The sequence below is a fragment of the Bombina bombina genome, chromosome 4 (genome assembly GCF_027579735.1).
Source record: "Bombina bombina isolate aBomBom1 chromosome 4, aBomBom1.pri, whole genome shotgun sequence".
NCBI lineage: Eukaryota > Metazoa > Chordata > Amphibia > Anura > Bombinatoridae > Bombina > Bombina bombina.
This window is the reverse complement of record NC_069502.1, coordinates 729077690-729366047: the sequence shown is the minus strand read 5'-3', so window position 1 is coordinate 729366047 and position 288358 is coordinate 729077690.

Genomic DNA, 288358 nt, shown 5'->3' with positions numbered 1-288358 from the left:
AAAAAGAATCCTCCAATTTACCTCCCCATAGGGTATATGACTGTCCTATTGATCTACTACCCGGGGTTGATATCCCCTACGGTCATATATTCCCTTTATCAGAACCAGAACTTGAACATCTTAAAAACTATATCAATGAGAACTTACAGAAGGGTTTTATCCGCCCTTCCACCTCCCCTGCTGGGGCAGGCATTTTCTTCGTTAAAAATAAAGATCAGTCCCTAAGACCCATAATAGATTATAGGGAACTAAATAAACGTACTATAAAAAACCGTTATCCTCTACCCCTAATACCACAGCTAATTGATAGACTCCGTGGTGCCTCCATTTACACTAAACTCGATCTTAGAGGTGCCTACAACTTGGTACGTATTAAACAAGGACATGAGTGGCTAACCGCTTTTTGTACTAGATACGGGTTGTTCGAATACACAGTGATGCCTTTTGGTTTGTGTAATGCACCAGCTACATTCCAATATTTCATTAACGATATTTTCAAGGATTATTTAGACATATTTTTGGTCATATATCTGGATGACATCCTCATATACTCCACAAATCTCCACGAACACATCAAACATGTAACCTTAGTTTTAAAGAGATTAAGAGATAATTCCCTATATGTAAAGCTGGAAAAATGTACCTTTCATACACAACAGATAAAGTTCTTAGGATATTCTATATCACCTACCGGCATTCAGATGGAGGATGACAAGGTTTCAGCCATACTGAATTGGCCTGTACCGAAAAACAAGAGGGATATCCAGAGGTTTATGGGTTTCGCGAACTTCTATAGGAAGTTCATTAAGAACTTCGCTGAACTATCTAGACCACTGACTAACCTAACTAAATCGACTCAACGATTCCGCTGGAATGAAGATTCACAACGAATCTTCGACTTTCTAAAAAAAGCTTTCACAACAGCTCCCATCCTCCGTTATCCTGACCCTTCCCTACAATATGTATTGGAAGTAGACGCCTCAAACTTCGCACTTGGCGCAATCCTCTCCCAGAGAATTGAGCTAACTCAGCCCTTACACCCAGTAGCTTATTATTCTCGCATCCTCACTCCCGCTGAAATCAACTATCCGATTGGAGATAAGGAGTTATTAGCCATCAAAAGCTCCCTGGAACAATGGAGACACTTATTGGAAGGAACCTCACTCCCAATACTGATTTACACAGACCATAAAAATTTGGAATATTTAAAAACAAACCGGACACTAAGCTCACGTCAAGTACGGTGGAACTTATTTCTCTCCAGATTTAATTATCTTATTACATACAGACCTGCTCAAAAAAATAAGAAGGCTGATGCTCTATCCAGACAAATTATAGACCCCATGATACCTCTCATTGAAGCACCTCTAATACCAGCAGATAAGATTTTAGGCCTGACTACAGAACAGACTGCTCATTTCAAGTCCGAACAATTATCTGACATTCAAAAACCCCTTCATAATCTCACCTTACATGATGACAAACTCTACTATTACCAAGAACGAGTTTATGTACCCCCTTCACTCAGAACAACTGTACTCAACACCTTACATGATTCCCATTTGGTGGGACATCTGGGTATAAACAAGACCCAAGAACTGGTACAAAGGTTCTTCTAGTGGCCAAGTCTCCTCCCGGACACAGTTGAATATGTACAAACTTGTAAAACTTGTACTACAACTAAGACTGGGAAATCCTCCCCGTTCGGACAATTGATACCATTACCAACTCCACACCGGCCATGGACCGATATAGCTATGGATTTCATTGTTGACCTCCCTGAATCACAGAAATGTAATACCATACTCGTTGTAGTGGATCTATTCAGCAAGATGGCTCATTTCCTTCCTTACCATAAATTACCTACCACTACAGACACCGTAACCCTAATGTTTAACCATATCTTCAAATTACATGGACTTCCAAATACTATAACATCTGACAGGGGTACACAGTTCACCAGTAAATTCTGGAAACAGCTTTGCCAGTCACTCAATATTACCAGACGTCTCAGCACCTCTTTCCATCCTCAAACTAATGGACAAACTGAGAGGACAAATCAATGGTTGGAACAATACTTAAGATGTTTTGTCTCTGCGAGACAGGATAATTGGGTTTCACTCCTGCCCTATGCCGAATTCGCTTTTAATAACTCAGTTCATACCTCCACAAAGTCAACCCCATTCTAAATCAACTACGGTTTTCATCCTACCTTCGAATGGGATTCCTCATCCACTACTATGTCCCCCGTAGTGAATGATCTACTTAATACCATATCTGACACATTTACTTTGGTGAAACAGAACATCAACATAGCAAAATCTAGATATAAACTTCATTATGATAAAAGGAGGGTACCATCTCCAACCTATGCTATCGGGGATTATGTCTGGTTATCAACCCGTAACCTGCATCTACCAGTACCCTCCAGGAAATTGACTTCCAAGTTTGTTGGACCATTCCCTGTTGTTAAAGTTGTCAACGCCAATGCAGTCACTCTTGGATTGCCTCCATCTATGAAATCTCACCCCACATTCCATGTCTCCCTCTTGAAGCCTTATAGACAACTACGGCAACATTCTCCTTTGAAACCGATCATCCCTATTCTGCCGGATCCTTCCTTAGAATATGAGGTTCAAGATGTGCTGGATTCCCGACGAGTACTTGGTAGGCTACAATATCTAGTTCACTGGAAGGGATACCCATCCTCTGAGGACTCTTGGGAACCAGCTGCCAACCTCTCTGCCCAGAGATTGGTTCCATAATAGGCATCCTGATCGTCCCTCACCTGATCCTCGGTGTTGATCCTTGGGGGGGGGGGGATCCTGTCATATCTCATATGTCTGCCTACTTCACCTAAACAGTTAAGTACCGCACTCTTCACTTTTGACTCTGACAACTCCTTTAGAAATTCTATAAAAGACCTCTACATCATGCAATCACTGCTTGGAAATTTCTTCTCACGCTGTATCTCTGACAGCCACTCTACGCTACAAGCTTACAACTCACGCTGTATCTCTGACAGCCACTCTACGCTACAAGCTTGCTACTCAGCTGCGCTCCAATTACAGCTCCTTGCTCTCCCGGACCTAGCGGTGACGTCACACGCCGACATTCGCGGCCGCGCCGACACAGTCTCCTCTCTGCTCAGTAACAAGAAGCAGCACCTTTCGCCTAAAGTTTTCTTTAGAACTGATTCCACCAGAATTAATTCCGGAGCGTCTCTGTACAAACTAACGTAAGTTAACTTACTCTTACCTACAAAATAGTAATTACATGATCATGTTCTATCGTTCCAAATGCAATGAAGACAATTACTATTCAATCTCTCATTAACAGACAGCAGTTAAACCGCTCAGCACTGCTACTATTTATTCAGACAAACCTAAAGTATTAAATCGTTAATTCACTTCTTAACTAAAGTCTATACCATACTATAGATATTTAAGTACAAAGTCAGTATTCCAAAATTGTATACAGATTGGAATTGATATCATAACTAATCAGGTGAACATGACAAATACTGAGCTGGACATAAAGTTCAAATATCTCAGCAATTTGTACTGTAGAACCTAATATCAAACTTAAGTGCATTGGCTCACTGCAACACTGTTGCGCCCTTCACTAATTGTAGTTTGCCACATACACTTAAAACAAAACCACTAGGCTGCAGTTGTGGTCCTCATATTAATTATACCTTTTTCTGACTTACAGAAAAAATCTGACAGTAACCTGACAATACCTTACCTAAGGTCCATAAAGATCCGGTGCGACCTCCAGGACGTCCAATTGTATCAGCAAGGGGATCGATACTACAAACATTGGCTGTATACGTCGACGATATCCTGCAACCATTAGTCAGGCAGATGGACTCTTTCCTTCTGGATTCCATTGAGATGGTGAAATTACTACAGGGTATCGAAAACCTGACTGGGGATGATGTGCTGGTTACCCTGGACGTAACCAGCCTCTATACGGTTATACCGCACGAGGACGGTATGGCAGCGATCAAATCTACTCTTCTTAAATATCCCTATGTTGGTCCACCTGTTGATGCGGTACTACAATTATTGGAGTACTGTCTCAAGATGAATTACTTCAAGTTCGAGGCAGGATTCTATTTACAGATATCGGGCACAGCGATGGGGTCCAATGTGGCCCCATCCTATGCCAATCTGTACATGGCGGAGTTTGAGACCCTGGGTACGATGCTATTCAAGGATCCATGAGTAATATGTTTCCGCAGATACATAGACGACCTATTCTTGATCTGGCAGGGTGAGCAACAAGACCTGATGACTTGGTTTGATGAACTGAACCAATCTAATACTAACCTAAAATTCAAGATGACTCACAATAAACAAACAGTGGATTTCTTAGACCTAAGGATATACAAATCTGGTGAAGGCTTGAAGACCACGCTATATCAAAAACCAACCGACAGGAATTCAATCCTCCAAGGTACAAGCTGCAATCCACCTTTTTTGAAAAAAGCGCTGCCCAAATCCCAATTCAAGAGGGTCACACGGAATAATAGTGACCTGGAGAACAAAGTTATACAACTTGATGAGATGAGGATGAAGTTTGAGCTGCGGGGATATAATAAAGAACATCTGGATGTGGCTTTCAGTGAAGCCCATACCATTTCACAAAATGAGGCTCTAAAGAAAACAGTACCTGTGACACCATCCAGGGAACGGCTGATAATGACGACCACCTTTACGCCTGAGAAGGTCGCTCTACCTAACATTCTACGAGAAAATTGGGACATCATTTCTACTGACAAAAAACTGCCTTACGAGTCTATGGACTTACCTATGGTTGGTTATAGGAGGGCGGCCTCTTTAAGAGACTTTCTGATGCGACCCGACAACAGACTTAGTTATAAGTCTAAAACATGGTTAGACACCACCAAAAATGGGTGCTTCCGATGCAGTGGATGCACTACATGTAGTGGGATGACCCAGAGTAAATTTTTCACACATCCGTGGACCAACAGAAAATTTACTATCAGACATAGAGTCACATGCACCACATGTTACATTATATACATGATCCACTGCCCATGTGGCAAGTTCTATGTCGGTAAGACACAGGACGATGCCCGCACCAGGATGGCCAACCATAGGTCGGCCATTAGGGCAGCACTTGAGAATGGTAAATCCGACCAACCAGTTGCCAGACATTTCTTGCAGGCAAGACATAGGAACACAGACTTACGTTTTATTATTATTGACCACGTCCCACCCCTAGTGAGGGGTGGTGACAGAGGTAGGGTGCTCTTGCAGAGGGAAAGTCGCTGGATTTTCACACTCGACACTTTGGTCCCTAAGGGGCTAAATGTCCATTTTGATATGCAGTGCTTCTTGTAAGGACTAAGATCCATTATTTGGTGTTGTTACCTGTCTAATTGTTCTTGAACTCCCCATCTGATTTGGGCTCTTAGGTTCTATTCTACATATTTTATCCCACTGGTTTAGTAACAGTATCATCTTAGATGTTTGATATCTATTGTTTGTTGCTTGAATGAATATTATGATGTTTGACAACACATGTGACAATAATGTGTAAGAGATAGATTATGATTGGTTGACCCACTTTGAGTATTGAAACTGTTCGGTTTTTGTTTCTGCCTACAATTTGATGTCTATACATAGGGTCTGTATATTAAGATTGAAGTCTTGTTCCCCTTCTAGTACTGATAGTATTGTTTGCTGGGTCAGTGTACTAATGATAGCTAGCGTTATATGGCCGGCTTTTTGGTGTCTATATCAACCACTGCATATTAGGAGTAGTTATATTTACATTATTGGGCATTTCGCATTTATACATTTTTTATATGTGATATAACAGGTGATAGATTACAAAATTTTATCTAATATGGTTTACCATTTGATAGGATTACTGAGGGGCTGGTGAGTTACCTTGATCGCTTTACACGCTGAGTTTCGTTATAACTGACGTGTCTAACGTTGGGAGGCACATATATGGTTGCCTAGCAGCAATTTTTATTCCTGTTGCGCTGATGTTTAAATACTTGTTTTTTTTCCCCTTTCACTGTGTGTGCAGTAGATTGTGGATATACACTTTATAGCACGTTTGATTTTCTGATTGACTACGTATGTTAAGTTTATTTGCGACCGATCTGTTAGATTTTGAGAAGTTGTGTACATGGTTGCTTAGCAACATTAGACATTTTTGTTTTGCTGATGTATATACTTATCTACTTGTGTGCTAACCATCGGAGTACTGTCACCTTGTTTCAAAGTGTTGAGTGTTATTCTGATACATCCTCTGTAAGACATCCAAGCCGTTTTTTCATATAGAATTCTTAGGTAGTCTATACCATTATCATTAACACCATGTCTATACAGTTTTTCACATCACACCTACAAGTTATTAGTCACCAACTCTACGTTACTGTGTTCTGTGTACTTATGATTTTAAATTCACATGTTGATATTGCTGTTTTTATGTTTTTTGTGGTATCACAATTTTTTGCCTTGGTGACTCTTTTGAACCTCCAGGGCTTCTGTACTGACTCTTGCGCATGCGCAGTTGCGCTAGGAGGACGCCACAGACTCTGGCAGGATCGTCACCAGGTAAGCACTTAAATAGTTCACTGTTAAGTTGTTTTGTAAGGTCTGAGGAAGGGGGTGACCCCGAAAACGTTCACCTAAGTAAAGTCATTTCACTACTTAATACGGAGAGTGCCTTTCTTATTTCTTCTGGTATATATATATATATATATATATATATATATCCCACAAATGCAATTTATTAGATACATTATACACTTACCTGTATAATAACTCTAGTCTGCATTATTATTTGCCCATGCTCAAAGTTTTATGTGGGGAAAACAAATGGAACTTGTAAGGCCAATCCTCAAACTTCTGTTCGGCATGGATTATCAAAAGGGCAATCTGAGCAACCAGTGTCGATTGGTATTTTGTACAGTATCGACACACACTGGCATCTTTAAAGACCATCATTTCTTTCACATTTCTAAACCAAGGATAGGGTCAATCTATTGTATTAAAAAGCCAACTAGATTTTTAGATTGAGAACAACTGCCCTACAGAGATTAAAACTCCATGCCAGCCATACAATATTGACTTTGAGGGAGTTGAGGGTATAAGGCACAAGGGGGTTGTTCTCCTTTTGGTTATATTATGGTCACACTTGGAATATAAGGGTGATTGAGAATAAGTAATATTACGCATCCTTATAGGGGATATCAAATATGTGAGACTTTTAAGATCCTTATCATCATGTCTAGGATTCTAGAATCCCTTTTGATGTATATAAATATGCCTGATAATAAGAGATCACAGGATATTGTATATATACAAAACACGGAAGGGGACAGTGCTCTCAGGCCGGACCAGGTACACATCACATGACCCTGTAACATGCACAGCCCTGGGTGCACATAAATAGCACTCTCAGGAAGCTGCACTGTCCACAGAGTCACAGGAAGCTAACCCCAGACAGGTCTGGGTGCATGTCCCAAAAGGGAAAATTACAAAACAAACAAATAAATATAACACACAGAGAAAGTCCAGCACTCACTTACAAGCTCACAACTAAGGTAAAAAGTAAAAATGGAAGCGTTAGTTACCGCATCTAGCCAAATGGGACAAGCCCCGGTACCATGTCAAGGTCCCTTCCAAAAACCTGGGTCCCTAAACAGCCACACAATGCAGGCTCACAATCCAGCAAACTGAGAAAAAATGAAGGGTGCACAGGCTTATGTAATCTCCCCAGACATATACAAAACACGGAAGGGGACAGCATTCTCAGGCCGGACCGGGTACACATCCCATGACCCTGTAACATGCCCAGCCCTGGGTGCACAATAGCACTCTCAGGAAGCTGCACTGTCCACAGAGTCACAGGCAGTTAACCCCAGACAAGTCTGGATGCAAGTCCCAAAAAGGAAAATTACAAAGCAAACAAATAAATATAACACACAGAGAAAGTCCAGTACTCACTTACAAGCTCACAACTAAGGTAAAAAGTAAAAATTGAATCGTTAGTTACCACATCTAGCCAAATGGGACAAGCCCAGGTACCATGTCAAGGTCCCTTCCAAAAACCTGGGTCCCTAAACAGCCACACAATGCAGGCTCACAATTCAGCAAACTGGGGAAAATGAAGGGCGCACAGGCTTATGTAATCTCCCCAGACATATACAAAACACGGAAGGGGACAGCATTCTCAGGCCGGACCGGGTACACATCCCATGACCCTGTAACATGCCCAGCCCTGGGTGCACAATAGCACTCTCAGGAAGCTGCACTGTCCACAGAGTCACAGGCAGTTAACCCCAGACAAGTCTGGATGCAAGTCCCAAAAAGGAAAATTACAAAGCAAACAAATAAATATAACACACAGAGAAAGTCCAGTACTCACTTACAAGCTCACAACTAAGGTAAAAAGTAAAAATTGAATCGTTAGTTACCACATCTAGCCAAATGGGACAAGCCCAGGTACCATGTCAAGGTCCCTTCCAAAAACCTGGGTCCCTAAACAGCCACACAATGCAGGCTCACAATCCAGCAAACTGGGAAAAAATGAAGGGCGCACAGGCTTATGTAATCTCCCCAGACATATACAAAACACGGAAGGGGACAGCATTCTCAGGCCAGACCGGGTACATATCCCATGACCCTGTAACATTCACAGCCCTGGGTGCACAATAGCACTCTCAGGAAGCTGCACTGTCCACAGAGTCACAGGCAGTTAACCCCAGACAAGTCTAGGTGCAAGTCCCAAAAGGGAAAATTACAAAGCAAACAAATAAATATAACACACAGAGAAAGCCCATCACTCACTTACAAGCTCACAACTAAGGTAAAAAGTAAAAATGGGATAGTTAGTTACCACATCTGGCCGAATGGGACAAGCCCAGGTACCACGTCAAGGTCTCTTCCAAAAACCTGGGTCCCTAAACAGCCACACAATGCAGGCTCACAATTCAGCAAACTGGGGAAAATGAAGGGTGCACAGGCTTATGTAATCTCCCCAGACATATACAAAACACGGAAGGGGACAGCACTCTCAGGCCGGACCGAGTACACATCCCATGACCCTGTAACATGCACAGCCCTGGGTGCACAATAGCACTCTCAGGAAGCTGCACTGTCCACAGAGTCACAGGCAGTTAACCCCAGACAGGTCTGGGTGCAAGTCCCAAAAGGGAAAATTACAAAACAAACAAATGAATATAACACACAGAGAATGTCCAGCACTCACTTACAAGCTCACAACTAAGGTAAAAAGTAAAAATGGAAGAGTTAGTTACCGCATCTGGCCAAATGGGATAAGCCCAGGTACCACGTCAAGGTCTCTTCCAAAAACCTGGGTCCCTAAACAGCCACACAATGCAGGCTCACAATCCAGCAAACTTGTAAAAAATGAAGGGTGCACAGGTTTATGTAATCTCCCCAGACATATACAAAACACAGAAGGGGACAGCACTCTCAGGCCGGACCAAGTACACCTCCCATGACCCTGTAATATGCACAGCCCCGGGTGCACAATAGCACTCTCAGGAAGCTGCACTGTTCACAGAGTCACAGGCAGTTAACCCCAGACAGGTCTGGGTGCAAGTCCCAAAAGAGAAAATTACAAAACAAACAAATAAATATAACACAGAGAAAGTCCAGTACTCACATACAAGCTCACAACTAAGGTAAAAAGTAAAAATGGAAAAGTTAGTTACCACACCTGGCCAAATAGGACACGCCCAGGTACCACGTCAAGGTCTCTTCCAAAAACCTTGGTTGCTAAACAGCCACACAATGCACACTCACAATCCAATGGCTGTCAAGATGGGATGTTTTATTCTAACACATATAAGTCTGTTTATTTTTTTAAATAAAGTACTTCATTTTAGCAGTTGACCTAGGAAAAACATTGCTCTTATTGTGATCTAAGCTCTAAAAGTATATATAATCCAAATTTCTGTGCTCATTACATTATCTGCTGGTGTGAATCAGTTCAGCCTTCCAAACCACTATCTCCTACTGAAACCAATTATTGCCTCTGTGGAGTCCACATTCTCTTTTCTCTTAAAATTACAAGTTACATTTAGGATTTAAAAATGAGTGTTATAAAGCTCAGTATTAATGCAAAATGTTCATATCTCACTAGTATGATTTAAAAAAAAATACAAATCATTTTATCCATAATTTACAACATCTTTAAATCCCTTTATATTACAATATATTATATCTAAATATAAAGTATGGAGTTTCACACAATTTCCAGTATGTTTCTTGTACATATAAATCCCTTTGAATTAAATTATGGGAAGCATTTTAAAGAAAAAGAGAAACTAGCTTCTAGCTGCATCGTGCATTACAAAAAGCAATAGAATGACAGAAAATCTGTACTTTGCAGATTTTAGCTTTTATACTGCATACATTTTTAGAGGATTACATTCAAAGAGCTGACTTTAGCAATGCCTTCTTAATGCACTTGCAATGCTTTTAACAATTCACTTTCACCACTTAGCAGTAATTTAACAAAATATACCATAGACAGAGATAAAATAGTCATAAAAATGACCTACTGTGATCAAAAGAATAGAAAGGTAAAAAGAAAATGTTAATCTGAAGCCAAGACTTGAGTACATTTAAAGTTTAAAGACACTAGCGATTGGGAATAGAAGAATCCTCCTGGAACAAAACTTTCATGTTTACATGAATGCTAACTTATTACATTTATTTGGTATTAATTTAATTTCTCACCTGTGGCTACCATCAAACATTTTGTGATAAATGTATGAATAGAAATCACATTTTTTTTTTTTTTATCCATAACTATACTATAAATATTTAAAAATCAACAATCACCAAGATTACAAGTTGGTGCGCTAAACCCGGTGCGTAAATAACGTGAGCGGTATCGCACTCTCCATAGCGCTGCCATTACAAGTTTAAAAAAACTTGTGCGATATGGTGCGATAAGCTCAATACCGCACAAAAACCAAGGCCTGACTTCACGTGCTGGTGCACATTATCCCTCATAGACATCAATGGAGAGAAAGTGTTAGAAAAAAAACTAAAATCTGCGATTGCGGAATGACGATCACTATAACGTTTTTTTTTTTTAGATAAGGGCTTTTTTTTTTAATTTTTTTTTATGGTGCAAAAGAGCTGATTGTCCTTTTAAGGGCAATGTCCATACAAATGCCCCTTTAGAGGCAATGGCCAGCTTAGTTTTTTTTTAGACTTAGGTTGTTTTAATTTGGGGGGTTGGTTGGTTGGGGGATTTCACTTTTAGGGGGGACTTTGCAATTTTTGTAGGTAAAAGAGATGTTTAACTTAGGGCAATGCCCTACAAAAGGCCCTTTTAAGGGCTATTGGTAGTTTATTGATAGGGTGGCTTTTTTGTTCCTATAATGGTATTAGATTAAGTTTAATTTTTATTATTTTGGATAATTTCATTTTTTTTGTAATCTTATTGTTTTTTTTTTATTTTTCATAATGTTAGTGTTTGTTTTTGTTTTTTTATGTTAGATTATTTAAAATTTTCGTAATTTTAGTGTTTTTTTTGTAATGTTAGGATTTTTTAATTTTGTAACAGGTTTTTTATTTTTCGTTTATTTTATGTTTTTAAAATAGTAATGTTAGGTTAATTTATAGTTTAATCTTAGTTTTTTTTTAGTTCACAGGTAAGTCTTTATTTATTTTAAAGTAGTTATATTGTAAGTTTAGTTTAAAGTTAGGGGGTGTTAGGTTTAGGGGTTAATAGGTTTATTTAGTGTTAGCGATGTGGGGGGCCAGTGGTTTAGGGATTAATAGGTTTATTTAGTCTTGGTGATGTGGGTGGGCGGCGGTTTAGGGGTTAATAGATTTATTATAGTAGTAGCAATGTGGGTGGGCGGCGGATTATGGGGTTAATAGGTTTAATATAGTATTTGCAATGCTGGGGATGGCGGTTAAGGGGTTTATAATTAGCTTATGGGTGTTAGTGTACTTTGTAACATTTTTGTTATGAGTTTTGTGAATATTTTTGTTTTGCAAAATCCATAACTACTGGTCTCAGATCGAGGAATGGATCGTTGTGGTATAAGCTATAACGCTAGCGTTATAGCTGGACCGCACAACCTGTAATACGGGAGACCACAAAATTCCACAGTCAAAAGTAATTTCTTGAGTGCGGAATGGAGAGTTGTGTTAAGGCTAAATTGCTAGTGGTATAGCCGTACCACCGCAACTTGTAATACCGGAGACCTACCCATTCCCCACGCAATAGCTAATTTTTCAGTGGTGTTAGCCGTACCAGCACAACTTGTAATCTTGGTGAATGTGATGAGAAACCATACATTAGTATACACAGAGCAGAATATACTTTCAAGGTACAAAAACAGGAAAAAGTTGGGGTCTTTTTTATATAGATCAACAATAGTGTAATGGAATTATGTTAGAATCATAAATATAGTTTTTTTAAAAATAGCCATAATATAATACAATAAAGAAAGAAGCTTTCACTAGGAAAATGACAAATACACTAGAACTTAGACAATTTTAGCTTCAGGTTGTACTCACAGACAAAAAATCCAGCTCCTCTTGATCTGAATTTGGGCCCTCTTCCTCCTGGCTTCTGGTGCTAGGGGCCCATCTTCGCCGTTACATAGGCAGATTTTGCAATTTCTTCTGCTGCCTCTGCTCCATAATCTTCTTCCATGTCGGGGCCCTCTTTATCCTGGCTCCTGGCACTGGGGCCCTCTTCCACCGCCTCCACTCTGCATCTTCTTATCTTCGGTTCCCTTCCTAGAGCCCCCATCTTCATGTTCGCCAACGCACACTGAATATCCAGAAATACGGAGCGCCTTAAATTACGGGTACTGCTTCATCCCTATTGGCTGATATTAATCAGAAAAAATCAAGAAAGTATTTAATTTAATTCTAATTATCCTTTTCTATTGGATGATTAGAATTTAAAATGAAAAACTTTCTTGCTATTGACTGATTAAAATCAGCCAATTTAGAATGACTAATTTAAAAACAGCCAACATTGATGAATCAGTACCCCTATGTAAAGGGGTTATGTGCTTCTGAAAATGTAGTGTGCGATGGCAACTGCATGAAGACCAAGGCTCTAGGAAAACAGCCGTAGATGAGAAGATGCGGAGCGGAGGTGGTGGAAGAGACCGCTAAAGTGCACCTCCACCGCTGCTAAGATGGGCCCCCGCCGCCTAGAGCTGGGATAGAGAGGGCCCAATGACGGATTAAGAGGAGCCAGATTTTTGACTGGTGAGTACAACCTTTGAGGTTAGTTAGTGCTTTCTTGTGTTGATTTTTTATTTTGAAGAATTGGCTGTTTTATTTTTATTTTTTAGAAAGATTTTATTACATGGGGTGTTATTTGTATTGTAGAGGGAGGGGTTGTAATTTTTTTATTGTAAAAGAGCTGAATTATCTTTATGGCAATGCCCTACAAAAGGCCCTTTTAAGGGCTAATGTAATTTATTTTAGTGTTAGGGTTTTTCATTTTTTTTTATTTTATTGTTACTTAGTTTTTTATTTTCATGTAACTTAGGGGGTTTAGGTGTCAGGTAGAGTAGAGTTAGATTGCATTGGTGGTTGTGGAGGTTTAGAGCAATTATTTTTATTTTTTAAAGTAACTTAGGGGGTTTAGTTTAAAATGGGGGTAGGTGATAAGTAGAGTAGGTGGTGGTTTAAGGTTAATAGTGTAGGGTACTTGCAGTGAGTATGTGGCGGTATAGGGGTTAATAGAATAGCTACTTGCATTTAGCTAGTGGCAGTATAGGGGTTGATAGGATAGGTATTTGCGCTGGGTATATGGCGGTACATGGGTTAATGGGATAGCTTCTTGCAGTTGGTATGTGGCAGTGTAGGGGTTAATAGGATAGGTACTTGGGTTGGGTATGTGGCGGCTTAGACAATTATTAGTGTAGTGTTAGTTTGCAATCGTGGAGTACTTCGGTTTAGGGGTATTATGAATAGTGATTAGGCACGGCAGTTCTTTCTCAAGGGATCCTTTATTATACATCGCCGATATGGCCGGCGATGCTGGGTGTTTGATATAGCCAGCATCACTGACCAATGGCAGGTATAGTAAATGTCTCTCTCTTGAATTTTGAATCCTCAATTTTTCTAGAATCTATGACAGATTTTAATTTCTCAATATTTTAGGGGTGAATTTCAAACATTTTCATTGAGAGTTAGACTAGGAGCATTAGTGCCTAAAAAGAACATGGGGAGGTAGTACATTCCATTTTACTTTTCCTCAGCCCAATGGGGGTGCAAAATAAAAGATTGCAGTGCTTTTGCACCCCTTGCTGTGCAGTAAAGCAACCACATTTTTGTGCATGCATCTATTTGTAGACAATAAGAAATCAATGATCCTAAAATATTGAGTATGTAATGCTGGCCATTTTCCAAATTTGCTTATTTTTTTTTTTATTGAAATGGTTTTGAGTAGTTTAACAAATGATGCCAAAAATCATCCACAAATGAGTAAAATATTTTCTCACAGATTGGAATGGAATCTACTTTAAGCAAAATATTTAAATCATTTGAGGATCTTACACAGAAATACTCTATACTTTCAAACTCATTTGACACATATTTACAAATTAGACACTTTTACTATGCACTAACTGAGAGATATGGGAGAGACTGGACGTTAGGCAACATAGAACAAGGTTTTAAGATATATATTCCTAGTGAATTCCCATCTTTATGGAGAAACTGACCTCTCTCTTGATGACTATAAACAAGGTAAAAAAGGACAGGTGAATCAGGGGAGCTCATGTGCTAACCTGACAGGAGTTAGTTTATATAAATATGATAAATATATATATATATATATATATATATATATATATATATATATATATATTTATATATATATCTATATATCTATATATCTATATATATCTATATATATATATATATATATATATATTAAATATAAAGTATTAAGGAAGGACAAATGGCTAATATAAATGAGAAAACACTGCAAGCAACTAATAATAATAGCTTATATTAACCCCTTAAGGACACGGCCATTTTTCAATTTCTTTCCCTGAAGGACCAGGGCTATTTTTAAATTTCTGCGGTGTTTGTGTTTAGCTGTAATTTTCCTCTTACTCATTTACTGTACCCACACATATTATATACCGTTTTTCTCGCCATTAAATGGACTTTCTAAAGATACCATTATTTTTATCATATCTTATCATTTACTTTAAAAAAAATTATAAAATATTAGGAAAAAATGGAAAAAAACACACTTTTTCTAACTTTGACCCCCACAATCTGTTACACATCTACAACCACCAAAAAACACCCATGCTAAATAGTTTCTAAATTTTGTCCTGAGTTTAGAAATACCCAATGTTTACATGTTCTTTGTTTTTTTTTGCAAGTTATAGGGCCATAAATACAAGTAGCACTTTGCTATTTCCAAACCATTTTTTTTTCAAAATTAGCGCTAGTTACATTGGGACACTGATATCTGTCAGGAATCCCTGATTAACCCTTGACATGTATATATTTTTTTTTAGAAGACATCCCAAAGTATTGATCTAGGTCCATTTTGGTATATTTCATGCCACCATTTCACCACCAAATGCAATCAAATAAAAAAAATTGTTCACTTTTTCCCAAATATTTTCACAAACTAGGTTTCTCACTGAAATTATTTACAAACAACTTGTGCAATTATGGCATAAATGGTTGTAAATGCTTCTCTGGGATCCCCTTTGTTCAAAAATAGCAGAAATATAGGACTTTGGCGTTGCTTTTTGGTAATTAGAAGGCCGCTAAATGCCACTGCGCATCACACGTGTATTATGCCCAGCAGTGAAGGGGTTAATTAGGGAGCATGTAGGGAGCATCTAGGGTTAATTTTAGCTTTAGTGTAGTGTAGTAGACAACCCCAAGTATTGATCTAGGCCCATCTTGGTATATTTCATGCTACCATTTCACCGCTAAATGCGATCAAATTAAAAATTTGATTTTTTCACAATTTTAGGTTTCTCACTGAAATTATTTACAAACAACTTTTGCAAGTATGGCATAAATGATTGTAAATGCTTCTCTGGGATCCCCTTTGTTCAAAAATAGCAGACATATATGGCTTTGGCGTTGCTTTTTGGTAATTATAAGGCCGCTAAATGCCGCTGCGCACCACACGTGTATTATGCCCAGCAGTGCAGGGGTTAATTAGGTCATTTGTAGGGAGCTTGCAGGGTTAATTTTAGCTTTAGCGTAGAGATCAGCCTCCCACCTGACACATCACACCCCAGGATCCCTCCCAAATAGCTCTCTTCCCTCCCCCATCCCACAATTGTCCCCGCCATCTTAAGTACTGGCAGAAAGTCTGCCAGTACTAAAATAAAAGGTATATTTAAAATTTAAAAAAAAATTGTAAAGCATATTTACATATGCAGCTGTGTAGGATCCCCCCTTAGCCCCCAACCTCCCTGATCCCCCCCCCAACAGCTCTCTAACCCTCCACCTCTACCTTACTGGGAGCCATCTTGGGTACTGGCAGCTGTCTGCCAGTACCCTGTTTGCAAATACAAATGTTTTTTTTTTTGTTTTTGTTTTTAAAAAATCCATTTTTTCTGTAGTGTAGCTTCCCCCCCCACAGACAAATCCCCCACCCACTCCCAGATCCCTTAGATTTATTTTTGTTGGGGATTGTATCCCCCCTTACTGCCAGTTTTATATAATTAATTTGCTGTAGTGTAGCGGTTCCCACCCGCTCCCTCCCCGTGCACGCGCCCACCCACCGGCCCCCGTGCACGCGCGCGCTCCCGTGCGCGCGCCCAACAACCCCGCCCCCGATCTCGCCCCCCTCTCTCTTCAATTTGTCACCGATGGCCGCCCACCCGCCTCCCACGGTCAGCTCCCACCCACCAACGATTGCGGCCATCGATGCCGGTGCAGAGAGGGCCACAGAGTGGCTCTCTCTGCATCGGATGGGGGAAAAAGGTTATTGCAGGATGCCTCGATATCGAGGCATCACTGCAATAACCGTAAAGCGGCTGGAAGCGATCAGGATCGCTTCCAGCCGCTTTAATCCCCAAAGTCGTACAGGGTACGTCGCTGGTCTTTAAAGACCAGGTTGTGTGCGACGTACCCTGTACGACTCGTGTCGTTAAGGGGTTAATGTGGTGCAGACCATATTTAAAATTGTTAACAGAGACTATAAGAGAAGAAATGGAACATCTTATTAAATGCGCCATATACAAAGACAGGGAATCAAGCACTCTTTTTGGATAATTAACAACAGTATTTATTATTCTCTATAACAAAGACAATGGCTCAGATCCAATATATTGGGGTACTTAATGCTCAAAAATCACAGAAAGTATCACTAAAATACTAACAACATCCCCACATTGTGTTATATATAAAAAGGAAGTCACGTGACTATACACTTGTGACCCTGCATGTGATCAAGATCATATGTATCAAAATTAGAAACATAGTATACAAAATGATGTAATGTACACCTCACACTATGCACCGCTCACACTACACCCCAGCTGCACACTGAACCCCTGCGAATACAGGGGCTAATTCTGGGCAGGTATAATCTAGGGATCTAAGTGTGGTGATATAATATCAGGTGTTTACACAATCTCCCGGGTTCTCAAGCAGTTATCACCATAAGTAGCATACATAACATGTATTACACAGCATAAAGTTGTTAAGTATCCACGGAAGCACAGTTCCAATACTGCAAGCAAGTTCCGTTTTCTGGCAAATAGGTCTAACAAAATTGACCCTCCACTATGCGGTATTGCCAGTCCAATGCAATAATTTTGTGTATGGTAAATCACTTATCTGTACAAGTGGTAATAGGAACTGTAATCCAACTGCGAGATCTTGATGCAAATGATCCGTATGGTAAGACAGCTGCATCCGTTAGGGACACAGACAAAAGCCAACCCGTATAGCGTGTAAACCAAGCAGACTTCCACATGCAGGTGTGTCACGTGATCCTTTAATTCAATGCCGACGATCGTTTCACCCCAACGTCATGTGAAAACAAGGATAAAGAGTCAAGAGAGCACAATAGCTTTCCAAATTCTGCCATAATCTACACTTATACACTTAGGCAGTCTCTTAAAGGGATATACACTAAAAAATAACTAAATCAAAATTAGCTTTCAAATAAAAGCTGACCATATCTAGTTTCTCATTGAGAACTAAAGGTAAAAGGGTATTTCGAGTATAAACCCATTTGCATTATTTCTGAAGGAGAAATGTATCATTGTCTCCTCCTCGGCCATGCAACAAACCCTTGTCAATACCCGTAAATTTTAAGCAACCAAGATTGCTATTGTGCCTCACTTGATAGTGCCTAGCTACACTGCTTGTCTGAATCTCACCCTTGATATCATCTCAATGTTCCTTAATGTAATCCTTAAAAACCCTCTTTGTTTTGCCCACGTAAAACCTGGGACACGAGCATTCAAGTAGGTAAACTACCCCTTCAGTGCTACAATTGAAAAAATGGTTGATTCGAAATTCAGTATCACAATTTCCCAAAGATATATTTGTTCTCTTCATAAACTCACAAGTCATGAAAGTTACCATTAGGTATATGTTTATGCAACCAATTCCCTTTGGATGGTGTTGATACAAATTGGCTCTTAACCAGGTTATCCCTTATATTCACAGCTCTTTTTGCTGTCAAATTTGGATATTTCCCCACTTGAGCTGTAATTTTATCGTCACTGGTTAACACTGATCAGTGCTTTTGTAAAATCATTCTAATGGTTTGCCAATGACAAGTGTATAGTCACGTGACTTCCTTTCTCTTGCAAGATGTATCGAGTCCACGGATTCATCCATACTTGTGGGATATTCTCCTTCCTAACAGGAAGTGGCAAAGAGAGCACCCACAGCAGAGCTGCCTATATAGCTCCTCCCTTAGCTCCACCCCCCAGTAATCTCTTTGCCTACTCTAAGTACTAGGAAGGGTAAAGTGAGTGTGGTGACAAAAATGTTAGTTTTTATTTTCTCAAGCAAACAGGCATTACCAGTTTGTGGCCCTTCCCTTCAGGTTGGCCACGGCTCCCAGAATTTTCATAAAGGTGCTAGGGTCCCTTTTGGCGGTTCTAAGACAGCAGGACATAGCTGTGGCGCCTTATCTAGATGACATCTTAATTCAGGCGTCAACTTTCCAGTTAACCAAGTCTCACACGGACATCGTGTTGGCTTTTCTAAGATCTCACGGGTGGAAGGTGAACATAAAAAGAGTTCTCTCTTCCCTCTCACAAGAGTTTCCTTCCTAGAGACTCTTATAGACTTGGTAGAAATGAAAATATTTCTGACGGAGGTCAGAAAATCAAAACTCCTAACCACTTGCCGAGCTCTTCATTCCATTCCTCGGCCATCAATGGCTCAGTGTATGGAGGTAATCGGACTCATGGTAGTGGCAATGGACATAGTCCCTTTTGCCTGCCTACACCTCAAACCACTGCAACTATGCATGCTCAAACAGTGGAATGGGGATTATGCAGATTTATCTCCTCAAATACATCTGGATCAGGAGACCAGAGATTCTCTTCTCTGGTGGTTGTCTCAGGACCACCTGTCTCAGGGAATGTGTTTCCACAGGCCAGAGTGGCTCATAGTAATGACAGATACCAGCCTGCTGGGCTGGGGTGCAGTCTGGAACTCCCTGAAAGCACAGGGCTTATGGTCTCAGGAGGAAACTCTCCTCCCGATAAACATTCTAGAACTGAGAGTGATATTCAATGCGCTTCAGGCGTGGCCTCAGCTAGCTGCGGCCAAATTCATCAGATTTCAGTCGGACAACATCACAACTGTAGCTTATATCAATCATCAAGGAGGAACACAGAGTTCTCTAGCGATGATGGAGGTAACCAAAATAATCAGATGGGCGGAGGTTCACTCTTGCCATCTTTCAGCAATCTATATCCCAGGGGTAGAGAACTGGGAGGTGGATTTTCATCCGGGGGAGTGGGAGCTCCATCCGGAAGTATTTGCCCAGCTGACTCAGCTATGGGGCACACCAGAATTGGATCTGATGGCGTCCCGTCAGAACGCCAAGCTTCCTTGTTACGGGTCTAGGTCCCGGGATCCCCAGGCAGTACTGATAGATGCTCTAGCAGTGCCCTGGTCCATCAATCTGGCCTATGTATTTCCACCGTTTCCTCTCCTCCCACGTCTGGTTGCCAGAATCAAGCAAGAGAGAGCTTCAGTGATTCTGATAGCACCTGCATGGCCACGCAGGACTTGGTATGCAGACCTAGTGGACATGTCATCTGTTCCACCGTGGACTCTGCTGATGAGGCAGGACCTTCTAATCTAAGGTCCATTCAAGCATCCAAATCTAATTTCTCTGCATCTGACTGCTTGGAGATTGAACGCCTGATTTTATCAAAGCGTGGTTTCTCTGAGTCGGTCATTGATACCCTGATTCAAGCTAGAAAGCCTGTCACCAGGAAAATTTATCATAAGATATGGCGAAAATATCTTTGTTGGTGTGAATCCAAGGGTTACTCATGGAGTAAGATTAGGATTCCTAGGATATTGTCTTTTCTCCAAGAAGGATTGGAGAAGGGATTATCAGCTAGCTCCTTAAAAGGACAGATATCTGCTTTGTCTATTCTTATACATAAGCGTCTGGCAGATGTCACAGACATTCAGGTGTTTAGTCAGGCTTTAGTCAGAATCAAGCCTGTATTTAAACCCATTGCTCCGCCATGGAGTCTAAACTTAGTTCTTAAAGTTCTTCAAGGGGTTCCGTTTGAACCTATGCATTCCATAAATATTAAGCTTCTATCTTGGAAAGTTCTGTTTTTAGTAGCTATCTCTTCGGCTCAAAGAGTTTCTGAGTTATCTGCTTTACAGTGGGACTCACCTTATCTTGTTTTCCATGCAGATAAGGTTGTTTTGTGTACCAAACCTGGATTCCTTCCTAAGGTTGTTTCTAATAAGAATATCAATCAGGAAATTGTTGTTCCTTCGCTGTGTCCTAATCCTTCTTTAAAGAAGGAACGTCTGTTACACAATCTTGATGTGGTTTGTGCTTTAAAGTTCTACTTACAAGCAACTAAAGATTTCTTCAAACATCTTCATTGTTGTTTATTCTGTTAAGCGGAGAGGTCAAAAGGCTACGGCTACCTCTCTTTCTTTTTGGCTGAAAAGCATCATCCGTTTGGCTTATGAGACTGCTGGCCAGCAGCCTCCTGAAAGGATTACTGCTCATTCTACTAGAGCAGTGGCTTCCACATGGGCTTTTAAAAATGAGGCTTCTGTTGAACAGATTTGTAAGGCGGCGACTTGGTCTTCGCTTCATACTTTTTCCAAATTTTCCAAATTCAATATTTTTGCTTCTTCGGAGGCTATTTTGGGGAGAAAGGTTCTGCAAGCAGTGGTGCCTTCCGTTTAAGGTACCTGTCTTGTCCCTCCCTTCATCCGTGTCCTAAAGCTTTGGTATTGGTATCCCACAAGTATGGATGAATCAGTGGACTCAATACATCTTGTAAGAGAAAACAGAATTTATGCTTACCTGATAAATTTCTTTCTCTTGCAATGTATCGAGTCAACGGCCCGCCCTGTCTCTTTAAGACAGGTAGTATATGTTTATTTAAAAAACTTCAGTCACCTCTGCACCCTATAGTTTCTCCTTTTTCTTCCTAGCATTCGGTCGAATGACTGGGGGGTGGAGCTAAGGGAGGAGCTATATAGACAGCTCTGCTGTGGGTGCTCTCTTTGCCACTTCCTGTTAGGAAGGAGAATATCCCACAAGTATGGATGAATCCGTGGACTCGATACATCGCAAGAAAAAGAAATTTATCAGGTAAGCATAAATTCTGTTTTTTATATATAACACATTGTGGGGATGTTGGTAGTATTTTGGTTATATTTGCTGTGATTTTTGAGCATTAAGTACTCCAATATATTGGATCTGAGCCATTGTCTTTGTTATAGAGAATAATAAATACTGTTGTTGATTATCCAAAAAGAGTGCTTGATTCCCTATCTTTATATATGGCGCATTTAATAAGATGTTCCATTTCTATATATATATATAGACACACTGTATAGTAAACCAGGCACTCTTGCTTAATTTGAATAAATTCTTTATTATCCGGTACAATCCGGTATTCCCAACGTTTCGGTCCTCACATTGGACCTTTGTCAAGGGTACAAATCTGTCAAAACAGTACACAGGTAATCACAAAAAGTTCTACTTACATATTTACAATGTCACACATGGAAACACAGAACAAATCAAACAAGAAGTGATGTCATACCTGATCTGGGTCCGGCTATCACATACTTCCCCTTCATTAACCAAAGACTTTAAATGGACATGAAACCCAATTTTTTCTTTCATGATTTAGACAGAGCATGCACTTTTAAACAACTTTCTAATGTACTTCTATTATCTAATTTGCTTCATTCTCTTGATATACTTTGCTGAAAAGCATATCTATATAGGCTCAGTAGCTGCTGATTGGTTGCTGCACATAGATGCCTTGTGTGATTGGCTCACCCATATGCATTGCAATTTCTTTAACAAAATATATCTAAAGAATGAAGCAAATTAGATAATAGAAGTAAATTTGAATGTTGTTTATAATTGTATTCTCTACTTGAATCATGAATTTTTTTGGGTTCAGTGTCCCTTTAAGGCCCCCAGGTCAAATAACAAGCCAATCAGAGCAGCAAGGCATAACTATCACCCTGACAACCAGCAAGCAGAAAAAAAGTGAACACTACCTGCAGCAAAATAAAAATATACTTGCAACTAAAAAAATAAAAAAATGAAAACATTTTTACCAAAAGATGTATCTAGAGCCGGATCAGAGAGTGACAAACACTTACGGAATACACATCTATTAAAAAAAGTCTAAATCTAAACATAATATAGATGGAAGTGGCACAAGCATTGAAAGAATATTTACTCAGTACTATGCTCGTAAGCATATATATTTAATCTCACTTCAAATACAGCAAAAATATAGTATAACAGTGAATCTCTATCTCTCAGAGAGAAAACATGATAATTTTACTTGTTTATTTAACCCCCATGGGGCCATTGATTGTAGGCAATATATCCACTCCCCCTCCCTACAGAGTAACTGTTTTTAGTGTTGCCCCCTCTTGGATGGCATTTAATCTGATCTATGGGCATACACCTTAGGTCAGCAACACCATGGTTAGCTTCCAAAAAATTTAAGGCAACCGGGTGGTCACTTTTTTATTTTTTAAGGCATGTCTGATTGTAGATTTATGATTTGCTATTCTGTCCTTTAGGGGGTGCTCCGTTTTACCAACATACATTAACCCACATGGGCACTTAATTATATACACAACCATTTCAGATGGACAAGTTAATCTGTGCTTTAAATGCATTATCCTCCCAGTACGTGGGTGTCCAAATGATTCCCTTAAAATCAAACTATTACAAGTGACACATCCATCAGACCTATAACAACCAACTTTAGTATCCCAGGACTTATGTATATAACTGCCAATCGGGTCACTTTTGACCAACAGGTCCTTAAGGTTTCTGCCCCTTTTGAAACCCACAAGTGGGCATTGACCTAACTTTTTATTGAGTAATGGGTCACTCTGTAGTAGGTGCCAATTCTTGTGAATTGCCTTTTTCATATTTAAAGACTATAGATTGTATCTAGGTGAGAAAACACCTGAGGGAGGTCCATCATTGGGATTAGTGCCACAGGGTTCTTGTGTAATAATCACCTTAGACCTATTGAGACATGCCTGCTGGTACCCACTAGCCAAAAATGTATCCATCATTTCTCTTTCACTTAATTCTCTTATGACAGGGTCTGAAACAATTATTTTCACCCTATGTAGTTGGCAAACTGTTAACCAGTCCCCTGGGATGGAAACTGGATGCCAGTAACAGTGTTATATATATACTGTATAAAATGTATATTTAAAAATGAATTATTTTTTTTTCTATGTGAATAACATTGGTATGTAAAATATGCCTAACACGATTCAGGTTGTTCAATTTAGGTCTAACACGGTGTTGGGTTAGTGCACATAAAGAATTATTTAGGTGCGTTATGTAAATATTAAATATAAAATATTGAAAAAATATTTCAATATTTTATATTTAATACTTACATAATGTGCCTTAAGATAACTTTTTCTTTATGTGTGCTGACCAAACAACGTGTTAGAACTAAAGCGCGCAACCAATGTGTGTTACTCATATTTTTCATTCCAATGTTCTTCACATAGAAAAAATATTTTTAATTTATATATATATATATATATAGGACAATGATAATATAAAATATATATCTATACCTATATATCTATATGAATATATACAGGTATAGATATATACAAATATATATTGGAATCAATTTAAAACTACAGAGAACATTTCCCACTATATAAAGAACATTGGAATGTAAAATATTTAAAGTAAATACACAGTAAAACACATTATTAAATATTATTATAAATGATTATTTAGACACATCCTATAATATAAAAGGCCAAGTTTGTTTGTCCGAAGCTGTCATGCGCAGTAGAGACAGCACGAGGACAAACAACACACCTGGCCTTACCTGACATGCTGTTTGCGGTGGGGCAAAAGTGGGCGTGTCCGGGCGGGAGCGTGGACGTGGTCGGGCGGGAGCGTGATAGGGGCCGGGCGTGACCGGGAATGGTCGGGCATGGGCAGGTGTGGCGAGGGCGTGGCCAGGCGCAGTCGGCAAGAGAGAGGGGAGAGAAATAGAAAGAGAGGGGGAGAGACAAAAAGAGGGGAAAGAACAGAAGGGAGGGGGAGAGAGAGCAAAATAGAGGGAAAAGAGCAAAAGAGAGGGGAAAGAGCAAAAGAGAGGGAAGATAGAAAAAAGAGAGGGGGAGTGAGAGAGTAAAAGAGTGGGAGATAGAGAAAATAAGAGGTGGAATGAAAGAGAGCAAAAGAGAGGGGAAGAGAGAGAGCAAAAGAGAGGTGGGAGAGAGAGCAAAGGAATAGAGGGGGAGAGAGAGTCGGGGAGAGAGAGTCGGGGAGAGAGAGCAAAAGAGAGGGAGATAGAGGAAATAAGAGGGGGAAAGAAAGAGAGCAAAATAGAGGGGAAGAGAGAGAGCAAAAGAAGAGAGGGGGAGAGAGAGTCAGGGAGAGAGGGGGGAGAGAGAGCAAAAGAGAGGGGAAAGAGATAGCAATAGAGAGGGGAAAGAGCAAAAGAGAGGGGGGGGAGAGAGCAAAAGAGAGGGGAAAGAACAAAATAGAGGGATGAGAGAGAAAAAAAGAGGTGGAGAGGGAGCAAAAGAGAGGGGGGAGAGAGAGCAATAGAGAGGGAGAGAGAGAGAGAAAGAGAGGGAGAGAGAGAGAGCAAAAGGTAGGGGAGAGAGAGAGCAATAGAGAGGGGGAAAGTGAGCAATAGAGAGGGATGGAGAGAGAGCGCAAAAGAGAGGGGGGAGACAGAGCAAAAGAGAGGGGGGAGAGAGAGAGCAAAAGAGAGGGGGGAGAGAGAGCAAAAGAGAGAGATGGAGAGAGAGAGCAAAAAAAGGGGAGAGAGACAGAGCAAAAGAGAGGGGAGAGAGTGAGAGTGCAAAAGAGAGGGGGAGAAAGAGCGCAAAAGAGAGGGGGATAGAGAGCGCAAAAGAGAGGGGGAGAGAGCGTAAAAGAGAGGGGGAGAGAGAGAACACAAAAGAGAGGGGGAGAGAGAGAGTGCAAAAGAGAGGGGGAGAGAGAGCACGCAAAAGTGGGGGGGAGAGAGAGAGTGCAAAAGAGAGAGAGAGAGCACAAAAGAGAGGGGGGAGAGAGAGCATAAAAGAGAGGAGGGAGAGAGAGTGCAAAAGAGGGGGAGAGAGAGCAAAAGAGAGGGGGTAGAGAAAGCAAAAGAAAGGAGGAGAGAAGGACCAAAAGAGAGGGGGGAAAGAGAGAACAAAAGAGAGGTGGATGGAGAGAGAACACAAAAGAGAGGGGGAGAGAGCGCAAAAGAGAGGGGGAGGGAGCACAAAAGAGAGGGGGAGAGAGAGCAAAAGAGAGGGGGAGAGAGAGAACAAAGGAGAGGAAGGAGAGAGAGAGCAAAAGAGAGGTGGAGCAAAAGAGAGGTGGAGTGAGAGAGAGCGCAAAAGAGAGGGGGAGAGAGTGTAAAAGAGAGGGGGAGAGAGAGCAAAAGAGAGGGGGGAGAGAGAGCAATAGAGAGGGAGAGAGAGAGAGAAAGAGAGGGAGAGAGAGAGAGCAAAAGGTAGGGGAGAGAGAGAGCAATAGAGAGGGGGAAAGTGAGCAATAGAGAGGGATGGAGAGAGAGCGCAAAAGAGAGGGGGGAGACAGAGCAAAAGAGAGGGGGGAGAGAGAGAGCAAAAGAGAGGGGGGAGAGAGAGCAAAAGAGAGAGATGGAGAGAGAGAGCAAAAAAAGGGGAGAGAGACAGAGCAAAAGAGAGGGGAGAGAGTGAGAGCGCAAAAGAGAGGGCGAGAAAGAGCGCAAAAGAGAGGGGGATAGAGAGCGCAAAAGAGAGGGGGAGAGAGCGTAAAAGAGAGGGGGAGAGAGAGAACACAAAAGAGAGGGGGAGAGAGAGAGTGCAAAAGAGAGGGGGAGAGAGAGCACGCAAAAGTGGGGGGGAGAGAGAGAGTGCAAAAGAGAGAGAGAGAGCACAAAAGAGAGGGGGGAGAGAGAGCATAAAAGAGAGGAGGGAGAGAGAGTGCAAAAGAGGGGAGAGAGAGCAAAAGAGAGGGGGTAGAGAAAGCAAAAGAAAGGAGGAGAGAAGGACCAAAAGAGAGGGGGAGGGAGCACAAAAGAGAGGGGGAGAGAGAGCAAAAGAGAGGGGGAGAGAGAGAACAAAGGAGAGGAAGGAGAGAGAGAGCAAAAGAGAGGTGGAGCAAAAGAGAGGTGGAGTGAGAGAGAGCGCAAAAGAGAGGGGGAGAGAGTGTAAAAGAGAGGGGGAGAGAGAGCAAAAGAGAGAGGGAGAGAGCACAAAAGAGAGGGGAGAGAGAGCAAGGGGTGGGACTGCTGTACTGCAACAAATGGCCCATGTAAATGGGTTTTAGGACTAGTATAAATATATTTTAGTTGGGCTAGCGTGACAAGCATTACATTTGATTGTGCTTGAACGAATTTTTAAATTACTTTTAGTGGGAACTGTTGGAATATCATCTTTGTGGTTGCAAATAATAGGTGCCTCAATGGTAAGCTTCCAGTAATGGGTATGGGGGAGCCTCTATAGAAGTTTCCTGGCATTATCTATTTCCTATATTGCTATTATGGTTTTCATACTAAAATCCTGATGTACCTGTTAAATGGTGTGTAAGTGTATGCCATGTGTGTCTAATACCTATTAAGTTATCGGATTACTACAACAAACTAAATGGTTAAGCACACATTTTTGGAAGTTTTGGTCCTTTTTTAAATTTAAACAAATACATTTTTGAGTCTAACCTCTGGATAAGTAATATGACAGGGATTTTCAAAAGAAGGTATGATAGTTTGCCCTCTTAATAGACAGCTCAAATATGGAATTATATAAGAAAGTGTGCTGAAATTTACATGGGTTTTTATCCACGCTTACAGCAGATTACTCATGAATTATATTGTGTTTCCTATTGCAGCACACACTGAATGACCACTCTCTGCTCTGCTGCTCTCTTCAGTCACCTGACACAGATGGGACTCCTACACCTCACTGCTCCGCCCCAGCGCCCCTTCACCACCAGTCACCACCCTCTTATTCATGCAAGGAGCTGATTGATCATTCAGATCTTTGCATGCTATGCTTAACTGCCTAGTGCCTCCTTCCTATCACTCCTGGGGAAAAAATAGCGCTTAAAAATAGCTCCAAAAATATTACATAAAAAAATACACAGTTGGCACCAGCATGGCGGGGCCCCCCTAATCGCGGAAACCAAGGCGGACGCCTCATTTGCCATACCCTAAGGCCGGCCCTGTGTGTTTTAATTACTTTATTTAGTTTGAGATCATTCTGTTTGAGTGTGCCTTTTTAACATATTTTTATCTGTTATTAAAAACCTTACTACAATTTCAGCATTCTCCTTTTATTCTTATTACTGATCTTTCCCCCCACTGATTAAATACAGGCAGTCTGTGGAATTTATATAGACGCATGAATGTAAGGATTCTACCCTGCTTAAAGAGCCAGGAAGAAGTGGTGATTGGAGATAAGACCTTTTTGGGATCATACGTATGGTTTACATGCGGCACTTACCTCATATTGATTCAGGTTTGAGCAATTAAGTGGACATCCTAGAGGAGGGCATAGTACCTAAAAAATGACATTAAAACACAACATATAGTGATACCCACTGCTTGCTTTGCGATTAAATTCGTTTGGGTGTATTAGGGAAATAAACTATTACTGGGATTGCAGCTGGTTGTGATGGACTTTTAGTGTAAGGACTGTCATATTTAAACTGTCTTAATAATATGTTTGTACTTTTTGTGCTATGCTTATTTGATTTGATCAAAAATTCTACTTGCTATACATATATATTACACACACACACATATATAAACTATGTATATATATATATATATATATATATATATATATATATATATATTTATATATTAGTACCTACACCTGTTATAACAAGACTAAAATAATTATTAAATAATTATACTGGTTATTTCTATAATTGACCTTGGAGCAGTTGTATTTATATGTAGTGCTATTCAAAAATACACTTAGAAATAAATATGTTAAATATGTTTAACAGTATAACTATTATTCGTGTTTATATCAATTAGTGATTGGAACTCTTTTCATGAAGTAATTAAGCCTCTCAAGCTAATATGTGATTTCATCAAAACAAATGCATTAATCAGAAAGTGAGCAGTATTTACATAAATAATTGATCTTCAACAGTCCCTATGCAATGTCCTATTTCTTTCCATGTAACTGTGAGCCCTCTGTTTCATGGCACATTAAACATGTCCAAGGGTTATGTATTATTGCGCCTTATTATCTTGAAGTGCTGGAAGGACAGTTTGCATTCGGAGCATACATTTTTTATAATTATGCTGCCTGCAGGGTTACCACCTGTCCTAATTTCATCTGATTGAGGTGAAATGCAAAATTACCCTCATTTTACTTTGAGTGGAATAGTGCCATTTTCTATCATGAAGAGGATATGCATACTTATACTAATGATGCTTTTCTTCCTCTCGAAAGCAAACCCTTCCAAATGGAATGTACATTTTTTCACATTTATCAGTTCCAAGGGCATGTGGACAAATTGGCAACATTAAATAATGTTAATAGTATAATTAATTTCCAAAATGTCAAGGCTTTTTATTGAATCTCACAAAAAATATTGTGTCAAAAGATTTTTGAGTTTCTTTAACAAGAAACTTCTATAGTTTTGCAAAAATAAATGGAGACATAAAAGCATTTAAATATAATGTATATTTTCTATTTCTAGAACAGGTCAAGACTGAAAAACAATGATGCAGTTGATTTTGTATATGGTGTGTGTGTGTAATAGATTGACTAACTGACTGGATTGAATGCGCACATCCCAGGTCACTGACAAAATAACCTGTGAGCACTCTGTGCACATTCTATGATAGGAGGAATTAACCACAGATACACTAAAATAACCCAAAGAAAAAAACAAAACATTTTCATTATTTGCTATTTATATGTGAGTGACTGGCAGCTACTTTCTTTTGCAGTTTATTTTTGATAATGATTAGTTGATTTTGCCCCAGTCTGTTCTTGGATTAGTTTCCTATATCAGACAATATGGGGTATATTTTTTTAATGTGCGAGCGGACATGATACGAAGTAGTGTATTATGTTCACTGCACATCGATAAATGACGACAGCATATGCTGTCAACATTTATCATTGCACCAGCAGTTCTTGTAATAATAACCAGCAGTTCATTAATAATAATGAATCAAAGTTTTAAACACCATACTGGCAGACTGTCTGCCAATACCTAAGATGGTGGTGACCAGTGGGTTTGTGTGTGTGGGGGCTGTTTGGGAAGGATCAGGTAGGGATCAAGGGTTGAGAGGGTTCAGGTGGGAGGCAGTGGTGGGATTCAGCTGTTTCTCACTAGTTTTTGCAAAGCTGTTTCTAAAATTTTCCAGGTTCTCAAGAACTGGTGGCTGGGTGATGCCATCTTCCTTACAGGCACCATATAGTGTAAAATTGTTTTTCCCTTAATGTGTTTCCAATTTCTTGTCATACCAGCAGCAGATTATTCAATGTGCAGAATGAGACATGGCTTATTTCATTCAAGGAAGGCTACAGTCTTGTAATTTGATATAGACAACTATCTTTAAGGAGTTAAATCAGTGAGGCTAGAAGTCAGTGGTGGCTCCTCAATAGACGCACAGGCGCACGTGGATCCTAGAGACAAAAGAAGAAAACAATTTTTTTGGCTGAATAAATATAATTTTTCCAATAGCCCCCTTATTGGAAAAATTATATTTATTCACTCAGCCAAAAAAGGTCCAAGCAAGACTGTATTTGGAGGGGGGAAAAAAGCCTATTTTTTTTTTTTTAACCACACGTGCGGTAGAGTCTAGATGCCTGGCATACCCATTTACACTTATACCTATGTGCCTGCAGGACCACACCAACCCAGCCCTATCCTTTCCTAATCACACCGTTTTTGCTGTGCGAGTGAGACGCAGACGTCACTACTCACCAGGTCATATGCGATGAGGCTCCTCCTCCCCTCGTTGGCGCAAAATCACATTTCAGACTAAGGCTAGTCTTTAAGCTGTGCAGGAAACAAGACAGAGTGATGAATGAGAGAGCTTGACTTGAGGCAAGATTAAGAACTTCAGAAGTGATTTATTATTATTCAATATCAATAGATCTTATTGTGCAAACGGTACTGTTCTCTGCATGTTATCTGAATTTCTGTACTCTGCTGCTGTGGACCACAGCGCTTTAGGTTAGTGAGAGCTCTGCTTGTTTTTAACCCAAATGAAGTGATTTATTATTATTCAAGATCAAAAGATCTTATTGCGCAAACGGTACTGTTCTCTGCATGTTATCTGAATTTCTGTACTCTGCTGCTGTGGACCACAGCGCTTTAGATTAGTGCGAGCTCTGCTTGTTCTTAACCTAAATAGCCTAAATCACACAGTCATTTTATTTCTTCTCTAAAGAACCTTAGTACTAATTAGCAAACAACTTTGAAAAAAGCAATTTGACAGTACCGGAACACCTCTGTCTGCAGTCTGCATACGGTTCTGTAATCTGTATATGTTACAATTCATAGCCTATACAGAACCACATGCAGACTGCAGACAGAGGTGCTCTGGTGCTGTCAAATTGCTTTTTCCAAAGTTGTTTGCTTATTAGTACTAAGGTTCTTTAGAGAGGAAATAAAATATATATAAATTATTGATATATATTTTATTTCCTCTCTAAAGGACCTTAGTACTAATTAGCAAACAACTTTAGAAAAAGCGAATGCAGGGATTCCTGTTAATAAATAAAGAGTATCATATCTTCCCCCAGTACACTATAATATTCTGTGTTTTGATTTAAACACACACTATACTTGCTGCATTTCAAAATGACCTGCCTATTTCTGCATGTAATGCACAGTTTATACTGTATATTTACAAGCTATAATTTCACTGACATTTTTTTATCACACATGAAGCTATAAACTAACTTGCAAGTTATTTCCACCTCTCACCTTTTTAAACCTAACACCCTAACATAAACCCTGAGTCTAAATACCCCTAATCTGCCTCCCCCGACATCGCCGACACCTACATAATGTTATTAACCCCTATTCGGCCGCTCCCCGACATCGCCGACACCTACCTACACTTATTAACCCCTAATCTGCTTTGCCCAATGTCGCCGACACCTACCTACACTTATTAACCCATAATATTCCGCCCCCAACATCGCTGCCGGTACTATACTAAAGTTATAAACCCCTAAACGTCTGGCCTCCCACATCACACTAAATACATATATTAACCCCTAAACCTAACTCTAACCCTAAATCTAACCCTAACCCCTAACTTTCATATAATTAAAATAAATCTAAATAAAAATGACTATTATTACCTAAATAATTCCTATTTAAGACAAACTACTTACACTAAAACCTACCATTACACTAAAATGAAATAAATTAAATTACAAAAAAACATTTTTCTAAAGTACAAAAAATAATAAACACTGAATTACACAAAATAAAAAAGAAATTATCAAATATTTAAACTAATTACATCTAATCTAATAGCCCTATTGAAATAAAAAAGCCCCCCCCCCCAAAAAAAAAAAAAAACCTAGCCTACACTAAACTGCCAATGGCCCTTAAAAGGGCCTTTTGCAGGGCATTGCACCAAAGAAATCAGCTCTTTTACCTGTAAACAAAAAATACAAACAACCCTCCAACAGTAAAACCCACCACCCACCCAACCAACCCCCCCCAAATAAAAACCTACCTAAAAAAACCTAATCTCCCATTTGCCGTGAAAAGGGCATTTGGATGGGCATTGCCCTTAAAAGGGCATTTAGCTCTTTTACATTGCCAAAAGTCCTTAATCTAAAAATAAAAAGCACCCAATAAACCCTTAAAAAAAAACTAACACTAACCCCCGAAGATCCACTTACAGTTTTTGAAGACCGGACATCCATCCTCATCAAGCTGGGAGAAGTCTTCATCAAAGCGGCAAGATGTCTTCCTCCAGGTGGGCAGAAGTCTTCATCCAGACGGCATCTTCCATGTTCATCCTTCTGACACGGAGCATTGCATCAGCCAATAGAATTTTTTACCCTTTAATTCCGATTGGCTGATAGAATTCTATCAGTCAATTGGAATTCAAGGGACGCCATCTTGGATGACATCATTTAAAGGAAACTTCATTCTTCAATAGCCAGCGAAAGTAGAGGATGCTCCGTGCTGGATGTCTTGAAGATGGAGCTGCTCTGCGTCAGAAGGATGAAGATAGAAGATGCCGTCTGGATGAAGACTTCTGTCCGCCTAGAGGACAACTTCTTGCCGCTTGGATGAAGACTTCTCCCGGCTTCATTGAGGACTTCTTGCCGCTTGGATGAAGACTTCTCCCGGCTGGATGAGGATGGATGTCCGGTCTTCAAAAACTGTAAGTGGATCTTCCGGGATCAGTGTTAGTTTTTTTTAGGGTTTATTGTGTGGGTTTTATTTTTAGATTAGGGACTTTGGGCAATGTAAAAGAGCTAAATGCCCTTTTAAGGGCAATGCCCATCCAAATGTCCTTTTCAGGGCAATGGGGAGCTTAGGTTTTTTTAAGTAGGTTTTTATTTGGGGGGTTGGTTGTGTGGGGTTCTTCGCATATTTTTTTACAGGTAAAAGAGATGATTTCTTTTGGGCAATGCCCCGCAAAAGGACCTTTTAAGGGCTATTGGAAGTTTAGTGTATGCTAGGGTTTTTTTATTTTGGTGGGGGACTTTTTTATTTTGATAGGGCTATTAGATTAGGTGTAATTCGTTTAAATATTTGATAATTTCTTTTTTATTTTGTTTAATTTAGTGTTTATTATTTTTTGTAATTTAGATAAATGTTTTTTGTAATTTAATTTATTTAATTTTAGTGTAATGGTAGGTTTTAGTGTAAGACAGGTTAGGTTTTATTTTACAGGTAAATTTGTATTTATTTTTGCTAGGTAGTTAGTAAATAGTTAATAACTATTTACTAACTAGTCTACCTAGTTAAAATAAATACAAACTTATCTGTGAAATAAAAATAAAACCTAAGCTAGATACAATATAACTATTAGTTATATTGTAGCTAGCTTCAGTTTTATTTTATAGGTAAGTATTTATTTAGTTTTTAATAGGAATAATTTAGGTATTAATTGAAATTTTTATAGTGAATTATTTTAATTATGTTAAAGTTAGTGGCTGTTAGGGTTAGGGTTACGTTAGGGGTAGGGTTAGACTTAGGGTTAGGTTTAGGGGTAATAACTTTAGTATAGTGGCAACAACATTGGGAGCAGCAGATTAGGAGTTAATAAGTGTAGTTAGCTGGGGGCGTTTTTGGGGGCTGCAGATTAGGGGTTAATAACAGTAATGTAAGTGCGGCGATGTTAGGGACAGCAGATTAGGGGTTAATAAGTGTATGTAGGTGGCAACAAAATTGGGGGCAGCAGATTATGGGTTAATAATATTACTAGTGTTTACGATGCGGGAGTGTGGCGGTTTAGGGGTTAATATTTTTATTATAGTGACAGCGATGTCCGGAGCGGCAGATTAGGGGGTTAATAATTTTATTTTAGTGTTTGTGATGTGGGAAGGCCTTGGTTTAGGGGTTAATAGGTAGTTTATGGGTGTTAGTGTACTTTGTAACACTTTAGTTATGAGTTTTATGCTACAGATTTGTAACGTAAAACCCATAACTACTGACTTTCAGATGACGGTACGGATCTTGTAGTTATAGGCTGTACCGGTCACTTTTTGGCCTCCCAGGTAAACTCGTAATTCCGGCGCTGTGGAAGTACCATTGAAAAAATACTTTTTGAAAGGAGCAGTAGTTACGTTGCGTGACGGCCAAAAAAGTGTGTGGTACAGCTATACCTACAAGACTCGTAATACCGGCGGAAGGGAAAAAGCAGCATTATACTCATAACGCAAAACTCGTAATCTAGCCATAAATATGGTAACTGCTCTTTACACATATTTAATATAAAACTAACATTAGAAAGTGTGAATATATCAAATATAGTACATTATTTTAGTTTACTATTTTTTTCACCCACTATTTGCCTATTGTCTTTCTTATAATCACCTTTACCATTATTTATTTCCCTGTGGTACAACAATGTGCTTCCTGATGGTCTCTCACTAAACTCATTATCCCATATCACCATTGAATTTAGACTAAGGAGAACTGTTGTTGCTGAGGATAAGAATCAACCTTTTGTGCCTCTGCTGATGTTCTGTGCCTTTACTTTTATGAAAAACAAATTATAAATTTCCAAGCCTTCCCAATATGCTACAGAGTGACATTCTATAATGTTAGAGTGTTTTTAAACTGTCCCTGCAGTTTTCATTTTCAAGATTAAAGGAACAGTATATTGTAAACTTTCCAAATAAAGGTAAAGGAGCTAACTCCAGTGAGTAAAATGGATCATTGGAAACACCTGTTTCCAATGATCCATTTTACTCACTGGAGTTAGCTCCTTTACATTTATTTTGTCATTTGAAGTATCTGTTTTTGCCTGTTAAAGCCACCACCTATACAGATAATATGAATACTGCTGTATTGCTCTATCTCCACTGCTATAGTTGAAACCAATTATAAAATACTTGCAAGGTGGTATTTAGCCACAGTTCATGTATTGTGAACCCCAATTTGAATAACCCACGAGCCGCCACTGCTGGAAGTATAAATGTTCTGACATCACAGAGAAAATTTCATAACTTTTTGTATTATAGAGAATTTAGCGAACCTGTTGCTAAAATTTCTGAATCCCACCACTGTTTTAGAGGATAATAACTACACTACAGCAAGTTTTAACCTTATAAACTAATGCCTAGATAACGAGTTTTGCTCTAAACAGGGTGCAAAAATAAAGTAAAAAAAGTTGCATTTTTTCACTCTCCATAGTGCTGCCATTACGAGTTACTGAAAAGTCTCCTTGTGCTGTGTGTTATGGTGCATTAAGCTCCATACCACACAAAAACCAAGGGCTGATTTGACGTGCTCATGCACGCTTTCCCCCATAGACATCAATGGGGAGTGTTAGAAAAAAAACTAACACCTGAAGTGCGGAATGGTGATCGCCGTAACACAACCCCATTGGTGTCTATGGGGAATAGAAAATGACATAAAACCCAAGTCTAAACACCCTAATCTGCTGCTCCCCGACATTGCTGACAATAATAAAAGCTATTAACCCCTAATCCTTTGCTCCCCAACATCATCAACACCTAAATAAAGTTATTGACCCCTAAACCACCGCCCCCAACATCGCTGCCACCTAAATAAAAGATATTAACCCCTAATCCATCGCTCCCCGACATCGCCGCCACCTAAATAAACCTATTAACCCCTAAACCTCCGGCCTCCCACATCGCTGCCACTAAATAAACCTATTAACCCCAAACCTTTGGCCTCACACATTGCTGCCACTAAATAAACCTATTAACCCCTAAACAGCCATCCCCCCACTATGCAAAACACTAAATTAAACTATTAACCCTAAACCTAACATCCCCCTAACTTGAAATTACTTTATTATAGTGTTGGCGATGTCAGGGAGCGTCGGTTTAGGGGTTAATATATTTAAATAGTGTTGGCAATGTGGGTGGGCAGCAGATTAGGGGTTAATACATTTATTTAATAGTCGCAATGTGGGTGGGCAGCAGATTAGAGTTTAATACGTTTTAAATAGTGTTTGCGATGCCGGAGGGTGGTGATTTAGGGGTTAATATGTAGTTTATGGGTGTTAGTGTACTTTGTAACACTTTAGTTATGAGTTTTGGGAATGTCGGTATGGCTCATGTCAGTATAGGCTGTAACGCAAACATTTTAGCCTGAACGCACAATCTGTAATACCGGTACTATGGAAATCCCACACTCAAACATAATTTTTTTGAGTGCAGAATGGACGTTGCGTTACAGGCTAAAATGTTTGCGGTATAGCTATACCGCCGCAACTCGTAATATGCTTTCCTGACCATTCCAGCATAATGCCCATTTTTTTCAGCGTTAAAAGCCGTAACGCAAAACTCGTAATCTAGGTGTATCTGATTAACCCTGCACTGCCGGAATTTCAGAAGTGTTGTGTGTAGCTGAAATTAGTGGCCTTCTAATTGCCAAAAATAAATGGCAAAGCCAACTTGTCTGCTGTTTCTGAACAAATGGAACCCCAGAGAAACTTTTACAACCATTTGTCTTATGGCTGCAGTAGTTGTGTGTAAATATTTTCAGTCAGTAACCCACAGTTTGCGAAAGAATTAACAATTTTTTTATGATACTGGCATGAAATATACCAAAATGGGCATTGAGCAGTACCTTGGGTTGTCTACTATAAAATATATAATTTTCATAAGTAAATAAAATAAAAAATATTTTTTATTGGAATATAGGGGCTATTGTGCCGGGACTAGCAGTTTTTTACCCCAGTACTGAAGATACTGTTGATAGGTAATTTTGTGTCCTCCATAAAAATGATAAATATACAGTATACTGTAACAATGCAAAGGGATCAGTGAGCCTAACAAAAAAAAAGCTTAATGGAAGGGAAAATATATGTACTAGTCTAGAAATATAGAAGAGAATATGTAGGATTTGAAATTAAATATATTAGAGTTAAGAGGTAGTTCTCAATCCCTCATCTGAATCATCTTTTACCACAGAACACACAAAAGCTTCCTGTTTCCCTTCTTTGCAGAAGAGACACCAAAATGTAAGTCAAACAGAATTTTAAGAAATAACATAGCAAAGTAAACACAATGGGGGGTAGTTATCAACGTGTCAACTTTCCTGCCTTCGCCGCCGCGGACCTGAAAAAATACGCCTAAATTATCAAATAAAGCTGTCAAAAAGCCGCAGGGCGATGAGCAGCGGACTGTGAGAGTTATCACTCATTCGATCTCGCTGCTCTTTGGCTTTTTCCCAGCTTTATTGCTAGCCTGTCACTAAGCACTCACACTAAACTACACTGTTCTACCCCCTATACTGGTGGCCCCGGAGCCCCCGCAACTAAATAAAGTTACTAACCCCTAAACCGCCGCTCCTAGACCCTGCCGCAAGTCTTATAAATGTATTAACCCCTAAACCGCCGCTCCTAGACCCCGCCGCAAGTCTTATAAATGTATTAACCCCTAAACCGCTGCTCCCGGACACCGCTGCCACCTACATTATACCTAGTAACCCCTATCCTGCCCCCCTATACCGTCGCCCTCTATAATAAAATTATTAACCCCTATCCTGCTGATCCCGCACCTCGCCACAAATAAATAAATAGTTTAACCCCTAAACCGCCGCTCCCTGAACCCGCCGCAACCTATATTAAATTTATTAACCCCTATCCTGCCCCCCCTACACCGTCGCCACCTATAATAAATTTATTAACCCCTATCCTGCCCCCCACTACACCGCCGCCACTGTAATAAAATTATTAACCCCTAAACCTAAGTCTTACACTAACCCTAACACCCCGCTAACTTAAATATTAATTAAATAAATCTAATATTTCTATTATGAACTAAATTAATCCTATTTAAAACTAAATACTTACCTATAAAATAAACCCTAATATAGCTACAATATAAATAATAATTATATTGTAGCTATCTTAGGATTTATTTTTATTTTACAGGCACCTTTCAATTTATTTTAACTAGGTACAATAGCTATTAAATAGTTATTAACTATTTAATAGCTTACCTAGCTAAAATAAAGAGAAATTTACCTGTAAAATAAAACTAACCTAAGTTCCGATCAGCCAATAGAATGCGAGCTCAATCTGATTGGCTGATTGGATCAGCCAATCGGATTGAACTTGAATCTGATTGGCTGATTCCATCAGCCAATCAGAATTTTCCTACCTTAATTCCGATTGGCTGATAGAATCCTATCAGCCAATCGGAATTGAAGGGACACCATCTTGGATGACGTCCCTTAAAGGAGCCTTCATTCGTCGGTAGTCCGTCGGGAAAGAAGGATGTTCCGCGTCAGGGGGATAAAGATTCAAGACCCGGCTTCGAAGATGACCTCGCCCGGATAGAAGACTTCTTCAGCGCCTCTTGGAAGACCTCGCCCGGATGGAAGATTTCTTCAGCGCCGCTTGGAGGATCACTTCATCGGATGGAAGATTTCTTCAGCGTCCCTTGGATGATCACTTTTGCCGGTCCGGATGTCCTCTTCAGTTCCATCGGTGGCTCGGCTGAGTGAAGACAACTAAAGGTAGGATGATCTTCAGGGGATTAGTGTTAGGTTATTTTAAGGGGGGTTTGGGTTAGATTAGGGGTATGTGGGTGGTGGGTTTTAATGTTGGGGGGGTTGTATTTTTCTTTTACAGGCAAAAGAGCTGAACTCTTTGGGGCATGCCCCCACAAAAGGCCCTTTTAAGGGCTGGTAAGGTAAAAGAGCTTTGAACTTTTTTAATGTAGAATAGGGTAGGGCATTTTTTTATTTTGGGGGGGTTTGTTATTTTATTAGGGGGCTTAGATTAGGTGTAAGTAGCTTCAAATTGTTGTAATATTTTTTAAATGTTTGTAACTTATTTTTTTATTTTTTGTAACAGTTTTTTTTATTTTTTGTACTTTAGTTAGTTTATGTAATTGTATTTAATTGTAGTTATTTGTAGGTAGTTTATTTAATTTATTTAATGATAGTGTAGTGTTAGGTTTAATTGTAACTTAGGTTAGGATTTATTTTACAGGTAATTTTGTATTTCTTTTAGCTAGGTAGTTATTAAATAGTTAATAACTATTTAATAACTATTCTAACTAGCTAAAATAAATACAAAGTTACCTGTAAAATAAATATAAATCCTAAGATAGCTACAATGTAATTATTAATTACATTGTAGCTATCTTAGGGTTTATTTTACAGGTAAGTATTTATTTTAAATAGGAATAATTTATTAAAGTATAGTGTAGTGTTAGGTGTAATTGTAACTTAGGTTAGTTTTTATTTTACAGGTAAATTTCTCTTTATTTTAGCTAGGTAAGCTATTAAATAGTTAATAACTATTTAATAGCTATTGTACCTAGTTAAAATAAATTGAAAGTTACCTGTAAAATAAAGAAAAATCCTAAAATAGCTACAATATAATTATTATTTATATTGTAGCTATATTAGGGTTTATTTTATAGGTAAGTATTTAGTTTTAAATAGGATTAACTTAGTTAATAATAGAAATATTATTTAGATTTATTTAATTAATATTTAAGTTAGGGGGGTGTTAGGGTTAGTGTTAGACTTAGGTTTAGGGGTTAATAATTTTATTACAGTGGCGGCGGTGTAGTGGGGGGCAGGATAGGGGTTAATAAATTTATTATAGGTGGCGACGGTGTAGGGGGGGCAGGATAGGGGTTAATAAATTTAATATAGGTTGCGGCAGGGTCAGGGAGCAGCGGTTTAGGGGTTAATAGGTATAGAGTAGCTTGCGGTGGGCTCCAGGAGCGGCGGTTTAGGGGTTAATACACTTATTATAGTTGCGGCAGGGTTAGGGAGCGGCGGTTTAGGGGTTAATAGGTATAGAGTAGCTTGCGGTGGGCTCCGGGAGCGGCAGTTTAGGGGTTAATACACTTATTATAGTTGCGGCGGGGTCAGGGAGTGGCGGTTTAGGGGTTAATATGTATAGAGTAGCTTGCGGTGGGCTCCGGGAGCGGCGGTTTAGGGGGTAATAACTTTATTTAGTTGCGGCGGTGTAGGGGGGACAGATTAGTGGTGTTTAGACTCGGGGTACATGTTAGGGTGTTAGGTGTAGACAGCTCCCATAGAAATCAATGGGATGTCTGGCAGCAGCGAACTTGTACTTTCGCTATGGTCAGACTCCCATTGATTCCTATGGGATCCGCCGCCTCCAGGGTGGCGGTTTGAAAACCAGGTACGCTGGGCCGTAAAAGTGCCGAGCGTACCTGCTAGTTTTTTGATAACTAGCAAAAGCAGTCAGATTGTGCCGTACTTGTGTGCGGAACATCTGGAGTGACGTAAGAATCGATCTGTGTCGGACGGAGTCTGGCGGATCGAAGTTTACATCACAGAATTCTACTTTTGCCGGTCTATAGCCTTTGATAACTAAGGCGAATCAGCCTCGCCACAAATACGCTGCGGAATTCCAGCGTATTTGAGGTTGACGGCTTGATAACTACCCCCCAATGAGGCCGATTTACCAAATGTCTGTCGGACCTGATCCGACAGTGCGGATCAGGTCCAACAGACATAGCTGAATGCGAAGAGCAATACGCTCTCCATATTCAGCATTGCAGCAACGCCGCCCCCTGCAGACTCGTGGCCAATGGGCCGCCAGCAGGGGGGTGTCAATCAACCCGATCGTACTCGATCGGGTTGAATTGTGGCGATTCCTGTCTGCCTCATCCGAGCAGGCGGACAGGGTTATGGAGCAGCGATCTTTAGACCGCTGCTCCATAACTTGTGTTTCTGGCGAGTCTGAAAACTCACCAGAAACACAGGCCCTCAAAGACTAAATAAAAAATGTAATTGATAGATATAAGGCTATCACAAATATTTATGAATGGAAGATTATGATTTTGTTAATAATACTCCTAAAATCTAGATGTTCCTCAATGGAGAGGAATATGTTTACTTTGATTTACAAGATGTACTTATTGGTATGAAAGAAACCTTAAAGGGACAGTAAACACTATGGGTCTCATGTATCAAGCTTTTTTCAGACAAAGTTCTCAACTTGAGAACCTTTCTGTATGGCTTTGTTATGTACAGTACTCAGACCCTGTTCATCCCCTGCCCTTATGTACCTCAAGCAAGTGTGTAATGCTGCACCTTCCCTCGTGTTAGTAGTGATTTCTCTATGCCAACTCAGAGATCTGATGCATGTCGGAACCTGCTTATGCTACTTAAAGCAGGGAGCCTTTGTAATTACAAATTATTTATAATGTGTTTCTATAAAATAACATATCAGCCAAGTCTAAACTTTCTTTTCAGAGAAGAGAGTAATGATGAAGGAATATTAGAAATGTATAAATAGTTTGATAAATTATAGGGCTATTGTCAGATCATGAAACCTATAAGTTGTTGCAAAGGGTCTCCCTCTCTTCCCCATTTTTTTTGATTAGCATGTGTGCATGAGATTATTAATAAACATGAGACTTTGAGCCAGATTACGAGAGTAGTACAAACGTTTGCGCTTGTCGGGTTAGCGTGCAATTGAAAACAGTTTACTTCAATGCTTACTTCAACGCTTACTTATAACGCAATTAACGCGGGGAATAATCTCAATATTATGCTTATAAAATAATAATTAGGGCCAGAGTATGAGTGAAGTGTTAATTGTTGCTCAAGCTCACACACTAACATGTGAGGGTAATTACCGGGATCTCCCAGTCCTGCCCCTCTAGTTATGTCGGCAGCTCTCTATAGACATGCGGCAGTACGCGGCCTAAATTTAAAGTGGCCACATCTAATTACAGGAACTTCCACCTGGAGGACTCAGGTGGGAGTTTCTATAAAAGCTCACTCAGCACATCACTCTGGGCCTTACCTTCCTTGTTCCTTGCTCCATTGACCAAGCATACTTACCTTGCACCTGCATATGCTCACCTTGTTACAGAGACCAAGCATACATATTTACAATATTACAATTGCATTAACGTATTCCCACATAGACTTCAATAGAGTGTGTGCATTTTCTTAAAAGCGCTAACCGACATGAAATTAATATTTCAAATTCCAATGTTTTTCACATAGAATAATATACTCTATTTATTCATAAATACACAGTTCTACATATATATATATATATATATATATATATATGAATGTGTGCACTCTACTCTTGTAATAAATAGACAAACTTGGTGCCTGCAGTCATAAACCAATTAATTCCAAAAAGAAGAGTCATAGCTACAAAAAATAGTTATTAAAAAGAATGACAAGGCAGCACTCAAAATGCATTGAAAACAAGTGGTTTATTTTCCTATGTCCTCATACGTCAGGGACATCAATTAACCCCAAAACAGTGTGTATATTAAAAAAAGAGTAATAATCATTACCAGGCTTGGTTTCAAGAAAAATTCTTAACACATGAATATAGTTATGCTTATATCGAGTGAAAGCTCAACAATATAACAACACGCTCTCCTTAATATAATCACTGATGTGAAGGATACATTATGCAACAATATCGCCATTAGACATAAGAAACAAATGTCCAGAACAACAGAGCACTTAGTGTGAATCACATGCTCTGTATTGCTTGGGAAAGTTGCACAGAAAAGTTCCAGCGTTACTGATTATGAGCAAGCCAGCAAAACAGAAAAAAACAGCCTCACCACAATGTGCGGTACAGTTCCTGTATGTGCCTGGATAGTTACCAATTGATCCGTCTCACAAGCCACACACGCTCCTCGATGGACCAAGGGACCCTACACAAGGGTAATTGTATATAATCCTCTTTGCGATTATCACCTCTTTGCATATGCGGGACCAGAACTCCAAATAAAGGCTGCTATTGCAATTGCTGGTCAGCAAAACCGCTCCTCAGAAACACGTTACTTCACAACCTACTGCCAGGTAAGTTTTACTCAACTTCAAAAGTTGCCGCTTCTCAAACATCAGGCAAGACGCGTTTTGCCCCTCCCCCTTTGTGGGCTGACTTCAGGGCTTCATCGGATGCTTGTACACGGCAAATGTACTCCATATATAGCTTGGTTGCTTATTTAAATATTTGATTGATGATAACTATAATATCAACACAGCAAACTTATTTACAGAATTATGACAAACACTATTGCACATATATAATATTAAACAACTATATCTTTGCACAAAAAGCTTGGGGGTCTTTTCTTTGGAAATGGCAAAACGGCCATTATCAAACACAATCATACAGAAGAGAATTTTTAACACCTTATTAACCAGGGAAACACAGTTGCACCATACTATATCAGCTAGATTTACATTTAATAAAATTGAATATTAGATAGTACACAATCCCCTTAACCCCTTAACGACCGAGGACGTGCAGGGTACGTCCTCAGAAAAAAGGCAGTTAACGCCTGAGGACGTACCCTGCACATCCTCGGTGTGGAAAGCAGCTGGAAGCGATCCTGCTCGCTTCCAGCTGCTTTCCGGTTATTGCAGTGATGCCTCGATATGGAGGCATCCTGCAATAACCTTTTACGGCCATCCGATGCAGAGAGAGCCACTCTGTGGCCCTCTCTGCACCGGACATCGATGGCCGGTATCGTTGGTGGGTGGGAGCCGGTGTGGGAGGTGGGTGGCGGCCATCGATGGCCCTGGTCATGTAGAGGGGGGCGGGATCGTGGGCGGGTAAGTCCAGGGGCGGGCGTGCGCACGTGCACGAGGGGGCGGGGGCGGGCGTGTGCACGGGGAGGGAGCGGGTGGGAACCGCTACACTACGGAAAAAATGTGTCCCAAAACAAAATAAAAGTGGGACATTTAATGCTCAAAAAAAAACCTTAGGTGTGATTTAGGTGGTGGGGGTTGGTCCGTGGGGGGGGGGGGGGAATTGAGCTACACTGCAGAAAAAAAATAAAAAAAAAATAAAAAAATACACATTTGATTATTCAAACTGGGTACTGGCAGACAGCTGCCAGTACCCAAGATGGCCCCCAATAAGGCTGAGAGGGAGGCTTAGAGAGCTGTTTTGGGGGGAATCAGGGAGGTTGGGGGTTAAGGGGGGATCCTAAACACAGCATATGTAAATATGCTTTTTTTTTTTCTTAAAAAAAAAACAAAAATCTTTTATTTTAGTACTGGCAGACTTTCTGCCAGTACTTAAGATGGCGGGGACAATTGTGGGGTGGGGGAGAGAAGGGAGCTGTTTGGGAGGGATCAGGGGGTGGGATGTGTCAGGTGGGAGGCTGATCTCTATGCTAAAGCTAAAATTAACCCTGCAAGCTCCCTACAAACTACCTAATTAACCCCTTCACTGCTAGCCATAATACACGTGTGATGCGCAGCAGCATTTAGCGACTTTCTAATTACCAAAAAGCAACGCCAAAGTCATATATGTCTGCTATTTCTGAACAAAGGGCATCCCAGAGAAGCATTTACAACCATTTGTGCCATAATTGCACAAGCTGTTTGTAAATAATTTCAGTGAGAAACCTAAAATTTTGAAAAAATTAACGTTTTTTTTTACTTTGATCGCATTTGGCGGTGAAATGGTGGCATGAAATATACCAAAATGGGCCTAGATCAATACTTGGTGTTGTCTACTGCACTACACTAAAGCTAAAATTAACCCTAGAAGCTCCCTACATGCTCCCTAATTAACCCCTTCAATGCTGGGCATAATACACGTATTGTGCGCAGTGGCATTTAGCAGCCCTCTAATTACCAAAAAGCAAAGCCAAAGCCATATATGTCTGCTATTTCTGAACAAAGGGGATCCCAGAGAAGCATTTACAACCATTTATGCTATAATTGCATAAGTTGTTTGTAAATAATTTCAGTGAGAAACCTAAAGTTTGTGAAAAAATTTGTGAAAAAATGAACAATTTTTTTTATTTGATCGCATTTGGCGGTGAAATAGTGGCATGAAATATACCAAAATGGGCCTAGATCAATACTTTGGCATGTCTTTGAAAAAAAAATATACACATGTCAATGGATATTCAGGGATTCCTGAAAGATATTAGTGTCCCAATGTAACTAGCGCTAATTTTCAAAAAAAGTGGTTTGGAAATAGCAAAGTGCTACTTGTATTTATGGCCCTATAACTTGCAAAAAAAGCAAAGAAGATGTAAACATTGGGTATTTCTAAACTCAGGACAAAATTTAGAAACTATTTAGCATTTGTGTTTTTTGGTGGTTGTAGATGTGTAACAGATTTTGGGGGTCAAAGTTAGAAAAAGTGTGTTTTTTTCCATTTTTTCTTCATATTTTATAATGTTTTTTATAGTAAATTATAAGATATGATGAAAATAATGGTATCTTTTGAAAGTCCATTTAATGGCGAGAAAAACGGTATACAATATGTGTGTGTACAGTAAATGAGTAAGAGGAAAATTACAGCTAAACACAAACACTGCAAAAATGTAAAAATAGCCTTGGTCCCAAACGGACAGAAAATGGAAAAGTGCTGCGGTCATTAAGGTGTTAAAGAAATCTACTATAGGAAACATGAGAAATCAATTTTTTCATTAAGGCCATTTGGAGCCAGTGTGTCTAAACGATAAATCCAGCGGGATTCATTCTTTAGTAACTTACGGCTAGATTTAGAGTTCGGCGGTAGCCGTGAAAACCAGCGTTAGAGGCTCCTAACGCTGGTTTTAGGCTACCGCTGGTATTTGGAGTCACTCAAAATAGGGTCTAAAGCTCACTTTTCAGCCGCAACTTTTCCATACCGCAGATCCCCTTACGTCAATTGCGTATCCTATCTTTTCAATGGGATCTTTCTAACGCCGGTATTTAGAGTCGTTTCTGAAGTGAGCGTTAGAGCTCTAACGACAAAACTCCAGCCGCAGGAAAATAGCAGGAGTTAAGAGCTTTCTGGGCTAACGCCGGTTCATAAAGCTCTTAACTACTGTACTCTAAAGTACACTAACACCCATAAACTACCTATGTACCCCTAAACCGGGGTCCCCCCACATCGCCGCCACTCGATTAAAATTTTTTAACCCCTAATCTGCCGACCGCCACCTACGTTATACTTATGTACCCCTAATCTGCTGCCCCTAACCCCGCCGACCCCTGTATTATATTTATTAACCCCTAACCTGCCCCCCACAACGTCGCCGACACCTGCCTACACTTATTAACCCCTAATCTGCCGAGCGGACCTGAGCGCTACTATAATAAAGTTATTAACCCCTAATCCGCCTCACTAACCCTATAATAAATAGTATTAACCCCTAATCTGCCCTCCCTAACATCGCAGACACCTAACTTCAATTATTAACCCCTAATCTGACGACCGGAGCTCACCGCTACTATAATAAATGGATTAACCCCTAAAGCTAAGTCTAACCCTAACACTAACACCCCCCTAAATTAAATATAATTTTAATCTAACGAAATTCATTAACTCTTATTAAATAAATTATTCCTATTTAAAGCTAAATACTTACCTGTAAAATAAACCCTAATATAGCTACAATATAAATTATAATTAGGTCATTCCTAGTGCTACTTCTAGCTTGTGTCCATGCCTTTTTGACCTGTCTTTTGGAATAGCCTCTCTCAATAAACCTGCGTGACATGTCTTTTGCCTGTTCCTCGAAATCCTTAGCATTAGAGCAGTTCCTTCTTAAATGAAGGAACTGGCCTACTGGTATCCCAGTTTTTAAACTTTCTGGGTGATGGCTACAGGCATGTAGGAGGCTGTTAGTAGCCGTTGATTTACGATGAACCTTAGTGGTTAAATATCTATCTTTTCTTATAGATAGATCCAGAAATGTTGCTTCATCCCTGCTCATTTCACATGTAAGAAAAATGTTATACCCATTGTCAGTGTTCAAAATACTCAAGAAATTTTCAAGTAACTCTTTACTGTCGTTCCAAAGAAGGAGGATGTCATCCACATAGCGCAGCCAGAGTACCACATGTGCCTCCACCAGGGATTCGAAACACGAGAAAATTTCTTGTGCCTCCCATAGGCCAAGATGTAAACAGGCATAGGTGGGGGCACATGTGGCACCCATGGCTGTGCCCTGGAGCTGCCTATAATATCTTCCATCAAACTGAAAGATATTATTGTTCAAAATTAATTGTAACAAGGAAATGACAAAATCTGTATATGCCTGAAAATCTTGTCCCCTTTGTTCTAGAGAATATCTAATTGCTCTAATCCCTACAGTATGGGGGATTGATGAGTATAATGACTCGACGTCAAGGGTCACTAACCAGGTATCATCATTAACATCTATGCCATCAAGCTTTCTAAGGACATCTGAAGTATCTTGGACATAGGAGGGCAATGAACTTAGAAATGGTCTCATGAAGAAATCTATATATCTACTTGCCCCTTCCATTGGCCCCCCTATGCCCGAGATAATTGGTCGTCCCGACAGTTTACTCATGCTTTTATGTAGCTTAGGGATGCAATAAAAAGTGGGTACAATCGGAAACTTTTTAAACATAAATTCATGCTCCTTTTGTGTTATTAACCCCTCTCTCAGAGCATCATTAAGAAGATTCTTAATTGTGCTACTTCACAAATTAAATTATTTTCTATGTGAAGAACATAGGAATGTAAAATATGCATTTTGCGCATTGTATTTCTCAATTTAGATCTTAACACGGTCAGGCTAGCTCACATGTGGCCTTCTTAAGGCTTGTTATTGAAATATTACACATAAAATATTTTTAAACATGAATATATATTAAAAATGATTAAACATACTGTAATAAATATATATTATATATTAAAAATCATATTATTTTAATATTTTGCACTATGTTTATTATTTTTTAATAATTTATATTCATTTTTAATAATATTTATATGTAATATTTCAATAATATCACATATAAATTATATCAATAATGCAAAAAAAATATTTCAATAATGCAATAAAGAATACTAAGTTCTAATGTGTGCTACCCCGACCACATTATGATCTCTATACCATATAAAGAGATGGCCACACAGGTCATTATCGGCTCATGTTCTTGTTGATATATTATAACAGTATAGGCCATTTTAAACAGTTGGCAATCCCCTTGTCAGCTCTATGTTTGTATCTGATCAGTTAACATATGCTGGCACGCCCCTTGAGGGGTGGGCCACAAGAGAATGACCAATAATAATCTCCCTATTGTGTGGCTAATTAAAATAAGAGAGTCGTTCTGATATTCAGTCATCTCTCGATCATTAATATATCATATACTATGCATCCAAACAGCATTTAAATTAAACTTGTTTAGGAATACAGGGTAATATCATCAGAGCCTTCTGTGCCACTTAAGTATATAACCTTAGTGTGATATAGGGTGGGACATAGCTTTAGAGACATTAGTAGTGAGCCTCTGCATTGCATGGCTAATAGTCAATAGGGGTAAATCCAAGCGCTTGCTACTATATAACAATCATTAACCCCTTATGGACCGGGCATTTTAGACAAAAACTTCCCCAAAAGACAGGAGCATTTTTAGCATTTTTGCCATCACTACATTTAAACGGAAATAGTAGTTAATTAATAGTAATAATTAATAGTAATTTACCTATCAAGACTATATATTTTTTTAGTAGACAACCCAAAGTATTGATCTAGGCCCCTTTTGGTATATTTCATGCCACCATTTCACTGCCAAATGCGATCAAATTAAAAAAAAAAATTTAATTTTCAAAACTTTAGATTTCTCACTGAAATTATTTACAAACAGCTTGTGCAATCATGGCACAAATGGTTGTAAATGCTTCTCTGGGATCCCCTTTGTTCAGAAATAGAAGACATATATGGCTTTGGCATTGCTTTTTGTTAATTAGAAGGCTGATAAATGCAGCTGCGCACCACACTTGTATTATGCCCAGCAGTGAAGGGGTTAATTAGGTAGCTTGTAAGGTAAATTTAAGCTTTAGTGTCGAGATCAGCCTCCGACCTGACACATCCCACACCCGGATCCCTCCCTGACCCCCCTCAAACAGCTTTCTTCCCTCATTATATTTATATTTGCTGCAGTGTAGGTTCCCCCCAAACCCCCAACCTCCCTGATTCCCCCAAAAAGATCTCAAACCCTCCCCCCTCTGCCTATTTGCCTCATTCTTAGGTACAGACAGCTGTCTGCTAGTACCCAGTTTGCTGCAAATTTGGCAATTTATTTTTTATTTTTAAACACCTCTTTTTTCTGTAGTGTAGCTGCCCCCCCTCAATACCCTACCCCCTTGCCCTATTCCCTGTAGCGTGGCTGAGCGGTCCCACCCACTCCCGCCCTCCTCCAGCGATGGGCCACCCACCCTCCTCCCTCCTTAACCTTCCACCCACGAACAATCGGCACCACCACTGTCCAATGTAGAGAGGGCCACAGAGTAACTCTGCAAATCTATTTCTGCAGTGCCCCACTCGTCGCTGGTCCTTAAGGGCATAACGACAAGCGTCAGAAACCCAATCCTAGACTATATGTGTATGTTAGACCACAACAGTGCTTGGCTGTATCTACATACCATCTTGCGAGCCAAACACTAGCCAGGCACTCAAACCGTTTTATGACTTACACAATCCTGTATATCATATGGATCATTTAAAGATAGCAGTGCAGGGTATCCAGGCGTTGTATTCACAGGGCATCAAGCAGCAATAGTTTGTTGTTCCTGTCTACACCCCTTCTTAATGGGAGTACATGGTCGATAACAATAAATCGCATACCAGAGACCATGTGTCCAGCAGTGAAGAAATGTCTGGCCACTGATTGTTCACTGGATTGTTCTTTCAAAACTGCACGTATGGTCGATCTATGATTGTCATTATGAAATGAATTCCGTGGATTGTGTATACATATATATTTATAAAGAACATTTTCTTCTATGTGAAGAACTTTGGAATGCAATGTATTTATAACTACCTTCGGCTTTAGCGGACATGAAGAATTTTTTTTACTCCTGACAGTTTTGCTAAAAAGTTATATTAAGGTGCATAATATATGCATTTCATATATAATCAAAAAATATTATTTTTAATTATAAATTATAATTTAAATATAATTAAATATTATAACGATTAGTTATAATTTTTAAGAACCTCTAAAATAATTATTTTTTATTAATAATATTTTTTAATATTTTATATAAGCGCACATGAAGATTTGTTTTACTGCCTTCGGGACCAAGTAATTGGTTTGCAAGTCACAAGTCTCGAGTCTTTGTATTTAAGTCCCAAGTCAAGTCCAGAGTCAAGACAAGCAAGTCCAAATCAAGTCTTTAGTCAACAAAGGCAAGTCTAGGTCAAGTCCTCAGCTTTAAGCTTCAAGTGTTCAACAAGTCATGAGTACTCTTTGCATAATATAGCGTTGGAGTATTAATTACTGTATATAATATATACTAATTCATACCAGGAAGGTGTTTAAAATATGTTCATCTTTTCCTAGTTCAATTTCATGTGAGATGTAACATTTTAAATTGTGACATAAGGACAGTGAAAAAAACACAGTATTTATTGGTAAATGAGAGTAACAAAATTATTATAGAAATAACACAACTGCCAAGTACCCAAAACCCCAAGTAATTGAAAAATGCTGTGCTATCATACTTTGAGAGTCACTGTGAGTGAGGGTTCTTTTATTTTAATCCTATTAGGCATTGCACTTGCTAAAGATTAAATTGGCCAAAAATCTATCAGACACTTGTGCACAATGGGGCCATAGTATGATGCCTCCATGGCTAAAAACACACTCCACCGGACCACTAGAGGCAGGAACTGCCAAGACCCTTATGGCCTTTTTAAACAGTGCTGGAAGAGTCTTCATATTCATAGCCCAGAACAAGAGAGCATTCTGACCTTCAGATATATCAAGGTAGTTACTTAGCTGATGTGCTGGAGTGGTCCCAACGTCCTTTCTTAGTTTCTTGTGATATACTGCAAACAGCCCCACCTCATCTTCAGGCTGTTGAACCTCTTTCTTTTCATCCTTTTGTATTTTATATTACTTAAAACTTCAGCCTGAGAGCAGCATCTTAGTTTATCCCAGTTTCTCCTTCCATGGACTGGTCTGACTAGCAGTCCTTGTGTGTAAATTGAATTCCTGGTGAGAAATCTCTTAAACACTCAGTCACAGCATGTGTGTAAAGTGTTCACATAAGGCTCAGAATTTAACAAACAACCTTAGATAGCCTCCACTCCAAAATAAAAACAAACAAAAATAAGTAAAAACATTTTTTCAATGGCGTTTTATCATATTTTGTTTGACCAAAAATAAATATCTTGGGGTATAATTAAAACAAAAGTGAGTTAGATATTTTAAATATATATTTTGTTTGTCATTTTCCAGGGACCATCCTAGGTCACAACTCTGGTGTTTAGAATGTATTAAGACATGGCAAGGGTTAGTGGGGAAAGGTCAGCAGCGTATGTTTAGAATGATCAAAAATATGTTCTCAGGGGGGCGGAGTTGACTGCCAAGCTGAGTGGATGCAGCTATAAGGAGCTCCTGAGAAAAATATGGTTTAAGCTCATTATTAGCTTATTGGAGACTTGTTATTTGGGGTGTTTTTGCCCATGAGCTACAGAGGTCATATACCCTAAGTAAATAGCTTTCAAAAGGCAGAGAAAAAAAGGAAAAAAGGATCTTAAAAGCTGCTTTATTGAGCTGCCGTTGCAGACTGAAGAGCCATCTTAGAGGAGCATGTCTTGCTGCCCGACATGGCGACCCAAGAGAGCCTCCTTTTGCAGGTGCAGACACTGTTAGCTGAATTTGAGTACCGGATACATCGCAGTTTTGACCGGCTCATGGAAATCATGGGCATAGAGGAGGACCGGGCTGAGCCAACTAAAGCTGAAGACACTATTTCTGGGCTCCAACACAGTGGCCTGTATGGCGGTGAAGACTACGCTCCCAGAGAGGCCAATGAAACAGAGGGTTGTGAGCCTTACATGGAGGAGACAACAGGAGGAGGACAGAAATGTGCTACCAGCGAGACGCGGTATAGGATTGACACCTGTGCCGGGAAGGACCCTCCGCCCAGCGCCTGTACATCAGAGATAATAATGGGCCTACCAACAGCCACCTCCCTGCTTGCCGAGCCAGACCCCGCATCGCACGGGGATGGAACATTGGCGGCTCAGGTTGTGCAACTACAAACACAATATAGCCATTTGCAGATGGCAGCAGGCGCTACAGCACAGTGCAGTGCTCAAGCATCACCAAACAAGTTGCGATCTGTTCCTAGACCGATGCGGTCAATTAGAGCAGGGGTTGGATAGAGGGATATACGGAACGAGGAGATTTTGGGCGAGCTGCGCCCACCTGGAGCGCCTAACATCTTGTGAACCCTCTCCGCTCTCCTACCCGGTAACTTAACAAGCCTGATGCTGTACCTTCTCCTTATTCCTGTGTGCACAAAAGTAAACACTCTTATATAGATGGGCTCACACTATGGATGATTAGTAAGCATTTGTACTCTTTTTATTAAAGCTTGACATGGTACTCTTTTTCCTTTGTTTGCCCCTGTGTGCACAAATATACATACTCTTATTTGGTTAGGCTCACAACATGGACGTTCAGTATTAAGCATGTATACTTCATCTATCTTTTGGCACAGAGCGTGGTATATTTTTTCTGTTTCCTTCATGTTTATTGTGCGACTGTTATAAGATGTGCATTTTAGTTGTAATCATTTTAAATATGCTGAGAATAGCTTAAACACTTGCTCTGAACTAAGGGGTCTTGAAAGGGGCTGCTGGCTGATAAACTTATGAGGCTGCAGCTTCCAGTAATGATGTAGCCCTACTCCTAGGTGACTGGTGTTATGGCTGATTGCTAAATAGCGCCATTACAATATATATACTGTTCTCATGCTGTTTGTCTGTGGGGCAATGGACTTTTAATTGATATGTACAACTCAGAGATTTGATATCGCTAATTGCTTCCCATCTCATATGAATGTTAATGCTCGTCTGTCATGTACTGCTACTGTTTTAGCCCTATGTCCCTAGTAGTAAACTTGGAGGATACCAAATACCAAGTTAATATCGCCACTTATTTTTCCCTTTGCATTTATTTCTTTTATAATTATAAATATGTAGTACGTATAGAATACCATTTACCATGTGAGCACGTGAGAACTGGTTATATCAGAAGCCTCTTTATTATTCTTTCATTAATGTTTAGTTGCTAAGTATGTAAACCAGAAATGATAGGATTCTAGTCACTCCCTCTCCCCCCCACGTATGTGGGGTAAGGGATAAATAATTTATCCTAAATACTTCCTTTTGGCAGAGTTGAGTAGCCTCTGCCCTGTCCGTAGAGCCTTTGCCAAAGCTTGTTCCAATAGTAGTGAAAAAATGGCTCTCTGGATCCTATTAATGATAATTTTATTACGATATCTCTTGCGTGTCTAACTGCCTGCAGTTTGTCTCTCCTAATAAACTTGGGATTATTCTTAACCTACATACATATCTACTGTAACTCTAGTGCTGATGTTGGGATGCCTGAGGTCCAAAGAGATTTAGGTGCGGCAACTACATATGTCTTTCATGCACTTTAGAGAGTCACCCCCTGGGGGAAGCCCTGGCTAGTGTGGATGGTAAGGTGGTCTTTATGGGAAAATAAATAATGAATACTGGTTAACTCGACCCTACTATAAACTTGATGTAGAGGACAGCCTGTAGAAGACCTGGTAGCTCCCTCGCCAACAAGCCCTAGCCAAGCTTACCAAGATTTTTAACCTTCAAATAATAACTGGCAGTTGAATCAATGATTGCCCCTGGGCTTATATGTTCATTCCCCCGCCCTCAGGGGACTCCTGATTCTTACAAGCCGGGTTGCCCTATATACCATTTTAAAAAATAACCCTCAGCACTGGTAACCTCTATAATTTTTATCTCTTCTTTTAATGATGTAGATTGTATGTTAGCTACAGTTTTCATATTAGTACTCAGACTACTCTATGAAGCATTCTCTACAGACCTGTTTTGATGTAGTGTTTTTTTTCTCTTATGTATTTCCAGAGTGTCATGCTTATTCTCATGATCTCCTTCAATGTTAATTTAAGTTTCTATGTCTTCAGCTGTGTTCTGGTTTTCAGATCCCTCAGTGGGATCTTCGTAACATTGATGACACTAGAGAGTTTAAATGTTAAAATGAGAGGCATTGATGAGGGGTAATGTTCTGTCCTAGCGAAGTCCTTACTAAATGTTAAGCTGTTGTCTGTGACTGTATAACTGTATTATTCCTGTGAGATATTGCCCTTCATTTTGCATATGTTTTACCTGTTTTCTTCGCCTCAATAAAAATATAAATTAAAAAAAAAATATATATGTTCTCAGCACAAAAGAAAGCAAAGGCAGGGGCCGCAGGGGTTGCAGTTGAGGCAGCAGGACAGCAGTTAACAGCATATAACGGGGAGACATCCCTCACGATTTCAAGGAAAGTAGAGGTTCAGGGAGATACTTAGACAGGCAGTGTGAGAGGGGAGATAATTGCTCCTTTCGCCACATCTGCAAATACTGTAGCGGCCTCCACCCTGAATGTTCAAAGAAAAAGGAAAGTGGTTCTGATAAAGGGGTACCTAGAGGTGGTAACAAGGGCCCCAACGCCTCTTAAAGCGCACTCAATGATCTTGTGGTTAGCACGCTACCCTGATAGGGAAGCGGTAGGGGTGCTGCGGGAAGGGCTGATAGAGGGATTTAGGATTCCGGTACAACATTTAGTTCAGGGGTCCTCAGTTCATCGCAACCTGAAGTCTGCATATGAGTTCCCAGACGTGGTGTGTGATAAGATTAAAAAGGAAGTGTCATTAGGGAGGGTAGTGGGCCCATTCCGGGTGCAGCCATTCCCGGATCTGTTGGTTTCTCCCCTGGGAGTGGCTCCCAAAAAAGAGGCCGGAAAAATGTGGCTTATACACCACCTTTCATATCCAAAGGGAACATCTGTCAATGATGCGATAGACCCGGCTATGAACTCGGTACACTATCAAACGTGTGACGATGCGGTGGCATTAGTAAAGACAGCAGGGAAGGGGCATTGTTGACCAATCTAGATATAGAATCGGCCTTCAGATTGCTCCCATTGCACCCATCTACTTTCAAGCTTATGGGTTTGAAAATTGATGGGGGATACTATGTGGACAGGTGTCTGTCTATGGGCTGTTAGTTATCCTGCGCACTATTCGAGTGCTTTAGTTCCTTTTTGCACTGGGTGGTAAAGGAGACAGTGGAGGTGGGGATGGTCGCCCCCTATTTGGACGACTTCTTGCAAATAGGCAGAGCAGGCACAACAGAATGCGATCAGTTGATGGGGGTTATGAGAAGGGTGACCTCGGAGTTCGGAGTTCTGTTAGCTGAGGAAAAAATGCAGGGCCCTTGCACGTGCCTTACGTTTTTTGGGGATTGAGATTGACACCATGATGGCAGAGCAGTAGCAGGTGCTGCTAGCGTTTCCCTTAAACAGCTGCAGTCCTTATTGGGCATGCTGAATTTCATGGGTAGGGTAATTCCTATGGGTCGCATGTTCAACAAAAAATTAGAGGAGCAGCTTATGGGACAGAGGGTGGGCCCTAGCACATTTAGGGTTACCTCTGAGATGAAGGAGGGCCTTGGGGTATGGGATTTATTTCGGACTTATTTTAACGGTGTTTGCCCTTGGCGGCAAGACCCAATCTCGAACCAGTCGCTGCACCTATTCACGGATGCGGCGGGAAGCTTCGGGTATGGGGCATACCTGGAGGGCGAATGGAGCACTGCTTCATGGCCGAGTCAGTGGGTGACTCCTGGTCTGGCAAGGAATTTGCGCTGCTGGAACTATTTCCGATAGTGGTGGCAGTGGAATTATGGGGTTAAAAGCTGGCAAACAGGTCTGTGGTGTTTTGGTCAGACAACATGAGTGTGGTGTATGCCATAAACAGGTTGTCTGCATCTACGCACATGGCAGTTACCTAACTGCTCCTTTCGCCACATCTGCAAATACTGTAGCGGCCTCCACCCTGAATGTTCAAAGAAAAAGGAAAGTGGTTCTGATAAAGGGGTACCTAGAGGTGGTAACAAGGGCCCCAACGCCTCTTAAAGCGCACTCAATGATCTTGTGGTTAGCACGCTACCCTGATAGGGAAGCGGTAGGGGTGATACCTATCTTAGGCACCTAGTACTGCGCTGCCTGCAACTTAATATTTTGTTCCCAGCTCGTCATGTCCCAGGGGTGTATAATGTTGTGGCTGATGTGCTGTCTAGATTCAAGTGGGAGGAGTTTAGGAAGATAGCGCCAAGGGCGGCTGCCCAAGGTTTACCTTGCCCCTTGTTTCTTTGGCAGTTGGCGGTCGGTGGGCATCAATCATCCCTCTAGTGAAGGCGTCCTTGGCTCCCAAGAACTGGAAGGCTATGAGGTGCATTGGAAGGGTTGGGAAGCATTCTGCAATGAAAGAGGACTCATGCTGCAATGGGTATCTCAGCCTGGGGAAACGGGGATGGGTAAAGTCCGCTAGGTCCCCTCCTTGATGAATTGATGGCCGAAGAGCTCAAAACTAACATCTATTCTCTCTGCTAAGGAGCATGAGCAATCCGTGCTACTCTGCAGATAACGTATGGGGCTTTGGCCGGCTGTCGGTAGGGGATAGTTAGCTAATGGTAAAGTGCTGCCAAGGGTTGTAGAACTTTTACAAAGTTCAAAATAAAAGGGTTGCCTAAAAAAAACAACTATTAAATAGTTTGATAAATTTGCATTTTAATAAACGTGACCGTGACCAGTCTTTTCCCAATACAGCTGTTGTGTCTTATTTATTTTGTTAAGTTAGCTAGTAAACAGAAGAACGTAATAGGAGGTTTATCCCTTATGACAGTGGAGGGCCCTCTAGAGAGCCTGTAACAAACTTAAGGGATAACTGAGTTGAAGTCTGGAGTTTGCTATGTGTGTTGTTGTTACTTTGTTGCAACTGGAGGGGTGGAGAGTGTGCTTACCTTTATAGGGCCATGTTGCAGTGGTTCTGGCCTCTTTTCCTGCTTCCAGACTTCAAGAGGATTTTCCCGCCTGCCCGTCCCCATGTGGAAGCAGAAGTGGGCAGCATGGTGTCTATGGTGGCATAGAGTGTTTTGACCCTGGCATGAGTAGGTTTAGTTGAATCAGCTCTCTAAGTCCAAGTTTTAATTTAAACCTCCACCCTTAACCAGCGGTTTGTATGACAAGTTGGTAAGGGGCACTGGTGGTTCGTGCCCTAGCTAGGCAGTCGGTCATAGCCCTGGAGCGAGCAGTGCAAATGATGAGTGATGGCTTAGGGAAATGGGGAGGGGTGACACCCGCTAGGTGCTGGACTAGCGGTTCCCCTCCTTGACGAATTGTTGGCCGAAGAGCTCAAAGCTAACATCCATTCTCTCTGCTAAGGAGCGTGAGCAAGTACCGTATGGGGCTTTGATCGGCTGTCAGTAGGGGATAGTTAGCTAGTGGTAAAGTGCCGCCATGGGTTGTAGAACTTTTACAAAGTTCAAGTTAAAAGAGTTGCCAAAAAAAAACTATTAAATAGTTTGATAAGTTTGCGTTTTAATAAATGTGACTGTGACCGGTCTTTTCCCAATACAGTTGTTGTGTCTTATTTATTTTGTTAAGTAAGCTAGTAAACATAAGGATGTAATAGGAGGTTTATCCCTTATGCGTATTACCTGTATTTTGTGTATTTTTTTTTAAACCTTGCAGTTTACTTAAAGTCTAACGATGCATTAAAAATATTTTAATACAGTTTAGACTTGAGCTTAAGCGCATATAAATTTAAACTTGTAATACCAGCACAAATTAGCACCGCCACAATATCTAATGAAAGTATAGGTTGCACTTGAGAGAATATGGCCGACGCAAACTAAAGACTTGTGATATTAAAGAGGTGCACTAATGGTAGCGCAGCAAAGCGAGCCACTTGTAATCTAGGTCTATGGCGCCTATCTATCAAGCTCCGTATGGAGCTTGAAGTCTCGTGTTTCTGGCGAAAAGATCGCTGCTCCATAACCTGTCCGTCTGCTCTGAGGAGGCAGACAGACATTGCCGCAATTCAAACCGATCGAATACGAACGGGTTGATTGACACCCCCCTGCTAGCGAATCTGCAGGGGGCGGTGTTGCACCAGCAGTTCACAAGAGCTGCTGGTGCAATGCTGGATGCGGAGAGTGTATTGCTCTCTGCATTCAGCGAGGTCTGTCGGACATGATCCGCAATGTCGGATCATGTCCGACAGGCCTTTCATAAATAGGCCCCTATGTGTCTGATGCATATAACAGTAGTGATTTTTGCTTGTTTCCTGATGCAGACAAATTTCTTTGCATTTTTCATATGTACAAAGCAATGCTATTTCCAGTTTGCAATGATTTGCATTTTGCTTTGAGCGTTAGACAGCTACAGAAAATTGCAGTGGTACATTAGTTACAGTAATTTAATTTTAAAACTGCAGAAACAAACAAAATCCATTAGCAAAGCCAACAAACTCTAATAAAAAGTGTAATGAAAATGTTTAGTAAAATTTGAAAATGTTTATTGCTTGTGAGAATAAAAAAAATGTTATAATAGCAAAATACCTTGTGTATATAACATTAGGAAGAAGAATCTTTTTAAAGGCCATATCTGCATTTACCAGATTTCCAGGGTAATATCATAAAAATGAGATATTTTATCATTTAAACTTCTATTCACCTAGTATAGGCTTTTACAAAGAGCAGTTTCAACCTAGGTGGACAAACATTTGAATGTAAAATACTGTAACTAAAATTAAATAGAACGTAAGATAGGATACAAATATAAATTACAAATGTGCATAAAATGCAGTCCTAAAAAATAAATAAAAATAACAATTTAAAGGAGATAGAACTCAACATTTTTATTTTGTGATTCAGCAATATTAAATACATTTCCATTGTACTTATAATAATCACAATTGCTTTGTTCTTTTGATATCCTTTGTTGAAGGTACATCACTGCACTTCTTGTTCACTGGCTGAGGGCTTAGCAGTCTAATCCATTTTGAATTATGATTACTCGAAAAAAAAAAAAAAAAAGGTGTTTTGCATATTGGCATTAAAGGGACATAAAACCCCTTTTTTCCGTCATAACTTTCAAATTTACTTATATTATAAACTTCATTTGCTTGTTATCCTTTGTTGAAAAGCAGGACGGTAAATTCAGGAGCCCATGTCTGCAGCACTATGTGGCAGCAGTTTTGCAATAATGGAGCTCTAGATGACAGCACTATTTCCTGTCATGTGGTGCTACAGGCATGTGCACGCTACCTATCTAGATATCTCTTCAACGAAAAAAATCACATAAGAACAAAGCAAATTTTATCATAGAAGTAAATTGGAAACTTTTTGAAAATTGTATTCTCTTTCTAAATAATGAAAGAAAAAAATGTGGGTTTCACGTCCCTTTAAGTGACCAGTACATGAAAGCATGCACGTGATATAGGAAACTTTTGCTAAGTGGTTAAAACAGTTACAGCTACAACAACCTTGGAAATGTGCTTTAAACACAGAGAATGTGTTTGTCTGTAGGTGTAGAATATTGTCATTTTTTATTTTATTTTTTACAATATTAGTATCGCAGGATAGAACTAGGGATGGGCGAATGTGTAAATTTTCGAATTTCGAATGTAGAACGAATGTTATTACCAAAATTCGGATTCTAAATCCGAATGTCGATAAGAACGAATATTCTTAAAAATTCGAAAATCGAATGTTATTTACAGTTTTCGAATGTCACTTTCGAATTCGAATGTTTATAGTTATATCTAATGTCCACATTCAAAATTTCGAATTTAACATTCTATTTAACAAATACTATTCAGAAGTTCAATAGTTCATGTGGTAGGGCGGGAATCTAGTAAATTGCTACATAATAGATACAAATATATCATTTTGAATGTTTCCATGTAGAATATTGCATAATTTGAATATTACATTTAAAGAAAGCATTAGCAATACTATTACAAACATATAAATTTGAATTTTTCAAATTCGAATATAAATTCGAATTTTTCTAATTCAAATATTGCATAATTTAAATATTACATTTAAAGAAAAAGCATTAGAATACTATTACAATCTAAATTCGAATTTTTCGAAAAGAATATTGCATAATTTGAATATTACATTTAAAGAAAAAGCATTAGAAATACTATTACAATCTAAATTCAAATTTTTCGAATTCGAATATTGCATAATTCGAATATTACATTTAAAGAAAAAGCATTAGAAATACTATTACAATCTAAATTCGAATTTTTAGAAAAGAATATTTTCTAATGTAATCGTAAAATTCGAAACCAAATATTCGAAAATCGAATGGTAGAATGTTATGTAAACATTTGAAATTCGATTCGAACGAACAAATGTGTTAAAATTTGTGCCGTTTTTCGAATGTTGCAAAACATTCGCCCATCCCTAGATAGAACAAGAGGTGTTGTTAAAACCTTGCAAACAAAGGGTTTGATCAAGATTTGCCACCTTACCCAAGCATGCAGAATTCATAGAAACGTTATTGCCCCCATAAAATATCTCATTTTGCTGTCATGCCTCACTGTTTCAAAGATGACAAGGAGGTGCCATTTTTATTTGATTTTCTTTCTTTTACTTTTTTTAATGTTTTCATTTTTCTTATATTAGTGTGGACTATTTTATAGAGGGTGTATTTTTTCTGTTTTAATATGTTTGTATTGCAACGCTTTGGAGGTATTATTCTTCATAGTGGAGCATGCTATTTGCTTTGCTCTCTTGGTATTCTTAGTTGAAAGTTAAACCTAGGTAGACTCATATGCTAATTTCTAAGACCTTGAAGGCTGCCTCTTATCTGAATGCATTTGACAGTTTTTCACAGCTAGAGGACGTTAGTTCATGTGTGCCACACCGATACCACAGTGCTTACTCTCGTGGAGTTACCTAGGAGTTAGCACTGATTGGCTAAAATGCAAGTCTGTCAAAAGAACTGAGATAAGGGGGCAGTCTGCAAAGCCTTAGATACAAGGTAATTACAGAGGTAAAACGTGTATAATTAATACTGTGTTGGTTATGCAAACTGGGGAATTGCTAATAAAGGGATTATCTATCTTTTTAAACAATAAAAAATCTGGAGTAGACTCTCCCTTTAAAAGAAAGCTTATATCATTTGTGAATATTTTCAATGTTCATTTGTGAATATTTTCAATGTACAGTCCACTACTGTGATAAATGATTAGGAGCAAACTTCTTATTAATGTCAATATAATGTTAAAGAAAGAGCAATTAACACTATATTTTCCAATATATATTTAACCCCCTAATGACCAGCGTCGTACCCTTAACGACCAGTGACTTGCTTGTTCTTTATAGTCTTCCAGGGAACTACATTTTTTTCTAATTCTCATCAGTTGTCCTTTCGGTATATTCAATACCCATTTGTCCAGGTGACAGCTTTCAATATGAATGTATTTATTTGAATCAACTTTTTTAAAATTGCATAAGGAATTTTAGAATTACATAAGGAATTATAGAATTGCATAAGGAATTATATATTTTCCTAAATACATTTTAAATGTTAAATTCATTCTGGTTGATGCTGTTGCTTTTTTAGCGCCCTTTTGTTATTATATGCATTTTTTTCCTGGAAAGTTGTAGAGGCTTTCCTCTTTTAAGTTGCTCATGCATCAGGGGGTCTGATAGGCTAGAAATTGTGTTTTACATTATTTGAATATTCTTTACTTCTCCTATCCCTCCACCAGTATGGACATGTTTTCCCTAAGAGACAGCCTGATTCTAAATATAGAAAACACTGACATTACATTAATATACTAAATGATCTTGAACAAACTCTCACCAAAGAGCTAAAACATAAAATAGAGGTATCATTCATGCAAAAATATATAGAAAAAAATATTGTGCCTAGAGGCCTTAGATTGAAAAAAGGAATGCACTTTTGAACTCCAAAAAGGATTTTCCCCCGAATGGTATGAAACCCTAGAAAAAGCATCTATTTCACTAATGCAAATTATAATTAAATCATGAAAAAAACCATTATAAGAATACACACGAAAAGTTAATGATTTTAAAAATAAACTTCAAACACATACAAACAATAGCACATATATTGATAGACAAAAAGAAATAATAAAACAACTAAAAGAATTACCGTATTTTTCACTCCATAAGACGCACCTAGTTTTTAGAGGAAAACCAAGAAAAAAAATATTCTGAATTATTTGGCCCAATTCATATAGAGCAGCAATCTATTATGTCAAAGTAAGTGCAGTGAAAAAACAGAATAATAGAAATAAGTGCATACAATTATTGGACCCAATTCATATAAAGCAGCAATCTATTATGTCAAAGTAAGGGCAGTGAAAAACTTTTTTGCAAACCAAATTAGAGCTGTAACTTTTTACCCCATAAATAGCTGTAGGCAGCAAATATAGCAGTAATTCTAGAGCCATAAGGAATAAGACAAAACCAACAGGATCAAAGGTTATCATATCTATCTGAAGTCCATGCTTTGTGTTCCCATCAGACCTCTTGTAGTGACAAGGGGCAGCTGATGATGGCTTACCATACTGATGAGAAGGTCTGAGTATAACTCCAACACTGATCCTCTGCACGTCACAGACTGAAGTGCTGGGCCGTAAGTCAAAAGCCACCACTGCATAGAGCACACATTGACGGTCTCCAGTATATGGGATCTCGCCAGTCACCATCTGCCACAGGGTTACTGCAAAGGAGTAAATGTCCACCTTTACTGTGACCGGCTCTTCTCTCAGCAACTCCGGGGCTCGGTGTGTGTAGGCACCTCCAAGTTAGGCGGAGTTGGGTGCTGCACAGGTTGTCTTCTCCGTTCTGTGCAAGGGAATAATTTTTTAGTGCTGCCAATCAAATCAGTGCGCTGCCGCTTACTAGAGGGAACATTGCACCTGCACTTGTCGATTTGGCACCAGGGCACACACACATTGGCTCCATAAGACGCACAGACATTTCCCCTTACTTTTGAGGGGGGGAAAAGTGTTTCTTATGGAGCGAAAAATACAGTAAATGATAGTATTATAAGTGGGAAACTTAAAAAGGTAACAAGGGATGAATGTGACTACTCTGAAACAGAGGAAAACAATTCAGAAACACTGAGAGAAAAAGAAAAAAAAACACAGTTAAAGAACAAAAAGACACAAAAACACATCTAAAAGTTTTTAAAAAAATGAAAAATATTGAGAAGGGATATAAATCTACTAATAGAGATGAGGAATCAAAAACAAACTATTCATATAATAGAGAAGACAAAGCTAGAGGAAATGAATTTAGAATTAGGAATAAAAACTGGAGATATAACCAAAAACAGAGCTATACTCCTAAGAGAAATGAAAATTGGAGAAACCACCAATATGATGAATCATATAACGATTATAAAGATAGAGAATATACTGATAGACACTATATAGACAGAGAACACTACAACCACACATACAATAGAGGTAGAGAATACAAAAACCACAATTTTCATTCACGTTTGAACACATATTCACATAGAAGACAAAATATAAACTATGGAGAAGATATAGATTATAGGAATCATAGAAGGGAGAATGAATATTGTAATACAAATACCAACCAAAATAGAAACTGGTATCCCAAACAACAACATTGGGAAAAAAGAGAGGGTGGATCACCGCTTAAAAATAGGTTCGATCCCATACAAGAGAAGAATGAGGCCCAGAAAAAGCAGGCACCTCAAATAATTTTTTAGAGCAGGGCAGGAGAGTAAATGTGAAACAAAAAGGAAACAGAAACAGAGAGGAAACAGAGGATGGGGACAAAAAAGAAGAGAACCAAAAAAGGTCAAGATAGCGAGTAAATTAAGAAGTAATGGTATCTTTAATTTAAGTAACCATGAATTAAATGAGAAACAAGAGCAAGTTCTCCAAAAAGGTTTATCATTTGCCCCTTCAAAAAAAAAAAAAAATTTGAAACATTAATTAATATAAACCAATACATAAGGAAGCTAACCCTAAAAAGGTACTTCATAAAAAATCATTCTGAGTCTAATGCCAGTGAGAATAAAAAATACATTCACACTACACTCAAAAATAAATCATCATTTTATCCCACTAGTGAAAAGGGAGACAACATAAAACAATTCGAAAATAAAGTCAAGAAAGATCTAGAGAACTATAAAAATAAAGATATTTAATTTAATTTAACAAAGGAAGAGTACAATACTCTAAAAGATCTTAGAGAGAACAAAGATATTATGATAAAACAAGCAGACAAGGGGGATCTTCATTATGAATACTAATAACTATTTAAAGGAAGCTAGACAAATTTTGGGAGATGAAGAAACCTATAAAAAACTTATATCCAACCCCATAGAATAACAAAAAGAACTAAATACTCTAATCCAAGAAGCTTTAAATAAGAATCTTATAAATGTGAAGGAAAAATGTTTTTGACTATAGAATATCCAAGGACACCAATTTTTTTACTTCCTGCCCAAAATACATAAGACTCTAAAAGATCCACCTGGCAGGCCAATTATTTCTGGCATAGATTATCTGACAACTAACCTATCAAAATACATAAACCAGTTCTTACAGAAATATGTCAAACATCTTCCATCATATTTAAGAGACTCAACCCACTTCTTGACAGAAATAGAGAATATAAAATGGGAGGAAAATTATATGATGGTTACAAGTGATGTCACATCACTATACACTTGTATTGATAATAAACTGGGATAGAATGCAATTAAACACTTTTTAGATAAAGATATTTCATTCTAATAAACAATTCATTCAACTCTGATGGTAACTACTATATACAACAAAAAGGGACTGCTATGGGTACCAAGTTCGCGTCCAGTTATGCCAACCTGTTCATGGACTTTTTTGAAGAAATGAACATTGAGGATGGCCCCTGAACATTGAGAATTAGAAAAAAATGTAGTTCCCTTGAAGACTATAAAGAACAAGCTATAATCTTTAAAGATAAATTCAAAGACAGGGGTTATGATGAAGTCCAACTAGAAGAGCTGATAGACCAAATTGAAACCCTAAATAGAGTAGATCTGATGTCCCCTAAAACCTAAAAATGAACAGGGAGAAGAAAAACTCTTCATTCCATTCATAACTAAATATAGTGATCACCATTGATCTATAAGGTCAATTCTAAACAAACACAATACTAGGAGATCAAGTAAAAAAACATCCAGATATTATTTTTAAAAAAGCTGAAAACCTTAAAAACTGGCTGTCTCCAAGTGAGTTTAATAAAACTAAGAAAAGGGAAACAATATGATCTACGAAGAAATCCAGTAAAAGGTTTTTTCCCTGCTACTCATGCATTTCATGCAAACATAGAACAAAGAAAAAAGAGATAACATCAACCCCCAGAGAATTTAAATGTAATATCACTGATACCATCAGGTGCTCAAGTAAAGGAATTATTTATCTAATTCAATGTCCTTGCAAAAAAACAATATTTAGGACAAACCCAGCGAATATTACGTGATAGTATTAGAGAGCACATGACCAATATAAAAAGAGGTTTTACAGAACATATTTTATCAAAACATTTTAAAGAGGAACATAACAGTAAACTAGAGGGTTTTCAATTCCGGGGTATAAAAAAGCTAGAAAAAGACTGGAGGAGCGGAAACTATGAAAATAAATTACTGCATCAAGAAGCACAACTTATATTCAAATTTGGGAGTCTGAAACCTGAGGGTCTTAATGCAGAACTAGACTTAAACCCTTTCCTTTAAATTTATGTTAAATATCTAAGCTATGTTTAATCTTACTCGGTCTAGCTTATACGCATTAGTGAAGGTATAAAAATACAATCTGCATACCAAATATGCACTAACTCTGTTCACAATATAGCATCTTAGATATTTATGCAAGTCCTTCTAGTATACAAGTATTACAATCTTCCGGTCCCATTTAAAGCATCTATTATGCATAATACGGTAGCCTTACTCTTGAAGGTTACATTGGAGAACTAGATATAAACATTCCTCCATAGAACTTATGTCTAGGCTATATTGTATCCTAATAAGTCTAGTGTATATACACAACTCAAAGTAAATGTATTATATTTACATTCCAAAAATATGCACAGACTCTATTTACGAAATAACATTGAGGATCACACATATAATTATAAACATGTATACTTGATTTGCACATACACTTATTGTGTCCCCTAAATAATATCTAGTAAATAATGTGTAATAATTCTGTTATCCTCCTCATATAGATATATATCTTTTATGAAGCACCAAGAATTACTCTGCAGAATCACATAGTGCTATCACTATATAATACATAAGTGATACGCAAGCTGGACCTTATGACATTGGTTATATGTAGATTACCACACACAAGTAAGAAAATTAGGGCTTTTAGCACTCATCCTACCTAATTAAACACGATGCTAACAAACCACGGCTCATTTTCTTAATACTAGCCAACAGATAACATTGAAAAAGGCCATTACAGGGCTGAAACACATTTTTTGTTACACTATACTGTTTGTTGGCATTGTATCACCACTCCTGTCACCTGAAGCCGACGCTTCCTGTTATCGGCCAGGAAACAGGGGAGTGGTGCATGGTTTTTAGGGGTTTAAGGGAGTGTTTGTGTGTTATGTTTGATGAGTGTACAGAGGTGACTCTGACCTTTTTTAATATTTGTCTTAATAAACTTTAGTATTTTACTTTAATTAGGAAGGATGAGTGCTAAAAGCCCTAATTGTCTTACTTGTGTGTGGTAATCTATTGTAAATTGTTGGGGCCGCACCAGGACAGATAGTCCTTTCCCTACCATTGTTATTACACGTAGTGCCAGTAATTGTTGTTTCTCTCTATTGGTTATATGTATACATGTATATACTGTATATATATATATATATATATATATATATATATATATATATATGTGTGTATGTATATATATATATATGTATATGACATGTATTAATATACAAGAGAAAACACAACACACAAGCAAGCTATACATAATGGGATTCATATTTACATGTCGTAACACGAAAATTAAATATGAATTGTGTAACATGAATGTATCAAGGTCATCAGAATATATGATGAGAGAAGCAAATGGATAAGAGGATTCATATACAATAACTTTCTATAGGCCTCATTTAAAAGTATAGATTTGAGGTATGCAAGATCCAGTCACTATCCCACAAATTGAATACAATATTACAAATGGTAACATGTAAAAGCATCCCATCAAACACATTTTCCTCATTGGACACAATGTCTAGAAACGAAACATCTATAAGTATCCTTCATAAGTAGCAAGACATTAGAAATTGGATTGACAAACTCCAGAACCAATCAGAGAGCTGAATGAAAGCAGGAAACTCCCAGGTAGGCTATGAGACACACTATAAAAGATACAACAAAGAAACATTAGGTCATCTTGATAAAGGTCCATGACTGGCTGAAACGCGTAGACGCACTTGGATGCTTCTATAGCCCAAGAACAGAGCGCTCTGACATATACTTGGGAGAAAACATGCTGAAATTTACTGGATCATAAACACTGCCATCTGATTGGCAGGAGGATAACACGTGACGCCACACACGGAAACAGCTGAATCAAACTGAAAAGAGGACGCAGAAAAGAGAACGCCAACAGCTGAGTGCTGTGGATCCCACAATCGCATTACATAGGTAAAGGGGAAGTGTGGTAAGAGACCCTAATGGCCCCTAATGGATATCAACTTTTCTAAGATAAAACGTGAAACGTACCATTATAGTTGTTTTACACCGGGGGAATTAGAGGTTCCACTTATCCCTAATGTTTTAAGAAGCAACACTCTGAAATTAACATCTTGTGGGAAATCACCATCTTGTGGATATTTAAAAGCAAGCAGCAATCTAAGCTGCCATATATTCACAGTGAAACACAGAGTTATAACATTAACTTTCAAGTTTTCAAATATACGCTACATATGAAATAGAGGATACCTTCTCTGGACCTTTGTTATCTTTTTATCTGGACATTTATTTTTACGTTTCTGGACATAGTCCATTTTTATATATATATATATATATATATATATATATATATATATATATAAAAAATACATTTTAAATTTTACATTCAATCTGATTGATGCTGTTGCTTTTTTAGCGCACTTTTGTTATTATATGCTATGGAGCATCCAACGCTGCAGAAAAAAATATAATTTTTTTAAAAAAAACCTTTTATTTTAGTACTGGCAGACTTTCTGCCAGTACTTAAGATGGTGGTGACAATTGTGAGGTGGGGGAGGGAAGAGAGCTGTTTAAGAGGGGTCTGGGAGGGATCCGTGGGTGGGATGTGCCAGGTGGGAGGCTGATTTCTACACTAAAGCTAAAATTAACCCTACAAGCTACCTAAATTAACCCCTTCACTGCCGAGCAGAATACAAGTGTGGTGCGCAGTGGCACTTAGCGGCCTTCTAATTACCAATAATCAATGCCAAAGCCCTATATGTCTGCTATTTCTAAACAAAGGAGGAATAGCAGACATATAGGGCTTTGGCCTTTACAACCATTTGGGGATAATATGGTGACATGAAATATACCAAAATGGGCCTAAAACAATAGTTTAGGTTGTCTACTACACTGCACTAAAGCTAAAATTTAGCCTACAAGCTCCCTAAAAAGTGTCTAAATAACCCCTTCACTGCTGGGCATAATACAAGTGTGGTGCGCAGCGACATTTAGCGGACTTCTAATTAACAAAAAGTAATGTCAAAGCCATAAATATCTGCTATTTCTGAACAAAGGGGATCCGAGAGAAGCATTTACAACCATTTCTGCCATAATGGCACAAGCTATTTGTAAATAATTTCAGTGAGAAACCTAAAGTTTGTGAATAAGTTAGTGAGTTAACAATTTTTTTATTTGATCGCATTTGGCGGTGAAATGGTGGCATAAAATATACCAAAATGGGCCTAGATCAATACTTTGGGTTGTCTACTAAAAAAAAATATTCATGTCAAGGGATATTCAGGGATTCCTGACAGATGTCAGTGTTACAATGTAACTATCACTAATTTTGAAAACAAGGGGTTTGGAAATAGCAAAGTGCTGCTTGTATTTATTGCCCTATAACTTGCAGAAAAAGCAAAGAACATGTAAACATTGGGTATTTCTAAACTCAGGACAAAATTTAGAAACTATTTAGCATGGGTGTTTTTTGGTAGTTGTAGATGTATAACAGATTTTGGGGGTCAAACTTAGAGAAAGTGTGTTTTTTTTCATCATATTTTATAATTTTTTTAAAGTAAATTATAAGATATGATGAAAATTATGGTAGCTTTAGAAAGTCCATTTAATGGTGAGAAAAAGGGTATATAATATGTGTGGGTACAGTAAATGAGTAAAAGGAAAATTAGAGCTAAACACAAACACCGCAGAAATGTAAAAATAGCCCTGGTCCTTAAGGGTAAGAAATTGAAAAATGGTCTGTTCCATAAGGGGTTAAAAAGGTTAAGAAACACACTCTGAACTTCTGATCATTGATATTTCTGTAATATTATTTTAGCAGATAAGCTTGAATTAAATCCAAACAACAGTATAAAATAAATAAGATAAATCAGCAAAACAATAGAAATATATATAGGGGCCTATTTATGAAAGGCCTGTCGGACATGATCCAACATTGTGTATCATGTATGACAGACCTCGCTGAATGCAGAGAGCAAAACGTTCTCCGCATTCAGCATTGCACCAGCAGCTCTTGTGAACTTCTGGTGCAACGCTGCCTGCAGATTCGCGGCCAATTGGCCGCTAGCAGGGGGTGTCAATCAATCGTATTCGATCGGGTTGAATGGCGGCGATGTCTATCTGCCACCTCAGAGCAGGCGGACAGGTTATGGAGCAGCAGTCTTTAGACCGCTGCTTCATAACTGGTGTTTCTAGCGAGCCTGAAGGCTCGCCGGAAACACGGGCCCCATAATGAGCATGATAGATAGGCCCCATAATGTTCATATAAGCAGAGAATACTGTATATATTTAATGATACATGTAGACATGTGAAGCATAGCAAGCACACAAATTAATGCATGAACATACAAAGTCAGGGAAATATTGTTGTGTTTTTTTGTGTTTTCCCTTAAGGGGACATTAAAAACTAATTAAATGCTAGATAGAATGATGCATTCAAAGAAAACACCAGTCTTAGAATAACACGTAGAGGTATTTTTTAAAATTTTATTAGCTGTTTAAACATTGACTAAATAAGTGTAAAGTTTTAATGTCTGTAAAACAATGTGAGCTGCTATGTTGTAACTTAGGTTATCTTCTCTGCTGTGGCCAATCAGGGACAGTTATAAATACAGTTATAAATACGTCACTAGAGTGTGCAGCCAATGGCTGTGTGGAATATAACAGTATTCTGCACTTCTGCTTCTAATAGGATCTGAATGGAATTACAGGAAAAGAGGACAAAATAAATAATGAAGGTATATAGCAGAGTTTTTTATTTTTATTTATGCAGTTTATCATTTTATATTATCATTTCAAAGTGTTTAATGTTCCTTTAAGATATCTTGCATGAGTGGAGCTAAGACAGTGGCTCAACATTCTAACCTCCTTGATATGGTAATGTTTCCAGTATGGATGATAACCCACTGCTAACTAATTAAGACAAGATTAGATAAATTATATGTAACTGCACAAATACCCTCTGTTAATTGTGTGATTTGTGTAATCACTAAATTAACACTGTTCTCTGTTTTACTAGTTTATGAAGGATTTTGATAAGATTATCTAATGACGTTTCAGTAATTTATTGTATCATTATTATTATTATTTTTAAATTCTAAAATATTTGAGCTTTATTGTAGTGCTTTGAAATATTAAAATTGTTCTCTGTAACTGATTTACCCTCTGTATTTTCCATTGTCCTCCTGGGTGATGATCTATGACTTTCTTTTGTAAATTCTGCAGCTTAATCATGTTCACATGTATTTATGTGAAAACATGTCCTGCATTATACTTGTGTATTACTCAAACAATGCAATATTCTCATGTGACTTGTGTATATTTATCTCATTCACCAGGCTCCTGTTTTGTAAACTTGGATGTTTCAGACGTTCATTCCTCCTGCTCTGACATTTTACTACTTTAGAAATAACTAAGATTAATAATTCAGATATTATCCATATATTAGATTTTACCTGCCAAGAGGAACTTTTCTTAATTGTGCTAACACATATACTGTATCTGGATTAGCAAAAATGTTTTGGAATAAGTTTGTGGTTTTTTTTATGATAGTTAAAACTTGGACCAATATAAGGTAGCATGTGGTATGGACTAGCATCTTGATTGTTGCAAGTATCCAGCCTACCTAGCTGTAAAACTACTCATGTTGTGATCAGTCATCTTCCCATCTCATCTGATTCTTAGTCCCCCATCTATCAGTCATACTCCTCAGACTCATCCAACTAGTTATCATGTACTATCATTAGTTCTTACCTTTCTCACCCCAGAAGGCAATCAGCCAATCATGCACACACATACACTGTTAAAAAAAACAAGTGTTTGTGTGGGGAAATGCAAAAGTTTGTGTGTGTAATATGGGCTAAATTGCAAGTGAGGCGCAAATGTTTTTGCGCTAGCGTAATTGTGTTTTTGCTAGCCATTTTGATTGTGCTGATATTACAAGTGCAGCAAAATACATTACAAAGTACAGTTACACTCATATTAACACTGTCTTATAAATTATTTAAAAAAATATTGCACAAAAAAGTTAAAGGGCTCAAAGATATGAGATCTCGGGTGTTAGAAAAACAGGCAGGCAAATGGCTTTAACATAGAGACATATACATATACATTGCTAAAGATGTATTTATATATATATATATATATATATATATATATTTATATATATATGTTTATATATGTGTACATACTGTATATATTAATGTATTTATATGTGTATATAAGTATCTACAGACATATATACACATATAAAAACATTAACAAATATGTACACATATATAAACATATATATATAAGTACATTATAGCCCTTTACTATTCAGTAGATGTAAACATTTTAAACATATTTATGCAATATTCATATTTAATAAAGATTTTAACTATGTATTTACTGTAAATATTTCACATTTGCTAATGCGACTATTTTATGTTGTTTGCGCATTGGATTTTTTTCAACACTTTTTTTCTCTCCATTGACATCTATGGGAAATTTGAAAATGCGATGGAGTTTGCGAAATCTCGGGTGTTCGAGTTTTTTATTAACTTTTTTTCACCAGTGATTTATATAGGGAAACACATGCATGCGTACGTGTTAGTTTTTTTGCACTATTTGGGTTAACGCTAGCACAAAATTACATATTTTTAAAACTTGTAATACAAACACAACCCATCTAGCTTAACTCTAGCTGAGTTTTCATGGCTGCAAAAAAAAAATACTGTGCCACTTGTAATCTAGTTTAATGTTGCTGATGTAACTGATGTTTATTAAGCTTACAAAATAAAAGTCTATTGTGTTTTGCCATTTAGTCCCTTTCACTGCAGGATCTGAGCAATACAGTCCCTCTTCCTGCAGGGTATGAGTAAATGTGTGTGTAATAATACATAATATATATGTTGATATAACTGCACAGTATTTAGATGTTTCTTGAGTTTACAAAATTGGTTTATTGAAGCAATTAATTTATATTTTTCAAAAAAAGTCTGTTGTGTTTTGGCATATAGTCCCTCTCCTTGCAGAAAAAACTATTTGAGAGGCAAACTCAAAATATAGGAATGATATTTGGTTAAGGTTTAAACCATGGGTAGGCAAACCCCTGTAGATTATTTGATTTTTTACCTGTATTCCTCTAACATTAGTATGTAGTGTGAAGACTATGGACTATACAGGATGATATGTTGCTAACATTTATCAGACAGCAAGTAATTATGCATTGATTACTTTAAGATCTTTATATTTATAGAAAAGCTATTAGATGGTATTTTATATTAAAAGTATGCCCTTTGTCTTAATGACATATTTGTAACCTATATTGTACTTCAATTCAATTTACAGACACTGTAGCCTTAAAGGGACATAAATCACAATTTTTTTGTGTGTGTGTGTGATTCAGACAGAGCATACAATTTTAAATTAGAGCAGTTTATAATATATAGTGCTAGAATATAATAAAGTCACTCTTTCTTGTGATGTTTTGCATTACAGAACTACTGAACAGGCTTGTTTCACATTTATAGGGAACGTAGCAATTTGTGATCTAACATAGAATCCAAAATGTAAGCAAACTTAATTACTTCTTGCAAAACTTATGATTTAAAGGAATAAGAATATATTTGTGTTTAAACAAAAGTGAAGCCATAACATGTAAAAACAGATTGCTTCATATCTGTTTCTTTAATTTATTTCAGTTTTTTTTAAAATTTATGACAATTTGCTTTCAAAGTACCTTTTTTAAGAAATAAGTGACTCACATTCATTCTACAATTTTGAATTATTTTTTTACAAATTCTTTAACACTTCTTTAATTTTAATGAGAGGAAAAATATATATATTTACCAGTCTTAAAATAAGTTTTGTTTCTAGGTGGTTGTTTCAAACTAAAAAGAAAGACTTTGGGACATTTGATACAAATCATTAATGTTATGATATATTTTTCAGCATTATGCACATTACCTGGAAGTGATTCAAAATAATTCAAGTTACAATTGCAGTCATTTTCTAATGAAATGATGTGTGTAGTCAATGGAACCAAGCCCATTAGCAAAGTCAGTCATCATACACAAATTTATGTGCCACTTAGCAATACAGATTCTTGGCCGAGGGTATAGTAAACTAAAGAATCTGCTAATGGAGGAAAAATAGCAGTGGCACTTTATTGCTTTTGGGAATAGATAGAAAGGCATAATGTCAGGAAATCTAAGCTCATGTTTATGTATGTGTATTTGGAGGATTGAAGATATAAGCCAAGGAGATAAAACAAAAGTTGAAACTATTTAGATACAGAAAATATATTCATTTGGAGCCATATATTTCTTGCTTTCATCGATGCAAAAAATTTTTTTTAATACTAGTGTGCATGCTACTGATATAGATAGCCTTGTATGGTTCATCCTTTCATTTTGTAATCATTAATCAGTTATAATGTATTTATTAAAACATTTTTATTCTATTAGATATCTGCAAGAAAATATTGTTAAACATAGCCTTTCTGCATTTTTCTTATTCACTGGCGAGCTTCTATAATACATTCTGTAGGAAATGGTAGATAACTTTGGCAACTGATCATGTCATATAACTTTTAATAGTGAATATTTTATATATATATATATATATATATATATATATATGTGTGTCTGTGTGTGTGTATAATATATATATAGTTAGGCTGACCATATTGCCGCTTTAAAAAGGGACACATATGAAAAATACATATGTCAGGGCTGTTTTCAGGGCTGTTTAAAGAAATGATTTTTATAAGAACCCTCACATATGTAGTTTTCATATGTGTTCCTTCTTAAAGCGGCAATATGGTCAGCCTATATATAGTAATTAGGTGGAATCCAACTGACATTGAAACTAGAGGTTCATTTATGTGGGAATTAAAACTTTAAGATTAGATGATTACAAAAAAACTGTAAAAAACTAAAGGTAAAAATCATCCGTGTTAAATTCAAGTTATATTTTGGATAAATTATGAATTACATTCACATCCAATAGTTCAAGATTTCTAATTTACTCCTATTGTCAATTTTTCTTCATTCTCTTGGTATCTTTATTTGAAAAAGCTGGAAAGTAAGCTTAGGAGCTGGCCCATTTTTGGTTCAGCACCTGGTTAGGACTTGCTGATTGAATGGCTACATTTAGACACCAATCAGCAAGTGCACCCAGATGCTGAACCAAAAACTGGCTGGATCCTAAGCTTACATTCCAGCTTTTTAAAATAAATATACCAAGAGAACAAAGAAAAATTGATAATAGGAGTAAATTAGAAAGTTGCTTAAAATTGCATGCTCTAACTGAAGCATGAAATTTACATTTTTACTATACTATGCCTTTAATATCATTTTGAGTTTCTACGGCACCACGTAAACCATTATAATAACAAAATAACATAATTTATGTAGGAACTTACCAGATAACTTCATTTATTTCATATTGGCAAGAGTCCATGAGCTAGTGACGTATGGGATATACAATCCTACCAGGAGTGGCAAAGTTTCCCAAACCTCAATATGCCTATAAATACACTCCTTACCACACCCACAATTCAGTTTAATGAATAGCCAAGTAGTGGGGTGAATAATAAAGGAGTAAAAAGAAATTTGGAAATAATTGTGCTTTATACAAAAAAATCATAACCACCATAAAAAGGTTGGGTCTCATGGACTCTTGCCAATATGAAAGAAATGGATTTATCAGGTAAGTTCTTACATAAATTATGTTTTCTTTCATGTAATTGGCAAAAGTCCATGAGCTAGTGACGTATGGGATAGAAATACCCAAGATGTGGAACTCCACACAAGAGTCACTAGAGAGGGAGGGATAAAATAATAATTCTCATAAATGTAACAAAACAAATTTTAGGATTAGGACACAAAGAAGGGACAACAATTTCTCTATTAATGTTGTAAGAATTCACAACCTTAGGTAAGAATTTAAATGAAGTCCGCAAAACTGCCTTATCCTGATGGAAAATCAGAAAAGGAGATTCACAAGAAAGAGCAGATAATTCAGAAACTCTTCTAGCAGAAGAGATGGCCAAAAGGAACAACACTTTCCAAGAAAGTAGTTTAATGTCCAAATAATGCATAGGATCAAAAGGAGGAGCCTGTAAGGCCTTCAAAACCAAATTAAGACTCCAAGGAGGAGAGATTGATTTAATGACAGGCTTGATGCGGACCACAGTCTGTACAAAACAGTGAATATCAGGAAGCTTAGCAATCTTTCTGTGAAATAAAACAGAAAGAGCAGAGGTTTTTCCCTTTAAGGAAATTGCAGACAAACCTTTATCCAAACCATCCTGAAGAAACTGTAAAATTCTAGGAATTCTAAAAGAATGCCAGGAGAATTTATGAAAAGAACCCCATGAAATATAAGTCTTCCAAACTCGATAATAAATCTTCCTGGAAACAGATTTACGAGCCTGTAACATAGTATTAATCACTGAGTCAGAGAAACCTCTATGTCTAAGCACTAGGCGTTAAATTTAAATACCTTCAAATTTAATGATTTGAGATCCTGATGGAAAAACGGACCTTGAGATAGAAGGTCTAGCCTTAATAGAAGTGGCCAAGGTTGGCAGCTGGACATCCGAACAAGCTCTGCATACCAAAACCTGTGAGACCATGCTGGAGCTACCAGCAACACAAACAATTGTTCCATGATGATTTTGGAAATCACTTTTGGAAGAAGAACTAGAGGCAGGAAGATATAAGCAGGTTGGTAACACCAAGGAACTGCTAGCGCATCCACTGCTTCTGCCTGAGGATACCTGGACCTGGACAGATACCTGGGAAGTTTCTTGTTTAGATAGGAAGCCATCACATCTATTTCTGGAAGACCCCACATCTGAACAATCTGAGAAAACACATCTGGATGGAGTGACTACTCCACCAGATGTAAAGTCTGACGGCTGAGATAATCCGCTTCCCAATTTTCTATACCTGGGATATGAACCACAGAAATTAAATAGGAGCTGGATTCCACCCAAGCAAGTATCCAAGATACTTTTTCATGGCTTGGGGACTGCGAGTCCCACCCTGATGATTGACATATGCCACAGTTGTGATATTGTCTGTCTGAAAACAAATGAACCATTCTCTCTTCAACAGAGGACACACCTGAAGAGCCCTGAAGATAGCATGGAGTTCTAAAATATTGATTGGTAACCTCGCCTCTTGATCTCTCATCTGTTGTGATCACAGTCCAGGTTGGATGAACAAAAGGGGCCCCTTGAACTATACGATTGTGATCTAACCACCAAGTCAGAGAGAGTCGAACATTGGGATTTAAGGATATTAATTGTGATATCTTTGTATATATAACAAAACTATAAAAATTTAAGTTAGGATTAATTTAGGAAATCGATCACAACTGTAGAACTCCTAAAGTTAGAGTTTGTTGCAGCAATGAGAAATAAATAACTCTTTTCTTTAGAGTATTAATTTCCATTCTTTGCAGTTTAATATGTGTCTAAGGGTTTTTGTAATATTATAAACTCCTATAAGTACAATTGTGTCAGACAGTATAAATAGTATTATGTGCACAGAAATATGTATATACAGGGAGTGCATAATTATTAGGCAAGTTGTATTTTTGAGGATTAATTTTATTATTGAACAACAACCATGTTCTCAATGAACCCAAAAAACTCAATAATATCAAAGCTGAATAGTTTTGGAAGTAGTTTTTAGTTTGTTTTTAGTTATAGCTATTTTAGGGGGATATATGTGTGTGTGCAGGTGACTATTACTGTGCATAATTATTAGGCAACTTAACAAAAAACAAATATATACCCATTTAAATTATTTATTTTTACCAGTGAAACCAATATAACATCTCAACATTCACAAATATACATTTCTGACATTCAAAAACAAAACAAAAACAAATCATTGACCAATATAGCCACCTTTCTTTGCAAGGACTCTCAAAAGCCTGCCATCCATGGATTCTGTCAGTGTTTTGATCTGTTCACCATCAACATTACGTGCAGCAGCAACCACAGCCTCCCAGACACTGTTCAGAGAGGTGTACTGTTTTCCCTCCTTGTAAATCTCACATTTGATGATGGACCACAGGTTCTCAATGGGGTTCAGATCAGGTGAACAAGGAGGCCATGTCATTAGATTTTCTTCTTTTATACCCTTTCTTGCCAGCCACGCTGTGGAGTACTTGGACGCGTGTGATGGAGCATTGTCCTGCATGAAAATCATGTTTTTCTTGAAGGATACAGACTTCTTCCTGTACCACTGCTTGAAGAAGGTGTCTTCCAGAAACTGGCAGTAGGACTGGGAGTTGAGCTTGACTCCATCCTCAACCCGAAAAGGCCCCACAAGCTCATCTTTGATGATACCAGCCCAAACCAGTACTCCACCTTGCTGGCGTCTGAGTCGGACTGGAGCTCTCTGCCCTTTACCAATCCAGCCACGGGCCCATCCATCTGGCCCATCAAGACTCACTCTCATTTCATCAGTCCATAAAACCTTAGAAAAATCAGTCTTGAGATAATTCTTGGCCCAGTCTTGACGTTTCAGCTTGTGTGTCTTGTTCAGTGGTGGTCGTCTTTCAGCCTTTCTTACCTTGGCCATGTCTCTGAGTATTGCACACCTTGTGCTTTTGGGCACTCCAGTGATGTTGCAGCTCTGAAATATGGCCAAATTGGTGGCAAGTGGCATCTTGGCAGGTGCACGCTTGACTTTTCTCAGTTCATGGGCAGTTATTTTGCGCCTTGGTTTTTCCACACGCTTCTTGCGACCCTGTTGACTATTTTGAATGAAACGCTTGATTGTTCGATGATCACGCTTCAGAAGCTTTGCAATTTTAAGAGTGCTGCATCCCTCTGCAAGATATCTCACTATTTTTTACTTTTCTGAGCCTGTCAAGTCCTTCTTTTGACCCATTTTGCCAAAGGAAAGGAAGTTGCCTAATAATTATTCACACCTGATATAGGGTGTTGATGTCATTAGACCACACCCCTTCTGATTACAGAGATGCACATCACCTAATATGCTTAATTGGTAGTCGGCTTTCAAGCCTATACAAGTTGGAGTAAGACAACATGCATAAAGAGGATGATGTGGTCAAAATACTCATTTGCCTAATAATTCTGCACTCCCTGTACATAAACACTAAGGCCTAGATTAAGAGTTGTGCGTTAGGGTTAAAAAGCAGCATTGGACGGTCCCAACGCTGCTTTTTAACGCCCGCTGGTATTACGAGTCTTGCACCTACAGGTGTACCGCTCACTTTTTTGGCCAGACTCGGAAATACCGCAAATCCACTTACGTCAATTGCGTATCCTATTTTTTCAATGGGACTTGCATAGCGCCGGTATTACGAGTCTAACCAAAAGTGAGCGGTAGACCCTCTCCTGTCAAGCCTGGTACTGCATTTAAAAGTCAGTAGTTAAGAGTTTTACACTACAACGCCGTAGCATAAAACTCTTAAATAAAGTGCTAAAAAGTACACTAACACCCATAAACTACCTATTAACCCCTAAACCGAGTCCCCCCCACATCGCTGCCACTATAATAAATATATTAACCCCTAAACATCGCTGCCCTCCCGCATCGCATACACTAGTTAAATATTATTAACCGCTAATCTGCCATCCCTAACATCACTGCCACCTACCTACATTTATTAACCCCTAATCTGCCGAACCCAAAGTCGCCGCCACTATATTAAATGTATTAACCCCTAAAATCTAAGTCTAACCCTAACCCCCCCTAACTTAAATATAATTACAATAAATCTAAATAAAATTACTACAATTAACTAAATAATTCCTATTTAAAACTAAATACTTACCTATAAAATAAACCCTAAGATAGCTACAATATAACTAATAGTTACATTGTAGCTAGCGTAGGGTTTATTTTTATTTTACAGGCAACTTTGTTTTTATTTTAACTAGGTAGAATAGTTATTAAATAGTTATTAACTATTTAATAACTACCTAGTTAAAATAAAGACAAGTTTACCTGTAAAATAAAACCTAACCTAAGTTACAATTACACCTAACACTACACTATAATTAAATAAATTAACTAAATTAAATACAATTAATTACAATTAATTAAAATTATCTAAAGTACGAAAAAAACACTTAATTACAGAAAATAATAAAGAAATAACAAGATTTTTAAATTAATTACACCTACTCTAATCCCCCCCCCCAAAATAAAAAAAGCCCTACCCTACACTAAATTACAAATAGCCCTTAAAAGGGACTTTTGCGGGGCATTGCCCCAAAGTAATCAGCTCTTTTACCTGTAAAAAAAAAGTACAAATACCCACCCCAACATTAAAACCCATCACCCACACAACCAACCCTACTCTAAAATCCACCCAATCCCCCCTTAAAAAAACCTAACACTAACCCCCTGAAGATCACCTTACCGGGATACGTCTTTACCCAACCGGGCCGAAGTCCTCAACGAAGCCGGGAGAAGTCTTCATCCAACCGGGCAGAAGTGGTCCTCCAGACGGGCAGAAGTCTTCATCCAGACGGCATCTTCTATCTTCATCCATCTGGCGCGGAGCGGGTCCATCTTCAAGACATCCGATGTGGAGCATCCTCTTCTTTCCACGGCTGACGACTGAATGAATTGGCTGATGCAATCAGCCAATAGGATTGAAGTTCAATCGTATTGGCTGATCCAATCAGCCAATAGGATTGAGCTGGCATTCTATTGTCTGTTCCAATCAGCCAATAGAATGCCAGTTCAGTCCTATTGACTGATTGCATCAGCCAATAGGATTTTTTCTACCTTAATTCCGATTGGCTGAATTCTATCAGCCAATCGGAATTGAAGGGACGCCATCTTGGATGATGTCATTTAAAGGAACCTTCATTCAGTCGTCGGCCGTGGAAAGAAGAGGATGCTCCACGTCGGATGTCTTGAAGATGGACCCGCTCCGCGCCGGATGGATGGATGAAGATAGAAGATGCCGTCTGGACGAAGACTTCTGCCCGTCTGGAGGACCACTTCTGCCCGGTTGGATGAAGACTTCTGCCCATCTGGAGAACCACTTCTGCCCCTTTGGGTGAAGACATCTCCCGGTAAGGTGATCTTCAAGGGGTTAGTGTTAGGTTTTTTTAAGGGGGTATTGGGTGGTTTTTAGAGTAGGGTTGGTTGTGTGGGTGGTGGGTTTTAATGTTGGGGGGGGGGAATTGTAATTTTTTTTTTTCAGGTAAAAGAGCTGATTACTTTGTAGCAATGCCCCGCAAAAGGCCCTTTTAAGGGCTATTTGTAATTTAGTGTAGGATAGGGTTTTTTTATTTTGGGGGGGCTTTTTTTATTTTGTTAGGGGATTAGATTAGGTGTAATTAGTTTAAAAATCTTGTAATTTCTTTATTATTTTCTGTAATTTAGTGGGGGGGTTTTGTAATTTAGATAATTTTATTTAATTGTAATTAATTGCATCTCATTTAGGTAATTAATTTAATTGTAGTGTGTAATTGTAACTTAGGTTAGGTTTTATTTTACAGGTAAATTTGTCTTTATTTTAACTAGGTAGTTATTAAATAGTTAATAACTATTTAATAACTATTCTACCTAGTTAAAATAAATACAATCTTGCCTGTAAAATAAAAATAAATCCTAAGCTAGCTACAATGTAACTATTATTTATATTGTAGCTAGCTTAGGGTTTATTTTATAGATAAGTATTTAGTTTTAAATAGGAATTATTTAGTTAATGATAGTAATTTTATTTAGATTTATTTAAATTAGATTTAAGTTAGGAAGGGTTAGGGTTAGACTTAGGTTTAGGGGTTAATATGTTTATTATAGTGGTGGCGACGTTGGGGGCGGCAGATTAGGGGTTCAAAAGTGTAGTTAGGTTGTGGCGACATTGGGGGTGGCAGATTAGGGGTTAATAAATGTAGATAGGTGACAGCGATGTTAGGGGCGGCAGATTAGGGATTAATACATATAATGTAGGTGTCGCGATGTTGGGGACAGCAGATTAGGGGTTCATAAGTATAATGTAGGTGGCGGCGGTGTCCGGAGAGGCAAATTAGGGGTTAATAATATAATGTAGGTGTCAGCGATGTCGGGGCGGCAGATTAGGGGTTAATATGTGTAAGATTAGGGGTGTTTAGACTCAGGGTTCATGCTAGGGTGTTAGGTGTAGACATAAATGTATTTCATCATAGGAATCAATGGGGCTGCGTTAGGAGCTAAACGCTGCTTTTGTCCAGGTGCTCTCCCTGTTGAATCCCATGGTGAAATCGTGCACAAGCACGTTTTACCAGCTCACCGCTAATGTAAGCAGCGCTGGTATTGAGGTGATATGTGGAGCAAAATTTTGCTCTTCGCTCACTTTTTTGCGGTTAATGTCGGGTTTGTAAAAACCCGTAATACCAGCGCTGTCTGTAAGTGAGCAGTGAGCATAAACTGCTCATTAGCACTGCACAGCCTCTAACGCAAAACTCGTAATCTAGGCGTAAGTTAGGTAACAACAGTAACCAGAATGGAATGATGGTAAAAAGTGTACCGTTATAGGAGATGAGATGCAACGAGTCTCTGGAGAGGTAAATAGAAATAACTGAGAAGCAGGCCTCTGTTTGCAGCGTGGATCAAGTCTCTGGAGAGGTAAGTTGAAACAGCTGAGAAGCAGGCCTCTGTTTGCAGAGTGCAACAAGTTGCGTGTAACAGGATGACAGGCAAAGGTGAGAGTGAACGCAGCTGTGATGACGTCACCGGTAGAGAGAAACTGCAGCAGGCTGACTCGTAGGGAAGAGGGAGTGGCTAGGAAGTCCCAGGAATCCAGCTTACAACTAAGATTTACAGCACAATACCAAGCGTTATGCTGGTAGTGCTGCTGCCTTATAAAGGAGGATGAACTTGAGTCTTAAAGGGGAAGCAGTGAAAAGATGTTACAGTATAATCCCTGCACCATTGGTTCAGCATACAAAGCTGGAGAGGTCTCATATGAAAATGAGCAAAGGGGATTGCGTCCAATGCTGCAGTCATGAAACCTAAAACTTCCATGTATATAACCACTGAAGGTAATGACTGAGACTGAAGGTTCCGACAAGCTGAAACCAATTTTAATCGTCTCTTGTCTGTTACAGACAGAGTCATGGACACTGAATTTATCTGGAAACCTAAAAAGGTGACACTTGTCTGAGTAATCAAAGAACTTTTTGGTAAATTGATCCTCCAACTATTTCTTTGAAGAAACAACACTAGTTGATTCATGTGAGATTCTGCAGAATGTAAAGACTGAGCTAGTACCAAGATATCGTCCAAATATGGAAATACCGCAATACCCTGTTCTCTGCTTACAGAGAATAGAGCACCGAGAACCTTCGAAAAGATTATTGGAGTTGTCCCTAGGCCAAACAGAAGAACGACAAATTGGTAATGCTTGTCTGATAATGGTCTGGATGAATCGGAATATGAAGATAAGCATATTATGTAAGTCTATTGTGGACATATAATGCCCTTGCTGAACAAAAGGCAGAATAGTTCTTATAGTCAACATTTTGAAAGTTGGCAATCTTACATAACAATTCAAAATTTTTAGATCCAGTACTGGCCTGAAAGAATTTTCTTTCTTTGGGACAATAAATAGATTTGAATAAAACCCCAGACCCTGTTTCTGAAACGGAACTGGTATAATTACCCCTGAAAGCTCCAGGTCTGAAACACACTTCAGAAAAGCTTGAGCCTTTACTGGATTTACTGGGATGCGTTAGAGAAAAAACCTTCTCACAGGAGGTCTTACTCTGAATCCTATTTGGTACCGTTGAGAGACAATACTCTGAATCCAATGATTTTGGACAGAATCTGCCCAAATGTTTTGGAAGAATCTTAATCTGACCCCCTACCTTCATGCAAACTTGGGGGCTGGCTTTAGTTTCTTAAAAGTTTTGGATTTACTCCAACTTGAAGAAGGTTTCCAATTGAACCAGATTCTTTGGGGGAAGGATTAGGTTTCTGTTCCTTATTTTGTCGAAAGGAACGAAAGTGGTTAGAAGCTTTAGATTTACCCTTAGGTCTTTTATCCTGAGGCAAAATAACTCCCTTCCCCCCAGTGACAGTTGAAATAATCGAATCCAACTGAGAACCAAATAACTTATGTATATTGTATTTTTTTTTAATCTTTTTATTTTTTTAATTTAAATTTTTATTGAGGATACTTTCAAGACATATAAACATAGTATGAGAAATACAAGAAAACAATATAAAGTTAATTCAACATTAAAGTAGACTCCATAGTACGTCACGTGTGGTAAGTACAGTACTTGGGAATGAAATAGATCGTCTTTCAAAACGCAAACCTTCTAAATGTAACATAGGAGGCCACTCTTGGACCTCAAAGATGCGAAACAAGAATGGGAGTAGAAGGTGTCTGAATGTAAGGAGACCACTCTTGGGCCTCACAATGCACACCTCGTTTTTCTAATTTTTATGTGATCTCTTATGAACTCTTTTATAAGTTATAATGTAAATAATACAGTGAAGCAAAAGGAGTAGTAATAAGGTTGCAGCAAATTTCTGGAACACAGGAGAAATAATTATAGATACGCACAGATCCTGTGGAGAAAATAGTAACCTAAGGTAGGCACCTGATAAGGAGGGAGCCAGAACTACGGTATAGCACAAACCAGTTATTATAACCGGGCTTCAGGAAAAAAACCCAATATATTGCTGAGTGTTCTAGCACTAAATATTATTCACTCATGAGAAAAAGGTAATCCAAAGCTTAATCCAGGAAAGGGAAAAATGATACACTCCAGATCCAAAAATAAAATGTAGAAAAAAGCCTTTATTCAATAGACATAGATTAAAACAGGTCACAAAATTATCTCTGCATAGAGAACTAGTACAAAGGGTCTGACCGGTTTCGGCACAGAGTGGCCGTAGTCATAGACTGATAGCAGGTGTTCAACAAAGAGCACCTGATATACCTGTTGGCCACTCCCCTAGTGGAAGTGGTAAAAAATAAAACCAGGTTAAGAACATAATAGTATCTCAAAGCAGTGCAGATGAGGGATTTAACATATATATATAATACATGTATATGGGTATGGATAGAACAAATATATATAAGGAAATAACTTAAACAAATAAATAAGTAAAAAGAGCAGTGTGCTAAAATGTTACTAAGGATATCAGCAGAAATATCAAAAAACAGTTAATTATGTACACATGAAAGTGCACAAACATGGTTAAATAATGAAAATTAATGATGACAGATATATAATTGAATAATGGAAATTCCATAAATATAAAGTACAAAAATAATAAAAGTACATATTTGAAATTACTAAAGTAATATTTGGATTAGTTGGTTACTCATAAGTAGAATACATGATATAACCTGAAAAAATATTTCCACGTAAACTAAAGCTGTCAATGGCATCCACATTAAACTGATATAGGTAACTCTATGCTAGTTGAATATTTACATAGGATAGTAATGCTCAAAAGACATAACCACTATCTATGCCAAAAATTAATGATGTCAAATTTGGAATTGAAACCCCCAGGCAACAGGCTACCAAGCCTATGTATCCAATAAATCTCCTGTCTAGAGAGAATATGGAACATATTGCCCCCTCTTGGTGGTCTGGACACTTGTTCTATAGCCTGCCACCTGAGGGTTCCAACGTCTCCCGAATGGACTTCCAAAAAATGCTTAGATAAAGCAGAAACAGCCCTTTCCTGTGAGACATAAGAGAGATGCTCCCTAATCCGCTTGCCCACAGGTCTAGTGGTTCTGCCCACGTATTGTTTGTTACACTGAGTGCACTCAATAAGATATATGACATATTTGCTGCCACACTTAATGCAACCTCTAGTGTCAAAAACTTCTGACGTTCGGGCTGAGGTAAATGTTTTGGAAACATACATGTGGTCACATGACTTACATGTTCTTTTGCCACACTTGTAAGTTCCCTTAACCTTCAGCCAGGAGCTACCACTGTCTTTCTGTGGCAGCATACTAGGGGACAAGATGTTACCTAAGGTTAAATTCCTTTTGTAAATAAAATTATAGCCATCATCCATAATTTTCCTTAGAACCGTGTCACCACGGAGAATAGGCAAATTCTTCTCAATTACCTTGCAAACTTTATTGAACTGATTAGAAAAGGCCGTAACCAGGGTGGGTTTAAACCTAGAAGAAGAATGATGCATTAATTTGTTTTCTTTTTGCCGGCCATGGACACTTTTTCTGTCCATAGCTGATACCTCAGAGAAGGCCCTGTTTATCACATTCTTGGGATACCCCCTGTCTTTCAATCTAGATTTTAGTTCCTCACTCTCTTTAAGGAAATCCTCTTCCTGGGAACAGTTTCTTTTGATCCGCATGAATTGGCCCTTAGCGATGCCTTTAAAGACATGTCGAGGATGACTGCTTCTAGCATGCAACAGCGTGTTCCCAGAAATGGGCTTCCTATAAAGAGATGAGGACACCCCCCTAGTTAGAGCATCAGAACTAAGGGTCACATCCAAATAGTTAACACTGGTCTGATTCCACTCAAAGGTGAAACTCAGGCCCACACTATTAGTGTTAAACGTGTCAACCAGTGATTTTACTTGATCTTTATTGCCTGACCAGATGACCAACAGGTCATCTATATAGCGTAGATATTTAACAATATGCCGAGTATTGTCTCTGTTACCTCCAAAGACATGGAACCTCTCCCACCAACCCATAAATAGGTTGGCATAGGAGGGGGCAAACTTAGCCCCCATGGCGGTTCCACGCCTCTGGAGGTTAAATTTTCCCTCGAACATAAAAAAGTTGTGTTGGAGTAGAAAATGAACCGCTCTCAGCACAAACTCCCTATGCTCAAGGGAGAGGTCAGTCTCCATTCTCAAAAAGTAAGATACTGCTTGTAGGCCACACTCGTGAGGTATAGAGGAGTACAAGGACACAGCGTCGATGGTAATCCAGCTGTATCCTGACTCCCAAATCACGTCTTCAAGTCTAGAGAGCACATGAGTTGTGTCTTTAACAAAACTTGGCAACTTTTGAACCAGGGGTTGAAGGAATTGGTCCACCCATTTGGACAGAGGTTCCAATAAGGAGCCAATCCCTGCCACTATTGGCCTACCTTGTACATTTACTAGGCTCTTATGGACCTTTGGAAAGAGGTGGAAGATGGGCACCACAGGACTATCTACCATTAGACAATCATATGTCTGTTCATCAAAAATGCCCATCTCCACCCCATTATCCAAAAGGTCCCCAAGAATAGCTCTGTACTGCATTGTGGGATCCCTGGCTAGTTCCATATAGGCCTCAGGATCTTCAAGTTGTCTTAAGGCCTCCTTAATGTACATGTCTTTATCCAGCAAGACCACACTGCCTCCTTTGTCAGACTGACGTATAACCACCTCCTTATTGTTCTGTAGGGTCGCTACTGCTTTTCTTTCTAGTCTAGACAAATTAGAGTAACGGTCTGATTTACTGGATTTATCCAGTGCAGTGAGATCTTCAATGACTCTTTTATGAAAAACTTCCAGGCCTTTACCCCTAGTTTGCAACGGATAAAAGTTTGACCTAGATTTCAAGTTGGATTGATGGTAGTTGGTTAGCGAGGTAGTTACTCTCGCCTCCTGTGTACCACCCAAATCTTCTAAGTCTGTTAGAGCACAGATATCATTGAATGATAAGTCAGCTTGACTCCTCTCTTGATAATGTGTATTTGAAGCATCAGGTACGCTGTCATTAGATGTTGAGAAGAACTTCCTCAGGGTAAGATCCCTTACCATTTTATTTACATCCAATATAGTCTGGAATAGATCAAAGTCCCTAGATGGGACAAAGTTAAGACCATATCCTAGGACTTTTCTCTCAACATCAGTTATCTGGTAGGAGGATAAATTAATTACCGAAAAATCATTCACTGATATCTGTGCCCCCTGGTACTCCTGTTCTCTCTCACTGGGTACCTCTGAAACTGGGCATCTGTTTCCTCTTTCCTCTGTGAATAGCCTCTCCCTCCCCCTCTGGGTTGTTTCTGTACCCACTGAAAAACCTGCGTATTGGGTCCCATATCACTGGTCATAGACTCCCTAGTGATACTAGGTTGGGAATAATGAGACCGACCTCTTCTCTGTCTACCTCTCCCACCCCTCTTAGGGATGGTTCCCACATCAGCCCCCTAAGGTTCTTTCAGAATACTTTAGGCAAAGAGTTTAGTACAGTATTCTCCAATAATTCAGATATCTCTCCCTCAGAGGCTGACCCTGCCTCATCATCAAAACTGGATGCAAATCTATCTTCATCGGTATGCTCAGGCTCTGAGTCAGAGAATACAACCTGCTTGGATCCAATCACTCTGTTGGATTTTTTATTCACCTTATTAGGCTTAAAAGATGGAGTAGCCTGTCCCACACTCTGAGCCATAGTTTTATTAGTAGTTTGTGACCAAGCTCTACCTCTCTGTCTTTTACGCCAGATGTAAACCATACCATTACTATAATCTTTTTGGTCACGTATGTATTTAGAGTGCTTAATGTGGATAATTATTTTCTTAGATTCTTCCATAACATTCTTGAGTATAGCATCATATTCTGGATAGACATTACACAATTTATATTTATTCATATCACCCTGCAAAGCAGTTATCTTATTCTTAACCTCTGCCAATAATGAATCCTTATATTCAATTAATAACGATATAAGTTTAAGTGAGCAGTCTGTTAAAGCTTGGTTCCATCTTTCTATGAATCCAGGGTCCTTTACATCATAGGTAGGAAATTTATTAATCCTTAGACCTCTTGGAATCATTTTCATGCTAATATATTTAGATAGAATCCATTTGTCCCACTTGAGCTTTTGTTCTTTTTTCTTTAGATTCTCTAGATCAAAAAAGAAATCTCCCAAAACAGTGTTAGGTGTATCACTTTCAAACACATCCTTCAATTCCAATGAATCCCAATTCTCTTCATCTGTCTCATTTAGAGAAAAAAATAGATCTGATTGTGACATGTTGTCCATAATTTAGAAAAAAAGTGCCAACAGCTACTTGAACTGGCTTATGCTTTAATAATATAGATAATTAAGGAACTGAGTGAAATCCCACACGAAATAGCTTATATAGATTTAGACCCTCTGGCACTCTTGGAGGAAATGAACTGAACTCTAGTTCAGGGTGTAATGTAACAAAGAAAGAAATGAGCAACAAACTGTGCTCACAGATACTGAGTTCAGGTGTGTAAAGTTTGCTAAGAGAGGCTGCCACCTTCGCAGCATGCAGTGTTATAGGATCCTCAATGCAAGAACACATCCAAAACAGTCCCCTTATAGACCCAGGATAGGGATACTTTCTGTAGTATTTTGCACAGACTTGTAGCTTACAGGCAAAGAGACATTTTCTGATAACTATTAAGGCAGCGCTAATTGTGTAAAGTCAAATGGTAACTGCAAGTCCCAAGACAGAGATCACTGTGCCAGTTACTTTTTCTCACACTGCCTACTTCTCACTTCTGCAATCGATAGCAAAGTGGTAAGTGAATCATGAAATCAAATGCAGTAAAAATCTCCAAATAAACCGCTACCGCAAAATACCAACAGGAGGATAGATATATCAGAACATCCTGGCAGCTACTGTGTGTGCTGTAAAGCTATTAGAAAGCCATTAGCGGTAAGCGGATAGGATACTGCCGGGTCCCAAGCTCCAATGAGCCAAATAAGTCAAACAGTCATGGGGAAAAAAACAACAGAGCCAAAGGTGCAAATTTTTACTCACAATACCGGGGATCTGTAGAGAGGTAATATCAAGTTGTAATCCTCAACGCCGAGTGTAGCACATACAGCTTGGTGCCGGAAAAACACTGCTCAGCCTCTCAAGGTAGAACACTCCTCCTCCAATCAGACAGAGTCAGCAGGATCAGCTGGAGCCCAAATCGGCCCAGAGAAGCCAAATGGAAGTGGAGTCCCTGTACTCCACAGAGATATATGAGAAAAAGGTAATCCAAAGCTTAATCCAGGAAAGGGAAAAACGATACACTCCAGATCCAAAAATAAAATGTAGAAAAAAAGCCTTTATTCGATAGACATAGATTAAAACAGGTCACAAAATTATCTCTGCATAGAGAACTAGTACAAAGGGTTTTTTACTGCATTTGATTTCATGATTCACTTACCACTTTGCTATCGATTGCAGAAGTGAGAAGTAGGCAGTGTGAGAAAAAGTAACTAGCACAGTGATCTCTGTCTTGGGACTTGCAGTTACCATTTGACTTTACACAATTAGCGCTGCCTTAATAGTTATCAGAAAATGTCTCTTTGCCTATAAGCTACAAGTCTGTGCAAAATACTACAGAAAGTATCCCTATCCTGGGTCTATAAGGGGACTGTTTTGGATGTGTTCTTGCATTGAGGATCCTATAACACTGCATGCCGCGAAGGTGGCAGCCTCTCTTAGCACACTTTACACACCTGAACTCAGTATCTGTGAGCACAGTTTGTTGCTCATTTCTTTCTTTATTATGCACTCATGTATACGATTATAAAAGGAACAGTGAGGTATACTTAACAATTTATATGTGAATTAAGCAGCAGTATAATATGGCAATAAAACTCGCTCTGTGTAAGCATAACAAACTCTAATGGCATATGGAAAACATAAAATTTGAGAGAGCCTTTTGGAAGAATAAGAAGCAAACTAATTCCCATTTAGGGACTCTAAAGGGCAAAGCTGCAAACAGTTAGCATGATGTGGGATGGGAATATACCAAGAGGGGTTGCACTGGAATAATATGGTAGAATATAGAGATAAGCAACTATAATGTCGCCATCACCAAGCTCATAGTGAACTTAAAATTTGTGTTAATATAATTTACTTTACTAATGTAGGGATACACCTATATACATGTCCCGCCGCCCCAGCCGTAGGTAGCAAGAGATGAACCATAGTAATTAAGAATGGGGTGAACAGACCATCACTCCCAAGTCTAAGCCCAAAAATCTGTATTAATTCTAAAAGTGTAACAGATTAGATGTTGCATTAAGTTAGGGATGAGGACATCACATATGCTCTTTAGAGATTCAACTCCCCCTAGACATGGTGCAATAAAAAAACACAGAAGACATTACATTTACAATCCAGGGTATAAAGGTAGAAAACATAACTTGAAAGACTAAGGACTATAAGTCATAACCTTTGAATGTGCGATTAACATCTTAGATAATCCTTGGATAGATTTAAGTAACAATTAAACTGCAAAATATCCTAAGTCCAAAGTCCACTGAGACCCCAGGTTATAGAGAATCAGTCAATAGTGAAACAGTAATCACATTAGCTTATCCCTCTCCTACTCTGTAGGTCAAGCTTCTCGATTTTATGTAACCCAAACAGAAGATGAGTCTTTACATTGAGGCAATGACCCCTTGCGCTAACTGAAAAGTACCAGGAGAGTTGCGGTGTAAGAGCTAAGATGAGTCTTTGCATCGGGCCATATCCCCTTGGATTGACTGGGATGTATCAGAAGTATTGTGGTATGAAAGCAATGTAAGATCAGGACTCTGCTCAATACCTGTGAGCCCATGGAGCTGTGCCAAGTAATCCGTAGGAGTGAAGAGAACGACAGCAGGGATCTCCGCCAGCAGAGGCCCCACGTGGTCACCGCAACACTGCAATCGTTCATCCATGGTTACGATTAGCTGATGGTTGGGGAACAAATCCCCTGAGGGTACAAACTGGCTAGGCAGGTTGAGATTCCGGGGAACATCTCCAGCTAGGTTCTCCATTCCACCTCTGCTACAATGGTCTCCCCATCAGGGCCAGGGGCTGTTGCACATGGCTTCTCACCATAACAGCAAGCAAGAGGTTCCAAGGTCCCAGTCTCAACGGGTAAGACCGTGGTGTCAGCTGCCAAGTTGGTCTCGTCGTGCACTGTGGACAATCAATGGTGCCTCAGGTCCCCATTCCAGGCATCACCCTGGCTCGAATCTGATGGCATGGAACAGGTGCCAGCCCCCAGGATCTGCTCAAATGCGGCATTATGAGAGGTTAGAAGCCTGTTGATCTCTGGTAGTAAATAGTTAGCCATCTCCACAGGGATCTGAAACGTTCATTTGCTCCAGGCGTTAGGAATAAGGTATAGTATAGTATTAGACACACTGTGTGCCGCTTATCGACAGGCCCAAAGGCGGCCCACCAGGGGGGTAAAATTAGTGCTGTGATGTTACGACAGCTCCGGGCACCGATGTCAACAGCAATTCCAGGTAGGAAGATCTTGTTTTGATCGCTATCGGATGCAGAGTTCAATGCTGTGTAATAGTCTCCTGGATGATTTTGTAATATAGCAATATTTCAGAGTTATTGTTAGAAGGCTGAAGCAGCATGCAGGAAAGCATCCTATCATGAACGCCACCCGGACGTTCCCCCCCACCAAATAACTTATTACCTTGGAAAGAAAGAGATAGTAATCTAGACTTAGATACCTTGTCAGCATTCTAATATTTAAGCCACTAAGCTCTTCTAGCTAAAATAGCTAAAAACATACTGCTAGATTACGAGTTTTGCGTTATGAGCTGTGCGTTGCTAACTTGCATGTTATTGTCATCGCTCATTTACCTACAGCGCTGGTAATACAGGTTTTCAGAAACCAGGCATTAAAAGACAAGAAGTGAGTGTAGCGAAAAATTGAGCTCCATACCGCAATCCAATACCAGCGTTGCTTAAGTCAGCGGTGAGCTGGTTGTATGTGCTTGTGCACGATTTCCCCATAGACATCAATGGGGAGAGTTGGCTGAAAAAAAGTCTTACACCTGCAATAAAGCAGCGTAAAGCTCCATAACGCAGCCCCATTGATTTCTATGGGGAAACTAAATTTATATTTACACCTAACACCCTAACATTAAACCCGAGTCTAAAAACCCCTAATCTTACACTTATTAACCCCTGCCACCCCCAACATCACCAACACCTACATTATATTTATTAACCCCTAATCTGCCGCCCTGACATCACCGCCACCTACATTATACTTATTAATCCCTAATCTGCTGCCCCCAACAATGCTTACACTACTTTTTTATTAACCCCTAATCGGCCGCCCCTAACATCGCCGCCACCTACCTACATTTATTAACCCCTAATCTGCCACCCCAAACGTCGCCGCCACTAAAGTTTTAAACCCTTAACCCTAAATCTAACCCTAACCCTAACCCCCCCTAACTTAAATATAATTAAAATAAATCTAAAGAAAACCTACAATTAATAACTAAACAATTCCTATTTAAAAATTAATACTTACCTATAAAATAAACCCTAAGCTAATAAAATTAATAGTTACATTGTAGATTACTTAGGGTTTATTATTATTTTACAGGCAAGTTTGTATTTATTTAAACTAGGTAGAATAGTTACTAAATAGTTATTAACTATTAATAATAATTACCTAGCTAAAATAAATACAAATTGACTTGTAAAATAAAACCTAACCTGTTTTACACTAACACCTAACCTAACCCTACAATTAAATAAATTCCCTAAATTAAATACAATTCCCTAAATTAAATACAATTAGCTAAATTACAAAAAAAAACACTAAATTACAGAAAATAAAAAACAAATTACAAGATCGTTAAACTAAATACACCTAATCTAATAGCCCTATCAAAATAAAAAAATCCCACCCAAAAAAACCCTATCCTAAACTAAATTACCAATAGCCCTTAAAAGGGCCTTTTGCGGGGCATTGCCCCAAAGAAATCAGCTCTTTTACCTATAAAAAAATACAAACACCCCCCAACAGTAAAACCCACCACCCACACAACCAACCCCCCAAATGAAACCCTAACTAAAAAAAAACTAAGTTCCCCATTGCCCTGAAAAGGGCATTTGGATGGGCATTGCCCTTAAAAGGGCATTTAGCTCTATTGCGACCCAAAGCCCTAACCTAAAAATAAAACCCACCCAATACATCCTTAAAAAATCCTAACACTAACCCCCAAAGATCCACTTACCAGGAGAAGTCTTCATCCAAGCGACAAGAAGTCCTCAACAAAGCCGGGTGAAGTCTTCATCCAAGCTTCAAAGCAAAGTGTGGAAAACAGCACCAACAGATATGTGGCTTGTGGGGCACGGAACCCAGGATCTGCCTTATCCTGCAAATACTTCAAGTAGCAAAAAAGATTTGTTCCAGCCACCAATAGTTAAAAAACCTTTATTTCTTCATATAGGGTCTTTTGACAAACATACAACGTTTCAGACCTGCTATAGGTCCTTAGTCATGTATACTGAACATACACTGATTCATCATTTAAATACTTTACACCTGGTCAATTGTTCACCTGTTGTCATGTGACCACTCATTATTGTATCACTGCCATCTTGTGGCCATCTAACATATATATTCCTATTGAAAAAAAGCATTCTGAATAGTCACATTGAAAAGGTTTAAGTATCAAACAATGTTAATAAATAAAATCATATGTACAAAATTAAAATAGAAGAAATCTTACGCACAATATGCAGATATGCCATTGCTGTTTACTTGTTATTTAAATGTTAATTTGGACTCTTTCATTTTAGAGTTGATTTCAAAAAATTGCTGCTAAAGATTATATGGATTACTGTCAATTTGAACACTGTAGGCCTATTTTGAAAATAATCTTTTACTTTTCTCTTTAGTCTTTTTATGTGTAAAAAAACATACAACAGGGATCTCATCTGTGGAACATATGCTTAGATCTAGTAAGAGTTATACTGAGGCAGATATCTGGTTTCTAATAGAACTTCTATCTATTATTCTTTATCAGAATTATTTTCTGTTCATGGATACATATTATCTGCAGAAACAGGGTACAGCAATGGGCTCCAACGTTGCCCCCTCATACGCCAACATTTTCATGAATAGCTTTGAGGAATACTTTGTGTACCCTCATGGCTTGTTCCAGCTCTATGGCGCCTCCTGGTGGAGGTACATTGATGACGTGTTTGGCGTGTGGGGGGGTGACGTTGGTAGCCTATTGTCCTTTGTTGAAGATCTTAACAATTCTGTCAATGGATTAAAATTCACTTTAAATATGAGTGAAATTGGAATTGAGTTCCTAGACACCTATGTATACTTTAAGGATGGTTTCTTAAAAACAGATATCCATACAAAAGATACAGATAAGAACAACATATTGAAATATGGAAGTCACCATCCAGATAGTATCTTCAGGGCCATTCCAAAGAGCCAATTTTTAAGGGTTAAACGCATAGTGTCTGAGGAGAATAGATGCAAGCAAAGGTTGGAGGAGATGGCTGACAAATTTATCAATAGAGGGTATCCAATATCACTAATTAAGGAACAACTAGATGTAGTTAACAATAAAGAATTACCTAAAAGGTACAAAAGTAAAGAAACAGATCGTCTAGTGTTTGTAACACAGTTCAATGAATTTAGTCAGAAGATCAATGGTATTTTAAGAAAGCATTGGCACATCCTAAGGGACTGTAACCCTCAAGTGAATGAGTTTAAAGAAAATTTTATGACAGCATACAGAAGAAATAGAAGTATCAAAGATAGCCTTGTACATTCAGATATAGGCAGTAACAGATTGAACATACAGAAGACTATAGGCCCTAGGAGAGATGGATGTTATCCCTGTTTGAACTGCAGTAACTGCAGTTCAATGATTAAAGGCGAATATTTCTCTCACCCCACAAATGGTAGAAAATACAAAATTAATAAATATCTTACTTGCAGGTCATGTTACTGTATTTATTTGATCAAGTGTCCATGTGGTCTGATCTATTTGGGCGAGACCTGTAGAGAGGTAAGGGAGAGGATAACAGAACATAAGTCCAATATTAGATGTAAGAACAAAGAGGCTCCTGTATCCTCTCACTTCCTCTCTATGGGTCACAACATCAGCCAGCTCAGATTCCAAATAATTGAACAGATTGAGAGACCAAGGAGGGGGGTAATAGAGAACATATACTAAAAACAAGAGAGATGTTTTGGATATACAAATTGGAAAGCTTAATACCTAAGGGTATGAACAAAGAATTCGATTGGAGTTTGTTTTACTAAATATTTGTTTTTCCTAAAACATCTCTATGAATATGTAAATCTTCCCTTTCTAATGGGCTGAGTATCATGATACCTGCATTTCTTTAATCTAAAATAATTTTCTAACAACCCCTTTTAATGGGCTGAGTAAAATTGAAGGGAGATTTTTTTGGAAAAAATTTTTTTTTACAAAAATTATCTTTACACATAAAAAGACTAAAGAGAAAAGTAAAAGATTATTTTCAAAATAGGCCTACAGTGTTCAAATTGACAGTAATCCATATAATCTTTAGCAGCAATTTTTTGAAATCAACTCTAAAATGAAAGAGTCCAAATTAACATTTAAATAACAAGTAAACAGCAATGGCATATCTGCATATTGTGCGTAAGATTTCTTCTATTTTAATTTTGTACATATGATTTTATTTATTAACATTGTTTGATACTTAAACCTTTTCAATGTGACTATTCAGAATGCTTTTTTTCAATAGGAATATATATGTTAGATGGCCACAAGATGGCAGTGATACAATAATGAGTGGTCACATGACAACAGGTGAACAATTGACCAGGTGTAAAGTATTTAAATGATGAATCAGTGTATGTTCAGTATACATGACTAAGGACCTATAGCAGGTCTGAAACGTTGTATGTTTGTCAAAAGACCCTATATGAAGAAATAAAGGTTTTTTAACTATTGGTGGCTGGAACAAATCTTTTTTGCTACTTGAAGTCTTCATCCAAGCTGGCAGAAGTGGTCCTCCAGACGGGCAGAAGTTTTCACCCAGGCGGCATCTTCTATCTTCATCCTTCCGACGCGGAGCATCCTCTTCAATCGACAGCTTTTTCTAGAATGAAGGTTCCTTTAAATGACATCATCCAAGATGGCGTCCCTTAGATTCCGATTGGCTGATAGAATACTATCAGCCAATCGGAATTAAGGTTGAAAAAATCCTATTGGCTGATCCAATCAGCCAATAGGATTGAGCTCGCATTCTATTGGCTGTTCCAATCAATTTTTTAGTTAGAGTTTTATTTGGGGGTTGGTTGTGTGGGTGGTGGGTTTTACTGTTGGGGGGTTGTTTGTATATTTTTTTACAGGTAAAAGAGCTGATTTCTTTGGGGCAATGCCCTGCAAAAGGCCCTTTTAAGGGCTATTGGTAGTTTAGTTTAGGCTAGAGTTTTTTTATTTTGGGTGGGCTTTTTTATTTTGATAGGGCTATTAGATTAGTTGTAATTAGTTTAAAGATCTTGTAATTTGTTTTTTATTTTCTGTAATTTAGTGTTTGTTTTTTGTAATTTTTAGCTAATTGAATTTAATTTAGAGAATTTTGTAAATTTTGTTTATATATATATATATATATATATATATACAACTTTAACGGCATCTGGTAAACTAATCCGGGGCCTGTTTAAAACACAGAAAGTTTCACATTGGATCAGATAGCAACTGTTCACACCCACGCAACAGCCAATGAAACACTACCAGGATCACATGCCCTCCACTTTTTTACTCACTATAAATTAACGTATAGGATCGGCGTTTTTTCCTATTATGCCTCTGACGAAGAAGTACTCACACAAATACTTTGAAACGCGTAAGGCGGCTTTTTAAGGGCTACCCGGTCCTGGTAGTAAACTTTCACGACACGCTGGTTCACCTATACAAGTTTGAATTAACCTTGTGGATCATCATTGTCTTTTACGCAATACATACCTCATATGTTGAGGTTTTTTCTTGTAAGCATATTACCAAAGGAATCTTACATATGTTTATTTTATATGCCAATAAATATACAGTATTACACTATTAGTGCTCCCTCACGTTTTATGTTTGTACTCCTGTGGAAGCACTGAACGGTGTCCTATACTCCCCTGGGAAAAGAAGGAAGTGATTTCTCAAAGAAACACTGAGAGCTCCCCGCAGCACTCCAGAAATAATGTAAGGAGTCTCCTTACGGGCATTGCACTTACCTCATAAGATTGAGGTGAAATCTGGTGAGTACCCATTCCCTAACCAGATACGGATAAGAAGATTTTTAAGAACCTCATCTACATATTTAAAGATAAAGACTGTCTGATTACTCCTCCTGAAACTTGATATCAAAATTTATCATCTTTACCCAGAATAGGACACTTTGTAATTAATTAATTAATTTATTATTTTGGATCTTATTGTGCTCTTTTCAGACAGCAACAGAGACATTTCCTATACATAGTATTTCATTTTATTTGATTTTATTTATAACATCTAATTTGTTGGAGTTATTGATTTTTATACATTTATGCAATTGTTATCATCTATTTTTCTGCTCTAACAAATGTATATGCATAACATTTTATATAAGGAATTTTACTGAATTCATTCCCTTTACTACTATATATATATATATATATATATATATATATATATATATATATATATATATATATATATATATATATATATATATATATATATATAAAACCTTTTTTCCTTATATATATATATTCTCTTCCACTATTTGAATAACATCTGTGGAATAGCGTCCCCTGACATTTACAGGAGATTTATATAGAACTTGGCCAGATGCGCTCTCACCCCATTCTTTGCTCTATCTTTAATTTAGAGAATTGTATTTAATTTAGGGAATTTATTTAATTGTAGTGTAAGGTTAGGTGTTAGTGTAAGATAGGTTAAGTTTTATTTTACAGGTCAATTTGTATTTATTTTAGCTAGGTAGTTATTAAATAGTTAACAACTATTTAGTAACTATTCTACCTAGATAAAATAAATACAAACTTGCCTGTAAAATAAAAATAAACCCTAAGCTGGATACAATGTAACTATTAGTTATATTGTAGCTAGCTTAGGGTTTATTTTACAGGTATGTATTTAGTTTTAAATAGGAATTATTTAGTTATTAATTGTAGGTTTTCTTTAGATTTATTTTAATTATTCTTAAGTTAGGGGGGTTAAGGTTAGGGTTAGACTTAGGTTTAGGAGTTAATAAATTTAGTATAGTGGCGGCGATGTTGGGGGCGGCAGATTAGGGGTTAATAAATTAAGGTAGGTGGTGGCGATGTTAGGGGCGGCAGATTAGGGGTTACTAATATTTAACTAGTGTTTGCTAGGTGGGAGTGTGGCGGTTTAGGGGTTAATATGTTTATTATAGTGGCGGCAATGTCCGGAGCAGCAGATTAGGGGTTATTAATTTTATTTATTATTATGATATAAAAAATGGCATCACAAATAAAATGATTAGCATGTTGAAGCAAGCGAATAATGCTAGACAAATCAGGATCCGTTTCCTGTTGCGCTAAACTTTCCAACCAAAAAGTTGATGCAGCTGCAACATCAGCCATAGAAATGGCAGGCCTGAGGAGATGATCAGAATATAAATAAGCTTTCCTTAGATAAGATTCAAGTTTCCTATCTAAAGGGTCTTTAAAAGAAGTACTATCTTCCATAGGAAGAGTAGAAATAGCCCCATCGACTTTGGGGATCTTTTCCCAAAACTCCAATCTAACTGCTGGCAAAGGATACAATTTTTTAAACCTTGAAGAAGGAATAAAAGAACAGGCCTATTCCATTCCTTAGAAATAATATCAGAGAAAGCATCAGGAACTGGAAAAACCTCTGGAGTAACCACAGGAGGTTTATAAACAGAATTTAAACATTTACCAGTTTTAATATCAAGAGCACTAGTTTCCTCAATATCTAAGGTAATCAACACTTCTTTTAACAAGGAACGAATATACTCCATTTTAAATAAATAGATTTGTCAGTGTTAATATCTGAGAAAGGTTCTTCTGAATCAGATAGATCCTTGTCAAATGAGGATAAGTCAGTATGTTGTTGGTCATTAGAAATTTCATCAACCTTATGAGAAGTTTTAAAAGACCTTTTACGTTTATTAGAAGGTGGAATGGCAGACAAAGCTTTCTGAATCAGCAATAAAATCTTTTATATTCACAGGTATATCTTGTAATTTAGATGTTGAAGGAACAACAGGCATAGTACTATCTCTGCATGTAAAAACTTATCATGACAACTATTACATAACACAGCTGGAGATATAATCTCCATAAATTTACAACAAATGCACTTAGCTTTGGTAGAACTGTTAGAAGGCAGCAGGATTCCAACAGTGGTTTCTGAGACAGGATCAGAATGAGACATCTTGCAAATGTAAGAGAAAAAAACAACATATAAAGCAAAATTATCAATTTTCTTATATGGCAGTTTCAGGAATGGGAAAAAAATTGCAATCAGTATAGCCCTCTAACATAGAAAAAGGCAAGAGGCACATAAGAATAGGGTTTTAAATAATTAAATTATTTGGAGCCAAGTATGATGCACAACGTAACTGAAATTTTTTTGGCGCTAACAACATCCGGAAATGACACACTTGCATCATTGACGACGCAACCTTGAGCAGGGAACTCTGCCTCAACTAAGATGCCGGAAATTATCAATTTGCATCAGCGGACGTAACTTCGCACCAAAAAAATTCTTGCGCCAAGAATGACACAATAAACTTGGGCATTTTGCGCCCTCGCGAGCCTAATTTTGCCCTCAAAATTTAAAGAGAAAACAGTCAATAGAAAAAAGACTATACCCCGGGTAAGAAAAAAATAACTTCCTAAATATGCTTTTCACAAATATTAAACTGACAGTCTGCAAAAGGAAATATACATAAACCTGACTCAAGGCAAATATAAGTACAATTAATATATTTAGAACTTTATATTAATACATAAAGTGCCAAACCATAGCTGAGAGTGTCTTAAGTAATGAAAACATACTCACCAAAAGACACCCATCCACATATAGCAGATACCCAAACCAGTACTGAAACAGTTATCAATAGAGGTAATGGAATATGAGAGTATATCGTTAATCGGAATAAGGGAGCTGGGAGATGAATCTCTACGACCGATAACAGAGAACCTATGAAATAGATCTCCCATGAGGAAAACCATTGCATTCAATAGGTGATACTCCCTTCACAACCCTCTGACATTCACTGTACTCTGAGAGGAATCGGGCTTCCGAATGCTGAGAAGCGCATATCAACGTAGAATCTAAGCACAAACTTACTTCACCACCTCCTTAGGAGGCAAAGTTTGTAAAACTGAATTGTGGGTGTGACAAATGGTGTATTTAGAGGCATTTTTAGGTTTGGGAAACTTTGCCCCTCCTGGTAGGATTATATATCCCATACGTCACTAGCTCATAGACTCTTGCCAATTACATGAAAGAAAGCATGGATACCAAAGTCTACCACTATGTTAGACCATCTATTTATACAAAAGTATTTTTAAATTGTTTTCAGATTCATAATTTTAAAAACCACATACAGATTTTGTGCAATTTTTTTCCCCTTTTAAATATATCTTATAAATCAGTAATTTTTAGATTATCAAAGCTGTAATTGCTATAAAATATATATATGAAATATAAAAAAAAAATTCCAACTATTTCCAACCTTTTACATTTCAAAACACATTAAAAGCACATTAAAAGCACATTAAAATGCAGTTAGCTATTCATAGGAATAGGAATAATAATTGTATTATTTGAGTTGCCATAATCTTGTATATTACTAAGATTTATTTGCTACCCAACTGGCTCTTTGACCGGATCACTTTCAAATTCAATGCTGAGAATTAGTTTTCAAAATTCCCTTAGATTAAAACTTCTAGCTACATAAATATTTTCATTGTTTCTCATATCTTAATTTTATATTTCTGATTCTCCTTTGGTGGCATTTCTGATTTAATTTTGAATAATAACTGAGAATTACATCACTGGTTAATAAGCAGAACAACTTTTCTCTACTAGTCCATTATTATTATTTTATTATTATTATCAGGTATTTGCAGAGCGCCAACAGATTCCGCAGCGCTGTAAACATAGTCGTGTACATGATAGCTTTTGTAGGGGTCAAGTGGGTAGAGGGCCCTGCTGAGAGTTTCACTGTTGTAGTCGGCTCTTATGAAGCGATCTGTAAACAGCTGGACCCATAGGCTTACAATATAAGGGGTTCAAGGGGAAAGCAATGGCGTTAGGAAAGGTTAGTGTTGGTTGTATGCATCCCTGAATAGTAAAGTTTTTAGGGAGTGCTTGAAGCTGTTAAAACTAGGGGAGAGTCTTATGGAGCGAGGCAGGGAATTCCACAAGATGGGGGCCAGTCTGGAGAAGTCCTGTAAACGTGAATGTGAGGAAGTAACAAGAGAGGAGGAGAGGAGGAGATCCTGAGCTGATCGAAGGGGACGGGAGGAAGAGTATCTAGAGACAAGTTCTGAGATGTAGGGGGGAGCAGTGCAGATGAGAGCTTTATATGTCAGGGTGAGGATTTTATGTTTAATCCTAGAGGCAAGAGGACGCCAGTGAAGGGAATGGCAGAGAGGTGCAGCAGATGAAGAGCAACGAGTAAGGAAGATGAGTCTGGCAGAGGCATTCATAATGGATTGTAAAAGAGCTGTGCGGCAGCTAGGTAGACCAGAGAGGACGGAATTGCAGTAGTCGAGGCGGGAAAGGATGAGAGAGTGGATTAAAATCTTGGTTGTATCTTGTGTAAGGAAATGTTAAATTTTAGCAATGTTTTTAAGGTGGAAGCGGCAGGCTTTAGCCAAGGACTGGATGTGAGGAGTGAAGGAAAGATCTGAGTCAAGTGTGACCCCAAGACATCGGGCGAGCAGGGTAGGGGGTAATGATGGAATTATCAACAGTTATAGAAATTTTGGGGTTGGAGACATTGGAAGAAGGGGGAAAAATAAGGAGTTCAGTTTTGGAGAGATTTATCTTAAGGTAGTGAGAGGACATCCAAGATGAGATGTGAGAAAGACAGTTAGTGACACGGGTTAGTAAGGAAGGAGGTAGGTCTGGTGCAGAGGGGTAGATTTGGGTGTCATCGGCATACAAATGGTATTGAAACCCATGGGACTTTATTAAGGAACCTAGTGACGACATGTAGATTGAGAAGAGAAGGGGACCAAGGACATAGCCTTGAGGTACCCCAACAGAAAGTGGTAACGGGGCAGAGGATGCTCCAGAGAAGGCTACACTAAATGTACGGTTAGTCAGATAGGAAGAGAACCACGAGAGAGCTGTGTCACAGATGCCGAAGGATTGGAGGGTTTGGAGCAGAAGAGGGTGGTCAACAGTGTCAAAGGCTGCAGACAGGTCAAGGAGGATAAGCAGAGAGAAGTGGCCTTTGGATTTTGCTGCAAGTAGGTCATTGGTAACCTTGACAATTGCTGTCTCTGTAGAGTGATGGGAACGAAATCCAGATTGCAGTGGGTCAAGAAGAGAGTTTAGGAAATGGGATAGACGTGCGTAAACTAGCTTTTCGAGGAGCTTTGAGGCAAGAGGGAGTAGGGAAATAGGGCGGTAATTTGAAGGGGAGGTTGGATCAAGGGAAGGTTTTTTGAGGATAGGTGTGACCAGTGCATGTTTTAGAGATGAGGGAAATATACCAGTGCTGAGGGAGAGGTTGAAAATGTGTGTGAGTATGGGGGTGAGGGTATAAGAGAGGGAGGGGAGTAGCTGTGAGGGGATGGGGTCGAGGGGACAGGTAGTGAGGTGGGAGGACAGTATAAGGGCAGAAACTTCATCCTCATTAACAGGGGCAAAAGAGCTGCATTTTTGGATATTTGGGTTTTGGGTGATCGTGAGCTTTTGAGGGGGTGGGAGATTGGAAGTATGTTGAGAGCTGATTTCACTTCTGATTGAGTCAATTTTGTTGTTGAAGTAGCTTGCAAAATCTTGAGCTGAGAGAGAGGTTGTGTTAGGAGGTGGGGGTGGGCAGAGAAGAGTGTTGAATGTGTTGAACAGATGTTTAGGGTTAGAGGAAAGAGTAGAGATGAGATTAGAAAAATATTGTTGCTTATAAAGATTAAGGGCAGAATAGTAGGATTTCAGGATGAACTTGTAGTGAAGAAAGTCAGCTGAACGCCGAGATTTCCTCCAATGTCGCTCAGCAGTACGGGAGCATCTGTGTAGGTATCGTGTCAGAGGAGTATGCCAGGGCTGAGGATGAGAGTGTGGTTTCTGAGCTAAGGTTGGAGGGGCCAGAGTGTCAATGACCGATGCAAGGGTGGAATTATACTGGCAGATAGATTGGTCAGGGCAGGAAAAGCAGGTGATGGATGAGAGGAGAGGTTTGAGGGAGCTAGCAAGCTGATGCAGATCTAGTGACTTAGTGCTTCTGTGAAGTTTGGTGTGAGGGGTAGAGGGAGGTGGAGTTGTAGGAAGGGAAGTGATGTTGCAAGTCCATTCCCAGTCTTCATATTGGGCAGGTTATGATGTTCTATTAATCCTTTTAAAATAATTTTTTGTTTATAATCTTTACATTGAAAACTATTGCAGATGTATTTGGACCCATACTTAAAGGGGCACTATATCCAAACATTTTCTTTCATGATTAAGGTAGAGAATACAATTTTAAACAACATTCCAATTTACTTCTATTACCTAATTTGCTTTATTCTTTAGATATACTTTAATGAAGAAATAGCAATGCACACAGTGAACCAATCACAGGAGGCATCTATGTGCAGCTACCAATCAGCAGCTACTAAGCATATCTAGATATGCTTTTCAGCAAAGAATATCAAGAGAATGAAGCAAAATAGATAATAGAAGTAGATTAGAAAGTTGTTTATAATTGTATGCTCTTTTTAAATCATGAAAAAAATGTGGGTTTCATATCCCTTTAATACTTGACCATGTTCCTACTTTTCTAATACACCTGGAAACATTAAACAGATTATTTCTTCAGCCCAAATTTGACTGAATTAAGTATATTTTTTAAAGTATTAGCTAATACATTATGGGCATGTCTCGTAAAACTTCAAGAAAATCCACCAAACTAGTTAGTCCTTTACTTTTCATACACCAGAGAAGAAACCATGGCCATATAATACTATTATACCTCAACTTTCTGCACATCTACCCACTGCAAATACTAATTCAAGGTTCTTTAAAGGACATTAGTCACTAATGACTAGATTACAAGAGAAGGGCTATTTATTTAGTTTTTCTAACTCCACTAGAAGTTAGCTTTCTGTGTGCGTTGGGTAGCACGTGTATTACAACTGAAAAGTAAATTGTTTTCACATTAGCGCTAACCGGGTGCGTGCAAAAAGTTGGAATTCAAATTTTGCGACCTTGCTAACTTATTCCCCCATAGACCTCAATAGAGTGCGAAAAATCGAGCACCCTTATTTGCATTTTCTAGAGTGTGCTAACCTGACATGAAATATGAATATTTCACATTTCAATGTTCTTCACATAGAAGAATATGTTCTATTTATTCATAAATGCCTATTTGTAAATATATATATATATATATATATATATATATATGATGTTTTTTTTAAGTAAAATATATCTATACCTACATATATATATATATATATATATATATATATATATATATATATATATATATGATTATATGTAGGGATATATACGTATACCTCCTTTAGCATCGACCAGGGTGCGGGCAAAGTAGTATTTATATCCAAACAGGCACGCACTTTCTGGATTTTATAAAATGCTATTTCATTTTCAAAAAGACATCTGACTTAAATATATCTATACCTACATATATATATGATAATATGTAGGTATATATATATATATATATATATATACAGTATATATATATATATATATATATATATATATATATATATATATATATAAATACAGTACACCCCTCACATTTTTGTAAATATTTTATTAACGGCTAGATTATGAGTTTTGCGGTGAGAGCTGTTCGGTACTAACTTGCAAGTTATTCTCACCACTCACCTCCCTATAGCGCTGCTATTACAGGTTTACAAAAACCCGGCATTAGCAGGCAATATTGCAGCGTAAAGCAAAATTTAGCTCCGTACCGCACTCCAATACCAGCACTGCTTTGAGCTGGTTTTACGTGCTCGTGCACGATTTCCCCATAGACATCAATGGGGAGAGCCGGCTAAAAAAAGCCCAACACCTGCAATAAAGGAGCGTAAAGCTCCGTAACGCAGCCCCATTGATTCCTATGGGGAAAGAAAATTTATGTTTACACCTAACACCCTAACATAAACCCATAGTCTAAACACCCCTAATCTGCTGCCCCCGACATCGCTGACATCTACATTACACTTATTAACCCCTAATCTGCTGTTCCAGACACCGCCACCACCTACATTACAGTTATTAACCCCTAATCTGCCACCCGACACCGCCGACACCTACATTACAGTTATTAAAACCTAATATGCCTCCCCCAATGTTGCCGCCACCTACATTACAGTTATTAACCCCTAATCTGCCACCCCCAATATTGCTGCCAACTACCTACACTTATTAACCCCTAATCTGCCGTCCCCAACGTCGCCGCCACTATACTAAAGTTATTAACTCCTAAACCAAACCCTAACCCTAACACCCACTAACCTTAATGTAATTAAAATAAATCTAAAGAAAACCTACTATTAATAACTAAATAATTCCTATTTAAAACTAAATACTTATCTGTAAAATAAACCCTAAGCTAGCTACAATATAACTAATAGTTACATTGTACCTATCATAGGTTTTATTTTTATTTCACAGGCAAGTTTGTATTTATTTTAACTAGGTAGAATAGTTAGTAATTAGTAATTAACTATTTAATAGCCACCTAACTAAAATAAATACAAATTTACCTATAAAATAAAACCTAACCTGTCTTAAAGGGACACTGAACCCAATTTTTTTCTTTCGTGATTCAGATAGAGCATGCAATTTTAAGCAACTTTTTAATTTACTCCTATTATCAATTTTTCTTCGTTCTCTTGCTATCTTTATTTTTATTAGTTCAGAACTCTGGACAGCCCTTTTTTATTGGTGGATGAATTTATCAGCAAGAACAACCCAGAAATGGGCCGGCATCTAAACTTCAATTCTTGCATTTCAAATAAAGATACCAAGAGAATGAAGAAAATTTGATAATAGGAGTAAATTAGAAAGTTGCTTAAAATGTCCTGCTCTATCTGAATCACAAAAGAAAAAAATTGGGTCCAGTGTCCCTTTAACTAACACCTAACCTTACACTACAATTAATTAAATACAATTAACTAAATTACAAAAAAACCCCACTAAATTACACAAAATAAAAAAGAAATGATCAATCATATAAACTAATTACACCTAATCTAATAGCCCTATCAAAATAAAATAGCCCCCCCCCCAAAATAAAAAACTCCTGCTAATAGCCCTTAAAAGGGCATTTTGTGGGGCATTGACCCAAAGAAATCAGCTCTTTTACCTGTAAAAAAAATTACAACCCCCCAACAGTAAAACCCACCACCAACACAACCAACACCCCCAAATAAAAACCTATCTAAAAAACCTAAGCTCCCCAATGCCCTGAAAAGGGCATTTGGATGGGCATTGCCCATAAAAGGGCATTTAGCTCTTTTTCCACCCAAACCCTAATTTAAAAATAAAACCCACCCAATAAACCCTTAATAAAACCTAACACTAACCCCCAAAGAAATAAAAATAAAACCTAAGATAGCTACAATGTAGCTAGCTTAGGGTTTATTTTACAGGTAAGTATTTAGTTTTAAATAGGAATTATTTAGCTATTAATAGTAGGTTTTATTTAGATTTATTTTAATTACATTAAAATTAGTGGGTGTTAGGGTTAGGATTAGACTTAGGGTTAGGTTTAGGGGTTAACAACTTTAGTATAGTGGCGTCGATTTTAGGGGCAGCAGATTAGGGTTTAATAACAGTAATGTAGGTTGCGACGATGTTAGGGACAGCAGATTAGGGGTTAATAATATTTAACTAGTGTTTGCGATGCGGGAGGGTGAAGGTTTAGGGGTTAATATGTTTATTATAGTGGTGGCGATGTCCGGAGCGGCATATTAGGGGTTAATAATTTTATTTTCATTTTACGTTATGGATCTTGACGGTATTGGCTACACCGCTCACTTTTTGGCCGCCCAGGCAAACTCGTAATAGCGGCACAAAGGAACTCCCATTGAAAAAGGACTTTTTGAAAGCTGCGGTAGTTACGTTGCATTACAGCCAAAAAGTGTGCGGTACAGCTAAACCTGCAAGACTGGTAATACCAGCAGTAGTGAAAAAGAGCCTTAATGCTGCTTTTCACTCATACCGCAAAACTAATCTAGCCGTATATCTTTTAATGTGACAACACTTGAGAAATGATACTTTGCTACAATGTAAAGTAGTGAATGTACAGCCTGTATAATAGTGTAACTTTGCTGTCAACTCAAAATAACTCAACACACAGCAATTAATGTCTAAACCATTGGCAACAAAAGTGAGTACACCCCTAAGTGGAAATTGCCAAATTGGGCCAAAGGTGCCAATATTTTGTGTGGCCACCATTATTTTCCAGCACTGCCTTAAACCTCTTGGGCATGGAATTCACTAGAGCTTCATAGGTTTCCACTGGAGTCCTCTTCCACTCCTCCATGATGATATCACAGAGCTGGTGGATGTTAGAGACCTTTTGCTCCTCCACCTTCTGTTTGAGGATGCCCCACAGATGCTCAATCAGGTTTATGTCTTGAGACATGCTTGACCAGGCCATCACCTTTACCCTAAGCTTCTTTAGCAAGACAATGGTCATCTTGGAGGTGTGTTTGGGGTCATTATCATGTTGGAATACTGCCCTGCGGAATCAAGCTCTGCTTCAGTATGTCACAGTACATGTTGGCATTTATGGTTTCCTCAATGAACTGTAGCTCCCCAGTGCCAGCAGCACTCATGCAGGCCCAGACTATGACCCTCCCACCACCATTCTTGAATGTAGACAAGACACACTTGTTTTTGTACACCACACCTGGTTGTCGCCACACACGCTTGACACCATCTAAACCAAATACGTTTATCTTTGTCTCATCGGACCACATGACATGGTTCCAGTAATCCATGTCCTTAGTCTGCTTGTCTTCAGCAAACTGCGGGCTTTCTTGTGCATCATCTTTAGAAGAGGCTTCCTTCTGGGACGACAGCCATGCAGACCAATGTGATGCAGTGCGCGGCATGTGGTCTGATCACTGACATGCTGACCCCATAACCCTTCAACCTCTGCAGCAATGCCCTTCAACCTCTGCAGCAATGCTGGCAGCACATATATGTCTATTTCCCAAAGACAACCTCTGTATATGACGCTGAACATGTGCACTCAACTTCTTTGGTCGACCATGACGAGGCCTGTTCTGAGTGGAATCTGTCCTGTGAAACCACTGTATGGTCTTGCCCACCGTGCTGCAGCTCAGTTTCAGGGTCTTGGCAATCTTCTTATAGCCTAGGCCATCTTTATGTAGAGCAACAATTCTTTTTTTCAGATCCTCAGAGAGTTCTTTGCCATGAGGTGCCATGTTGAACTTCCAGTGACCAGTATGAGAGAGTGTGAGAGCAATAACACCAAATTTAACACACCTGCTTCCCATTCACACCTGAGACCTTGTAACACTCATGAGTCACATGACACCGGGGAGGGAAAATGGCTAATTGGGCCCAATTTGGACATTTCCAATTAGGGGTGTACACACATTTGTTGCCAACGGTTTAGACATTAATGGCTGTGTGTTGAGTTATTTTGAGGCGACAGCAACTTTACACTGTTATACAGGCTGTACACTCACTACTTTATATTGTAGCAAAGTGTCATTTCTTCAGTGTTGTCACATGAAAAGATATAATAAAATATTTACAAAAATGTGAGTGGTGTACTCACTTTTATGAGATACTGTGTATATATATATATATATATATATATATATATATAAATAACATAATTTATAATTTCATATTAGCAAGAGTCCATGAGCTAGTGACGTATGGGATATACATTCCTACCAGGAGGGGCAAAGTTTCCCAAACCTCAAAATGCCTATAAATATACCCCTCACCACACCCACAAATCAGTTTAACGAATAGACAAGAAGTGGGGTGATAAGAAAAAAGTGTGAAAGCATAAAAAATAAGGAATTGGAATAATTGTGCTTTATACAAATAAATCATAACCACCACAAAAAGGGTGGGCCTCATGGACTCTTGCTAATATGAAAGAAATGAATTTATCAGGTAAGTTCTTACATAAATTATGTTTTCTTTCATGTAATTAGCAAGAGTCCATGAGCTAGTGACGTATGGGATAATGAATACCCAAGATGTGGATCTTCCACGCAAGAGTCACTAGAGAGGGAGGGTTAAAATAAAGACAGCCAATTCCCCTGAAAAATAATCCACACCCAAAACAAAGTTTAAATCTAATAATGAAAAAAACTGAAATTATAAGCAGAAGAATCAAACTGAAACAGCTGCCTGAAGTACTTTTCTACCAAAAACTGCTTCAGAAGAAGAAAACACATAAAAATGGTAGAATTTAGTAAAAGTATGCAAAGAAGACCAAGTTGCTGCTTTGCAAATCTGATCAACCGAAGCTTCATTCTTAAATGCCCAGGAAGTAGAGACTGACCTAGTCGAATGAGCTGTAATCCTTTGAGGCGGAGTTCTACCCGACTCAACATAAGCATGATGAATCAAAGACTTTAACCAAGATGCCAAGGAAATGGCAGAAGCCTTCTGACCTTTCCTAGAACCAGAAAAGATAACAAATAGACTAGAAGTCTTTGGGAAATCTTTAGTAGCTTCAACATAATATTTCAAAGCTCTAACTACATCCAAAGAATGCAACGATCTTTCCTTAGAATTCTTAGGATTAGGACACAATGAAGGAACCACAATTTCTCTACTAATGTTGTTAGAATTCACAACCTTAGGTAAAAATTTAAATGAAGTTCGCAACACCGCCTTATCCTGATGAAAAATCAGAAAAGGAGACTCACAAGAAAGAGCAGAAAATTCAGAAACTCTTCTAGCAGAAGAGATGGCCAAAAGAAACAAAACTTTCCAAGAAAGTAATTTAATATCCAGCGAATGCATAGGTTCAAACGGAGGAGCTTGAAGAGCCCCCAGAACCAAATTCAAACTCCAAGGAGGAGAAATTGACTTAATAACAGGTTTTATACGAACCAAAGCCTGTACAAAACAATGAATATCAGGAAGACTAGCAATCTTTCTGTGAAAAAGAACAGAAAGAGCAGAGATTTGTCCTTTCAAGGAACTTGCAGACAAACCTTTATCCAAACCATCCTGAAGAAACTGTAAAATTCTAGGAATTCTAAAAGAATGCCAAGAAAAATTATGAGAAAAACACCAAGAAATGTAAGTCTTCCAGACTTGATAATATATCTTCCTAGATACAGATTTACGAGCCTGTAACATAGTATTAATTACGGAGTCAGAGAAACCTCTATGACTGAGAATCAAGCGTTCAATCTCCATACCTTCAAATTTAAGGATTTGAGATCCTGATGGAAAAAAGGGCCTTGAGATAGAAGGTCTGGTCTTAATGGAAGAGTCCACGGTTGGCAAGTAGCCACCCGGACAAGATCCGCATACCAAAACCTGTGAGGCCATGCTGGAGCCACCAGCAGAACAAACGAACGCTCCTTTATAATCTTGGAAATCACTCTTGGAAGAAGAACTAGAGGCGGAAAGATATAGCCAGGATGATACTTCCAAGGAAGTGACAATGCATCCACTGCTTCCACCCGAGGATCCCTGGATCTGGACAGATACCTGGGAAGCTTCTTGTTTAGATGAGAAGCCATCAGATCTATTTTTGGAAGTCCCCACATTTGAACAATATGAAGAAATACCTCTGGGTGAAGAGACCATTCGCCCGGATGTAACGTTTGGCGACTGAGATAATCCGCTTCCCAATTGTCTATACCTGGGATATGAACCGCAGTAATTAGACAGGAGCTGGATTCCGCCCATACCAGTATTCGAGATACTTCTTTCATAGCCAGAGGACTGTGAGTCCCTCCTTGATGATTGACATATGCCACGGTTGTGACATTGTCCATCTGAAAACAAATGAACGACTCTCTCTTTAGAAGAGGCCACGACTGAAGAGCTCTGAAAATTGCCCGGAGTTCCAAAATGTTGATTGGTAATCTCGCCTCCTGAGATTCCCAAACCCCTTGTGCTGTCAGAGACCACCATACAGCTCCCCAACCTGTCAGACTTGCATCTGTTGAGATCACAGTCCAGGTCGGAAGAACAAAAGAAGCCCCCTGAACTAAACGATGGTGGTCTGTCCACCACGTCAGAGAGTGTCGTACAATCGGTTTTAAAGATATTAATTGTGATATCTTTGTATAATCCCTGCACCATTGGTTCAGCATACAGAGCTGAAGAGGTCGCATGGGAAAACGAGCAAAGGGGATCGCGTCCGATGCAGCAGTCATAAGACCTAGAATCTCCATGCATAAGGCTACCGAAAGGAATGATTGAGACTGAAGGTTTCGACAAGCTGAAACCAATTTCAGACGTCCGTCAGAGACAGAGTCATGGACACTGAATCTATCTGGAAACCTAAAAAGGTTACCCTTGTCTGAGGAATCAATGAACTCTTTGGTAAATTGATCCTCCATCCATGTTCTCGAAGAAACGATACAAGTCGATTCGTATGAGATTCTGCTAAATGTGAAGACTGAGCAAGTACCAAGATATCGTCCAAATAAGGAAATACCACAATACCCTGTTCTCTGATTACAGATAGAAGGGCACCGAGAACCTTTGTAAAAATCCTTGGAGCTGTTGCTAGGCCAAACGGCAGAGCCACAAACTGGTAATGCTCGTCTAGGAAAGAGAATCTCAGAAACTGATAGTGATCTGGATGAATCGGAATATGCAGATATGCATCTTGTAAATCTATTGTGGACATATAATGCCCTTGCTGAACAAAAGGCAGAATAGTCCTTATAGTTACCATTTTGAATGTTGGTATCCTTACATAACAATTCAATATTTTTAAATCCAGAACTGGCCTGAAGGAATTCTCCTTCTTTGGTACAATGAAGAGATTTGAGTAAAACCCCAGCCCCTGTTCCAGAACTGGAACTGGCATAATTACTCCAGCCAACTCTAGATCTGAAACACATTTCAGAAATGCTTGAGCCTTCACTGGATGTATTGGGACACAGGAAAGAAAAAATCTTCTTGCAGGAGGCCTTATCTTGAAGCCTATTCTGTACCCTTGTGAAACAATGTTCTGGATCCAAAGATTGTGAATCGAATTGATCCAAATTTCCTTGAAAAATCGTAATCTGCCCCCTACCAGCTGGGCTGGAATGAGGGCCGCACCTTCATGTGGACTTGGGAGCTGGCTTTGGCTTTCTAAAAGGCTTGGATTTATTCCAGACTGGAGATGGTTTTCAAACTGATACCGCTCCTGTAGGGGAAGGATCAGGCTTTTGTTCCTTATTGTGACGAAAGGAACGAAAACGATTAGCAGACCTAAATTTACCTTTAGATTTTTTTATCCTGTGGTAAAAAAGTTCCTTTCCCCCCAGTAACAGTTGAAATAATAGAATCCAACTGTGAATCAAACAATTTATTACCCTGGAAAGAAAGGGAAAGCAAAGTTGACTTAGAATACATATCAGCATTCCAAGTTTTAAGCCATAAAGCTCTTCTAGCTAAAATAGCTAAAGACATATACCTGACATCAACCCTAATGATATCAAAGATGGCATCACAAATAAAATTATTAGCATGTTGAAGAAGATTAACAATGCTATGGGAATTATGATCTGATACTTGTTGCGCTAAAGCTTCCAACCAGAAAGTTGAAGCTGCAGCAACATCCGCTAAAGATATAGCAGGTCTAAGAAGATTACCTGAACATAAGTAAGCTTTTCTTAGAAAGGATTAAATTTTCCTATCTAAAGGATCCTTAAAGGAAGTACTATCTGTCGTAGGAATAGTAGTACGTTTAGCAAGAGTAGAGATAGCCCCATCAACCTTAGGGATTTTGTCCCAAAACTCTAATCTGTCAGATGGCACAGGATATAATTGCTTAAACCGTTTAGAAGGAGTAAATGAATTACCCAAATTATTCCATTTCCTGGAAATTACTTCAGAAATAGCATCAGGGACGGGAAAAACCTCTGGAATAACTACAGGAGGTTTAAAAACCGTATTCAAACTTTTAGATTTAGCATCAAGAGGACCAGATTCCTCTATTTCTAATGCAATTATGACTTCTTTAAGCAAAGAACGAATAAATTCCATTTTAAATAAATATGAAGATTTATCAGTATCAACCTCTGAAACAGAATCCTCTGAACCAAAGGAATCATTATCAGAATCAGAATGATGATGTTCATTTAAAAATTCATCTGAAAAATGAGAAGTTTTAAAAGACCTTTTACGTTTACTAGAAGGAGGAATAACAGACATAGCCTTCTTAATAGATTTAGAAACAAAATCTCTTATGTTAACAGGAACACCCTGAATATTAGATGTTGATGGAACAGCAACAGGTAATGGAACATTACTAAAGGAAATATTATTTGCATTAACAAGTTTGTCATGACATTCATTACAAACAACAGCCGGAGGAACAGATACCACAAGTTTACAACAAATACACTTAACTTTGGTAGATCCAGCATCAGGCAACAATTTTCCAGAAGTATCTTCTGATTCAGGGTCAATCTGAGACATCTTGCAATATGTAATAGAAAAAACAACATATAAAGCAAAATTGATCAAATTCCTTAAAAGACAGTTTCAGGAATGGGAAAAAATGCCAATGAACAAGCTTCTAGCAACCAGAAGCAAATAAACAATGAGACTTAAATAATGTGGAGACAATAATGACGCCCATATTTTTTAGCGCCAAAAAAGACGCCCACATTATTTGGCGCCTAAATGCTTTAAGCACCAAAAATGACGCCACATCCGGTAACGCCGACATTTTTGGCGCAAAAACGTCAAAAAAATGACGCAACTTCTGGCGACAAGTATGACGCCGGAAATGACAAAGAAAATTTTTGCGCCAAAAAAGAATGACGCAATAAAATGAAGCATTTTCAGCCCCCGCGAGCCTAACAGCCCACAGGAGAAAGTCAAATTTTAAGGTAAGAAAAATTGATTATTCAAATGCATTATCCTAAATAATGAAACTGACTGTCTGAAATAAGGAATGTTGAACATCCTGAATCAAGGCAAATAAATGTTTAAACACATATATTTAGAACTTTATATAAAAGTGCCCAACCATAGCTTAGAGTGTCACAAAAATAAGACTTACTTACCCCAGGACACTCATCTACATGTAGTAGAAAGCCAAACCAGTACTGAAACGAGAATCAGTAGAGGTAATGGTATATATAAGAATATATCGTCGATCTGAAAAGGGAGGTAAGAGATGAATCTCTACGACCGATAACAGAGAACCTATGAAATAGACCCCGTAGAAGGAGATCATTGAATTCAAATAGGCAATACTCTCTTCACATCCCTCTGACATTCACTGCACACTGAGAGGAAAACCGGGCTCCAGCCTGCTGCGAAGTGCATATAAACGAAGAATCTAGCACAAACATACTTCACCACCTCCATGGGAGGCAAAGTTTGTAAAAACCGATTTGTGGGTGTGGTGAGGGGTGTATTTATAGGCATTTTGAGGTTTGGGAAACTTTGCCCCTCCTGGTAGGAATGTATAGTAATGTCCCATACGTCACTAGCTCATGGACTCTTGCTAATTACATGAAAGAAATATATATATATATATATATATATATATATATATATATATATATATATAAAAATATCTATTTATAAATTCATAGAACATTTTTCTGTATGTGAAGAACATTGGAATGGGAAATATTTACATTAAATACATAGTTAAAACCATTATTAAATATGAATATTGCATAACGATGGGTGCAGCCATATTGAAATCTAGTTTTCACACTACAGAACAGTGCTGACCTGTTTGCACATATGATGCACCTTTCCTTCAGATACCTGCAGTGTAAACTAGGTTCCATAGTGGCAACAGTCATGATTAGAGGGAGGTGCATGGAATGTATTTTGTGTTTAATGTCCCTTTAATCCCTCTGTGACATAACCAAGAAAAATCCCAAGGGGCTTCCTCTTAGCAATCTGGTAACAAAAGCTAATGAAGGACTTAAAAGCTGTACAATGGTAAAATAAAACACTATCTCAGCTCACTTGATGGAGTGTTTGAACATGGCTCATAGACTACAGTTTACAGGATAGCATATATTAAGGTACCTAAGTATAAACTGCCATAGGTGGTCACCATGAAGCAAGACAAGAGCAAAGTCAGGAAGGATGAGCACAGCAAATATAACTTAAAAACTGGTAGAACCAAGACCATTGAAGTGCACCCAAAATATAATAGTATAAAAATGGGAACTAAACAAAGGGTAGTTATATAATATTAAGACACCTTCGCATGAACAAGCTTTGATCCAAAAATAACCAGAACATGGGAAACCACAAAAGAACAGGAGGAAACAAGTTGTGATGAGAATAATACAGCTAAAAAAATGATACAAAGAAAAAGGAGGACACATGGTCTCCTGTGTAGGGAATGCCTAAGGTTATTCACTAGTCGATGACTCCTACAGCACACACAATCTTTTCTTAGCTTGCACTAAAGAACTTGTTGCAACTATATGTAAACTGGTGTTGCTTCTGAGAATTCTGCCATGTGTGTGATTCTTTCGCTTGTTCATCATGCATTTCTCACTGTTTGCCAGCAATGAGGGGTGCTGGCTTGCATCTACATCATATCTTATTTATAAATAAATTATAAGGTAATAGTGGTAGTAATTATTGTAACTGCCTGGGTGATACAACCTAGAATAGCTTAAAGAGACATCCCAGCCAAAATTTGAATTCACCTGGATGCATTTAAATTTTGAATAGAAGCATTTTGGTTTTATACATGTATTAGCCAAAATGCTCCCAATAAAGGGCTATATTACGAGTGGGGCACTATCTTAACATGCCCGTTGGTGGACGCATTTTAAATAACCTGTCATTACAAGTGGCTGGGTAATGCTCTTGCAATCTTGCGGTTTCACTTTTCGCTAAGAGCAATTAACCAGAGGTCAGACCTTTGGTTAATGAAAAAAAGTTGCCCCTATTGCCCCTCAAATAATGAGGACAGGACTATACATTATACAATCAATGAGCTCCTTTATTTAAAAAACAAAACAAAAAAACTGTACAAAGCTTTATAATGGGTTAAAGTGAGGGGATGTGGGGTGTTAGAAAAAAATGGCACTAAAGTGCCTTTACATAGAAGTGAATGGGGGACTGTGTTTTTACCCTAAAAATATATGTATATGCTAAATATATATGCTAGGTGGTTTGCTGTGTTTTGTGGAATGAGAACGAGGCTCCCATTGGAGCCTATGAAAGCGCTCTCTCCTGAGTGCAAGCCTTCCAGGCAATGTAAACACAAGGTCACGTTCGCATTGCCCCTCACTTGTAATACCAGCGCACATTTACATGCGCTGATATCACTGAGTGGAACACAAATATCGTGCTCCACTTGTAATCTAGGCCAAAATCTATAGCTGTTTCAAAAGTGTATTTAAGTATACACCGTACACCAGCATTTTAAACACAGCAGTTGCTCAGAGAGCTTAAAGTGTTATATCATCGGTAATCACTCAATTTATTAATTGCTAACATGATACAAGCCCCACTGTTGCTCTGAGCAGCTGTAATATTTTAAATTCTCGTGCACTGAGAATATCTAGCTATGCTTCACATCGTGCAGAAAAAAATGTCGACATTAAAAAAGTGATAACTTTTACTAGAAGCGTTTTGGCCAGCACATGTATATTGCAAATAAGTTTCTATTCAAAGATGTAATTAATCTACGTGACTTTAAATTTTGACTGAAATGTCCCTTTAATCACTCACAGGATATTTTTTTCTTATGACCAAAAGTTCAGCAGTAGAAGAGGCAGACAAAAAAACCTACATGTACGTATAGGTATTTTTACATTTTTTTTATTTTTTTATTTTATTTTTAAGGCTTGCAAACATTTCTAAAACAGGATGATATTTAAAAGCACATAGTCAGTTAGCCATGTTTATTGAACTGGAATTGCAAAATGCAGAGATTTGGTGACAAATACCCATAATATCAGCTTTTGAGAGTTGAGCTTTGAGCAGCAGATGGAACAGAATGCTATACTAACATATTTGTTCTTTTTTCCTAGATGGATTGGATCGTAAAGTCAATGAGATACAAATCGGTAACTATGTATCTGGCTGATGTTTAATATTGGCATTCACTTGATAATTTGAATTAAATTTGTTCAGTAGTTTCTGAGTTATTTAAACTTACAAAAATGCTCTTGTTATTCTTTTCTCTGTAATTAGAAATGCTTAGCTACACCTAAAATGAAAGATACAAATGAATAGTAACACATTTGTTGGCAGTGAATAGAGATAGAAGGCTTTGAGTGCACTTTAAGCTAAAACGACTAAATCAGTTTATTTGGTCTGGATTTGTTTAACTTCAAACATACAACAATTTTTCATTGTGCTCACAATAATAAAAAAACATAAAAATCTATAGCCATATTATATACCATGTAAGTAATATTTTCAAACCATACCCTATACACTTATTTGATCATTCCTTAGGGCAAACATGTTTTCCTTTTTCCCCTTTAACCAGTTTTGCAATGCAGTACAATTTTAATTTTATAGAAAATATGATTATATACATTTTTATTTTTTAGATTTTTTTTTATATAGTTTGTATTAAGTGGTACATAGTTTAAGTATTTCCTAACTGTATATGTGAGAAAAACAACTTAAAATTGTGTTGGGTTTTGCATTGGGCAATATAAAGATAAAGACAAATAGAAAGAAGATAGATAGATAATATATAGATAGATGTTAAATAGGTAGATGGATAGATAGATATAGATAGATAGATAGATAGATAGATAGATGGATGATGATAGAGTGCTAGAAAAAAACTGCTAAGATTGTTATAACATTGATCTCCATAATAAATAAGTACAGTGTTATAGATCTTTAACCCTGATTGCAACTTCATCCATCTCAGACAAAATGAATCTGCATATTTCGTTACTGCAATAAAACCTTGTCCTATGCTTTCCAGGCCCCCAAACTGTAGTTAACTTTAACCATTACCTTATTCTAGAGTTATTAACTCTAACTATGTCCGGTCTCTGCCCATCTGACCCAGTAGGCATCACAAACAAACCCAACATTTAATACCAAAATCTATGCCTCCCATATTAAAGTATGGGACCCATAAATTAAAGAGACACTCAAGTCAAAATAAACTTTTATGATTTAGAAAGAGCATGCAGTTTTAAGACACTTTCCAATTAACATTTTGCACAGTCTTTTTAAATTCACACTTTCTGGGGAACAAGATCCTACTGAGGATGTGCAGAAGCTCACAGGGTATACTTATACTAGTCTGTGATTGGCTGATGCCTGTCACATGATACAAGGGGCTGGAAAATGGGAGAAAACATAAATTTGTCATCAAAAAATCTACTGCTTATTTGAAATTCAGAGTAGGTGTTAAATCTTTGTCTTTTTATTATGTACTTGTTAATTATGCAATTCTACTGCATTGAATGGTCCTTTAAGTCTATCCATATTATGTAATGAAACTATCATGATTATATTCTATAAGGGGCAAACAGAAATGTTTGGTTGAAACATTCCTTTACTGCTCTTATTTGAGTATTTAAAACAATTACAGGATGGAGCAGGGCATGATAGCAATAACTGGTGGGGGGGGGGGGGGGATAGAGGTTCGATTAGAGCCCTCCTACCCCTCAGGGTAAGCACCACTTGGTGCTGCAGGTTACTGGCATTTTTATGGCAATCACCTGTATCTTAAAAGGGCATGACACTCCATATGTGATTAGGCATACTTTCTGTAAGTTACGTGGGAGCTTTTATAGCCCTCCTTCTGTCTGCAGTGTAGGAGTTTCCACTCTGGATTAAAGGAAAATAATCAACATAGGGCATGATTACAAGTCGAGCACTAATTAACGCTCCCACTTGAGCTTTACTTGCACTAGAAGTAAGCTTTTTGTGCTCATCGGGTTGTGCTCGTATTATGAGTTGAAAGTAAACTATTTTTTTTTAGCGTTAACCTGACAAGCGCAAAATGCAGAACTTACAATATCACTTGTGCATACACGTATTCCCCCATAGAAGTCAATGGAGCAAAAAAAAGTGGGAAAAAACCTCATGCACAAACACGATCGCATATTCTCAAGTGAGCTACCTTGACATGAAAATATGAATATTTCACATTCTAATTTCCTTCACAAAGCAGAAAATCTAGGAATATCTATTTATATTTAACACCCCACTCTCACGTAAACCCAATCACATATTCTCATGTGCGCTTACACACATAAAAATATGAATATTTCACATTCCAATGTTCTTAAATACCAAAATACATATTTAGAAATATTTAGACACATGTATACATACATATCCATATTAAGATATGTATATGTATGTATTTCAACGTTATAGCATTTGGCTGCTTTTTTTCCCTAACACCTGATATATCCTATCTTTGAACCCTTATAACTTTTGTGTGCAATATTTTTTTAAATAATTTTGACTAGATAGTGTTATTATAAGTGTAACTATAATTTTTTATGTATTTTGATGTATTTTTGTGCAACTTTTTTGTTTTGCAAAACAGTTAACCAGAGCTCTGAAGTCGCGATTATCATTCTGGTTCAATCTATCGCGTTTACTTTCAACTCATAATACTAGTGGTAAGCCCGACAAGCACAAACCCCCACGATAAACCCCTTATCACTTGTACACAAACCTTTAGGCTCCATTCGTAATTTAGGCCATAAACAGTAATAGACTGTAGGATTGATATATTCAAAATTAATTTGAAGAAAAATATTTCCATATGGCCATTCGGCTTTTTTTAAACTTTCTATTTTAATCCCTTAATGACCAATGATGGAATTATTCCTTCATGGAACCATTGAGCAAACTGAAGCTGTGTCCTTAAGGGGTTAAAGGACAATAAAGGCAAAATAAAACTTTTATGATTTAGGCAGAACATTTCTAGTTTACTTAATTTTCAAATTGTGCACAGTCTTTTTATATGCAAACTTACTGAGCATGTGGAAGAGTTCACAGTGTATACATACTGTATATGAGTCTGTGATTGGTTGACGGCTGTCACATGATACAGGGGGCTTGCAAATGTAAGTAAATATTGAATTTGTCTAAAGAAATGCACTGTTCATTTAAAATCCAATATAAATTCTAAGGCATTGTCTTTCTTTTTGTTATGCATTTGTAGATTATTAAATTCTACTGTATTTAATGGTTTAAAAGAAAGAGATTTTAAAAAAGACCTTAATGGTGGTTAATTGATGCAGGCCCTCTTAAAGGGACAGTCTAGTCCAAAAAAAACGTTCATGATTCAGATAGGGCATGTCATTTTAAACAATTTTCCAATTTACTTTTATCACCAATTTTTCTTTGTTCTCTTGGTATTCTTAGTTGAAAGCTTAACTTAGGAGGTTCATATGCTAATTTCTTAGACCTTGAAGGCCGCCTCTTAAGAATGCATTTTAACAGGTTTTTCACCACTAGAGGGTGTTAGTTCATGTTTTTCATATAGATAACACTGTGCTTGTGCATGTGAAGTTACCTGGGAGCCATCACTGATTGGCTAAACTGCAAGTCTGTCAAAAGAACAAATAAAGGGGCAGTCTGCAGAGGCTTAGATACAAGATAATCACAGAGGTAAAAAATATATAAATATAACTGTGTTGGTTATGCAAAACTAGGGAATGGGTAAACAAGGGATTATCTATCTTTTAAAACAATAACAATTCTGGTGTAGACTGTCCCTTTAAGGGGTGGACACTAACATGGTTGTCAACATTTTATTTATAATATATTAATTTTACTCATGTACTGCAAAATTAGAGGTAAAGGATGCAGGAAAATTAGGGTGTGTGAAATAGATTAGAAATTCACATGGAAGAAAGATTTTTAAAGGGTTTTATATTATATAACACATTCAGCAACACATAATTGGTTTGAATGATAAAAATAAAGATAATCAAATATGGCAATTTAGTTGTACAAGGCAGACTCTCCTTTGAGGGGAGAATATATTTCAGAGTCAATAGGCTCCATGTACGAAGCTGCAAGAGCTGCTACGGGGGCCCTTGCAGGGTAGGTTCGCATATGTGAGCCTGCTTCCTGCAATGTAAGATGCAGCGGTCATTAGACCGCTGCTTCTTACACTCTTTGCCACCTCTAAGGTGGTGAAGAGAAATCACAGAGAGCTGGCTCGCTCTCTGTGATTGACAGTCCCTTAACAATCGCGCAAATCAAAGGGCGGGCTTTAAACACTCATTGGATTGTGTAATGATACATACTTGTCAGCAGACGAACAGATTCGCTGCCCATATGCAGCGAACACGGGTGGACAGGTTTGCAAGTTGAGAAGTTGTCCGCCTATTAATACATGGAGCCCTATATCTAAAAATTAAAATAACTAAGTCAATATCCCAAATAGAAGAATATATAGGGGCAACTATCTTCTTAGTATAATAAACCTTATAGTCTATAGTCAAATATGAGTATGACCTGCCTGAGAATTATAAAGGAATGTAGCAGACTGATAGATCTGTAAGCAAGGCCTGCATCATTTAAAGGGCCACTGTAAGTAAATATTTTCTATGCCTGTTACTAACTAACTACCCCAAATACGCTTTTTATCAATAACATTTCATTAACATATCTCTACCGTATATCAGAAATCTTGTCTGCAAATTTAATTGTTTTCCAAACCCACTCCGTGGGTATCCTTTGCTCTGTACCAATCCGTTTACAATACCTAGGTTTCAAAATGGCGCTTTAAACACAAAGTTATTGGTTTAAGTATTTTGAACACACAGTGCTGAAAATAGTGGGCAGGATAACGTGACATCATTGGCGAATAAAAGATATAACTTTTAGAACGTTATGAAACTTCGTTTTGGAGAAAATATAGGTCAGTAGGTTTTAATTAATGTTTATTAACTTTAATATGTTAGTTGTTTAGCTTAAAAATTATAACAGAAAGAAAGAAACTTGACAACTTGATTTACAAGTTCTTAAAAAGGATCCAAATTTGTTCCATGTACCAATCATACCATCAAGAGGAAGCCTGTGGAAAGGCCAAGGTCCCATGTAAACAACTCTATTACTATTCTATGGTTAATATGTTGTTATTGTCACTAAAATCTATAAGCAGTTCAGAGATGGGTGGATAAGAAGAAAAAGCAATAGGAAAAACGTGACAGTGTGACAGTTGCATTTACTGCTACTTTTTTTAGATCATGACAGTAACTGAAAAAGGGGACAAACTAAAAAATTTATGGAAATTATCCAAAATAAATGGAAATCTCAAATTCTGAATCTAATAGCTGTCTATTGTCAGTCATTCAAAAAAAAGAAAGAGAGAGGTTAAGTACCAGCGGTTTTAAGATGGAAACTACTTAAATGGACAGTAAAGTCAAAATTAAACTATCATGATTCAGATAGAGCATGGACTTTTAAACACCTTACAATTTACTTGGTATCTTTTATTGAAGAGTAAAACTAGTTAGGCTCATAAGAGCTCAGGAGTGTGCACGTGTCTTTAGTACTCTAGGGCAGCAGTGATTTTGCAACATTATTTGTAGCTTTGCTATACAATGTTGCAAAACACTGCTGTCATACACCTAGATTACAAGTTTTGCGTTTGGGTTTTAACGCTGAAAAAATGGTCATTTCAGCGTTAAAACAGCACCGCACAGCTGTACTGCAAGCCTTTTAGCCTGTAACGCAACGTTAGTCCCGCACTTGTAAAAATGACTTTTTTCATGGGACTTCCATAGCTCTGCCATTACGAGTTTTGTGGTGAGGCTAAAAAGCTTGTGTTCCAGCCTATACTGACAAGACCAGCTATGCAATCTAAAAGCAGTAGTTATGAGTTTTACGTGCCAAAGTTGTAACATAAAACTCATAACTAAACTGTCACAAATTGCACTAAACAACCATAAACTACCTATTAACCCCTAAACCAAGGCTCTCCCGCATCACAAATACTATATTAAATGTATTAACCCCTAATCTGCAGCTCCTGACATCGCCGCCACTAATACAATTTATTAACCCCTATTCCGGCGCTCCCCGACATCGTCACCACTATAATAAAGTTATTAACCCCTAAACCGCCACCCTCCCGCATCACAAACACTATTTAAATATTATTAACACCTAATCTGCCGTCCGCCCACATCGCCCCCACTATACTAAAGTTATTAAGCTCTACACCGCCGCTGCTATAATAAACCTATTAACCCCTAAACCACAAGCCACCCACAACAAAATATACTAAATAAAACTATTAACCCCTAAACCGAAAGCCCCCCACATCAGAATAAACTAATTTAAACTAGTAACCCCTAAACCTAACGCCCCCTAACTCTATATTAAAATTTCCCTATCTTAAATTAAATTAAAACTTACCTGTCAAATTAAAAAAAACTAAGTTTAAACTAATATAACTATTTAACTAATATTAAACTAACTACCAATTAAATAAAACTAAAATACACATTAAAAAAATCCTTACACTACTATAAAAATTACAAACTATCTAATTACAAAAAAAATAAAATACTAAATTCCAAAAAATAACAAACAAAATTATCCAAAATAAAAAAGAATAACACCTAATCTAATAGCCCTATCAAAATAAAAAAAGCCCACCCAAAATAAAAAACCCTAGCCTACAATAAACTACCAATAGCCCTTTAAAGGGCCTTTTGTAGGCATTGCCTTAAGTTAAACAGCTCTTTTACCTGTAAAAAAAATACAACAGTAAAACCCACTACCCAACCAACCCCCCAAAATAAAAAACCTAACTCTAACAAAAACCTAAGCTACCCATTGCCCTGAAAAGGGCATTTGTATGGGCATTGCCCTTAAAAGGGCATTTAGCTCATTTGCATTGCTCTGAAAAGGGCATTTAGCTCTTTTAAGAAAAAGCCCAAGCCCTAAACTAAAAAAAAAAAAACACCCTAAAAAACCCCTGAAGATCCACTTACAGTTTTTGAAGTCCCGCTTGAACAATCTTCATCCAGACGGGGAAATCCTCATCCAGGCGGCAAGAAGTCTTCATCCAGATGGCCTCTTCTATCTTCATCTTCTATTTTCATCCCGGCGGCACGGAGCGGGTCCATATACTGAATCTTCAATACAAGGTGCGTGATTCAAAATGGATTCCCTTGCATTCCTTTTGGCTGAATTGATTTGGGAAATTCAAATCAGCCAATAGGATGAGAGCTATTAAAATCCTATTGGCTATTCAAATCAGCCAATAGAATGAGAGCTACATAAATTCTATTGGCTGATTTGAACAGCCAATAGAATTTCAGAAGATCTCATCCTATTGGCTGTTTTGAACAGCCAATAGGATTTCAGTAGCTCTCATCCTATTGGCTGATTTGAATTTCCAAAATCAAATAAGCCAATAAGAATAGGGAATAGGGAAGCCATTTTGGATTGCGTACCATATGAAGAGGATGCTCTGCGACGGATGTCTTTAGGATGGACCCGCTCCACGCCACCGGGATGAAGATAGAAGATGCCACCTGGATGAAGATAGAAGAGGCCGTCTGAATGAAGACTTCTCGCCGCCTAGATGAGGACTTCCCCATCTGGATGAAGATAGAAGTGGCCACCTGGATGAAGACTTCTCGCAGCCTGGATGAGAACTTCGCCACCTGGATGAAGATCGTTTAAGCGGGACTTCAAAAACTGTAAGTGGATCATCAGGTTTTTTTTTTGGTTGTTTTGTTTTTTTAGTTTAGGGCTTGGGCTTTTCTTAAAAGAGCTAAATGCCCTTTTCAGAGCAATGCAAACTAGCTAAATGCCCTTTTAAGGGCAATGCGTAGCTTAGGTTTTTTTAGATAGTTTTTTTTTTATTTTGTGGGTTTGGGGGGGTTGGGGTTTGTAATTTTAGTGGGTCTTTGTATTTTTATCAGGTAAAAGAGTTGTTAAACTTAGGGCAATGTCTTACAAAAGGCCCTTTTAAGGGCTATTAGTAGTTTATTCTAGATTATTTTTTTAATTTGGGGTGTTTTTTTTTTAAATGGGTATTAGAATAGGAATACTTTTTTATTATTTTTTTCTGTTAACTTTAGGGCAATGCCCTACAAAAGGCCCTTTTAAGGGCCCATGGTAGTGTATTCTAGATTAGGCTTTTTTATTTTGGCGTGTTTTTTTTTTTTAAAGGGTATAAGAATAGGAATAACTTTTATTGTTATAGATATTTTCGTTTGTTATTTTTTGTAATGGTAGGTTTCTTAATTTTTTTCTAATTTTACTGTTTTTTATTTTTTGTAATGGTAGTTTTTTTTATTTTTTTGTAATGTTAGGTTTTAGTGTAAGGCAGCTTAGATTTTATTTTACAGGTAAGTTTGTATTTATTTGAACTAGGTAGTTAGTAAATAGTTAAACAGCAGATTAGGGGTCAATAGCTTTATTTAGGTTGCAGCGATATTGCGGGTGGCAGATTAGGGGTCAATAACATTATGTAGGTGCTGGCAATGACGGTGGGGGGCAAATTATGTTAATGTTTAGACTTGGGGGTTTATGTTAGAGTGTTAGGTTTAAACGTTATTTTTTACCCCATAGACATCAATGGGGCTGCGTTACGGAGCTTTTCTTTCCGCGATTGAAGATGTTAGGCTTTTTTTCTGACCTGCTCTCCCCATTGATGTCTATGGGGAAAGCGTGTATGAGCACGTTTAAACTTCGCTTGGATTGTGTGCGGTATGAAGCTCAACGCAGCCATATCAGATGCACAAGCCGGCTGTTTGAAAACTTGTAATGACTCCACTATAGAGGGTTAAATAATGCAACTTTTTTGCGTTCATTAATATCCCTATAGCGCGCATAACTCATAATCTAGGTGACAGAGTACTAAAGACATGTGCACACTCCTGATTTCTTATGAGCTTACCTAGTTTTACTCTTCAATAAAAAATACCAAGAGAACAAAACAAATTTGATAACAGAAATAAATTGGAAAGTTGATTGACATTGCATGCTCTGTATGAATAATGAAGGTTTAATTTTGACTTTACTGTTCCTTTAACTAGCATTTCAGACCTGCTCTTGTGAGGTTTCCGATTCTTCATAAATAGAGCCCATAGTGTTTATAAATGTAATATATATATATATATATATATATATATATATATATATATATATATATATATATATATATATACAGGGAGTGCAGAATTATTAGGCAAGTTGTATTTTTGAGGATTAATTTTATTATTGAACAACAACCATGTTCTCAATGAACAATGAACCCAAAAAACTAATTAATATCAAAGCTGAATAGTTTTGGAAGTAGTTTTTAGTTTGTTTTTAGTTATAGCTATTTTAGGGGGATATCTGTGTATGCATGTGACTATTACTGTGCATAATTATTAGGCAACTTAACAAAAAACAAATATATACCCATTTCAATTATTTATTTTTACCAGTGAAACCAATATAACATCTCAACATTCACAAATATACATTTCTGACATTCAAAAACAAAACAAAAACAAATCGGTGACCAATATAGCCACCTTTCTTTGCAAGACACTCAAAAGCCTGCCATCCATGGATTCTGTCAGTGTTTTGATCTGTTCACCATCAACATTGCGTGCAGCAGCAACCACAGCCTCCCAGACACTGTTCAGAGAGGTGTACTGTTTTCCCTCCTTGTAAATCTCACATTTGATGATGGACCACAGGTTCTCAATGGGGTTCAGATCAGGTGAACAAGGAGGCCATGTCATTAGATTTTCTTCTTTTATACCCTTTCTTGCCAGCCACGCTGTGGAGTACTTGGACGCGTGTGATGGAGCATTGTCCTGCATGAAAATCATGTTTTTCTTGAAGGATGCAGACTTCTTCCTGTACCACTGCTTGAAGAAGGTGTCTTCCAGAAACTGGCAGTAGGACTGGGAGTTGAGCTTGACTCCATCCTCAACCCGAAAAGGCCCCACAAGCTCATCTTTGATGATACCAGCCCAAACCAGTACTCCACCTCCACCTTGCTGGCGTCTGAGTCGGACTGGAGCTCTCTGCCCTTTACCAATCCAGCCACGGGCCCATCCATCTGGCCCATCAAGACTCACTCTCATTTCATCAGTCCATAAACCTTAGAAAAATCAGTCTTGAGATATTTCTTGGCCCAGTCTTGACGTTTCAGCTTGTGTGTCTTGTTCAGTGGTGGTCGTCTTTCAGCCTTTCTTACCTTGGCCATGTCTCTGAGTATTGCACACCTTGTGCTTTTGGGCACTCCAGTGATGTTGCAGCTCTGAAATATGGCCAAACTGGTGGCAAGTGGCATCTTGGCAGCTGCACGCTTGACTTTTCTCAGTTCATGGGCAGTTATTTTGCGCCTTGGTTTTTCCACACGCTTCTTGTGACCCTGTTGACTATTTTGAATGAAACGCTTGATTGTTCGATGATCATGCTTCAGAAGCTTTGCAATTTTAAGAGTGCTGCATCCCTCTGCAATATATCTCACTATTTTTGACTTTTCTGAGCCTGTCAAGTCCTTCTTTTGACCCATTTTGCCAAAGGAAAGGAAGTTGTCTAATAATTATGCACACCTGATATAGGGTGTTGATGTCATTAGACCACACCCCTTCTCATTACAGAGATGCACATCACCTAATATGCTTAATTGGTAGTAGGCTTTCGAGCCTATACAGCTTGGAGTAAGACAACATGCATAAAGAGGATGATGTGGTCAAAATACTCATTTGCCTAATAATTCTGCACTCCCTGTATACATATATACATATATGCACTCCCTGTATATATATATATTGCTTAAAAGAGTTTAAAAGTCAAATTAATAGCAAAAACTTTAAGAACTCAAAGAAGTAGGTAAGGCGAGATTGAAATACCAGACTGGGGCAAGAGCAAAGATCTGAAGGAAAAAATTGAACTAAGACCAGAAAAGAAAACCAGATGGAATATTATGTTATATTATTTCCTCAAAGGAACCAACGATAACTACCCACTAAAACTATCATTTGGTCTTAATATATTACATTATCCATGACATAATACTTAGGCCTAGATTAAAAGTGGAGAGCAAAAATAGTAGCACTATTTAGCACTAACTCTGCTCACGTTAAATCAATAGCGCTTCTGTTCTTGTGCTTGTATTCCAAATTTAAAGTAAAAGCTTAGCACGGAAGCAAAAGCTTTGGGAATGCTAACATCTAGAGGTTGGATAGAGCTACCACACTAACTCCCTTTCTCCATAAATTTCTAAGGGGCATGCTACAAAAGTCTCTTCTTTTTAAACATATATATATTACCAAGCGGGATGTGATTCTCTCCCTCCTGTATTATACCTTACCTCATAGGATTGAGGTTTCAAGTGTGAGTAGAACTACTGCATTGGAATATATATTTTGTGGATTCTGTTATCAAGAATTATTATTTGTCTTTAATTTGAGTACTTTTTTACAAGTTACATAATGCAACAGATATTTCTCTGTGACTGTGAACAGAAAAAGTATAAAATTAAACATGTTGTGACCTGCACCACCACGCACATCATATATCTCTTGAACTGTCCATGTGGCAAATATTACACCGGTAAGACGACAGATGACGCCAGGACCAGGATGGCAAATCACCGGTCCAGCATTAGATCTGCAATCAATAACGGCAAATCAGACCAACCGGTGGCCCGCCGCTTCTTAGAAGCTGGACACACAGTCACAGACATGAGATTTCGCATCATAGACCATGTTCCAAAATTGAACAGAGGTGGTGATAGAGCGACAATTCTCCTAAAGAAAGAAGCCAGATGGATGTTCGAATTGGGGACATTACAACCACGGGGTCTTAATGTTCACACAGGATGGCAATGCTATCTTTAATGAGAGTTCATTAATTTATCTACATCAACGAGAGTTCATTAATCCATCTACATTAATGAGAGTCTATGTTTCATATATTTTAAAGAGACACGATGTGTCTTTGTGAACTTGCCTGATATAGGTTTGGTTCTCAGTTTACTTTGATATATCATTATGATTATACTGCATACCACCACTATCTTTCCTCTTATGATAAAGATTCATTTACAGGTCTTCAGGTCTTAATTCACACTGTTGATGTTCGTTCCTTGTTCAAAGGAGGATTGCCTGGTATTTCGGGGGTGGACTGATATATTTCAGGAAAGTTCTCCTTTGTGAAAAGCACTATTGGGCTAAAAGAGGCTGCTCTCAGGTAGTAAATCGCCATAGAACTAGTTATTGAGCTGTTGTTCGTTCCTGAGAGAGCTCTTCTCTTTCTCTATACTGTTATGTGTTGCGCTCGAGCACATCACATAATGTTCAACTTCTAATATAAGTAATATTTAGTGTGATTAATCAATCCATTGAAAGAATAGGGTCACTCAAGTGATGCCGGTGACTCTAAACCTTCTTTTGGTAATTCTGTTTTACCATGGACTTGTAGTATCAGTTTGCATTCAAATCCTTGCACAGTCAGACAATATTGCACACCCTGCACTATCAATAGAGGTTCCATTTTAATCTAGCCCTTAATATAAAACCCACAACTAACAAAAATACTGTATAATCAATGGATCAGAATACGAAGTATTGTACAACAGTTGGTTTAAGAGTTGATGTCAATTGGACACAAAGCAGCACAAGTTTACTTAAAGGGACATTGAACTCAAATGTTTTCGTGTTTTAGAAAGAGCATGCAATTTTAAGCAACTTTCTAATTTACTCCTATTATCAAATTTTCTTCATTCTCTTGGTATATTTATTTGAAAAGCAAGAATGTAAGTTTAGATTCCGGCCCATTTTTGGTGAATGACCTGGGTTATTCTTGCTGATTGGTGGATAAATTCACCCACCAATAAACAAGTGCTGTCCAGAGTCTGAACCAACAATTAGCTGGCTCCTTAGCTTAGATGCCTTCTTTTTCAAATAAAGATAGCAAGAGAACAAAGAAGAATTGATAATAGCAGTAAATTAGAAAGTTGCTTAAAATTGCATGCTCTGTCTGTATCACGAAAGAAAGAAGAAATTGGGTTCAGTGTCCATTTAACAGTCATTTTCTAATGTCCCAATGGAACATAATTTAAATTATATGTATGGTTGCCTTCATGATTGGTATTTGTTCCATTTATTGCAGTTACTGTTAGCATAGACTCAATTTTGTTGTTCTGTACATACAGCCACTCACCATATTATGAAAATGTTATACTTTAAAAAATGGTTAATAAAAACAGATATTTAAATGAAAGGCCAGCAAACTACTCCACTTTACCATAGTATTGCAGCAATAAAACAATATGGCTTGTAATAAAAATTGATATATTTTAACTATTATAAAGTAAAAAACTGCTGTTGCAAGTATTTTGCAACACAGACTTATGTCATACACTGCACAAAAAAAACCCATCATAAGTTATAATGAAAACAAGAAAGGTGCTGTTTGCTGGCCATGATAATATCGTACCCCCACTCATCCATTTCATTTCACTGTGCATTACTTTGAAGAACTTGTGAAAGTTACATAATCTGAATCAATTTCATTACCATAAGTAAATGTCAAAAGTCTGAAATACATTTTTTCCTGATTAAACTGTCAAGGACAAGTGCATTCAAGAATAGTGATGTTGGCTGTTATTATTACACTTTATATAGAGAAAAAAAACTTGGAGAAAAAGTTTAAATATTTATCAAAGCAGAATGATAAGAATTGTGTATAATTCTTTTTTTTTTTTGTTGTAATAATTGTATACTGGAAATCTGTGATTTATATACTAACCTATGAACAATGTAATGGTTTCTTAAACTTTGCAAAACTGTTTGATGAAAGTAGAATTAGAGTATATTAAAGTCTAACTTTTAAGAAAAAATGAATACATTAAATGGCAAATAAGCTCATAATAATGGTAACCAATAGAGATGTGCATTAATTTTAACCAAGCAAATATCCAAATGAATTCATAACGAAAATGAAAGAAAATTAAAAAATACTGACGGAAATTGTTAGTATTCATTTATTGACTTTATTATTTTTAATCCCTACCTTAGTGTGTTCTCAATGCTCTCCGGAGCTCATTGGGGTAAGTATTGTAGCTACAGGTGAACTTTTCACCTGCAGCTTGGAAACAATTACATTAGTTTTAATGAAAACTAATGTAATTGTTTAACTGAAGTTCAGTTTTCGTTTAATTTTAAACAAAATCAATATTGAATAGTGTAGCCACCGAATATTCTGGGAAACAAATTAATCTGAAACGAAAATGTCTTGATTACATGTCTAACTCTATAGTAATCAATACTAAATTATTTTTATATAATGTATGAAAATCAAGGGTCTTCCGCATTTATTTTGTATTGAAAAAAGTGTAACCAATTCTGACTGGTTAAACATAATACTTAATCACTAATGAGGATGAACAGGTTCACTGTCAAAACTGAGTCTGTTTATTCTTTGGATTGTTTAGGATCATCTGATTTTTCTAATGATCCAAAAGATTAAATGGTACTGGGAAATAATTTAAATATGGATTTCTTCCTTGCACTAACAATTAGTCCTTCTCCCCAACAACTAGGGATGCACCAATACCGATACTAGTATAGGTATCAGTGCCGATACTAAGCATTTGCATAAGTACTTGTACTCGTGCACAATGCTCCAATACTGACACCGATACTTTTGGCCAGGTACCTACTCTGCCTACTCTATACAGCGTGCCTACTCTGTTACAGGGAGGAAGGAGGGACACGACGCACAATGAAAACCAGGCTGACACTTTTGGCCAGCTGGCCTATTCTGCCAGAGCGCTTTGAGGGAGGAAGGAGGGACGCGACGCACAATAAAAACCGGGAGCCAGAAATGACGTCACTCCGGCCCCTCTGGCATGATTACAGGCGCATGAGGGAGCAGTGTGCTGGATGTGCACCACATAAGCAGCACTAGGGGCTCCATTTATCATTCCAATGCTCCTATATTTTCTCCTAAAAGTTCTCATGAGAAATAATTCCCCTATTTATCATTCAAAAATACGCCTAGAATTGGGCAAGTTTGACTGTAAAATTCTCCTACTCTGTTCTAACTCTCCTTGGAGAACATGTTCTCCAAAAAAAGGGTTACATTAGATCTTTTTAGTCGTATTTCATATAGTTCTCCTCATAATTCTCCTATTTACAAATGTATCATTTATATTCTCCTGTGGAGGACTGAATGTTCTGCTGCAAGGTCCTGCATGAAAGTTCTCCATAGCTACAGTGGAGAACAGCATTAGAAATTTATTCTCTACCCTACCAGTTGTAGAAGCAGTTACACAAAAAGGACTCTACAAGGTGCAAAAATGATCTATAACAAAGCAGAATAATAATAGTTATTGGAGAGCAATAATAATTTATGATGGAGTGAAAAAAATATGTCTAATGGAGTGCAAAAATATTATATAACAGAGCACAAAAATGATATCTATTGGGGTATAAAAATAAGATATAAAAAAGAGCTAAAATTGAAGCACAAAAACAATTAAAATGTAGATCTATTTTCCTATATGAAAGTTTGCTGAAGAGGGGCGTTAACAAAGCTACTAGGAAGGCTGTATAAAAAATTCTATTGGTTTATATATGATTGACATGGAGAATAGTTGCTTATTTTTAGTGATAAATAAGGATAAGATACTAATCCGACTAGAGAAATTTATCATTATTTTTCCTCAGCTCTTCTATGGAGAAAAAAACAACTTTTTTATGATAAATATGGGCGCACATGTGCGCCTCGCCATTGGCGAGCTGTGGAGAACTGATAGGAGAACAGAAAGGAGAATTCCCCAAATGATTGATAAATGGAGCCCTAAGGGTCACAGGCCAGCTACAGATTAGGTAGGCAATCAACTGAAATAAAGTCATTGAATGTGTTAAAGTTAAAGGGACACTGAACCCAAATATTTTCTTTTGTGATTCAGATAGAGCATGCAATTTTAAGCAACTTTCTAATTTACTCCTATTATAAATTTTTCTTCGTTCTCTTGCTATCTTTATTTGAAAAAGAATGCATCTAAGCTTTTTTCGTGGTTCAGGACTCTGGACAGCACTTTTTTATTGGTGGATGAATGTATCCACCAATCAGCAAGGACAACCCAGGTTGTTCACCAAAAATGGGTCGGCATCTAAACTTACATTCTTGCATTTCAAATAAAGATACCAAGAGAATAATGAAAATTTGATAAGAGGAGTAAATTAGAAAGTTGCTTAAAATGTCATGCTCTATCTGAATCACAAAAGAAAAAAATTGGGTTCAGTGTCCCTTTAAAGGAAGAGTTCCATCATTCTAAATGCTAATGCTTAGCAAGGATGCCTGTCGTGCCCATGCCCAGTTAAATCCCTGCTGTAACCATTCCTAGGCTGGAATGAATGACTCCATAAATTAAATGAAATACCCATGCCTAGCCAGGAATGCCTAACATTTTTCTGTACATGTACTGAATTCTTCACCTCAAATACATAAGTACCCTCATAAATAAAATTTATACTGGAAAGCATTATGTCCAGATGATTTAAAATGCACCCAAAGCATAAAACCAAATTTATTTTTTTTAACAATACCAGCTACAGCTGTGGCATCCAAACTTATTATCTGGAGTCACGCTATAATTTATCAAACATAGAAGGAAAAAAAAAAATCCTGAGTTGGCTCTGCTGGGTTAGAAATTTAGAATCCATGATCCTGAAGTTGAGCAGATCCTGATCACTGCAGCATTGTCACCTCTGCTGCTTCAGTTACTCCATTAAAATAATTGGCCCAGATTATTGAAAGCTATCCATAAATTATATCATTCCTATTATGCAATTAAGTCAATTTGCTTTTTAAATAGGATTTTAGCCATTAAGGAATTAAAATGTCTGCCACAGGTGAGCTCCTATGGTGCAGCTTCTGTAGCAATGCTAAATTGGATGGGGATTCCATTGTAGTGAAAATGAATGTACTCATTTCACAATAGGTGAATGCTAAGTGTTCAGGCACTTTAGGGTTACATGTATTGTGCTTGGGAATCTGGCACATGACCATAACAAAAGTATCAGTAATTTGTATTGGCAAGTACTTGAAAAAAAGTATCGGTACTTGTACTCCGTCTTAAAAAAATGGTATCGGTTCAACCCTACCAAAAACTGCTGGTACTGGTTTTGGTCTATACATCATTATTATCCCTATAAGTTAGCAACATAGCTAAAACCTCACTTTTATTACAGAGTTTATATTATCACTGAAACACAATGTTTATAGAGATTAATATAATTGTTTTATGACACAATCACCTAGATTACGAGTCTTGCGTTAGGCTTAAAAAGCAGCGTTGAGAGGTCCCAATGCTGCTTTTTAATGCCCGCTGGTATTATGAGTCTTGCAGGTACAGGTGTACCGCTCACTTTTTTGGTGCGACTCGAAAATACCGCAAATCCACTTACGTCAATTGCGTATCTTATTTTTTCAATGGGATTTTCCTAACGCCGGTATTACGAGTCTTCCTTAAAGTGAGCGGTACATCCTCTACCTCCAAGATCCCTAACGCATCAAACTCTTAACTAAAGTACTAAAAAGTACACTAACACCCATAAACTACCTATTAACCCCTAAACCGAGGCCCCCCACATTGCAAACACTAAAAGAAATTTTTTAAACCCTAATCTGCCGAACCGGACATCGCCGCCGCTATAATAAATATATTAACCCCTAAACTGCCACACTCCTGCCTCGCAAACACTAGTTACATTTTATTAGCCCCTAATCTGCTGTTCCTAACATCGCCGCCACCTACCTATATTTATTAACCCCTAATCTTCCGCCCCCAACGTCTCCACCTCTATATTAAATGTTTTAATCCCTAAACCTAAATCTAATCCTAACCCTAACCCCCCTAAATTAAATATAATTTAAATAAATCTAAATAAAATTACTATCGTTAACTAAATTATTCCTATTTAAAACTAAATACTTACCTATAAAATAAACCCTAAGATAGCTACAATATAACTAATAGTAGGGGGATTAGATTAGGTGTAATTAGTTTAAAAAACTTGTAATTATTTTATTATTTTCTGTAATTTAGTGGGGGGGGTTTCGTAATATAGATCATTTTATTTAATTGTATTTAATTGTAGTTAATGTAGGGTTTATTTTTATTTTACAGGCAACTTTGTATTTATTTTAACTAGGTACAATAGTTATTAAATAGTTATTAACTATTTAATAGCTACCTAGTTAAAATAAATACAAATTTACCTGTAAAATAAAACCTAACCCTACATTAACTACAATTAAATACAATTAAATAAAATTATCTATATTACGAAAAAAAACTCCACTAAATTACAGAAAATAATAAAATAATTACAAGTTTTTTAAACTAATTACACCTAATCTAATCCCCCTAATAAAATAAAAATGCCCCCCAAAATAATAAAAAGCCCTACCCTATACTAAATTACAAATAGCCCTTAAAAGGGATTTTTGTGGGGCAATGCCCCAAAGTAATCAGCTCTTTTACCTGTAAAAAAAAAGTACAATACCCCCCCAACATTAAAACCCACCACCCACACACCCAGCCCTACTCTAAAACCCACCCAATCCCCCCTTAATAAAACCTAACACTAACCCCTTGAAGATCACCCTACCTTGAGAAGTCTTCACCCAACCGGGCCGAAGTCCTCAACAAAGCCGGGCGAAGTGGTCCTCCAGATGGGCAGAAGTCTTCATCCAAGCCGGGAAGAAGAGGTCCTCCAGACGGGCAGAAGTCTTCATCCAGACGGCATCTTCTATCTTCATCCATCCGGTGGGGAGCGGGTCCATCTTCAAGACATCCGACGCGGAACATCCTCTTCAAACGACGTCCAACAGAAGAGTGAAGGTTCCTTTAAATGACGTCATCCATGATGGCGTCCCTTCAATTCCGATTGGCTGATAGAATTCTATCAGCCAATCGGAATTAAGGTAGAAAAAATCCTATTGGCTGATGCAATCAGCCAATAGGATTGAGCTCGCATTCTATTGGCTGATCAAAAGTTTACATACCCATGTGGTTTTGGCCTGATAACATGCACACAAGTTGACACAAAGGGGTTTGAATTGCTATTAAAGGTAACCATCCTCACCTGTGATCTGTTTTCACTGTAATTAGTGTGTGTGTATAAAAGGTCAATGAGTGTCTGGACTCCCTGACGTTTCTGGATTCTGAGTCATTGGGAAAGAAAAAGAATTGTCAAAGGATCTGTGGGAAAAAGGTAGTTGAACTGTATAAAACAGGAAAGAGATATAAAAAGATATCAAAGGAATTGAGAATGCAGATCAGCAGTGTTCAAACTCTAATCAAGAAGTGGAAAATGAGGCGTTGACATCCCTTGTCAATGCCACATCACCAAACACCTGTGGGACCTGCACTGGCTCCCCATCAACAAAAGAATAACCTTCAAGCTTCTCACCCATACATTCAAGGCCCTCCACAACATTGGTTCCGAATACTTGAACCACCGCGTTACCTTCTACACCCCTGCCAGACAACTTCGATTGGCCGACCAAGCCCTCGCAGTCATCCCCCGCATCAGGACAACCACAGTGGGAGGCAGATCCTTCTCTCACCTGGCAGCCAAGACTTGGAACACCCTCTCACTGCACCTCAGACAAGCTACCGCCCTAACTAAGTTGAGAAAGGACCTCAAGACCTGGCTCTTCGACTGAACTGCAACCCTCAGCTCCATGAGACCCTTACTGGTGAATAGCCGCGCTTTACAAGAACCCAATAGATAGATAGATAGATAGATAGATAGATAGAGAAGCAATCTGCCAGGAATAAAAACAGCTCAGTGGCTGGCTCTTTTTTCAGGCTTCCACCTAGGGAAAGATTATTTTGTGCTTTTCACTGACGAGACCTTTCCTAAAGTATATTAGTCTGATCCCGCATAACAAGGGCAGTCCAGTCCCGAAATACCAGGCAATTCTCCTCTGAACAAATGAAATGCTAACCCCAGATGTAATGTATGTTTCTCTTTTTCATCTTCAAAACCCAGTTTAGTGAGATAAGCAACTCTAGCTAAAATTTACCTTTCTAAAAGTCAATGAAGAAACTCACAGTACCAAGGAGACACAATCGTGTCAGACCAGAGAGCCTTAGAGAATCTGCCATATAACTAATGTCATTGTTCCTGGGGCTACTGGCAAAGCTTGCATAAGAAACACATAACAAAGCCTTATTGCTGAAGATGCTTCTACTTGTTTAGTATATTAGTTATATTAATTAAATACAAAAATAATCAAATTAATTATATCCAAATAATTTGAGCTCCACTCATAATCTGACCCTTTCTAATTTCTTTGATCAACAATAATATGTGCCTTAATGTGTAGCATGGTTGCAGCACAAATCATATTTGTATTATTTGAATATGTAGTATCATATTTTTTCATTTGGGTAAAATTAAATTTGGAGCTTACATTTTTTATTATCAGAATTAAAAAAAAAATATTCTGACTTAATTTATTATTCTTATATGTTACTCAACATAGCAAATAGACAGCTAGATTACGAGTTTTCAGCACTATAGGGAAATTAACGACCACCACAAAAGCGGCGTTATTTCACCTCCCTATAGTGCTGCTATTACAGGTTTACAGAAAGCAGGCTTGTGCGGGCCATATGGTGGCGTTGAGCTCCATAACGCACCCAAATACAAGCGCTGATTTGACGTACTCGTGCACAATTTCCCCATGGACATCAATGGGGAAAGCCTGCAAAAAAAAAAGCCTAACACCTGCGATCACGGAAACAAAAGCTCCGTAATGCAGCCCCATTGATGTCTATAGGGAAAGAAAAAGTTATGTTTAAACCTAACACCCATTTGTCAGCTGTATACACGTAGTGAACATATGTATGTGTACAGTTTATTTAAGTTTATCGTTCACCCCTTACTAAGCTTATGCTAATTCATTTGTCAGCTGTATACATGTAGTGAACATATGGAATACAATTAAGTTTTGACCAATTGTAGGACACCACACAATAATGAGCGTTGTTAATTTTAACCTATTGCAAACCTTTTAGGTTGTTTTATACTGACTGGTATGATAGCACATCAGGCTATAACTACGGCTGTGTAAGCCGAAACGCGTAAGTCCATCTGTGCTACGCCTGTGTGCTTATGTAAACCCTACTCATTGTTGCAGTACTCCATTGGACTGTATTTTAAATTTTTTGGAATAAAGATCAAGTTTTATTTACATCTCAAGTCTGGTGGCAATTTCTTCTATTGACAAGCTTTGAACCAGCTGATTTGCCATACTTACTACAGCCTGCAGTAGGGATTGGAGAAGGATCGTAAGATTGCAGTGACGATAAGCAGTGACGTGTGCCACGATTATCTGGGATTGGGCAAGAGCCTTCACGCACCTCCAAAAGAAGGAGGAGCCAAGTTACAGCTTCACAGGGACGCCAGCCTCACGGAAATACCACGGACACGCTAGCAGATACATTGCCTGTGTCGGAAGTCTGGTAAGAGGGCAAGGGGCTAGTGAAGACAGACAGAGGCGTACCATACCCGGGTGGCTTTCACTTCTCACTCCCATTATGATCTCTATAACGATATATGGTTATTAATGCATGAATATATTGTTACATTTGGCTTTGTACCTATGGAAGCTTTCCTTTAGGATTGCTGGGCACACTCTTTTTGAATTGTTTAAACCTAACATAAAAACCACGTCTAAACACCCCTAATCCGCTGCCCATAACATCGCCGCCACCTACATAATGTTATTAACCCCTAATCTGCCGCCATTAACATTGTTGCAATCAGCCAATAGGATTGAGCTTTCATCCTGTTGGCTGATTAGAACAGCCAATACAATGAGAGCTCAATCCTATTGACTGATTGCAATGGCCAATAGGATTTATTTCCCCTTTAATTCCTATTGGCTGATAGAAATCTTTCAGCCAATAGGAATGTAAGGGAGGCCATCTTGGACGATGTCACTTGGATGAGGACTTCACCGGGTGGATGAAGATCGAAGAGGCCTCCTTGATGAAGATTGCTTTCTGCTTGGATGAGGACTTCGCCGGCTGGATGAGGATGGGTGTCCGGACTTCGATAACTGTAAGTGGATCGTCTGGGTTAGAGTTAGGTTTTTTTAAGGGTTTTTGGGGTGGGTTTTTTTTAGCTTAGGGTTTGGGCAATGGAAAAGAGCTAAATGCCCTTTTAAGGACAATGCCCATCCAAATGCCCCTTTCAGGGCAATGGTTAGCTTAGGTTTATTTAGTTTTTATTTGGGGGGGTTGGTTGGTTGGGTGGTGGGTTTTACTGTTGGGGGGTGTTTGTATTTTTTTTTACAGGTAAAAGAGCTGATTTCTTTGGGGCAATGCCCCACAAAAGGTCCTTTAAAGGGCCATAGCAGTTTAGTGTAGGCTAGGTTTTGTTTTTTTATTCTGGGGGGCTTTTTTATTTTGATAGGGCTATTAGATTAGGAGTAATTCATTTTTATTTTTGATAATTTAGTTTTTTATTTTTTGTAATTTAGTGTTTATTTTTTTGTAATTAAGAAAATTATATTTTAATAATTTAATTTATTTTATTTTATTGTAATGTTAGTTTTTAGTGTAAGGCAGGATAGGTTTTATTTTACAGGTAACTTTGTATTTATTTTAACTAGGTAGTTATTAAATAGTTAATAACTATTTACTAACTAGTCTACCTAGTTAAAATAAATACAAACTTAGCTGTGAAATAAAAATAAAACATAAGCTAGCTAACTATTAGTTATATTGTAGCTAGCTTAGGTTTTATTTCACAGGTAAGTATGTATTTATTTTTAAATAGGAATTATTTCGGTAATAACTGTAAGGTTTATTTATCTTTATTTTAATTATATTTAAGTTTAAGGGAGTGTTAGGGTTAGGGTTAGACTTAGGGTTACATTTGGGTTAGGATTAGGGGTTAATATATTTATGTAGAGTTAGTGATTTGGGAGGTCAGAGGTTTAAGGGTTAATCATTTATTTTAGTATATTTCACGCTCCCTGTATGTTCTTACTGAGTGCATAACCCTAGAGGTGTCCTGACTATCAATTTGATAGTGAATATATTTTTTTAAAATTGATAAATCTTGATTGAGCCAATACTGATTGATTTAAAACATAACAATAACTGAGCATTATTATAGTCACTTGTATGGTGGTTTATTTTGTATTTAAAGGGATAGGCTAGTCAAAATTAAACTTTCTTGATTCCGATAGAGCTTTCTAATTTACTCCTATTATCAATTTTTCTTTGTTTTCTTGTTATCTTTATTTGAAAAAGCAAGAATGTAAGCTTAAGAGCCAGCCCATTTTTGGTTCAGCACCTGACTAGCTCTTGCTGATTGGTGTCTAAATGTAAGCAAGCGCTACCCAGGTGCTGAACTAAACATGTTCTTGCACCTAACCTTACATTCAAATAAAGATAGCAAGAAAACAAAGAATAATTGATAATAGGAGTAAATTAAAAAGTTGCTTAAAATTGTACGCTCTATCTGAATCATGAAAGTTTCATTTTGACTGTAGTTTTGCAACAATATTTCTGCTGAAGGTTTCTCCTCTGATAGAATAGCATTATTTAATTTGTGTGTGATTAACAGTTGCTATAGCAGTAGGACTTTTGCAGAGGCCTTTATTTTACTGTACATGTTCCTAGTTTATAATATGGGTTTGTGTGAGTTTCTGCTAAGCAGATTTGACTGCTCATACTAAATGCAGCAAAAAAGTATTGCTGCAGTCCACAAAAAAAAAATTAGATTTTTAGGGTATATTTATTATAGTGCGAGCAGACATGATACAATATAGCAGATCATGTCCGATGCACATCAATAAATGCTGACAGCATACACTGTCGACATTTATCATTGCACCAGCAGTTCTTGTGAACTGCTGGTGCAATGCCGCCCCCGGCAGATTCACTACCAATCAGCCACTAGCAGGGGGTGTCAATCAACCCTATCATATTCGATTGGATTGATTTCTATCTGCTGCCTCAGAGCAGGCGGACACGTTATGGAGCAGTGGTCTATAGACCGCTGCTTCATAACTTCTGTTTCCGGCGAGCCATAAGGAGCTTGATAAATTGACCCCTTAGTTTTGACTTAAAAATGATTGCACATTTGGCTCTATCATTACTTTACACAATAAATACATTTATAAGAATTTATTTTAATTAAAGTTTATGGCCTCTATTTATCAAAGTCTGGCGGACCTGATCCGACAGTGGGGATCAGGTCCGCCAGACCTCGCTGAATACGGAGAGCATTACGCTCTCCGTATTCAGCATTGCACCAGCAGCTTACAAGAGCTGCTGGTGCAACGCCGCCCCCTGCAGAATCGCGGCCAATGGGCCGCCAGCAGGGGGGTGTCAATAAACCCGATCGTACTCGATCAGGTTGAATTGCGGTGATGTCTGTCCGCCTGCTCAGAGCAGGCGGACAGGTTATGGAGCAGCAGTATTTGTGACCGCTGCTTCATAACTGCTGTTTCTGGCGAGTCTGAAGACTCGCCAGAAACACGGGCCATCAAGCTCCTTTCGGAGCTTGATAGATAGGCCCCTATGTTTCTTTTATGTTTTATTTGATCATGCTAGATGCTAACATAGTCAAAATTGCAATATTCCCCAGTCAATAGACTATTGCAGTAATATACAATATTTTGGTAATGAAATCTAGCAAAATACCCTTTTGTTACACTATAGTTCAGTTCCTTTTGTGGTCGAATCTGAGAGTAATAAATAAAAAATGATGAATAAATAAGCAATGAAAGACATGTGAACTTCTTTTTTTTTTGCCATTAATGTGCTCCTTGATAGTTCTGCAATTCCTCTCTGTGTCCAACGGGTATACAGTATTATTAAGAATGTATTTATTAGAAGTACATAATGCAATAAGGGTCAGATTACGAGTGGAGCTCTAACAGTTACTTGCAAGCGAAAATTAGTTTATAGCAGGTGTTTGTGCACATCAGGTTTTTAAAAATAGATATTCCTAGATATTCTGCTTTGTGAAGGAAATTGGAGTGTGAAATATTCATATTTTCATGTCAGGTTAGCGCACTTGAAAATATGCAATTGTGTTTCTGCGCGAGTAGGGTGTTAGGTTTTTCCAATATTATTTGCTGCATTGCCTTCTATCGGGAATACGTTATCATGCATGCAATATTCTAAGTTTGGCTTTTTATACGTGTCGGGTTAGCGAATGAGCAAAAACAGTTTCCATTCAACTTGCGAGCTCTACAGGACGCGCGCAATCAGCATCAGCCAATAGGATTTTTTCTACCTTAATTCCAATTGGCTGATTTCTGTCAGCCAATCGGAATTGAAGGGACGCCTTCTTGGATGACGTCATTTAAAGGAACCTTCATTCTGTGTTTAGCCGTTGGAAGAATAGGATGCTCCGCGTCGGATGTCTTGAAGATGGACCCGCTCCGTGCCGGATGGATGAAGATAGAAGATGCCATCTGGATGAAGACTTCTGCCTGTCTGGAGGACTACTTCGCCCGTCTTTGATGAAAACTTCTCCCGGCTTTGTTGAGGACTTCGGCCCGGTTGGGTGAAGACGTCTCCCGGTAAGGTGATCTTCAGAGGATTAGTGTTAGGTTTTTTTAAGGGGGGATTGGGTGGGTTTTAGAGTAGGGTTGGTTGTGTGGGTGGTGGGTTTTAATGTTGGGGGGGGAATTGTAATTTTTTTTCAGGAAAAAGAGCTGATTACTTTGGGGCAATGCCCCACAAAAGGCCCTTTTAAGGGCTATTTGTAATTTAATGTAGGGTAGGGCTTTATTTATTTTGAGGGGGCTTTTTTATTTTGTTAGGGGGATTAGATTAGGTGTAATTAGTTTAAAAATCTTGTAATTTCTTTATCATTTTCTGTAATTTAGTGTTTGTTTTTTTTGTACTTTAGATAATTTTATTTAATTGTAATTAATTGTATTTAATTTTGTGAAATAATTTAATTGTAGTGTAGTGTTAGGTGTAATTGTAACTTAAGTTAGGTTTTATTTTACAGGTAAATTTGTCTTTATTTTAACTAGGTAGTTATTAAATAGTTAATAATTATTTAATAACTATTGTACCTAGTTAAAATAAATACAAACTTGCCTGTAAAATAAAAATAAACCCTAAACTAGCTACAATGTAACTATTAGTTATATTGTAGCTAGCTTAGGGTTTATTTTACAGGTAAGTATTTAGTTTTAAATAGGAATTATTAAGTTAATTGTAGTAATTTAATTTAGCTTTATTTAAATTATATTTAAGTTAGGGGGGGTTAGGGTTAGACTTAGGTTTAGGGGTTAATAACTTTATTATAGTGGTGGCGACGTTGGGGGCGGCAGATTAGGGGTTAATAAATGTCGTTAGGTTGCGGCGACATTGGGGGCGGCAGATTAGGGGTTAATAAATATAATGTAGGTGTCGGAGATGTTGGGGGCAGCAGATTAGGGGTTCATACATATAATGTAGGTGGCGGCGGTGTCCGGATCGGCAGATTAGGGGTTAATAAGTGTAAGATTAGGGGTGTTTAGACTCGGGGTTCATGTTAGGGTGTTAGGTGTAGACATAACCTTTATTTCCCCATAGGAATCAATGGGGCTGCGTTAGTAGCTAAACGCTGCTTTTTTGCAGGTGTTAGGTTTTTTTTCAGCTGGCTCTCCCCAATTGATTCCCATGGGGAAATCGTGCACAAGCACGTTTTACCAGCTCACTGCTAACATAAGCAGCGTTGGTATTGAGGTAAGATGTGGAGCAAAATTTTGCTCTACGCTCACTTTTTTGCAGTTAACTCCGGGTTTGTAAAAACCCATAATACCAGCGCTGTCTGTATGTGAGCGGTGAGCATAAACTGCTCGTTAGCACCGCACAGCCTCTAACGCAAAACTCGTAATCTAGGTGAATGTTTCTATGAAAAGACAGTGTCAATCTCTTTTTTGTCTTTTGTATTAAGTTGTGCTTTGTCTGCTGGGTTAAGTGTTTTGTGCCTTCAAGGAATCCTAAAAAAAATCTATTTAGCCTGAATTATAACTGTCTGAACTCTTTTGACCTTGACTATTTCACTATGTACCCTCTATTACCCTTTCATTATTTTTTGTCATTTTCCTGCCTATTCTGTTCCTGCTATATTACTCCAGCTTTGCTACATCTATAGGGAAGGCCAATAATCCTGCTGTGCTATGTACAATAAATGTTCCCCATTTTGTGAAAGCAGAATACCAGTTACCTTGAGCTTAATTTTATTCATTTGGATTTTTGGATTTAACTTACTTAAAGGGATACTGAACCCAATTTTTTTCTTTCACGATTCAGATAGAGCATGCAATTTTATGCAACTTTCTAATTTACTCCTATTATCAATTTTTCTTTGTTCTCTGGTATCTTTATTTGTAAAAGCAGGAATGTAAGCTTACGAGCCGGTGCATGTTTGGTTCAGCGCCCTGGGTAACACTTGCTGCTTGGTGGCTTCCATTGAATCATGAAAGAAAAAATTTGGGTTCAGTATCCCTTTAATGGTAATTTGAACAGTACATCTTAGTATGACTTTAAATATTTTTTGTATTTTGGGTTACTGGTTAAAGCAATTTTTAGAGAGAGAGTTCAGTAGCCAAAGTTTGGTCTTCTAACACTCTTACCTTTCTCTTCTATTTTTCTACTGTGTGTTTAAACTTGCAATATTTTAGTAAGAGTATTTGGTAAGTGGGGGCTCTCAGGCATTAATGTCAACTTTCTGCCATTTTTAAATCAACAACATGTACACCGGATGCTGTTGAAGACATGTGCCTGGCCAGGAAAGCAGTTTGCCGTTTGTTACAGACATTTATGATAATAGTAAACCTTTTACTAAAACCTCTTAATTTGACACTAATGGGTAAAAAGTGTAAATATATATGAGTATGAGGGGTGGTACACAGTTTGATCTTAAATTTAAAAAAAAAACAGGTATTTTATTTCCTGAAATTTGTAAAGTTGAATATGAAAAAATACTTTAACAAATTGTGGGCTCAATAACAATCACTTAGAAAAGCTTAACAAATGGTTTATCTTAAAAAATCCCCTGACTTCAATGGTGTTTTGTGTTAAAAATCCTTAGAAATGTAATTAACCCCTGTATTTGGTATAGATAACTAATAAGCTAATTATTGTCTAAAGAGCAGAAATCAGTATTATGGAACTTCACAATTCAGAACGAAAATTTTGTCCGAAACAAAGTTTGCTTGGCTGCACAAATCAAATACACAAGTCTAATATACTTTGGAGCCATTTCCAGTCAAATACCTTTAAACATAAAAAAATAATTTTTATTCAATTTTAATATTTAATCATGTGTTTTACTGTGTATTTATTGTAACTATTTTACATTCCAATGTTCTTCACATAGGGGGAAATGTTCTTTGTATATATATATATATATATGTATGGATATATCAGTATAGATATATATTTACAAAAAAATAATCACACATACATAGAAATATCTATTTAAAAATAAAAAGAACATTATCTTCTATCTGAAGAACTGCAATGATCCCTGTTAACTGAATTACTTCTCAGAGGTCTTAGAACTATAAAAGGCATATAGATTGAAAAAACATGAAATGTAGCTATTAAGTAGCATCTACTCAAGAATTAGAATGATGAGTAAAAAGTTGCTATGTAGCACTTGATGAGGAATGGAAAACAAGTAATATGGATTACCCCTGTAGCTCTTATTTTTCTAAAAAAGAAGTCAGATAAAGCAAGCTTGATACTTTGTTGTTAAAGCAAAGATATGTTCTGCAGATTATGCATGAGGAAGCAGTTCTTAATATCATTCTTTATAGGAGTTAAGTTTGTGCAGACACTATTGCAAGCAGGAGGTTAAGATAGTATGCAGGTAGCAAGTTCAAATGCTGCAGTATAAACAATTAAAGAGAGAGTTCAATAAAAGGAACAGGTGGAGACAATACAGAAACGTAATCACAACATTTCATGTGAATATTAGTATTGAGACACTTTGGAAAGTAAATAATACTTGCTATATATCCTTGATGTAAACCGGGTGAATGTTGAGCATGTAGCTTGATCGAAGAGGCGAGAGTTGTTCCGGAATCGTATCCGGTTAGGTGACTGCCTGTGAAGCAGAGTGTGACAGGCTGAGTGATCCGGTGTTGCAGTTAGGAGATCCAGAATTGAGAGGTCTGAATACAGATGACAAAACAAAGTGATGAGGATTGTAGGTAAAGCTTAATCAGGATGTCCCAAGGATGATTTAAAATAGTTAATATAATTAGCTTTATCTTCAGGAGATTATTTCAGCTAACTGCTTGGTAGTAATCAAGCTAAATTTTCAGAGTGGAGCTGACTTAAATATGGTTTGAAGAGGGAGGGGCTAGTGTTAAAGGTATAGTATCTGACAGATCCCCCATCTTAAGGAAACCTCTATGAGGGTTCCATTCTAGGCCTCAAAGGACACTTCCTATGAAAGGAAGCAATGAGCTTAGGAGCGTGTATATCCTTGAAAGGGACCCATGAATTTTCCTCCGGGCCATACCCCCGCCTGCTGACAAGATATTCCAATCTTCTCCTATAAAAACGTGAGTCAATAGTTTGTTCTATTTTGTATTCATCATGTCTATCAGCCAATCGGAATTTTTTAAACCTTAATTCCGATTGGCTGATAGGATTCTATCAGTCAATCGGAATCTAAGGGAAGAAGACGTCATAAGAAGAGGATGCTCCGCGTCAGATGTCTTGAAGATGGAGCCACTCCGTGCCGGATGGATGAAGATAGAAGATGCCGTCTGGGTGAAGACTTCTGCGGTCTTGGATGAAGACTTCGGCCACTTGGATGAAGACTTCTGCCGGATTCTTGGAGGATGGATGTCGGATCTTCAGAACTGTAAGTAGATCTTCAGGGGTTAGTGTTAGGATTTTTTTAAGGGTTTATTGGGTGGGTTTTAGTTTTAGATTAGGGTTTGGGCTGCAATAGAGCTAAATGCCCTTTTAAGGGCAATGCCCATCCAAATGCCATTTTCAGGGCAATGGGGAGCTTAGGTTTTTTTAGTTAGGTTTTTATTTGGGGGGGTTGATTGTGTGGGTGGTTGGCTTTACTGTTGGGGGTATTTGTATTTTTTTTTACAGGTAAAAGAGCTGATTTCTTTGGGGCAATGCCCCACAAAAGGCCCTTTTAAGGGCTATTTGTAGTTTATTGTAGGTTAGGGTTTTTTTATTTTGGGGGGCTTTTTATTTTCATAGGGCTCTTAGATTAGGTGTAATTAGTTTAAATCTTTGATCATTTTTTTTTTTATTTTTTATTTAATACACAGGTTACATTGATAACATAACAATATTCTTTTACATCCAAAACAATGCTTATACTTATACATAATCCAATTGAACGTGTTTTAAAATTTCATATATTGTTTACAACAAATTCTTACTTTCTGTGTTCTTTTCTCTTTTAAATCAGTCGTATAATTGCTTCTCTATATACGTCATTTTTATACTTGCTCACTTTAATTACTAATATAATCCAAAGGGGTCCTTGAACACAAGGAAGGCAGGGGAATGGTAAAGGTAAAGTAAAATAAAACAGAGAAAAAAAAAAAATTCTCCCATCTCCTCCCCCTCCTCTCAACTCCCCTCTCCAACACCCTGTTGTCTTGTATTGTCCTCCAAACAAGGCCATTCTCCTCTGAGCCTATCCTCTATTATTATTTCAGTATTGATAAATGGAAGTAGTATTTTTTTCTGCTCACTAGGCTCTAACGCCTTTATATATATCTGACATTTACTCAGAAAACCTTTAATTCTGTTTATTGAGTCTAATTTAGTGTCCCATTGTTCGATCCACATCTGTCTCTGTAATTTATTCTTCAATTGTGTTATAGTTGGAGTTTTTTTAGTAATCCACTGTTCTAATATACATTTCCTCGCTAGGAGGATAATAATTACCAATAAACTTTGTCCTCTAAATTGAGCCTTGTCCCATTTAAACAAACATATTTGCGGAATTCCTAGATGACTTTCTATCTTAAATTTTTGTTTAATCCAGTATTGTATTCTACACCAGAAATACTTGATCTTTGGGCAATTATAGAAATAATGTATAAACTCTGCATTTTCCTTTTGACATTTATTACACTTATTCGTGCCTTCTGGATTCCATTTTATCCACCTACGTGGGGTTATATAATCTTGATGTAATATTTTTAACTGGGATTCCCTAAGGGGGATTGCAAGGGTTACCTTTTTAACAGTTTTTAAGCTATCGCTTATTTGATCTGATGTCAGGTTCTCCACAATTTCCACACTCCATTTATCTGCCAAAGCTTCCAAACTTTACTTAGTGCTTCTATAATTCAGGTTTCCATAGAATCCTGATAATGAAAAGGATCCTTTTTCATATTCTATTTGTGATGACATGAAAATCGCTACTTCCCAAAATGCACTATCTCTTTCTATTAACTTCATAATATAATGTTGTGCTTGCAATAAGCAAAGAAATAAGTTCTGAGCAGCTCGTATTTTGTCTGCAAGTCCTGGAAAGTCTTGACTGACTTGTTTAGAGGGTCCAGCATATCACCAATCTTTTGGAGCCCTTTTTCTTTCCAAAATTGAAAAGGGCTTTTATCCATCCCTGGTGGAAAATCCTTATTGCCAACTAGTGGGATATATTTAGGGGATGGAGACGTTCGTTTCAGATATTTATGTGCTAATCTCCATGCTATTAGAGCGTCCTTATATAAACAATGGTTTAAATCTTTGATAATTTATTTTTTATTTTGTGTAACTTAGTGTTTATTTTTTTTTTTAAACTTAGTGTTTGTTATTTTTTGTAACTTAGTTGTTAGTTTTTTGTAACTTTGTAATTTTTTTATTGTAGATTTAAATTATTTGAGTAGGGTTAGGTTTTTAAATATATAATATAGTTAATTTAATTTGTAGCTTAATGTAATTTTAGTATAACAGTTAGGGTAGATTAATTATTCGTTTAATGTAGTTTAATGTAATTTTAGTATAACAGTTAGGGTAGGTTAATTATTAGTTTAATATAGTTTAATGTAATTTTAGTATATCAGTTAGGGTAGGTTAATTATTAGTTTAATATAGTTTAATGTAATTTTAGTATAACAGGTAAGGTAAATTATTAGTTTAATATAGTTTAATATGGTTTAATTTAAATCTAAAGGTAAGATTAAATTTATTATAAGATAGGGATGAGTTAATATTTAATATAAAGTTAGCGGATTGTTAGGTTTAGGGGTTAATAGTTTAATTTAGTTTATGGCGATGTGGGGGGCTGACGGTTTAGGGGTTAATACATTTATTTAGTTGCGGTGGGCTCCGGGAGCAGCGGGATAGGAGTTAATAACTTTATGTAGGTGGCGGCAGTGTCGGGAGTGGCAGATTAGGGGTTAATAACTTTTATTTAGGTGGCGTCGATGTCGGGGCGGCAGGATAGGGGTTACTAACATAATTTTTATTCTCCCATAGGAATCAATGGGATATCAGACAGCAGCGAACATGAACTTTTGCTACTTTCAGACTCCCATTGATTCCTATGGCATCCTCCGCCTCCAGGGCGGCGGATTGAAAAGCAGGTACACTGGGCCGGAATAGTGGCGAGCGTACCTGCTAGGAATTTGTTAACTAGCAAAAGTAGTCAGATAGTGCCGAATTTGCATTCGGAACATCTGTAATGACGTAAGCATTGATCTGTGTCGGACTGAGACCGGAGGATCGTATGCTACGTCACAAATTTAAACTTTTGCCGGTCTGTAGGCTTTGATAACTAAGGGGAATCAAGCTCGCCCCAATTACGCTGCGGAATTCCAGCGTATTTGCGGTTGACGGCTTGATAAATAGGCCTTTCTGTTGTTAAAGCAAAGATACGTTCTGCAGATTATGCATGAGGAAACAGTTCTTAATATAACTCTTTATAGGAGAAGATTATATATTCCTAAGGTTAAGTTAAGTTTGTGCAGACACTATTGCAAGCAGGAGGTTAAGATAGTATGCAGGTAGCAAGTTTAGAGCAGTAGCAAAGTCAAATGCTGCGGTATATACAAATGAAGAGAGCGATCAATAAAAGGAACAGGTGGAGACAATACAGAAACGTAATCACAACATTTCATGTGAATATTAGTATTGAGATACTTTGGAAAGTAAATAATACTTGCGGTATATCCTTGATGTAAACCGGGTGAATACTGAGCGTGTAGCTTAATCGAAGAGGCAAGAGTTGTTCATCATATCCAGTCAGGTGACTGCCTGTGAAGCAGAGTATGACAGGCTAAGAGATCCGGTGCTGCGGTTAGGAGATCCGGAATTGAGAGAAGAGGTCTGGATACAGATGACAAGACAAATTGATGAGGATTGTAGTTAAAGCCAAATCAGGATTTCCCAAGGATGATTTAAGATAGTGAATATAATTAGCTTTATCTTCAGGAGATTATTTCAGCTAACTGCTTGGCAATAATCAAGCGATATGGTCAGTGTTGAGCTGACTTAAATATGGGTTGAAGAGGGAGGGGCTAGTGTGAAAGGTATAGTATATGACAAGAACATTGGAATGTAAAATATTCATAACTCACGTGGGTTGAACGCACTTGGTCAAACACTTTTGGGTTAGCCTGCAAGCAATAATTGTTAGGCTTTTCTTTAATAATGTGCTCCATTGAAATATAGGGGGAGAAGAAGTTAACACATTCACAATATCTGAAGTCCTGAAGTTAGCGCCCATCAGGTTTTGCTCGTGTGCAAAACATTTACTTTCAACTTGTAATACCCGCGCTAACCCAAGCACATTCAATTTTACTTTTGTCAGTATTTGCAGTTGAGCGAAAGAGCTAAATAGTGCGACACTTTTAATCTGGCCCTATGTGGGAATTACATTTTACCTTAAAAAAATGTTTGATGTTAAACATTGCTTTATCACCTCTTCTTGTCCAGTGAAATACCTGAAAAGTCCAAACAGCAGCACCTCAGTTATCAAAAAGGCTTTAATTCATCAGAGCAATGGACAAAAAAATCCATTTTGGTCAGCAGACCTTAATCATATGGTATACAGCACACATACAGCCTACATCCTTTATACCCAACTATGGGAGGGGCTACTGAAAAAGCAGGTAACCTTCATCAAGCAATTTACTAAATACCTCTATTCAGCCAGGTATAATGCTCCCCCTATGGTACGGCTGTGTATTTAAAAGAGTATATATATCATATTATATTACACACTATATATATATCATATTATATTGCACACAATATATATTATATTATATTACACACTATACTCAAAATATTTACACCAAAATAAAATCATTATTAGTAGTACAGATCAAAACAAGAGCTCTTGTTTTGACCTGTACTACTAATGATGATTTTATTTTAGTGAAAATATTTTGACTATAGTGCATAATATAATATGATATATATATAGTCTTTTTAAATACACAGCCTTACCATAGGGGGAGCATTATACCTGGCTGAATAGAGGTATTCAGTAAATTGCTTGATGAAGGTTACCTGTGCTAGTAGCCCCTCCCATAGTTGGGAATAAAGGATGTAGGCTGTATATGTGCTTTATACCACATGACTAAGGTCTGCTGACCGAAACATTGTGGATTTTTTTGTTTGTTGCTCTGATGAAATAAAGTCTTTTTGATATCCGAGGTGCTGCTTTTTTTACTTTTCTGATATTGCTGGGGTGAGTACAGTACCCCTCAGCTTGCACCCATTGGCAGGAGTGCTGGACTTTCCTTTTTTTGGTATACTACTATTTGGACTGTAATTGGACACTGCACACTGCTTTGTGCTCTGTTAATGAGATTAAAATGGAGATGAATGTGAAAGACAAAGAGCTTAAGACATTGTCATACAGCGATTTGAAGGCTGCACGCATTACAACACTAGTGCGGGGCTCAAGGACTTTTTTCCAAACAAAATCAACAGAGGCCTCCACAAAACAATATTAAAAATTGTCTAAAAAGAATGTGGCTTTTGAATTACATGCCACCATACTGGCGGAAAACCATAGAATACACTGTATGCCTAGAGGCTTAAGGATGAATGTACGACCCACCCTAATGCAGGATAACAAGGAATACTGTGAAAAGTTCACATACATACTTAACAAATGTTCCCTAGACCTGATTATCTTAATGGTGGAATACTTACAGAAGGAACTGGAGATCCAGAAACAGGAAATAACACACTTGGAAACCACGTTAAGATTAATGGTGACTCCTGATGACATGCAGAAAATGCTGACCTCTGTAAATGCAACCATGGTGGAGTTGAAGAAAACCATAGAAGAGAGGAAGAGGCTGAAGTTTAAGAGGGATGAGGAAGACAACTTAAATTATACTGTGTATAGATGGGCGCAGAATACTTATGGTGAAAGGAGGAGACAAGGCCCATTCCAATTTCGCAGACAACGTCATTCACGCGACACACAAGGTAGCTCTGCCCCATCCACTTCCAGGTCATCAGGGGAATCCGATGCCAGCTGAGGAGAGGTGGTAGGAAGCACCGCTGCTTTAGGGAAATCTCTGATGACCGGGAGCCAGAAGCAGAAGAGGGTAACAGGCAGCCAGCAGTAGTTGTAAACTTATCACAACACAATCTCTCAGCTACCAAACTTTTAGTACTCAACAAAGAACTTTCCTTTTGCCCCCAAACAACTTATTTTTTTGATTTTCAGAGAGATCTTGCCTCCTTTTTTTCATACAATAAAATTGAAATCATTCTTTGCACAACAAAAGCCTTGTATTGGGAAAGATGTGAGGGAAGGACAGTTATTACAAAGTCTGGGGTTGAGAAATAAGAGTTCATTCACTCCTACTATCTCTAACAGCAGTATAGAAATATTTATACGTTTGATACAGAGGGATATTAGCATATTGGAGATGAGTAGTAATTATGATAAAATGCCTAAATATACTAATTTCTCAGTGAATGAAAGGAAAGCCTTGAATGACCTAAAAATCAATAAGGGGGTCATTTGTAAACCTACGGACAAGGGCGGGGCCACAGTTATCCTTGACTAAATGTATTATATACAAGAGATTCTGTCTCAATTAAATGATACCAATATATACAAACCCCTTGATAGGGATCCGTCATTTGATATTAAGAAAGAGCTATTGAGGTCTTGATGTGGCATTTAGGAAGGGTGTGATTATGGATAAGGAGGTGACATTTTTTATTCCAGACAGGTATTCCATACCAGTATTTTATAACCTTCCTAAAATCCACAAAGATATGAATAAGCCCCCTGGATGCCCTATAGTAAGGTTTCCATATATTTAGACACATTATTGAGGCCAATTGTCACATGATCTGAGTTCTATTTAAAAGATACTGGGGCATTTCTGACTAAGGTCAAGTAATTGGATTTACAAAGTGAAAAATGTATACTATAAGGAATGCTATGTTCAGCAGTGGGATGTTTACAGAATTTCAAACTGATTTTGTCTTGCAATTATTACAATTGATCCTTTACTGTAACTATTTTCTCTTCCAAGACAGATATTATCTTCAGTGTCAAGGAGCCGCCATGGGGTCAAATGTCACCCCCACATACACCAACATCTATATGAACATCTATGAAGAGAGGTACATTTACACTAATGAGTTGTTTTTGAAATATGGCATATGCTGGTATTGCTATATAGATGATGTGTTTGGTGTATGGGGGGTGACATTGACTCCCTTTCTGATTTTGCGGAGGATCTTAACTTGAGTACTAGATATATTAAATTTAAATTAATCTATAGTGAAGAGAAAATCAACTTTCTAGACACCACAGTTATTAAGAAGGGGATAAATTTAGATATCTTCAGAAAAGAGAGTACACAGGAATAATCTTTTGAGATATGAATGTGCACATCCTCCCTCATTTGTGAAAAGTCTCCCTAAGAGTCAACTTCTGAGGGTTAAAAAGATTGTAAAGAATAAAGTATTGGCCAACAAATGTATTGATGAGATGGGTAGCTTATTTTTGGAGAGAGGTTACCCGAAGCACCTAGTTAATCAAGAAATCAAGGAAGCACTGGACATACCTATAGAGTCTTTATTAAAAGTAGATAATAATGCCAAAAAGGATAAACCTAATTGTCTAGTCTTTGTAACAGAATATAATCCCCTTAGTCAAAATATATCACATATCATCCGAAGTCATTGGAGTATAATTAAGGATTTGAATCCACAAGTAGAGGAATTTAAGAATGTACCCATGTCTGTCTTCAAAAGAAGCAAAAACATTAGGAACAATATAGTGAGGGCTGATATTGGCCCTGCAAGAGATTTGAAACAAACTTACATACATACTCCAAAAATGGGTTGCTTTTGATGCTTACGATGTTGCAATTGCAACAATATGGTGAGAGGCGATTCCTTTGTTCATCCTCAAACAGGAAAGAACTTTAAGATAAAGGGATATTATACCTGAAACACATACTTTGCAATTTATCTTATCAAATGCCCCTGCTCTAAAATCTATATCGGTGAGTCCACCCATAGAATTAAAGACCGTATGAATGAACATAAGTCAAATATTAAGACTGGTGATAAAAATGCACCAGTAGCAAACCATTTTGTGGAATTTGGACATAATACATCGCAACTTAGGTTTCAAATCATTGATCACATTAAAAGTCCAAAAAGAGAGGGTGATAGGGAGAGACTCCTTAAAGCTAGGGAGGCATTTTGGATATATAAATTGCAAAGTCTTAACCCTTTGGGGATGATTGGAATTTCTGATAAAGGTGAATTTTAGGTTTACAATATTTTTTTTTAAAATGTTTAAAATGTCATTGCCTTAAATATTTAAAAATATATCTGCTTAAATGACATATGTATACTATTTTGAATATAGTGTGTAATATCATATGATATATATATTCTTTTAAATACCATTTGTTCCAACTTTAACTTTATGCTCTTGATAAAGACTTCTTTTAGCCAAAACGTGTTGAGCTGTATTTTAAATAAAACCTGAAGCGGTACCTGAAGACACCGTTGTGATGATTTTGATAAAAGGCTTATTTTAACTGCAATCTTGTGAGTATAACCAGTTTGTGCGTCTACCACATTGTCTGAAATCTGCTACACTATTGTGAGCTCTTCTATTTTGGAGGTAAAAGCAACAAGGTTGACACAGAGGACATGGGCAGCTTGGTTCCCTGGAGATGACACAGCGCTACCATTTCTAACACTTTCTGCTTCTATATACGGTTTGGGAGAACCGGGGCTGGCAGCGAGCACCTGAAGGGAAGTGCTAACATTGCTTCATACTTTATCCTTTCTAATACGCTTTGTGATAGACAATACATCTTCTATATCCGCACACCATGGAAGTCTTAAGACAATTACTTTATGGGGATCCATAACATTATTTCCAACTATTTTTGAAGACAATCTCTGTTGAAGAACCATCATCTGTTTTCTTTGCTAACCTGGACTATTTTTCTTAAACAGTAGTTTAACAATAGTTTACAGAATAAAGGCATCTTTTTTGAGCTAATGCTACATTATAATGTTTATTTTTAGCCCACAATGCATTTTGTAAGCATTGGGTAGTTGCATCTTTGGTAAAGCAATTCAATTCTTAAATGTTTTATAACACTATTTATTAGCTATACATGTTGATCATGTTTAAATCTAAGGCACCTATATTTGTTAGAAAGGTTGTGTGGAAGACTTAAAAGCTGAGGTTGTAACTATTTTAGTTCTGACTAATATGACTCTCCCATCTCTGGTGATGTATTCTCTCTCTACTCATTCAAACAAAATTCTCTCTCTCCTCATTTTATCTCTGGGTTCACTCTTTTCTTTAATCATTGGTATATCACCGACCCAGAAACATAGGGTATACAGTTTGATTATGTTACTATTTCAAAGCAGCAAATTTTCAGATGCAATAGAATGGTATAGGACACAAAGCCAATTAGTATTTATGTTACAATAGGATTATAACTATAAGGGATATGAAACCCATATTTCTTTCTTTCATGATTTAGAAAGAGTATGCAATACTTTCTAATTTGCTTCAGCCTCTTGATATCCTTTGCTGAAAAGCATATCTAGATAGGCTCAGTAGCTGCTGATTGGTGGCTGCACATACATGCCTCGTGTGATTGGCTCACCCATGTGTATTGCTATTTCTTCAGCAAAGGATATCTGAAGAATGGAGCAAATTAGATAATAGAAGTAAATTGGAAAGTTGTTTAAAATTGTATCCTGTATCTGAATCATGAAAGAAAATGTTTAGGTTTAATGTCCCTTTAATATAGATTCTCTTTTTTCCCATCTAAATATCAGTGCTTGCTGCATAAGCAATATGTATTTCTATTAACTCAATAAAAAAAATTGAAAATATGTTATTTTACTTTTCTTCAAGAAAAAAATGTAGTAGTTTATACTTTCTGAACCTCATTTTTTATTTTTAAACATAAAAACATGTTTTTCTGATCAATACTATGAAAATCAGGCAAAAGTTTATAATATGTAATACATTTTGTGGAATAAAAATATTTCTTCTGAGTCTAAAATTGCTTCAATCACACATCTAAATGTAATTCCAAGGTACCTTGTAAACTGTTTTACATACCAACCTAATTTTCAAAACAGTTTCTGTGTTTAAATAGAGGGATTGTATCCCTTCTTTGCAATAAAGTCATATATTTAGCTTTCAAAACTTCTGATCCTTTTTGTTTGGCTATTTTTCAAAGGCCAACATCTATCTTTTAAAAGGTATTTGCAGACACTGAAAAACATTTTTTTTTCTTTTGGTAATATATAAAGAATTTCATTTTGTGTGGAAGAAGAAAAAAATGTTGCATACATTAGAAGTAAAAAAATGATTAATGTTTTTTTTACAAGTCATGTCACTATGTTAAAAAACAAATATAAGAAAGGCAAGAATGTGGAGAGAAGCATATATATTAAATATTATTGCATAGCTTTATAAAATGTATTCAGAATAATATTAAAAAAAATAAGTAAAGGAGAGAAAAGTGAATTAATAATCTGAAAATGCATTTTCATTATTATGTACATTATAGCTGACATGCATATTTCATATTCTGTGTTAGTCTTCATGATCCCTATAGATAAATGCTACAATACTTGATACATTACCAATCAAATTATCACTGATTGGGTAGATATTTATTGTAAGTGCATCTTTATTGGTTAATAGCCAGAGTTAAAGGGAATGTAAACACAAAAAATGTTATTGTTTAAAAAGATAGAAACTTCCTTTATTTACCATTCCCCAGTTTTCCATAACCAACACTGTTATATCAATACACTTTTAACCTCTGTGATAACCTTGTGCTGCAGACTGCCTCCTTATCTCAGTTTTGTTAACAGACTTGCATTTCAGGCAATTAGTGCTGACTCTTAAATAACTTAATCGACGTGAGCACAATGTTATCTATATGGGACACATGAACTAATGCCCTCTAGCTGTGAAAAACGGTCAAATGCATTCAGATAAGAGACGGCCTTCAAGGGATTCGAAATTAGCATATGAACCTATTTATGTTTAGCTTTCATCTAATACCAAGAGTAAATTGGAAAGTTGTTTACAATTACAAGCCCTATATGAATCATGGAAGTTTAATTTGGACTTTAATGTCCCTTTAATGGGACATTCCGGTCAAAATTTAAAAGCTCATATATTAATTGCATCTTTGAATAAAAACATATTTGCAATATACTGTACATGTATTGGCAAAAATTATTCTAGTAAAAGTTATCACTGTGTCAATATATTAAATACTGCAGCTGCACAGAACACCAGTGGGGCTTGTATCATGTCAGCAATTAACAAATTAAATAATTACCAGATGGTATAAGAACCTTAGGCTCTCTGAGCAAATGCGGTGTTTAAAATGCTGGTGCACGGCGCATACGTAAATACACTTTTGAAACAGCTATAACTTTTATTAGAAGCATTTTTTTCTAACATGTATATTGCAAAAATGCTTCTATTCAAAACTGAAATCCATCCATGCGGATTCCAATTTAGGCTGGAAGGTCCCTTTAAGTTCTCTTGCTTACTCATAAATAACTGAATATGCCTTCTGTAGAGTGTTCATGTTCTAAAACTAAACGTTGTACCTTTATTCTCCTCACTGTGTATCGACATTTTCAGTCTACTGTTGTTAAATTAATATTTTATGTGTAAGGTATACCGTTTTACTACAAATGGGCTAACAAGCAGTACTTATTTGACTTGACATTTTCCAGGAAGTTATATTTATTTGAAATGAAATTAATTTTCATTTACATTTTGAAATGTATAATTTTTTTTTAAATAAGATATTATTATGTATAGCGAGTGCAAAAATACAAAGGGATATGAAACCTAAACATTTTATTATGTTATTCAGACAGAGCATACCATTTGTAAAAAGTTTCCAATGTACTTATTTTATCAAATTGGCTTTGTTCCCATGATATTTTGTGTTGAAGAGATACCTAGATAGGGATCTGGGAGCCTACATGGCAGGAAATAGCACTGTCATCTATTGCTCTTGCAAATGGATAGCATTCTTACAAAACTGCTGCCATATACTGCTCCAGAAATGGTCCGGATCCTAAACATATGTCCTTACTTTTCAACAAAAGAAACCAAGAAAATGAAGAAAAATTGACAACAGAAGTAAATTAGAAAGTTTTTGGGGGGTTTTAAACCGCATGCTCTATCTGAATCATAAAAGGAAAATGTTGGGTTTCGTATCCCTTTAAAGTCAATATTAAAAATGTTGGTGAGCTGAATTTACTATAAAGGTATTTAAAAAAAATTCTTGCTCTAAGGCTATTTGGCTTTCGTTAAATACTCAGTGTTTGGATGTGAAATTTATACTACTTTCACTAGTCAGGATAGATTGACAGTCTCTGTAGAATCACTAATGTGAAGAGGCATTGTATCACATTTCATCAATGCAACTGTTGTACAATCTTAAATATATATAGATATTTGTGTGTGTATATATATATATATATATATATATATATATATCGTTGAAATAAACACTCACTGGACTTCAGCCAACTGTGTCAAAAATGTTCTTTAATGTGACGTTTCGGGACACAGAAACAGTCCCTTCCTCTGACAAGGAACTAGTGTACAAACAAAACTTTGAAAGACCTTTTTGACCCTCCCCCTTCATCACAGCCAATCCCAGCTGCCCATGGGCAAACACTTTAGTGACCTCATACGATAACATACATACAATGTTAATTCAGGAACCACAAAATTGTGTTCGATTCACAAAGATAATTTATATAAACCAAAGTGATTAAAATACTGTCACACAGTCGATCAGCAGTGATCACGCTACAGCAATCTAAGATTAAAGGGTTGGAATGTGTATATTCTAATCCGTATCTCAACACTCACACGCTCAAGAGGCCCCGCTCACTATGGGCGTAAATAGCGGTTGTCATGGATACTCATATAAACAAAACTCAAAACCGAGCATAATAGGAACATCGCACCTACTTATATCAATCCTGGGCAATTTACAAAGCCAGGTTGGGGAATACATTACCGTTCCAAAGTGGCCAGCCACAGCACGCCTGTTATGGCTGTATCATCATCTCAAGGGGTGTTTCTATTGACAGCTATCTATTCGTCCTTAACTCAACCCTCACATCATTGAGAGGGGAGTATCCCCTATCTACACTCAATATATTGTTGGGCCACTGTGAGGAGGCCTTTCCAAATGTGGGCGTCATCATCGGTTACGATGGCAACCCGCATACAAAAAACACTAAAATATGGCTAAATAGGACAATCGCATCTAAGTCTATTATTACAGAATCGAGCTAAAGAAAAAACGTTAAAACATTAGAACCCCGATCCACACAGTGTCCAGCCACTGAATGCCCCTTAAGATGATATCGTCGTGGGTGTAACTCACTGCAGCAATTTGACAGAGACCATCCTAATGAACCACATAGGTATATCAGACAATCAATTGTAAGTGTGTCTGTGTTGGCCGTATGTCGCTTAATAATTACTATGTACCCCTCATAATAGGGCTCATGAACAATACAACGTTTCTCAATGTCTAAAAAAACTGAAATTTGCCAAAAAAATCAATCAAATTTTTTTAAAAAAATTAAACAAAATAATAAATCAACAAAAATTAACAAAATTGTGACCCACTCCTGCACTCTTATGATGATGTCTCAGCACTTTTAACCAATCGAGCCCAATGGCTTTAGGATGTATCAGCAACATAAATCATGCTCCCTCAGGAACCACCTACCCAAATATAAAGATATGTTCTCTCTAATGGCACTAATACCAGTATAAATTTATACCAATATTAACCCTGTGTTCTACTTGTATATCACGCCCCCCCTGCTTAAAGGGTGTCCTTCCCCACCTATTTAAAAATCACAACCAACAAGCCTCACCTATCAAGATTAGCAGATGATTATTCAAGATATATAGGGGGCCAAAAAATATCCCCACTTCGATACGTCTCTAGCGAAGACCTATTTACACAATCCACAATTGATATTATTAATACATAAGTACAACTAGTATGTGCATATCTCATAATATAAACTCCACAAACAAATATGAAATCTATAACTAAATTAACTGTATTAACTATTGGGCAAAGACCTGCACGGCAATATTACACCTAAGTATGAGCCCCTATAACTAACTGGAGGGCTCAATAACCCCAGTGGACCACTAGTGATCAACCGTAATAAAAACACCAAAAGGTGCGAATAACGTGAAATGTGAAAATAAAGAAACATTCAAAATGTTAAAAACTTTAGAAACAAAAGACAAAACATACAAATCAAGACTTGATCAGTGGTAATCAACTATCACATGATTACTGTTATCTAACAGATAAAGATATAAGAATGGCCTCATGTGCTCTCATTAGTACATCTATATATCAGGATATCTTTAGGTTCAGGGGCCGCCCCCTCACACCAACCTTTTATAGGATCATGAGCTCTCAACCTATGGAAAAATCATATGATTATCCCAACTGACAGGGCCTCCCCAGTCAAGACTACCTTCCACTTATGGTCGCGGACTCTCATCAGTCGTATTATCACGACTTCTCAGCTCACTATAGGTAGCATTGCCACCCAGAGTGGACATTCAAACCCCTCGGGCTGAGAGTACCAAGTTCATAAATCCATCTTGCCTCCTTCTGTAGAAGGATCTTTGCTCTGTCTTCCCCTCTTCTTACCTTAGGGATATGATCAATGCGGCGAAATCTCACGTCTTTCACAGGGTGACCTGCCTCAGATTTCCCTTTTTGGATAGCTGTCCGGATGCTCGACCAATGATTCGCCATTCGAGTTCTTGCGTCATCCACTGTCTTCCCTGTATAGAACATCCCACAGGGGCAATTAAGTAGATAAACCACATATTGTGTGGTACATGTCAAGTAATGCTTGATCCCATATTTTTTCTTTTGGTCTGGGTGTTGGAAATGTGTGACAGTAATCATACCACTACAGGTGACACAACTGATGTATCTATAACTACCTTTCTTTTTGTTAAGCCATGACATTAGTTTATCTCTTGGGCTCCGGCCCCTTCTATATCCAGTCCTAGGGGCTTGCCATTTCATGCAGGGTAATGATTAATCTGCCTCTAACAGCTTCCATTCCTCTTTTACTGCTTTTGTAATTATGTAACTATCCGGTGAATACGTAGTCACGAAGGTCATCTGTTGGGGGGGGTATAGCTTCATCTTGTCTTGACAGTCTAGACTTGAGGGCCAGATCATGCATCTCAAATAGGCTCCTCTTTTTATATCCCCTCTCAATGAATCTCTGAGTCATCTCCTCTACTTGGATTGCGCATTTTGATTCATCTATATTATTACGGATGACTCTCTAGTACTGTGCCTTCGGAATGTTTCTTATCAACATCGGTTAATGGCAACTTCTAGCATGCAAGATAGAATTATGATCTGTGTTTTTCCAAAAGAGAGTTGTCCCCATTTTACCTGCATCTTTGAAGATCCTTACATCAAGATAATCTACAGCTTCAATGCTAGCTGTATGACTGAATCTGATGGTGCTCTGCATTTTATTCAGATACTTGATCTAAGTATTGATCTTATCTTTTCCTTCACTCCAAATTAAGAAGAGATAATTGATGTATCGACAGTAGTATTTGATGCTGTGCATCTCATAAATCCTCATTCTCTCTGTCTCATACTCAGCCATATAAAGATTGGCCAGGGATGGGGACACATTGGACCTCATCACCATGCCAGATGTTTGTAAATAAAATTATTTATCAAAATGAAAGTAGTTCTCCTTAAGACAAAGCTTTAGCAATGTGATGAGGACTTCTTCAGAAGGACCCACATATGCCGCCTTCCTCAAGACCTTAGCCACAGCTGCTATACCAGAGTCATGTGGTATCACGGTATACAGGCTTGCCACGTCTAACATGACCAATATTTCTGTGGAACTGATGTCTGTGAGTTGAGTGATTTGTGCAATGAAGTCAGTGGAATCACGGATATAGGACCTCTGTTGCTTCACCCATGGCTGTAGATTTCCACAAATTGTGCCAGGGGCTGTAATAATGAACCCCTGGTGGAGACTATTGGTCTACCAGGTGGTCTCAATGCATCCTTATGGATCTTGGGTAGGGTATACATAATCGGTGTAACCGTTGTAGAAACTTCAAATTTTGCTCAGAAATTAAACCAGCATTCTTCCACTCAATCATTGTTGCATCAATATTCGATTTTAGTTGATAAGTGGGATCAAAATGTAAGGGTAAGTATGTGTTGGTGTCTCCAAGTTGTCTCATTATCTCAGCCTTATATTCAAGTGTATCCATCACTACCACTGCTCCTCCCTTATCAGCGGGGCGTATCATGATGGATTTATCATCTTGTAAGGATTTTAGTGCTTTTCGTTCTTCCTTTGTGAGGTTATCATGGAATCTCGTGGATAGTTTTTGTCGTAATTGTTGGGTTAGATAATTGGTGACTGTGTTAATGGTTGGGTTGTTGGATTTGGGGTCAAACAGTCCCCTTATTCTGAATCGATCCTGATAGTCCATATCATTACGAAAATATTCCCTTAATCTTACATTTCTGCCATATCTCTGGATATCAATATATGTGTTGAAGTCATTCATCCTTGAGGCTGGGACAAATGAAACACCTATATTCAGCAAACTCTTCTGCAGCATTAAGTTGACAAGAACTGTTAAATACTATACTCATCGTCTCCTTTGCATCGGAGGGTGGTGGGCAGTGCCCCCCTCCATGTGTGTGGCCTGGGCCTCGACCTAAAACAGGATGTAACATTGGATGTGCTGCCAATGGTGATAGGGCTGCTATGTCTCTACTTGAGTTGTCCCACTGTTGTTGCCCTCTCTCACCTCTGGAGCGTGTAGTGACACCTATAAAGTTTGTTTAATTTCCATCCGTGTAGATTCAGGTCAACACAGGGGTCGTAGATTAACAAGAAGAAAGGTTGTTATAGATGCATCAGTTGTATCACCTGTAACGGTATGATTACTGGCACACATTTCAAACACCCAGAGTGAAAGAAAAAATATGAGATCAAGCATTTCTTGACATGTACCACACAATATGTGGATCATCTTTTTAATTGCCCCTGTGGGATGTTCTATACAGGGAAGACAGTGGATGACACAAGAACTCGAATGGCGAATCATCAGTCGAGCATCCGGACAGCCATCCAAACAGGGAAATCTGACTTACCAGTTGCTCAACACTTTATGGAGGCAGGTCACATAGTGAAAGACATGAGATTTCACCTCATTGATCATGTCCCTAAGTTAAGAAGATGGGGAGAGAGAGCAAAGATCCTTCTACAGAAGGAGGCGAGATGGATCTATGTACTTGGTACTCCCAGCCCGAGGGGATGGAATGTCCACTCTGGGTGGCAATGCTACCTATAGTGAGCTGAGAAGTCATGATAATATGACTACTGAGAGTCCGCGACCATAAGTGGAAGGTAGTCTTGACTTGGGCAGCCCTGTCAGTTGGGATAATCATATGATTTTTTAATAGGTTGAGAGCTCATGATCCTATAAAAGGTTGGTGTGATGGGACAGCCCCTGAACCTAAAGATATCCTGATATATAGATGTACTAATGAGAGTACATGAGGCCATTCTTATATCTTAATCTGTTAGATAACAGTAATCATGTGATAGTTGATTACCATTGATCAAGTCTTGATTGATATGTTTTGTCTTTTGTTATTAAAGATATTTCATTTTGTATGTTTATTTGTTTTCACGTTTCACGTTTTTCGCACCTTTTGGTATTTTTATCACGGTTGATCACTAGTGGTCCATTGGGGTTTGCGGACGATCAGAGGTTATTGAGCCCTCCAGTTAGCTATAGGGTCCCATTCTTAAATGTAACATAGCCATGCAGGTCTTTGCCCAATAGTTAATACAGTTAATTTAGTTATAGATTTCATATTTGTTTGTGGAGTTTATATTATGATATATGCACTTACTAGTTGTACTTATGTATTAATACTATCAATTGTGGATTGTGCAAATAGGGCTTTTCTAAAGACATATCAAAGTGGGGATATTTTTTGGACCCCTATATATCTTGAATAATCATCTGCTAATCTTGATAGGTGAGGCTTGTTGGTTGTGATTTTTAAATAGGTGGGGTAGGACACCCTTCAAGCAGGGTGGCTGTGATATACAAGTAGAACACAGGGTTAATATTGGTATAAGTTTATTTTGGTATTAGTGCCATTAGTGAGAACATATCTTTATAGTTGGGTAGGTGGTTTCTGAGGGAACATGATTTATGTTGCTGATACATTCTAAAGCCATTGGGCTCGATTGGTGAAAAGTGGTGAGACATAATATTACGAGTGCAGGAGTGGGTCACAATTTTGTAAATTTTTGTTGATTTATTATTTTTATAATTTTTTTTGGCAAATTTCATTTTTCTCAGACATTGAGAAACGTTGTAATGTTCATGGGCCCTATTATGAGGGGTACATAGTAATTATTAGGTGACATATGGCCAACACAGACACACTAACAATTGATTGCCTGGTATACCTATGTGGGTCATTAGGACAGTCTTTGTCAAATTGCTACAGTGAGTTACACCCGCGACGATGATATCATCTTAAGGGGCATTCAGTGGCTGGACACTGTGGATCTGGGTTGTAACGTTTTAAAAAAATTTCTTTAGCTTGATTCTGTAATAATAGACTTAGATGCGAATGTCCTATTTAGCCATATTTTTGTGTTTTGTGTATGTGGGTTGCCATGTTAACCGATGAGGAATCCCACAGTGGGCAAGGCCTCCTCAGTGGCCCAACAATACATTGAGTGTAGATAGGGGACACTCCCCTCTCAATGATGTGAGGGTTGAGTTAAGGACGAATAGATAGCTGTCAATAGACACACCCCTTGCAATGATGATACAGCCATAAGGGAGGTGCTGTGGCCAGCCACTTTGGAACAGTAATGTATTCCCCAACCTGGCTTTGTAAATGGCCCGGGATTGATATGCTTAGGTGCGATGTTCCTATTTTTCTCAGTTTTGAGTTTTGTTTATATGGGTAGCCATGACGACCGCTTTTTACTCCCATAGTGGGCATGGCATCTTGAGCGTGGACAGCTGTCACACCCCTCTTAATGTAGGGAGTGTTGAGATACGGATTAGAATATACACATACTAGCCATGTACCTTAGATTGCTGTAGCGCTTTTTATGCATATAGCGTTTGGGATTTAATAGGTATTCCTCCAAAGAGCGATGATTGGTGTCCGTGTTCTGTGTTAGTAAGTGGGTGTGAACCACAAACACCCACCTATACAGGATTGGAGGATTGAAAAGGGTGTGATAAGCCTCACTGCTCCTCATTGGTTGCCATTAGTAGCATCAGTTTATATTAATATTTTCATTCTGAATTGGCTCATTACAATTACCTTAAGTGGATCACTGCTGATCGACTGTGTGACAGTATTTTAATCACTTTGGTTTATATAAATTATCTTTGTGAATCAAACACAATTTTGTAGTTACTGAATTAACATTGTATGTAGGTTATCATATGAGGTCACTAAAGTGTTTGCACACGGGCAGCTGGGATTGGCTGTGATGAAGGGGGAGGGTCATAAAGGTCTTTAAAAGTTTTGTTTGTACACTAGTTGTTTGTCAGAGGAAGGGACTGTTTCTATGTCCCGAAACGTCACATTAAAGAACATTTTTGTCACAGTTGGCTAAAGTGCTTATTTCAACGGTATATCACAAATTTTTATAGCACCCTGGCTAATGTGGGTTGATGGTGAGAGTGCACACTCCTGGACTGTATATATATATATATATATATATATATATATATATATATATATATATATATATATATATATATATATATATATATATGTATATTTATATTTATTAATTAGCCAGTGGCCAGCACTCCAACCATTAAGGTGTTGCTACAACCTGGGTGCTATCCTCTTGTGCAAAATTATCTACTTCTTCTCATAGGAGGGCACTCATAGGGTTTAAAAACCAATCAGTTTTTATTTCAAATTCATATAAAAAAAATAGATTAATTGTCGAGGTTTTGGCCCCTCATTGGGCCTTTCTCAAGACAAAATGTTCTAAAAATACAAAACAGAAAAGAACAAACATTTCAACAACAAATATAACCATCAATAGTGACACCCCTCACCCCAAACAACATACAAAGGATAAAAAATAGGTTAACATTTTACTACAGATTCTGAGAACAAATACACCATATAGTAGTTAGTTGACAGTGGCCAATGGCATCAGCTTACTAGATATACAGCAGCATACATAGAATCCATATTTAAGAAATAAGAACAGTTTGAAGCAGGGTGAAAAAAAAGGCAGCGTCCTATGCTCCAACGATAAACAGCTCATTGATTACTCATATCATAACAAAATCATAACAATTATAGCGTGTCAACCGGAATCCTTGCATAGCATAGCCTAATAACTATACTTAGTTCAAACCACATACAATGTAACAATATAACAAGTCATGAAAGTAATATACAACTCAGACTCGCAAGTATACTCAGCGGCCGGAATATAAAGTTACAACAACTGAGTCAGATCATAGTAAGACGTATCCCTTAGCAGCGTATGAAACAGCACCCCTATGTTATAGCCATTAATAGTACTATCATACTCCAAAAATAACATTATACAGTGTCACGGATCAAACAACTTGTTAATGTGCTAAACAGCCCCTGTCAAAATCTTTCTGATGCCAATACAAATCCAGAACCCACTTTATGTGGGAGGCAAAGCCATTTACTATGAAAATCCCCCACTAAGAAACCAATAATAGGCAAAGAATATTAGTAGAGGATAGACAGAGATACATATAACACAAATGCAGATATGCTTACAAGATGCCATCAAAGATTGAGGCTTCACAGTGGCATTTCAGCTGTTCTCCCGGAAAGTAGGCCTTGTCAGCCAGAGACCACACACCTGACAGGAACCGCTTAAGTAGCCACAGGTGCCCAGACTGGACCGAGTCAGAGGTTGTTTGGGAACTAAAGAAACACAGTTCCAGGTCTGCATTAAAACCTGGCTGGATCCTGAGCCGCCATATAACATCACAGTATATCACTGATAATCTAACTATATACATCATACCCAACCAGCATGAATATACATAACTTCCATAGGAAACAGAAAGAATAAACCCTGAGTCGATCACAATTTTATGCCGTGGGCTTAGAACATCCCACCAAGTATCACTTCAGAGCACAATTCTTGCCCATAACCAACATAACAACAAAATGCAATAGTAGAAGCATCAGAAACAAAAAAATGCTACTACTAACTTACAAGATGACCACGCGTCAAACAGAGAGAAACTCAACATATTGACACCGTTACTATGGTCCAAATGACAAAAAAGGCATATAATATTTTCAATTCGTGACACGGAGAGCCCCACTTATACCCAGAAGGATAACACACACTTTAACAGTACAGCAAAAAACAACGATACTCCCAAATCACTGCGAGCTGTCATGAAGGGGTACACACATAATCAGAGAAGTGTTACTAATGCACCCAAGACTAGTCTTCCAAAGACACATTCTAATAGAGATACCAAGCACTGGGATAAGCAGGAAATCTGTCCACTGTAAGGAATTGTTGTCATATTAAATCATAATATGCTGAATAGAGCACCATTCACAGAATAAGACACCAAATAAGTGAATCCAATATAGATCAAATCCATGCTGCTGCCCCAAGATATTAGTTAAATAGAGCCGGAGCCACCCTCAAATATATACTATCTAGCTCTAGAAAAACTATGTATAAATTGATATCACATAATGCTCAAACCCTAACATCATTATTCCTGGCAGTATAAAAGACAGTACATATCATATTCTTAGTATTGATCACACAATCATAGTTATGCTAATATTCAGCCAGACTACGAGTTTTGAGCACTATAGGGAAATTAACGACCGCCACAAAAGCGTTGTTATTTCACTCCCCTATAGCGCTGCTATTACAAGTTTGCAAAAAGGAGGCTTGTACGGGCGATATGGTGGCGTTGAGATCCATGTTTCACCCAAATACAAGCGCTACTTTGATGTGCTCATTCACAATTTCCCCATAGACATCAATGGGGAGAGCCGGCAAAAAAAGAACTAACACCTGCGATCAAGGAAACAAAAGCTCCATAACGCAGCCCCATTGATGTCTATTGGGAAAGAAAAAGTTATGTTTAAACCTAACACCTTAACATAAAAACCACTTCTAAACACCCCTAATCTGACACCCCTGACATCGCCGCAACCTACATTACAGTTATTAACCCCTAATCTGCCGCCCCAAAATCACTGCCACCTACATAATGTTATTAACCCCTAATATGCTGCCCCTAACATCGCCGCCACCTACATTACAGTTATTAATCCCTAATATGCCACCCCCTACATTGCCGCCACTTACAGCTAAAATATGTACTAAAGGAGCGCCTATTGGAGCATAGGCAAGGACTGAGGAAACTGATATTAAAAACTTGTTAAACTGGATAATAAGTAAGGAGGTATATTAAAATATCTCACTAAAATATAAAGTAGAATTCATAAAAGGTTAAAGTTCATAAAAAATAAGTAAAGATATAAGGAGGTTTATTGAAATATCTCGCTAAAAATATGAGGTTGAAGTTCACAGAAATAAGTAAGAATATAAAATCTCCTTAAAATGGGGTTTAAAAATATAAAACATTTAATAGTACAAAAAGCGCATGGATCCATGACTAACAATTAATTAAGAACAATTATTAAAGAACAATTAAAAACAATGTTTATGGCAAGAAGCAATGATATTAAACAGTTAATATTACGATCAAGTTAAAAATGAGGAATTCAATCAATAATGAATAGATGTTAGTTCATTAATTGTGCAATAGTTCAACAAATAGTTCATCAAATTAGGAATATATCAATCAATCCGTGCAAGAGTAGATCCTGATTGGAAATGTCCAAAAAAAATAGTGGCCACAAAAAATTTGTAAAAAATTGTGAAAAAAGAAGAAAATTTGGTGTCAAAAATAGTGTAAAAAAATGTAAAATGCGAGTGATATAATGTTAAAGTGAAGTGTAAAAATGCTGTGTGAAAGTGATGTGTGACAATAAAGTTAAAATAAAAAAATAATAATACTAATGCGGTTTGAATAAAAAGTAACTGTGAATATGAAAAAGGTGGCTGATTGAAATTCAATAATCCAAAAGGAACAAGAGTAAATTCCTTGGTGGGGATGATGGTCCAAAAATTTCTTGAGAGTTTGTAGAAAAGTCGATCTTCAAATCCTATAAGTAAAAAACAATGGCAACATAGCACAGTATTGTTTTAAACAAATATAAAGTATTTAAGTATATATATAAGTCTTGAAAAAGGCCCAACACAGGGCCAAAACGCGTTGACAGCATATGGTGAGCTCTTTTTCATTTACTTTATATTTGTTTAAAACAATACTGTGCTATGTTGCCATTGTTTTTTACTTATAGGATTTGAAGATCAACTTTTCTACAAACTCTCAATGTCCCTTTATTATAACCACATAATTCTAGTACATTTACTACTACTCCCTTCTATTATACTACACTAAAAGCAGATTTATTTAAACCATTTGCAGATAGCTTCTCTACTCAGACTTCTGGCCCAGTTCAGTTAACATGCCAAGTGCTATTCCCTCTTTGCAACTAAAATTGTTAATTAGGTCAAAAGATTTCATAGGTTGCTATCGTATAATGTCTCAGTACAAGTTATTAAGCTCACAAATATTTTAGGCTACTACAAACACATTTTTTGGCTTCTGAGTTGCTACGTGTCATCTGGGACCCATAGCTTTTTTTTTTTTTTTTTAAAAGATTTTTTTATTGAAGAATAAATGTGTACAACAAAAAATTGAAAGGTCGGTTACAGAGGTGACAATTAAGTACAATACCTGCAAGTTATACATGGAGTAATAAGTAGTATCAGATGTGCATATCTTTTCCAATGTTTCCATTCTTTACTGATGCTATCATATCATTTTATAAACAGGTATATGTTTAGATAAAAAAAAATATCTAGACCAATCCTCCAATTTACCATTGAGTATAATAAGAAAGTAGGAAGAGAAAAAGAAAAGAGAAAGAGATAAAAAAAAAAAGAGAAGAAGAGAGAAAAAGAGAAAAGAAAAAAAAAAAGACTGTGGGAAGGTAAGGGAAGGATAAGGGTAGAGGGGAGGGGAGGGTGGGCCAGGCAATTGTGTTTGGTAGTCCAACTCATTCGTCTGACTGAAAACGAGGTCCAGTTCTACTATCATGTTTGAACTCCACTCCATAAGTCTAGGAGTCCTTGGTGGAATTGTATGTTGTTTGTGGTTAGATAGTGTAAGCGTTCTAACTGTAGTATTTCTGTAGTCTGAGTATGCCATTCCCGTATTGTCGGTGGGGCACTGGATTTCCATTTTTTTGGAATGAGTTTCTTGGCACTATTTATCATGATGAGGAATATACTTTTGTGTAATTTGTTTTGGAATTTCGGAATCTGGAGGAACAATAGGTAATGAAAATTGGGTGTAATGTCTAAGCCTAGTACAGAGGATATAGATCTAAAGACTGATCTCCAGTACTCCATTATACAAGGACATTCCCACCATATATGTTGTATTGTACCCTCTTGGCCGCATGCTCTCCAGCACCGGTCACTGATCTGGGAGTTAGTTTTATGTAGTCTATAAGGTGTTAGATACCACCTGCTGATAAACTTTATATGCATCTCTTGTATTGTGGCCGAGGCCGAGGCGGCGGCCGCTATTCTGAATGATTTATTCCATATTGTGTCATCCCCAGAAATGTCCAATTCTGTATTCCAAGATCTTACATAATTCGGTAAAGTTTTGTCGTTCGGGAGCAGTAAGATTTTGTATATTAATGAGATGGTATGTCTAGGTGGGTTGTCTTGTGTACATAATTTTTCAAATGTGGTAAGCTCCCTTTGCATGTTTGACTTTTGTCTGTAGGTAGATATAAAGTGAATCAATTGCGCTCAAGACAGCCAGGAAGGAAATGTTTTTGCGTCCCATTGTTGTAGTTTGTCTAGTGGGGCTATTGTCCCACACTCTATTGCGAAGTGTAATGTACCCTCTCTGAGTCTGTATGAAAGCTTATGTGTTATATTAGGGTTGCCCATAGGGAGGTCTGCATTTTCTCTTATTGGCAGCATCGGTCCTACTCTAGTTGATACATGTGTATTGGTAGCTATTGTCCTGTCCCATTCTTTAAGTATTTCCATTATGGTAGGGTATTGTTGTAGTGTATCTGGGCGTTTTCTGGGTTCTGTCCATGCAAGCGAGGCTGAGTTGCCTCTCCCTAGAATGTGATTATCAATTTGAACCCAGTCCTTTTGTCCTGTGTTGTGGCTCCACTCTAATATCTGCTGTAACAGTATAGCTCTTCTATATAGTGTCAAATTTGGTACCCCCAGGCCCCCTCGCTCCCTTGGCAGGAACATAGTTTGTCTTTGTACCCTACTTCTGTTCCCTCCCCATATGAAGTTATCAATTGTTTTTTGTGTTTGCTGTAAGAACTGGCTAGGGATGGGGATCGGTAGTGTCTGAAAGAGATAAAGTAATCTGGGTAGTATGTTCATCTTAATAATGCCTATTCTACCTAGCCATGACAGGGGTTTGCAGTTCCATGAACATAGATCATCTGAAATTTCTTTTTTAAGTTGCGTATAATTATATTTGAACAGGGAGCTAGGATTGGCTGTCAAGTAGACCCCCAGATATTTTATTTTCTCTAGGGCTATTGTTAGTCCGTATTCATCGGCCAGTTGTTGTGTCAGGTGTGGAGGGGAAGTGATATTTAGTAGTTCCGATTTGGAGATATTCAAATGAAAATTTGAAAGTTGGCCATAGTCTCGTAATTCAGTTATTAGTGCCGGTATTGAATGCTCAGTATCTGTCAGGGAGAATAGTATGTCGTTGGCATACATCATCAGTTTGTGTTCTTTTTCTCCTATCTGTATGCCTTTTATTTTATTGTTGGATCTGATTTTGTATGCCAGAATTTCAAATGAGAGGAGGAACAGCAATGGAGAGAGTGGGCAGCCCTGACGGGTTCCATTAGTAATGGGAAAGGAATCCGATAGTGTTCCATTAACCTTTATTTTTGCATTGGGGCCTGAGTATAGGGAAAAGACCATATGAAGAAAATTGTCTCCAAAATTCATGCTGTGCATGGCCTCTCTCAAAAATGTCCAATTTACCCTATCGAAGGCCTTTTCGGCATCGGATGCAAATAGGGTCAAAGGTTTTCTATGGTGGGTTACATAGTCTATAATACGTTGGGCTCTAATGGTGTTATCTTTAGCTTCTCTGCCTGGCACAAAGCCAACTTGGTCTGTGGAAATGAGTTTGGGTAAGTGTTTGTTAAGTCTGGAAGCCAATACTTTGGCTAATATTTTTATATCCACATTCAGGAGTGAAATTGGTCTGAAATTGCTGGGTTTATCTGGCGTTCTACCTGGCTTAGGTAATACCGTAATGTGAGCTTCTAACATTCTGGGTGGTAAGGACTTAGTATCTATTAATTTGTTAAATAGGGTAAGAAGGTGTGGTACAAGGATAGATTTGTATATCTTGTAGTATTTAATGGAGTACCCGTCAGGGCCAGGGCTTTTTCCAGTAGGGAGTTCTTTAATTGCTTTAACAATTTCTTGTTCCGATATTGGGGAGTCTAACTCTGCTTTCTCTTCTTCATTAAGTTTCACTATGGGGAGATTAGTCATATATTCAGCTATTGTTGGTTGGTTATCATGTGATTGTGATGTTGTTGGAGTGGTTGATGTAGTTTTTAGGTTGTATAGGTTGTGATAGTATTGTCTGAATTCCTCTGCTATTCCCTTACTATCTTTTATTAATGAGGATTTCCCCCCTTTCAGTGAATGTATATAGGATTTGTATTTTTGTCGTTGGGTGGCCCTAGCCAGAAGTTTTCCAGGCTTATTCCCCTGGTCATAGTATAATTGCCTGACATATGAGGCTTGTCGCTGTGATTCCTTCAAAAGGAAGTCCCTTAGATCCCTTCTGGTCTGTGTGAGCTCCGCTAAAATCGCATTGTTATGTGGTTCTTGCTTATGTGTACACTCTAGTTTCTGTATAGAGGAGTGTAAATGGGTGTGTTTGGCGCGTCTCTCTATGAGCTTTCTTGCCCTAATTTTGATAAGTTCCCCCCTAATGACACATTTATGTGCCTCCCATGTCATAGAGCTAGAGGTGTCCGAATCTGGGTTGTGTATGAAATATTCGGATATCATTTTCCCAACCTTTTCCACGGTTGGCGGGTCTATCAGTAGGTGATCGTCTAGTCTCCAGATGAAGTCTGTGAGGGGTGTTTCTGGCCATATTATAGTACAGGTAACCGGGGCGTGGTCTGTCCATGTTATTGTGCCAATGTCACATTTAGTTGTAATAGTCAATCCCATTGAGTCTGTGAATAAATAGTCTATTCGAGAATATTTTTTATACACTGAGGAGAAGTATGTGTAGTCTTTTACTGTCACATTTAATGTACGCCATATGTCGTGTAGATTGAGGTCTGTAAGCGTTTTTTTAGTCGATTTTAGTGTGGTTTTAGGCACGCTTGAGAGATTATTTGACGTGTCCCATTGGGGGTCCAAGGGGAGATTAAAATCTCCTCCTAGCATAAGCAGACCCTTTCGGTTGTCTAGTATGAGTTGTGAGATTTTTTTGATAAAACGGTGTTGGTCTGAATTTGGGAAATACACATTTACAAGCATTATGGGCCTTCCATATAGTAGCCCCACTATGAGAATATACCTTCCCTCTGGGTCCCTTATTATAGATGACGTCTGCAAAGGTATTGACCTATGGAGTAGGATACCCACCCCATTCTTTTTTTTTGTCCCTGATGCAAAATACATATTCGTGTATTTAGGGTTAGTCCATTTAGGTTCTTTCCCTCTCTGAAAATGAGTCTCCTGTATGTAAATAATGGAGTGGTTGTTTCTAGATAGTTCCTTCGTGGCAATGGATCGTTTCCCTGGGCTGTTGAGTCCCTTGACATTTAATGTCATCAGAGTGAGAGAGTGTTCTGTCTTTTGGTGTATGTTACTTGGTGGTGGTGGTGAATTAGTTGGGCGGACCATGATTGTGAGATGTGGTTAGAGCTGAGAGATCAGTTAGAATTGTCTGTACCTGGTGGTTTAGGCGTGGGGGAGTTTGGGGTGGATAGGTGGGAAAGGGTGGCTGTGAGGTAGTAGTATAGTAAAAGAGGAAAGTGGAATATATAGAGAGAAAAGGAAGTGTAAATGTTAGGAGAGGTTCAGGTATGAGATACCTTAAAGTGAAAGTAGAGATTAGGGGATGTGTCCCCATGGCTTAGGCATGTAATGCATAATATAGAATAACTAAACAGTGAGAAAGGGCTCCCTTCTTTTTACTTCTCATGTAGGGGAGCAACAAGGATACTATAGGATATTATATTAATTAAAAGGTTAAGATTTAAATGTGTAACAGCATCAACATAAACTCAGTGTCACCGCTATTGATGGAGGCATAAAACAGTGCAACATTGTACATATAAGTTCCTTTAAGAGTATTTTATAACATTTTAATCCTATATATTCTGTGACATTCTTTATCTTCCTACTTCTCATGTAGGGGATCAGCAGAAGCACATTAGGACAATTTTATATTAACTTAAAGGTTAAAATTTAGGTGTGTGACAGCATCAACATAAACACAGTGTTATCGCTATAAATTGGAGCCTAAAACATTTTACATATAAATTCCTATAAGGGTATATAGTAACACTTTATTCCTGTATGTTACATGACAATCTTAGGAAAGTTATTTCATTGGTGTCTAATTGGTCGCAATTGTTTTCTTATAATGTAAGTGTGACCGGACACCATAGTCTAGCGAATAGCTGCTATTATAGAGCAGGAGTCCACTACCAAAGTCCAGCATAGAAAGAACTAGATTTAACTACCAGCACTGGGTAGGCCCTTTGCTGGTTATATCTCTTGAGCCTGTTTCTCTTATGGAAACGACCCATTGATTAGTAAGTGTCTTTAGCTATTATTATCAGCTATTCATGTCTCTAGTCGTGTAGTGTCCTTAACAATTATCCAAAGTTATCTTACCCATTCTTCTTTTGATGCTCTGTTTTCTCTCTCGGCCTCTGCTTGTGCCAAAGGAGGGTAGAACTTTTAACCTTGTCTGTCTCTGAGCTGTTGTTTTGTCGACGTGTGAGGGTTAGATTGTCCAGTGGTGCTGGTTCGTCTGGGACATCTATAGACAGTGTCTGACAAAACTGGTCAATGTCGCTTTCCGTGCGGTATATTGCAATTTTATTGTCTTTGGAGGCAATTATGGACACCGGGAACCCCCATCTATACGGTATTTTGTGATGTTGTAGGGAGGATGTGATGTGTGACAAGGCCCTTCTCTTCTGTAGTGTGGTGGGGCTTATATCGCTGAATATCTGTAGAGGTATACCTGCATGTTGGAGTGGTTGTTTAGCTCTTGCACTATTAATAATTTCTTCCTTGTCCTGGAAGTTTAGGAGTTTGATAATTATATCCCTCGGCGGTGCCTTCGGCGGTGGTTTGGCCCTTCGGGCCCTATGAGCTCTTTCAATTAAGACATCTGCTGCTCCCGGCTTTCCTTTAATCGTGCGGAACAGATCCTGTAAATAGCCACCTAGGGCCGTTGTTGATACAGACTCTGGCACCCCTCTGATACGGAGGTTATTGCGGCGTCCGCGATTGTCTAGATCTTCAATTTTGTTGCTCAGAGACTGTATTATGTCTTCTTGAGCTTTGATTTTATTTGTCAGGGTGTTGATGGTAGAGTTAGCTGTGGCCTGTTCTTCTTCTATGTTTGTCACTCTATTTGAGACTGCGGTGATGTCCGTGTGAAGGTCTTTATACAGAGATCTGACCTCATGCATGAACATTTTCATGTCTTCTTTAGTTGTAAGTGAAGTAAGGTCATTTTTCGTGACATAGTTGGAGGGTAGCTCATTTCGTGTTGGCTCTGTACAGTCATTATGAGCCCCTTCTGGGCATGTGGGGTTGGTAGGCATATAATCCTGTTGTTCCATGGGTTTTAAATATTGCCCTAAAGTCCTGGATCTGGTGCTTTTGTCTCCCTTTATTGATGTTTTGCTGGTCATTTCTGTAGCAGGGACTGATGGTGTCTTTTTATATTGCAATGTGTCTTTTATTGTAGTTGCTGTTAATCCTGTAGTGACTTTCACACTTAGCACTAGGATGTATTTTTGTTTATTGTCTGTCTCTGTTTATTTCGTTTTTATTTTAGCCCCCCTTTTTTGTTTTGGGTGTTTATTTTGTTTGACAGCTTAGTATAGCAAGCGTTGGGGTGCTCAGTATTAACATTTAACCTCCTTTGCTTAGGCTCTTCCCTCCAATGCAGTTATGCTGCTCCCAGCTCTCAGGCCTGGTTTAAAATGGCCGTTGCTGCGTCGTCACAGAAATTGGACAGTTTGTTTATGCCCGGTGTGTCAGCCGCTCCTGTCAATGTACCCGATAGGGACTTAGATGTAATCCCGTGCCCCGGTGAATTCTAGGGGTAATTATAACAAGTACTTTGCCTAGTACCTAGCCGCTGTTTGTCATGGGGGACGGCTGGAGAGCGGTAAGTATTTATGCAACGCACTCGCTTTCTGAAGTACCTCTGCTGTTGCCGTGACCCACCTCCGGTTCACCGCTGCCTCTGTATGCTTTACTGGTGTCTAGGTAATGCGGATTCTGAGTGATGCGGTGTCTTCGAACTTGCTACGGCCTTAGTAACCGCTGTTTCTGGGTGCTTTTCTGTCCTCCAATTTGCTTGTCCCTTTTTTATATAGGAAGTTGGGAAAAAAAGTTTTCTTTTTTGTTCGTTTGCTCCTTACTTATGTTCCCCTCTTGTGTCAGTATGTTTTAAGTTTGATAGGGAGCCCTAACTTAAAATAATCATTTAGCCTGCCATGGGGCCTAGGAGCTCTAGAAGGTAGCTGCCATCGTCCTGCGTGGCTAGACTCCGCCCCCTGGGACCCATAGCTTTTTTTTAAGTTCCTGGACTGTATAGTTATTCACTTGCCGTTAAATGATTCTGCTATGTATTACACTTACTGAATGGCAATGATCTCAAAGGAATATGTAATTATCAATATTTTAAGTTCACGTGGCTTTCTTATGCCTATGACACTGAGCCTTGTTATTTATGTTTGTCTTATGTTTGCTATCCATGCTCTAGGTATTTTTAGAGGTATTTCCATCTCCCCCTATATAGGGGAACTCTCTCTACTTAGCCCACACATGTTCCTTGCCAATGATGACATACTCCCTATGTAGAATTTATTGGTAGCACAAATTTTCAGCTCCGGCTGAGCTCCTCTCCTCCCTTTCCCGCTGGTTCTTGCTGCCTGCGGTCATATCCCTACTCCTTTTTCCCACATCGCTTATACCTAGCATTTCCCCAGGAGAGGTGCTCCCCCAGAAGTCCCCTATATCCCACACTTCCTAATATCCCTGCTCTTGCATAACTTTATTATGGTCAAAACCAGCATACTCCCCTAATCTCCTGGCCCATCGTTTATAAGTCTTACCGTGTGGATAATGCTAAATCATTCTAAGCCCTGATAACGCTCCTTTATTAGCTATTATTCCCTCTTCCTTATAGGTACAATCACACTATTAAAGGGGAACCTTAATGACAGAGACTACCCTAATCCGCACTATGATTTACTAGATATAATCTTGTCTAGACAGTCCTGGGGTCCCTCCACTTAAGCACTTCTGAGTTCCTAACACGTACCTTAAACTACTTATATTCATATAAGGCTCCGCCCTCCACCTCTCCACCGTCTCTCCTATATGTATAGCAGTGCTTATCCGCTGAATCTCCCCTCCCCCCTATATATCTCAGCCCAAGAGTGGCTGACACATAAGCTACTTCTTCACAGGCTGATACCTTTGACTCAGATAATCTATCGACTGTTTTCTATAGTACTGTGGAGATCATTTGTTAATAATATAACATAAAATGAAGTTATATTTCACCTCGCCTAAACTTTTGTCTATCTTCATGTTAAGATTTGATATGTAATTATCTTGTTACATGTGTATTGTGTCTTTCTTTTTATAATAATGTCAGTTTATAGACCATGTAATACTTACTCTGATGTAACATTGACCTCAGGGCGAATCTTGTTTGTTAATCTATACTTTAACTTCAATAAAAAAATTATAAGAGAAAAAGCGATTTTACCTGTAAAAATAAAATACTAACAAGCCCCCAACAGTAAAACCCACCACCCACACAACCAAAACCCCCAAATAAAAACTAAATCTAAATAAACCTAAGCTAACCATTGCCCTGAAAAGGGCATTTGGATGGACATTGCCCTTAAAAGGCCATTTAGGTATTTTACATTGCCCAAACCCTAAGCTAAAAATAAAACCCACTGAATAAACCCTTAAAAAAACCTAACACTAACCCCCAACGATCCACTTACAGTTCTCGAAGACCGGACATCCATCCTCATCCAGGCGGCAGAAGTCTTCATCCAAGCGGGTAGAAGTCCTCATCGAAGCCAGCAGAAGTCTTCATCCAAATGGGCAGAAGTCTTCATCCAGATGGCATCTTCTATCTTCATCCATCCGGTGCGCAGCAGGTCCATCTTCAAGACATCCATCCAGCGCGGAGCATCCTCTTCTTCTGATGGTTAACGTAGAATGAAGTTTCCCTTTAAGGTACGTCATTCAAGATGGCATCCATTACATTCCGATTGGTTGATAGAATTCTATCAGCCAATAGGAAATAAAGGGTAAAAAATCCTATTGGCTGTTGCAATCAGCCAACAGGATTGAGCTTTCATCCTATTGCCGCCACCTACATAATGTTATTAACCCCTAATCTGCTGCCCCTAACATCGCCGCCACCTACATTACAGTTATTAACCCCTAATCTGCCGCCCCCAATGTCGCCGCCACTATACTAAAGTTATTAACCCCTAAACCTCTTGCCTACAACATCACTAACACTAAATAAATATATTAACCCCTAACCCTAACATAACCCTAACCCTAAGCATAACCCTAATGTAACCTCTAACAAATATAATTAAAATAAATCTAAATACAACTTACAATTCTTACCTAAATAATACTAAATACTTACCTATAAAATAAAACCTAAGTTAGCTACAATATAACTAATAGTTATATTGTAGCTATTTTAGGTTTTATTTTCATTTCACAAGTAAGTTTGTATTTATTTTAACTAGGTAGACTAGTTAGTAAATAGTTATTAACTGTTTACTAGCTACATAGTTAAAATAAATACAAACTTACCTGTAAAATAAAACCTAACCTGCTTTACACTAAAACCTAGCATTACAATAAAATAAAAAAAATTAAATTATTCAAATACAATTATCTAAATTACAAAAAAATAAACACTAAATTACACTAGATAAAAAATGAAATTATCAAAAATAAAAATGAATTACTTCTAATTTAATTGCCCTATCAAAATAAAAAAGCCCCCCCAAAATAAAAAACCCTAGCCTATACTTAACTGCCAATGGCCCTTAAAAGGGACTTTCGTGGGGCATTGCCCCAAAGAAATCAGCTATTTTACCTGTAAAAAAAATTACTAACAACCCCCCAACAGTAAAGCCCACCACCCACAAAACCAAACGTTAGGGTTAGGATTAGGTTTAGGGGTTAATAGGTTTATTATAGTGGCGGTGTTGGCAGACGGCAGATTAGGGGTTAATAATCTTTAACTAGTATTTGTGATGCGGGAGGGTGGCGGTTTAGGGGTTAATAATTGTATTATAGTTGCGATGATGTCGGGAAGCGGCGGAATAGGGGTTAATAAAATTTTGAAGTAGCAGCGATGTCCGGAGCGGCAGATTAGGGGTTAATCATTTTCATTTAGTGTTTGCGATGCAGAAGGGCCTTGGTTTAGGGGTTAATAGGTAGTTAATGGGTGTTAGTGTACTTTGTGACAGTTTAGTTATGAGTTTTATGTTACTGCTTTGTAGCATAAGACTCATAACTACTGACTTTAGATGACAGTACGGATCTTGTCATTTTAGGCTGTACTGCTCACTTTTTGGCCTCACAGCAAAATTTGTATTACCGGCGCTATGGAAGTCCCATTGCGGAACTGACGTTGTGTGACGGCCAAAAAGGTGTGCGGTGCAGCTATTCTGACAAGACTTGTAATACCGGCGTTAGTGAAAAAGCATCGTTATGGTAGAGTGTCCTTATATGGTAGAGTCATGTCCCCCCTGACTAAAGGCCCGTTCTTCCTTAGTATTTCACTCACCGATTAAGTGACTGGCGTATAGTTTGTGGTGAAGTTGATAATTTGATCACTTTGTCCATCACTTGGCTTGCTTTTCCTTTGTATTAGAGTAGGTTGATCAAAGTGTATCACTTTTCCTATAATTTCATCCACCATGTTAGGGTGGTATCCCCTGCTAATAAATTTTGTTCTCAACTCTTCAAGTTGTTGTTGCTTTAGGGTGGGGTCAGAGTTATTGTAGTACATTGCTGACAGGGGAGAAGTCCCATCATCCAAATACTACAAAAACCTACTGGATAAGAGATTGTCTCACATGTACATGTGAGTATGTTGTATACTACCTATCATGACTGGTTCTATGTAGGGAAGTCATGCACCTCCTTTCATGAGAGGCTAATCACAAGAATGCTATTAGAACTCCCTTTAAAGATGGGCACTCAGATTAACCAGTGGCCAGGCATTTTTTAGAACACAAGCATCTAATATCGTCCTTAAGAGCCATGCTTATTGATAGAGTTGCCCCAATTAGATGTGGAGGAGATAGAGATAAAGAGCTCCTGAAATGTGAAACATGCTGGATCATTAGGCTTAAGATCCTTGTCCCTATTAGCCTGAATGTTCACCTAGGACGCTGCTTTTTTCACCCTGCTTCAATCTGTTATTATTTCTTAAATATGGATTCTATGTATGCTGCTGTATATCTAATAAGCTGATGCCATTGGCCACTGCCAACTAACTACTATATGGTGTATTTGTTCTCAAAATGTGTAGTAAAATGTTTACCTATTTTTTATCCTTTGTATATTTGTTCTTTTCTGTTTTGTATTATAAGAACATTTTGTCTTGAGAATATGAATTTGAAATAAAAAATGATTTTTTTTTAAACTCTGTGAGTGCCCTCCTGTGAGAAGTATATATACTGTATATATATATATATATATATATATATATGAAGTAAAAAACGGAGAAGTGCGCTCAATAAGCTTGAGGAATAGTCCAAGTAGAATGAGCCCAGGCAGGAGGTTGAATAAAAACCAGAATTTTATTTGAACATACTTAAAAAATAGAAATAAGGACCAAGTGCAGAAAGTCCTGATAAAAAAGCCAGCAGTGACTCAGAACAGTCAGGTTAGTGAACTGATCCTCCTGCAGACATGTTTCGTGCGCATGCGCACTTGTTCACTGCTTACCTGAGGATCAGTTCAGGTACCTCTTAAAGGCAAAAAATTAACACACAATTAGCATTTACTGAACCTGATTGGCTACCTAAGAACACATGACTTAATAGTGGTATATCCTATCTGACATTTTCAATTCTGTGCATTCTACTTGTCTGACAACAATAAGTAATTATACACAAATGATATGTTACTCTGATCCACCAATCTATAATAACAATTTGCAAATGTTACAGTTCAATTTGATACTACAATTTTATCTCCAAACAGTTTTTGAATATCCAGACATTCTGAAAAAGGAATAGAAGGGAAGAAAAGGGACTTTACTTTTGTAGCATTTAGTTGCTTCAGATTTGCAATCATTTATCATTGTTCATTTCTTTATCCAAATTCTTGTAAAGTGTGCCTCTATAATTCAGAAAAATGGATAATGCTTATGTATTGAGCGAATTCAAAGATGAAACAACAGAAATATATAATGAAATAATACACACACTAGACAGCCTTTTTTTCGATATGGATGCCTTAAGAAAAAGGGATATCAAACTAGATCTTGATATTAAGTCTTTCAAAATATGCAAACAAGACAAACGTATACCCAGAGGTTTACGAATTAGAAAATTTCCGTCATTCACCGTTACTGATCCAGAATTCATTGAGAAATGGAATGCTATTCTGGATTCTTGCTCTTTTGCATTGATAGAACTGCTGCTAATATATAAAGAGAAACAAAGAATGGCTCTTATGGTAGAAATTAAGGAGACACAGACACTACTTAGAAAACATCAACATGACCCTGACTTTAAAAAGTATGACAGGCAGTTTGAATTAAAAATGAACACATTTGGAGGCGGAGCTTAGCCACGCTGGACGATGGCTGCATTTTGCTAGAGCTCCTATCTCCCTTCCCGGCAAAAACAGCTCCAAAAGCATGTAATAGCTTCTAAATTCCCCCCTATCCCCTCCGTTGGATTTCCTGAAGCTCCCCCAACCCTTTCAATGCCGCTATTTAACCAAATATAAAGGTGATAGTAATTTATCGGTGCCGGAGGAATGAGGGACTAACTGCAGACAGCTCCCACCCGATATCATCAGCCATTACTTCTTGGATCCCCCCGCCAGCACATACCCCAAACTCCTCATTAGCCTGGATCACCTCAAGACTGTGAAAAGCCTTCAACACCGGGCGGCGGACAACTTACTCCAAATTGGGGCATGCTGAACTAACCGCAGATCTCCCGGTCGCCATCTTGCTCCCGCGTGGCCGCCTGCAATCACTTCTCCTCCGATCGCCTACAAAACGGAACAGGCCAGGAAAGCTCCGGAGATAACCTGAGACACAGCAGTGAGTACCCTAACAACGAAATCACACCGGGGGCCTGCACCACCAGACCGGGGACTCGTTCTCCCAGACATAGCAACAATAGGCTCGGTGGGAGATAGTGAGTAGTTTACACACAGAGACAGGGGGATCCTTGAACTCACACTTAAAATAAGTAATCTAACCTTGGGGAATTATATTATTCCGGCACCCTAAGCAAACTACCCCCCTCACTACCAAGAACCCACAACTATAGACCAGAGGCATAACTTTCATCTGTACCACATACAGTGCTACAGGACACTCTCATTCCCCCTACAGCAATCTTAGAACGATACTATTCCACAGCTTCTCATATATTTACAATCCAAAATTAAAACAGAGGCCTGCTTTTGCAGAAAGGGACACTGATCGGTTTGCTGCCTGAACTGACTGCTCCCTGTTACCAATGTGATGCCTTGCAAAAAGAATAATAAAACAGATAAACCTGCTGCAAATAAAACCCTAAACCACTACCTCAAACCTGTGGAGACCCACATACAAACTGCTACAGCAGATAAGCCACCCTCTCCCATACCTGGGCCCCTACAAATGGAATCAGAGGAGAATCCCACAGACATGTACCTAACAAAAAAGGACATTACACATCTCTCCTCAAAAGAGGATATCAAGGAAGTCATGCAGGAGATGAGAAGCCTGTTTGGAGACCTACGCAGGGACATAGGGGCACTCGATCAGAGGGTAGTCACCTTGGAAGAAAAACAAGCATCTACAGAAACAAAAGTTCAGACAAACACTACACAATTAACTGAACAATCCCACCAGATCAACATTCTGGCGGACAAACTAGAAGACCTAGAAAATAGGTGCCGACGCAGTAATCTGCGTATAAGAGGAGTCTCAGAGACTGTTTTTCCTCCTGCTATAGAGGGCTACCTACAAGCATTATTTAAAATTATAAAAGATGACCCAGCTGCAGATGACATCCCTATTGAGAGAGCTCACAGAGCTATTAGATCTAAACCACCCCCAAAGGCACCACCAAGGGACATCATAGTCAAATTCCTGCGATACAAAGACAAAGAGGACCTTCTCCGCTGCGCAAGGGCCAAACATCCAATCTATCACGCAGGAGAGGAAATCTCTTTATTTGCTGACCTCTCTCAAGCTACTTTACAAAAAAGGAGAGAAATGGCCCCCCTTACCACAGCATTAAGGAGACACAAAATCCAGTATAGATGGGGCTTTCCTGTATCCCTCATAGTCTCCTACAACAATAAATCAGTTACTTTTAGACCTGGGGACGACCTTGACTCCTTATGCAAAGAACTCTCATTTCCATTCGTTCTAAAAGAGGTCAGCGGGCCAGCCCCCTGCTTACCAGAAAACCACAGACCTCGTCAAGCCTCTATACATGAGTCTGCATCAAATTAAAAGGCCCTGTTGAACTCTATGATAACTCCCCCTATTACCACCGACCTCCTCTGCATGAGAATTCACCTCCCAGTGATATTGGAAGAAACTGGGAACAGGGGAAAGCATAAGAAGAAAAGAAACAGAAGATAGTTGGAGAGTTAAAAAATAATAAAGTTTAAAGTGACTGAACTTCCCTTCACACTCTTGCCTGTCAGTGAAGCCTGAGCTTCAAAGTTTATGTTTCTGGACACCCTAGCAGGACAATGCAGGGCCCTCCCTGCAAGTGAATATGTATCCTTTTTTGCACTAAGAACTATTTGCTGTGTCACCAAAGCTTTTTGTTGTGTATTTAATGTGTTCATGACTCTGCTCCCTCAACAGCAGTGTTAGTAATATTGTTCTTAATGTTTGATATTTATATATGTTCAAATGGTTACAGCTGTTATGGTTTTTTGGACCTCTCTGAGGCCTATGACACTCCACACTGGGGTTGAGAGGTAGGATGTGATTTATTGTAAACATGATCCAGATAGTTAAATAGGTCTTTCCAAACTCCTCTCTCCCTCCCTTCCTCCTCCCCTCTCCCCCCTACCCTTTCATCCCTCCCCCCCATCCCATTTTCCCTCCCAATTACTCCCCTCACCCCCTCTCCCTTCCTCTCCTATCCACTTCCCCTATTCCCTCGAACCTAGAAAAGAAACATACAAGAACGGGAGCTCAATACTGCTCCAACCTATTCGAAATGTCTAATTAAAATTGATTAGCAGTAACCTAGATTCCTACATTCTATTATGACAGTTGAAATGTTGTTTGTATACATGTATAACCAGTTTTGTTTGTTGAGAGCATCCCAGACCCCTCCAAGGCCTGATATGCTTAGTATGGGGGGGGAACAATGGACTAATTTTTAATCCTACCTACACGAGACAGAAGAAAGGGGCGATTCCTGCCCTCTTCCACTCTACTCTCCCCTCCCTTAACACCACCTATTTCCTTCTGTTCTTATTCTCCCCCTCCTTTCCCTTACATTCTTTGTCCTCCTTCCCTCCCTTTCCCCTACCCTCCTTCCCCCTCCAACCTTGTCTTTCATCCTCCCCCTTTCAAATTAACATAAGTGATATGCCTTTTGGAACCAATGATTAATCAACCCTATCCCTTTACAAGCCGGACAGAGAGATACCCCCTCCAGGTGTCTTTACTTTCTATTTTCTTCCTTGTACTCTTAACAAGTGTTCTTTTTCCACACTTCTTTCCTTTTTTTCCTTTCTCCTCTCTTTTTCTTACCTTCTGACCCCCCCACTTTCTCGTGACCTCTGAGTGCTCTATCTCATCTAAATCTTCCTCCTCATCAATTATCTACATACCCCTAATTACCTTAATCCTTCCCCCCCCCCTTTTTTTTTTTTTTTTTTTTTTTCTCTCCCTCCCCCCACTAGCACGGAACCCAACCATGGCGGGTAAACTGAGCAGATTTCAAGAACATAACTTGCTAATTACTACTATTAATGTCAAAGGCCTTAACAGTCCTGGTAAACGGTCTATAGCATGTAGGGAGTTTTCTAGATTAGGGAGCCAGATCCTTATGGTTCAGGAAACTCACTTTCAGAAAGGTAAGGAACCTAAATGGAATACCCCGCAGGATCCCATCACCAGTTTTGCTTCAGGACCCCATAAGAAGGGAGGGGTGGGTGTCCTGATCCATAGATCCCTCCCCTTTCAGGTTGCACAAATTGATAAAGATCCAGAGGGACGTTATATCCTAATGACAGGTCAACTATACGGCCAACAACTATCATTGCTGAACATCTACGCCCCAAACCAGGATCACACCACCTTTTTTAGAAAGATCTCAAACTTGATCTTAGACAAGGTCAAGGGGACTTTATTCCTGGGGGGGGACTTCAACCTGGCATTTGATCCAGGCATGGACTCCTCTAGAGGAGTCTCATCTATCCCTAGGTCCAAATTGAAAACTATAAAGCAACTATTTCACAACCTACACCTGCATGACACATGGAGGACCTTACATCCACAAACCAGAGATTACTCTTACTATTCACCCCCTCACAATTGCTACACTAGGATAGATCATATCTTCACTGACGCCGACGGCTTATCACTGACTACCCAATGTGAGATTGGCCAAATAACCTGGACTGATCATGCACCAGTCACTTGTTCAGTTCAATGGCCTGACCTTCCTATAACATCCAAAATTTGGAGACTGGACGATACCCTCTTAGAAGACCCCATCGCGCTTGCAGACCTGAAAAAGGAAGTTGTGGAGTACTTTTTGCTTAATGGCAACTCGACAGCTTCGCTTCAATGCGAATGGGAAGCCCATAAATCCGTCATGAGGGGTATATTCATCAAGCGTAAAACTAAGATTATTAGGCAAACTAGAGAGAAACACACAAATCTTCTGAATAGAGTGGGAACTCTAGAAGCGGCTCATAAACGTAACACTGCTAGTGATACCCTTAGAGACGACTTGTTTAAAGCTAGAGCAGAGTTAAAAGCACACCTGATAACAATACACCAGCGTAACGCTCTCCACTTGAGGCAACACTACTATGAGGGAGGGGACAAACCAGGCAAAGTTTTGGCTAGATGTTTGAGGAGAAAACAGTTATCCTCTTATATTCACAGCCTCCAATCCTCGGAGGGTCATTTAATGAAAAGCAATAAAAACATAGCGTCCACATTTAGACACTACTACAGCAATCTATATAACATTCAACAATCTGGGGCTCAAACACAGGGAGAGGCTCACCCCTCAGAACATATTGACCACCTTGACAGCTACTTTCAGGGACTGGACTTGCCCACCTTAAACGATGAAGGGAAAACACACTTAGAATCACCCATCACAATTGAAGAAATACAACAGGCAATCAAAGATTCCCCATCAGGGAAAAGCCCAGGCCCAGATGGTTACACAATGAGCTATTACAAGAAACTATCGGAAGTTCTATCCCCCCATCTATTAAAATTATTTAATGATTTAAGAAGTAACCCATCTCTATCTAAAAATCTATTAGAGGCCCATATCACCGTTCTCCCCAAACCAGGCAAACCTGCGACTCGTCCTGAAAACTTCCGTCCCATCTCCCTCATCAACACTGACATGAAAATCCTAGCTAAAATTTTATCTACCAGATTAAACAAATATCTCCCCAATCTGATATCCTGTGATCAATCCGGATTTATTCCGGGTAGGGAAGCCAGAGACAATGTCATCAAGACCATTCATCTCATTAATTTTGCTAAGGCCTCGGGCACACCTATGGTCCTTTTCTCGTCTGACGCAGAGAAGGCCTTCGATAGGGTTCGCTGGTCTTTTCTGCGTCGGGCTATGACTGAGATGGGAATCCCGGAATCTTTCCTACATATGACCTTCGCTTTGTACTCCAATCCTAATGCGAAGATAAGAGTGAATAACACCCTATCAGAGCCTTTTCTCATAAAGAACGGAACTAGGCAGGGCTGCCCACTATCCCCCTTGCTTTTTGCCATCTCTATAGAAATTCTAGCCCAGAAGGTTAGGAACAACACCAAGATCAAGGGCCTCAGAATAGGTCACATAGAACATAAACAAGCGCTGTACGCGGATGACATTTTGTTCTCCCTGACAGAGGCGGAAAGCTCCATGCCAGAGTTACTGGCAGAGTTGGAGGTTTACGGGAATGTATCTAACTTTAAACTTAACATATCAAAATCAGAAATATTGAACATCAATACCTCCCACAAAATCATACAGGACATTAAAGACACCTATGGAGTTCCTTGGGCCCCACATACACTAAGGTATCTGGGTGTCCAACTGACATCCAACACCCAAGATCTCTTTAAATTTAACTACTGCCCCCTGAAAATTGATATAACACGAGACTTATCCTCCTGGAGAAACAAACCCCTGTCCTGGCTAGGAAGGATAGGGGTGATAAAAATGAATATCCTTCCCCGGATTTTATATCTAATGCAGGTACTGCCCATACAGCTCTCAGACAACTATCTCTCTCAATTACAAAAGATAATAGACCAATTTATATGGGCTGGTACCCACCCCAGAGTCCCAAAGAAAACACAATACCTTCCTAGAGATAGCGGGGGGTTAGGGATCCCGCATCTTTTAGCTTATAAACAAGCAATAGCTCTCCGCCACATAGCAGAATGGGCTCATAATACTGAGAATAAGACATGGCTCCAGATAGATAGAGATATACTTAAGGTAAATAATGTAGCGACACTGGCCTGGACCCCGGCACAACAGAGACCTAAACACATTCAACAATACCTCATTACAACACATATTCTATCGGAATGGGACAGAATTATGTCCACCACGACACATATCTCTTCAAAAATAGGTCCGCTCTCTCCGTTGATAGAAAACATTGATCTTCCTTACCATAAGCTGAAAAGTAAAATATTGACCCCATATCCTCTCAGGACTGGTTCTATCAGTTTCATTTCTGAGGAGGGTGGGCTGAAAACACAACAGACTTTAGCGGAGACACATAGGGGAATTTTCTCCTCATGGCTCCATTATAACCAACTGATTCACTACATCTCACACCACAAACACAGACCAGACTTCGGGAGAACCCTCACACACTTCGAGAAACTTTGCACACAAACTAGTTACCCTACCCACTTGATTTCCAAATTATATAAACTCATTGCTGCTCCCTCCACAGCCTCCCTCCCATCATACACAACCTCATGGCACCGGGAACTGAACCAAGACATTGATCCTGAAACGTGGTTAAGAGCATTTAAGCTCATTAAGTGCTCCTCGGTTTCGGCAAAAGTACAAGAAATTCACCTTAAGCTTACTAGCCGATGGTATTTGACACCATTAAGATTGAGCAAGATGTTCCCCGGCACAACCAACACTTGTTGGAGAGGGTGTGGGAAAGTGGGTTCTCTCCTCCATATCTGGTGGAGTTGTCCCCGCTTGACTTGTTACTGGAGAGCGGTGTTCCAGGCTATGTCGGACGTGCTGGGAACAGCGGTTCCGCAAGTGCCTGAGACATTAATATTCTGCTCTATACCCCAACTAACAGCAAGGGGCAAAAGAGCTCTGTTTTTGCTTATGATGACAGCGGCCAAAAAGATCATTCCAAAATACTGGAAAACACAAACAATCCCCTCAGAACAGGAATGGCGGAGTCAAGTGGAGGATCTGCTATTGCTAGAGAGATACCATTATCTGAAAGTCCACAAATTAGATATCCATGAACTTTTAGTAGCATACTGGAACAAAACTATATAGCGATGTTGACCACTTAGTTGGGGACTGGGGTCTTCTCCTATGTGAGGTGACCCAGCTCCAGGGCTCGCCCTACCTCCTTCCCCTTCGTCACTAATTTTTTTTTTTTTTTTTTTTCTCCCCCTCTCCCCTCCTCTCCCCCCCCTCCCCCTCTCCTCTTCATTCCTTCTATTCTAATGCTTTCTCTCTTTCACTCTCCGGAACCTTCCGGTCACCACTATTATATGCATATACAATGTTATACATTCGTTTTGAATGAAAAAAGGAAAATGAGGTTTCACCTCTCAAATAGGGTCTGAAAGAGACCATTCACTCACGGTAAATTTCCTAAACGACAAGGACTACAATGGACTGAAGATTAAGTCTCACTATTGTATAGCTGGTTTGTTACAACTCTCAGTTCGTAATATCTTTAAAATTATGTACCAATCATTGTCAATCATTGTTTTTGTAGTGTACTGATGTTTGTTTCAACTTTTTGTGATTTGTTTGGTGAACCTTAATAAAAAATTTATTAAAAAAAAAAAAAAAAAATGAACACATTTAAAAAAGGAACTCTGGCAATTTAAATCAAGAAAAATGACCCATGACAAAAGAGACTATGACTCTAACCAAGTGTATAAATGGACACATGAAGATACATCTAGGAAGGGCTACAGAAGGAACACCAAAAATAAGATCTCAAATTGGAGAGCAAACAAGAAGGGCAAAAGTGTCACATTTTCTGATACGGAGTATGAGTGTATGATCTTCTGATGGTGATGCAAATGACATAGGGATGACAGCAACTGTGATATACCTTTAAGGTATATCCCGCCTACCTTTCCTCCACCCTATATCAGGCACACCTGAACCATCATTCCTTGCCTGAAAATTGTTTTCCCTTTGCAGCTTATTTGACCGCATCCTATTGCTGTGATTCTACTTTGAAAATTCCTAACTTGCTTTGATTTCTTTCTCTCTATAAACAGGAGTAGGAAGCTAGAATCTTTTGTTGTACATTTTACTTACAAAGTATTTACTCATTCTTCCGGAATTCTAATTTAACAAACAAACTGAATCAAGGAGCACCGGATCTACTTGCAGCGTCTGGAAGCCGCACTCTCACTGAAGCTGTATACCGGTCACAGAGGTAAAACCGCTCTCTTCAAACTGAAGGTAATATTTAATCCATTTACAAAGGATTGTTCTTACGTTGTCACTTTCTGGAAACCATCCACATTACCTTGCTGAATCTTCCGGTTATTACCATAGTCTGTCTGTGATGTATATATTTTATGAATGAGTGTGCGAGTGCGTGAAGCCATATCTGAACAGTGCTACAACAGGAATCAATTACTGACGCTTTCAAAGTGTATCAAATTACATTTTTCTTTTATCATTTATTCAGAACTGTTTGCTTTATGTTCTTTACTTATATTGCAACAAATGTTTCTACCTAAATATTCCTTGCCTCTATTTGGCATCTATGAAGTTTTCTACCAGTAAAAGTCTCACCAGTGATCTAACAGGTAGTTCAAATCATACTGCCTGTTTTATTCATTAAAAGAGCAACAAACCCTTAATTCAATAACACTGCAAAAGTTCCTGCATAAATCAGGACATCACATAATTTTCAGGCCACAGTGTTCTAAGGGTTTGTTACTGGTAAACAAAACTTTAATATCATGGATGCAAATGAAATTAAAACTGAGTTCTCTAACATACAAAGAAAATTAGATTATCTTGCACAAGGTTTAACAGAAGTACAAGCAGATAATACCGCATTAAAAGCTATTGTTAAAGAATATATGTCTCATAAAAGTACTGAAGTACCTGAACCCCATATTCACTACCCTCAACCTTTCACTGGCAAAAGACATGAATTCAGAGATTTCAAGACTGCTTGTAAACTTCTTTTTACCATGAGACCCCGCACATATTATTCAGACCGCATCAGGGTTTGCACCACTATTTCATTTTTACAAGGAGAGCCTAGGACCTGGGCTAACAGGTTTTATGAAAATAATGACCCAATTTTGGATTCACTACAGGATTTCTTTCAAGCTATGTCTAATTTATATGAAGACACAGATACACAAATCACTGCAGAATCTAAGCTACGCGCACTCAAACAGGGTAAGCGCACGGTGGAGGAGTACACAACTGAATTTCAAATGTGGGCAACAGACTCACTATGGAACCAAGTTAGCCTTAAAAATCAGTTTAGGCTGGGCCTATCTGAAAACCTTAAGGATGAACTGTCTCGCCAGGAAATGCCTGATACTCTTCCAGGACTTATAAAATTAAGCACATCCATAGATAGAAGACTCAGGGAACGGCGAGCAGAGAGATTTACTTCAGACACAATACCCAGGCGACAGAATACTTACACTACAACATCTGAGAAACATCAAGGTAGTGTAACCCCTATGGAGATAGGCACTATCAAGGGGCCACTAAGTAATGAGGAAAAAATGAGAAGAAGATTAGAAAACTTATGTTTATACTGTGGACAAAAAGAACATAACGTCTCAAACTGTCCTTCATTACAAAGACAAAAGAAGGGTAAGAAAACAGGTTATCAAAACATATATCATATCTCAGATACAATGCAATTGACTTTACCTCTCTCTTTGCAGTGGGATCAGGAAAATATACACTCCAAGGCATTGATTGACTCAGGTGCATCTGGGAACTATATTGATTCTGTATATATTGTAAATAATAAAATTCCTCTGGTTTGCAAGCAGAACCCAGTGTTTGTTAAATCAATTGATGGTACTTTAATAAATAAGGGACCCATTACACACCAAACAATACCTTTGCTCACAATGATAAACAAGGGGCACACAGAATATATTACATTTGATGTGATCCCCATATCACTACATACTATTATTTTAGGATATAGTTGGCTGCACAAACATAATCCTAAAATAGATTGGGAACATTCAAAACTTAAACTAGACTCAACATATTGCATAAACACCTGTTATCCTCATAGCATTCTTTCATCATCTGAGATAGGGATACCAGGGATATATCAGGATTTGGCAGAGGTCTTCAATTTGAAAGAAGCAGAAAATTTACCACCCCACAGAAGCTTCGATTGCCCTATAGATATCATTCCAGGGTCACCAATACCGCATGGGAAGATCTATCCTCTATCACAAGATGAGTTAGTATACTTAAGGTCTTATTTGGATGACAACCTGAGAAAGGGATTTATATCTCACTCCACATCCCCTGCTGCTGCAGGCATGTTTTTGGTAAAAAACAAAGATGGCACTCTAAGGCCTATAATTGACTACAGGGCTTTAAACTCTATAACCATAAAAAACAGGTATCCATTACCACTAATACCAGAAATAATAGAACGGTTAAAAGGAGCACAAATATTTACTAAATTAGATTTAAAAGGGGCATACAACCTTATCAGAATGAAGAAAGGTGACGAATGGAAGACCGCTTTTCGGACTCGATATGGGTTATACCAATACAATGTAATGCCTTTTGGATTGAGCAATGCTCCAGCCACTTTCCAACACTTTATTAATGAAATCTTCCGAGATTTAATGGATATTTGTGTCATAGTGTATTTAGATGACATTCTGATTTATTCCAAAACAGAAGAAGAACACGAAAGACATGTACGTTGGGTCTTAATGCGATTGAAGGAACACAAGTTATATGCCAAACATGAAAAGTGTTTATTTCATGTTAACAAAATTAAATTCCTGGGATACATAATAACTCCTAATAGGATCCAAATGGATCCAGATAAAGTTTCATCTGTATTAGAATGGCCTACACCAAAATCAGTACGTGCACTACAACGTTTTATTGGCTTTGCCAATTACTATCGAAAGTTTATAAAAAACTTTTCTGATATAGTAAAGCCCTTAACTCAGTTGACTAGTAAGAAACAAAGATATAAATGGACCGAACAGGCCCAATCAGCTTTTGAATACTTAAAAGAGCAATTTTCCAAAGCCCCCATTTTACACATGCCAGATCCTGAGCTGCAATATGTATTAGAGGTAGATGCATCAAGTTCAGGTATAGGAGCAGTTCTATCTCAACAAGTAGATAACAAATCAGAATTATTTCCTGTAGCTTATTATTCAAGAAGATTCACAGCAGCAGAAAATAATTATAGTATAGGAGATAAAGAACTCCTTGCTATCAAAGTATCCCTCGAACAATGGAGACACTTACTGGAAGGTACACAAAAACCATTTAAAATCTTCACAGATCATAAGAATCTGGAATATTTGAAGAAAAGTAAAACTCTATCTTTCAGACAAGTAAGATGGTCTCTATTCTTAGATAGGTTCAATTTCTTGATCACTTACCGACCAGGAAGTCTGAATACCAAGGCTGATGCGTTATCCAGAGTACAGGAAATGACACCTCAAGAGACCATGACTCCAATAGTACCAATCGAAAAATTTATTGGAGCCCTAACACCTCTAGAGGAGGAGATTAAAAGGGCACAAGAAAAAGAAACCATTACACCTAAATCCTGTCACAAAAACTTAAATACTGGTTTGATAAATCATAAAAATCAATTGTATATACCCAGTTCATTAAGGAAACAAATATTGAAACACACTCATGATGAACCTTTATCCGGTCATACCGGAATACAAAAAACCATTGAAAAAACAAGAAGAAACTTTTGGTGGCCCCACATGAATCAAACCATTCAAGATTATGTCAATTCCTGTGACATTTGTGCTAGAAATAAAATAGATCATAAAGGGCCTATCGGATTGTTGACCCCATTGCCAGTTCCGGATAAACCCTGGTCCATGATCTCGATGGACTTTATTGTAGAGCTACCAAAATCAAGGAACTTTAATACTATATTAGTTGTAATAGATCATCTAACAAAGTTGGGACATTTTATACCTCTAAAAAGGTTACCTTCCGCTTTTATTACAGCTAATGTTTTTCTTAATCACATAGTAAAACTTCATGGACTACCCACTGATATTATAACAGATAGAGGTACACAATTCACCTCATCCTTTTGGAGATCATTATGCAAATTATTAAAAATTACACCAAGATACTCAACAGCATTCCATCCTCAAACCAATGGGATGACTGAGAAACTAAACCAAACATTAGAACAATATCTTCGTTGTTACATTTCCCATTTGCAAGATGATTGGATAGATTACTTATCAATGGCGGAATTCTCTTACAACAATTCAGTATCATCTTCAACAAAAATGACACCGTTCTATGCAACCTATGGCTATCATCCAACAACTTTGACTCTATCTAAAACTGATGTAAATTCTCCAGCCGCTAAAGACTATTCTTTACAACTAGAAGCAAGACTAGCCCTAGTCAAAAAACATTTATCTGACGCAAAGAATTACCAGAAAGCTTATTATGATAAACGTCACAGACCCAGTCCAGTCTATAAAGTGGGTGACAAAGTATTACTATCTGTAAAGAATCTAAAACTCCATGTACCCTCTAAGAAATTGGCAAATCAATACATTGGACCTTTTGTAATCAATAAAATTTTGAACCCTATGACAGTATGTTTAACTCTTCCTGCAGCTTATAGGATTCATCCCACTATACATGTATCTCTGATTAAACCTTATACTTCTACCGTACCATCCAGTCTTCAGACTCCAACTGCGTTACAAATAGATGACCACGATGAATTTGAGGTGGAACATATTCTAGATTCTAGGATCAAGAATCATCACTTAGAGTACTTATTAAAATGGAAAGGTTTTGGTCCTGAGGACAATTCTTGGCATCGTAGCACTGACATTTCTGCTCCCCGTTTAATTAGATCTTTTCATCGCAGATATCCTTTGAAGCCATCCCTCTCGTCAATTGGGGGGACCCTTAGTGGGGGGAGTGTGTGATATACCTTTAAGGTATATCCCGCCTACCTTTCCTCCACCCTATATCAGGCACACCTGAACCATCATTCCTTGCCTGAAAATTGTTTTCCCTTTGCAGCTTATTTGACCGCATCCTATTGCTGTGATTCTACTTTGAAAATTCCTAACTTGCTTTGATTTCTTTCTCTCTATAAACAGGAGTAGGAAGCTAGAATCTTTTGTTGTACATTTTACTTACAAAGTATTTACTCATTCTTCCGGAATTCTAATTTAACAAACAAACTGAATCAAGGAGCACCGGATCTACTTGCAGCGTCTGGAAGCCGCACTCTCACTGAAGCTGTATACCGGTCACAGAGGTAAAACCGCTCTCTTCAAACTGAAGGTAATATTTAATCCATTTACAAAGGATTGTTCTTACGTTGTCACTTTCTGGAAACCATCCACATTACCTTGCTGAATCTTCCGGTTATTACCATAGTCTGTCTGTGATGTATATATTTTATGAATGAGTGTGCGAGTGCGTGAAGCCATATCTGAACAGTGCTACAACAGGAATCAATTACTGACGCTTTCAAAGTGTATCAAATTACATTTTTCTTTTATCATTTATTCAGAACTGTTTGCTTTATGTTCTTTACTTATATTGCAACAAATGTTTCTACCTAAATATTCCTTGCCTCTATTTGGCATCTATGAAGTTTTCTACCAGTAAAAGTCTCACCAGTGATCTAACAGGTAGTTCAAATCATACTGCCTGTTTTATTCATTAAAAGAGCAACAAACCCTTAATTCAATAACACTGCAAAAGTTCCTGCATAAATCAGGACATCACAGCAACTGAGGCACCCTACCATAGTGATAATTCGACTGAACAGTCAAAAAACGGGCAGGATCTGGCCACTCAGGCAGTCAGAAAAAAACGCATAGAGGATGCCGGGGCGGTCGTCATAGAAACAAGCGATACCCAGAGAAACAAGAGAATGGGATACAGAACGAGATCACAGAAAGAAATGAAGAAATATGCCTAAAAAATAACAGTGTTGTTAATTTGTCTTCTGTAACTTTAACTTCTAGTCAAGTAAATGTATTGTCTAAGGGACTAAATTTCGTGCCTTCTAACCACTTTAATGTATTTGAAACCATCCTAGACATTAATAGATTTACTAGAAAAATTACCTTGCAAAAGCACTTTTTCAGAAAAGAAGGGGAGGTTGAAAATGAAGCAGACCTTAGCATTGAATATGATGCAGCAATACACAATGTAGGTCCTGTAAGCGATCTTAATATCTCCGAATTAAATACCCTAAGGGATTTAAACAAACTGTTGCAAGAGGGGAATGATACTCAGAATGAGGGATTAAAAGAAAGTGACGTCTCTCTAAAACATATAAAAAACAAAAGTACATTTTACCCCTATAAAGCAAGATCAAAAGTGATAGACATCTTTCAAAAAACGGTAGAAATTAGATTAGGAGATTTAGATCAGCAAGTGACCAAAACAAGACAAACAAGACATACTAATCTTACACAAAACGAAAAAGTCGCCCTACGAGAATTGTCTACAATGGACAATATTGTAGTTAGGCCATCAGATAAGGGTGGCAATGTGGTCGTTCTAAATAAGGATGACTACATTGCTGAGGCACATAGACAATTGAATCAAAAAGATGTTTATCTCAAGTTGAAGGAAAATCCAACTAATAAGTTTCAGAGAGAAATTACCAACATTATAAATTATGCACGTCATAACAACATCATCTCGCAGTCAGTTGAGGAAAAATTTTTAGTTTCTCATCCCATTACGCCTATTTTCCATCATTTTCCCAAACTACATAAAGATTCCCAGTCTCCTCCCGGCAGACCTATCATTGCTGGAATAGGGTCTCTAAATGAGGCCCTATCCGAGCTTATTGATACTTTTTTGCAGCCCTTGGTTGTCCAGCTGCCAAGCTACATACAGGACACTACCTCATTTGTAAATAAAATTGATAAAGTTGAATGGAAGGATAATTACAGATTAATGGTTATTGATGTCACATCTTTGTATACATCTATAGACCATTCGAAAGGTCTTAATGCCATAGAGTTCTTCATTAACTCTGCCTGTGAATTCGAGGAAGCAACTAAAGTTTTTTTACTCAATGCAGTTGAGTATCTTCTAACTCACAATTTTTTTATGTTTCAAGCGGACTACTATCTGCAGAGACGTGGGACAGCTATGGGGGCAAAATTTGCCCCCTCCTATGCCAACCTGTTTATGGGTTGGTGGGAGCTGTCCCACGTCTTTGGGGATAGGAACCCGTTAAAAGATATTATAATTCATTATTATCGTTACATAGATGACTTGTTCTTCATCTTGGAATGTGACGAAAATGAATCAGATTTCTTCTGTAGATATCTCAACTGCAATGAAGTAGGCTTAGAATTCACAGGCTTGCATAGTGCCAGTAGTGTTAACTTTCTGGACCTAACTGTCCAGGGGGGAAACATAGGATCATTTATCCAAACCAGGATGTATAGGAAAGAAACAGCAGGCAACACGCTGTTAAAGTTTGATTCATGCCATCCACGGCATGTTTTGCGAGGTATACCCAAAGGGGAGTATACCCACATTAAAAGAAACTGTACAACAGAGGAAGAATATCAAAAGCAGGCTAGAGAGGCAACAGACAGATTCCAACAGAGAGGGTATAAGGAGAACTTATTACTAAAAGCAAAAGCAAGTGTTGATTTAATTCCCAGAGAAGAATTGTTACAATATAGACCGAAAAAAAAGAAAGAAAAGAGTGCAGGACCAGACAAAATTAAATTTATCACCACCTTTAGTGTTGAATATAATAGGATTTGTGACATCATCAGGGAATCAATTCCCATTCTATACACTGACCCGACCATTAAAGAAATTTTGAAATTTGGATGTGATTTTATCCCTAAAAGAGCTAAGACCTTAGCTAACTATCTTTCTCCATCTGATGTTAAAACTAAAACAAATAAATGTTGGCTAAAACAAAGACAGGGATGTTTCAGATGCAGGCGCCCTATCTGCAAAACATGCAGTTTGTGTATGAAGGCAACAAATTTGTTTCTAGTACAACTAACAAAGTATATGACATCAGATATTACATCAATTGTGCAACAACTCTAGTTGTTTATCTTGTTACCTGTGATATTTGTAAAATCCAATGCACAGGTAAAACAAAAAGATCTTTAAAAGACAGATTTTTGCAGCATTTGAGGTCAATAGATGATGAGGAGAGTGATACCCCTGTGTCCAGACATTTTAAAATAAATCATAACTCAAATGTCTCATCTTTAAAAATACAAGGAATTGATCACATCCCAAAATGGAAGAGAGGAGGCAATAGGGAAACCTTACTAAATAAGAAGGACATTTTTTGGATGTTCACCCTTCAGACAAGTGAACCTGAAGGGTTAAACATCAGACGCGATCTTGATGTATTCACCTAAAGTATACTATTTGGACCTATGTTTGGAGTCCACAGATTGCACTAAATAAGTTGATAGGCTTTATATCTATATTTTTGTCTAAGTTCTCTCATTCTTTTTTTATCTTTGATTGAAAGGCTGTAAAAGTGACTAGTTTAGGGTTTTTGGCTTTCTAATATTTTAAGCGGTGCTAAAACTCTAGAGATTTGAATTTAAACAACCACACCCTATTTATTTATTTAATTACCTATAGCTTTATATAGGAATTTCAAAAATAATAGTCTCAATAAGCAGCTTTTATGTCTGACCCTCACTGTTTGGAGATAAAATTGTAGAATCAAATTGAACTGTAACATTTGCAAATTGTTATTATAGATTGGTGGATCAGAGTAACATATCATTTGTGTATAATTACTTATTGTTGTCAGACAAGTAGAATGCACAGAATTGAAAATGTCAGATAGGATATACCACTATTAAGTCATGTGTTCTTAGTTAGCCAATCAGGTTCAGTAAATGCTAATTGTGTGTTAATGTTTTGCCTTTAAGAGGTACCTGAACTGATCCTCAGGTAAGCATTGAACAAGTGCGCATGCGCACAAAACATGTCTGCAGGAGGATCAGTTCACTAACCTGACTGTTCTGAGTCACTGCTGGCTTTTTTATCAGGACTTTCTGCACTTGGTCCTTATTTCTATTTTTTAAGTATGTTCAAATAAAATTCTGGTTTTTATTCAACCTCCTGCCTGGGCTCATTCTACTTGGACTATTCCTCAAGCTTATTGAGCGCACATCTCCGTTTTTGACTTCTTCATTTACTGTTTGCGTGTGTGGCAGACACGCTTGGAGTTGCAGCCAATCGGAGGATCCGTAAAGGGGGTGTGTCCCCCGCCCACTCTCCATTGTGCCGGGTACGTGTTACGAGGAGGACGCTCAGGGAGAGCGCAACTTCCAGCGAGACTTCTTGAATCAGTATATATATATATATATATATATATATACACATACTTTCACAGTGCCCTTCACTAATATTGGTCCCCTTTGTATATATGCGCAAAGAAGGCTGTCTTTAGTATTTGACCTTTTGATCTTTTGTTAAAAAAATAAACAAAAATACTCTGCTCTCATGGATATCAAACAATTGCAAACACAATACATGTTTATCCAAAAAAAAAAAAAACTTTGTTAAATATATGTGTGGCACAATTATTTGCACCCTGTTAGTCAATACTTTGTGCTAACTCCTTTTGCCAAGATAACAGCTCTGAGTCTTCTCCTATAATGCCTGATGAGGCTGGAGCGTACATGGCAAGGGATCTGAGACCATTCCTCCATACAGAATCTCTCCAGATCCTTCAAATTTAGAGTTCAACGCTGGTGGACTCTCCTCTTCAGTTCACCCCACAAGTTTTCTATGGGGTTCAAGTCATCGAACTTAGGATGGCCTTGGCAGGACCTTGATTTTGTGGTCAGTAAACCATTTTTGTGATAATTTTGATGTATGTTTTGGATCATTGTCCTGCTGGAAGATCTAACCATTGCCCATTTTAAACTTTCTTGCAGATGCAGTCTGGTCTTTATTTAATGCCTGTGGATATTTAAAAGAGTCCACAATGCCCTGTATCCTAACAAAATGTCCAGGTCCTCTGGCAGAAAAATAGCTCCAAAACATTAAAGAGCCACCACCATTTTAAACCGTGGGCATGAGGTACTTTTCCGTATGGCTACCTTTCTGTGAGCGCCAAACCCACCTTTGGTGTTTATTGCCAAAAAGCTCTATTTTTGTTTCATCTGACCATAGAACCCAATCCGATTTGAAGTTACAGTAGTGTCTGGCAAACTGAAGATGCTTGAGTTTGTTTTTGGATTAAAGTAGAGGCTTTTTTCTTGAAACCCTTCCAAACAACTTGTGGTGAGATAGGTGACGTTTGATTGTAGTTTTGGAGACTTTCTGACCTCAAGATGCAACTAACTTCTGAAATTCTCCAGCTGATCCTTAGAGGTATTTTGGCAACTCGAACCATCTTCTTCACAGTGCATTGAGACAATATAGAAAACATTTCCTCTTCTAGGTTGATTCTTAACATTTTAAGTTTACTAAAACTTCTGAATTATTGTTGTGATGGTGGAAATGTGCATTTGCAATGTTTTGCTATTTTCTTATAGCCACTTCCCATTTTGGGAAGCTCAACAACCTTTTGCCGCACATATCAGCTATATTGCTTGGTCTTACCCATTGTGATGAATTACTAAAGGAATTTGGCCTATTTGTTACCTCATATTTATACTCCTGTGAAACAGGAAGTCATGGTTTAACAATGTCCTTCTCCTAGTCACCCAGGTGTACTAAACAATGTAAAATATCAATGGGATAACTGCCTGTGACTCTGGGGACAACACAGCTTCCTGTGAGTGCCATGTTGCAGGGTCATTGGATGTGTACCCGGTCCAGTCTGAGAGTGCAGTCCCCTTCCGTGTTTTGTATATATATATATATATATATATATATATATATATATATACATACACACACACCTCTCTTGCCTTGTCTATAACCACTTTTCTGAGAAACTCCCACACTATCTGAACAGTAGGCTCGCCACTGCTCCCCATTCCCTGTCCTCTTCTTCCACTCTACTTTCCATTCCACCCCCCCTTACAACGTGGAAGCTGGCCGAGTTGGCATTTTCATTCAGAGCTCTTCATCTGTGGAATAAACTTCTGAAAAGCACCAAATCCCCCAGCAACCTGAGATCTTGCTATCTTTACAAACAAATCAATCCTGTAAAGACTGTAAATTAAAAAAGACATACCTTGTGTCTGTGTAGTGCTATGTAAAAATGTTACTATTTGTAGAATATGTAATGTATTTCTGGCATATCCCAGGACATACTTGAAAACGAGAGAAATATCAATTTATTTTTACTTCTAAAACATGATATATATATATATACCTAAAGCTTTAAGAATCAATTAGGTGAAGGAAATCTTGGCTTTATGTGTTATGCTTTAACTTTATATATATATATATATATATATATATATATATATATATATATATATATATATATATATACAAATATCTGAGAGGATTATCTGTATTCTGTAGGGAAATTAATAAAAAGGATTCTAGTAAATTATGAATTATGGTAATTTAATAGATTAATTTGAATCACTGTGATATAAACTGTATATAATATAGATTGCTATTATTGAGACAAAGTTAAAGTTACTGACATATCCCAGGACATACTTAAAAACGAGAGAAATCTCAATTTATTGTTTTTTATGGGCTAGATTACAAGTGGGCGCATGATAAGCCAGCCATTAAAAATGGCTAGTTAATGCTACAGCGAACTCGTGGTAGCAATCAGTGTTCCTAAAATTAACCAGAGATCAGATCTCTGATTCATTTTCAAAATGTCCCCCAATTGCCCCCAAATTTTTATTTAAAAAAAAAAGGACCATTTAAAAAATAAAAATAAATACTGCACAAAGCATTTTTTAGGGTTTAAAGTGAGGGGATGAGGGGTGTTAGAAAAAAAAGGCACTGAAAAGTGCCTTTACATAGCAGTCTATGGGGATTCTGTGTTCCCTATATGCTTATATACATATACATTTGCATATTAATATGTGTATATAAACATATAAACACATAAATATGTATATACTGTATATATTCATATACATATATAATTACACTTGGCTGCACGACTTACCCCCTTTGCTACTCTAGGTTCTCTGCCGTGCCTCACGGCATGAGAACAAGGCTCCCCATTGGAGCCTATGGAAGCTCACTCTTGCGATCACAAAGTTTCCCTGCAATGCGAACGCGGCGTTGCGTTTGCATTGCGCCTAACTTGTAATACCAGCACATGTTTGCGTCCTTAAAGAATCATTTCACAAAGGAAATATTGGCTTTGTGTGTGTGTTTTGATATACTTTTAATATATATATATATATACTGTATATATATATATATATATATACACACGTATTTGAGATGATTATCTGTATTTTGTAGGGATATTTATAAAAGGGACACTAGTAAATTATGAATTATGTGATATACATAATATAGATGGCTATTGTTGAGACAAAGTAAAAGTTAGATACATTGGTGTTAAATGGTTTAAATATTGACATTTATTTGGCAGCTTTTGCAAATAATAGTATATTTACTTTATAAACTGTTTTAGGCCTTTAGTGTCCCTTTAAATTTAAAATAATTACTGATTCATAAAAAAAAAATAGGTGGCAAGTCCATGTAAGAATAATTAAAAAAAATCATTAAAATTTACTAACCAGTTGTAATCTGTTAATTGGACTACTATTTTTATTTGATGAAATCATGCAATGCAGATGATCTATGTATCTGTCAATGTGCAGAAGACTGTACACTAATTAAACTTTTTTTTTTTCCTTAGTACAATTTGTGGTGATTGAGTTAGCAAAGTATAAACAAATTATTTTATGCTGATTTTTTAAGGAAATTGATTTTGTGTGCATTCTGTGTTTTAATAAGCAAATCAAAGCCGCAGGAAGAAAATTGTGCATTACCTCGAACCATGAAAAATACCTCAGACACTTAAATTGACCTAAAAGCAATGTATTTTGTTTTGCAAAGAGTCAAAACCTGTATGTTTTTTCAAGGAATGTTTAGTTTTTGCATGTTATTTTGTTAAACATATCTTTGGCAGGGATTATGTCCTACATTCCCCCCATTCTGGATACTCATTAATTTTGATTTTCTATTAGGCCCAGGGCAACAGAGACAATGAAAGGTCTGAGCTGTTATAGCTAATGGGTGTGTAATGCTGTTGCTTTAGCATGTTGCTAGTTGTCCAGGGGCCTAATAGAAATGTAACTCTGAAAAGAAGATAGTAGTTTATTTTGTCTGTAATGAAGCTCTACAGTCTATACCCACTCACTGCACTATAATGATTAGTTCAGCTGCACTTGACCTCTTCCATATACAACAAAGCACTAGCTTAATGTTTGTGAGCGTGCACCCTTTGATTATACTAGCTACATGGATTGACCCTACTACAAAAAAACAAAACAAAAAAACAACAGAATTGGGTCCAGACTTAAAGCCTGCACATGTTTCATTAAAGGGACAGTCTACTCCAGATCTTGTATTGTTTAAAAAGATAGATAATCTCTTTATTACCCATTCCCCATTTTCGCATAACCAACACCTGTTATATTAAAATACTTTCTGTGATTACCTTGTATCTAAGCATCTTCAGACTGTCCTTTTACTTTAGTTCTTTTGACAGATTTTCATGTTAGCCAATCAGTGCTTATTTATAAATAATTCCACAGGAGGAAGCACAATGTTATCTAGCGCTGAATAACTGTTAAAAAAAATGTCAAAATATGGCCTTCTTCAACTTATAAATTAGCATATGAGCCTACCTAGGTTTAGCTTTCAACAAAGAATACCAAGAGTAGTGAGTACATAGCAAATTTAATATCAAAAGTAAATTGGAAAGTTGTTTACAATTGAATGCCCTATCTGAATCATGAAAGTTTAATTTTCATAAGACTGCCCCTTTAAATGTTGTATTAAAATGAATCTTCTGATTGGCAAAGCTATCGGATTTGGAAGTTATTGTTGTTTAATAACAGAACTATTCCAAATCAAATGTAGTGACATATACATATGGTAAACACACAAAATAACTGGCAGCCACTACTGAAAACCATGTGCACATATATACCTTTGATTTGCCTCTACACCGTGTAATTTGTACCTGCTAGCCTGGTATGTGCCTATAGCACTTGCTATAAGACTCATTTCAAGCAGTGGTTCTGAATGTGCTGAGGAGAAACATGATTCCGAATAGGTTAAGGAAAGACACTAAAATCATGTATCTGAGCTATAAGCAGATTTGTATCACTAACTTAACTAAGTTATTTAGATTATTTAAGACCCAATTTTTATTTCTGATGAAGGAATTCCTTGCTGCAGGGATGGAGATGTCAATCAAACAAAATGCTCACAACATGAAAGAAATTTTCCAAGGATTATTTATTTTAACTTGTAATTATGTCCACTCTCATCAGTTGCTTTGGTAAGGTTTTGTCAGCTATAATAAATGGTCATTGTCCACAGTACTACATGTGGCCTCCAAAATGGTTTCCTTAATAAAGGTGATAAACAATGGGATCAAAGTATATATAAAGTCCTGCAAAAACTCCAAAATATGATGTCTGTCTCTCGTAGTCTCAATAATAGCTCCCAAAAAGGGAAGAAGAAAAAAACACAAAATGGTGCAATATTGTCATACAAAGAAGTGATAAGTATCTTCAAAAGCCAAGTGTGTACTCACATGGAACAGAGCAACAACATGCTCAAAATATCAGGTATATCGTATGATTACAGGCTCATACACTGCCTCTCTCTGGTATTCTGGTTCAATAGCCAGGACTGAATGTGTATTTAACAAATTTAACTGTATATAAAATAATAAAAGTAATTTTAAAAACAAAAATTAAAGGACATCAAAGGCCAAAGAATCATGAAAAGAAAAAAAAACCCTAACATTAAAAAAACAATCTAACATTACAAAAAAAAACAAAAAAAAAAAAACATTACAAAGCATAACACTAACCTTACAAAAAATATCAAAGAAATTACCATAAAGAAATAAATAAGTATGCCTATTCTAAAACTCCTAAAGACAAAAAAAAACACTAAAAAAAACCCTATTCTAAAACTAACCTACAAATAGCCCTTAAAAGGGCCTTTCTTAGGGCATTGCCCTATAGTGATCCAGCTTTTTTCTTAACAAAAATACTACAACCCTCTAACATTAACCCCACCCCCCAAAAAACAACAAAAACAAATATCTAAAAAAACTAATCTAAAAAGTACACTGAAAATGGCTTTAGGCTAGGCATTGCCTTTAAAAGGTGTTCACGCAATCACATTTTCTTTCAACTTGTAATACGAGTGCATATTACCGCACTATACTACCCATAAAAAATTTGAGCAGCGTAAATTACCCCGCGTTCACACAAAGAATTTGCGGAGATTTTAACAACGTGCCACTTGTAATATGGATTTGAGCGTAAAGAACAGTGCGATCCTGAGATGGCATTTATTCTCCTTGCATTAACGATAGCGTGTCACTCGTAATCTGGCCCAAATTTAGTTGAACAGTCCCTTAATAAAGAAGGAGGTCAGAGAATACCACTTCTGTTTCCCTAGTATATCATTTGAATCCTTGATGAGGCCTGTCTTCTGTTTTTTTTTATTTAAAAAATCAAATTTTAATTTTTCTCAATAAAAGTTACATTTTATTGGGGGCGGAGTTTGCCATTGCAAGAGATGAGACGTGTTTCTTTGCAGCTCCTGCTAATACAAGTTATATTTATAAGATTTGAGTAATCTGCTCGAAACAGATTTTATATTTTTATTGTGCTTTCAGCCACAGAGACTCAGGCTCTCAAAACGTATCATTTTAGAGCGGGAGCTGCGACGCAATTCTCCTACATGAAGAGGTCCTGATCGTCTGATCCTCCGGTTCTCCATCTGCATCGTTGTAGCGAGGCTGTGAGAAAACTAATCTTAAATGATCAACCATACATTATAACCTCATATCAGAGCTCCGGACCAGTTTCCTTGTATAGATCACGATACAGATCAGAGCCACGGAACCCCCATTCTCTAACAGGACACATAGGAAGATACACAGACAGCTCAGACCTACTTATACCATACTCTAGGAACAGCCTACCAGGCCTTAAGATACCCACAACAATATGGGGATGCTAGATAGTAAGGAAAGTACTATCCTCTCAAACATGGATATCTACGTTGAGGATTTCAGACAGAGTCTAATGATATTTATGGAGTTGGCAACACAATTACCACAGGTAAGTCCCCCTGTCTCTGCTTATGGAACACAGCAAGAGAGTCCCCCTCCTATGAGCCAGCAGACCAGAGGAAGCTGGGGCGCATCTGGTTATCATAGCTCTCCACCAGACACTGACGATACCTCTGGCCCTAAGTACTTGAGCCCTAACGCAGATGCTGTCTTCACCGACTGCTACTGGAGCCCTAGGACTGAAAAGTCTCTGTTTTCATCTTTACAAAAAGCCCAATATAGCCAAGAGGTCTATGAATTGTTAGCCTTCTATAGCGGAAGAGAGAGGGCAGCAGCACACTTCCTTTTGAAGTCAGAAGATATGCTTCATTTAATCATTTACTGTCTTGGAATCATGGCTCACCTCCTGTTCATGATTAAACTTTGGGTAACATGGACATACAGGGGTCTAGTGGGGACAACCGCTCTCTATGCACGGAACCTTCATAGGTTAGGTGTGGGCTAAATACTAACTTACATTGTCAGCTCCTCATATAATAGGCCTCCATGCGTATGTTATATTAGTTATTGCTTCCTGCTGTTTGAGTATGTATATAAAATTACTATCTGATATTTTGTTTTGTTTATCACACGACTGTTGTACGCTTTAGGAGAGGAGTGGGTTAGAGACCTTGGGTGCCTCTTTTTGGAGAACCGCTGCAGCCACAACTGTCTCATAGCTATCTGCTCAGCCACACTTGCTAAGCTCATGCTAAAGATTTGCAGCCCAAATATCCACGTATTCTCAATATATTTGAGGTCACCGGTCACAAAGAATTTACCTTGTAGATAAGTACTAGACATGTGCGATTTGGTTCAGTTCAATTCGGAAATTCGGAAAATTCTGCAAATTCGGAGATTCAGATCGAACCGAATCTCCGAATTAAAATAGTGCTGAATCTACCGAATAAATCTGAATAACTTTGGATTTATTCGGTAGATTCGGATGGCCATGGATTACACTAGTATTGTACAGTATATTAGGTTATATCCCTCTGCTATGGGTTATACCTAATGTACAGTACATAATACTAGTCTAATCCCACCTAACAATTACCGAAATTCCGAATATCTGAACTGAACCGAATCCAGCCGAATTTTTTAGAATCCGAATGAATCCGAAACAAATCCAAACTGAATTTATTCGAATCCGAATGAATCCGAAACAAATCCGAACCGAATTGATTCAAATTTTTCCGAATTTGAATCGCTCTGAACCGAAAAATCTGAATCGATCCAAACCGAACCAAATTTTTTCGCCATGCACATGTCTAATAAGTACTGGTCAGTAACATTTCTCCTTTATCCTTATGCATTTAGCAACCTGTCAGGGAATGGACATTCCTAATAAAAATAGCGCGCCACAACCATGGGAGTCATTTGCAGCCCCACCACACAAATTGATGCTGCCCCTCCTCATGTAGCCCTAGATTAAAGTATGTGTAGAACTATGCTCTAACGATCCTAACAGAAAGGGGCTTGAGTAATCATATGTCATGCAACCTATATATAGCTAACCAGAGCAGTCTCAACCTAAGCAAGCTTCTATATAACGCTATGGATTAATCTAAGAGGGTTTTGTCATCTTATGATGCCCGCTAGTGGTCTGAGAAATGCCTGTATGTACACTGCACCTTGTAACTAGAGCCCCAGCTTTAACTGCTGAGGTTAATGGCAATTAACATTTTCTTCCATAACTGTTATTTACATTTTCAACTGCCATGTCGTTAGGGGTATGGGGAGTCTTGGGTACACAGTCCAGACTTTTTCATTCCCATTAAAATAGTACTTCCCCCTATCCAGCCTACAAGGGTCCTACCATTCAGAAGAGGAGACATGTTCACAACTTGCTTCTAAAACCCATCATCTATCCTTATATTAATCACTTTCCCCTGACTTCCTTAGCTCCATAGTGACACATAGAGGATTCACTACCTTTAGTATGTCAGGGCTTAAAATACCTCCTACCCCAGCCCCAAGTAATTATGTCTTTTTTTTTGGAATCCTACCATTACCTTTTGTAGCCGCCTAGGGACAAACATATTCTAAAATATAGGGTACAACTACTCACACTACGTTTGCTGATTCTATATACCACCATCTCGTGGTGTTATGGGTAGTTACTTATGTATATCTCAGGGTTTCATGGAGCCCTATTCACTTATAGCCAGCCTACAGTACCAACCCTGCCATAAGAAGCCCGAATCTATGTACATGAAAGAGTTGATGTTTATAATATTTAGTTGAATCTGTTTCACGCTTAAGCACCTACATTAAGTAATATATTTCTACATTACCCTACATCTGTTATATTCTTGTTTGAGTGTCTACACCAAGTAACATACAGTATATATTAGTATTTTTTCTTTCCCTTACACATAACTTCGTCAGGAGGTACCTTTCCTTGTTCTGTACCCAACTCCCCTAGAGACCCAAAAGTTTTCCCAGACTGATACTCTAACTAACCCCCCCCCCATCTCTCATATAGAGCGGCTCTGGCCCGGTGAATTTCCCTTCCTCCAAAATACCACCTTAATCCTAACCCCCCATTTTGCCCCAATTTGTCCTGAATAGATAAACCATTGTGTGGCTTCCACAGCAATCTGGGGTCTATTATTATCCTCTTTCAGCTAAAGGTTATAAAATGAGGTCTCATTTTCATATGTTCCAGCTACCCATATCTACCACACTTGAATTTCTTTTTACTTTTAACTTTATATACTATATACTATTCATTTGTCTGTAATTAACATTGATGTGGTATAGACTCAGTAATTATGATGGTAATATTGGTATCTTTATGTTTTGGATCAATTACACTCTCTGTACGGGAATTGTATGGATATTCTTCTAAAGTTTGTTTTGTATCTGGACATATTTTTCTGTTTTGTTGTTGTTGCTTTTTGCCTCAATAAAAAATTATTAAAAGGGGGGCGTGTCCAGGCTACGGTCTAAGATGGCCACTAAACTGGGAGCTCTGTTACTCTATGTTACATTCCGCCTGTAATCTGGAGATTTAATAGCCATCCAGCGGGGATTTGGATCTCAGGACATAGGGGATACCTTGCTGAATGGAATCATACAAATATATTTATTTATACTACAACAGGACTTCCCAGACTGGACCGCTGAGTGTCTCTGGCGGCCTTTAAGAAGAGAGAGCTCAGCTCCCCCCCCGGGAAACCGGGTAAGCAGAGATTGTTGAAATTCTCTGCCCAACATCTATAACACTTTTTGACCATGGAAGAGTCCTTATACCTAAAGATACTAGCCTTGTTTGCTGACTATGACAGAAAATTACATCTACGCTTTGACCGACTCATGGCAATTGCAGAAACGCAGCCTACAGAAGATACCATTGCAGAGTCTAATATGGCGGGGGATCGCCACCTACAACATGATATCACGCAAGTAAATGGGTGCCGTGCTTTCCCCGTGGTGGATCACACACAGAGCTGGGTGCTTGAGACAGGGGAGTCAGAATACAATATGAGCGCTGAGCTGCCATGTGAATTTTCCGGCCTTGGAGCTGAGTCTCCCCACAACCCTTACAAGCTACAAGTATCTATGCAATTATCTACGGATAGCCTCCAACCTATCAAGCCAGTCCCTGCATTAAGAACAGATCAGGCTGTTTCTTCTCAGCGGGAGCTGCTGCGGAGCAGCACCAAGCAGGAGAATGACATACAAGCTGATGGGGAGCTAATTCTGCTGCAGGACGTCCGCTTTACAATTTCTGAGACGCACATTGCTAATAGTAGAAAGGATCTTCCTAATCAGACAGGCGGCACTGACTCTTACTTTTTTACAGGTTTCTGGGCTGCGGCAGTGCCGGGGAGAGCGGCCGGCTCCTGTGGGTGCGGCTCTGTTGCGGCTCGAGATCTGTGGCTGACCTCTCAACCTATTTTACACTCACCAGCCCAAATAGCCTGGAGAAGAGGGGTAGGTTAGCTTAGGAACAGTAGTCTGGGACCGCTAATCACGCTGGCAGTCTGAGCCCCTTAAAGGTTAATTTTTTCTAGCCCAGCTTAGAATTCAATGTTTGCTGCCTGCTGTCCGGTGCTAGAGAGTAGGAGCTAGGATGGCTATGCATTTTTGGCACCGCAACACAATTGGGGTCTGGGCCTATTGCTCCTGTTACTATACTTGTGCCGATACGAGCGACCAGACTGGTGTGGGGTAAGGTTGTGCGCCCTCTCTCAGTGTCTGAGTAAAAACTTCTGTTTCGCCCGGGTATATAAATGACGTTCTTTGAGCCTGAGAACTCACCTGAAGGAACATTTGAAGGCATTGGACTTGTGTGACTTAGCTCCCAGAGAGGATCTATAGCGTACAAATGGGCCATCTTTTCACTATGTTAACTGTATGCTTTTCCTTAAGGGGACATTACCTGCAATGTAAATTTAGTTATGTATTAAGAGTCAGTTAATATTCCCTTGTTGTTGTGTGCTACTTTGCCCCATGAGAAGGGTCCACAGCCATGTAATGTTATTATAACTGCATTTAACATATAATAGATAACTCAATAGTTAATATATGCATCTATGCATCAGAGAACTATTGCTTTAAATATCCCTTAGTACTTAACTCCTAGTTATTACCCCCTGGTATGCTGTTAGTGTCTTTGGGGCTCCTAACTGTGCTCCATTTGGGCTTGGGTTTAGAAGACAATCTTTACTGTGCTCCCTGACTAAGTTTTTCTCTGTTCCTGCCAATTATGGAGACTATAGCAGACTCAGTGAAACTATCCCTTGCTCCATGTTACTTTTAGTTTCAGCTGCATATACATAGGATGCTATTATATAATTTTATGTCCAGCTGTTACCTTATGTGTGTGCCTTTAACTGAGCCAATTATGTGGGCCTGCTATAATATAGCTTTTTGCACCTATCCCCCTAGCGTTAACACACCAGGGTCCTGTGTTTGTCAGGCTTGCTTACATATTTGTGTTGAGCGCTAGATTTGCGGCTAAGCTTTAAATATAAATATGCCCCTCTGCCTAATGGCACTTTTAATGGTTATGCCTATGCTTTTAGGTTTCTACCGTGCTGGGACATTTATATTTACCTGACAGTTTGGGTATGAGACTAACTTTTATAGAGTTTGGGGTTGCGGTATATGTTAATGCCATTATTTTAGTGAGTTTAACCAGTAGCCCTTAGAATAGCTCTCACTTTGAGGTGTGTACAGCACATGTAAGCAAGTACTTTGCTACACTTATACTCATTGCTAGATTGCTCAAAATGTGCTTTATGGTTTAGTCTTACACAGGACCTTAGTTATGTGAATACCCTTTATCTCCTACTGGTTGTTCTAAATGCTAGCTCATTTAATTGTGACGATGTTTGTGGATATATGCAGGTGTGTACATATACGTATAATGAACAAGGTTTCATGTTTCTACTGGTCTAAACATGCTGTTTAACACTATATGCAACACTCCATAGAATACCCTGCTAATATAATTTTGATATCGGAGTGGAATATATATCATACATGTTAGTTACTGTTACAGGGGTTGCCCAGGTTACCTACTGTGAAATATTATCCCATACCCCATAAGATTTCCTATGACAAAGCATGTGTCTAAGAATATAGTACTTGAATGCCTTACATATAGTTCAAGAGAGTATTTCTCTACATTTTAATAAGGCCTTAGGGGGCTCCTATAGCTATAGCTCTCTACATGTCTCTCTAATTCTTTTTCAACACTCAGGGTCTACGATAGGCCGCTACTAGTTAATTGAAGCATACACACTGAAATGGTATGTATTATAAGTTCTGTTGACTATATCAAGGACAAGTACAAGCCTGCATAGATTACGAATTGGTCATTGTAATTAGGCTTATTCTAAGCTAGTTGTTTTAATTTGTGTTATCTGTCCTCTTGAGAACGTACTTAGATAAAAGGAGGTAATATACATGGCTAGCCAATGCACCTTTTGCTTACGATATACTTAAATTCTACAGCTGTGAGGACATGCTTGTTTGGACACAATATGTAAATCCTGATATATGTCAAATGGGCATGTTGCCATGATGTTTCTTTTAGAAATTGTATTTTTTTTTGCCATATTACCTCAATAAAAAATTACTTTAAAAAAAAAAAAAAATTATTAAAAAAAAAAAAAGTTACATTTTATTTTAATTTACTCCAACATCAAGGATTTAAATTATCTAATAGGGAAACAGAAGTGCTAACAGTGCATTCTTTAGGCCAGTATTGTACCAATGCACATCACTCTAGCCGTTATAGATCTATATCTAAATAAAATGTGTGTGTATAGAGGGCATTCCTGCTAAACTCTTGTAGTGTCTCTTTTCATTTTTTTATATAGTCCCTTAGTAAAAGACCATTACAGTGTTAAAATTATATGCTCATTTCTCTAATTTTAACACTATAGTGGCTCTTTAAATCTGGACTTACTGAAGGGTGATGACAGGTAGCTATAACTGTGCTAATATATAAAATCTATACTATAATTGCGTTTGTAATGTCCGTGGCTGTCCACAGTTGCGCACGCATCCTCAATGAAATGTTGGCAGTGCGAGGCAGCCAACAGAATGTTGGCTGTGCTCGCAGCAAAAAGAATTTACCTGGATGCAGCAAAGAGGAGATGACTGTGGAGCAGGACCAACAGCTGCGGAGCCATGGAGCATGGAGGAACCTCTTCATACGATTGCCGCCGTACACTGAATAGTGAATTCAAGGTACATGTTTAAATATGGCGTCCCCTGCATACCTATTGGCTGATTTGATTCTTCAAATTCAAACCAGCCAATGGGATGATAGCTACTTAAATCCTATTGGCTGTTCAAATCATCTCCGCTCCACACCGGCTTGGACCTGGATAAAGAAGGAAGTAGTCCCTGCTTGGAAGAAGATGTCAGCCACTTTGAAGAAGACCGCCTGGAACAGTGTACTGGCAAAGGTGATATTATTGGAATACAAAAACTCTTTTTCCAATACTGTTTGACTGGAGTGAGAATGAAAAGAGAGAAAGATAGAGTTATATATTAAAACAAAACAAACAAACAAAAAAACATATAAAGAGTGAGAAAGAAAATAGTTGAACCCCAAATAAGATTTCAAAATTATTAGAATAGCATTTTTTTTTTTTAGTTTTTTTCAGTTGTGATAAGGAAAACATATTTTGGGCCAGATTACAAGTGTTAACTGCGCTAGAAGTGAGCTTTTTGCATGTGTATTGTTGCACTCATATTATGAGTTGAAAGTAAACTGTTTTCGCTCACGCTCTAACCCGAGTGTAAAAAGCCAAACTTAGAATATCACTCATGCAATAACCTATTCCCTATAAAAAAAACTCACATATTCTCGCATATTCTCAAGTGCGCTAACCCGACATGAAAATATAAATATTTCACATTAGAATGTTCTTCACATAGCACAATGGGGCCTATCTATCAAGCTCTGTATGGAGCTTGAGAGCCCGTGTTTCTGGCAAGCCTTCAGACTCACCAGAAACACCAGTTATGAAGCAGTGGTCTAAAGACTGCTGCTCCATAACCTGTCCGCCTGCTCTGAGAAGGCGGACAGACATCGCCGCTATTCAACCCAATCGGATACGATCGGATGGAATGACACCCCTGTGCTAGCCGCTGATTGGCCACAAATGTGCAGGGGGCAGCGTTGCACCAGCAGTTCACAAGAGCTGCTGGTGCAATGCTGAGAGCGTATTGCTCTCTGCATTCAGCGAAGTCTGTCATGCATGATCCGCAATGTCGGATCATGTCCGACAGGCCTTTCATAAATAGGCCCTATGATGTTCTATTTCTTCATAAATTAATATTTCTACATATATCTGATAATTTTCTGTACAATATTTATTTATACCTATATATATATGATTGTATATATAGGTAGATATATATACAGATATATATATATATATATATATATATATATATATATATATATATATATATATGAATATCTATTTACAAATACATAGAACATATTCTGCTATGTGCAGAACATAGGAATGTGAAATAGTTACAGTAAATACATGGTTAAAACTTTTATTAAAAATTAATATTGCATAAATATGTTTTTACATGTTTTAATCTACTTAACTGCAAAGGGCACCAATGCACTTATGTGTACATATATATATATATATATATATATATATATATATATATATATATATATATACAGAGTGAGTGCACTTCTCTTTCAGCCAAATTACAAGTTTTGCGTTATGGCTGCTCGCTAATATCGTGTACGTTATCTCCATTGCGTATCTTTTATGACATAGGTATTACAAGTCTGAAAAAAACCTCATAATGTGTTGCGGTAACACGAGTACCGCGTTTATTTAATAAGCGTAATTATGGGCGCTTTAAAGATTCTCCCATAGAAATCAATGCTAAATGAACTAATCACGGATTTCTCATCTAACACTCGATCTCGCAAGAAATACGCACTGCTCTATTATATTACGTATACGAAATAATGCACACAAACACTCAGCTTAAATGTACAAACAACAATCGCTCACTCAACATAGCACATACGCATTCAACATTCACAATCGTAAGCAAAAAAATAATGCACAACATTTACACTAAACGAGGAATCGCTAAATACGTTGAGATCTTGAAACATGGAACAAAACAACATGAAAAAATAATTGAACACTGATACACAAACAAAACATTCACATTGCAGATTACGTAACTTTAGTATAAATAAACATTTACAGCACTTGACAAATACGAGACCATTACAAATAAGCATTTACATTTAGAGATACTACTTTTGGAGAAAGTTATGCAAAACGATCACTTTGACATCATCGCATTATACACATTGCACAGATACATAGGTGCGTTTCGAAACTCAATATGAGCATGCACAAATTCAAAAAGCTAATACACATTGCACACATACTAATTACAAAGAAAGCACACCTGAACCTCCTTTACTTTGCAAACAGGCACATCATTAAACATTTACATAGGGTATATAAGCATGCTCTAAGCATGGCTTATTTGACTGTATCGCTTTTTCAAGTTAGGTGCAGGTCTAGGCGTTGGAGGGTTTGGAGAGATTTGAGAGTAGAGAGATTTAGTGTGATTTAGTGACAGTTAGTTAGTGTGACAATTAGTTAGCGTGAGAGTTAGTTTGTGTGAGAGTTAGTTAGTGTGAGAGTTAGTGTGAGAGTGTGAGTTAGTGTGAGAGTTAGTGAGAAAGCGAGTTAGTGAGCGAGAGTTTGTTTGGGTGAGTGTCCGAGTGTTTTGTTCCTACATTCATTATATAAACACATTTACACGCAAACACATTCAATACATACATACACTTATCACTAACATTACATACACTCCATACCCCATTCCCTCTCATACTACACTCTATACCTCATTCCCTTTCATCCCATACTTCATTCCCTTTCATCCCATACCCCATTCCCTTTCATCCTATTCCCATCACATAGTTTTATTTTTGTTTTGTTTTTCTTACATATCCTCATTAATCGTCTTTTTCAACATATACGTTTGTCTGTTTAATACCCCTTACCCTCTGTTATTTATTTCCCATTCAGATTTTGAGCACTTTTTACTTTTTGTCCATTATTTTGCCCCCCTTTCATTTGGGTACATTCACATTTTGTTTGAGTATGTTGGGAGGGGGGGATAGGGGGCAGATTAGCCCGCAGCTATTAGAGCTCATTAGGCAGGAGACTAGGGCTAAGTTTAGGGATGAACTTGTAGAGGAGGTCAGGCAGGAGTTTAGGCAGGAGAGAGGGGGAGAGGAAGGGGGAGAGGAACTGGACACGAAGGGGGACAGGAAGGGGGAGAGGAAGGGGTGGGTGGACCCAGCTACTTTGTGGACGATGAACAAGTGGCTGTGCCCAGTGGTCTTCAACGTAGACAGGGAGCTTCACAGTCAGGAAAACAGAGGCTCATATCACATGGGAAGCCCAGGCAGAGGGAGGATAGATATACTATGGATGAGAAGGAGGCCCTTATAGAGGCTTATATGGAGAGGGCTAGGAGGCTGCAGGCACCGAGGGCCACCCCTTCAGATAAGAGGAAGTTGTGGATGGAGATCAGGGATGACATTAATGCAGTGGGGGTCTATAACAGGGGTGTGAAGTCTATTCAGCACCGTTACCGGGACTGCAGAGCTGAAAAGAAAGCTCACAAGGGAGAGGGAATACCTAGCAGGGACTGGTGGGGGTCCGGAAATAATTTTTGAGTATTCCCGCTGGGAGGACATGCTGCGACCCAACATCTCTGAGGTGGCCATAGTCGGTATCGGAGGAGTTGATACCGGGAACCTGCCACTCTCATCTGCTGGTAAGTTCATTTACTAATCTCTTTACATCCACCTCATAACCCATTCACATGCAAAAATTATTTAAGGATATGACTAACGCAATTACGCTTTTTTATACATTATTACGTAAATGCATTTACAATTACCTTGAGAAAGTTGCATTTCAAGAAAAGCCATCACATTAGTATCTAGTCTACAGATTAGGTTTGCATTTAAACAGATTAAAGACAAACGTAAAAAGACATACAGATTGACCATATAGACATCAGAAAGACGGGTTAGCAAATGCTGAAATCGTATTGATTGCTTTTGCTTACAATAGAATTGCGAAGGCAGCCTCATTAATACACTTTCAAATAGAACATTAACATCTTTATTTGGAACTGTGCTAATATCTCGATTTCTTTCTTTTTACAATATACAAAGTCTGAGGCCGGGGAGGAGGAAGCTCAGCACCCACAGGCTCCTCCTTCACCCAGGCATGAGAGTGGTGCAGATTACTCGCCACCTCGGGGAGACCTGGAAGATATCCCTGCACTATCCCCCCCTGAAGCACCCCCTGAAGAAGCCCCCGCTGCAGAAGAGATCCCTGCAGCAGTGCCTCGTGCAGCAGCAGCCCCTCGTACAGCAGCAGCCCCTCAGGAGAACATCCCCCCAGAGATACCAGAGGTGCAGATCTTAAATGATTTCCTCGAACAGATGCGTGCCTCCCGGAGGGAACAGGCAGAGTACAGAGTGTCTAGAAAAAAAGAAAACACAGAGGCGCCAAACATGGCCTAGTATAGCCAGATACCAGATATAACAATTCACAGGGTAGCAATTGGATACTCACAAAGGAGACGCACCCAATGGTGCTATTGAAGCAGACTGGAGCCTCTCAGTGGTCCAGCTCACTGATGTATCTCACGTATCAGTTGTGGTCCTTGGTGATGGTGATTAACAGGTTCCTGAGTGAACAAAAAATATGCAAACCATAGCCCAGTAACGTTTGTACAAGTGAATGGCAATCTGAGCAATCCTACTTACAAGATCCAAAGCACCTGCAGGTGCATACACTGCAAACTGGAACCAAACAGTCGCCCAGTAGACTGATCCCTCCAGGTGAAAGCAGATTAACTCTCAGGTGCCAATCAAAGTTTGAGCAGCATGTAAATGATATAAAGATTGTCCAAAAAGCAAGTGTATTTCTGTAAAAATCTTTATTAAAATGCGACGCGTTTCTCAGCTATAACAAGCTGTTTCATCAGGCTAAAAAATTATAAAAACACATTCAGAATACACTTGCTTTATACAAAACTAAACCTACTAATTAGCCAATCAGATGGCTCCAACCTTGATGGTCATTAAGTGTTAGCACCTGTCTGCTAGAAGGTTGGTATGGCAACCAACAGCCCAAACATAATTTAGTACAGATACCAAACTTCAGCAGACCATACTAGTGACCAAATCATCGTTTGTGTGCATCAAAATAAATCATCATTGTGTATTGATGATAATAAAAAACATAAGCAAAACACTGTTAAGAACAGGAACACATTTCCTATAAAATTGTACTTCATGAAATATAAATAAACAAACTAATACATATAATGATATGTTTCCCATACCTATTCAGTCTACATAAATCGTGCTTTTATAATTTCAGCCTTAACTTCCTCTTAAAAAATGTTAAATTAAATATGCGACTTAATAACAAGTTAAGGACAGGCAAAGCAATGCTGTCAAACTTATTGTTAAACTAATGTTGCAAACCCAAGTGTTCGTTAATACGACTCCTGCTTCCTGATGTCAAATAGCACAATAGCTGATTCTTCAAAAATAAATGGGTGGAATTTGTTTGACGAAAATCTTGTAAGACCTTGATGACAGGTGTATATTAACAGCCGCTGGGTATAAGGCTATTATATGTGCGATCCTTGTATGTCAGTGTGTTTACCACTGATCCGGTGGCTTGTCGGTGTTTACCCGGGTTTATCTCTATATGCGGTATTGCCTAAACATTTGGGTGTAAACTATTTGTATAGCATAGAATCCTACACCAATGGCTGCTTTGGCCTGTGTGGGTGGGTGTGAACTATTCCTATAACGTATAAACATGTACCAATGATTGCATAGGCATGTGCAGATGGGATTGGCTTAACCTGACAACGTCAGCATACTGTGTGTCAAGCGTACAACCTCAATCTTGCGTGTAGAGGTGTCAACCCACGCAATCTCCGTGAACGACAGTTCAAATAACATTATGCGATCCTATCTATTTGGCAGGGGATGTTATATCCAAAGTATATCTAGGCTGCCTGTACTCCTAAATAGAGCGTTGTGTCACAACTCTGAGCACCAAATGTAATACTGTCATAGACATCTAGTAGGCACTCGGTTCTAATCAAAACATATAGTATTATTATGTTGAATTTATCCGACCTTTGTAATCATATGCTGATAATAAAATATCAAATTGTGTTTATCCATGATGTGATGATATAGTGAGATTAGTGATGTGAGATAGGGTGATGTGCAGATTGTGCTGTAATGATCTGCCATCATCATGGTTATGAGTGGGAAGTGTATGATATTAATATGTGATTAACAACATGTAGTGTTAGATCGTTCTTAGTGAATATTATAAGTGTGATGTGTATGGTGTTAGTGTGTATTCTACTGTGAATGGTGTGTGGATCATACTTTAAGGAGAATGTAATGTGCTGTGCAAACGTGTGAGTGATGGCCCAATCCAACGGGCACTTCTAATAGTGATATTCTCTACGTGGTGTATGAATAACATACTGCTAGAGATATAGGGGAAGGAAAATATGAAGAGAAAAGGAGGACTCTCTCATACCAGAATATAAAAGTTAAAATAAAAGAACTTTCTAAACCAGATATTAGCCCTGGCTATAGGGCTAAAACAAAGGGGTTCAGGTGCAGGAATTAAGGTACCTATACCATCACCTTATTGGTCTAAGTGGGTACCTGACAGGAGTACTGAATGATATTCGCGAAGGACAAAGATATTTTGAATGCTCTCAAAAATATGTTGCAGGTCCTTCTGGAGGTGCCAAACGCACCATCTGCTCCTGCCTCATCTGCTCCTGCCCCATCTGCTCCTGGGCCTCCTCCACCTTCTCCTCTGCCTCAATCTCCTCCTCAGCCTGGTGATCCCTTAACCACTCACAGTACTCCTCCTCCCCCTATTCCCCAACCATCTCCTATGAGAACTCGTCAGAGGGGGCACCCCTCCAGAGCCTCAGTCTTGTGGGAAGAGGGGAAGGAAGAGGAAGTCATTTTGTATATATTTGTATTTATTTAATGTGTAAAGGATAGGTATGTGATGATGTGGTCTTCTTACACTTGGGAAGTACACCCTGTATTAAATAGGCTTCTATGGGACCAGGTCCATGGAGGCAGATTGTTTGCAGAGTGTGTTTTACAAGAGTGTGGAGACCACATCATCACATGCTGTCCTTGTTGATTTACATTGATTGTTTTTTGTGATGTGATGTCCAAACTGTTCTCCTAATCTCAAACAAAATGGCCATTACAATTATACATGATGGCATATCACTGTTTTGATGCCAACAACACAGCTTAAAGGGACAGTCATAACATGAATAATTTTTGTACCATAAAGTGTGACCGCACCACCCTTTCTAGTTAGTGCGCTCAGGCACGGGATAAAGTCCGGTCAAAGACTGAATAATAGTACAAAATTTCAAAAATCCCAGCCACTGAGTCTTAGAATCAAAAAGTTTTATTCTTCAACAAAAGATATGATCAAAATTGATCTTTCACAAAAAGCAATCATGAGTATCAAGGAAACATCAGGTGTAAGTTCACTCAAATCCACACATACCCCATCCACCAAACACATTCGTATCTAACCCTCAGCAAAATAAAGAAAAACATCAAAGCAAAAACAATCATCAGAAAAATAAATGCAATGTCACTCCCAGGGCGTCCCCAGAGAGTGAATATTACGACACCACCCACTCAGGACCTCAAAGGATCAAGAACCATTGCGAGTGTCCACTCAATCTTCAACTCTGTAGTATTATATTAACCAAGAGTGTCTCGTATTCATTGTGGCAACTCCTAAAACAAGAATGTCTCATTCGTTATAAAGCCTCCAGCTGTAACAATATGTATCTGTTTGAAACCATCAGCAATTTGTCTACTTGCCACTGTATAAAGGTGGTCACAGGAGACATGAAATATTATGGTATTTGTAATCCATCATAGTGAATGCTGGTAACGGCTATAGTGACAAATCTTGTAATTGTTGAAATCTTTTGGTTCAGATGTCCCTTTAACCTGACGTGCTACTGGCCATACATTATGTTGCGGGGAGCTGTGAACGTACTAACGGCCCAAACACACACCCTTTTCACACTTCACTCACGGTATTGTGCACTGTCCCTTTATAGCAGAGGATATATCACACTCCACATTTTCCTTTTCACCAAAACTGCAAGTATCTCATACCCTCGTGGCAGTTCGTGACCATTAATGTGTTGTGAATGTGTTGTAAACAAAGCAAATGCTTGAACAGTGGTGTTACCTCCTTCAGCGTATATGTGCATATGTCGATAGTGCCGTGAGACTCTCTGTCTTCAGTGTGGTTTCTATGGGCCCCCCGTATGGGTATCTAGTCTCACCTCGCAATTTCTGTGGCTTAGATAGCACGATATCCAGGTAGCTGTGGTGGCGTCTCCTTGTTCCGACGCGCGTTTCGGGACTCCGCCCCTTTCTCAAGGAATTTACAGGTAATGGGGTGGAGGTGTGACTTAAATAGAATCAATAGTAATCTCATTGGCTACTCGCATACACACCCCCACTCTAACGTCACATTCTACACACGTGTTTGTGAAAGCATTGCTGAGATAGAAAACGAATGAATCTAAGACTCACGAATAGCTGGTGATTGCTGCCGAGCAGGTACTAAATAGGCTCCACATAACTTCCCAGTGAGAATATGTCAGCGGTTGGATCTTGAAGGTGTCATATATTGACATATTCTCACTGGGAAGTTATGTGGAGCCTATTTAGTACCTGCTCGGCAGCAATCACCAGCTATTCGTGAGTCTTAGATTCATTCGTTTTCTATCTCAGCAATGCTTTCACAAACACGTGTGTAGAATGTGACGTTAGAGTGGGGGTGTGTATGCGAGTAGCCAATGAGATTACTATTGATTCTATTTAAGTCACACCTCCACCCCATTACCTGTAAATTCCTTGAGAAAGGGGCGGAGTCCCGAAACGCGCGTCGGAACAAGGAGACGCCACCACAGCTACCTGGATATCGTGCTATCTAAGCCACAGAAATTGCGAGGTGAGACTAGATACCCATACAGGGGGCCCATAGAAACCACACTGAAGACAGAGAGTCTCACGGCACTATCGACATATGCACATATACGCTGAAGGAGGTAACACCACTGTTCAAGCATTTGCTTTGTTTACAACACATTCACAACACATTAATGGTCACGAACTGCCACGAGGGTATGAGATACTCGCAGTTTTGGTGAAAAGGAAAATGTGGAGTGTGATATATCCTCTGCTATAAAGGGACAGTGCACAATACCGTGAGTGAAGTGTGAAAAGGGTGTGTGTTTGGGCCGTTAGTACGTTCACAGCTCGCCGCAACATAATGTATGGCCAGTAGCACGTCAGGTTAAAGGGACATCTGAACCAAAAGATTTCAACAATTACAAGATTTGTCACTATAGCCGTTACCAGCATTCACTATGATGGATTACAAATACCATAATATTTCATGTCTCCTGTGACCACCTTTATACAGTGGCAAGTAGACAAATTGCTGATGGTTTCAAACAGATACATATTGTTACAGCTGGAGGCTTTATAACGAATGAGACATTCTTGTTTTGGGAGTTGCCACAATGAATACGAGACACTCTTGGTTAATATAATACTACAGAGTTGAAGATTGAGTGGACACTCGCAATGGTTCTTGATCCTTTGAGGTCCTGAGTGGGTGGTGTCGTAATATTCACTCTCTGGGGACGCCCTGGGAGTGACATTGCATTTATTTTTCTGATGATTGTTTTTGCTTTGATGTTTTTCTTTATTTTGCTGAGGGTTAGATACGAATGTGTTTGGTGGATGGGGTATGTGTGGATTTGAGTGAACTTACACCTGATGTTTCCTTGATACTCATGATTGCTTTTTGTGAAAGATCAATTTTGATCATATCTTTTGTTGAAGAATAAAACTTTTTGATTCTAAGACTCAGTGGCTGGGATTTTTGAAATTTTGTACTATTATTCAGTCTTTGACCGGACTTTATCCCGTGCCTGAGCGCACTAACTAGAAAGGGTGGTGCGGTCACACTTTATGGTATATATATTAATTTGGTCTGTGACGGGCACACTCATATTTGATGAGTACGATGGAAGGGACTAAGATGTTTGCTTACTCAGATTTGGATGCCTCACGAATAGCTACTTTATGTGTGGGTAATAGAGATTTTCTGAATAATGAGCCTGATGTTAAGGAACCGCCGAGTTTAGAACAGATGATTAAGCAGAAGATTGTGTATGAGTTACATTCAGTTACTTTAGCGGAGTATTTTAGACAGAAGCGCATCCCAAGGGGTCTCAGGAGTCATCTCCACCCCACATTATTTAGGGAAAATTCAGAATACTGTGATAAATTTGAGGGCATTCTAAATAAATGCTCCTATGATATTTTGATTTTGACAATAGAGTATATACAGAAGGAACTACCCAAGATGCAGCAAGAGATAGATAAGGTGGAACTATCTCTTAAGGAGTTAAAATCTGAAACAGATTTCAGCAATTTTAAATCCAAACTGGACAGTGACCTTTCTGCCTTCAAAAAGGGTTTAGAAAGTAAAAAATATAAGAAATTTCAGAGAGATCTCACTGATTATCAAAATAATAAAGTTTATAGATGGCGCAATCCAGACTTTACACCTTTTAGAAGATTTAGAAGAGGGACACAAGTATACAATTTCCCAGTAGAGTCCTCCTCTGATAGTGATTTCAGTGACTCCTCAATACCTTTTCCCTTAAGAGGACGTGGAACAAGAAATCGAAGAAGAGGAAGAGGAGGGGGGGGAGGAAACACCGGAGATACAACATACCAGATCTCAACCCGACAGAATCGGAGGGAGCAGAGAGTTTAGTAGTTAACATATCAGGGATTGAGATAAGTGAGGCAATCAAAGGGGTATTACAAAAGGGATTATCCTTTGTCCCTACTACAACCCCAGACTTTTTTGAATTAGAATGTGATCTTCATCGTTTTTTTAGGAACTTGAGATTAAAGAGTTTCTTTGCGAACAAAGGAGACGTTAACATCACTGAGCCTACCAGTCCCTTTCAATTCCATGTACAAAATATTAGACCCAAGAGTACTTTTAATCCTCCCCACACGAATGCTTCAGTTGAAGCATATATTACCCTAATTAAAAAAGATTTTGAAAAATTTAAAAGAAATTTCCGTACAAAAATGAAGTCTAACATCTCCAAACAAGAGAAATTAGCACTGATATCCATTCAGAAGAATGAGGACTTGATCCTGAAGCCAGCTGACAAGGGCGGTGCCCTGGTTATCATGCATAAGAACAAATATAAGGAGGAGGTCCTCCGCCAATTACAGGACACAGAGAATTATGCTAAATTGACGGCTGACCCTTCACCGAGGGTAAAGAACAAAATTAGCAAGATAATTGAGGAAGCCTTAGCCTCTGATATCATTACTAAGAAACAGGCAAAATTCCTGATCAAAGAACATCCGATTATACCGGTATTTTATGTATTACCCAAAATACATAAAAGACTTATTGATCCTCCCGGTCGACCTATTGTCGCGGGTACGGATTCAATGTTCCAACCATTAGCAGTATTCGTAGATCAACTCATCAGACCTTTATTAGGTTATTTAAGTTCGTATTTACAGGACACGACTGACTTTCTGTGCAAGATATCTCCATTGGTGGTCCCTATGAATAGCCAACTGGTCACAATGGACATAGCCAGTCTCTATACCTCGATTCCTCATGAATTAGGAATAGAGGGAGTATTCTATTTCTTAGAGAAGGACAATTTGTATTCACTGAATGAAAGGAGACTTATCAAAGATCTCTTAAAGATCATTTTATATGAAAAAAATTTTCTATTTGAAGATACATTCTATGTCCAAAAACAAGGAACAGCCATGGGCTCAAACGTAGCACCTACATATGCGAACTTATTTGTAGGGAAGTTTGAGGAGGATGTGGTCTATAAAGATGAAGACTATAAAAAATCTGTCTTAGGCTGGTACCGTTACATAGATGACGTCTTCTTTGTTTGGACTGGTAGTGATGATGGCTTGATACAATTTGTATCAAAACTTAATTCGGCACATGAATCTCTTAAGTTTACTATGGAAGCAAGTAAGTCCAAGGTGAGCTTTTTAGACACCATGATATCGATCATAGATCAGAAACTCAGAAGTGATTTATTCTCCAAAGAAACGGATCGGAATAATACCTTACGGTATGAAAGTTTCCATCCCCCTTCTCTGATTAAGAACCTCCCATTAGGCCAATTACTGCGGACTAAAAGGATTGTGGATGATCCAGGAATTTGCCTACAGAGACTGGATGAAATGTCTAAAAAATTTTTAGACAGAGGATATCCAGTGCATATTCTGGAAGATAACATGAATAAAGTACTGAACATTGACAGGGCTAGTTTATTGAGTAAGACTACTCGTGAAGTTAAAAAATTTTCAGTGCCCTTTGTGAGTCATTTTGGTTCACATAGCAAGGTCTTCAAAAGGATAATCTTACAACATTGGCACCTGTTAAGGGAGGATACACAGGTGGGCAAGATCTTTAAAGAGACTCCACTATTCTCTTTTCGGAGAAATAAAAACCTGAAAGATGAATTAATACGGGCTGATTGGGGTTCCATGAGAAAACCAACTACAATTAATAAGAAAGGCTCCTTTTCTTGCATGAACTGTGCCCTCTGCCATTCTATGTTACAAGGGGATCATATTATCCACCCCTTATCAGGTAAAAGGATTCCGATTAATGGCAGGTTCTCCTGCAATTCTAAATATGTTATATATGTTATTAAGTGCCCATGTGGCCTAGCATATGTAGGAGAGACCACACAGACTGTCCGTGATAGGATACGCCAGCATAAAGCAGCCATAGGCAAGGATGACGAGGATGCACCTGTGGCCCATCATTTCACCCGATTGGCACACAACAAGAGCCAATTAAGGTTTCAAGTGATTGATGGGGTCTCCCCCTTACGGAGGGGAGGTGACAGACAGAAAATACTATTCCGTAAGGAGGCATTATGGATTAAAAAATTGGATACCATGGTCCCTAGAGGTCTTAATAGAGACATTTCCTGGGGAAATTTTATCTGAGCTTTTCAATAGTTCTTAATTGGCGAATTTCCTTCTCTGAATATGTCCTCTCTAAAAGATGAAAAACTGAAGAGAGGTAGGAAAGGGTATGAAGAATTGTGATGCTTTGGACATGAAATTCCAACAATACACATGGTATAGAGCCATGATAAAGGTTCAAATTAATTATAACTTGTGGACACTTAGATCCAATAACGGTAGTCCTGCGATATCTACGTAGGATGTATGGGATCTAGTTTCCTTTGGATAGAATTAACCATCTATCCTATAAATACGTTGAAGCAGAATCGATGACATAAGGGCAGCTCCTTCTGTAGGACTCATTTGTTATAGAAATTAGAACTGCGAGAAACAACATAGAATAGGGTAGGAAAAGGCTCTTTGAGACCCTTGGGATATGCTTTGTCTGAGCCGATTAATTGATTCTTTGGACAGAAAGATGCAATAATGTACATGGTCCGGATATACACTAACTCTAGTAGTTTCTTTTATATGATTCATTTGTTAGAAATATCATATTTGTGAGAATAAGCATAGAATAGGGTCAGAAAGAGGGCCTTTGAGACATGCGTTGCCTTAACCGACTGCATATAGTCTCCCTAATTTTTCACACAAATAGGATATCCCGTAGCGGGACCCCCGGTATTGAACAAATTACACTCAATATGAAATATTAACTTATACTGATTAAACACGCTGTGCGCGGAATACTGATGAGAGGGAATGTTTCGTTTAAGGTACGTTGATTGATGGCAGATACAGAGCTATAATTGAAATTTGCCGCGGATGCCTATATATATACATTTATAATTCCCTGAACAGAGAAAGTACAGCGGTTGGATCTTGAAGGTGTCATATATTGACATATTCTCACTGGGAAGTTATGTGGAGCCTATTTAGTACCTGCTCGGCAGCAATCACCAGCTATTCGTGAGTCTTAGATTCATTCGTTTTCTATCTCAGCAATGCTTTCACAAACATGTGTGTAGAATGTGACGTTAGAGTGGGGGGGTGTATGCGAGTAGCCAATGAGATTACTATTGATTCTATTTAAGTCACACCTCCACCCCATTACCTGTAAATTGCTTGAGAAAGGGGCGGAGTCCCGAAACGCGCGTCGGAACAAGGAGACGCCACCACAGCTACCTGGATATCGTGCTATCTAAGCCACAGAAATTGCGAGGTGAGACTAGATACCCATACAGGGGGCCCATAGAAACCACACTGAAGACAGAGAGTCTCACGGCACTATCGACATATGCACATATACGCTGAAGGAGGTAACACCACTGTTCAAGCATTTGCTTTGTTTACAACACATTCACAACACATTAATGGTCACGAACTGCCACGAGGGTATGAGATACTCGCAGTTTTGGTGAAAAGGAAAATGTGGAGTGTGATATATCCTCTGCTATAAAGGGACAGTGCACAATACCGTGAGTGAAGTGTGAAAAGGGTGTGTGTTTGGGCCGTTAGTACGTTCACAGCTCCCCGCAACATAATGTATGGCCAGTAGCACGTCAGGTTAAAGGGACATCTGAACCAAAAGATTTCAACAATTACAAGATTTGTCACTATAGCCGTTACCAGCATTCACTATGATGGATTACAAATACCATAATATTTCATGTCTCCTGTGACCACCTTTATACAGTGGCAAGTAGACAAATTGCTGATGGTTTCAAACAGATACATATTGTTACAGCTGGAGGCTTTATAACGAATGAGACATTCTTGTTTTGGGAGTTGCCACAATGAATACGAGACACTCTTGGTTAATATAATACTACAGAGTTGAAGATTGAGTGGACACTCGCAATGGTTCTTGATCCTTTGAGGTCCTGAGTGGGTGGTGTCGTAATATTCACTCTCTGGGGACGCCCTGGGAGTGACATTGCATTTATTTTTCTGATGATTGTTTTTGCTTTGATGTTTTTCTTTATTTTGCTGAGGGTTAGATACGAATGTGTTTGGTGGATGGGGTATGTGTGGATTTGAGTGAACTTACACCTGATGTTTCCTTGATACTCATGATTGCTTTTTGTGAAAGATCAATTTTGATCATATCTTTTGTTGAAGAATAAAACTTTTTGATTCTAAGACTCAGTGGCTGGGATTTTTGAAATTTTGAAATGAATAATTTTTGGTTACAAAGAAAAACCTTTATTACGCATTATCAAGTTTTGAATAACAAGAAATACACGTTTTACTTCTGTGATTAACCTTGTATCTATGCCTCTGCAAAATTAACCTTGTATTACTTTGGGGCAATGCCCCGCAAAAGGCCCTTTAAACGGCTGGTAAAAGAGCTGATTACTACTATTTGTAATTTAGTTTAGGATAGGGAATTATTTTGGGGGGCTTTTTTATTTTATTAGGTGTCTTAGATTAGGTGTAATTAGATTAAACTTCTTGTAATATTTTTTTATTTTTTGTAATTTAGTGGGGGGGGGTTTGTAATATAGTTTAGTTTATTAATTGTATTTTATTATAGATAATTGTAGTTAATTTATTTAATTAATTTATTGATAGTGTAGTATTAGGTATATTTGTAATTTAGGTTAGGATTAATTTTACATGTAATTGTGTAGTTATTTTAGTTCGGTAGTTATTAAATAGTCTATTTAATAGCTATTGTACCTAGTTAAAATAATAAAAAGTTGCCTGTAAAATAAAAATAAACCCTAAAATAGCTATAATGTAATTATTCATTATATTGTAGCTATCTTAGGGTTTATTTTATAGGTAAGTATTTCATTTTAAATAGGAATAATTTAGTTAATTATAGTAATATTTATTTAGATTAATTTAAATAATATTTAAGTTAGGGTTAGACTTAGGTTTTGGGGTTAATTCATTTAATATAGTGGTGGGGGTAGATTAGGGGTTAATCAATGTGCTGTAGGTGGCGGCCGTGTAGGGGGGGCAGGATAGGGGTTAATCAATGTAATGTAGGTGGCGGCAGTGTCGTGAGTGATCTCGTCTCAGGTGCAGTAATAAAGAGGTCCAGACCAGATATTTATCAAACAAGCGCTCACCTAAGGAGAGGTAATCTTTATTACACTGTTGCAACAGTGTCCCAGCACAAAAAACAGTAACGCAAGACTAACACATTTTCATATACATGCATGTTTATACTATTACAGTTCCTTACAAAGCAGAGAGCTAATTGGCTGATAATGATTGGCCAATAAATCTCACGTGATTAGTGGTTACTAGGAAAGGGGGGAAAAAAACAGGTCCTCTATGTTAAAATTTGGGAGATATGTTTTCTTGGAATGTGACCAGAGGCTAGTTGGCTAATTGGATTGAGAAGTTGATACTGTACAGAGAAGCCTTGGATTTTACCTTGAGTTTCAGATATTTATAAAACAATGTATGGGAGAAGCCATAACTTTAAGATGTACTGATACATACTTATTAGGCTAAAAGTAAGTTGTTAAAGATACATCACTTATTGGAAAATACAGAAGTAATATATCTGCAGTTTCAGAGAAGAGTTCGGTAAAAGAAAAGGAAAAGTTTGGTTAAACATATAAAATAATGAAAATATAATAAGCAGCTCATAACATTCCCCCCTTTGATCGCAAACGTCTAAGTGCCGCGATCACAAAAAGTAAATGCGACTCATGGCGGTTTGACAATCACAATGCTATTAGTACATGGGTGCTCGCGTCCAAGATGGTTCACAGGATTACAAGAGGGTAAGCAAAAACAAGGTAGGAGTGAAGTTATTAGGTAGTAGGCAATTCCGCTATTACCGGACGCTAGTCGCCATCGGGTGGAGTAGACAACTACCTAAACATTCCTATGCTGTATATGTGTGTGTGGCATGACATATGTGTGTGGCATGACATAGTGCAGAAACATCCCCTCCCAGATTTATTAACAACAATTAACAATCCCCATCATTCTTTCAGAGTTGATGGCGAATAGTGGGTTGTCAGGCAGTATCATGGCATGTTTGGGAGGTGAAGGAATTCTGCACCTGTGAAGGAAATATAGAGAGTGTAAGTATAAGGTAATGCAATATGAAAGCAAAATAAAACAATACAGAAAGACAATGAAGAAATAGAAACCACCAGGGAGGGAAAAAGGAGTGGGTTATGGGTATACAGGCTACGACCGGGGTGGCCATCAAGGTAGATGATGGTCCATGGTCTCTCCGTGGCCAGTTTCCCAATGTAGGAAAGTTCTAGACGATCCTAGGGACATAGTGCATCCTGCATAGGGATAAGACAGGGAATTTTAGGGCACAGCTGGTGGGTAGGCAATAACATTGTAAGATCAAGAGGTCAAAAGAGACATAGAGTAGGAGAGAAGTAGGTGAACTCAGTAGAAATTAGGGTCAAGAGAGATCTCAACATGGTGGGAAGATTCAAAACGAATAGAGGGAGACAAGTATTTGGGAGAAGAATGAGACACAGTGAAAACATTCTTGCATGTAGAGATTAGACCAGGTACACATTGTATACAGCAACACATCAGTATAAGGCATACTATAATAACAATGCCATACAGAAAAAGGGAGTGTAACCATCCCAAATTAGGTAGCCAATCAAAGAGATGGTTAAAAATACCTCCAAGGCCAAATTTGTCATCAATCACATCTTGGACATCCTGGGATAGGGACCTAATAACTGTGAGATGGTGACTCAAATTAAGTGATTGATCAGTAACATAGGTACAACATTCTTTGCTCACAAGACTACACCCCCCCTCCCCTCCTTGGGATGCCAGGAGGTAATCAAGGGCCATCCTATTCTGCAATGCTAGTTGTCTAAGCTGTTTCAACTCTTGGGCCACACTCTGAACAACTCCTGCACTCTCATTCATGAAGGTCTGTAGTATCACAGATAACATGATGATGTCCTGATAATTCAGGTAGACACCAACGGCCGGGAGGATAGCTCGACCAGTTGAATCTCCAGCATACTGTTGGACAAGGGGGAGCAACGAGCTTCCAGATTCACGTTTATTGCAAATTGGGCCCAAGGGCAGCGTGGAGACAACACGGATGGCTGGGGTTACCACACCCAGGAAGCAGGTGGCTGTATAGTTACCAGGGAGGACTAACACCGCTGTCTGTCCACATATCCAATACAACCAAGGGGGTGGTCTGCTGAGGAAAGATTGTACAAGGGATGGGGAAACAAAAGTACAATTGGGGCCCTGGAGGAAACAAAAAAAGTGCAGTGAGATTATGATTCACAGTCAGGATCATTCCAGAGAAATTTACCAGCTGGAAATGAGTGCCATTACTGGAGATTACATACTCACATAGGGAGGCACCCAACCGCACCATACCTTGGCCAATTTCCCTGCAGATAGTACCATATGAGGTGCCTCCCAAAGAGATAAAATTACCTGATAGGTTGAACAATGGTGTACCTGGAGGAATAAAAGTAGACAAATCAAAGGTAAACAAATCAACATTAATACCCATAAGAGGAATACCCCCCTTATGATGAGTGGGAATGTGAGCACAAATATAACAATTGCCCTCAGTGTGATGGGCTATAGTTTGGAGTAGGACAACGTGTGAGTTTAGTCCCCATTCACCTAAAGAATAGTTCTCTGTGGACAATTGGGCATTAAGTAAATGGGGAAAGAATCATGGAGGTAAATAGTGGTTGTGGCAAAGGTAGTTATATGGGAACGTACCACATTCACTAGTGGGGCTATGCAAATAGACTGGATAACAAACCCCTTAGGACCTTTAAATACGAACTTTGAGTATAATTACTTGTTGAGGGCAGCTAGTAGTAGGAGGAAAAACTGCCACAGATACAAGGTTACCAGAACAAGAGTATTTAGTAAGGGGTTAGGACAAACACACTGACCAGAAGACACATATTGGGAAATAGAGTAAGAGAGCATGGTCAAAAGTGTGACACAAAACAAAGGAGACATATTGAGGGATGTTACTCAAGATATCAACAGAGGAGTGAGACAATGAAAACAAGAGTTAGAAAGACAGATCTTTCAGTTTCACTCATTCAGCTAGTGAGATTTCACTATTTCTGGTTAGTCTGAGTTTCAAACCCAGAAGGGTCTGAATTAACCAATCATTGTCAGGGGTCTTGGTTACCCCTTCTTCAGAGGCCTTGGTTGCCCCAGCTTCTTCTTTCTTTGGCTTGTTGCAGGCTGCTTCTTTTTCTGGGCTGTATCTTTTACACCTGGAGTAGTGGATCCAAGAGTCGACCTTGGCAACTTTGATAGCTGTTGGAGTAGTCAGCAAAACCAGGAAGGGACCTTTCCAGAGAGGCTGCAGTGGCTTCTTTTGATAAGTCTTGACCAAAATGGAGTCACCTGACTGGAAGGGGTGTGCAGTCACATCCAATGGCAAGGGCTGAGAGAGACATGTCTGTGGAGAGAATGTAATTGCTTTTGCAGTTGCAAAAGATAGGCAGTTAATTATACATCACCTACTGCAAGGTCAGGCAGGTGTAAAGTGTTGGCACTATACAAAGGAGGTGGTCTACCAAACAATAGTTCATATGGTGAGAGCTTGAGGGTCCCCCTATGATTTGTGCGAATCCCAAACAGTGCTAGGGGCAAAGCATCTACCCATTTAAGGCTTGCTTGAGAACAAATTTTAGCAATAGTCTGTTTTAGGGTCTGGTTCTTTCTTTCCACTTGGCCTGATCTTTCTGGATGCCAAGGGGTATGGAGATGCCAAGTAAAGCCTAAGGCTAATGTCAGTTGCTGAATAATATTACTTGTGAAATGTGTTCCTCTGTTAGATTCAATTACTCTGGGAGGCCAAACCTGGGTATGAGTTCTTTTAGCATTCACTTGGCAACTTCTTGGACTTTCACAGTTCTTGTAGGAAAGGCCTCGACCCATCCAGTAAGTTGGTCCACTATCACAAGTACATACATATTTGAAACCCCTACAGGCAGGTATGTCAGAAAAGTCAATTTGTAAACATTCAAAAGTTTGAAATGCCCATGGGCATCCGCCTGGTGGGCCTTTAGGTTCCCCCCTTGGATTGAATTGATCACGTCTCACAATTCAATACAACCCATTTTGCAGCTTGATGGGGGGGCAAACCACTGTCTGTTAAGGGTTTCAGCAAGTTGTGTGGTACCTCAGTGTGTTTGGTTATGCAGAAAGGATAGCATAAGAGAGAGGTGTGGTTGAGGTAGAGCAGGGCATCCATCTGGAGTGGACCAGATACCAAAAGAGTCACAGGTAACACCAAGAATAGCCCAGAGGTGAACAGTTTGTTCAGGAAGAGAAGTGTAAAGAGAAGACAATGTAGTGTCAAAAGGGTGAGGTTTGTGAGTGGGGGTGAGAGAAGGATAAATGGCAGAGAAGCTGCATGCTAAGCAATTTGATTAGCATAACTATTACCAAGTGAAATGGGTTCCTGTGAGTGGGTGTGTGCTTTGCAATGCATGACAGAGATGGAAGTGGGTAAATGGATTGAGTCAAGGAGTGCAGAAATTTGTGGTGCATTGGCAATTTGGGTACCAGCAGAAGTTAGAATACCCCTTAATTTCCATAATTAACCAGTGGCATGTACAATCCCTAAAGCATATTTACTATCAGTGTAAATGTTTACTGACCTGTCCTTTGAGAGCTGACAAGCAAGTGTGAGTGCATGTAGCTCAGCCGCTTGGGCACTGTAGTGAGATGTGAGGGGCTCTGCCTCTATAACAGAATCTGTCATGACTGCACCAGAAACATTCACCATCCTCAAACCAAACTTCCATCACAGAACAGTGTCCAATCCAGGCTAGGTAGAGGCACATCAGAGAGGTCATCCCTTGGTTTGGAGGAAAAGAGAGATACAGTCATAGTATGGGGTACCATCATCAGGCAGAGGTAACAAAGTTGCTGGGTTGAGAGAGGTACAGTGGATGATAGTGATATTAGAAGGTACAAGAAGCAATGTCTCATACCTAGTGAGACGTTGGTTTAAAAAAAATGTTGTGTATTTGTCTGATTGAGTAAGAGGTGTACTGCGTGTGGCACATAAATGTGTAAAGAATGTCCCTCTACAAGCTCCTTTCCTCTATTTTGGCATTTGAAATAGCTGATTTAGTCTGTGGTATACCCACCTGTAGTAAAAGCTTTATACTGGAGTCTCATCTATCAATCAGCCTAAGTAAACAAGCCAGTAATAAGAAACCACACTCACAGGGGTGCAGGATAGTTAAAGGGACAGTTTACCCAAATTAAGAATAATTTTTAATTGAAACTGCTTGACATAGTTAAATATACTAGTGCTGAGCATACAATAAACCTTATTTTCTTTCTCTGTAAAAAATTTTTTTGAAATCTCAGATTTTATATCAGCTTGCCTATACCCCTTTAAATATGTTTTTTTCCCTGCCTTCTGTGCATAGCACTTGCTCCACCCCCTGACTCGGTGTTGAGCAGTGAGCAGTTTTTTTTTAGAGCTTGAATACATTCAGGTCAGTGATATCTCTCAGTTTGCAACTTATTTGAAGAGAAAAAGAAAACGTTTGCAACATGCAATTCCACTCCTGTATTAGAACAGACTTTTACACAGACCTGTATGTATTCAACTCAGAAGTCAAATCCACATCGGCATGAAGCCTCAATCAGCTGGAAAGCAAATGTAATTCTTTTTTTTTTCCCCACTGCTAGTCTCACAGATTTTACATTATATATATATATATATATATATATATATATATATATATATATATATATACATATACAAGGAAAGGTCTGCACAAGGTGATTATGTAAGCAAACTATTGTAAAACAAACTAAAGTAAAAATATAGAAAATCATCCAGGTCTTATGCAATTATTATGCTCCCAGAGACAGGACCAGTAAACATAGCAGATTTGCATAATCAACAAATGCAAGATAACAAGACAATACAATAGCATTTAGTCTGAATTTCAAATGAGTAGTAGATTCTTTTCTAAAACATTTCTAAGTTATGTATATTTCCACTCCCCCTGTACTATGTGATAGCAATCAGCCAATCACAAACGTCAAACGCATATACGTATAGTCTGAGTTCCCGCACATGCTCAGTAGAAGCTGGTGACTAAAAAAAAAATGTAAATATAAAACCTGCGGACCTGACACCCAGGTTGCTCGGGGGTTAACTGCCTGGGTTGCTGGGAACTTTGCAGCTGTCTGTCAGTGTTCAGGGCTGTGGAGTTAACAGTGGCTTAGGATGTGTACCCAGTCCAGTCTGTGAGTGCGGTCCATTCCTGTGTTTTGTATTTACATAGGGGAGGTTACAAAAGCCTGTGTCACCCTGGGAGGTTCCCAGTTGGTTTGTTTGGAAGTATGCATTGTGTGGGTGCTGGTTAGGGTCCCAGGAAGGGGGAGACCTTGTCGTGGTCCTGGGCTTGATCCTTTGGCGCCAAATGTAACTGACTTCCCCCAGTTTTGCTTTTAAACATTGCTGTGAATCTGCTAGTGAGAGCTGGGTTTTTTGTGTTTTGTGTTAATGTTTGTAATGCTCCCCTGTGGACCTGACACCCAGGTTGCTCGGGGGATAACTGCCTGGGTTGCTGGGAACTTTGCAGCTGTCTGTCAGTGTTCAGGGCTGTGGAGTTAACAGTGGCTTAGGATGTGTACCTAGTCCAGTCTGTGAGTGCGGTCCATTCCTGTGTTTTGTATTTACATAGGGGAGGTTACAAAAGCCTGTGTCACCCTGGGAGGTTCCCAGTTGGTTTGTTTGGAAGTATGCATTGTGTGGGTGCTGGTTAGGGTCCCAGGAAGGGGGAGACCTTGTCGTGGTCCTGGGCTTGATCCTTTGGCGCCAAATGTAACTGACTTCCCCCAGTTTTGCTTTTAAACATTGCTGTGAATCTGCTAGTGAGTGCTGGGTTTTTTGTGTTTTGTGTTAATGTTTGTAATGCTCCCCTGCGGACCTGACACCCAGGTTGCTCGGGGGTTAACTGCCTGGGTTGCTGGGAACTTTGCAGCTGTCTGTCAGTGTTCAGGGCTGTGGAGTTAACAGTGGCTTAGGATGTGTACCCAGTCCAGTCTGTGAGTGCGGTCCATTCCTGTGTTTTGTATTTACATAGGGGAGGTTACAAAAGCCTGTGTCACCCTGGGAGGTTCCCAGTTGGTTTGTTTGGAAGTATGCATTGTGTGGGTGCTGGTTAGGGTCCCAGGAAGGGGGAGACCTTGTCGTGGTCCTGGGCTTGATCCTTTGGCGCCAAATGTAACTGACTTCCCCCAGTTTTGCTTTTAAACATTGCTGTGAATCTGCTAGTGAGTGCTGGGTGTTTTGTGTTAATGTTTGTAATGCTCCCCTGCGGACCTGACACTCAGGTTGCTCGGGGGTTAACTGCCTGGGTTGCTGGGAACTTTGCAGCTGTCTGTCAGTGTTCAGGGCTGTGGAGTTAACAGTGGCTTAGGATGTGTACCCAGTCCAGTCTGTGAGTGCGGTCCATTCCTGTGTTTTGTATTTACATAGGGGAGGTTACAAAAGCCTGTGTCACCCTGGGAGGTTCCCAGTTGGTTTGTTTGGAAGTATGCATTGTGTGGGTGCTGGTTAGGGTCCCAGGAAGGGGGAGACCTTGTTGTGGTCCTGGGCTTGATCCTTTGGCGCCAAATGTAACTGACTTCCCCCAGTTTACTTTTAAACATTGCTGTGAATCTGCTAGTGAGTGCTGGGTTTTTTGTGTTTTGTGTTAATGTTTGTAATGCTCCCCTGTGGACCTGACACCCAGGTTGCTCGGGGGTTAACTGCCTGGGTTGCTGGGAACTTTGCAGCTGTCTGTCAGTGTTCAGGGCTGTGGAGTTAACAGTGGCTTAGGATGTGTACCCAGTCCAGTCTGTGAGTGCGGTCCATTCCTGTGTTTTGTATTTACATAGGGGAGGTTACAAAAGCCTGTGTCACCCTGGGAGGTTCCCAGTTGGTTTGTTTGGAAGTATGCATTGTGTGGGTGCTGGTTAGGGTCCCAGGAAGGGGGAGACCTTGTCGTGGTCCTGGGCTTGATCCTTTGGCACCAAATGTAACTGACTTCCCCCAGTTTTGCTTTTAAACATTGCTGTGAATCTGCTAGTGAGTGCTGGGTTTTTTGTGTTTTGTGTTAATGTTTGTAATGCTCCCCTGCGGACCTGACACCCAGGTTGCTCGGGGGTTAACTGCCTGGGTTGCTGGGAACTTTGCAGCTGTCTGTCAGTGTTCAGAGCTGTGGAGTTAACAGTGGCTTAGGATGTGTACCCAGTCCAGTCTGTGAGTGCGGTCCATTCCTGTGTTTTGTATTTACATAGGGGAGGTTACAAAAGCCTGTGTCACCCTGGGAGGTTCCCAGTTGGTTTGTTTGGAAGTAAGCATTGTGTGGGTGCTGGTTAGGGTCCCAGGAAGGGGGAGACCTTGTCGTGGTCCTGGGCTTGATCCTTTGGCGCCAAATGTAACTGACTTCCCCCAGTTTTGCTTTTAAACATTGCTGTGAATCTGCTAGTGAGTGCTGGGTTTTTTGTGTTTTGTGTTAATGTTTGTAATGCTCCCCTGCGGACCTGACACCCAGGTTGCTCGGGGGTTAACTGCCTGGGTTGCTGGGAACTTTGCAGCTGTCTGTCAGTGTTCAGGGCTGTGGAGTTAACAGTGGCTTAGGATGTGTACCCAGTCCAGTCTGTGAGTGCGGTCCATTCCTGTGTTTTGTATTTACATAGGGGAGGTTACAAAAGCCTGTGTCCCCCTGGGAGGTTCCCAGTTGGTTTGTTTGGAAGTATGCATTGTGTGGGTGCTGGTTAGGGTCCCAGGAAGGGGGAGACCTTGTCGTGGTCCTGGGCTTGATCCTTTGGCGCCAAATGTAACTGACTTCCCCCAGTTTTGCTTTTAAACATTGCTGTGAATCTGCTAGTGAGTGCTGGGTTTTTTGTGTTTTGTGTTAATGTTTGTAATGCTCCCCTGCGGACCTGACACCCAGGTTGCTCGGGGGTTAACTGCCTGGGTTGCTGGGAACTTTGCAGCTGTCTGTCAGTGTTCAGAGCTGTGGAGTTAACAGTGGCTTAGGATGTGTACCCAGTCCAGTCTGTGAGTGCGGTCCATTCCTGTGTTTTGTATTTACATAGGGGAGGTTACAAAAGCCTGTGTCACCCTGGGAGGTTCCCAGTTGGTTTGTTTGGAAGTAAGCATTGTGTGGGTGCTGGTTAGGGTCCCAGGAAGGGGGAGACCTTGTCGTGGTCCTGGGCTTGATCCTTTGGCGCCAAATGTAACTGACTTCCCCCAGTTTTGCTTTTAAACATTGCTGTGAATCTGCTAGTGAGTGCTGGGTTTTTTGTGTTTTGTGTTAATGTTTGTAATGCTCCCCTGCGGACCTGACACCCAGGTTGCTCGGGGGTTAACTGCCTGGGTTGCTGGGAACTTTGCAGCTGTCTGTCAGTGTTCAGGGCTGTGGAGTTAACAGTGGCTTAGGATGTGTACCCAGTCCAGTCTGTGAGTGCGGTCCATTCCTGTGTTTTGTATTTACATAGGGGAGGTTACAAAAGCCTGTGTCCCCCTGGGAGGTTCCCAGTTGGTTTGTTTGGAAGTATGCATTGTGTGGGTGCTGGTTAGGGTCCCAGGAAGGGGGAGACCTTGTCGTGGTCCTGGGCTTGATCCTTTGGCGCCAAATGTAACTGACTTCCCCCAGTTTTGCTTTTAAACATTGCTGTGAATCTGCTAGTGAGTGCTGGGTTTTTTGTGTTTTGTGTTAATGTTTGTAATGCTCCCCTGCGGACCTGACACCCAGGTTGCTTGGGGGTTAACTGCCTGGGTTGCTGGGAACTTTGCAGCTGTCTGTCAGTGTTCAGGGCTGTGGAGTTAACAGTGGCTTAGGATGTGTACCCAGTCCAGTCTGTGAGTGCGGTCCATTCCTGTGTTTTGTATTTACATAGGGGAGGTTACAAAAGCCTGTGTCACCCTGGGAGGTTCCCAGTTGGTTTGTTTGGAAGTATGCATTGTGTGGGTGCTGGTTAGGGTCCCAGGAAGGGGGAGACCTTGTCGTGGTCCTGGGCTTGATCCTTTGGCGCCAAATGTAACTGACTTCCCCCAGTTTTGCTTTTAAACATTGCTGTGAATCTGCTAGTGAGTGCTGGGTTTTTTGTGTTTTATATATATATATATATATATATATATATATATATATATACATATACAAGGAAAGGTCTGCACAAGGTGATTATGTAAGCAAACTATTGTAAAACAAACTAAAGTAAAAATATAGAAAATCATCCAGGTCTTATGCAATTATTATGCTCCCAGAGACAGGACCAGTAAACATAGCAGATTTGCATAATCAACAAATGCAAGATAACAAGACAATACAATAGCATTTAGTCTGAATTTCAAATGAGTAGTAGATTCTTTTCTAAAACATTTCTAAGTTATGTATATTTCCACTCCCCCTGTACTATGTGATAGCAATCAGCCAATCACAAACGTCAAACGCATATACGTATAGTCTGAGTTCTTGCACATGCTCAGTAGGAGCTGGTGACTCAAAAAAAAAATGTAAATATAAAAGACTGTGCACATTATTTTTAATGGAAGTAAATTGGAAAGTTGTTTAAAATTACATGCTGTATCTGAATCATGAAAATTTTATAAAACCTGAGTGTAAAGTGTGGGGAGTGATATTTAAATTTATTTTGTTAGCTGCCGATTGTGTGTGCACATTGGAGGTTTACTGTCTTTAGCATATCATTTACTAAAGCACTTTGATTGGCCATGGGGCGGCGGGGTAATAAAGCATTGTAGCACTGCCCTTTTATCAGGGCATTCCAGGGACATTTAGCTGAACTGCAAAGAAGATAAAAAAAAATGTAAACAAAAATAATATATTTTACAAACTACTACATTTTATGTATTATCTTCTTTTCTTGTTAATTCAGTGTTATTGCTACTCATGAACCCCTTTCCCATGAGTGAACTGGTCCTTTAAGTAATAAAATGACAATTTTCCATTGCTCTGTCTAAGCACTGAGCTCCAGTTTTACAGACAAATATAAGATAACGAACACAATGAGATATGCTTATTATCTAAAATTCAACCCATTGCAATCAACTGTGTTTTGAAAGCATAAAACCAGCTACTTCATATATATACAAATAAACTTGCAAATGCAATTTCTCCTATATTTTATACTATGCAGCTTGTATAACAAGTCATTGAAAATACATTAATATAAAAACAATTTTACAGTGTACTGTCCCCATAAGGGCTGACCATTTATCATATTACATATTCAACCTTATTGTCTTATTTACCATCAAAACTCCACCTCCCCACTGCTTCACAACCTGCGTATAATTAAATATTTATTGCAAAAGAAACAGACCCAAATACATACATCTAATGACACAGTCCATAATACAGCAAATAAGCAGAACTCCAATGGCAAACAAGACAAGTTTTTTTACCTTATTATCTTTTCCACAAACATACTTAACCCATTAATCATATACAAGAAAAACTCTCATATTTTTTAGAGCGTGACAAAAATGACACACACCATCGCACTTTCAAAGTCCTTAGTTCTTCACTTGCATATATTTTATATGCCTCAAACAGATGGAAACACATTAAATCTCTTAAGATTAAAGATAAAAATAAATAATCCCAGCCAATGAGTCTTAGTAATGAATATACCAGATTATTTTAATGGTTACACATAAATTCAGACACTATCTGATAATGCATAACAAATAATGGGAGGAAAACAAAGATGCACTCACACAGATCCACACAAACCCCATCCACCAAACCACACATCTGCAAACAACATTCATACATAAATATACAAAAATTACAAACAATAACGGTGTAAATGCACCCCAGGGCATCCCCAGGGAGTGTAGGACAGAAGCACCTGTCACATAACCTGTGAGAGAGACTTTGGTATGATTGTATCACTTCAAAAGAACATGAAAAAAATGAATGAAAAAAATATGTGATACTTTGTATCCAATATGATTGAAAAGATAGTGCCACAAAGTCATAAACTTGCATGCGGATATATAGTGTTATGTTAAAGTGCAGTCCAGATAATTGTATATGCCTCAAACAGATGGAAACACATTAAATCTCTTATCAGCCCATACATAAAACAAATATCACTTAAAACAAAAAAAAAATGCTATTATTGGCACACAAAATTAAGAACATACATATGACTTTAAAACCAAGTTACAGCAATAACAAGCAAATCCTTACGTCATCAAATTTCTTAGCTAAGAATCCCTGATACACACACACAGCTCCAGCCTGCATCAAACATCAAGTCCAGCTTTCTTTTGCAGCGATTGTACACAAAATTCATATCAACTCGCATTCCCTTAAATATTTCACTCCCAGCATTTATTCTAAAGCAATGTTAACATACATGAAACTTTTAGTAATACAGAAAACACATTTTCATTTGGGTTTTGACGTCCGCAACCCTACTATTCACAAACAGATAATAGCAGTCCATCTGGTCAGGGCATATATCAACCAGAAGATTGCGGAGGGCAATTAATTCTGGGAGCTCAAAGGACCCAAATCTCGGCCACCTTAATTCAGGATCAAGGCTGAGAGTATAGAAAACTCAGAGCTCTGTGCACAAAGTATAAATTCTATTTTTTTTATAACAAAGCAGTACTGAGTTTTCCCTAATTTGCATATACTTTAGCAAGGGGAGAGTCTTTGTCTACTTTAGACAACCGGGATCCCATTATTATATCCCTGTTCCTTAAAGTGAATGTAAATTTTGATGACAAAGTGCCCAGTCTACAAAAATTCAACCAAAAACAGGGGCACTTTCACTCCTCAAAATCCACACCTCACTTTAATCCCTAATCAAGTCCCTGCAGTTTTCGGACGGACATTTCCTTAACGTCGCTGCTTAGCGGGAGAGATTAGCACTATAGTCAAGTCAAGTCCCTGTAGTTACCGGACGGACACTACCTCAACGTCCCTGCTTATCGGGAGAGATTTGCACTATAGTCAAATCACAATATGCCTTGGATCACTATGTCTGCCTCTGTAAAATCCCTACCACCTGAAGCTTTATTTTATAGTGGGCTGGCACCCTAATGGTGTTTAACTGCCAGACAGATGTCCCACTGAATTTAATAGTGATCCAGTATATAAAACAAAAACAGGGTAAAAGACCCACAACATATATTACACGTACATGAACACAAAAGACAAGAAGACACTCACAGACTGGTCCAAGGGGTAGATTGTGTCCGTTGTTTGTGGTCTGTTCCTCAGGACTTACTCCCTTATCGCCCCCCGGGACTCCCTGGCCAACAAGTCAAAACCTCCCACAGGTAAGCTATAGACCTGAATCAGATGGGTGCACGCAGATGTTGGTTCCCAGCCAGGGAGGCACGGAAAGGTCGACCTGAAGCACGTCCCACCAGAGTCGCCAAATTACTGTCGTGAGTGAGCTTGTCTCAGGTGCAGTAATAAAGAGGTCCAGACCAGATATTTATCAAACAAGGGCTCACCTCAGGAGAGGTAATCTTTATTACACTGTTGCAACAGTGTCCCAGCACAAAAAACAGTAACGCAAGACTAACACATTTTCATATACATGCATTTTTATACTATAACAGTTCCTTACAAAGCAGAGAGCTAATTGGCTGATAATGATTGGCCAATAAATCTCACGTGATTAGTGGTTACTAGGAAAGGGAAAAAAAAACCAGGTCCTCTATGTTAAAATTTGGGAGATATGTTTTCTTGGAATGTGACCAGAGGCTAGTTGGCTAATTGGATTGAGAAGTTGATACTGTACAGAGAAGCCTTGGATTTTACCTTGAGTTTCAGATATTTAGAAAACAATGTATGGGAGAAGCCATAACTTTAAGATGTACTGATACATACTTATTAGGCTAAAAGTAATTTGTTAAAGATACATCACTTATTGGAAAATACAGAAGTAATATATCTGCAGTTTCAGAGAAGAGTTCAGTAAAAGAAAAGGAAAAGTTTGGTTAAACATATAAAATAATGAAAATATAATGAGCAGCTCATAACAGCAGTGTAGGGGGGGCAGGATAGGGGTTAATCAATGTACTGTAGGTGGCGGAGGGCTCTGGGTGCGGCAGTTTAGGGGTTAAACAATTAATTTATTTGCGGCGGGGTCCGGGATCGGCAGGATAGGGGTTAATAACTTTATGTAGGTGGCGGCGGTATAGGGGTCGGCAGATAAGGGGTTAATAGGTATAATGTAGGTGGCGGCGGGGTCCGGGAGCGGCGGTTTAGGGGTTCATATATTTATTTAGTTGTGGCGGGGTCCAGGAGCGGCGGTTTAGGGGGTGATAACTTTATTTAGGTGCGGGTTGCTCCGGGAGCGGCGGTTTAGAGCGTAAAACAGTATAGTATAGTGTGGGTGCTTAGTTACAGGCTAGCAAGAAAGCTGCGAAGAAGCCGATGAGCAGTGAGATCGATGACTGTCAGTTAACAACAGTCCGCTGCTCATCGCTCCGTACTTGGTGCGCAGCTTTTTGACAGCTTTTTTAATAACTTTGGCGAACGTATTCAGGTCCGCAGCGGCGATGTTAGGCGAGCTTAGGCGAGCGTATTGGGCCGGCGAATGCAGGAAAATACGGAGCTTCATAACTAGAGGCCTAAGCCTGTATGCCATATTTCTCTCGACGTGTTAAATAAAGTGTATTTTTTTAAAGCTACATTATAGTGTTTTAATTTTTTAAGAAAGACATTTCATTTAGAAGGTGTATGAAAGCAGAATATTTGCTTACATGATTTTGAGTCTAACATTTTAAACAACATTCACACTTAGAGGCCTATTTATCAAAGGACAGTGTGGATCAGGTCAGACAGACATCACTGAATGCGGCATTGCACCAGCAGCTCTTGTGAACTGCTGGTGCAACGCCACCCCCTGCAGACTCGCGGCCAATCAAGCGCCAGCAGGGGTGTCAATCAACCCGATCAAGTGAATTGTGTTGATCTCTGTCCGCCTCATCAGAGCAGGCAGACAGGTTATGGAGCAGCGGTCTTTATACCGCTGCTCCATAACTTGCGTTTCTGGCTAGTCTGAAGACTCACCAGAAACACGGGCCCTCAAGCTCCATTTGGAGCGTGATAAATGGGCCTCTTACTCACATTCTTTGACTCGTTATATTGTTATCCTTTGCAGAAAGGTTTATCTAGGACTGCTCTGCTGATTGTTGGCTGCATATACCTACCGATTGTCATTGACTCACCCATGTGTTTACTTAAAATATAGTAGTGTTACATACATATAGACTTAGAAAAGCCATATGTCCTAGCCTACCTGCACTTAAGATTGCATAACCAGATGGGCTCTTAGGACAATGTGGTGTGGCTTTCGCTTCCTAGTGCTATTTACGCTTCCATTCTGCTCTAGTTGACCTGCCTAAACTACTGCTAATGATGGTTCCCTACTCATTGTACTATTCCATTTTAGATATTGGGCTCTTCTCTTTCTCCCTCATGCCCCTCTTTTTACTCTCATAAGGTGGTCCATGGTCCAAGAGTGGCCATTTTATAGCAATATGGCGTAATTACCTATTTAATCTTGATGTATAAAGAGATACAGTTTTATATCATACTAAAAATGAGGTTTTTGAAATGTGCGTTAAATTTGTATTGTTTACATACACACGGCAATTTTACCTATGACAGTTAATTTTGACATGTTTTATTTTATTTCTGAATCTGTACATTCGTTATTTCATGACTGTATATGTAACATCCAATCCTCAACAAAAAAATGTAAAAATTAAAAAAAAATATATATATAGTAGTGTATTGATGCTCATTCAACACATTATACCAAGAGACTAAAGCACATTTGAGAATATAAGATCATTGCAAACCGGGTTAAAAATGTATGTTAAATAAAAAAGAAAACATTTCGGGTTTCATGTCCTTTTAAGAGTTACATTAGAAATATATGCTCACAGTATTATATTTGGAGATTAACAATGTGGAAGCCATACATGACACGATACTGAGCATTTACATTAAGAAAAAATATCAGGACATAACATCTAGAATAAGTAGACTTCTCATAAATTTATCATATGATAAAGGTCAATGCATATTGATTATTTTATTCAAATACAAAAGTGCACCTTTAGGAATTATATATGTAGAAAATTAAATACAACACATTAATTATTTAGTAAAGTGAAAATATTGTTGAAAAACATATTAAACAAGATGGAGTATATTCATGTATTTGCACTTGCCTCAAAATTTATTCTGCATGAAAAACAAATTGCCTTCATTCGTTTCTTCAACGAGACAGCCATCAAAAGATATTTTTGTGTTCTTTATCAGCTATCGTTCAACAATATACATGATTAACACAATCCATAATCCAAGAAAGTCATGGTTTTAAACTTGTGTTCTCATTCGCAAACGTGAGTTACGTGGAAAATCAAATATTGCAGGAGAACGTAATCCAATCTGATGGATTTAACACCTTGGCATGTGACGTCTTAAGCAACATGGCGCATCCGAGATCGCGTAAAAACATAATCCAATCAAAGGACGGATTTAACATCTTTGCATGTCAATAATTTTACAGCTTTGCATGTCAATAAGAAACGTATTTATATTTTAAAAACTAGTATGTGCTATATTGTTATCTATGGAGCGTGTTTGTTTCATGTAATGCACAGCTTCACATAATGTTACGCTAGATAACAGAATACTGTGATATATGAAATATAATCCATTGTTGGTAATAACTATATATTTCATTACAATAGGAAGATTATGAACTATTTATGAAGCAGCATGGTTTAAATGGACTTGAAACCTACATTTTATTTTTCACAATTATGTAAGAGATTGCAATTTTAACTACCTTTAAAATTTAATTTAATTATCTAAATTTGTTTCTTTCTCTTGTTATATTTTGATGAAATGTGTTTTGAGGTAATCTCAAGAGCAGCAAATAACCTATGTTCTAACTGCTGATTGGTGGCTGCATATATATATAGCGATTGTATTGGCTCGCCAATGTGTTCAGTTAGAAACCAGTAGTGCACTGCTGCTCCTTAAATGATACCAAGAGACTGAAGCTTATTTGATAATAGAAGTAAATTTTAAATTTGTTTAAAATAAAATGTTATACCTAAATGATAAAATAAATTATAGGGTTTCATGTCCCTTTAAATGAGAAAGAATGCTACTAGATACATTATGAAAATGTGGATTGGTTATACATTATATGTTACATATAGCTCTGGTGTTCATCTTTCTGCTTTAAAAAGGGACACATGAGAAATACATATGACAGGGATGTTTTCAGAGCTGTTTAAAGAATTTTTTTAATAAGAACAATGACATAAGTATTTATCATATGTGTCACTTATTAAAGCAGAAATATGGTCAGCCTTCCTATAGCAATATATCGTTGGATAATTAAATATAATCAATAAAAATAGAAAGATATTAATCATCTAAAATATGTGCATTACACACAGTGATTTCTTTTGTTATACTACTACAATAAGATGTAAGTGAAATTGGAATAGATATGCTGTCAACATTCAACTAATAGTCTGTTTTAAACATATTATATGTGTATGTTGATGTAAAAAAAAAAATACATTAGAAATGCATATCCATAAATTAAGAACTGTGGTCAGCATCACTTAAAGGGACATGAAATACAAACAATTAAGTTCAGGATTCATAAATTGAGATTTGTATTACAATGGAATCCCAACTCTGATTCGTGATTCTTATTTTAAAATAACAAGAAAATTGAATTAGAGTATCCATATTAATATAGATCAATGTGAATGGATTAGGTAATGTTATGTCCAAGTTTGTAAGACAAAGGTAAATTATACTTTGATGAACATGAGCTTGAGGTTCCAGCACCAACATCCATATCTGTAAAAGATTCAATCAGGATTGGATATCATTAATACAAATCAGGCCATCGACATGAACAATCAGATATTATTTTTCAAATTGACAAAGTAAAATAATATTTGTATTCACGTGACTTCATTGTTTTCAAAATTAATTTATAAATAAAGAGATCATGTATTCATATTTTCAATCTTTTATGTTGTTGACTGTCGCTTTAAGTCATTTTTTGTCTTCTTGCATTGTCATCAATTGTTAGACATTGTTCAATTATTATTTAGATCTTGCTAGTATAGCTTTTCATATGTAGAAGATTGTAAATAAGGATACTGTATTCTTCACACATATATATATATACTAATTAACGTATACATTTGACCAACATGTCTAAAGTAATGCCACTGTTATAGCAAACACATGTTCACATCTCTGTGCAATTATATCTTTCGTGATCATTGCACAATTATTAAAAGCGAAATTGCGCATCCGTGATTCAGAATTGATTTGGATATAGTAGTGTGATGAGTATAATTTCTAAAGACTTCAAATATATTTGCAATTGGGTATATTACGATATTCCAATCGGATATTTGTAAAGATTGAATGATACCAATTAATATTTATAACTTTTGTATGATTCAATATATGAAATGGTTCGATTTTATTTTTACTCACAATAGTAAATATAATCCAGTCACATTAGTAAATGTTTTACACATTTCAATGTTTAATATTGATCAGGTTATTTAATAAATATATATTTTATTCTAAAAAGTAAACATTATATGTATTCATTGTTTATTAAAGAAATATTTTGACTCATTGTGAAGTATTGACATTGCTCTATTAAATGTATTTACAATCCCAACAATGCACATCGATTGTGTGCTAGTGCGTGAAATTAGAATAGAATTTTTAAAGATGTGAATCTCGTGTTGCAAGATACGTTTACCACGCTATATTTCTAAAATGGTGAAATGCGTAATTTGCATTTATAATGGACGTAACTTGGATTAAAATGTTTTTTAATTTTAAAATCAACGTTTGTTCATTATATTAAATTAAAATCGAGCTTGTATTGGTCTGAACTGCTAACATATATTTATTTTTGCAACAGCGTCTTTATTTTTAAAGGGCTATTACACCCAAATATTTTCTTTCATGATCCAGATAGAGAATACAGTTTTAAACAACATTAAAATTTAACTCTATTTAGCTTAATTCTTTAGATATCCTTTACAGAAGAAATAGCAATGCACATGGTTGAGCCAATCAAACAAGGCATCTCTGTGCAGCCACCAATCTACAGCTACTGAGCATATCTAGATATGGTTTTTAAAGAAAGTATATAAAAAAATGAAGTTAATTAGATAATGGAAGTACATTTGAATGTTTAATATTATATTTTATATAGGAATCAGGAAAGAAACGTTTTTGGATTAATGTCCCTTTAATGAGCTTATATGCAATATTTCAATTTATCTAAAGACATCTGTCTAAACATTGTAAATATGCATTGTTGCCCACCCACAAATAAGTAGATATTTCACAGTAATGCTTTGCTGATCATAAGCCTATGCATCTTGTTTGTGCAAACTTAGGATAACATTAGAATAAACCATATGTGATTATTAAAGTCCATTTTTATTTTAGATTCAAATCTGCTCTGTCTGAATCATGAAAGATTAGATTATTTTGTCATTTCCCTTTCAATAAAAATGAAAGTCATGCAGTCATGTGTGAATATAAAAAATATATTTAAATATATGATTTTATATACATATAAAAGGGACAGTAAACCCAAAAGATATTTACTTTAATAAACTACTAATTATTGCATAGTCAATCCTGTTATATGAATATATGTTTGACCTGTATGAGAACCTTGTTTGTAAAATGTCCACTTATCTCCATCCTTTGATGGAGCTTTAAAATGATTCAGTGCAGACTCTTAAAGGGACAGTATACTATAATATTTTGAGAAATTAATGTGTTTACACTTACTTATTATTTTATTATCAGCAGAGTATATAATGCATGAAATTAAATGGTTCATGTTGGTCTATGAATTATTATTGGGAAGCAAAACCCACAAATATGTGTATTGGCTTGGATAGAAAGTCTGATCTCCTAACTCTATCCCATTTTTAGACATATACATACTTCTTATATCTGCAAAACAATCAACATAAAACTTGTTTAATTTGTATTATCTTATGTATTGTATGCCCCACTATGAGTGAAATATTGTAGAATGGCTGTATTTATACAGCTTTGCCTTAAAGGGACATTAAACCCAAATTTTTTCTTTCATGATTTAGATAGAGAATACAATGTTAAACAACTTTCTTATTTACTTCTATTATCTCATTTGAGTTTATCTCTTGATATTCTTTCCTGAAAAGCATATCTAGATAGACACAGGTGCTGCTGATTGGTGGCTGCACATAGATGCCTTGTGTAATTGGCTGACTCATGTGCATTGCTATTTCTTTAACAAAGGATATCTAAAGAATGAAGCAAATTAGATAATAGAAGTAAATTTGAATGTTGTTTAAATTTGTATTCTCTGTCTGACTCATGAAATAAAATTTTGGGTTTAATGTCCCTTTAAGGACAAAACCATTAGGAATAGGTGGAGATAACATTGGAGAAATAAACTAAATTAAAATCAAGGGTAACAGAAATACTTATAGAAATTTGATACACTCCAATTAGTATAATTGTTAGAAATTATATTTTGATATACTGTATCTATAGTTGACTGACCCTTCAAATGACTCCACTAGAGGGAAAAGTCATTAATATGGCATACAATAACAAGCTTGTTATAAATGTGAAATTAACTTACATTTTCTTTCAAAATAATTTAAACTAGATTACCTTTCAAATAATGAAACCATAATAAATAACCTATATTTATTTTAAGAATGTTTTTTGTTACCTAAGAAAGATTAGAGATATTAGAATGTAAATATAACATTAAACTACACTGTCACTTTAATGTAACAAGTTAAACACTTTCATTTCTTAAAAGTGAAATGAGCTATTCACTAACTGAAATGTATGATTTATACTGCATATCCTCATCATAAACATTTTATGATTTTGACATCTCTAAATCACACAACCAAATCATAGATGGCTGTATCTAACTCCACCTTAACTTTTGTAAGATACTTGACTTTAACATTGTCTTCTTAAGCTGTGTTGATATTTTTTCATAAATTAATCAAAATTAGTATATTTGATATCAGGCATGTGCTTGTAAAATAGATACTTTAACAGTCATGGGACTAATATATTGTTTACATGTCAGAATATTAGATGGATGTATTTCTTCTTATCTCACTGGGATAGAAATATGTATCAAATATGTATTTCAATAAATAAAATATAAAAATATTGTATGTAAAGAAATTTATTAAAAAAAAAATTCAATATTAATTTTGGAATTCATCAAAAATGAAAATCTGTCGGTATATCGGTATATCATTAACTACTTGGTCTGTGTGAGCATTAGGTATTTGAGCGTAGATGTGGATATTTGTGGTGCAACAGAAACTCGTAATAGCAGCGGTAGGGAAAATGAAGTGTTATGGCCCATAACGATGATATTTGAGTCATAACGCCCAACTCGTAATCTGGCTGTCTGTATTTTCCCTACGGGAAAATGGGGCAACCAGACATGGACTCCTTGCTCAATGTGCTTAGAGGAATACTGCTACATCTCACTGACGAGGCCCAATGAAGGCCGAAACGATCATCTGGGGCTGCTGTGTTCCTTGTTCAGAGAGGAATTGCCTGGAATTTTGGCGCTGGACTGACCACAATACGCAGGTTAGACTGATATACTACAGGAAAATTCTACTCTGTGAAAAGCAATACTGGGCTAAAAAAAGTTGCACCCAGGTGGTAAATCGCCATAGAACAGGCTAACAATGTTATTGAGATGGTTGTTCGTTCCTGTGAGTGCACTTCTCTCTGAATATATATATATATATATATATATATATATACACAGTACATATATATATATATATATATATATATATATATTTATATATATGTCTGTAAATACATATATACACATATAAATACATATGTACACACACACACATATATATATATATATATATATATATATATATATATATATATATATATATAAATGTTAAAGCCATTTACCTGCATTTATTTTCTAACGAAAAAATAGTAGTAATCCTGGAGATTGTGAATAAAAGTCTTTATTTAAACAAACAATTTTTAAAAGCGAAAGGCAACACACAGATAAAAGCAAACCAGGTGTGGCACTGTCTGGCTTACGCGTTTCGGCTTGGAGCCGTAGTCATAGCCTGTAGTGCTATGTGTCACACCTATAATATACTCATACCTAAAATCTAATTGGTTAAGAAAAAGAAGACACACCTGTTGCTTAACTACTCTATACAATACTAAATAATACACAGACCTCCTATGCAATTAGAGCACTTAGCTAGCATACTAATATACTGAGTCTTGTAAAGTGAAAAGTAAAGTAAAGCAGATAGAATACACACGATTTGAACAATATGAGAGAAATTTCTAATTTACTGAAACATAAGCCTTACATATACTAGGGAATCAACAGTAAAATACAATATATGCAAAGTATTGAGAAACAATAAAGCAAAGGATAGGAGTAGATACATCCTATATAGCCTGACCCTCAGTATAATCCAAAATAATATCAAAGGCATAATAGTAAGAAAGTGAACTTGTTAGATCACTCTCGGAATACTAAAGGGGGGGGGCGATTGCTTAAACTCAATGCTAAATGTATATTCTAAAATAAATCTATACTAATATTTAAACGTGTTAAGTACTACTGTATGCATGAAACGCATATATAAGTGAGGCTTGATGTAATTAATACATGGTTAACATTATGGTACCAGGGGGATTACCATAGATTCATAATATCATACTTCGAGTTGAGACCATTAGGGATACGGGTGTTCATTGTGAAAATCCAATGTGCCTCTCTCAACTCAAGAAGACGATCAATGGAACCCCCTCTTTTGGGTCTGTAGACCCTTTCTATGGCACTCCAGGAAAAGGAAGACAAGTTACCCCCATGATACACCCCAAAATGCTGAACTACAGGGGTGCTGGATTTAGCTGTATTGAAAGAGGAAAGATGTTCCCTAATTCTAGTGTTTACATCTCTGGAGGTGAGACCTATGTATTGGATTTTGCATATTGAGCAATTGAGAACATAAATCACATTTGTGCAAGTGCAATTTAAGAGTGTTTTAATGTTAAACGTTTTTCCTGTAACGTAACTGGTAAATGTGCTCCCTATGTGAACAAACTCACAGGGTTTGCACTTCTTATGGCCACATTTATGCATGCTGATCCAGGCACATGCTTGATTGGTGTTAGTGGGCAGCATAGTGGGAGACAACAGAGATCCTAATGTGGGCCCTTTCTTGTATGTACACCTGACCCCCCTTTTTACTGTTTCAATTAGTTTATCATCCGCTTTAAGTATATTGAAATGTTTACGTATGATAGAACAGATGTCATTGTATTGTCCACTATGTGTAGTGACAAAGGTCACGCCATCAAATTGCTTCGAATCAGTTCTCTGTCTGTCATCCAGAAGACTAGCTCTGGTTTTAAGATTAACTGTATGTTTGGCCCTACAGATGGCTTTTTTAGGGTATCTACGTTGATATAACCTGGATTCAAGATCTTTGGCAAGTGTCTTGAAATCACTGTCATCTGAACAGTTCCTTTTGAGCCTGATCATCTCTCCCTTAGCAATCGCTTCAGGGACATGTTTCGGATGACAGCTCGTACCAAACAGGACAGAGTTCCCTGAGATGGGTTTCCTGTAGGAAACAGTTTTTACTTTACCATTGGGGAGTCCTATTAGGGTAAGATCTAAGAAATTGGCACTTACGTCATTAGATTCAAAAGTAAATTTGAGATTCATATCATTTTTGTTAAGGTATGAGCAGAATTCTTCTGCCTGCTGTTGGGTACCTGTCCAAATAAAAATCAAATCGTCTATATATCTTTTGTATGTGGATATATAGACGCGGAAGGGGTTACTATCTCCAAAGATGTGAAAAAATTCCCAGAACCCCAAAAAGAGGTTCGCATATGAGGGGGCAAATTTCGCCCCCATCGCTGTTCCACATCTCTGGAGATAGTACACCCCCTCAAACACAAAAAAAATATGTGTTAGGAGGAACCCTATCACTTTCACAATGAAACAATTGAAGTCTTCAGTGTAATTTGCAAAGTTGTCAAGGAAAAAACATATGGCCTTCAGACCTATGTCATGGGGTATACAGGAGTAGAGTGAGACAGCATCCACAGTCAGCCATCTGGATTGAGATGTCCAGGTAACATCATCCATTAGCTGCAAAACATGTTTAGTATCTCGCAAATGCGAGGGCAGTGAAGTTACCATTGGCTGTAGGATGCTGTCCACCCACTCAGATAGATTACACAACAGGGAGTCCACTCCACTCACAATGGGACGACCCTTGACTTCAGAGAGGGACTTGTGAACCTTGGGAAAATGGTGAAAAGCGGGAATCCTTGGAAAATCAGGAACCAAATATGCAAACGTTGTCGAATCAATGTAGCCTGCTTCCATACCCTCATCCAAAAGATCCACAAGTTCCCTCCTGAAGACAGAGGTGGGATCACCTTTTAGGATGGAATAATCATCCTTGTTATTAAGTTGCCGTAATGCTTCAGCAACGTAAGCTTCCCGGTCAAGAACAACAGTCATTCCACCTTTATCTGCTTTTCTTATAGTGATACTGGAATTATCTTTTAACTCTTTGACTGCTGTTCTTTCCCTGAAGCTTAGGTTGTTCTTGGGTCGTTTATTGGATTGTTTAAGGGCAATAAGATCCTGTTCCACCCTATTGTAGAAAGTTTCCACAATATTTCCCCTGACCTGTATAGGGTAAAAAGTGGATTTGACCCTCCTAGAGGGGCCTCTACTGTTTAAACGTTGTGAATAGTGTGTGGACTCTGACTGTAGTTGTTGCAGAGAAACCACATCACAGGTTTGTGAAAAAGAGAGAGATTCAACGCGAGTTGAACCCCCCTGTTGTTCACTATCATTAACCCCATTAGTGGTGGCAAAAAACTTTTTCAAAGTGATATTCCTAAAGAATTTGTTTAAATCTAGTAAGGTTTTGAACACATCAAAATCATTTGTGGGTGAAAAATTTAAACCCAAACTCAGTACCTTCAATTGGTCAGTGGTAAGCGATATGGATGAAAGATTAATGACATTATTATAGGTAGTATTTATTTGTACTTTGACATTGGTTTGGCCTGTCTCAGCGGGTATCTCTGTTGTCCCTGTGAATTGTGATAAACTTGTTTCTTGGGTTTGGTCCCCCCCCCCCCCTTGTGTGAAATCTGTTCCTGGGGAAAAACCTGTTCTATAAGACCTGTGTTCCCTGTTGGTACAGAGTTATAATGTGTGCCAGGCTGAGGTGCAGAAATAGGGTACATCGGATAATTCGAGTTAACAGTTGAAGTGTGCAGTGTCTCAGCTGGGTGTATCATAGGGGCAATTGCATACCTGTGACCAGATTGTAAGTTACTCTGTGTTTCTCCTACAGACTGAGGTTTAAGGGTAATAGCACTAGCAATTAGACCTGATGTTTGAGTATTGAGTGTTTCGTCACTGCCATCAGTGCTATATTCTGTGTCACTTCCAGTAAAGGTTACATTTCTAGTATCATTTGTCTGTCTATGTCTATTCCTCTCTCCCCTTCCTCTTCTCCCAAACCTTGGCTGATTTTGTCTAAAAGTGGACCTCTGTTTTTTGCTCCATACATATACTGTATTGTTAAGGTAATCATTCTTGTCTCTGAAAAATTTAGTGTGTTTCCTCTCCATAATAGTGGATCTGCTAGTGGCTAGTATACCTCTGAGGATATTATCAAATTTAACAAAGTCTGAAGCTGTACTACGTAAGTTAAGTTCTGCCTGTAACTCTGCAATTTCTGATTTGATTGTTTCTAGTTGTTTAACCTTATATTGTAACATAAGAAGCATCAAGTTAAGTGAACAATTTGACAAAACTTGATTCCATTGCTCCACAAAGTCTTTGTCATTGCAGTCCACATCAAAAGTGGGGAATTTGAAAATTCGTAGGCCTCTGGGAATCATTTGTAATGACCGGTATTTTTCAATAGTCCAAATGTCCCACTGAATTTTAGACTCCTTAATAAGCAGATTCTCCATCATGTCAAAGAGTGAACTCAAAGTCAATACACTCTTATCCTCAGAGAAAATCACTTCACTGTTTACAGTCCCTTCTTGTCTTGCTGTGTAAGGCATTAGGGAATAAAATTGCTGACTAGGAGGTTGTATAGAGGTGTGAGCCATTTCGTCCATATTGCTGTAGAGAGCCCAGAACTTATAAATGTGTGTGTGTAGGTTACGCTACTACTGAGTGTTGGTACCGCCAGTAAGTACCCAAATGATTTATTTTCTAACACCTGAGATTTCATATCTTCGAGCCCTTATAACTTTTGAATGCATTTTTTTTTACAATTTTTATCACTTTGAGTGAAATGGTACTTTTAAATGTATTTATGATGTGTTTAGTGCAACTTTTTTGTCTTGCATAACAGTTAACCAGAGCTTTGAAGTCGCACTAAAATCATGTGCATTATATTCGATTGCACGTTTACTTTCAACAGTCACAAAATACTGCTAATCGCTCGCTAGTGCACAACAGTTACTTCATCCCTTGTAATCTAGCCTGAATGAGGAATCTGTTTCATCCAGTATTTTTCTATTTCTATAACTTTTTTGTGCAATATTTTTTGTCATAATTTTTCAGATACTGTTATTATTAATGAGAGTGTAAGTGTGCTTTGTAATGTATTTTGTTATGTGCTTTGTGACCCTCTTTTGTTTCACGAAACAGTTAGCCAGAGTGCTGTAATCATTCTAGTAATCATTCTAGCATAAATTGTAATTAAGCTCAAATGATCGCATTTACTTTAAACTTGTAATATATTATACGAGCGATAAACCCGTCATGTGCAAACACCCGCAATATGCCCCTTGTCACACGTGCATAACTTTTAGCGCTCCACTTGTAATCTGGCCCTTTGTTAGTGATATGCATACTGACCTGTGAATAAACTTAAAATATTTGTACTCGGTAATGTTTTTCTTTTTTTTAACCTAAATGCAATTAGAAAAGTGTCATGCCTCAGTAAATGTGAAAAATATTGCAACCATGAAATTTTATTACAAATTTTTATGATAAAGTGGTCAGCTAATTTTATATCTGCAAATAGAGATAACATTTTTATATTAATTGGAGAGTGAGAAGCAAATTTTATAGGCAATTATACCATAATATAGTTGCAAATTAAATAATATTCATAAAAAAAAAGAAAATGTTCTTATATAGGCTTTTCAAAGAATTTCAAAGAATATATGAAGTAATTTCAATTGTCTGTATAGTGCATTTTCACTAATCTAACTCCAACAGTAGGTAAAACCATGCTATATATAAGATTTTATTTTTAATTAACATTTTATTGTGGCTTTACTCTATACAGCCACATGTTAAGCTCGATTAAAGCTACCTTGTCAGTGTTTCTTTAATGCACTTGAATTTTGAATTTAGAAATTAAATTCACTTCAGTTTTGGAAACCAGAAGAGAATACCTGTGTCATTACATTATGCTAATTTAGAATTAAATTAGTGGAGCAGTTTCTAAATAAAATAAAGTACAAAACTAACGGCTAGATTGCGAGTTTTGCGTTAGAGACTATGCGGTGCTAAGGAGCAGTTTTCTCTCACCGCTCACTTCCCTACAGCGCTGGTATTACGGGTTTTTACAAACCCGTTGTTAAAAGACATGAAGTGAGCATTGAGCAAAATTTTGCTCATTACCGCACTCCAATACCACCGCTGCTTAAGTCAACGGTGAGCTGGTCGTACGTGCTCGTGCACGATTTCCCCATAGGAATCAACGGGGAGAGCCGGCTGAGAAAAATTCTAACACCTGCAAAAAAGCAGCGTAAAGCTCCTTAACGCAGCCCCATTGATTCCTAGGGGGAAATAAAAGTTATGTTTACACCTAACACCCTAACATGAACCCTGAGTCTAAACACCCCTAATCTTACACTTATTAACCAATAATCTGCCCCCCCCCCGACATCGCTGACACCTACATTATTCTTATTAACCCCTAATCTGCCGCTAGGGACACCGCCGCCACCTACATTATACTTATGAACCCCTAATCTGCTTCCCCAAACATCGCCGCCACCTACGTTATATTTATTAACCCCTAATCTGCCGCCCCCAATGTCGCCGCCATCTACCTACACTTATTAACCCCTAATCTGCCGCCCCCAACGTCGCCGCCACTATAATAAACATATTAACCCCTAAACCGCCGTACTCCCGCCTTGCAAACATTAGTTAAATATTATTAACCCCTAATCTGCTGTCCCTAACATCGACGCCACCTACCTACACTTATTAACCCCTAATCTGCCGCCCCCAACATCGCTGCCACTATAATAAACATATTAACCCCTAAACCGCCGTACTCCCGCCTCGCAAACATTACAGGGAGTGCAGAATTATTAGGCAAATGAGTATTATGACCACATCATCCTCTTTATGCATGTTGTCTTACTCCAAGCTGTATAGGCTCGAAAGCCTACTACCAATTAAGCATATTAGGTGATGTGCATCTCTGTAATGAGAAGGGGTGTGGTCTAATGACATCAACACCCTATATCAGGTGTGCATAATTATTAGGCAACTTCCTTTCCTTTGGTAAAATGGGTCAAAAGAAGGACTTGACAGGCTCAGAAAAGTCAGAAATAGTGAGATATCTTGCAGAGGGATGCAGCACTCTTAAAATTGCAAAGCTTCTGAAGCGTGATCATCGAACAATCAAGTGTTTCATTCAAAATAGTCAACAGGGTCGCAAGAAGCGTGTGGAAAAACCAAGGCGCAAAATAACTGCCCATGAACTGAGAAAAGTCAAGCGTGCAGCTGCCAAGATGCCACTTGCCACCAGTTTGGCCATATTTCAGAGCTGCAACATCACTGGAGTGCCCAAAAGCACAAGGTGTGCAATACTCAGAGACATGGCCAAGGTAAGAAAGGCTGAAAGACGACCACCACTGAACAAGACACACAAGCTGAAACGTCAAGACTGGGCCAAGAAATATCTCAAGACTGATTTTTCTAAGGTTTTATGGACTGATGAAATGAGAGTGAGTCTTGATGGGCCAGATGAATGGGCCCGTGGCTGGATTGGTAAAGGGCAGAGAGCTCCAGTCCGACTCAGACGCCAGCAAGGTGGAGGTGGAGTACTGGTTTGGGCTGGTATCATCAAAGATGAGCTTGTGGGGCCTTTTCGGGTTGAGGATGGAGTCAAGCTCAACTCCCAGTCCGACTGCCAGTTTCTGGAAGACATCTTCTTCAAGCAGTGGTACAGGAAGAAGTCTGCATCCTTCAAGAAAAACATGATTTTCATGCAGGACAATGCTCCATCACACACGTCCAAGTACTCCACAGCGTGGCTGGCAAGAAAGGGTATAAAAGAAGAAAATCTAATGACATGGCCTCCTTGTTCACCTGATCTGAACCCCATTGAGAACCTGTGGTCCATCATCAAATGTGAGATTTACAAGGAGGGAAAACAGTACACCTCTCTGAACAGTGTCTGGGAGGCTGTGGTTGCTGCTGCACGCAATGTTGATGGTGAACAGATCAAAACACTGACAGAATCCATGGATGGATGGCTTTTGAGTGTCCTTGCAAAGAAAGGTGGCTATATTGGTCACTGATTTGTTTTTGTTTTGTTTTTGAATATCAGAAATGTATATTTGTGAATGTTGAGATGTTATATTGGTTTCACTGGTAAAAATAAATAATTGAAATGGGTATATATTTGTTTTTTGTTAAGTTGCCTAATAATTATGCACAGTAATAGTCACCTGCACACACAGATATCCCCCTAAAATAGCTAAAACTAAAAACAAACTAAAAACTACTTCCAAAATTATTCAGCTTTGATATTAATGAGTTTTTTGGGTTCATTGAGAACATGGTTGTTGTTCAATAATAAAATTAATCCTCAAAAATACAACTTGCCTAATAATTCTGCACTCCCTGTAGTTAAATATTATTAACCCCTAATCTGCCATCCCTAAAATCGACGCCACCTACCTACATTTATTAACCCCTAATCTGCCACCCCAACGTCACCGCCACTATACTAAATGTATTCACCCCTAAACATAAGTCTAACCCTAACCCTAACACCCCCTAACTTAAATATAATTTAAATAAATCTAAAGAAAATTACTATAATTAACTACATTATTCCTATTTAAAACTAAATACTTAACTATAAAATAAACACTAAGATAGCTACAATATAACTAATAGTTACATTGTAGCTAACTTAGGATTTATTTTTATTTTACAGGCAAGTTTGTATTTATTTTAACTAGGTAGAATAGTTACTAAACAGTTATTAACTATTTAATAACTACCTAGCTAAAATAAATACAAACTTACCTGTAAAATAAAACCTAACCTAAGTTACACTAACACCTAACACTACACTATAATTAAATAAATTAACAACAATTAAATCAATTAAATTAGCTAAAGTACAAAAAAACCTCACTAAATTACAGAAAATAATAAACAAATTACAAGATATTTAAACTAATTACACCTAATCTAATAGCCCTATCAAAATAACCCCCCCCCCCCAAAATAAAAAAAACCTAGCCTAAACTAAACTACCAATAGCCCTTAAAAGGGCCTTTTGCGGGGCATTGCCCCAAAGTAATCAGCTTTTTTATCTGTAAAAAAAAAATACAAACAACCCCCCCAACAGGGCAGTTAGCTCTTTTGCAAGCCCAAACCCTAACCTAAAAATAAAACCCACCCAATACACCCTTATAAAAACCTAACACTAAACCCCTTAAGATCGACTTACCTCCAGTGGTCCTCCAGACGGGCAGAAGTCTTCATCCAGAGGGCATCTTCTATCTTTATCCATCCGGCACGGAGCGGGTCCATCTTCAAGACATCCGATGAGGAGCATCCTCTTCATGCGACGACTAAAGACAAATGAAGGTACCTTTAAGTGACGTCATCCAAGATGGCATCCCTTCAATTCCTTTTGGCTGATAGAATTCTATCAGCCAATCGGAATTAAGGTAAAAAAAAATCTTATTGGCTGATGCAATCAGCCAATAGGATTGAGCTCGCATTCCATTGGCTGTTCCAATCAGCCAATAGAATGCAAGCTCAATCATATTGGCTGATTGGATCAGCCAATAGGATTGAACTTAAATCCTATTGGCTGATTGCATCAGCCAATCAGATTTTTTCTTCCTTAATTCCAATTGGCTGATAGAATTCTATCAGCCAATCGGAATCTAAGGGACGCCATCTTGGATGATGTCACTTAAAGGTACCTTCATTCGTCTTTAGTCATCAGATGATCCGTGTCTGATGTCTTAAAGATGGACCCGCTCCACGCCGGATGGATGAAGATAGAAGATGCCGTCTGAATGAAGACTTCTGTCCGTCTGGAGGACCACTTCGCCCGGCTTGGATGAAGACTTCTCCCGACATCGTTAAGGACTTCGGCCTGGCTTGGATGAAGACTTCTCCCGGTAAGTCGATCTTCAGGGGGTTAGTGTTAGGTATTTTTAAGGGTGTATTGGGTGGGTTTTATTTTTAGGTTAGGGTTTGGGCTTGAAAAAGAGCTAACTGCCCTTTTAAGGGCAATGCCCATATGTCACGATCTGTCAAAGACACAATATCTAAAAAGATATAAGGATGTGTCAATTCAGTGATCTGGACCACAAGTGCTGGGTATTAAATAGGCTTAGATATATATATATATATATATATATGTTGCAACTCTGTGAAGTTTAGATAAGAGGAATTTGTTAGGAGTGGCAGCTTTACTTAACCAAAATAACACAGAGATGCAGTTGATCTAATGGAGTAGTTACAGTGTGAACCTATTGCTGCCACATGCATTAGAAAAATGCCAAATCATTGCAGCAGGGACACACAGCAACGAACCAAGTTGAAATGGAGAGAGGCAACATTATAACAAAAAATGTAACCGGATTATAAGAGTGTCAGGCTGAGCAGGCTAGGCGTTTCTCAGTAAAACATATCGTATATTCTTAGAGGAAGGTATTAACTTGTAACATCAGTGTTGGTAATAGAGAGGTGTAATAGCGTTGAATAACCAGCAGTAACATACTTAGAGATAGAGCAATGATAGAAACTTTCAATCTTAGTAAGCGCTATTTCAGAACAAGGACAAATGTTATGTGAGGCTGTGAACTCTTACCGCCGGGTAGTTTCTGTGGGTGCTGTGGTGTGGAACTGCGAGTGCTCTGAGCAGCGGAGAATGGCGTCTGAGTCAGGTTGCGCAGCTGGCGTGTGACGTCACCGCAATCCTTCACGTGAGGCTGGAGTGGGTGGAATTATCATGAGCGGCCGGAGCTGTAACAGAGCTTAATGCAGCAGTATCAAAGGTTTTGTAGTAAAACTGATGATAGATGAAATCCTTGGTAACAAGTTTGGCAGTTATATATTTACAGTTCAGGTGCAGGTAACTCAAGAAGTTGAATTTTTTGCTTCGGAGGTCCTGTAGATTCAGGGCAGTAGGTAAAGGCTTGACAAGTTCTGTGAAGCTGTAGAACTTCAATACTAAGCAAGGGTAGGCAGGCAAGGTGGAGCTTATAAAGGAAGGAGAACAGGTGTGAATAATGTTAAAGGCACAGTATATGGCAATAAAACCTGTATGGATTGGTAACCTGACAGGACCCCCCTCTCAAGGAGCAACTCCGGGTGCTCAAGGTCCAGGACGATCAGGATTCTGTTGATGGAAGCGAGATATCAGACGAGCTGCTGAGATATTACAAGCAGGTTCCCAGGAGTCCTCATCGGAGGAGTACCCTTTCCAGCTAATCAGATATTCCAGGCGTCCACGACGGCGTCGGGAATCCAGAATGGAACGAACTTCATATTCCATGTTAGGATCCACAGTAACCTGAGGATTAGGAGGAAGATCAGAGGAGCCTCTGATGTCTCTATAAGGCTTGAGGAGGGAAACGTGGAAGGTTGGATGGATCTTTAGAGATGATGGTAATGTGAGTCGGACAGCATTGGCGTTGATGACCCTTTCAATAGGGTAGGGTCCAACAAAGAGAGGTGAAAGTTTTCTGCAAGGCAGATTCAGGGAGAGATGTCTTGTAGAGAGCCAAACTAAGTCACCGAGTCTATAATCAGGCGAGGGTAAACGATGACGGTCGTAATACCTTTTGTATATTTCTTTTGCTCTGAGGATAGCAGCCTCAATGCTTTTGAAGTTGGAAGTTATGTTCTCGGAGAATTCAGAGATGCTGGGCGAGAGTATATCGGAAGTAGGGAGCAACTGGAAACGGGGATGAAACCCATAATTAGCGAAGAAAGGTGTCTGCTTGATAGTGGAATGATGAGTACTATACGAAAATTCAGCATACGGTAAAAATTTGGACCAGAGATGCTGTTGACGTGAACAGAAAGACCTGAGAAACTGCTCAAGCCACTGATTACACCTTTCTGTTTGTCCATTTCCTTGGGGGTGATAAGCGGTGGTGAGTTTCCTGTCAACAGAGAAAGTTTTACAAAATTGATGCCAAAGTTTACTTGAGAATTGGGTTCCCCGGTCGCTAATTATGGAATCAGGGAGTCCATGATGTTTTATGACATGTTTCATGAGAAGTTGTATGGTTTCCAAGGCGGTAGGCAATTTCGTATAAGGAATGAAATGGCACATTTTTGTAAAGTGATCCACTACAACCATTATAGTATTGTTCTATGCCGATAATGGCAGGTCTACAATAAAATCAAGGGCAATCTGCGACCAAGGGGTTTTCGGAGTGGGTAGTGGTAGTAGGAGGCCATAGGGAGCATGTTTGCTTCTTTTTGAGGTAGTACATACTGGACAGGATAAGATGTAATCACTAATATCCTTTGACATGCGGGGCCACCAATGGTTTCTGGAGACTAATTCCTGCGTTTTATGAATTCCTGGATGTCCCGCCAGAGAAGAATCATGTACCATGTGGAGTAGTGTCTGTCTTAGGGATGGTGGAATGTACAGTCGTGAGTTATGATAATAGCAGCCATTTGGTTTTAAATGTAATTGGTGAAGAGGTTTGGAGAAATCTCTTAGTTGTTCATTTAGAACCATGGGTTCTGACTGTAGTGTAAATAATAGGAAGTTTTCTGTTGGGATAATAGATGTTTCTGTTAGTGGGGTAACAGTGTTAGAAGTAATCCTAGAAAGAGCATCTGCTTTGAGGTTTTTTCCAGAGGGACGGTAAGTGATGAGAAAATTAAAACGTGAGAAGAAGATATTCCATCTGACCTGTCTTGCTGAAAGGGTACGGGTGGATTTCAGATATTGCAAGTTTCGGTGGTCAGTATAGATTAATTTGGGGATAGTAACCCCTTCTAGTAAATGACGCCAGTGTTCAAGGGAATATTTTATTGCCAGTAATTCCTTGTCACCGATTGGGTAGTTTTGTTCTGCGGAATTTAAAGTCTTAGAAAAGAAGGCAACTGGATGTAATGGCTTTGAGAGTTCTTCCCTCTGTGAGAGCACTGCTCCGATGGCGAAGTTAGAGGCATCTACCTCAAGTACATACTGGAGTTTTGGATCAGGAAAACGTAGAATGGGAGCTGAAGTGAATTTGTGTTTGAACAAATCAAAAGCTTCTTGAGCCTGGGCATTCCACTTGAAAGGTTTGTTAACTTTGGTGAGAGTGGTTAGAGGTAAGGCTAATTTAGAAAAGTTCTTAATAAACTTGCGATAGAAATTCGCAAAGCCCATGAAGGATTGTACTTGGCGTCTGGTTTTTGGTACAGGCCAGTTGAGCATAGCATCTACCTTTTTTGTTTCCATGCTAATGCCTGAAGAGGTTATTTCGTAACCCAAAAAAGTAATGGATGGTGAATTAAAGAGACATTTTTCAGCTTTAGCGTACAAATGGTTACCTCTAAGCCTGGACAGCACCTGTCGAACGTGTTGGACATGCTCTTCGTATGTTTTTGAATAAATCAATATGTCATCAAGATAAATGACGGTGAAGACATCCAAAATATCTCTAAAAATGTCATTTATCAAGTGCTGAAAGGTTGCTGGGGCATTACACAACCCGAAAGGCATCACAACGTATTCGAACAACCCGTAGCGGGTTCTAAACGCAGTTAGCCACTCATCGCCAGATCTTATGCGGACGAGGTTGTAAGCACCCCTTAGATCTAACTTGGTAAAATATTTAGCCCCTTCGAGTCTTTCAATGATTTCCGGAATGAGCGGCAGAGGATATCGATTTTTTATCGTTATTTTGTTAAGCTGTCTGTAGTCAACAATAGGTCTAAGGGACCCATCTTTGTTTTTAACAAAGAAGATCCCAGCACTTGCAGGAGAAGTGGAAGGCCGTATAAAACCTTTCTTTAGGTTTTCATCTAAATACGATTTTAAATGTATGAGTTCTGGCTTGGAGAGGGGGAAGATATGCCCAGAGGGGATATCTGAGCCAGGTAATATGTCAATGGGACAATCGTACTTTCTATGAGGGGGTAGGTGTTCTGCTTCAGATTTGTGTTCTGCTTCAGATTTGCTGAAGACATCAGAGAAATCTTGGTACACCTCTGGTATTTCAACTTCTAAGATTTTTTCAGAGGTGTGTAAGATAGGTGATGGGAAACAAGTGTTAAGGCAGAAATTGGAGTTGAAAGACAGAGATAAATTAGACCAGTTAACAGCAGGATTATGTGTTTTGAGCCAATTTATACCCAATACAAGGGGTGTTATGTATTCTCTGTGGTGATCAGTAGTAACTAAAAGAATAGGAATAGTTTGGTATTCTACAGGCCCTGTAGCAATGTTTTTCCCATCAATTCCTCTTAAGAAAACAGGAGACTTTTTTTTTACTAGTGGAATTTTATTTAGGTTAGCGAATGCATTATCAATATAAGAAGCCGTGGCTCCTGAGTCAAGTATCGCGGTAGCGTTGACCCGCTGTTGGTCCCACTGTAAAATAAGAGACAAGTGTAAGTATGATGTAGGAGGCACCTGAGTAGAACAGCAATAGGCAGGATTATCAGTCTTACCCTTAGTTTGCTTCTGCAGGGTTGGACAGTCTCTAACTGTATGATTGTCTGATGCGCAGTATAGACACAGATTGTTTGTGCGTCTCCTGACCTTTTCCTCAGGGCTAAGGGGTCCACGTACAAATCCGATGTCCATTGGTTCAGGAGAGGACTTTTGAGCTATGAGCTATTTGATGTTTCTTTGGATTGGGCTCATGGTAGGATCTCTCCTGCTGTCTCTCTCTGAGACGTCTGTCTATTGTTATACTGAGGATCATAAGTTCCTCCAGTGTAGGAGGTAATTCTGATCTTGAGAGTTCATCTTTAATGCCATCTGATAGGCCTAATCTAAATTGATTTCTCAAAGCAATGTTGTTCCACATTGTATCCTTTGCCCACATTTTAAAGTCGGCAATGTAATCCTCAACTACTCTCTTCTTTTGCCTTAATGATCTCATAGTATTCTCAGCCGTGATTTGTTTATATGGGTCTTCGTACAGTTGACCCATGGCTGAGAAAATTTTTTAAAGAGAATTTAGTATGCCGTCATTGCTTTCAAAATAGGTGTTGGCCCAGGTACGGGGCTCACCCTTGAGGTATGAGATCACAGTGAGCACTCTTGCTCTATCATTAGGGTATGTATGGGGTTTCAGAGAAAACATTAAGAGGCAGGCATTTTTAAAATCCCTGTACTGGGATCTGTCACCTAGGAATTTTTCTGGGGGACTAACCTGAGGCTCAGAAATAGGAACTCTTTTATCTACCACATCCCTAATGTATGTTTTCATGTTATCATTTTCAACCTTAAGAGTATTAAGGGCCTCAGTTAAGATGTCAACCCTCTGAGTAAGGGTCTGCATGTGTGCATTAACTCCAGCTGGGTCCATTTTTTCAGTAATGTAAGGCTTAGTATTCTGTCACGATCTGTCACGATCAAAGACACGATATCTAAAAAGATATAAGGATGTGTCAATTCAGTGATCTGGACCACAACTGCTGGGTATTAAATAGGCTTAGATATATATATATGTTGCAACTCTGTGAAGTTTGGATAAGAGGAATTTGTTAGGAGTGGCAGCTTTACTTAACCAAAATAACACAGAGATGCAGTTGATCTAATGGAGTAGTTACAGTGTGAACCTATTGCTGCCACATGCATTAGAAAAATGCCAAATCATTGCAGCTGGGACACACAGCAACGAACCAAGTTGAAATGGAGAGAGGCAACATTATAACAAAAAATGTAACCGGATTATAAGAGTGTCAGGCTGAGCAGGCTAGGCATTTCTCAGTAAAACATATCATATATTCTTAGAGGAAGGTATTAACTTGTAACATCAGTGTTGGTAATAGAGAGGTGTAATAGCGTTGAATAACCAGCAGTAACATACTTAGAGATAGAGCAATGATAGAAACTTTCAATCTTAGTAAGCGCTATTTCAGAACAAGGACAAATGTTATGTGAGGCTGTGAACTCTTACCGCCGGGTAGTTTCTGTGGGTGCTGTGGCGTGGAACTGCGAGTGCTCTGAGCAGCGGAGAATGGCGTCTGAGTCAGGTTGCGCAGCTGGCGTGTGACGTCACCGCAATCCTTCCCGTGAGGCTGGAGTGGGTGGAATTATCATGAGCGGCCGGAGCTGTAACAGAGCTTAATGCAGCAGTATCAAAGGTTTTGTAGTAAAACTGATGATAGATGAAATCCTTGGTAACAAGTTTGGCAGTTATATATTTACAGTTCAGGTGCAGGTAACTCAAGAAGTTGAATTTTTTGCTTCGGAGGTCCTGTAGATTCAGGGCAGTAGGTAAAGGCTTGACAAGTTCTGTGAAGCTGTAGAACTTCAATACTAAGCAAGGATAGGCAGGCAAGGTGGAGCTTATAAAGGAAGGAGAACAGGTGTGAATAATGTTAAAGGCACAGTATATGGCAATAAAACCTGTATGGATTGGTAACCTGACACCATATAAATGACCTTTTCAGGGCAATAGGGAGCTTAGGTTTTTTTAGATAGTATTTTATTTGGGGGGTTGGTTGTGTGGGTTTTATTGTTGGGGGGGTTGTTTGTAATTTTTTTTACAGGTAAAAGAGCTGATTACTTTGGGGCAATGCCCCGCAAAAGGCCCTTTTAAGGGCTATTGGTAGTAGTTTACGCTAGGGTTTTTTATTTATTTTTTTATTTTGATAGGGCTATTAGATTAGGTGTAATTAGTTTAAATGTCTTGTAATTTGTTTATTATTTTCTGTAATTTAGTGTTTATTGTTGGGGGGGTTGTTTGTAATTTTTTTTACAGGTAAAAGAGCTGATTACTTTGGGGCAATGCCCCGCAAAAGGCCCTTTTAAGGGCTATTGGTAGTAGTTTACGCTAGGGTTTTTTAAATTTTTTTTATTTTGATAGGGCTATTAGATTAGGTGTAATTAGTTTAAATGTCTTGTAATTTGTTTATTATTTTCTGTAATTTAGTGGGGTTTTTTTTTTGTACTTTAGCTATTTTAATTTAATTGATTTAATTGTTGTTAATTTAGTTAATTTATTTAATTATAGTGTTGTGTTAGGTGTCAGTGTAATCCGCTTTGATATCTGATGAAACAACCCTTTGGGGGTTGAGAAACGCGTCATAATAAAGCTTGTATATCTTTTACTTTTGGAAGTTGTTCACATCCTTTTATTTGAGTGCTATTGAGCATTACAAATCAACAGACCGCCTCTGTAAAAACAAAGAACTTTCACGGCCACAGCAGAAGGTGCTCACAGAGCCGTTACCAAGGGGAGATCCTTAGGAGGTGTGTTGTTTGGCAATGTACTAGCCACTGATTAAGTGCTAGCAGGCGAAATTGTACTGGTCATAGCACAGTACCACAGATTTTGGTAAGCTCATTACCTTTCAGCATTGAATCACATTTACAAAATGTTATCACGCTATGTGGCGCCCTCTTTTTATCTCTACTCTCTAACAGTGTTATCCCTGCTCTCTGGGACCAAGAGGAGCTGCCTTCGCCAAGAACTATCAACTGGGACTACATTCTATGGACACCAGCTGTTACGGCTATACATTGAAAGCTGAGTACGGTAGATCCGTCATATGATATAAATAAGAGTCATATTTTTTTATTTTAAAAATATATTTTCTCAGACAGCGCGCCTTTGTATCCCCTTCTGGGATATCACAGTCCATATAACCAATATTTGTATTTGTGTATATATTTATATATGCAAGATTATTTGTACTTCAGTCTTTGCAATAATACTGTTTAGTATACAGAATCTTTGGAAGTGAGCGCCCCCAGGAATATTCACATACACACATTTATATGTGGGTACATTTTGCTATATTCCAATAACACATTTATATTATGAAGAGGGCACAGAGAGTAAAGCTATGCTGCAGGTATCGTTGCCCCCTCTGTGAAATCCGCTTTGTTCCTCCCAGGGTGTTCACAGCAGACTGGGTTATACACAAAAAAAAAACTAATTTCTCCAGTATAGGCAGGGTGGGAGAGAGAGAAAACCGGAGTGCTTAGGGTCATTGTACGGCTGTGTAAAAAAACAGCCAAGATGACGCTGGCATTTTCATGCCTACACTTCAGTGCCTGTCTATGGTGATATCATGTGACCCTTCACGCCACTTTATCGAGCTGTACCGGCGTTCTATCAAAATTTCCTGCCCTTCCTACTGCACATGCACAAACTATGTCATCACATTCCACAGATGATCCAAAAAGATCTGTAGAATGTGTTGACGTCATTATGCTCACGCACAGACAGAAGGGTCAATTGCTCCACAGGTATTAAAGAAGTAGGAAAATCTGAGAGACAGTGTTTGTGTTCTGTCAGATCTTCCTATTAGTGCATGCGTATTACATAGGTAGGAAAATCTGACAATAAATCTGATGGATTTGAAGGGATATGAAACAAAACATTTTCTTTCATGATTCAGATACAGCATAAGGTTTTAAACAACTTTCTAATTTACTCCTATTATCAAATTTTCTTCGTTTTTCTTAGGTATTGTAACGGAAGCTTCCATTACTTTTGTACTTGGAGAGGACTGCACGCCAGCCTCCTCCCCACCGACTATGGACCCTGGAACTTGAGGGGATTCTGTGATTTGGGAGGCGGGTGCCCAGGGGACATTTGAAGTACTTTTACCCTGGATTCAGGTTTCCCCCGAATTCCGAGAGACTCAGAGAGAACTTAAGAGCCCTGATACAGAGTTGGGGTTCCTGTGTTTGTTGGAGTATAAGGTGACAGCCCAAACCACCAGCATTGCCTGCCCTGCCCCGACTCAGAATGTTTGAGCTGATTGCAACCTCTTGCTCTAATGTTGGGTCCTCCTGCTGTTATGTGTCTGCATATCTTGTCTCTGTGTCTTTCTGTTATTGTGTGAGTCATCTATTGTCCTTTTGTAAGTCAGGATATGATAAGAATCTTGTTTAACTAACCATTGTCTGATGTTTGTCTCACTGTATAATATTTGTTTCTATTGATTATGTGGTGACTACCCCCCTTTGTTGGAAATGTATAAAAGCTGTGTTTTCTGTGCAATAAAGCAGTTCCTATTTTGAACCTCAAGCATTCAGTCTTCACTAATGTTCTTGAGGGTAGCTATAACAACCTGCAGCAGCCATTATTCTAATAGTGACCGGTATCTAGTGGAGGTTTATTGTTTAGTGGGAGGAAGCGGACTTTAGCGGGTATACCCCTACCTGGGGTACCGAGACCTGCTACAGGTATCTTCTGTTGAAAAGCAGGGACGTATGCTTAGGAGCTGGCCCATTTCTGGAGCACTATATGGCAACAGTTTGGAAGTATGCTATCCATTTGCAAGGGCACTAGATGGCAGAACTATTTCTTGCCGCCGTGCCTACCTAGGTATCTCTTCAACACAGAATATTGATAATAGAAGTAAATTGGAAACTTTAAGAATTTAAGACTTATGATTTTATTAAATTAATTGATGTAAAATGTTTTCAACAGAGCGCACAAAGAAAGCTTCCTTCTCCATATTTTCCTACCCAAGCGATACGCATGCACTAGTAGGAAGATCTGACTGAACACAAATACCTCTTGAATACGCATGCACTCCTGATGTCACAGCGCTTGTGAGGAAAGTAATTGTTTCCATAACCCCTATCAGGATTTCCTACCCTTCTATCTGCGCATGAGCATAACGACGTCAGCGGATTCCACAAATCTTTTTGAATCATCTGTGGAATGTGATGACGTAGTTTACACTTTACACTTCTATTAGTAAAGTTTCTTTGAAGGAGCAGCCATAAACTATTGGGCGTTAGCTGAACTCATCTGGTGAACCAATGAAAAGAGGCAGCTAGCATCCAGTAATGCATTGCTGCTCCTCACCCTACCTGGGTATGCTTTTTATCTAAGGATACCAAAAGAATAAAGCAAATAAAATAATAGAATAAATAAAATTGTACGCTTTTTTTTGCCCCTTTATTAATGTGTAGTGATTAACCTTTTGTGTTCCAAAACTATAGAGAAATCTGTGTATGTCTTTTTAAGGGATTTGACCAAGGGCATTAACCCTATAGTAGGCTTGTGTGTTTGTTGGGTTATGGATTTGGCTAATTGTTATTAGTGTGAAGAGTGGCTTTTATTTTTGGAATTTCAATTGATTGTTCCTGTTCCTTGAAGCTGCAGATCCCTCTGCTCTCCTATTCTAAATGTTGCAGTTTTTGAGTTAAAATGTGATTATATTTTTTTCCTGCTTTCCACTGGGACTTCAGAGGTTAACTTTTTGGCAGCGCCTTTTGCCCTTCCTGCTTCTTCTACTTCAGTCTCAGAAGCCATTTCCAGAACTCCACAGGAATTTTAAAATCTTTTATTTTAAAATGTATGGAAGAAAATAGGATGTTTTGTACTAAAATGAATAAACTTTTGGGCATCCCTGAAGAGAGTGTAACAAATCTGGACCAGTTAAAACGATTTTTTCATGATTCAGAGCATACAATTTTAAACAACTTTTCAATTTACTTCTACTTTTTTAGCATTTGTATACTTTGGTTAGATCTCTTGGTATCTTTTGTTGAAATACATGTCTCGGTAGGCTCATGAGCAGCATTACACTACTAGGGGCTAGCTGCTTATTAGTGGCTGCACATACATGCCTTTTGCCATTGGCTCACCTGATGTGTTTAGCTAGCTCACAGTATTGCATTGCTGCTCCTTCAACAAAAGATACTAAGAGAATAAAGCAAAGATGATAATAGAAGCAAATTGGAAAGTTGTTTAAAATTTTATGTTCTGCCTGAATCACGATAGAAAATGTTTGGGTTTCATGTTCCTTGAATTAACTTTCGGCTAGATAACGAGTTTTGTCGGTAAGGCTGTACGTTGCTAACGCTCCATTTTTTCTTACCACTCCCTTTAAACTACGCTGGTATTACGAGTTTTCTGCAAGCCAGCGTTAGCCTCAGAAAAGTGAGCGTTGAGCAAAATTTAGCTCCACATCTCACTTCGATACATACAGCGTTGCTTACGGTAGCGGTAAGCTGGCAAAACGTGCTTGTGCACGATTTCCCCATAGGAAACAATGGGGCTGAGCTGGCTGGAAAAAAACATAACACCTGCAAAAAAGCAGCGTTCAGCTCCTAACGCAGCCCCATTGTTTCCTATGGGGAAATACTTTTTATGTCTACACCTAACACTCTAACATGAACCCTGAGTCTAAACACCCCTAATCTTATACTTATATCTGCCGCCCCCGACATTGTCGCCACCTGCATTATACTATTAACCCCTAATCTGCCGCTCCGGACACCGCCGCCACCTACATTATACTTATAAACCTCTAATCTGCTGCCCCCAACATCGCCGACACCTACATTATAGTTATTAACCCCTAATCTGCCCCCCCCCCACGTCGCCACAACTAAATTAAATTTATTAACCCATAATCTGCCACCGCCAACGCCACTATAATAAAGTTATTAACCCCTAAACCTAAGTCTAACCCTAACACCCCCCTAACTTAAATATAATTTAAATTAAACAAAATAAATTTAACATAATTAAATAAATTAATCCTATTTAAAACTAAATACTTACCAATAAAATAAACCCTAAGCTAGCTACAATATAATTAATAGTTACATTGTAGCTAGCTTAGGATTTATTTTTATTTTACAGGCAACTTTGTATTTATTTTAACTAGGTACATTAGTTATTAAATAGTTATTAACTATTTAATAACTACCTAGCTAAAATAAATACAAAATTACCTGTAAAATAAATCCTAACCTAAGTTACAATTACACCTAACACTACACTATCATTAAACTAATTACCTAAACTACCTACAATTAATTAAAATTAAATTAAATAAACTAAATTACAAAGAAAAAACCCCACTAAATTACAGAAAATACCCCTACCCTATACTAAATTACAAATAGCCCTTAAAAGGGCCTTTTGCGGGGCATTGCCCCAAAATAATCAGCTCTTTTACCTGTAAAAAAAAAATACAATACCCCCAACATTACAACCCACCCCCCACACACCCCTACTCTAAAACCCACCCAATCCCCCCTAACACTAACCCCCTGAAGATCACCCTACCGTGAGACGTCTTCACTTCAATCCGATTGGCTGATTACATCAGCCAATAGGATTTTTCCTACCTTAATTCCGATTGGCTGATAGGATTCTATCAGCCAATCGGAATTCAAGGGACGCCATCTTGGATGACGTCATTTAAAGGAACCTTCATTTTTCGTTAGGACTTTGTTTGAAGAGAATGCTCCGCCTCGGCTGGATTGAAGATGGACCCACTCCGGAAGGATGAAGATAGAAGATACCGCCTGGATGAAGCCTTCTGCCGTCTGGAGGACCTCTCCTGCCCCGATCGGATGAAGACTTCTGCCGTATGGAGGACCACTTGTGCCCGGCTGGGTGAAGACGGCTCAAGGTAGGGTGATCTTCAGGGGGTTAGTGGGTGGGTTTTAGAGTAGGGGTGTGTGGGTGGTGGGTTATTGTATTTTTTTTTACAGGTAAAAGAGCTGATTACTTTGGGGCAATGCCCCACAAAAGGCCCTTTTAAGGGCTATTTGTAATTTATAGGGTAGGGATTTTTTTTTATTTTGGGGGGCTTTTTTATTTTATTAGGGGGATTAGATTAGGTGTAATTAGTTTAAAATTCTTGTAATTCTTTTTTATTTTCTGTAATTTAGTGGGGTTTTTTTTCGTAATTTAGTTTATTTAATTTAATTGTAATTAATTGTAGGTAGTTTAGGTAATTAGTTTAATGATAGTGTAGTGTTAGGTGTAATTGTAACTTAGGTTAGGATTTATTTTACAGGTAATTTATTTTAGCTAGGTAGTTATTAAATAGTTAATAACTATTTAATAACTATTGTACCTAGTTAAATAAATACAAAGTTGCCTGTAAAATAAAAATAAATCCTAAGCTAGCTACAAGGTAACTATTAGTTATATTGTAGCTAGCTTAGGGTTTATTTTATCGGTAAGTATATAGTTTTAAATACGATTAATTTATTTAATTATGTTAAATTTATTTTGTTTAATTTAAATTATGTTTAAGTTAGGGGGGGTTAGGGTTAATAAATTTATTATAGTAGCGGCGACGTTGGGGTCGGAAGATTAGGGGTTAATAATTGTAGGTAGGTGGCGGCTACGTTGGGGGCGGCAGATTAGGGGTTAATAAATATAATGTAGGTGTCGGCGATGTTAGGGGCAGCAGATTAGGGGTTCATAGGTATAATGTAGGTGGCGGCGATGTCCGGTCGGCAGATTAGGGGTTAAAAAAAATTATTTCAGTGTTTGTGATGTGGGGGGAGGGGGGGCCTCGGTTTAGGGGTTAATAGGTAGTTTATGGGTGTTAGTGTACTTTTTATCACTTTAGTTAAGAGCTTTATGTTACGGCGTTAGCCCATAAAACTCTTAACTACTGACTTTTAAATGCGGTAGGAGTCTGGACAGGAGAGGGTCTACCGCTCACATCTTCCAAGACTCGTAATACCAGCGTTAGGCAAATTCCATTACAAAGATAGGATACGCAATTGAAGTAAAAGGATTTGCGGTATGCTCGAGTCGCGGAAGAAAAGTTAACAGTACACCTGTACCTGCCAGCGGGCGGTAAAAAGCAGCATTAGGACCCCTGAACGCTGCTTTTTACCCTAACGCCAAACTCGTGATCTAGCCGATTGTAAACAAGAGTTTAAACTATCTCTTTTCCATTTAGATAACCTATTCAGAGTCAAGTAATCTTGGTTTTAGATTCTAAATCTGAAGCTAGACCACTGGTTTTCAAACCTGTCCTCAAACCTCCCTAACAGGTCAGGTTTTCAGGATTACCTTGGCTGAGAGCAGGTAAAATAACCAGGTTTACTAATCAGCTGATTATTTCCCCTGTGCTCTAGTTCAGATATCCTCAAAATGTGGCCTGTTAGGGAGGCCTGGGGACAAGTTTAAAAACCAGTGTCCTAGAATAATATGTCTATCATTATTCATAAAACACAGTTTTGCCCAAATCACTGGAAATACCATAAATATGTGGTTCAAACAATGTCATCTGTAAATAGGGATATGTAATTAATTTAACCATTTTTATGCTAATATATAGATTTAATAAATATTATTGTTGCTCTTGTATGGATTGCAAATCATTTGAGTTCAATGTTCCTTTATATTTTACCATCCTCTTCATATTCATATGATGGGCCAGTGACATTTAGGGTGTTTTCAATAGATGTTTTTACTTAATTTGGCAAAAACGGGTAAGATAGCATGGTTAGTTTCAAGGCTATTTATTTGTGGATGCAAAATACTGGTGGAAGTTTGAGCCAATCGCTCACAGTCAAGGGTCAGACAAGGTTCTTTGAAGAGATTTTGTTTATTGAACAGTACGCCTAATGATCAATTAGGAAGGAATACTTACAGCATTTCTAGGGAAAGGCATTCTTATGCTCACTTATGTAGGGAATATATAGATTACATAGTCACATAAAAGGAAGCCACCATAATAATTAATTTTCCATAGTTCATCCTAGTAGAGTAACCTGAACTTAGGGAAATGTATTGATCACCTTTAAAAGTGAAATGTTTGCCCACCAGCAGAGCAGGGTTTATAGTAGACTCATTGGGGTAGATTTATTAAGCAGCAGATGCTGCTTTCTACCCGCAATGTTTCAGGCTCGCCGGAAACATAAGTTAAGAAGCAGCGGTCATAAGATCACTGCTCCTTAACTCGTCCATCACCTTTTAGGTGGTGGACTGCAATCATCCCGATCGGGTTACACCCCTGCTAGCGGCCGATTGGCCGTGAATGTGCAGGGGGCGGCATTGCACAAGCATTTCACTAGAAATGCTTGTGCAATGATAAATGCTGAGAGCGTATGCTGTCTGCATTTAGCGATGTCGGGCGGACATGATTCGCTACAGCGAATGATGTCCGCCTGTCATTTAATAAATCGTCCCCATTGTCTTGGTTTAACCCTTAAAGTGCGAATGGCAACACATGGTCATCTTTAGCACAGATGACAACACTTTATTGCAGCCCCCACACACTTATCTTGCATCCCTGGTGGTGGAAGACTCCGGCATCGCTGAGCAATGAAAGTGCTGGGAAGGACAACAGGGCTTAAGGGAACTGGATGGAGGGGGTGGTATTCAAACCCCTCAATCTCTGTTCTATGAAGCTCTAGAACCCCAAGGAAAGTTTGAAAGCTAATCACCTGCTCTTTCCAATGGTGTGTGTCTTGGGGTTAACGTTTAAGCACTTTACAAAAAATAAATAAAATAAACACTAGTTTTAATTACAAGAGGAGCACTATTTACCCCCCCAGTGTTAAATCCGCTTCAAGTTTGCTTTTTGTGTTCGTCAGGTAGCGCTCGTATTGAGTTCAAAGTAAACTGTTTTGGCTTACGCGCTAACCCGACACACCAAACTTAGGATATCACACACGCGGTAACCTATTCCCATATAGAAGTCAATGGAGCAAAAAAAGTGAAAGGAAAAAAAACACTCTTGCACAAATAGTATATTCTCAAGTGTGCTAACCTGAAATGAAAATATAAATATTTCACATTCCAATGTTCTTCGCATAGAAGAATATATTCTATTTATTCATAAATACATATTTCTATATATTTGATGGGGTTTTTTTTTGCACAAATATATATATATATATATACAGAGAGAAGAGCACTCACAGGAACGAACAACTGGCTCAATACCATTGTTAGCCTGTTCTATGGCGATTTACCACCTGGGTGCAGCTTTTTAGCCCAGTAATGCTTTTCACAGAGTAGAACTTTCCTGTAGTACATCAGTCTGATCCCGCCTATTACGGTCAGTCCAGCGCCGAAATACCAGGCAATTCATCTCTGAACAAGGAACATAGCAACTCCAGACGATCGTTTCGGCCTTCATTGGGCCTCGTCAGTGAGGTGTAGCCATATTCCTCTAAGCACACTGAGCGTCTGGGGTTGCTGTGTTCCTTGTTCAGAGAGGAATTGCCTGGTATTTCGGCGCTGGACTGACCGTAATAGGCAGGATCAGACTGATATACTACAGGAAAGTTCTACTCTGTGAAAAGCATTGCTGGGCTAAAAGAAGTTGCACCCAGGTGGTAAATCGCCATAGAACAGGCTAACAATGGTATTGAGCTGGTTGTTCGTTCCTGTGAGTGTGCTTCTCTCTGTGTGTGCTTCTCTCTGTGTATATATAATTATATATAGGTGCAGTGCTCTAAGACCAGTTCACAGAGGTAGAAAAGTGGATCTCAAAAAACACTCTTCCTAAACACTGACAAAACAGTCACAATGATCTTTGGAACGAGACCTAAATTACACAAATTACAGAATTCCCATCTATGCATCAAAACAAAATCCAATTGCACGCTGACCGCAGTCCACTCTTTCAAATACTTGGGTATGTTATTAGACCCTAATCTATCTTTTGGCCTCCACATAGAAAAACTTGCATCTAAACTTTATCCAAAACTAGGTGCCCTGTACTGAAACAAATCTTGCCTCAGACCTACAGTAAAGGAAAAGATTGTACAGCAAATGCTGATGCCAATCATGGATTACGGGGACGTAGTATACGCTCCTGCGCTGCAAACTCACCTTAATAAACTTAATACATTGTATAACTCGTTCTGCCGCTTTGTGCTACAATGTAACTACAGGACCCACCATTGTGACATGCTAAAAGAACTAAACTGTCTGACGCTGGAATCCAGACGCACCCTCCATCTTTCCTGCCTTGTGTTTAAGAGCCTTTCTGGGAAGCTCCCACCCTACCTGAGCAGAATGCTCTCCCCGGCTATTCCCACCTCCTATAACCTCCGATCCAGTACCAGCACATTATTTAGCTTGCCTCAGTACAAAAAGAAAGCAGCTCGATCCTCCTTTTCCTACCGAGCGCCACAGTTATGGAATGACCTCCCGCACACTTTCAAACCTTCCCCAAGCCTAATAACCTTTAAGAGATCCCTCTCTATATATCTCAAAACTGAATGCACCTGTCATGGTTGATTACATATTTCCTACCTATTCTATGTTAATTTTTTATATTGTGTATTATTATTGTTTTTGTATTTTATTGTACCCTATTGTATCAATGCAATGGCAATGTTTTGTGATCCCAGGACATACTTGAAAACGAGAGAAATCTCAATGTATCCTTCCTGGTAAAATATTTTTATAAATAAATATATATATATATAGCACACAGAGAGAGTCCAGCACTCACTCACAAGCTCTCAACTAAGATAAAATGGGAAAAGCCCAGGTACCTCGGCAAGGTCTCTTCCAAAAACCTGGGTCCCTAAACAGTCACAGAATGCAGGCTCACATTCAAACAACTGTGAAAAAATGGGGGGTGCACAGGCTTATGTAATCTCCCCAAACATATACAAAACATGGGTGGGGTCAGCACTCTCAGGCCGGACCGGGTACACATCCAATGACCCTGTAACATGCACAGCCCTGGTTGCAAAACAGCACTCTCAGGAAGTTGCACTGTCACCAGAGTCATATATATATATATATATATATATATATATATATATATACTGTATATAGGAATATTTGTTTACTTAACTGCAAAGAGCTCTAATGCAATTATATATATATATATATATATATATATATACTAGTTGCGGGATCCAAGCACTCACTTTTAGTGGTATTGCCTGGGTGCACTCTATGGTAGGTAGGTATAAACTTCTCAAAAGAAGAGGCACTCACAGGTCTTAATAAGCATAAAGGTTTTATTAGTTCATAGGTTCAGTCAACGTTTCGGTCCTCGCAGGGACCTTTGTCAAGACTGTTCTCAGTAATCTTCTGAGTGAAGACGTCAGCGGTATATATATATATATATATATATATGTGTACATCTGTATTTATAAATATATATACATATACACATAAATACATAACTAAATATGTACACATACACAGACATATATATATATATATATATATATATATATATATACACACACACATACATATACATCTTCAGATATGTATGTATCTCTATGTTAAAGCCCTTTGCCTTTTTTCTAACATCTGAGATCTCATATCTTTGAGCCTTTATAACTTTTTTTGTGCAATATTTTTTTAAATCATTTTTATTATAAGGTGATTTTATGAATGTAACTGTACTTTGTAATGTATTTTTTCACAAAATAGTTAAAGGGACAGTCTACACCAGAATTTTTATTGTTTTAAAAGATAGATAATCCCTTTATTACCCAATTCCCAGTTTTGCATAACCAACACATTTATAATAATATACTTTTAACCTCTGTGATTATCTTGTATCTAACCCTCTGCAAACTGCCCCTTTTTTCAGTTCTTTTGACAGACTTGCAGTCTAGCCAATCAGTGCCTGCTCCCAGATAACTTCTCGTGCACGAGCACAGTGTTATCTATATGAAATATGTGAACTAACACCCTCTAGTGGTGAAAAACTGTTAAAATGCAATCTGAAAGAGGTGGGCTTCAAGGTCTAAGAAATTAGCATATGAACCTCCTAGGTTAAGCTTTCAACTAAGAATACCAAGAGAACAAAGCAAAATTGGTGATAAAAGTAAATTGGAAAATTGTTTAAAATTACATGCTCTATCTGAATCATGAAAGTTTATTTTGGCCTAGACTGTCCCTTTAACCAGAGCTCTGAGGACGCACTAACCTTAACTTTAATTGCGCTCAATTGCATGTGTTTTAATATATATATCCAAATAAGTGCACTCCCTTTAACTCTCCAACATCCACTGGGGTACAGTTCAATGTGAAAGAAAAGCACTCACTGTTTTTTCAAGCAAATAATAAAACTTAGCCTTTATTAATCTTCAAGTAAACTCTATAAACTCCAGAGGTTTCAGTGTCCATACTGACACCTTTTTCAATAGAAAATGGAACAAACAGGAGCAGCGGTGTGAGATGTATAACCCCCTTCTGGTCTTATATGCACAAACTATAATTACAGAAACTTGCACACAAGAAAACCTCTGCACTCGTAAGAAAAAAGTCCAGATCCAGATAAAAAGTAAAAATAGAAACTTTAATAGAAGATCCTTTTCTTCTGAGTGCGGAGATTTTCTTGTGTGCAAGTATTTGAAGTACCGTCACAGCGGAAACGGATCTCCGGCACCGTTGATATGGCTGATTGCCCTTAATATGTCGACACTGAAGCAAGCTTTAGGGAATGAGCAGTGAACAGAAGCTAGATGCGCTACGGAAGTGTGTTGCCTTTATAATTACAGACACCCCCCACACTACATAGCAATCGCGTGTGTCACGCCTCACCAGACCTCCAATTGAACAACAATACCAGTGCATGGCTAATTTGCATAACAACAAAGAAATTCACTGATTGGTCATGAAGTCACTTAAGACAAAAGCCAACCAAGGATGTTAGCATGGACACCGAGTTTCCCACTAAAAGGAACATTATAAACTAGATTTTCATTTGCATAAATGTTTTGTAGATGACCCATTTATATACAGGTTTTTTTGTTTTAAAGTATAGTTTTGCTTATTTTTATATAACATTGCACTGGTTTTCAGACTCCTAACCAAGCCCAAAGTTTTAGAAGTATACTGATGTGTACCTACTCCAGTGGGTGTTCCAGCTAACCTTTTCAACAGAGCTAAACCGGGAGCTTCTTTGTAAGTTTTTAAACGGTTTTATACTGGATTTTTATATCAGTATCTGTATATATATATTTTTAGAGTATCTATTACATGCAGTTATATGAATATAGGTGTATACTGTCCCTTTAAAGACTGTGAGCAGCATTACCCTGGATTCCCAAGAAAGCTCATCAGATTGGATCATAAACTGCGCTATGGTCTCTGGACGTTAGTCTGTAAGGTTGGAGTAGGCCAACTCATGTGTAGCCTCTCGTCAGCTATAAGTTTAACATCCTTTTTACTTACATATTATATTGGATCGTTCCCCTGCTTTTCAGACTTTAGCTCCTCTCTATGAAGGGCGATTGACCAGAAATATGAGGATTAAATACGTCTTTGTATCCCTGTATCTGTGAAATATTAAGCTTGATATGTTTAATATTCTAAATGTATGTACTCAGTCATTAGGCTCTTATTCTACAGGTTTGGCAGCCAATGTGTTACTCCCCTGCAATTGTTTACGCTATAGGGGTCATTTACTGATATGTATTTCATGCTGTTTACTCCCCAGACTTATTAAGCTATATTGATATAGTCTCCCCGCGTGTATGGGGATTATATTATAATCTGGCTTTCCCTCCTTGAGGTGTCAGTATAATGGCTGTTTTTTTTCTTCAAGTCTGATTACAAGAGATCTGCCCATATTACTTGTGCTACTCATATCTGTGTATCTATTATACCATAGAATACTTATAGGAGCATACAATTATAGTTTTTTTCCTTCATATTTAGTTGTTCCTAAGTTCTGAATCCCCTTTTAGATGTGTGTATATTGTATTTATATTTAGTAGAGGCACTACTGCTAATTGAGACCAGTTGTAGCCCCTTTTATGTATTATAACTGCCCAGTCTGAGAGCTATTGCTGTGTTACCAGTGGCCGGGGCAGCTGAACACATATAATCCATATTTACTAGCTGGCAGTTTATTTTAATAGGCAAGTATCTAAGTATGGCTGCTGAGAGATAGTAATCCCCTACTACCTAGAATCTGCCTTCCTTCTGAGGCTTTTATTTAGATGTCAGACTAGTAAAGCCGTACAACTCGTATAATCCCTCAGAAGTATTCACCCCATAAGAAGTAAGACTTGTTTCAGGTTGGGTTCTTTATTATCCTAACTTTGGGGGTTTCCATTACTTTATATAAAGAAGGAATAGCAAAAAATATTAGTTTTAAGAAAAAATGAATTTTCACGGTAGCATTAAGGTTTTCTATGTGGGTTTGATAACATTTTAAATTTTGCTTAAAATGTACATTTTCAAGGCTAGTTTATGACCAACTAGTATATATTTATGTTAGACACTACATCACTAGGATCATGGTTATATTGAAACGTATTGTTTGAAATGATGAGTCTCCTTATGTCTGATTCTTGAAGTTCCCGGATATTTTTGTTTTCAGACAGCACTATTAGGGATGGCTATCAGGCTTAGGCCTACATAGACCTTTATAGTGCCTACTACCTCACCCTGTAGTGTAGTCTGCTCCCATACATGAGACGCTAGATAAAGATACATATGAGGTTTGTTATTTTAGTGTCAATAAACCATAGGCTCAGTAGATTTCATCCGTATTTAGTACAATATCACTAGAGCTTTTCATAGTTACCCTTTTAGTGCAAATAGTCTCTCTGGGACTGATGATACAGGCAGAGATTTCAGGAAGACTTTGAGGAGCAGGAATTTAATCCAGGGCTTTCCCAGCAGTTTCTTACCTTATTGAGAGTTAATACATTTACCATGATGCCCGAACAGTCCAGGAGGCTCTGACACAATTTTTAGTTACATTTAAATTGACATTTGATAATAGGGGTTCATAATAAGTCTCTCTCTTTTCTAAATAATGAGAAAAATTGAAGTTTATTGTGCAGTGTGACACTTGAGTATTTTTATTTCTTGCACCCTCAAAGATCTTAATGTATTTTGATACATACTTAAGTAGTGTAAGTATCTTTGACCTTATGAATAAGTCTGGAATATGTAACTTCAGTTTGTTTGGTTCTATTTAACAGATATAACTGTTTGTTCCGCTCTGTTTATGCTGTTTGTAATCTTGCCCATGAAACTCAATAAAAAAAAATACTGTTAAAAAAAATATATATATAAACCATAAATGATAGTCCCTAAAGGAAATCAATATAAATTGTTGCACAGGAAATTAGCACATCTATAATATAAGTGCCCCTGCTTGCTTTCACATAGAAACACTTTATATACACTGTTGCCAATGCACAAGAGGATTCTGGGTGAGATATACAACATCTCAGAATTTTTGCTCCAATACTGTGTTAACACACAGCAATTAAATGCAGCCATACAGAAATCACTGCTAGACAAGCCTGTTCCGTTCTTTTTGGAACTCTTCAGTAGCAGATAGATTTCTGATTGCTGCTTAGGTAGAGCTAATTTCAGGATTAAATCAAAATTCATTAAAATAATGGTGGAGATAAAAATCTGAAATGAAAGTCCTACATGTCACTAAAGTAAATCAATATAAATAGTTGCACAGGAAATTAGCTCTACCTAAGCAGCAATCAGAAATCTATCTGCTACTGAAGAGTTCCAAAAAGAACGGAACAGGCTTGTCTAGCAGTGATTTCTGTATTGCTGCATTTAATTGCTGTGTGTTAGTATTGGAGCAAAAAATCTGAGATGTTGTAGATCTAATTTGCATATCTCACCCAGAATCCTCTTGTGCGTTGGCAACAGTGTATAAAAAGTGTTTCCTGTGCAACAATTTATATATATAAAAACCATATACAGGTATACCTCACTTTACAGCGCTTCACTTTACAGCGCTTCGCTAATACAGCGCTTTGTGGAGCTGAAGTTCAACCTCCAAATATTTGAAACAGTGCTGTAATCTTTGTGAGATTGCGAGAAAAGTAACTGGCACCATTTTGTTATGCGCAGTTCACTTTGTTTACAGCATTACAGTGCAATCTGTGTCTCAGTGTTATAGTCTGGCAAATTTTACTACAGTAATTGTCACTATTTTACAGGTACAGTATTTATTGAATACTGTGCTGAGCTAGTGTTAAACTAAACATAGCAATATTGCACCTCTAATATATGTTAGTTTAGACATGTTTTTAAGTTTTTAAACACACTGGCAAGTGAAAAGATAGCTAAAACTGCCTTGTTTCACTTTAAGGCGGTTTTCACTTTACAGCGGGGCTCCGGTCCCTAACCCGCTGTATGAGCGGGGTATACCTGTATATGAATATTATCGCTAACTGTGCTTCACACCTCATAGTTTGGTAGAAACCTCTAGATGTGGAGGGATAAAGTTATAATCAAATTTTCGTCATTCCAGATGGTAACTGTTTGGTAATCACAATATTCTGTGTTTCAAATAATCCATGTTTATTACAAGAGGTCCCAGTGTCATTGCATATCCAAGATCCTTAGTGCAACTTACGACACAGTCATCCTAACAATAGAAACATTTCATAGAAAAACACTAAAATCCAGCATGGTGTTGAGATCCCTATGGCAGTGATTTTTAACCTTTTTTTGCCGTGGCACACTTTTCTACATTAAAAAATCCTGTGGCACACCACCATCCCAAAATTTAAAAAAAAAATCACACATTGTAGCCTAATACAGCATATATATATACACACAAACACACACATATACTGTATGTATTGTGCTGTTATGCCATGCCTCCTACAAACTACCCCTGTACTGGGAGTAAAAAACAAGCAAAGTTTAAAAAATGTCACACTGTTGTCAGTCTCCCGTGGCACACCTGAGGATCTCTCACGGCACACTGGTTGAAAAACACTGCCCTAGGGGGTCAAGTTCCCATTCCGTTACAGCAGGGTTTCTCAACTCCAGTACTCAGGACCCTTACTCAGGACCCTTACTCAGGCCAGATATTCATTATATCTTAACTAGAGCACAGGTGAAATAATCAGCTGAACGGTGAGAGCAGGTTAGTAACCATGGTTACTGATCAGCTGACAATTGCACCTGTGCTCTAGTTAAGATATAATGAATATCTGGCCTGAGTAACTGGAGTTGAGAATCACTGTGTTAGAGCAGTGATTTGCAACCTTTTTTTTGCCGTGGCACACTTTTTTACATTAAAAAATCCTGTGGCACACCACTATCCCAAAATTTTACAAAATCACACATTGTAGCCTAATACAGGATATATATATATATACACAGTATATATATATATATATATATATATATATATATATATATATATATATATATATATATATATATATTTATACACATATACATACACACACACATGCACTGTACTGTGCTGTCATGCCATGCCTCCTACAAACTATACATGACATATTGACATTCATTCACAAACAGTCATAATGATTGTCTGTGAATAAATGTCAATGTCATGGTTGTAAATGATGCCTGATGAGCCTGTCACATACCTTCCAATATTTCAAAATTTGAAAGAGGGACACCCCCGCACTGTTGTCAGTCTGCCGCGGGACACCTGAGGATCTCTCACGGCACACTGGTTGAAAAACACTGCGTTCGAGTATAGGGAATCTGCACACACTATTGTTTACAACCTTATTACAATTTCTTCCCACACTTTTTGTTGCAGGTTTCTTAAACACCATGGTATACACACAAAATAAAGGTGTAGTTTGAATTAGGATCACCCAGAAAAAAAGATATAATAAACTTGAGCAGCATCTAAAAACTGCAAAACAGCTCAGCACAGGGAAGGAAAGGGCTCAGCAGTTAAAGGGTTAATGGCCAAGTTCTTAATGTTACTGAGGAACTTTAAGTGGTCGATATCAGAACCTTATGTCTAAACGTTTGGCCAGGAAAATGTCTGTGTTTTAACTGTTTGTTTGCACGACTTAAAATCACATAACTTGACACTTGCAGGCAAAGCATAAGCAAAAATAAGTCTGAAAACGTCATCTTCTCCTGCTTACTGCCATTTACTACTTTCTTATAAATTCACAACATATAGCATACAACATATTCAAGGAAGTGGCTTCCATTGAGGTGTGGGGAGTTATAGTAAAGAATGGTGGAGTATAGTCCCCTAGAACTCGAAGTGAGGAGCAGCAATATACTACTGGGAGCTAAATGATCAGGGTGAGCCAATGGCAGGACACATGTGCAGCCACCAATCAGCAGCTAGATCCAAGTAGTGCATTGCTGCTCCTGATTCTACCTAGGCATAATTTTCAACAAATGATACAAAGAGAACAAACACATTTGGTAATAGAAGTCAATTGGAAAGTTGTTTAAAAGTTGTTAAAATTTTAACTTTGCTATCCCTTTAATGTTGACTTTTGTGTAATAAACTGTAAATGTATAATATAATACAGAGAATAATGTTTAGCTTCAAGATGGCTTTTTAAACTTATGGACTCATTTGAAAAGTCTCTCACCACATACAAAACATTGCACCTCATTCAAACCTACTACTTCTATTGATTCTAGGTTAGACTTTCACATCACACAGCCATAACCCACACAACCTGCAGTACTGGACCACCAGTAATAAAATGATTGTCATTGGTTGGTGGTGTTGTAGTTTAGCATTTGCAGGAAAAGAGACCAAAGTTACATAAATATTATTAGGCTAGTGAAAGTTGTTGTTTTTTTAATACAAATCTAATTGTATAAAAAGGGAAAAGTGTGCTGTAATTTAGCCAATTTTTTTTTTACTATAAAAATTTGGAGGTACAGCTCTGACTCACGGTACTCTGAGCAGCACTGAGATGCTCTCCCATTTTGTTAGTCTTAGATTCACTAAAAGACAATTTAATGTCATTTTATGGAGCCAATTCAATAAAAAAAATAGACATTTAGTGAAAAGTTTCATGAAATAATAAAGGATAATAAAGTCAAAATGAATCTAGCATGATTCAGACAGAGCATGACATTTTAAGACACTATTTCACTTTTATTGTGAAATGTTATTTGAACTCTTGGTATCCTTTGTTGAAAAATAAAAATATATATATCCTTCACTACTGAGAGCTCGCTGGTAATTGGCAGCTACATACATTTGTAGCTTGGCTAACCAGATATTTTCAGCGCATTGTTATTCTAGAGCTGACTTTAACTATGTGTTTAATTCCATTTGCAGGGGTTAAAAACAAAATTTATGCTTACCTGATAAATTCATTT